Source organism: Pongo pygmaeus, chromosome 18, assembly GCF_028885625.2.
Source record: "Pongo pygmaeus isolate AG05252 chromosome 18, NHGRI_mPonPyg2-v2.0_pri, whole genome shotgun sequence".
NCBI lineage: Eukaryota > Metazoa > Chordata > Mammalia > Primates > Hominidae > Pongo > Pongo pygmaeus.
Window position 1 is genome coordinate 63,642,817 of NC_072391.2, and position 253,856 is coordinate 63,896,672.

General features: G+C 48.1%; 7 protein-coding genes, 1 long non-coding RNA gene and 1 pseudogene across 18 annotated transcripts; 5 read left to right on the forward strand and 4 right to left on the reverse strand.

Annotated features, from left to right (window-relative positions):
• Positions 1-14,964: 14,964 nt before the first annotated feature.
• CDH5 (cadherin 5) lies at positions 14,965-53,593 on the forward strand. Its single transcript, XM_054454284.2, has 12 exons — positions 14,965-15,102; positions 27,610-27,838; positions 35,612-35,900; positions 37,188-37,304; positions 38,222-38,386; positions 39,268-39,455; positions 41,000-41,247; positions 44,914-45,056; positions 46,842-46,966; positions 47,306-47,411; positions 49,614-49,859; positions 51,457-53,593. Exons 2-12 carry the CDS (start codon positions 27,629-27,631, stop codon positions 51,972-51,974), a joined length of 2,355 nt encoding a protein of 784 aa, XP_054310259.1. The 5' UTR covers positions 14,965-15,102; positions 27,610-27,628; the 3' UTR covers positions 51,975-53,593.
• A 22,438-nt stretch (positions 53,594-76,031) lies between these two features.
• On the forward strand, positions 76,032-148,296 carry BEAN1 (brain expressed associated with NEDD4 1). 4 transcript variants are annotated; one of them, XM_054454627.2, is made up of 5 exons: positions 76,032-76,462; positions 122,585-122,848; positions 130,638-130,788; positions 135,962-135,999; positions 145,969-148,296. In XM_054454627.2, exons 3-5 carry the CDS (start codon positions 130,676-130,678, stop codon positions 146,070-146,072), a joined length of 255 nt encoding a protein of 84 aa, XP_054310602.2. In that variant the 5' UTR covers positions 76,032-76,462; positions 122,585-122,848; positions 130,638-130,675; the 3' UTR covers positions 146,073-148,296. The 4 variants fall into 4 exon arrangements, with proteins under 4 accessions (XP_054310602.2, XP_054310598.1, XP_063511319.1 ...); XM_063655249.1 differs by lacking the exons at positions 76,032-76,462; positions 135,962-135,999; positions 145,969-148,296 and adding exons at positions 86,574-86,671; positions 90,957-91,141; positions 133,677-135,915; XM_054454623.2 differs by lacking the exons at positions 76,032-76,462; positions 135,962-135,999; positions 145,969-148,296 and adding exons at positions 86,572-86,671; positions 133,677-135,915.
• Positions 99,951-101,061, reverse strand: LOC129016023 (nuclear envelope phosphatase-regulatory subunit 1-like; annotated as a pseudogene).
• Positions 122,779-129,469, reverse strand: LOC129015920 (uncharacterized). The gene is made up of 3 exons (XR_008494687.1): positions 129,331-129,469; positions 128,673-128,745; positions 122,779-123,045 (listed from the first exon to the last, which is right to left on the reverse strand). It is a non-coding gene; the product is annotated as an uncharacterized LOC129015920 (long non-coding RNA).
• Positions 137,558-138,226, reverse strand: LOC129015919 (uncharacterized). The gene is given in 3 exon segments (XM_054454629.2): positions 137,558-137,715; positions 137,718-138,007; positions 138,010-138,226. Coding segments are annotated over 3 exon segments (603 nt in total). The 3' UTR covers positions 137,558-137,619.
• Positions 148,297-162,677: 14,381 nt separating the features above from the next.
• Positions 162,678-201,512, reverse strand: TK2 (thymidine kinase 2). Of its 4 annotated transcripts, XR_008494623.2 has the most exons (11): positions 201,263-201,512; positions 200,292-200,323; positions 193,180-193,254; positions 188,305-188,358; positions 182,720-182,809; positions 180,339-180,412; positions 169,114-169,202; positions 168,461-168,540; positions 168,239-168,349; positions 166,134-166,214; positions 164,436-164,473 (listed from the first exon to the last, which is right to left on the reverse strand). XR_008494623.2 is itself a non-coding variant. In XM_054453783.2 (10 exons), exons 1-10 carry the CDS (start codon positions 201,510-201,512, stop codon positions 164,375-164,377), a joined length of 924 nt encoding a protein of 307 aa, XP_054309758.2. In that variant the 3' UTR covers positions 162,678-164,374. The 4 variants fall into 4 exon arrangements, 3 of the variants coding, with proteins under 3 accessions (XP_054309758.2, XP_054309759.1, XP_063511317.1); XM_054453783.2 differs by lacking the exon at positions 168,239-168,349 and having other exon boundaries at positions 162,678-164,473; XM_054453784.2 differs by lacking the exon at positions 168,239-168,349 and having other exon boundaries at positions 162,678-164,473; positions 200,423-201,404.
• A 2,250-nt stretch (positions 201,513-203,762) lies between these two features.
• CKLF (chemokine like factor) lies at positions 203,763-217,363 on the forward strand. Of its 2 annotated transcripts, XM_054453793.2 has the most exons (4): positions 203,763-204,104; positions 209,509-209,667; positions 214,415-214,510; positions 217,179-217,363. In XM_054453793.2, exons 1-4 carry the CDS (start codon positions 204,027-204,029, stop codon positions 217,302-217,304), a joined length of 459 nt encoding a protein of 152 aa, XP_054309768.1. In that variant the 5' UTR covers positions 203,763-204,026; the 3' UTR covers positions 217,305-217,363. The 2 variants fall into 2 exon arrangements, with proteins under 2 accessions (XP_054309768.1, XP_054309769.1); XM_054453794.2 differs by lacking the exon at positions 209,509-209,667 and having other exon boundaries at positions 203,857-204,104.
• A 74-nt stretch (positions 217,364-217,437) lies between these two features.
• On the forward strand, positions 217,438-230,521 carry CMTM1 (CKLF like MARVEL transmembrane domain containing 1). Of its 3 annotated transcripts, none has more exons than XM_054453787.2 (4): positions 217,438-218,270; positions 221,244-221,402; positions 228,433-228,531; positions 230,220-230,521. In XM_054453787.2, the coding sequence occupies exons 1-4, from the start codon at positions 217,824-217,826 to the stop codon at positions 230,388-230,390; spliced, it is 876 nt and encodes a 291-aa protein (XP_054309762.2). In that variant the 5' UTR covers positions 217,438-217,823; the 3' UTR covers positions 230,391-230,521. The 3 variants fall into 3 exon arrangements, with proteins under 3 accessions (XP_054309762.2, XP_054309764.2, XP_054309765.2); XM_054453789.2 differs by having other exon boundaries at positions 217,438-218,255; XM_054453790.2 differs by lacking the exon at positions 221,244-221,402 and having other exon boundaries at positions 217,438-218,255.
• CMTM2 (CKLF like MARVEL transmembrane domain containing 2) lies at positions 230,286-239,636 on the forward strand. Of its 2 annotated transcripts, XM_054453791.2 has the most exons (4): positions 230,286-231,280; positions 231,414-231,572; positions 238,357-238,458; positions 239,280-239,636. In XM_054453791.2, the coding sequence occupies exons 1-4, from the start codon at positions 230,996-230,998 to the stop codon at positions 239,478-239,480; spliced, it is 747 nt and encodes a 248-aa protein (XP_054309766.1). In that variant the 5' UTR covers positions 230,286-230,995; the 3' UTR covers positions 239,481-239,636. The 2 variants fall into 2 exon arrangements, with proteins under 2 accessions (XP_054309766.1, XP_054309767.1); XM_054453792.2 differs by lacking the exon at positions 231,414-231,572 and having other exon boundaries at positions 230,569-231,280.
• Positions 239,637-253,856: the final 14,220 nt, after the last annotated feature.

Genomic DNA, 253,856 nt, shown 5'->3' on the forward strand with positions numbered 1-253,856 from the left:
TGGCTAACATGGTGAAACCCCGTCTCTACTAAAAAGACAAAACTTAGCTTGGCATGATGGCATGCACCTATAATCCCATCTACTGGGGAGGCTGAGGCAGGAGACTCACCTGAACCTGGGAGGCAGAGGTTGCAGCAAGCTGAGACCACACCACTGCACTCCAGACTGGGAGACAAAGAGAGACTCCATCTCAAAAATATTAAATTAAATTAAAAAATAAAGATTATACTTTATGCTTTTTGGTATAAACACATATACAACTAAGCCTGGCTTATATTTATTTTTTTCTTCTGATTTTAAAATAAATTAGAATATTTTTGTATGTCCCTGTATTCACTTCCTTTTTTTTTTTTCAGTTTTTATTTATATTTTTGTTTTTTAGAGACAGAGTCTCGCAATGTTGCCCAGGCTGGAGTGCAGTGACACAATCATAGCTCACTGTAACCTCGAACTCCTGGGTTCAAGTGATCCTCCTGCCTCAGCCTATCTAGTAGCTGGGACTACAGGCACATGCCATCCTGTTGGGCTAATTGTTTAAAGCTTTTTTAGAGATGGGGTCTCACTATGTTGCCCATGCTGGACCTGGCCTCAAGTGATCCTACTGCCTCAGGCTCCCAAGGTCCTGCTGTTTGCCACTGCACCCAGCCTGTATTAGTTTCTTCTTGCTGCTATGACAAGCTACCATAAATGTAGTGGCTTAAAACAATGCAGATGTATGACTTCATAATTCTGGAGGTAAGAAGTCCGCAATGGGTGTCCCTAGGCTAAAACCAAGGTGTTGGCAGGGCTGCACGCCTTTCAGGATGCTCTATGGGAGAATCCACTCCCTTGCCTTTTCCTGCCACATTCCTTGGCCTGTGGACCCTTCCTCCCTCTTCCTACACGTTACTTACATTACACACATTCTTACCTCCCTCTTTACATTACACACATTCTTACCTCCCTCTTTACATTACACACATTCTTACCTCCCTCTTCTTACACATTACTTACATTACATTACATTCTTACATTACTTTGATAGTCTCCGTCTCCCTCTTCCACATTCTAGGACCCTTGTAATCACATTGGGCATCCCAGGAAAATCTCTCTATTTAAGCTCATCTAATCAGCAACCTTAATTCCACATACAGCCTTCATTCCCATTTGCCATGTGGCATAACATTGTCAGTTTCCAGAGATTGAGATGCGGACCTCTTCAGGGCCATTCTTCTGCCAACCGCATCCCTTAAAAGTATCTTGGGTCCTAGGCACTGTGTCTCCTGTGCCTAAAATGGATACACTGGTCCTGGGCATTACTATTCCCCTTTATAGCTGAGAAAACTCTGGCTCAGAGAGTGGAAGCAATTCACCCAACGTCACACAGCCAGGAACCACGGAGCTAAAATGCCAGCTTCACCTTGCCTTGTTCTGAAGCCAGGGGTGGGGTGGGTGGCTGTGGTCAGGGTTCTGGGGAAGGTCACACTGGGGGACCAAAGTCATCTGCACCAACAGGCACAGCACCTGGGAGGGCCTGGGTTTGGTGGAGAGGCAAAGTGCTGGATGGCAGAGGTTGCCCCATTCCCTTCTGCCAAGGCTCCCAGTACTCAAGCAGGGAGGCAGCGCCTGCAGGCACCGCGCAGCAAGCAGGGGAGAGCCAGGGAGTGTTCCAAGGCTCCGTGATTCACAGCCCAGCAGATGCTTCCCTGAACCAATATGCTGATTCTTCACAAAACAGATTCATTTACCTGACATTTATGACCGGAGACAGAAATCATGTTGGGGGAAATGTATCACTTTTCAAATTCACATTTGTTTCTTCCTCATCACCTACCAGCAAGCAGATGGGGCAGAGAGTTATTTATTTGAGGTTCCTATTAACCGGTAACTAAGTCACTAACACACTATGAAAATCAAATGCAATTAAGCAAGAAGAAGAGAAGCTAGAGACCCCAGTGTGCCCACAGAGCCCAGAGAGGCCAACAGTGGCGGGGGGCGCCAGAGAGGGAGTACGTCCAGTAGAAGTCAACCAAACTCTGAGCCTGGGAATTGGGAAAGTGATAATAGATGCCCCCAGGGCCACAGCAGGACACAAGCATGGTGAGGAAGGGGAAGGACCCAAGACTTGAGGGCAGGGCCCCCAAAAGCTGATTAGTCCACCTCCCAGAATAGTTACACTGGCTGCTTACAGTGTGCCTACTAGGTGCTGGACATCTGGCAGACAGCTTCTTCGTTAACCTCCATGGTGGGATAGCCATAGCTGACATGTATTAGCATGCTGACTATGGATGACATTGTCCCTGCATCTCACTCAGTGCCTACTGAAAGTGTTCCCAGTTTTCTAGGTGAGAAAACCAAGGCGCAGAGAGGTGAATTCACATACCCATGATCACACAGCTCAGAGGCTGGTATTCACAGGTGGGCACCAAAGGCCAGAGAGAGGCAGGTCTCCTTGCTCTGCTAGCCAGGTCTGAGCAACCAAGAGTACCACTGAGGGAGACCGCCAGACCCTCTCCACTTCCCCAAATCCACCACCTGCCAAGGCAGCGCTGCTGGAATCTCTGCTGCTGCTGCTGTTGCTGCTGCTGCTGTTGCTGCTGCTGCTCACCCCACAATTGATGAGGGTCTCAGGATGAAAGCAGAGAAGGAGGCGGGGGGGCAGGGAGGAATTCACCACCACCACCCCATTCCCCAGCTGCCCACCCCAATTCCCTAACAGATAATTCTCCCTAATGTTTATTGCCTTTCCGCTTATTTATTAGCCAGGCTATGTCAAAATGTATGCTAAATCAATGTCGTAGCACAGCTCAGCTGTGAGGATTGATTTCTTTGATTTAAAGTGAAACAAGTTTAGGTTGGGGCCCAGAGCAAAATTCCAACATGCTGAAAAGATGCTGCTTGGCAAGATTCCTGAGAAGGATTCCTAGGAAGCCTCCCAAAAGCTGGAGCCCCTCTGGGAAAGCAGCCTTCAAGGCACATGGTTCCCAAGGTACCACCAGCAAATCCAAGGAGGACAAGAGAGAGGGAAGATTCAGGGCTGAGTCCCTCCCATGTGCCAAGTAAGAGCAAAACAGAAACCACCACCTCAGCAATGCTGGGGAGGGTATGTGTGTCCTCCCTCCCACTCCCTAGCTCAGATTACTAAATACAGAAACTGAGGCACAAAAGTGTTGAGAAACTCACCCAAGCCACATAGCTAACACAAGGTTGTCTGCCTCTAAATCTGTGAGACTTCCCCAAATTCCATAGCTGTAGAGTTTTTTCTCCCAGAGTAAATTCGCTGAGTTTCTGAATCCACATCATAAAATGAATTACCATAAAGCAAGACACATTTTCCCACAGAAACAATGTTAAAATATTCAGCCGGGCTTCCTGACCAATGACTAGGCGTCCAGTACATCATAAATATGACCAACCCAGTGTCATAAATATAAATGTGCAAAAACTATAAATGTCTTAATAATCAGCTGAAAATGTAAACCCTAAATGGTCATGTAAAATTTGTCACAAGTCCTAGAACTCGGAAATATAGTGAGCATATTTGTCATAGAAGAAACCCCAAAGTATTATAAATAATGCATACATTCCATGTGTAAAAAATATAGTCCTCCCTTATCATAAACTTGACTTTAAAGAAATAAGTTGCTAGAGCAGAATTATAGAATTGCAGAGGAAAGAGGGACCTTAAATATTATTTTTTTCTAGACCCTATCTGTTGCTGAGATCCTTACCACAACAGCACTGCCAGTGTTTTCCAGCCTACACTTGAAAATCCCCTAAGGAAGGGGAGATCACTACCTCCAGGGCTTCCTATTCTACTTTTTTTCTTTTCTTTTTTTTTTTTTTTTTTTTTTTTTTTTGAGACAGAGTCTCGCTCAGTCACCCAGGCTGGAGTGCAGTGGTGCGATCTCGGCTCACTGCAACCTCCATCTCCCAGGTTCAAGCGAATCTCCTGCCTCAGCCTCCCGAGTGGCTGGGATTACAGGTGCCTGCCACCACACCTGGTTCATTTTTGTATTTTTAGTAGAGATGGGGTTTCACCATGTTGGCCAGGCTGGTCTCAGACTCCTGACCTCAGGTGATCCGCCCACCTCGGGCTTCCAAAGTGCTGGGATGATAGGCGTAAGCCACCGCGCCAAACCCTGTTCTATTTTAGGTTAAACTTTCCCATAGTTGTTTCCTGTACATTCTCTGCTTGCCCTGAAAGGAATGAACATGGTACCAGCAGGCCCTGAGGGAGGTTCTGAGTTGTTTAACCTCTAGGAGCCTCAATTTTCCCATCTGTCAAATAGGGATCAATAATAATACCTATTTCATGCATTGTTGTGAAGGTCAAATAAGGTCGTCCATGTCAGCTATCATTATTTTATTAATACTATTATTATCCCAACCATTGACCAAGTGGTCCTCAGTTTCTCTCATATTTGTCTCCCATCTTTGGGCAGCTGCTTTTGACTTTTTTTTCAATCTCAAATACAGGACCCTCAACTCATCCTTGTAATGTTTCCTATTGATATTTTGAACCATTTCCTCACCTTGACAAGACCTCTGGATCCTGACCCTGTTGTCCAGCCCATCCTCCATCCCATCAGGGTTTAAAGAGCCCATTGATTGGATCAGTAGACAATCGTCTTCCTCTAAGTTGATGATAAAGAATGCTGGTCCAGACCAGGCACAATGGCTTACACCTGTAATCCCAACACTAGGAAGCTGGGGTGGGAGAATCACCTGAGGTCAGGAGTTTGAGACTAGCTTGGGCAACATAGAGGGAACCTGTCTCTACAAAAAATTTAAGAGTTAGCTGAGCATGGTGGTGCACACCTCTCGTACCAGCTACTCAGGAGGCTGAAGTGGGACAACAGCTTGATCCTGAGAGGTCAAGGCTGTCATAAGCCCAGGAGGTTGAGGCTGCAGTGAGCCATGATCACACCACTGCACTCCAGCCTGGGTGACATTGCAAGACTGTCTCAATAATTAATTCATTCATTCATTTTTTAAAGAATGCTGGTCTAGATAGGCCTGGAATAGAATCTTGTGGCATACCACTGGAGACCTCCCTCGGGGCCAATGTGTCCCAAACTGTATTCCTTGGAAATTTTTGCCTCCCATGAGATGTGAATATGTGTTTGGGAATAAAAGAGGCTGCAATTAGATGAGATTGATACACAACAGATGCTAAAACAGCGTTTACATGAAGAAGCAAAGACACGACATCTAATGGTAAGCTTCCAGGCTAGAGGCTTTACCTTCCAATAGTACAAGCCCTTAAATCTCTTTTGTCCACTGAGATTTATTTTTACAAAAGAATTCCACCGTGTGAGTGCCCTGAGCGTAGTCAGTCACTCCCTCCTTTCTCAGACAGCTTTACTTCTCTCCATGCCCTGCCATGCTGAGAACCCCAAGCACATCAGTCCTGAGACATCCTCTGGCACCTCTTGTCTGGCCCCACAAGAGCCAGCGGGGTGGGGAGCAGCCACTGGATTTGAGTCATACCTGGGGGCTCCTATTCAGACCCTGGGCACACGCTCCAAGAAGCTGTTCCCCTCCCCCACAGCCACCTCAGGTCCCCCAGTTGGAAGCATGACCCTCTCCTCGCCCCATCAGCCTCCACAGGAGCTTCTGCCCATGGCCAAGAATAGACCATCTTGGATCATGAAGGACTGAGCACCTGGAATATTCTGTGCTTCTCCCCTGATGTCTGGAGGCGAGTGCAGCCTCGGGCCTGGCCCACAGTGGCTGATGGTGGAATGAATCAGTGCCCAAGCAAAGGTCAGCCAGCCCCTGCAGGAAGGTCAAGCTCTCCCGCCCAGGTGAATCCCCGTCATCCCAGATCCCTCTGTGCCTCCCCCTGCCTGGGGACCACACCTCATGCCTCTCCTGGGGTTCATGAGTGAACTCCCAGTAGCTCTTAAATACGAAACCCGTCTTCATTCTACTGTCCTTCTGAAAGGACACCTTTTGGGAAAATGAACCCAAGTGTCCCGAAAGCATCTGCCTGAGCCGTTCCTCTTCCCACGTGTGTCCGCCTTGCCAAGTCCAGAAGAGGCTCATCTGTTCTCATTGCTAGCCACTAGATGGCGACATCAGGAATTGTTTAATTTTCCAAAGAAAGTTGCTTGGGAAACCACACAGTTCTAAATAAAGCAAAAAGCAATGAATGGGAGGAAGGAGGGGAAGTGGAAAGGCAGGGATTTAGAATTCCCCATCCCTTTACATGGCTATATAACTTGGGCACGCCCTTTAATCTCCCAGAACCTATGCACCTGCAAAATGAAGCTAAGAGAGGTAGCTACCTCCTAAGGTAATGCTGAAAGACCTGGGAGCGTATTAACCTCCTGGGGAGCTTTAAAAAATAGTGAAGTCAGCCTGGCACGGTGGCTCACACCTGTAATCCCAGCGCTTTGGGAGGCCAAGGTGGGTGGGATCACTTGAGGTCAGGAGTTCGAGACCAGCCTGGCCAACATAGTGAGACCCCCGTCTCTACTAAAGATACAAAAAATTAGCAAGGCGTGGTGGTGCACACCTGTAAGCCCAGCTACTCGGGAGGCTGAGGCAGCAGAATCGCTTGAACGTGGGAGGCAGAGGTTGCAGTGAGCCGAGATCGTGCCACTGCACTCCAGCCTGGGCGACAGAGCAAGACTCTGTCTCAAAAAAAAATAAAATAGTGAAGTCCAGCCCCCACAAGGCCAATTAAATCAGAATCTCTACATGTGCCTTCCCCAGATACCACTTGGATGTGGGGAGGGGAGCTGGCCAGGCAGTTCCAGGGCACAGCCTGAAGTGAGGATCTCTGCTCCAGGGCAGCGGTTCTCAAGCTTGGGCATGCATCAGAATCACTGGAATCTCTTAGTAACACAGATTGCTGGGTCCCACCCCCAGATCTTCTGATTCAGCAGGTCTGGGGTGGCACCCCAGGATTTGCTGATGCTGCTGGTTGAGGCCACACTTTGAGAACCACTGTCTTGCAAAGAAAGAGAGAGAGTGGGTAAGGTGGTGCATATATAACACTAGGTTGCTTCAGTCCAGGAGTTCAAGACCAGCCTGGGCAACACAGTGAGGCCCCGTCTCTACAAAAAAAAAATTTTAATTATCCGGGCTTGGTGGTACGTGCCTGTAGTCCCAGCTACTCAGGAGGCTGAGGCAGGAGGATCACTTGAGCCCCAGGAGGTTGAGGCTGCAGTGAGCCATGATTGCGCCACTGCACTCCAGCCTGGGCAACAGAGCAAGACCCTATCACCCTCAACGACTGCCCAGCCCAGAAAAAAAAAAACCACTAGGCTCCATGCCTGACCCAAAGGAAGCTGTGTGGGTTTTTCCCTAACAACAACCAATTGTCCAATTCTCCAACACCACTTGGGTTTCCAACAATTCAAGCCATTTCTGACCCTAACTACCCAGAGTTAGTGCAGACTTCACAGGTTAATAAAGGCTTAGACACTAGCCACAAGCAGGGTCCCCAAGTGAGCCATGCTTCTGCCTGCCCAACTACAAGTTCGGGGTTGCCCACAGCCCTCCTTCGGATTCGATAATTCATTAGAATCACTCACAGAACCCAGAAAAGGGCTTTACTTTTGGTTACTCATGTATTACAAAGGATACAACTTAGGAATAGCCGAATGGAAGCGCTGCATGGGGCAAGACACAGGGGTGGAGCCCAGAGCTTCTGTGCCCTCTCTAGGAATGGAAGGGGCATCCAAGTTTACAAAGCATTTGGAGAATTGTTACTCATGTGACCCACTCCAGCTGCCTGTGAGTTCAGCAGAACATGGCAAGGTACAACCTTTTTACAAAGGAGAAAACGGAGACAAAAAGCACTGGTGAGCAGTCAGCGGCCGAGCATGGGATCAGAAAACTGGGGCTTCCGGTTCCAAGCCCACTGCTCTTACCACTGTGCCCCTCTGCCCTGGAGAACCTGACTTGTTAGGACTGTACGTAAACCAAGAGTTAACAGGCGTGTCTCTGAGCTTTAGCACAGAGGCTGGAAGGATTCCTTCTTTTGGCTGGTCGGAACCTCTCTTTTTTCGCTCTTGGTTCTCAGTGGCATGGCAGGTGGGTGAAGCTAGAGGTTCCTCGAGGTCTCCACCAGCCTGTGCAGTCAGTCCCATCCAATTGGACTTGAGTTTTTCCTAACAGCTTCCTTCCCCGGGACCAGCTCAGATGCCTCCTCCCCTAGCTGGATTTTGCCCAGGGGACTCGTCTCAGGCCACAGAGTGCAGTGTGCACTGAGGGGTGTGGAGATGGCCTGGAGAAGAGACCCAGACAGCAGATGGCCTGGGCTTGCCTGGTTCTGGGCCTGCTGCCACACTGCCCAGCTGAGGGCTGGTGCCAGAGCCGTGTCTGCTTGCCCCATCAAGAGGTGGGAGGGATTGATCCACCTTCCTGCCCCACAGATGGTGCAGCCTCCAACCTATTGTTTTCCAGGACGCTTCGATGGAGGGCACAAGGAATGTAGGGTCTAGAAACAGGAAGCCCTGGCTTCCGCTGGACAAGGTTTCCTCCAGACTCAGGCCTGCCCTCCAGACAACGAGGCAGGGCCCTTGGTCCCACCCTGCCCTGCCTGGCTTACTGGGCCACCCCAAGGAAAGCCTTGCCCTCTCTGGGCCTCTGCAGGTGACGGATACACAGAAGGCTTGGGCAGTGGGGTGACAAATGACTCCAGACAACGGAGGAGGAGGATGCTGCCCAAGGCCTCGACCTGACTGCACCTCTCAGCGCACTCATGCACCACGAACACAGCACATGTGGTCACATCCATGTGGACGCCTTACACACCCCGTGCATGTTCTTACATATTCATGTGTAGCCACATGGTTGCCAAACGCCGTGCACATGCCATGCCCATGCTAACACACTCACATGTATACACAGTCATCCTCACACACTCACAGGTGCCCCCACCATTAACCTGTCTGTGGCATCACTGTCATAACAAACATGCATTGAGCACCTACTGTATACCAGAGACTATTCTATGCACTTTACATGCATCTTCTCAATTAGTCCTTTCAGCAACCCTGGAAGGAAGGCACGCCATCATTCCCATTTTACAGAAGGGAAAACTGAGGCACCAAAGGCCATGTAGCTGATCCAGGATCAGCCAGATCATAAGTAGCAGATGTGCCCCAGCATGTAACCACAGGGCACCACTTTCTCTCCACCCCTGGGAGCACCACTTCCGTAACAGCCTTTTCAGGATGTTATGAGAGAAAAGTGAGAAACATCTGGGGAAGTGCTCTGGGCAGCCTCCTCCCTCCCAGCGGCTGCGGCAAGGTATTGTTCTCACTGTCGGGAATTCAAACCCTGTTCAATCGGCCTTTCCTGGCCAAAGAGAGGCTGCACTTAGCCCTTTCCTCACCCGGCTCCAGCGGCTGCATCCTGAGCCACCATCACTTGTGGTTCCCCAGCCGATGGCCTCTCCCTGGCCTGACCACAGCCCACAGGAGGTGGCCCCGCCAGCAGGCAGCTGCATGGGGACACGGTGCACTGGACGGGGGGCACCTCTCCTAAAATCCAGGGATCCTTGGGTTCCTGGCCTGCATGAGGCCCCTAGCGGTCCCCTGCCTGAGCTCCTCAGTGTGGTGTGACAGGCCCTCTACCACCTGGCCTCCTCCCCAGCCAGTCCCTCTTCGCCTCTCAGCACCTCAGTGCTCCCCTACCCCTTGGAATGTCTTCTCCTTCCCTAAGAGGCCTCCTTGCCTTTGACCCTGCCATTCTGCTGTCTGCAGAGCCCTTCTCGTGCTCCACCTTTAGTGACCTCCTACTCATTCTTTCAGATCAGCTTGGGGACCCAGTCCTCCAGCAGCTCCCAGGCCACCTCCTCCGGGCACCCTCATCTCAGGGTGCACACCTCTGTCACCAACCCAGCCCCACCCAGTGTGGTTTATGCATGTCTTGGTGTCTGTCTCTCCCACCAGACTGGGGCACATCAAAGACAAGGACCCAGCCCAAGTCACCTCCATGTCTCCATGCCTAGCATGGGGCTAAGCAAAGCCTGAGCACCAAATGTATTTTTTAAATAACAAATGAACATAAAACAGTGGTGAACAATGGCAAGTTATCAGAAGAAGGGTTGTGCTATAGAGCGAGCATTAAACTGGGATATAAACAGGAATATAAGGTTTGAAATCCTGGCTCTGCTACTCAGACACTGTGTGACCTTGAGCAAGTTACTCAGCCTCTCTGAGCCTCAGCTCTTTCATCAGGGAAATGGGAATACAAACAGCACTTACATCTTTCAGGGCTATTGCAAAGCATCATTACATGAGAAAATGGAGATGGAATGCATAGACAGAGTGTGGCAAAAGCTTCACGGGGATAAGATGCTTTTCAGAATAGGAGTCTGGAAGCTGCATGGGGGCCGGCGCGTTTGATCTGAGCACTGATGGGCTGGGAGATTTGGGTTGCAGAAGGAGGAAGGAAAGCATGGGGGAGGACAGCATGGGCAAGGCTCAAAGGAGGGAAGCCTCAGATTGGATCTCGAGTATTCAGCAAGGTTCAGCAGACACACACAAGCCTGATGTGAACCAGGCAGTGCTACACTGGGCTCGTTACTGAATTCTGTAAAATGGGCAGATCCTCAACCCTCTCCCAAGGACCCCGTGAAGTATTAGAAATAAGAGACTGAGCCTGAGACAGGGATGACACATAGGAGGGGCTCAGGTAGTGCTGGTGACTTTAACTCCAGCCCAGCCTCAGAGCTTGTCGCGGGATTGTCTCTTTTAATTCCCTGGATCCCCATTCCCAGCCTGGTGCAGAACTGGGCACCAACCAGGACTGAGAGACTGGTTGATTGATTGATTGATTGACGGATTTGGTGACTCCTTGAAGCCTTAGGGAAAAGGACCCACTGTCCATCAGAACATACCACAGAACACAGGCACACACCCAGCCCCGCACCTCGTGTCTGCCTCAACATACCAGTGTTTCATCTGCTCATTCATTCACTATTCACGCATTCATTCATTCATTCATTCATTCATTCAAAAAGTGGGCTCTTCATCCCTGCCTGATGGCCACCTTGAGCTCAGATCCAGGCACCCCAAAGTGAGCCTAGCCCAGTTCCTGCTCGGAGGAGTTCTCAGCTTGGCCTGCAACTCTCATCACAAGCTTTCTGTTCCTTGTAGAATCACAGCTGAGGATAAGACCCCTCCCTGCTCCTCCTTCCTGCTCTTCCTCCTTCTGAGCCCCTTCTGAGACTACCTCAGGTGAGCCCTATTTTATGCTCCCTGGAGGTGTGTCTGCCCCTCAGCACAGCACAGCCAGCTGGGCAAAAGGATTTTTCCTTTGCCCGTAACTGAGCAGATGGGCTCATCAAGCCCTCTGCCATCAGACCATCACCTGCCTTGGAACACAAAACAATCGACTCTCCCTGCAGTCTCTCCGACCCAGGGAGCAGTGGGCTGACTGCCGGTTCTAACGAGTGCACAGCTTCAAGTTCACATTTGGGGAGCACTCACCTATTACCAGGTGCTGGGGATAAGCACCCAAATAGGACACAATCCCGGTGGGAAAGGAGAGGAGGGTTGTGAATGAGGTCTGTATAAAGTGCCCTCAGAGCTCAGAAGAGGGAGAGGAGCATAGAGACAATGAGATCTGGGTGGCTCTGCCGGGGCTCTACGCGCAGGCGAGGAAGGAGAGAGAAGGAAACACACAAGGTGGAACAGCATGGGCAAAGTCCTGAGGTGTGAGGCTGCAGGGCTTCACCACGACTGCCCCTGCTAAGCTGATGGCATCGTTTTCCTGCCCCATCCTTGGGTGTCTCACGCTGTGGGGAGGAAGGAAAGGAAGTCTGATTTGGGGAACCCCTGCTGTGTCCCGACTCAACTACAGCAGGGCAGGAAAGCTCCCTGGGTAAGGAGCTGGGCTCTGGAAACAGAAGCGTGGCTCGGAATTTCCGCCCCACCACTGACAAACTCTGATCTCAGAAAGGCTTTCACTCCCAGCCTCTGTTTTCCCATCTGTATAATGGGCCTAACAGTAGTACCACCCCCACAGGGTTGTCCTGAGGTTTGAATGAGGAGTCCCAAGGAGAGCTTAGTGCATTAGCAGCACACACAAAGACTGTGGTCCTCAAATGTAACAACACAAACATGTTTCCTGGGGAGCTACAAACACGTAAGTCCTGGGATTCTATCACCAGCCATTCTGACCCCATCAGCCTGGAGTGGGGCCCAAGAAATCTGCATATTCACTCCCCCTCTCCCAGGATGGATGGCTTGAGGACCACACTTTGAGAAACAGCCACTCGATAAGGCTTGCTGGTCCTGTCATTTATTTTCATTGTCTCATTTCATCTTCCAAACAGCCTGCAAAGTCTGAACAGATAACTCATTTCACAGGTGAGGAAAGAAGCTCAGAGAGGCAAGTCGGCTGCCCAGGTCATGCAGGCAGCAACGGGTCATGCTAGGATCCAAACCTGGGTCTGCAACCCCCACACCTGTACCTCCCCGAGCAGCGCTCCCTGTCGGGTCAGGCTTCATCCTGGCAGAGGTCAGGTAGGCGTCCCCAGGCCTTGCCGTCCCACCCGCCATCCCACCCCCACTGCCTCTACTGTTGCTTCCTCCTCTGCTACTAATCTGATCTCACAGACCATCCCATTTCCTGCTAGCCCACCGGCCGCCTTCCTTGCTCCCAATGGCACTTCCTGGTCTTGTGCCCTCCTGTTACCTCCTTTGCCTCCAGAGAGGTTGGAGCAGAGGCTGGGCAGTGCCAGAAATCAGGCATGAAATCCTCAGGGGGACCAAGGAGGCACCAGCCTCCCCCCTACAGTCTCAGCTACCTCTGCTATGGTGACCCCCCAGCCCCACCCCTGGGGCCCACAGCTCATGCCTGGCTCACAATTCCTTTGTTTATGGACCACAGGAACAGTAGTTTTCGGGGCAGAGTCAACTTCCTCATGGACTGGGAGTACAAAGGGAATTGGCAGATGGTGCCAGGACAGGCCCTGTCCCCATCTGCCACCAGCCCCGAGTCTGAGACCCAGCAGGAAGCAATGCGCGGGTCAGTGTGTCCCCATGGGCACGTAGACCACGAGGACAGGCGGTCAGCACAGGCGGGGGTGAGGGGGATGTGGACTGGAACACAGGGGACAGAGCACTGTCCTGGCTCCTCTGCGGCCAACCCACCCTCTGGGCAGGAGAAAGCAGAGTTAATCCCGTTGGAGAAGGAAGCGCTGAGCTGTTGTTTGTTCATTCCACAATCGGCTGTTGAATGTGCTGGATCCCACTCAGAATCCCGCCCCAAGGACTGTTCTCCTTCCAGCAGGTCGCTCCTCAGTCTCCAGCATCATCTGTCTTCCCGTCTGCTGGATGCTCCCTGGGGACATGAGCGTGCTGCCATAGTTAAAAAAAAAACAAAAACCCCTCCCACTTCTCTGCTCCCAGTCACTGTAAGACTTGGGGAAGGAGCTACAGTCACACATGACTCCACATCCCCGTCCCCCTTTCTCTATCCCCTCCAATCTGTCTTGTCTACCTTTTCCTGCTTAACCTGTTCTGGTCACAGTCATTGATGACCTCATCTTCCAAATCCAAAGTCAAGTCTCAGCCCTCATGCTCCTCAGGCTGATCCACTGACCACTCCCCTGCTCTCCTCCTCTGCCCTCTCCTGGCATTCCTCCTTCATTGTAGGACCCTCTTCTAATGGATCCCCAAATGTCAGAGGGTCCGAGGCCTCCCTCCCTCCAAGCTCATCCATGCCCACGGCCTCAGATGCCAGCCATAAGCTCATGGGTTCCAAACCTCGACTCCAGGCTGGACTCATCCCTGACTCCCCCACCAGCCTGACACCTCCACCTGGGTATCTAATGAGCATCTCAAACTCAACCTGCCTGAGACAGAGGAATCACTATCCCCTCCTCCTCCAAAAATATCCTTCCATCTCACTCCCCATCTCGTGCTCTGATTTACTAAACGGCCCTGGGCCCTCTCTTTCTCAGGGTCTCTGCTTGCCCAGCTATATAATAAAACAAGTTTGGGACTTCCCAACCATTCACCCATGGAAAAACAGAAGCAACTCTTCAAAGGACAGATTCCCAGGGTTTGCCCTGGGAGATTCCAAATCAGTTGATGTGGGGTGAGCCCAGTCCTCTGTAGTTTTTAGAAGCTCCTCCTATGTCTCTCCTGGTCAGCAGAATCTTGGCCCCTCCCTTCCCCCCAGCCTCTTGGTTCTGCTGGGCTCTGATCCAGCCTCAGTGTCACTGTCTTCCACGCCCCTCTTTGATTCTCGTTTATGTCAAAAGCCTTGTGAGGATGAGGCTGTGATTATCCCCATTTTACAGATGAGGAAACTGTGGCTCCAGGATGACACAACTGGCCCGAGGTCACATCAGAAGCAGAGCTGGATCACTTGACTCCACCCAATATCCCTAAATGCAAACATCCCCTACAGACCGAGGCTGGCGCCTTAGAGCTGGAGTCCATGCCCGCTCCAACCGGGAGAAGCCAACCTGGTCCTCTAAAGCCAAGAGCTGCTGTCCCTTTTCCATCTCCTGGAGCCTCCCTATCACCTTTAAAGTCCATTCCCACAAAGACATCATGGGATCACCACGGAAAATCAAGCTCTGGGGCTAGGCTGACCCCACCTAGATTTTTGGCTCTGTTATACCCCAGCTGGGTGGACAAGCACCTTAAACCCACTGAGCCTCAGCTTCCCGGGCTATAAGATGGGGGTGATGACACCTGCCTGTAGCATTCCAAGGAGGGTTAAACGTGATGCCTCAGCCAAGGGTCCCCACAGCCAGGCTCTTTGCAGGTGCTGGGTTCAGAGTCCCAGAGCTGAGGCCGGGAGTTGGGGTTCAAGTAGGGTGCCCCAGGCGGGGTCCAGGGCCAGCCCTCTGTGGAGATAGCCATCCGGGGCCGAGGCGGCCGCCCACCGTGGGGCCTGCCTATCTGCAGCCAGCCCAGCCCTCACAAAGGAACAATAACAGGAAACCATCCCAGGGGGAAGTGGGCCAGGGCCAGCTGGAAAACCTGAAGGGGAGGCAGCCAGGCCTCCCTCGCCAGCGGGGTGTGGCTCCCCTCCAGAGACGGTCGGCTGACAGGCTCCACAGAGCTCCACTCACGCTCAGCCCTGGACGGACAGGCAGTCCAACGGAACAGAAACATCCCTCAGCCCACAGGCACGGTGAGTGGGGGCTCCCACACTCCCCTCCACCCCAAACCCGCCACCCTGCGCCCATGATGGGAGGGTCCTCAGCTTCCCCATCTGTAGAATGGGCATCGTCCCGCTCCCAGGACAGAGACGGTCCTCGAGGGCACACTGGGCCTCCTCGTGGCTCAGAGCAGGGTCGGGGAAAGTGCACCCAGAGGTGGTGCCAAAGGCACAAGTGGGCATCTCGGGGCTGAGGGGGGCAGGGCAAGGGCTTGGCTCTCCCACAAGTGTACTCTCCAACTCAAAAAGGTCCACTGGCCTCCATCAGTGCCAGGCTCAGAGAGGGCAGGATTCTGCCCCAGTTGCCCAGCATGCCGGGGCAGAGGACTGGCACCCAGGCCTTGGCTTCCCCTCCGTGCCCTTACCCTTACTGGAGAGGATTTACCAAGACCTGATACCAGCCTCCTCAGCCCCCTACCCATACGCCACTAAAGCTCTATGCTGGGATCTGGGGAGGGGTCCTGAAAGGGGAGCTCCGAGCCTCGGCCCCTCTCCATCAGCCAGTACCCCCATTTCAGGATAGGCAAGCTGAGGCTCGGCTCTGGGCCCTTGAGGTCATGCCTTTCCCTCTGGGCCTTTCCCTGCCCAAACACCATCGGGGCCCGCTATGTGTCAAGGGAGCTATAGTCTGGACAGTGGTCCACCATTCCTCCAGCCAGCACCCTTTCAAAGGCTAGGGCGCAAGATCCCCAAGGCCCCCACAGCCCAGGAAGTCCCCTGGAAGCAGGAGGTCTGGGCCAAGAGCCTGGCCTGGAGACAGCTGCCCTGTGTACAGATCCCAGCTCTCCCATTTGCTCTGGGGTGACCTTGGGAAAGTTACCCAGAGTTTCCAAACCACAGTGGGGAACAAGGGATGATGTGGGGCTAATTATTTTACCATTAACAACTCCACAAGGTAGATATATTCTTTCTTTAAATCTCAGTGAAAGCAACTGAGCTTTGGAAACATATGAGCTGGTGTGGGGATTTGAACCAGGATCTCGTACTCCAAAGCCCCAGCTCTTTCCCCAGGTCTCAAGTGTCTCATCTGTGAAATGGGGAAACAGTGTTTACTCAGTCAACTGAGTGAGGTGAGCTACATCCCTTGGTGCTGGGAATGGCACGTAACATGAGATCTTTAAGGAATAGTGGCTGGATTTACCAGCTAGCCCAGAGCCGATCCTGGCTGTGAATGTCATAAAGGTTTTGACCCCTGAGGTATGGTCAAACCCCATCATGGAGGGGTCCTCAGGTGCCCAGCAGGTACGAGGAAGGGGGTGCAAGTGAGAGGACATTGCGAGCACATCTGGGCACCTACTCCATGCCAGGCTCCCTCCCCAGCGTGGACGTTTCTCATGTGTGATGGGCAGATAGGATGGGCATTCCCAGGGAGGCAGCTTTGAGGAGTCGAGGGTGTACCTGGAAGGCTCTTTTACCACAGGCCACTGGAGCCAGGGCCAGAAGCCCTGGTCCATCCTCAGGTGGTGGGAAGCCTGGGACTCTCCTCTGCCTGCCCTAGAGAGCAGCAGGTATCCACCAAGGGGCCCAAGAGCTGCTGAGCCCCTGAGCAGCCCTATCAATTTCAGCTTATGGTGGTGAGGGGTAGGGGAGGTGTATACTGGCCTGGAAGGGGTTAAGCTGTTCGCCTGTAGCCTCGGCCTCAGCTATTGTGTTGCTAAACAAGGGCCGGACATGAGGGCAGGAAGCCAGAGGGGGCCACACATTTTCTGCAAAGTTGGATGATTCACTGCTGACTCGGGGACACCAGGGGACAGAGGGGACACCGTCCCAGGAAGAATCTTGGGCCCATTTTGCCCACATGGACCCATGACTGTTCCCTGCATCCTCTCTCTGCACCCCCTCAGTCACACTGAAGCAACTATGAGAATTCCCATTTGACAGATGGGACCATCAAGGCTGAGGGAAGCTGTGCAGCCAGTCCAAGGTCACACAACCAACACAAGGTAGAAGCAGGGTGTGAGTGCGGTCCCTTCTGACCCACAGTCCATGCCACACTCCACAGTGAAGCTCAGAGAGGGGGAAAGCAGAGCAGTCCAGGCCACACAGGTAGGCACAGGGACAAGCCAGGAGCCCAGTGATACCAGGGGAAGGAATGTTCTAGGAGGCAGGGCCTCAGGAGCTTCACCTCTGGCTGAGGAGATACTAAAAAGTCTATCCTGATCCAGGTTCAAGCTGGTGTTAAGTGGGTAAATCATGGAGGGCTTGCTGGAGAAGGAGTGGGAATCCCAGATGCTAGGAGGCCTTGGGCAGCCCCTCTGCAGCCTGCACCTCAGTCTTCCCATCTCTTCAGAGTAGGGGATGGTCCCTAAACTAATTCAGGGACTTCCAGGTTGTCTGGCTTGGACCATAGCAAAACAGTCAGATCCTGGCAGGTCCAGATACTGGAAGGAGGAGGAAGTGGGACCCAGGGGCAGGCCGGGCTGGTGGTAAATGAGATTTCCTTCTGCAGAGGAACAGAAAGAGTAGGAGGTGGGCCCAGAGTAGAGCCAGGAAATGAGGTCAAGCGTAAGTTGGCCAGTCAAAGCCACACCCACCAGGCTGGAGAGGGCGGGTAGATAGGAGTCAAGACACCTGCACCCTTACTGAGCACCTACTGTGTGCCAGGCTTTGCACCCATGATCTCATTTAATCCTCCTGCCCAGGGAGGCAGCTATTGTTGCCTCCATTACAGATAAGGAAGCTGAGGCTCAGCAAGCAAGAGATGAACCCAAGGTCACACAGCTCCCGAGCAGCTGGGCAGGTTCAAATAGGCAGGTGCAAGGGCCTCATTCTGTTCCCCGCACTGCCCTCACAGTCCCAGACAAAGTCAGGAAGGCCAAAGGAGGCTGGAAGCCTCCTTAGCATGGGTGTTCTCTCCTTGAAGTTTGGAGCTGTCCCTTTAGAAGGCAAGGGGATAGACTAGATGACCCGGAGCCCAGAGATTCCAGCACAAATTTGTTTCACATCACAAAATAGGTCTGGCCAGTTGGTACCCTCTACCTTCATTCAGTGGGAATGAACTTGAACTCAGCCCCTGAATCCTCAATACACTCTTTGAGTGATTGATTCATGATGTCTGCCATAGGTGTGGAAAGGGGCATATGGCAAGCTAAGTTCTATTTTGCCAGCCCTGTCTTAAGAGGTGCCCTGCTCAGGGGTGTTTGCATATTCATTGGAGACTCTTTTTTTTTGAGACAGAGTTTTGCTCTTGTTGTCCAGGCTGGAGTGCAATGGCGCGATCTCGGCTCACTGCAACCTCCACCTCCCAGATTCAAGCGATTCTCCTGCCTCAGTCTCCAAAGTAGCTAGGATTACAGGCATGTGCTACCATGCCTAGCTAATTTTGTATTTTTAGTAGAGACAGGGTTTCACCATGTTGGCCAGGCTGGTTTCGAACTCCTGACCTCAGGTGATCCACTGGCCTCAGCTTCCCAAAGTGCTGGGATTTACAGGTGTGAGCCACCATGCCTGGCCAGGGACTCTTAAGAAGGATAATTTTGTTGTCAGTAAAGGATCAAAATCCTATCGGTGGTCTTTTGGGCAGTCCCATGGCAGTCCATCCCATGAGCCATCAGAGGAGCTATTTGGGAACAAGGAGGAGCTTCTTTAAGTTATACCAACAACTGTACCTACTCTGACCACTCTACGTGTTGTCTGAAAATATACAGATTTGTTTCTAAATCCTGTGAGTGGGGAAGGAGTGGGTGGCAAGACCAGAACTGGAGCTGGCACTAGGCTGACAGGCAGCACGTCCAGGTCTAGGGCCTTGAGTTCATGCACCCAGGTATGGCATGAAGTGGACTCTTAGGCCCAGAACCTGCCTGGGCAGAGATAGGCCAGGAGGCAGAGGCTGTGCTGGTGGCAGGTGGCAATCAGAAGACCTCATGGAGTAGGCAATCTGGGGCTTGAGAAGAAGTAAAGCGTTAACCCAGGAAACACAGCAAAGAAGGGCATTCCAGGCAGAAGGAACAGCCTGGGCAAAAAGCCTGCTGCTGAGAGGAAGGGCATCGTGCATTTCAGAAACTTCTAGCTCTCCTTGAGGCTGGAAGGAGCAGGGAAGTGGGGGAGAGGAGAGCTGGCAAGGTGGGCAGGGGACAACCATGCTTGGCCTTAAGGACTGGCTGAGGAGCTAGACTTCCTCCTGCGGGGAGTGGGGAGGCTGTTGGCAGAACCTGAAGGGAGGGGAACAAGTCTGGGACCTACAGGAGCCTATCCCAGGGCCAAACTGAGCCACAAACCAGGAGGAAGCAGAAGGGGCCAGGTCATAGCTGCCTGGCCAAACCCCATTCCCGAGCCTCCCAGGGCCTCACCCTTCATCCTCCCAAAGTCTGTGGCTGCCAAGACGCAGCTTTAAATGCCTGAGCTCAAGTAGACCATTTGAGAGTCCCCAGAGAGTTTGGGGGTCACTGGGTCCCAGCCCTGTCCTGGACTGAGATTTGAGCTGTGGAATGGGAAGGCGGTGGGGAGAGCTGCCCAGGGCCACACACGGAGCTGGGTCTTCAGCCCCTACTCCAGCAGGCATACCTCCTGCAGGTTCTAGGCTGGCTCCTCCCAGCGCCCTGCCCCTCATCCCTGACCCCAGGCCTCTGGGCTGGAGTCCAGAGCCTGCAGGAGGCTGGGCTGGGATCCTAGCTGAAAGCGGGTGTGCTGGGGGTCAGGGAGGAGAGCAGCCAGGCCTGCAAAGAGGAGCCCTGCAGGAGTTGGCCTGGGCAGGTGCCTGTGGTCAGGGGTGTGCACTTGTGAAGGCATGTTTGAGGGTGTCACAGGTCCATGAGGCCTGCAGATGTCATGTGTGTGTCCTGGACCTGGAGCCTTCCTCTGCCCCACCCCTGAGGCCCTCCAGCCTATTGAAAACCCCCCACGCTGCAAAGCTCAGACTTGACCCCTGGAATCTAAGGCTTGAGTGGGGCTCTGGTGAGGTCGAGGGGCAGGGGGTCTTCCTGGTGCTCAGGGGCAGGACCAGCCCAGGGGCTGAGGGGTGGACCAGCCCACTGAGGGGCTCCCAGCTGGGTCCAGACTTCCTATGTCCTATTTAGCTACAAAGCCAGGGGTCCCAGGGAGTCCCAAGAAGAGCAGCTTTAGCCCCTCCCCTCCCCTCCCTTCCCTTCCTCTTCTCTTATATCCCTAGACTCTCTTTTTGACACTGTAACTCAGCACAGAGCTGAGCCGATCTCACAGCCCCTTAGAGGCAGAACCCCAGAGAGATGGACGCCCACAAAGGGAAAGGGACCAAAGGGAGCTTTGTGTGATGTCCCACGGTGGCTCAGTGAGAGGCAGGACTCACTCCTGGGACTGTGGTCCTCAGACCCACCAGGGCCCTCCCAGTCTGTATGCTCCCACAGCCTCCTCGATTTGTCCATCAAAGCGCATGTCACAATTTCAAACTGCATTTTTCACCACATGACCGGCATCCCTCTCTCCCATGGAAGTGGAGCCTGTGTTTATTCCTGCATGGAATTAAGTGCCTGGCACATAGTAGATGCTCAATAAGTGTTTGCTGCATGACTGTATAACCCCAGGACTCTAGAGAGAGCTTCAGAGAAGTGGTGACATGTGTCCTAAATCCAGGCAGAGGAGAGAGGACAGAAAGTGCACGGGCAGGAAGGATGCGACCAAGCCTGCTGGCGTGGGGAGCTTCCCAGAGAGTTAACGTCCTGTGGGCCAGAGCTATGCCTGGAGGCTCACCAGGCACCTGCAGACCCAGACAGGCAGCTAGAGAGGAGCAGAAAGAGCCGCAGGAGCCCCATCCTTTTCTCAGGCTGCCCAGGTGACTCAGCCTTCGGAGGACCCCTCGGTCACCAGGCTTGGCCTAGGTGTCTGGATTCTGATCCCAGTGGCCCCACCCACGGTAGATACAGACCTGGACCCCAGAGGCCTCTGCAGTCCCAAACTCCCATGGGAGCATGGTGGAGCCCAGTCGTCCCCGCTATTTTCCAAGGCTCGCCTGCTGTTTATCCTGGGCTCCGTGCCCACTCACCAGGGGATTCAGGCCACTGACTCGGTCCTCTCATTTTGGGTCCTCCAGACCTCCCCAGACTGAGGGAGGGTACAGAGGGCCCATCCTCCTCCATTTGGAACTGCCCCCAAACCCTCTCACATGCCTCTGGGGACAGCAGCATCAACAAGCATCCTGGATGCCTGGGACACGGCAGGTACCTGGCCTCGGCGTGCTCAGCACCCACACCTGAGTTGCCAAGCGTGGCCCCTCCCTGCTCACCACTGTGATCAGGCAGTTGCTGGGCTGCTCAGCTGGGAATTTCTGAACATGGAAATCACTTCCCAAATCCTCAGACCCTCTGAATGTTTGGGGTGCCCCAAATCTACCTGGCAACAGCTTGAGCCTCTCTGGAAACTGCTGAGAACGACCGAGAGACGTGACTTTTACCTGCCGAAAGGAAACAGGCTAAAATGAATAAAGGGCTATGACCACATCTCCAGAAGCTGCAGCCAAGAGAAATTCAGTTTTCAGCTGTGGCTGCAATAGGTCTGACCGGCCCGGTTTCCTCTGCATCATGATGGGGAGGAACAACTGTCCAACAAGACCCTTCCCTGCAGCCCCCATTTTGGTTAGCCAATTTTTTTTTTTTTTTTTTCTTTTTTTCTTTTTTTCTTTTTTTTTTGAGACGAAGTCTTGCTCTATCACCTGTTGCCCAGGCTGGAGTGCAGTGGCAGGATCTCAACTCACTGCAACCCCCACCTCCCAGGTTCAAGCGATTCTCATGCCTCAGCCTCCTGAGTAGCTGGGACTATGGGCATGCGGCACCATGCCAGGCTAATTTTTGTATTTTTTAGTAGAGACAGGGTTTCACCATGTTGCCTAGGCTGGTCTCGAACTCCTGACCTCAAGTGATCCACCTGCCACAGCTTCCCAAAGTTAGTTGGCCAAATTTCTAACCCAAAGGGCAAAAGACACAAATGGATGTGGCTTTTCAGATGGGAAAGTCCCACAGGTGTCTCTGAGATTGAGTGTAGAAGGAGCCTAGGATTTAGAAAAACATCGATCTGGTGAGGCTTCCAGATCCACTGTTCATGAGTTGTTTGTCTCTGAGCCTCAGTTTCCTCATCTGTGGAATGGGAATGATAAGTCTTACATCCTGGGGATAGTGTGAAAAATGCGCTGGCATGGATGAAGACCAAGCACTGAGAATAGTTCACTATTATTACATGTGAATGTCACCACAGAGATAGAGAGAGGGTGGCATGATGCAAAAAGCACTATTTTGGGGGAAAGACAGCCTAAGTTCAAATCCTGGCTCCACTTCCTCCGGCTATGTGACCTTACTCTACCTCTCTGAGCCCCCATTTCTTTACCTGCAAAATGGGAATACAGACAACTACCTAGAAGGGTTGTTGCAAGGTTTAAATAAAATAACATGTGCCTCGGGGGAGTGCTCAGGGATGTCAGCCCTCCTCCACTGTCCCAGGCGAGAAAGGGCTGTCTTGGGAGGGTGCTCAAGGCTCTGGCATGGGGGTGCAAATGGGATTATGCGATCCCCAGCTCCTAAATGCCCCCAACTCAAGGTCCTGCCCCTCACCAACAGCTGACTGATGAGAGCTGAGCACCCAGACCTCCCTCTGCCCTGGCAAATGACACACAGGTGCTGTGGGGCGACTCTGCGAGAGCCAGTCCCAGCCCTGTCGGAGGGCAGCAACTTGAGGGTGGCCCATGTGCTCCAAGGGACTTCTCTCCAGAGCTAGCAGCAGGGCCCCTGCTGGACACAGAACAGAATCCAAGGGGCTTTTCTGCACCTTCAGAGAACACTTTGTTATGTGGGGCCAGGCAAAGCCCACTGAGGAGTTAATGTCCCCCCAGGAGCCACATGGTCCGAGCCTGTGATTGGTGGACTCTGCTTTGCTGAAGTCTGGTGTAGGTATAGCCGTGCATCTTTTTTTTTTTTCAAATCAAGGAAGGAAACTCATTTTATTCTGAATGTGTTAGTTTTGACCCTCTTCACCCTGAAATTTTCTCTTTTTTTAGTTTTATTTATTTTTTATTATTATACTTTAAGTTCTAGGGTACATGTGCACAACGTGCAGGTTTGTTACATATGTACACATGTGCCATGTTGGTGTGCTGCACCCGTGAACTCGTCATTTACATTAGGTGTATCTCCTAATGCTATCCCTGCCCCCTCCCCCGACCCCACGACAGGCTCCGGTGTGTGATGTGCATCTTAATGACTGGGATACATCCTGAAAAACGAGTTCAGGTGATTTCGCTGTTGCGCAAACATCAGAGAGTGTGCTTACACAAACAAATCTGGATCGTATAGCCTGCTGCACACCTAGGCTGTATGGTACAGTCTATTGCTCTTAGGCTCCATACCTGTGCAGCATGGTACTGTACTAAATGCTATAGCCAATTTTAACACGACAGCAAGTATTCATGTATCTAAACATATCTAAATACAGACAAGGTACAGTAAAATTCCCATGTAAAAGATAAAAAAGCAGCCTGTAATCCCAGCACTTTGGGAGGCCAACACAGGAGGATCACTGGAGGCAGGAGTCCAAGACCAGCTTGGGCGACATAGTCAAACCCCTCCACCCCAACTATCTCTTCAAAAAAATTTAAAAATTAGCCAGATGTGCTGGCACATACCTCCTTGTGGGGCTGAGGTGGGAGGATTGCTTGAGCCCAGGAGTTTGAGGCTGCAGTGAGCCGCATTCACACCACACTCCAGCCTGGGCGACAGAGGGAGACTCAATCTCAAAAAAATAAAAAAATAAAAATAAAAAAATAAAAAATGGTACACCTCTCTCTGGTACTTACCATGAGTGGAGCTTCCAGGACTAGAAATTGGTCTGGGTGAGTCAAGGAGTGAGTGGTGGGTGGCCTAGGACGTCACTGTACCCTACTGTAGGCTTAATAAACACTATACACTTAGCTTCACTAAATTTACTTAACAATATTTTTCTTTCATCAATAAGAAATTAACTTTAGTTTACTATTAGGGTAGTGCAAAAGTAATTGCTGTTTTTGCCATCTAAAAAAAAAAAAGCCACCGGCTACGGTGGCTCATGCCTGTAATCCCAGCACTTTGTGAGGCTGATGCGGGCGGATCGCCTGAGGTCAGGAGTTTGAGACCAACCTGGCCAACATGGTGAAACCCCGTCCCTACCAAAAATACAAAAAAAAATTGGCCGGGCGTGGTGTCATGCGCCTGTAATCCCAGCTACTTGGGAGGTTGAGCCAGGAGAATGACTTGAACCTGGGAGGTGGAGGTTGCAGTGAGCTGAGATCGCACCACCGCGCTCCAGAAGGAAACTCTGTCTCAAAGGAAAAAATAATAAATAAATAAATAAATAAATAAATAAATAAAGCACACAATTGCTTTTGCACCAACCTAATATAACGTTTTTTATAAAGTTGGTCTACGCTGGCATCACCCCAAACACACGAGTAATGACTTGTGCTGTGACATCACAATGGCTGCAGTGTCACTAGCGGAGAGGAAGTTTTAGCTCCATTAAAACCTTAGGGGACCACAGTCGTATGTGCACTCCATTGTTGACCAAACAGTCATTTTGCAGCACATGACTGTATTTATCCATTTGACCGCTGGCTGCGGTCAGCCCTAGGGATCACTAACCTATCCCAATAGGCCCCAGGAAAGAGAAAACCACATTCCCGTTCACTGTATTAGAGATGGGGTTCCCAGCAGGAAACAGAGCAAACCCTGGGAGGCCAATTGAAGAGATTTTATGAAGGGACTGCTACAGAGAGGTGGGCTCCTTTAAGGAAACCAACCACTGCCTGCACAGAGGTGGGCTCGGATGTTGAGGTACCCAGAGACCAGCAACAGCGCTTCTGCCTGGAATTCCCTTCCCTCTCCTGGCAGTCCTGTGGCTGGCACTCAGATGTGGGCTGAAACGTCAGCTCTCCCAGAGGCCTTCCTGGCCTCACAGGCTCAGCCAGCTGCCCCCTCACTCTCTGCGGCACCTCCCATTGTAATTCCCTGAACATCTCTGATCGTCAGCTGATACGTTTCCTCATTGACTTATTTATTTTCCTGTTGTTCCCATTACTGCACACTCCCCAAGGGAGTGTGTCTTACTTACTGCGGCACCCCCATTGCCTAGCATGGAGCCCATCATGCAGTAGGCACCCAGCACCTATCAGCTCAGAGCCTGGGCGCTCACCCTGTCCTGCCCAGAGCCCTGAGAACTCTCCCTCTCCCTATTTCTCGTTTTCACTTCTGTCCATTTTACTTTGTCATCTTTGAGTCACTTCTCACTTGAGGGAGGAAGAAAGAATCAAGACTTGCACTTCCTTTCTGCACAAAGAAGGAAAGGAGGGAGTCACAGGGTCTGGGCCCAGTGAGGCTGGGGCAGGGGTCATGCCTGCCACCTCCCCTGAGTCAGGAACCAGCTTCCTGGCCAGGACTCCCAACCTGCCACCTTTCTTCTCCAAGCCTTTGCTCACCGCCTTCCTCCTGCCTAGAGCATCCCTTCAAGGGCCTCAAGTCTCTTCCAGGTTGACCCCCTCATTTATGGCTGAGGAAACTGAGGCCCAGAGGGGTCAGGGCCTCCCCCAGGCATATGGCACTTGCATTCTGGGGCCTATCCCCACCCTGGGAGTCCACTTCCTCCAGGGCCAGAGGCAGGAACCAGAAGGCAGGGGCCGTCAATGCTAAAATCAGTGGGCCCAGAGGTCAGCTGGCCCAGCACAGACACCCTCAGCCCTCCCTGAGGTCAGCCTGGCGCCAGCAAATCAAGGGAAATGTTACTAGAGTTTACAAACCTCTTGTGATGTACAGAGTCCAGCCTCTCCCTCTGGCCAGGCAGGGGACAATCAAGGGAGGAGGCCATCCCATCCAGCACCTTGTAGATCCTTGTCTGTCTCCATATGTGAGCCCTGGTTCCCTCTCCCACCCACCTGTTCTTCCTTTACATCATCCCAGGAGTTGCAGGTCAGTAACACAGGGACCCCAGAGGGTGGAGAGATAGAGTCAGGGCTGAGAGAACATGCTAATGGCCAAGGTCACAGCCTGCACTCCTCTTGGGGCTGTAGAGAAAACCCCTGTTCTGGAATTCAGAATGAAGCCAGGCCTTGATCTCTGGGTGATCCACATCCCTACCCCACAGACCTGCCTTCGAGGGTGTGCAACCTGGGCAACTGTACAGGGCTTGCACTTCAAAGGGCATCATGCTTGGTTTAATGTTCTGTCGCCTTCTTAAAATTCTTTTGCACTGGGCCACACAAATTATGAAGCCATTCCTATGAACCCAGACCCTCAACTCACCACCCCACCCACCCCCTGCTCTTCTGACAGCAAAGCTGACCACTCACTGTAAGATCTGGAGTGAAGGGCTGGCCCTCAGGGTTAAGACAGTTGGATTTTCCTAAGAGCCTTCAGAAGACAGAATCAGTGCAAAGTTGTCAAAGGGGCTTTCAGGCAGGGGGAAGTTTGCCGAGAGAAGGCTTTAAATCCTACCCCATAGCAGCTGCTGGGACAAGGGAAGGCAGGAGGAAAGGACTTGAACTTCCGGGCCAGACAACCTTGGTTCAAATCCTGGCTGTGCTCCTTACAGTTTAGGTGATTTCGGAAATGTCCTGAAACCTCTCTGTTCCTCTTCTGCAAAATGAGGGTTACAATTACAGCAACCTGGAGGATGATGGGGAAGATTAAATAGATAAGATATATAAAGTGCTTGAAACAGTGCCAGGCAAAAAAATAAGTACTTGATAAAGATTAGTTATCAGACACCTGGGTTGCCGTCTGAGTCCCACCACTTACTCCAATGTGAACTTAACATCTGTGTGCCTCAGTTTCCTCATTTGAACAATGAGGATAACCTGAGCACCCAATGCGTGGGGACTTAGGAGCTGCCATTGGCATCAGCCTCACACCCTCTTCCTGGAGACCTTCCCCACAGGCCCTCCTCTGGGCTCCCATATCCCCTGCACTTGCTTCCATCGTAGCACATGTGACTCGCAAGTAGAAATGGTTTCCACATCTGTTTTCACCCTCCCCGATTCGGAGTTCATCAAGGCATGAAGGGGGTCTGGTTCTGCTGGTGTCAGCAGACAGTGAAGGATGAAGGAGTGAACAGATAAAGGGAGTTTGGTTCCCTATGGAAGCTGCTCACACCCTTGGGCAGTGGCTACCATATATGGGAGACTGGTCAGAGCGGTGGAAGAAATTTTAGGGAAAGGATGCAAACCTTCTTGAAAGGTCAGAAGGTTTTGCATAGCTTTGGGGAAGAATAAGCAGAAGGCAGCTGTTCTACCCTGAGGCAGAGGGTGAGGAGCAGGTACAAGGAAGTGTAGGGAAATTTATCTTAGATGGGCTTGTTTACTCATGTTCTAAAACCAACCTTTCATCCGAGTGCATGACTGCTCCCTGAAAGGGGGAACAATAATGTTAATTACCCACAGATTGTGTTTGCCCCAGGCTTTTGGCATTATATCTAACTGCTCTTATGCAAAATACCTGTGTCTAAGTACGCCTTTCATCGTCACTGGCCAGAGTCTGAAGGTGTCTCCTCTTTCCCCAGATCTGTTCCTCCTGGGAAGATGCAGAGGCTCATGATACTCCTCGCCACATCGGGCGCCTGCCTGGGCCTGCTGGCAGCGGCAGCAGTGGCAGCAGCAGGTGCTAACCCTGCCCAACGGGACATCCACAGCCTGCTGCCCACCCACCGGCGCCAAAAGAGAGACTGGATTTGGAACCAGATGCACATTGATGAAGAGAAAAACACCTCACTGCCCCATCATGTAGGCAAGGTAAGGCTCAAGCCCCAGGACAGGAGAAGCCATCAGCAGCTGGCCCATAGTGACAGTGGTGGTGGTGATGGCGATGGTGGCAAAGGTGGTAATAGATATTGTGGTGATCGTAGGAGTGGAGATGATAAGGGTGAAGGTGGTAGCAATAGTGGAAGAAGTCGTAATCGTGGAAGTAGTGGTTGTTAATGGTAGCAATGGTGGTGGTAGTGATAGTGATGGTGGTGAGGATGGGAAAGGACAAGGTGGTGGTGGGAGTGATGGGAACGGTGGTGGTGGTGATGATAAAGGGGTAGGTGGTGGTCTGACAATGGTGATGATGATGGTGCTGATAAAGGGTAGGTGGTGGTTGTGATGATGGTGACGATGGTGATGATAAAGGGATGGGTAGTGGTTGTGATGGTGTTGATCACGGTGATGGTGGTGATGATAAAGGGGTAGGTGGTGGTGGTGATCATGGTGGTGGTGATGAGATAAAGGGGTAGGTGGTGGCTGTGATGGTGGTGATGACGGTGATGGTGGTGATAATAAAGGGATGGGTAGTGGTTGTGATGGTGGTGATCACGGTGATGGTGGTGATGATAAAGGAGTAGGTGGTGGCTGTGATGGTGGTGATGATGGTGATGGTGGTGATGATAAAGGGGTAGGTGGTGGTGGTGATCGTGGTGGTGATCACGGTGATGGTGGTGATGATAAAGGAGTAGGTGGTGGCTGTGATGGTGGTGATGACGGTGATGGTGGTGATAATAAAGGGATGGGTAGTGGTTGTGATGGTGGTGATCACGGTGATGGTGGTGATGATAAAGGGGTAGGTGGTGGTGGTGATCATGGTGATGGTGGTGATGATAAAGGAGTAGGTGGTGGCTGTGATGGTGGTGATGATGGTGATGGTGGTGATGATAAAGGGGTAGGTGGCGGTGGTGATCATGGTGATGGTGATGATAAAGGGGTAGGTGGTGGTGGTGATTGTGGTGGTGATCATGGTGATGGTGGTGATGATAAAGGAGTAGGTGGTGGCTGTGATGGTGGTGATGATGGTGATGGTGGTGATGATAAAGGGGTAGGTGGTGGTGGTGATCATGGTGGTGATCACGGTGATGGTGGTGATGATAAAGGAGTAGGTGGTGGCTGTGATGGTGGTGATGACAGTGATGGTGGTGATAATAAAGGGATGGGTAGTGGTTGTGATGGTGGTGATCACGGTGATGGTGGTGATGATAAAGGGGTAGGTGGTGGTGGTGATCGTGGTGGTGATCGTGGTGGTGATCATGGTGATGGTGGTGATGATAAAGGAGTAGGTGGTGGCTGTGATGGTGGTGATGATGGTGATGGTGGTGATGATAAAGGGGTAGGTGGCGGTGGTGATCATGGTGATGGTGGTGATGATAAAGGGGTAGGTGGCGGTGGTGATCATGGTGATGGTGATGATAAAGGGGTAGGTGGTGGCTGTGATGGTGGTGATCATGGTGATGGTAGTGATGATAAATGGGTAGGTGGTGGTTGTAATGGTGATGATGATGGTGGTGATGAAAAATAAATGTTGATGGTGGTGATGATGGAAGTGATGATGATAGTGATGGTGACGGTGGTGAGGATGGGGAAGGACAAGGTGGTGGTGGTGGTAGTGATGGTAAAGGGGAAGGTGGTGGTTGTGATGGTGGTGATGATGGTGGTGGTAATGGTGGTGGTAGTGGTGAAGGATAAGTGTTGATGGAGATGGTGGTGATGATGATGGTAGTGATGAAAGATAAGCGTTGATAGTGGTAATAATGGAGGTGATGATGATGGTGGTGGAGGTGGTGGTGAACTCTATGGTTCAATTTCTCCCAGACCTTGGTCTGTAAACTAGATATCACTAACAGAAGGGCCATCCAGTGCCCAAGCTGAGGAGGCTCGCCTGGCCTGGGGGTTCAAGGTTTAGGACAGGACCAGCCAACCCTGCCGTGAAATTTTCCCATTTGAAAGATCAGAAAAGAACTGTGCAGCCTTCCACAAAATTGTGCTGAAGATGAAGTTAATCATTCAGGCCATATTTTTGCCAACTCCAGTCTAGGCCTTTGGACCTCCTCAAAAACTCCTTCTCTCAGGCTATCCCTGGTTCCCTGTGACCCCACACAGCTCCCCATATTCCACAACACCCATAATGAGGTACCTGACCCAAGCCTGCCCTCCAGGGCAGGACCTCAGACTCTGACCCTCACTTTGTCCTCCTTTAAAACATGTCTATCCTAAGCCCATCCTGCTAGAGCTCAGAGCATATCTGAGTGACTGCTGAATTGCCTTACCATGTCAAATTGTCATTGATGTCAAAGCCATCCAGTCTAATTGAAAGGGATGGTCCTAGTAGTGGAATTTCACACACAATGACAGGTAGATGGACTGTGTGCTTTCAGAGTTTTCAATGAGGAAGAAAGTTTATTTTGAGTGTGTTAAAATCTCACTTTGTCAGCTTCTTGGAATCTAAATGATAGGTGCAAAAAAGAACATGTCAATGTACTAGAGAAAGGAAGGACCATTCCAAGCACTGGACTGGGTGCCGGAAAGATAACAACAGTGGGCTAAGACAGACATGGTCCCCACCCTCATGGAGAGGGTGGTCTAGAGCAGGGATCAGCAAACTACCCCCTGCGGGCCCAATCCAGCCCACTGCCTGGACTTGCAAATAAAGTTTTATTGGAACACAGCCACACTCATTCATTTACAGATTGCCCACAGCTGCTTTCATGCTACAATGGCAAAGTTGAGTGGTGGTGACAAAGACCAAATGACCCATAAGGCGGCAAATATTTGCTCCCTGCCCTTTACAGAAACAGTTTACCCATCCTAGTCTAGAGGGGAAGCATATGTCAGACAAAGAATGGTGTGGGGGTGCCCTCTGGCTATAGAGAAACAGGCTGGAGAGGAACTTTTGATGGGAAGGCCCAGTCTGGCCATGGCACCAGAAATGCCCCAGCAGACCTTGGTCTGTGGACTGGCTATAGGGCCATCCCATGCTCAGACTGAGAAGGTCAGCGTGGCCTCAGGGTTCAGGGTTTAGGGCAGGGCCAACCATGGCTGCCATGAAATTTTCCCATTTGAGAAATTAGGAAAGATCTGTGCAGCATTTGACAAAATTGGATGGGAATGGGGCCAGCTGGGGAATCTCCACTCGGAGCCCCACCCACAGCCAGCTGGCTGTGCCCATGGCTCCCAACAATAACTGGGATCTTGAAGTCCTCCAGCATGGCCACTCATAGGGGAAGACACTTGCCCAGGGTCACACTAGGAGACCAGGACAAAGCCCCAGGAGAATGCAGCCCTAGGAAAACCAGCATTCCTGACTCTCAACACAAATGCGAGCTCTGTGTCATACAGGAAAATGTCGTCAATCCACCTGCATCCTTCCCGGTGGGATAATTGTGCCTTGAATCAGCCTCTAAAAAGAATGTCTGACCTCAAGGAAAATCTATGGAGTGAGTCAGGGAAAGTCCGTAGAAAGTGGGGGCAACCTTTCAAGGGCTCGCCCAAGGGTCTCTAGCAGCAGGAAGAACGCCAGGCCTGCTGTCATTTGCCAACAGCGTTCATTTGGCCCCTGGCATGGGGCTGGGTCTCCGAGGAACCACAAGGGGTCGTCATGCTGGGAAGAAACAAGGGTGCCTGGAAAAGGCAAGGACGGGGCTCCAAGGATCACCTCCGGCTCCTGAGGATGTAATCCGAGGGAAGGAAGTCCCTGTTTATCAAGGTCAGAGCCTGGAGCCGTTGTTTACAGACCTGGCTGGACAATGGGAGCGAGTCCTGAGCCGCCTTCTGAATCCACAAATATGGGTTTTTGGCATTAAGATGTTATGTTTAAATACAGTGATCTTAGAAAACCGGGGTAGGGGGAATGGAGGCTCCCAGAAACCCATAACCCTCATCTAATCATGAGAAAAACATCAGACAAATTCCAACAGAGGGGCATCCTGCAAAATACCTGACTCGTACTCCTCAAAACTGTCAAGGTCATCAGAAACCAATGAAAGTCTAAGGAACTATCACAGCCATGAGGCGCTTAAAGAAACATGACAACTCAGTGGAATATGGTATCCAGCGTGGGATCCTGGAATAGAAAAAAGACATTAGGTAAAAAAAACTAAGGAACTCTGCATAAACTATGCCCTCTGGTAAATAATAATGCATCCGTATTGGTCCATTAATTATAACAAATGCACCACACTGATGTAAGACGTTCATACTCCGAGAAAAAGAGGAGCAGGCATCTGGAAACTCTCTGCCCTAGTTTCTCGATTTTTCTGTAAATCTGGAACTGTTCTAAAAAATAAAGTCTAGGGAAGAAAAATTGAAGGGGAGGAAAACAGAAACTGGATATTCACATGAAATTGTATGCAAAACTCCAATCACACAGATCCAAGCTGATTTCCTCCCTCCATCCTCCCTGCCCTGGTGGGTCCTAACACACTCACCCAGAGCCCAGTTGGAAGGTCACCATCTTATCCTCACCTTGAGCAACTCACACAGGGCCCCAAACTGTCCCCTTCTCTTTGAGTCTCCACTGTCCTCGCAGGTCACAGGTTACAGAGCTGAGGCACGGCTTCTTGCCTCTAGTCCAGCTGTTCATCGTGCATCCTGGCCACTGGGCCTTAGTACCTCCTCATGAACCCACCTGCCGCCTGCACGCCACAGCCTTGCTCCAAGATGCTTGTTGCTGCCCACCTGTCTCCCACACTGCCCAACCAAGGGGGCGATCCTCACTCCCTGTCTCCACTTCCTCCCCTTCTAGACTCTTCCCTTGGCTGCATCATCTAACTTCCCACGCTATCAACCCCTGTCACTGCCCTCACTGAGGGCTCCAATGACTACACTGCTGCTAAACCCTGGGGACACTTTCCAGACCTCATGGGATGTGGCCATACCCTTCTGGAATCTCCCTCTTCTTTCTTGAGACCCCAGCCTCTCTGAGTTCTCTGGAGGAGTCCAGCCTTTTTTTTTTTTTTTTGAGTCAGAGTCTCACTCTGTCACCCAGGCTGAAGTGCAGTGGTGTGATCTTGGCTCACTGCAACCTCTGCCTCCCCGGCTCAAACGATCCTCCTCCCTCAGCCTCCCAAGTAGCTGAGACTACAGGCGTGTGCCACCACACCCAGCTAATTTTTTGTTGTTGTTGTATTTTTAATAGAGATGGGGTTTCACCATGTTGGCCAGGCTGGTCTCAAACTCCTGACCTCAAGTGATCCACCCAACTTCGACTCCCAAAGTGCTGGGATTACAGGCATGAGCCACCATGCCCGCCCGAGTCCAGCCTTTCTAAAGAGTCCTCACCAGATGCCTTCACACAAAAGCCCTTGCTCTATTTGACTTTAAATGATGTGAGGCAGACTCAGTAGCTCATGCCTGTGATCCCAGCATTCTGAGAGGCCAAGGCAGGAGAATTGCTTGAGCCCAGGAGTTTGAGAACAGCCTGGACAACATAGTGAGACCCCATCTCTATAAAAAAATACAAAAATTAGCCGAGCTTGGTGGTGCACACTTGTAGTCCCAGCTACTCCGGAGGCTGAGGCAGAAGGATTGATTGAGCTCAGGACGGGGAGGTTGTAGTGAGCCAACACCGAGCCACTGTACTCCAACCTGGGCTACAGAGCAAGACCCTGTCTCAAAAAAAAAAAAAAAAAAAAGAGGCTGGGCACGGTGGCTCACACCTGTATTCACAGCACTTTGGGAGGCCAAGGCGGGCAGATCACTTGAGGTCAGGAGTTTGAGACCAGCCTGGCCAACATGGTGAAACCCCGTTTCTACTAAAAATAGAAAAATTAGCTAGGCGTGGTGGCACACGCCTGTAATCCCAGCTACTCAGGAGGCTGAGGCAGAATAATCGCTTGAACCCAGGAGGCAGAGGTTGCAGTGAGCCAAGATCATGCCACTGCACTCCAGCCTGGGCAACAGAGCTAAACTCTGTCTCAAAAAACAAACAAACAAACAAACAAAAAAGCAATGTTGCACTTCCTCAGCGTGCCAGCCTCTGAGGCTGCAAACCTAGATCCTGAGAACCACGATGGGATCTGTGCGCTCTGTACTCCTAGTGGGGGCCTGGCACCTCCCAGGCACCAAGTTATATTTTGTAATTGAATAGAATTCTATTTTGGGGACATACTAACCTTCTATGAGAGTATCATTGTATATGCATAGAATACTATTCTATAGGAACTAAACCGTTCCTAATATTTTCTGTTTCTATGATTCTTTAAATGGAGATCCTCTAACCTGTGGTTCTATTATTAATAATTATTAACTAGCATTTATAGAGCCCTGTTTGGTGTAAGATGCTTTACATATATTATTTTCCAAATCTTACTCCTTGGGACATGAACAGTACATGTTACACAGAAAAATGGTTCTGTGGTCTAAGAAGTATGGAAAATCCTGAGTTACACAAAGCTTGCTGGAGTTCTTTTCTGCAGAGCTGTACATTGTAAATCTCCAAGAAGAGAATATTTTATGTACCATTTTCTGTACTAGGCCCAGGGGTGTGCTGATAAATGTTTGACAACTGGCTGTCCAGAGGAAAAGTTTCTGATTTGTAGCACTTGCCAGTGTCTGTGGTGTAAATACGCTCACCATGTCTCATTTCAAGCTATCATTGTGATGTCATCGAAGGCCAAGACAAGATGGGAGAAGATACTCATGAGCACATCATTATGTAGCATTTCCATCATACAGACACCATAAACACAGATAACCTCAAAACATAGTCAAAGGTAGCAGAATAATTAGGAAGCGATGAATTCTGAGAATTTGTTGTTTTTCATATGATTTATTTATTGTAAGTTTACATAATTTAATTTGTAATAATGGCTGTATTTAACAATCAGCTCACAAATATTCCTGAAAATTTAAGCTGGTTCTCGAAAGCCAAGCTGATACAATCCAGCACAAGCACACCACTGGCTAGGACCCCATCTTTGTGTGGAACAGCAGAAGAGTTCAGTGTTTCCCAGAACTCATCTTCAAAAGTGCTGTTCTACTCCTCAGAGCAAAGCAACATCAGAAGCAATATTTCCATTTTACAAATGAGGTAACTAAAACTCGGAGAGGTTAAGTGACTTCTACGAGGCAAAAATATCCTTTGCCTTCCAATGGCACCAAGTATATTTTTCCACTCAAAAAATGTTTTCTAAGCACCTACTCTGTTCAGGCACCATTCTAGGCATACTGGGGCTCTGCCAGGCAACTCACACCATGAAAACAACTCATTGGTGACTAGTCAGAGGTTCTTTTTTTTTTGGCTTTTTAAAAATTTTATTTTCAGGGGTACATGTCCATGTTTGTTACATGTATATCGCATATTGGTGGGGATTGGGCTTCTAGCATACCCATTACCCAAATAATGAACATTATGGCCAATAGGTTATTTGTCTACCCTCACCCTCATCCCAACCTCCCCTCTTTTGGAGTCTCCAGTGTCTATTATTTCCATTTTTATGGCCATATGTACCAATTGTTTAGCTCCTACTTATAAGTGAGAATATGTGGTATTGGATTTATTGCTTCTGAGTTAGTTCACTTAGGTTCATTTAGGATTATGGCCTGCAGCTCTATCCATGTTGCTGCAAAGGACATGATTTTATTCTTTTTGATGGCTGCCAGAGGTTCTTGATAAAAAATCTCAGTGTCCTATTTAGGGACCCTGGCCAGCACCACACACACCACATACACACATGCACACTTGTGTACACACACTCTCACTCACACACACACACAGCCGCCGCCGCCCATTCCCAGCTCACGTCACCTCTTCTTTTCTAGATCAAGTCAAGTGTGAGTCGCAAGAATGCCAAGTACCTGCTCAAAGGAGAATATGTGGGCAAGGTCTTCCGGGTCGATGCAGAGACAGGAGACGTGTTCGCCATTGAGAGGCTGGACCGGGAGAATATCTCAGAGTACCACCTCACTGCTGTCATTGTGGACAAGGACACCGGCGAAAACCTGGAGACTCCTTCCAGCTTCACCATCAAAGTTCATGACGTGAACGACAACTGGCCTGTGTTCACGCATCGGTTGTTCAATGCGTCCGTGCCTGAGTCGTCGGCTGTGGGTACGTTGCATGCCCACTTTGTCCTCCTCCCTCTCCCTCCTGCCTCCCTCATCCCCAGCCTGGGGGCACCTCTCACAACAGCCACTTCACTGCCTGGGGTAGGAATCCAGTGAGTTCAGGGCAGTGATTGTAATGCCTGTGTTGCCACTTTACATGATTTGAAAGAAACTCTAGTTCCTAACAAGCTCTGATCTGGCCACAGGCTGAGCTCTGACCCTAGTCACAGACCAACCCCTGATCCTAATCATGGACTGAGCCCTGACTACAGTCATAAACTTGGCCCTGATCCTGATCCTGTACTGAGCCCTGATCCTGATCATGGGTTGAACCCTGATACTAGTCACAGACCAAGCCCTGATCCTGATCGTGGACTGAGCCCTGACCCTAGTCATAAACTTAGCTCTGATCCTGATCATGGACTGAGCCCTGCCCCTAGTCATAGACCAAGCCCTGATCCTGATCATTGCATGAGCCCTGACCCTAGTCTAAGACCGAGCCCTGATTCTGATCATGGACTGAGTCCTGCCCCTAGTCATAGACTGTACCCTGATTTTGATCATGAACTCAGCCCTGGCCATCAGAGGCATATCTCACTACTCTTTGGAACAAACTCCACCCACTGCCTCTGACTGTCAGGATTAGCACACCAAGAGTGTAGCCTTTACACGTGAAGACTGTCATGGCCTGCCACTAAGGCAAAAGGATTCATCTCTAGGGGCCATGCAGGTGTGGTATGGGTGACAGAGCACTAGCCACAAGGTATGTCACCAGCCTGGGCTCTGGGCTCAGGAGGTTACTACTCCACCTGTTCAGTACCCCTCAGACTCCAGAGGGTGCCAGAAAAGAGCTTCCCTCCTCAGTCCAGAGCCTCCAGCCAGGGCCCTGGGACCAGACCTTCGGGTTGAGTGTGAGATCCTGGAGTTCAAGGGGATGCGAAAAGTGACACCACCCCTTTGGGGGCACCTTTCCAGGAGAGAGAGAAGCAGCTCATTGCTGTCCTCGGTTTCTCTCCCTGACCCCAACCCTCCGCCCCCTCCCTCATTTCCCCGGGAAGCACACAAACCACCTGATCTCTTTGACTCCTTCAAGGTTGACCTGGCTGGGCCCCCAATGCCACCAGCACTTTGCCCCCATGCAGGCTCCTCAGAAAACAAAACAGCCTTTTATTCCCAGGACCTGGGGGAGGTGGGGACAGAGCACAGCCTGAGCCCCATCTGCTCTGTTCCAGGAATGGGGTAAGGGGCCTTGCAGTCACAAGTCAGCAACCCCAGGATTCTCTCTCTGCAGGGACCTCGGTCATCTCTGTGACAGCAGTGGATGCAGACGACCCCACTGTGGGAGACCACGCCTCTGTCATGTACCAAATCCTGAAGGGGAAAGAGTATTTTGCCATCGATAATTCTGGTCTGTGTGACTAACACTCCTGGACAGTCACTGACTTGGAGGGACAAGGGGAGGTGGATACTCCAGGTGCACGTGCTAAGGGAAGTCCAGTCTGACAGGTGTCACTAGCTACTGAACCACACTGTACCATGGAAGTAGTCTGTATCATATGTAAAGACAAGGCGGCTGGTCAAGGGAGAAGGAAGCAGACAGGTGCCCAAGACGTGGACTCAAGTCCAGGGAACAAAATCAGGATCTCATTACCCAAGAAGTGGCCAACGGGCAGCAGAGGATGCTGGCTAGCTGCTCTGGGTGCAGGTTCAGACAGATCTGGTTTCCAAAGCCAGCTCTGCCACTCACCCCCTCTAGAGACCTTGGACAAATCAACTAACTTCTGCAAGCCTTAGTTCCCTCATCTAGGAAGTAGGAACACTTATATTTATATTGTGTGGTAGCTGTAAAGTTTGAGTTAGATCATGTATAAAGGCAGCAAGGCCCATAGTAATTGCTTATGTGGTGACTTAACAAAAAATATAAGGACTGACTCTTGGGAGCAAGAAAGAAGTCCAGTGGAACTGTCTTTCAGAGAGATGGTAAATACATAGCACAGATGCCACTACTATGCTACAGTGCACCAAGGCAGACATCACTAATCTATCACAGCACTGTTTCCCTCTGAGCCTAGATATAGCCTCATGGTCTTTGTCAATACAATATTTCAGGTGGCGAGGACAAATACTGAACCAAACTATTGGGCCAGCTTTGGCCTCACAGTATAGGCTATGGAGGTAGTGGGTTGTAGAATCACAGTTCTCAGCCCCAGTTGCACAGTGGAATCACCTGGGAAGCTCTTAAGTCAGGTTCTCTCTGGGCAGGCCCTAGGCATTGGTATTTTCTAGAAGCTGGTAACACGGTTCCTGCTGGGACTCTTTTTGCAGGACGTATTGTCACAATAACCAAAAGCTTGGACCGAGAGAAGCAGGCCAGGTATGAGATCGTGGTGGAAGCGCGAGATGCCCAGGGCCTCCGGGGGGACTCGGGCACGGCCACCGTGCTGGTCACTCTGCAAGACATCAATGACAACTTCCCCTTCTTCACCCAGAGTGAGCCCCTCCTCTAGGGCCCTGGGAAGGGGGGCTGGGATACCCTAGACTCAGTGACTTGGGGCTCTGGGAGAAGAGTTACAAATCCTTTTACCTCTCCCTCTATCCCAGGGTAGGCCTGATGCCCAAAGGAGTCCTTTGGGTGAAGGGAGGGGCCCTGCTTCCATCCCAATACCACATTCCCAAGGCCATCCTGCTGCCCCCTGCCACAATCCCCTCATAGGCCAGAGGGAAATCCCACTCCCTGCTGGGTGCCACCACTGTACCGTGTCCCACCATGAGACACAAGCAGTTTCACCCAGATCCCATGGGCTTGGGAAAATCAAAGCCCTGAGACTCAGGTCCCAGCTAGAAATTCCCACAAGCCGGTGAACATGGGGACAGCAAAGTCCTATATCCAGAGCCAGGGCTGGGCCCTGACCCCACCTACACACTGATCCACCCCACAAAGAATGTCTAATGAGAGCTTTTCCCATGCCCTGGGGCAGATGGCTCTCCACTTGCAACTCCCAGTGCTGATGCTGTCATTCAGTTGTTCAGCCGCCCTAGAGACAGGCCAGTTGTCCTGAAGTGGCTTCCTCGTATATGGCATAAGCTCCCTGAAGGCAGGACTTGTCTCTCTTGTCCATTGATAGGCCCCCTGGCAAAGTGCTTGGCATACAATAGGTGCTCAATAGCTATTTATTGGATGGAGGGATGGATGGATGGACATACAGATAGGGAAGACCCTCTTTACCGTGAGAATCCCAGGGGTATTATTATTTATGATTATTTTATTATGCCCATTTCTTGTATCAAAATATGTTAGAATAGCTGAAAGAGACAATCGCCTTGTCTATCTCATTAACCCAAGGCCCTTTGGGGTGTTCTGTTTGCATCAGCCAAGTACACATTTGTCGTGCCTGAAGACACCCGTGTGGGTACCTCTGTGGGCTCTCTGTTTGTTGAGGACCCAGATGAGCCCCAGAACCGGATGACCAAGTACAGCATCTTGCGGGGCGACTACCAAGACGCTTTCACAATTGAGACAAACCCCACCCACAATGAGGGCATCATCAAGCCCACGAAGGTTTGTAGGCCAATGGCAACAATGTCAAATGTGAGGCTTGGGCCTCTTGGCGCCCACAGGTCCTGCTTGGGGATTGCTCCTGGGCCAGAGACCATCAAAGGACCATCAAAGCTCCAAGCTGGTCATGTGTTCATGGAGACTGTGATCCAGTGTCTTAGGCCAAGTTACTTGGGAAGCAAATCTTAAGGCCAAGGCTGGGTGTAAATTGTTTATCTGGGAGGTGATCCCAGGAAGCCCCAGGAGCAATGACCCATTGCGGGGTCAGTGTGGAACACATCTCAGAGTTGGAGCAGCTGAGGGTGGGGGAGCTGGGGTATTTATACACTCACTCTCTGTGGTGTTGACTGGGGGCTGCCCCTGGAGTTATTACCTCTCTGGCACTTTCTGGCCTGCCATGTGTCCTGGCCAGTAGAAATCCATCAGCATGAAGAAAACAGTGAGTAATTGTGGTGACAGGGATGGCCACTGACACTGGATGCTGCTGACAGCCAGAGAAGCCAGATCAACTGAATCTGGAAGAGGAGGGAGAGGTCCTGTGAGGGGCATAAAAAATGCCTCTGGAATGGCCATGCAGAGGACTGCAAGTCCTGGGCCTGAGTCCTTCTCTGACCCAGCCCCATGCTGGGGCTTGGAAACACCAAGGAGAGGCAGACACAGCCTCCAGTGTCAGCAAAGGTCTCAGCGAATGGGGAAGACATATGCATGAACAAAAATGTACAGCCAGGTGTAAGTGATACACAGCAGCTCTGAACAGGGAGCAATTACTTCTGCTGGGAGGGGTTTTTGAGAGAGCATCTGATTACCTTCTGTTTGGCTTCCTGAGGGATGAGTAGGAGTTTTCTAGGCAGGCAAGGGCAGGAGAAGGATCTTGAGCAAAGGCATAAAGGAAAAGCATGTCCAGCCGGGCCTGGTGGTTCACGCCTGTAATCCCAGCACTTTGGGAGGCCGAGGCAGGTGGATCACCTGAGGTCAGGAGTTTGAGACCAGCCTGGCCAATATGGTGAAACCCCGTCTCTACTAAAAATAGCAAAATTAGCCGGGTGTGGTGGCAGGTGCCTGTAATCCCAGCTACTTGGAAGGCTGAGGCAGGAGAATCGCTTGAACCTGGGAGGTGGAAGTTGCAGTGAGCCGAGATCGCGCCACTGCACTCCAATCTGGGCACCAAGAGCAATACTCTGTCTCAAAAACAAAGAAAAAGCCTGTCCTTAAGGACCTGTGGGTAGAACCACTAGTGACACCCTTAAGAGCAGGACCATAGTTGATCCATTGCATGTCCCAAACGCTGGAAATAGGGCCAGGCGCAGAGCCAGGGTTGTGGGTGTGGCCATGAGGCTGCTGAGATGAAATGGGAAGCAGCTGAAGACAGACACCAGGTGCAGCCGCTGTCTTGATGACCTCAGAAATATCACTTGTCAAGGCCATGGGCCCCTCATCTATAAAATGGGTGTCATCCTGGTACTACCTTGCACAGTTGCTGTGCAGATCATGTGCCACACACATGCTTGGCCCAGAGCAGGCACTCACCATCCTTTTTTCTTACACAGCCTCTGGATTATGAATACATCCAGCAATACAGCTTCATCGTCGAGGCCACAGACCCCACCATCGACCTCCGATACATGAGCCCTCCCGCGGGAAACAGAGCCCAGGTCATTATCAACATCACAGATGTGGACGAGCCCCCCATTTTCCAGCAGCCTTTCTACCACTTCCAGCTGAAGGAAAACCAGAAGAAGCCTCTGATTGGCACAGTGCTGGCCATGGACCCCGACGCAGCTAGGCATAGCATTGGGTAAGGGGGCGCGTGTCGATGAGGATGATAAGGACAATCTAGCCTGGATGTTCCTATGCCTGCTGGTCTGAGGCCAGGACTCAGAGAGGGGAACTGGCTTCTCCTGGCACTTACAGGGAAAGTGACAGAGGCAAGACCAGAAGCAAAAGCTCTTGCACTTGGCAGCCTGGCATCTTGACCTGCCCGGGCTCCCCCACCTAGCATGGTCCTGGGCATCCAGAGCTACTTGTCCTCTGTCCGGCCTTGAAGGCTTATTCTCTGCACCACAGCTCTCACCAGATCTGACAGTCAAGAAAGCAGCCAATCAGACGACACACCAGAGGCCCCTTCACTAAAACTGTATTCTTGAATCTATCTCCCCCAAACCACAAAAGTAAGAAGTGTTCATTTTGTACGTGAAACAACACAAAGATCTACCAAGAAAACACTGATAACTCCCACTCTCAGATAACTCATGTTCGTGGCCTGACCTGGTCCTATTGCTCCTTTCTTTTCGTGACCACACAAACATGTGGATGCATTTATGGTGGGTTTGTTGTTGTCTGTTTGCTTTTGATGTTTGATTGCTTTAAAATTTTTTTGGATCATGCCATGCTTATTTCATCGATATTTGCTCTTCTATCTTAACTAAATTTCTCTTTTACAGTCTTTAGAAAAAAATGATACAGTTCCAACAGATAGTTTTTAGAGCCATATAATATGCAATAGTAAGTATAAATTCAATTCAATCTTATTTTATTGCAGATGCAGAGCTGATTTTGCCAGCACCATTTACTAAATATTATAATAATAAGTCATCGTTTTCCCACCTTTGTTATATGCTAAGTTTTCTGTATATACCTGTATCCACTTCTAATTCTCTGTCCTATCTATTGTTCTATAGCAAAGCCATTCTGTTTTATTCTACTAGCTTGTATAAGTCCATTCTCCTATAAAGAAATAGTTAAGACTGGGTAGTTTATAAAGAAAAGAGGTTGTTTAACAGGAAGTATAGTGGCTTCTCCTTCTGGGGAGGCCTCAGGAAACTTACAGTCCTGGGGAAGCAGGCACGTCTTACACGGCCAGAACAGGAGTGGGAAGAGAGTTGTTACACACTTTTCAACAACCTGATCTCATGATAACTCACTGTCTTGAGAACAGAACCTAGGGGATGGTGCTAATCCATTCATGAGAACTCTGTCCCATGTTCTATCCACCTCCCACCAGGACCCACCTCCAACACTGGGGATTACATTTCGACATGAGATTCGGTGGGGACACAGATCCAAACCATATAGCTTTACACTAGATCTTAGATATACATAAAAGTCCTTCCCATGTTGCTTTTTTATTTGATATAATTTTTTGTCAACTCTCATTTTTTCTTTTGTGAAATTTAAAATTTTGTATCCAGGTTTTTTTAAACATTAGAATTCTAGTGTTTGTATATTATAAACATTAGTATTTATATATTAATTTTGGTGTAGCTAATGTTTCAAGGGTATTAAGTCTTCTTATTAAGGACAAAATATGTTCTTCCATTTTGGCCTCATATCCTAAGTTTTGGGACTACTCTTTTCATTGCCATTCTATTCTAAATAGCCTATAATTATAATTTTTGTTTCTCCTTTGATCCAAGGGTTTATTTAAGAGATTGACTTGATTTCTTTATTTTCATTTATAAGTCATAGGGTGTTTTTTTTGTTTTGCTTTAGCTTGTTCTGTGATGTGATACAATTGTATTTGTGTCCACTTCTTCCTAGAATATCTAAGTTTTGACTTTATGTATTTAAATTTTTCTATTCAGTTAACAAAGGTTTGCAACTATTTTACCTTCATTATGGTTTGTAACTTTCATCCAAATGTAATTAGCCAATTTGTTCTGCTTAAATATTTTGGCTTTAATTCCGTTTCCTGATGTTACATTTGTTAGTCCTGTTTTCATGTTATTCATATTCGCCTAATGCAAATTTTCCAACCTTTACTTTTAACTTTTCCAGGTCATTTGGCATTAAGTTGTCTCTTGAAAACAAGAATGCATTTGGCTTTGCTTTTTAATCTAAACTGAAATGCTTTGTGTTTAACCTATTTACATTTTTCATCATAATTGATATGTTTGATGTTACTTCTTTTATCTTGTTTTACATTTCTCATTTATCAAACTTAATGGCTTTTTTCTTTTTCCTCGTCTTTGCTATACAGTCTATGTTTCTTTATTTTTTTTTCTCCTAGATATTTGGATGAGGTGCATCCATTTTTATTTCTACCAGTGAGATTTACTTCTCTCCGCAAAATTTAAAATGTTTTCTTGGACCTATATTTTCTAGTTAAAACTATTATACACATACACACACCTGTTGCTTTTCTATGTATGATAAACAAATCAATAGTTTTGTTTTAATTCTTGCCATACCAGGTTTTTACTTTATATTGAGATGTTTAGTTAGATACAGTAAGTTTTCAAAAAAAAATTCAGGACACAAATATCTTAGTTCTTTGCCTTTTTTTGGGGTGGGGGGGACAGGTTCTTCCTCTTGTCACCCAGGCTAGAGTGCAGTGGCACAACCATAGCTCGCTACAGCCTTGAACATCTAGGCTGAAGCAACCCTCCCACCTCAGCCTCTGAGTATCTGGGACTACAGGCACACACCACCACACCAGGCTAATATTTTTTTTTTTTTTTTTTTTTGGTGAGACAGGGTCTCACTCTCTCACCTGGGCTGGTCTTGAACTCCTGGCCTCAAGCAAATTTCCAGCTTCAGCCCCTCCCAAAGCACTCAAATTACTGGTGTGAGCCACCATGCCCAACCTTGCCTTCTAATAACACCTGGATGTATTCATATAATCCTCAGATTATAAACACTTCCCTTCAAAAATACTATCAATGTATTCTAGTATTTAATTTTGTGGGGGCATCTGAGGCAAATCTGATTTTTCTTTCTTCATAAGGAAATTATTTCTTTCTGTCTGGACTCTATTCAGTTTCTTCACACAGCCTTGAAATTCATAAATGTCATCAGGATATGCCTAAATATTGGGGTTTTTCAATGATGTCTGATGTCAATGACATCTTATAATCTGTAGACTCAAGCCTTTCTTCAGATCAGGAAAGTTTTCTTTTCTTTTCTTTTCTTTTCTTTTCTTTTCTTTTTTGTTATTTCTTCCGTTCTGTTTGTTCTGGGATTTTCCTCATTAATAGCAACTATTATTCCTATACACACAAAACATATATATTTATCTTTCCATAGATTTTTCCTGATTTCTGAAAGAACTTTTTAAATTTTTTATTTCACAAAGTTAATTTCTTTGTAATTACTTCATATCTCTTCCAGCTCTTTTTGTGTGGCTTCCTGGCTATTGCCCAATGATCTTTTCATTAATCACTAAAACAAGTCCTAGCTATGGTGTGATGTCACCTGTTCAGCTCTGAAACTGCATCTGATGGTCTCAGGTACCACCTCCAGTCCAGTGATGGCAATGTAACTAAGATCAAAGGCATTATCTTGCTATCCTGAATCCCTCTGTGTAGGTCCGCTCTTGTCTGAGTGGCAGAGTGCAATGAGCAGTGAGAGAGGGGCATGGAGTGGGATGCAGGGGACAGATGCAGAAGGGCCTTGTCCCTCATGCTGAGGAGTGTAGACTCAGCAAAGAACAATGGAAAGCCATGAAACTCTCTCCCCTGGGCAGATACTCCATCCGCAGGACCAGTGACAAGGGCCAATTCTTCCGAGTCACAAAAAAGGGCGACATTTACAATGAGAAAGAACTGGACAGAGAAGTCTACCCCTGGTATAACCTGACTGTGGAGGCCAAAGAACTGGATTCCACTGGTGAGTGGCCACATCTGCCAGGGCACCTGGATTCTTTTCCTTTTCCCTCATTCTTCCAAAACTGGCATAATCAATAATTTGGGGTCTCTAGACGTATTAGAAGTGCCTGCTGAAGCACCCGCTGGTTGGGATGCTATAGAGCTTCCATGCCCAAGTGTGGTCCTTGAACCAGCAGTATCAACATCCCCTGAGACCTTGTTGGAAGTGCATCTCGGGCCTCACCCCCACACTGAATCAGAATCTCATGCATGTCACAGTTTGAAAAGCACTGTCATGAAACAGGCTATGCAGATGTCTCTGTGACGAGAATCACCCAAGGCACCTATTAAGCACAAAGCTCTACTCCACCCTGCAGGTTCTGGTCCCGTTAGCCAGAGATGTGCATTTAACAAGGGTCCCATGATTCTTAGTATCATGGCTGTTTGGGAAACGTTTCTTCGGAGGGTGTTTATGCACCAGTTAATAGGTAGAATTCACAATGTGAAGCAGCTTCCAACTTTGAGATTGTGAGGTTCTCCAGAAATTGTGTAATTTTTGCCAGAGGGAGGGGCAAGAGTTGGAGTTTTGCATCCTCTATCTATATTAGAAAATCACAGTCACCCTCCAGGAGAACTATTAATACTCCCACTTTACCCAGGAGCCCACTAGGCCAAGGATCCCTGGCGCCTGCCAGGCCCACCCAGACTCACTTCTGCCAACACAGCTGCTGCCCCAAACTGTAATGGACTCCTGCATGTTTGGCCAGATCAGTCTTTGCTTCTTTCTCCTCCACATCATCCCATTCATAGACTCTTTACATTTAAATGGTTTAAAATATGGAAAATACAGAAAAGGAGAAGAAAATACTCCTCTCACTAATGCCACCATGCAGAGACAGTTACTATTAGCACATTCATGTATTTTTATTTTTTATACATATTTTTATACTTACATGAGATTGTAATGTTTGTGTAAGATATTATATTCCACATTTTTACTTAACCTTTACTTAACCTTATTCCAGAACCACTTTCTCATGGTACTAATTTTTTTTTAGAGAGAGACAGGGTCTCACTCTGTTGCCCAGGATGAAGTGCAGTGGCACGATCACAGCTCACTGCAGCCTCTAATTCCTGAGTTCAAATGTTCCTCCCACCTCAGCCTCCTGAGTAACTGGGACTACAGGCGTGCACCACCTCGCCCAGGAAATGTCTTAATTTTTTTGTAGAGATGGGGTCTCACCATGTTTCCCAGGCTTGTCTCCAACTCTGGGCCTCAAGCAATCCTCCCTTCTGGCCTCTCAAAGTATGAAATTACAGGGGTGAGCCACGGCACCCGGCCTTAAAATTTTTTTTAATTATATTTTTAAGATGCAATTTACGTAGGCATTGTCAGTAGCCATCCATTTCAGTCTTTTCCAGTGGCCTAGTTTACTGACCCAATCTCACTTAGGTTGTTTACCTCTTCAATTCTTTTATGATTAACTTATTATGTTTTATGTATTTAATCAAATAATTAAATTTTTAATTTTAGGAATTTAATTACAATATTTTTTTAATGCACTTAGGTGGTTTACCTTTTTGATTCTCATGATCAAAGTAATATCTCAGTAAACTTTATGGATGAAGATTTAACACCTCCCCCCAACCAAACTCCTTTCATCCAAAACACCATCCTGGGCCTCTGTTCCACAGCCTCCTCCTGCAAAAAGTGGCCTCCACAGGGCAGCCCTCCTTCCACACATCTTCCATCCCCCAAGGCCAGCATCAGCTGAGCACATAATGGTGACAGTCTTCTCCCCTGCAGGAACCCCCACAGGAAAAGAATCTATTGTGCAAGTCCACATTGAAGTTTTGGATGAGAATGACAATGCCCCAGAGTTTGCCCAGCCCTACCAGCCCAAAGTGTGTGAGAACGCTGCCCATGGCCAGGTGAGTCTGGTTCAGGTGGGAAGGAAGGCAGCACCACCCTGGGGCAGGCTGGGGGGCAGAACTGCTCAACAGAGTCAGCAGAAGTTCCCCTGTACAATAGCCTTGAGGAAAATAACATTATGCCCATTTTACAGATGGAGAAACTGAGGCTCAGAGAGAATATATGGGGAGTAGATTGGCAGGGCAGGGAAGTAGAAAGAGTGGCTTTATGAAGAACTAAATAGGTGAGTGTTGCAGGTGGGAAACAGCCACGGTCAGGTCTAAACCCAAAGGCTCCATCGCTAAACCTCAGACCACCCCACCACCATCACTGACTATCTCCTGTCTTCCACACTCCAGCTGGTCCTGCAGATCTCCGCAATAGACAAGGACATAACACCTCGAAACGTGAAGTTCAAATTCACCTTGAATACTGAGAACAACTTTACCCTCACAGATAATCACGGTAAGCAACAGAGTAATCAGTTCAGCTGGGCGTGTTGGCCCACACCTGTAGTCTCAGCTACTCAGGAGGCTGAGGCAGGAAGATCACTTGAGCCCAGGAGTTTGAGGCTGCAGTGAGCTATGATCACATCACTGCACTCCAGCCCGGGTGACGGAGTGAGACCCTGTCTCCGAAAAAATGTAGTCAGTTGGCTCTAACAGGGTCGGGGTGAGGTTATTTGAGTCTTGAGGCACCAAGGTCAAAGACCAGGCCAACAAATTGAGGGTAGGCTCCCACTGGGATTTTCAACTCATTAGATATTTTGTACAATTTCTGCCACATACATTGTACAATTGGTCTGTGCAATGGTCAGAGACATTCCATCCAAACTCCCAAGTCCACATCGCCTGCAAGGAGCCAGTGAGGAGGACAGAACAGATGTGTGGATGCAGGCAGTCAGCTCAGTTCAAGAACTAGCCAAGGAGTCCCCTCCCACACTGGAGGCTCTATGCGTCAGCAAAACTGCAAATTAAACATGGAACTTTGAGGTCACTCCCAAAGAGTCAAAACTGGATATGTGAAATCCTAAATCCCAAGGATACAGTGAGCTTTGTTTTAATTCAGCTACAATGATTACTCACGATTAGCAGGGTGGCCCACGTGATGTCATTAGCAGCCAATCAGAGCTTCTGAGGAGTAGGTGCTGACTTGAGTGATGATGCTGAGTTGACATCATTCCAGCCACAAGTAGGCAAGCTTCCATGGCCTCTGAAATTTCCTCAGAAAAATAGAGAAAATTCTCCTTGGGGTTAAATACAGTGATCTTTCACCCAGCACAGGATGGAATTCCTGCCTGTCCCTGAAGGGCAAAACTATGGTGGATGAGGATGGCTGTATTGCAGCAGCCCATTGCTACATTTGAGGAAGACTGGGTAGTGGGGTCCCTGAGAGTTGGAGGCAGACTTGAGGGATCAGCCACAGACCAGTCCTTAAGGACACTCCTGTGGGGTGGAGAAGGTGGCCCTGATGTGTTGACAGTCAATGACAGACCATTCAACACCCAGTTGTCATTAGAAGTAAATAATGTGGCAAAAATGTCACCCCCTCCCCAATGTCCACCTCAGTCCCATCTCAGAGTGGGGATCTGCAATACAGTAGAAAGATTCAGTGCCACCCCAAAGACACCCATATACAATAGGAGGCAAGCCTGTTGGTGTCAAATTCACTCATATCATGAACATCCTGCAAGTCAAAATCTCTAGTTTCTCCCATAAGTGTCAATGACATATAGTTTATTTTGAAATATAATGGACTTAATGCTGAAATGTAATTATGAATAATGAAATATAATTGGCTTTTATTCAAAATTGAAAAGATGGATGCCTGGGTTTTTCAATCCAGTGTGTGGAGACTGTGTAGCTAAGTAAATCCTGGAGTAGGGAGTCCCTGGATCCTTCTCTGATCGTTGACATTACAACCTCCTGGGACCCTGCAAAAGGCAGATTATCTGGCCTCTGCCCAGAACCGCTGAATAAGAAGTGTGTGTGAGCATAGGGGTCTGAAAATCAGCATGTTTTAAAAGCTCCCTGGGGGATTCTTGGGTACAGGAAACCACTGATTGGATCTGGGAAGGTGGGCGGGGCCAATATTTGGACAAAAGCATTTACCAGTTCCAAACTGCCTGGGAAACCCACAATTCTATATGTAATCATTTTCTCTGTGCACCAAGGGACATGCCCATTGTTTTTACTGTTTTCAACAATGTAACAATCGATTTTCAGAGACAGCAGAAGCTGCCTTAGAAGTTAGCCTAATGCCAAAAGACTTTTTAAAACTTTATTTTTCCCCACTGCTTGTCAAAGCTTGAAACAGTGCATTAATTAATTGAGCTGAAAGAGAAAATCTCCTGTTACTGGAGTGGAGTTAGGGAAGAGGAAGGGGACAGGCATCAGTTGCCCACAAATACAGAAAGCAAAGGATTTTACCTTCTTTCACCAAGGCATTCTTGGAGATTGGGTCAAAGCAGCTGCCCCAAAATATCCCTTCTGTGGAGGAACAGGCCTGCACTCAGATGGCTGAAACAAGAGGCGCTGGGTGCAAAGGGCAGAAAAGCAGCCCAGGCAGCACGAGGGCTGGTGCAGTCAGGGAGGGCTTCCTGGAGGAGCCAGGTTTCCCCATCTGTGCAGATGGCAAAGCCTGACTCCGAGGCCTTGGTGTTTCCAGATAACACGGCCAACATCACAGTCAAGTATGGGCAGTTTGACCGGGAGAATACCAAGGTCCACTTCCTACCCGTGGTCATCTCAGACAATGGGATGCCAAGCCGCACGGGCACCAGCACGCTGACCGTGGCCGTGTGCAAGTGCAACGAGCAGGGCGAGTTCACCTTCTGCGAGGATATGGCCGCCCAGGTGGGCGTGAGCATCCAGGCAGTGGTAGCCATCTTACTCTGCCTCCTCACCATCACAGGTCAGTGCTGGGCAGGGTGGGGAGGAGACACAGTGGGTGGAAGGGGATGGAAGGTGTTGGGAGGCGGGGAAGCTTCACAGGAGAAGTAGAGGCCAGAGATTCAGGCCCAACCCTGCCTCCAATCTGCGATGCAGCCCTTGGCCAGTTCACGTGCAGGATACAGGATGTGAGCTCCATCCACCTGGGTGCCCACGGTGGGGGATGGGCCAGGGAGGAGGAGGGGGCGGGACTCAGGACTCCTCCCCACGCATCAGGCCAGTATCACTTTAAAATAACTTATACATAATAGTCACTCCTTCCACTTAGATATTTTCAGCACTTACTGTGTGCCAGGCATTGTTCTGGGCATGTATTTACATAAAACCTATTTTTGAAAAAGGAAAAAAGATCCAGTTCTAAAATGGAAAGTTTAAAAACTTCTAGTTTAGACTGTCTCCACGTGCTTTCTTTCTTTTTATAGAATTCCTCCGGCCTTGATACATATTTTTTTCTTGTTTGGGCCTCGGAAATTTTAGGAGCATTGTAGGCCTTAGTTTGGATTTCCCAGGGAGCAGCCCTGGGATGAGGATTGGGGTGGAAGTGGTTTATTTGGGAGGTGGTTTATTTCCCTGGATACCTCCTAAGGCAGAGGTGGAGTGAAGCTGGGAAGGGAGGAGGCCAGCGAAGGTGGAATGTTCCCATCGTGAGGAACTGGAGCCTCCTCCCACAGGGTTACCGGGAGGCAGCGTGGGGCCACCCCCCAGCATGGTCCCACCGGGGGAGCAGAGTGATGTACTGTATCCTGCATTTCACTTGCCATGAGACGCAGCAGGGGCTGATCCTCCAGAGGAAGCCCTCAGGTGATTAGAGATCACCCTGGCACTCATGGCAAGGCCTGGATACAGCCACGGGGCACCTGCAATACAGACTCCAGGCCTCTCCTGCCTGTAGCCCCCCTGAGAGTGCCCTCGGTATGCCCCCCTTCTGGGACTTCTCCAGCAGAGATTTCTCCTTTATTAATAATGAATGATGATGATGGCATCCCCACCACAAATAGAATTGCATTTAACCTCACAACCATCTTCCCAAATATAAACAGAGCAGGGAGGTCATCATTTCCATTTTACAGACAAGGAAACTGAGGCTAGGGGGCAGGGCTGCCTTCCAGGGCATCCGAGCTTTGCTTATGTATATAGTAGTTTGTTCAGTAACTCAAAGCTAGAAGGCCTGAGCCTAATTTTAGAAGCTCTCTGCAGTTCAAGGTCCACCCCTCCTCAGGGATCCAAGACCCTCACATAGCCACACCCCTCAGAGATTCCCACAGGCTGAACATCCGCACCTGCCCATGGGTGTGGGGGAATGGCAGGGATGGGCGTGTCGGGCGAGGTGGGGATGAGTGTGCGGGGGGAGCGGCAGGGACGGGGTGTGTGGGGATGGCGGGGATGGGGGTATGGGGGAACGGCGGGAATGGGGTTGCAGGGGAAGGGGGGGCCAAAGGGATGGGAATGCTGGGGGGGGCGTGGGGGTGGGGTTGCAGGGGGCAGTGGGGATGGGGGCATGGGGGGCCGCCCAGGCCCCCAGCCTTGTCTGACTCTGCTGCTCGGCTCCCTGGCTGCAGTGATCACCCTGCTCATCTTCCTGCGGCGGCGGCTCCGGAAGCAGGCCCGCGCGCACGGCAAGAGCGTGCCGGAGATCCACGAGCAGCTGGTCACCTACGACGAGGAGGGCGGCGGCGAGATGGATACCACCAGCTACGATGTGTCGGTGCTCAACTCGGTGCGCCGCGGCGGGGCCAAGCCCCCGCGGCCCGCGCTGGACGCCCGGCCATCCCTCTATGCGCAGGTGCAGAAGCCACCGCGGCACACGCCTGGGGCACACGGGGGGCCCGGGGAGATGGCAGCCATGATCGAGGTGAAGAAGGACGAGGCAGACCACGACGGCGACGGCCCCCCCTACGACACGCTGCACATCTACGGCTATGAGGGCTCCGAGTCCATAGCCGAGTCCCTCAGCTCCTTGGGCACCGACTCATCTGACTCTGACGTGGATTACGACTTCCTTAACGACTGGGGACCCAGGTTTAAGATGCTGGCTGAGTTGTACGGCTCGGACCCCCGGGAGGAGCTGCTGTATTAGGTGGCCGAGGTCACTCTGGGCCTCGGGGCCCAAACCCCCTGCAGCCCAGGCCAGTCAGACGCCAAGCACCACAGCCTCCAAAAATGGCACTGACTCCCCAGCCCAGCACCCCTTCCTCATGGGTCCCAGAGACCTCATCAGCCTTGGGATAGCAAACTCCAGGTTCCTGAAATATCCAGGAATATATGTCAGTGATGACTATTCTCAAATGCTGGCAAATCCAGGCTGGTGTTCTGTCTGGGCTCAGACATCCACATAACCCTGTCACCCACAGACTGCCGTCTAACTCAAAGACTTCCTCTGGCTCCCCAAGGCTGCAAAGCAAAGCAACCTGTGTTTAACTGCTGCAGGGTCTTTTTCTAGGGTCCCTGAATGCCCTGGTGAGGCTGGTGAGGTCCTGGTGCCTATCTGCCTGGAGGCAAAGGCCTGGACAGCTTGACTTGTGGGGCAGGATTCTCTGCAGCCCATTCCCAAGGGAGACTGTGAGCATCATGCCCTCTCTCGGGAGCCCTAGCCCTGCTCCAACTCCTTCATACTCCACTCCAAGTGCCCCACCACTCCCCAACCCCTCTCCAGGCCTGTCAAGAGGGAGGAAGGGGCCCCATGGCAGCTCCTGACCTTGGGTCCTGAAGTGACCTCACTGGCCTGCCATGCCAGTAACTGTGCTGTACTGAGCATTGAACCACATTCAGGGAAATGGCTTGTTAAACTTTGAAGCAACTGTGAATTCATTCTGGAGGGGCGGTGGAGATCAGGAGTGACAGATCACAGGGTGAGGGCCACCTCCACACCCAGCCCCTCTGGAGAAGGCCTGGAAGAGCTGAGAACTTGCTTTGAGTCTCCTCAGCACCCCTCCAGTTTTGCCTGAGAAGGGGCAGATGTTCCCGGAGCAGAAGACCTCTCCCCTTCTCTGCCTCACCTGGTCGCCAATCCATGCTCTCTTTCTTTTCTCTGTGTACTCCTTATCCCTTGGTTTAGAGGAACCCAAGAGGTGGCCTTTAGCAAGACTGGCCAATGTCCAAACCCACTCATGACTGCATGACAGAGCCAAGCCATGTGCCTTTACACCTCGCTGTTGTCACATCTCAGGGAACTGACCCTCAGGCACACCTTGCAGAAGGCAGGGCCCTGCCCTGCCCAACCTCTGTAGTCACCCGTGCATCTTCCACTGGAACGTTTCACTGCAAACACACCTTGGAGAAGTGGCATCAGTCAACAGAGAGGGGCAGGGAAGGAGACACCCAGCTCACCCTTCATCATGGACCAAGGTTCCCACTCTGGGCAAAGCCCCTCACACTGCAAGGGATTGTAGATAACACTGACTTGTTTGTTTTAACCAATAACTAGTTTCTTATAATGATTTTTTTACTAATGATACTTACAAGTTTCTAGCTCTCACAGACATATAGAATAAGGGTTTTTGCATAATAAGCAGGTTATTTAGGTTAACAATATTAATTCAGGTTTTTTAGTTGGAAAAACAATTCCTGTAACCTTCTATTTTCTATAATTGTAGTAATTGCTCTACAGATAATGTCTATATATTGGCCACACTGGTGCATGACAAGTACTGTATTTTTTTATACCTAAATAAAGAAAAATCTTTAGCCTGGGCAACATAGGGAGACCCTATCTCTACCAAAAAAAAAAATTAATTAGCCAGGCATGGTGGCAGGCACCTGTGGTCCCAGCTACTTGGGAGGCTGAGATAGGAGGATCACTTCAGCCTGGGAGATCAAGGCTTCAGTGAGCTCTGAATGCACCACTACACTCCAGCCTGGATGACAGAGTGAGATCCTGTCTCAAAAAAAGAGAAAGAAAACCTTTGAGATTCTTCCATTTCTAGAGCTGAGAGAGCACTTGTGAAACACACACACATGCACAAACATATAAACATGCATACAAACATGCACATGCACACAAACATGCACATGCACACACAAATACACATACACACACACATGCACACACACACCACCACCACCATCATCAGACAAACCTACAGAAGAGGGGACATTTATAGATTCCTAGGAATATACCAAAGCTTTTCAAAGCCTTCTATGGACAGCTCATTCCTTAACTTTTCCTTTTAAATTTTTTGTTAGCTTCTTATTTGCCCCAGCCACTATCACTGTCTCAGGCAGCTGCAACGTTAAATAATTGCCACTGATTACTTTCAACAAATAACCTCAGAGAAAAGGCTGTGTGTATTGAATGGGTACCAAGCCAGGTCAAAAGAACACAGCCTTGCAAGTGGAGTTTCTTTCAGGGAACTACCAGACAAGTTGAATAATGACAGTTATCTGGGAACTGGACTTTGCAGAAGCTCCAAACCTGTTCTGATCTTTCTGTTTGTCTCTAGGCTGCTGGTTTTCACCATGATTATGAATCCACTGGGTTTCAAGGCTACCACAGGTCTCGGGAGAAGGGGATGGGACTAGGGCAAGTTAAAATGCCATCAAGCTCTGCCAGATGTGGTGGCTCATGTCTGTAATCCCAACACTTTAGGAGGCTGAGGAGGGAGGATTGCTTGAGTATAGGAGTTTGAGACCAGCCTGGGCAACATAGTGAGACCCAGTCTCTATTAAAAAAAAAAAAAAAAAAGGACAATGCCATCAAGCTCACTGTTCTTACCAATATTTAGCTGTTTAAAAAAAAAATAGGTACACCTTGGATTGTTGCAAGTTTTTAATTAGTTTTCAGAGTTCTGAAAAAGTTGGTTTTGACAATTTTGGCCAGTATTCTCATTGCTTTTCTCGGGGAGAAGTGCTCCTTACTCAGCCATTCCTGCCAACGCCACCCCTTCCAGCTGGTTTTTAAGCTGTTTTCTCACCTGTCTGAAGTACCTACTCCCTGAACTCACGGTTGTCCAATCCCTGGACTTCATGAAATCTGTTCACTATTTCCTTCTCCAAGAAGCCTCCCCATCCCCAAGACACCTCCAGATGAGACAATCTCTGTCGCTCCAACCTTCAAGGGGGCCTGGCTCTGAGCTCTTGGCCACCCTGGTTACCTCCCCTGCTTGGAACCTGTTTACCCTAAGGTAGGAAGAGTGATCTTCGTAGTGGAGGCGGGCCTGCCTCTGAATTTGTACATTTTATCGTACCCCAAATCCAGTGGCCCTAGAATCTTCTGACCACACTGCACATGCCTGCTGCAGCCAACCCTGAGTCCCAAGCCTACCGAAAGTGGGCAAGGGGAGCAGAGACTCAGAGCCCTTCCCCTCCCCCAGGCCAAACCTGTGAAGCCAGCATGACCTTCCTCATTTCACAGATGGCCAAGGTGAGACCCAGAAGGGGATGAGATGTAGCGAGCCACACAGGCAAGTTAGGGACAGAGTTGGGCCTAGACACTCTCCCATTCCCCTAGCCCACCCTCAACCATTGCCTCCTGGGTCCCAGGAGAATGCGAATCTACAGACTTCCCAGACCTGGGGGGCTAGAGGCTGAACCAAGGAGCATCGTCCGCGGCTGTTGGATTGGTCATGGGAAATGACCACTAGAGGGCGCGCTGTGTCAATAAATACTCAGCCAGGGCCGGTGTCTGCGAGCTCCGCGGCCGGGCATCCTGGCAATCAATGGACCGCAGGTTCTGGGGGTTCTGGACCTTGACAGAGAACCTGGTCTGGCCCCACAACCTGCCTGGGCTCTCGCTACGCTCCCCCGTCGCACCAGGCTCTGATGGGGTAGAGAGAGCCAGGGACCTAGTCCCCCACCTTTCCGAAGGAACGGGGTACCCGCTGTCTCCAGCAGCCCAGCCAGCACCAAGAATCTCGGCTCTCCGAGAGCGGCTGACCTTGGCCGCCGGATCTTTGGATTTGTGAGGGTCACAGTGCACCACACCATCCCTACCTGCACCGGGTGGCCCTGCCGCAGTGTCCACGCTTCGTGCTCCTGCTCGGCCCCGCCCTGCGTTCGCCAAGCCAATCCTGGAAGGTTGACTCTGGGCCAGGAACGGAGCTGCAGTCCCTGAGCGCCCTAGTTTCAGGCGCCTCCCAGGTCAAGAATCCTTGGAATAAATCCTACTGTCTTCAAGGTGACTAGCAGAGTCTCTGATGTTCACAATCAAAACCTCAGACCACCCAGCAATCCCCCTTCTAGGGATTGCTAAGGACCTCCTAGGGACCTAAGATGCACTGGGTGTATCTGCCTCAGTAAGTTCAGTGTTATTTACAAGCAAAAGATTTGAAACAATGTAAATGTCCAACAATAAGAGATTGGTTAGGTAAATTATGGCAAATCCACAAAACACTACCGGGCAACCATTAAAAGTCATGTTGGGACGTGGTGATCTTGAGCTAAATTCAAGGTCAAGGCTAAAAAGCAAAATCCAATGAATTATTTACAGTTAGATCTCAATTTTTTCTAGTAGATATCCATCTTCAGGTTATGAAATTTTGAAAAATTTTTATTTTCTTCTCTATTCTGTGTTTTCCAAATTTCCTATAAGCAGTATATATTATTTTTATAATCAGAAAAAAAATTATCATAATGTTGATTTCTAAGCACTTTTTTGTCACTGGAAAACAGTGAATTGATAAGCAAAATTTATCCCCAAATATCATTTTTTAACACTAAAAGTTTCTGTTTTTTAAAAAAAGTTGAGTTCACTATTAATGCAACAGAGACTTTTAAGAATTACCAGCCTGACCAACATAGCGAAACCCTGTCTGTACTAAAAATACAAAAATTAGCAGGGCATGGTGGCAGCTTCCTATAATCCCAGCTACTCAGGAGGCTGAGGCAGGAGAATCGCTTGAACCTCAGAGGCAGAGGATGCAGTGAGCCAAGATCGCACCACTGCACTCCAGCCTGGGCGACAGAGTGAGACGCTGTCAAAAAAAAAAAAAAAAAAAAGAATTAACTGAATTGCTTTTGAAGTCATCACCCTTGAATCCAGAAAATCTGTTGTTAAAGGGTTGATTAATTTTGTTTGTTTGTTTGCTTACTTCTGAAAGCATTTCTTTGAAATTGGTCGGTGGGAGTCTAATCCTGTTAACCTTTGGAGTTCTTTAACAGCAAATTTCCAGCCACTTTCTGGATCAGAGCAATTACAGTCTATGAGGTGAGGGAAACCCAGTTTTCCAGCCAAGTGACTTCCATAGGATTCTGCAGTGCATAGAAATAGCCAACATTCCTCTTCCTCAAAGATAAGAGAAACAGCTGGGGCCTATTTCTCTCAGCCCATCCAGAGGTTATTTGGGGTGTTTAGGAAATCTGTGTATGCCCCAACACTTAGGGAGACTTCACAAAACTTTGCAATGTGCTCTTGTAGCCTAGGGCATAGAAAGCACAGTTATCATAATATTCCTGTATAATGGTTGCTGAGGGGATGTTTAATGTCGTTACGCAGGAAGCTGTGCTGAACAAGGGTCTTTTGTTTTCAGATTGGACTCTGGTCAGGAAATGAATCTTCACAGGGAAGGAAGCAACAAAACTCTGCCTTTGGCTTTTGCTGGCTGAGCAGGGAAAGGCCTATAGACACAGAGCATTGGGCAAGAGCTAGAACAGCCCTCCCTAGAGCACCACATAAAGCAGCCAATATTTTGCAAAGCACAGGGAAGAGTGAAAGTCATCCGGGGCATTTGCAGACACAACACTAAGAACTTGGTGACAACAGCCCTGAAGCAAAACACCAGTATGTACTGGGTAGGGCTTGGGAGATAAGACAGGACATCTGAAGCTAAACATGGTGAGTCCATTTCCTGGGCTTTCTGGAGCTATGCAGGGTGATAGGCTCATCCTGGCTTGCCCAGGACTCTCGTCGTTTTAGTACTAAAATTCCTGTGTCCTGGAAACTCCTCAGTCCCAGGCCAGGTGGTTCAGAGTCAGCAGTCTTGGATGAGTCAGTGCTCTCCTACAAGCAGAGTTATGTTTCTTAACCTCCCTGAGTCACAATTTTCTCATTTGTAAATAAAATAGGGTAATATACTGCCTACTCTAAGTTTTTGTGAAAGTCAAAAGAAATAAATCTTGAAAAGGTAATAGAACCAAATTTGGCACATAGTAATTATTCAATGTTAACAGGAAGGAAGGAAGGGAAGGAGGAAGAAAATGTTAAAAGATCGTTTTTTAAGGTAAAAATCATAACTCTTTACTCATATAAAATGAATATGTATCAAAGATTTTATTTAACTTGTTAGTTTATGATAGAACCTGTCCAATGTTACAACCCACTGAAAGGAGTATTCAGAGAATCCAACAATAAAGCCAATAAGGAATGCTGAAATCAACTTACATACAGAAATAAAACTGGTCTATCCACAGGGTAAAGATAGACTGCATTCCATTGGACATAATCATTTGTACTCCCATGGGCAAGAATAATTTGCATTAATCTAAGTTTTCTTCAACTTACAGAGTTGTAAAATAGCTCAAAGACGATGAAAGGCAATAACCTAGAAAAGCGTACCAGACAAAAAACCCAGTAATATTTTTTTTTTGCCTATTTGAAAGTCTTTCATAATCTTTCCTAATAGAAGAAAAGAAAGAAGGAATGGAGGGAGGGTGGGAGAAAGGGAAGGAGGGAGGGAAAGAAGTGTGGGTCTGATAGGGTTTGGATATGGTTTGGCTCTGTGTCCCCACCCAAATCTCATGTTGAATTGTAATTCCCAATGTTGGGGGAGGGACCTGGTAGGAGGCGATTGGATCATGGAGGTGGATTTCTCCCTTGCTATTCTCATGATAGTGAGTGAGTTCTCAGGAGATCTGGTTGTTTAAATGTGTGTAGCACTTCCCCCTTCACTCTTGCTCTCCCACTCGGCCATGTGAAGAAGGTGCTTGCTTCCACTTTGCCCTTCCGCCATGATTGTAAGCTTCCTGAGGCCTCCCCAGCCATGCTTCCTGCACAGCCTGCAGAACTGTGAGGCAATTAAACCTCTTTTCTTCAGAAATTACCCAGTATCAAGTAGTTATTTATAGCAGTGTGAGAAAGGACTAATAACAGCGTCTTTAGTGAGAAGTTTATACCGGAACTAAATGAATCGTATGTACCGTGGGTTTATGTAAGAATGGCTAAATGGCTAAATGCAGCAGGATGTATTCCTTATCCACTGCTATGTAACAAATTTCACAGCTTAGAAAAACATACATTTATCACCTCATAGTTTCTGTGGGCTGGGCATCCAGGAATAATGTTGCTGGGTTCTCTGCTTCAGGATCCCCTCTGAAAGCTACAATCAAAGTGTCATCCACAAAATCTTATCTCAAGCCTTGACTAGAGAAGGACCCACTTCCAGGATCACATAGTTGAATGAATTCAGTCTTTGCAGCCCGTTGAACTGAGGGCCTCCCCAACATGCTCACCTGCTTCATCAAAGTCTGCGAGAGAGAGAGTCCACTAGCAAGAGGACATTGCAGTCTTATCTAATGCAATCACTGAAGTGACATCCAGTCACCTTGGTCACCTTTTCTATTCTATTCATTATAAATGAGTCCCAAGTCCTGCCACACTCAAGTAGAGGGGATTACCCAGGGCTGGAGTACCAGCGGTGGGGATAATTCGGGGTCATCTTAGAGTTCTTCCATCACACAGGAATTCTCAGCTCACCAAATCTGGGATTCTGCATCTGGCTATTCCTGAAGCTGAAGGCCTGGCATATTTTTGAGTGTCCATTTGGATCAGCTAATAAACCCAGGGTTTGTCTACTGGCTGGAGGAGTAAGAACTATAAGGCTAATTGAAATGAATCTACTTAAAATAGTGACCTGATTTTTCTAATAATTACTGGAAGGTAAGGGTTGATTGAGACTTTAAAATAAAACCAAAAATTATTCTAAATTTTTCATATTTTATGTAAGAAAGTTTTGATTTTTACTGCAACCATTTTCTAACTCTTAAAATAAAGGATAATTCAAGCGTTGATATTTTCCCAACATAAATATACAGGAACATAATGTAGCTTACTTGTATTTTATCTTTGATTTACACAAAGAGAATTTTTATACAAATATTCTGGGCTCATTAGTTTTCCCAAAGGCTTCTCATAATCCTTTGATATTTAAATCATTCCCTTTCAAGTCATTTTTTATCTGCCTTGTCGGTACTCTTTTTGATAATTTGCCCAACTCATCTGGATCTTCCTTTGTCACTGGCTCTGTAAATTTGGGTATTTCTCCAATAATGCTCCTGTCAACTTTATGAAATCCTTTGTCTTTTGCAAGATTTAAAAATTCCCTTTATAATAAGCATTCTACAGTAAGTGAAGACTCACTAGCAAATATATGAGTGATGGATCAAGAGAGACAAAGTGTTAAAAATTGAGAGATGCAACTTTTAAAAATGAAATTCTTGGTTACAATCTAACAAAGTAAGTACAGGACCTGTATGCTGAAAACTACAAAACACTAATGAAGGAATCAAAGAAGGTGTAAATAAATGGAGAGATATACCATGTTCATGAATTGGAAGTCTCAGAATTATTAAAACATAAATTCTATCCAAATTGATCTATAGATTCAACCCAATCACAATCAGAATCCTAACTGGCTATATAAATTGACAAGCTGATTCCAACATTCATATAAAAATCCAAAGAATATAGAAGAGCCAAACAGCTTTGAGAAAAGGAGAAAAAAGTTAAAGGATTCACATTATCTGATTCCAAGACTTCTTATAAAGCTACAGTCATCGAGTCAGTATGGTACTGACAAAAGGAGAGACACATTTTATGTATCTATCTGTCTATATATCTATGTGGAATGTAATAGAGTTCAGAAATAGATCCACAAATAAGATCAATTGAATTTTGACAAAGATGAAAAAATAATTCAATGGAGAAAGGACAGAATTTTCAATAAACGATGCTGAAACAATTAGACATCCATATGCAGGAAAAAAATGTTTGACCTATATGTTCATTTTATACAAAAAATTAATTCAAAAAGAATCATAGACCTAAATGTAAAATATAAAAACTTTTAAACTTTTAAAATAAAATATAGGTAAAATCTTCATGACCTACAGTTAGGCAGAGTTCTTGGAGATGACATCAAGAATTTAACTCATAAAAAGAAAAAATTTATAAGTTGGATTTCATTAAAACTAGAAACTTTTGCTCTAAAAAGAGCAAAATTAAAATTATAAGAATAAAAAGAAAAGCCATGGACTCTCATATACCTGAGAAAGGATATACAGACTATAGGAAGTACTCTCAAACTCAACAGTAAGAAAATAAGCAACCCAAGTTAAAAATGGGCAAAATATTTGAACAGACACTTCACTAAAGAAGATATATGGATGTCAAATAAGCATAAATAAAGAAGATATATGGATGGCAAATAAGCATAAGATTCTCAGCATCATTACTCATTAGGGAAATAAACATTGAAACCACAACGACATGCCACTACATACCTACTATAATGGGGATAAAACTGACAATACCAAGTGCAGAGCCACTGGAGCACTCATACATTGCTAATGGGAATACAAAATGGTAGAAACCACTTTACAAAAACAGTTTGGCAGTTTCTTCTAAAGTTATAACACCAAAACCAGAAACAACAAAATGTCACTCAACTGGTGAGGGGTGCTATGGTCTGAATGTTTCTGTCCTTCCAAAATTTATATGTTGAAACCTAATCCCCAGTGCATGGGTATTTGGAAGTGGGGAGTTTGGGGTGGGATTAAATTATGAAGGCAGACCGCTATGAATGGGATCAGTACCTGATATGGTTTAAATATGTGACCCTTCCAAATCTCATGTTGAAATATAGTCTCCAGTGTTGGAAGTGGAGCCTGGTGTGAGGTGTTTGGATCATGGAGGTGGATCCCTCATTAATGGCTTGGCACATCCCCTTGGTGATAAGTGAGCTCTCACTCTGAGTTCATGTGAGATCTGGTTGTTTAAAAGTATGTGGCATTCCCCCACACACACTTTTGCCATGCGATGTGCCTTCTCCTGTTTTATCTTCCACCATGAGTAAAAGCTTCCTGAGGCCTCCCCAGAAGTCAAGCAGATACCAGCACCATGCTTCCTGTAAAGTCTGCAGAATTATGAGCCAATAAAACCTCTTCTCTTTATAAATCACTCAATCTCAAGTATTTCTTTATAGCAATGCAACAATAGACAAAGGCCGAGTGCGGTGGCTCACGCCTGTAATCCCAGCAGTTTGGGAGGTGGGTGGATCACTTGAGGCCAGGAGTTCGAGACCAGCCTAGCCAACATGGTGAGACCCTATCTCTACTAAAAATATAAAAATTAGCCAGGCATGGTGCTGCACGCCTGTAATCCCAGCTACTCAGTAGGCTGAGGTAGGAGAATTGCTTGAACCTGGGAAGCAGAGGTTGCAGTGAGCCGAGATCACACCACTGCACTCTAGCCTGGGTGACAGAGTGAGACTCTGTCTCAAAAAAAAAAAAAAAAAGAATGGACTAACACAGTGTCCTGACAAAAGAGGCCCCAGAAGATCCCCATCCACCATGTCAGATATAGCTAGAAGGTGCTGTCTTTGAACCAATAAGTGGACCCTCACCAGACACTCAATCTACCAAATCTGCTGATGCCTTTATCTTAGATTTGCCAGCCCCTGGAACTGAGATAAATATATTTCTGTTGCTTATAAACCACACAGTTTATGGTATTTTGTTATATAGCCCAAATGGACTGAGACAAGTGGATAAACCAGCTCTGGCACAGCCATACAATGAAACATTATTGAGCAGTAAAAAGGAAAGAAACATTGATACATGCAACAACTTGGGTGAATCTCAAGAGCATTATGCCATTTGAAAGAAGTTAGACTCAAAAGACTACATACTGTGTGATCCCGTTTATACAATATTCTGCAAAGGCAAAACTGTAGCAACAGGGAACATATCAGGGTTTCCAAGAGTTGGAGAGAAGGGAGGATTGGACTAACAAAGAGAAGTTGCATTAGAGAGACTTTTAGGGTGATTGAACTGTTGAATACCTTAATTGTGGTAGTGGTTACACAAGTCCATGCTTTTGTCAAAATCATAAATCTGTACTCCAAAAAAAAAGTTACCATATGTAAATTAAAAGTAAACTTTTGAAAGTCATCAACAAAATTTGAAAATAATGAAAAAAATTTGATCAGGGTGTGTCTCATTTTATAAGGGATCAATTTATTGGTCACTTTATTGATGTACAAGGTTCAGGGGCACTCTGTTACTTATTCATTTATTCTTTTTTTTTTTTTTTTTTTGAGACAGAGCCTCACTCCATCACCCAGGCTGGAGTGCAGTAGCATGATCTTGGCTCATTGCAGCCTCCACCTCCCAGGTTCAAGGGATTCTTGTGCCTCAGCCTCCTGAGTAGCTGGAATTACAGGCATGCACCACCATGACTGGCTAATTTTTATATTTTTAGTAGAGACGGGGTTTCACCATGTTTGGCCAGGCTAGTCTCGAACTCCTGGCCTCAAGTGATCCACCTGCCTTGGTCTCCCAAAGTGCTGGGATTACAGGCATGAGCCACCACACCTGGTCTCATTCATTCTTTGTTTCTAAAATACCTGTTGAACAATGTACTAATGAAATTCCCTTGATTCTGTTCCTAACAGCTCTAGAAGCCCTCTCCTTCTCTACTATTCCAACCTTAGCTTGAGCATTCGCTCTACTATGGTATTCCCACAACTTTTCAATTGGTTTTCTTATTTCTAGCCTCAATCCCCCACCCCCAGGCCTTTTCCTGAAGCTACTGAAATGATTTTTCTAAAGCATAAATAAGATCTTACTCTCCCTTGCTTAAAACTCAACAGAACTTTTCATATCTTCAGTGGCTCTCCACTGACAATCAATGGAACCCAAACTCCCCAAGGCCCTACATGATATAGCTTCTCCTTGACTTCTTAATCTCTTTATTGTTGTAGCCATCCTTATGCCATACATTCTAGTCAGACTGAGTTATTAGCCTTTACTCAGACATATGGTACAGTGTGTTATTGGTCAGAATATTCACTGCCCTTCTCTGTGGGAGGGTTTGTATCCCTGATGCACTGACGTCAAGCTTGGCCATGTGACTCATCCTGTCAAATAAAATGTAAGTGGAAGAGACTCATTCCACCCCAGAGCAGAAACTTTAAGAACCAATGTATGGTTCTACTCTCTTCTCTCTGCCACCAGCAATGAACATATAACATGAGCTAAAAATAAACCTTCATTGTCATAAGCTACCAATATTTGGGGTTTGTTTGTCACCACAACATAACTTAGCCTAAGCTGACTGAAACACTCTTAGGTTGAAAGCGCCCCAATTATTCACTTTGTAGTCTCTTTGCATAGTATAGACTCTTAACTGCATAACTGGCATTCACTACATACTTGTTGAATAAATGAATACAATGAGTGAGTGAATAAACAAGTGACCAATGAATTAACAAGTGATCTGGGCCTTTGCACATGCTTTTCTCCCTGTAAAGAGTGGCCATCCCTGCTTCTTCACTTGCCTGACTCTTCCTCAAGTCAAACCTCGAAGATCTCCTTTAAGAAGACTTCCCTGCCTGTCTTAGGCCTTTTGTGCTGCTATAACAAAACATAGACTGGGTAACTTATAAACAACAGAAATGTATTCCTCACAGTTCTGGAGGCTTAGAAGTCCAAGATCAAGGCACAGCATTCAGTGTCTGGTGAGGGCCTCCTTGCTGCATCCTCACTCACATGGCAGAAAACAAAAATGCAAAAAGGACCTAAGCTGGTTCCTTCCAGTCCTTTAATAAAGCACTAACTCATTCATGAGGGCGGAGCTCTTTTGAGTTAATCACTTTCCAAAAAGCCTACCTCTTAATGCCACAACAATGGGGATTAAGTTCCAACAAATGAATTTGGGGAGACATTTAGACCATAGTACCATCCTCCCTCCTCTGCAAGGCATCCATGTATATTTCTGCTCTCGTAATAATTGTCTGTCTCCCTGCTCTGACTTTGAGACCCTAAGGCAGAGCTAGGTTGGCCTCACCTTAGTGGCTCCTGTGCCCAGCACAGTGCCTGGCCCAAAGCAAGTCAATGGATGAATGAATGAAGGAGTGAGACAGTGGGGAGTTTGCAGCTCTTCCAAGTAGCCACAGGCCCTCTCCTCTCCAGGCCTTTGCAAATGCTCTTCCCTCTTCCTGGAGCACCAGTCCCCTCCCTACTTGCCTGCCTAACCCTTCTAAATCCTTTAGCACCACCTGCCCCATCCACCGCCCACCCCTGTCACAACTAAGTCACTCCCTCTTCCTGTTACCACAAACTTAACATATCCCTCCAACAGAGCCCTTGTCACGTGGTTGAGATCCTCTGTGGTCTGTCTCTCTCTGAGCACCCTGAGGGCACAGATTGCATCTGATTCATCCTGTGTCCGCATACCTAACAACAACAAAATCATGATAGCAAAAACAAAAACAATAATAATAAATAACAACCAACCAGGGCTTGTTGCAGTCAAATTAATTAATATTTGAATGAATTAATGAATTAATTTGGATTGGTTCTCACCTCTTCTTCCATTGTCCCTCAGAAAGGCCCAGGCTCATTGGAGGATGACTTTCTGAATGTTATGGGACTCAGTTGATGGGCCTTTTTTTTTTTTTTTTTTACCACCACTGACTTCTCTCCCAGTCCCTTGCACTTGTCCCTAACCTCATGGGCCACATGACCCCATAAGTGCGTGCAACAGAGCTGTAAGACTCAGCACACAGACCCCCTTCCCAAATCCACTTCCCATGTCCCCCAGCAGGCCTGCCAGAGATGTCTCAGAGCACATGACTCCAAGGAATTGTGCACACCAGGCCTAACTGGCTTGGAGCCTCCTCTAACCTGCAACCAAAGGAGATGACTAGGAGAGGGAGGAATGGAGAAAGGCAGGCAGTGAAGGAGGAGCAAGAAGGAGTCTGCATCTATCCTTAGGTCAACATGCATGGCTAATTGCATAATCAACTGCAGATGGGAGCCAGAACTCTGACAGTGAGACGAACACCCAAGGTCAAGACACACTAATCACCTCCTCACCACACATTCCTCTCTAACTGACTCTTCCTCTGGAAAATCCCAAGGGAAGAAAGGAGAACGAGAGGAGGAAAGAAAAAGAAGCACTCATTCCAAACCCATCCTACAGGAAGGCCTCCAGGAACTTCAATCACCCAGAAGCCAACCAGGAACTAGAAGCAGAAAGCTTCTGCAGAACTGATCACGACTCATCAGAGGCCATGAGAGCAAGGAAAGAATCAGGAACTGCCACGAATTGGAAGAGTCTAAGGAAACACAACAGCTATGAGCAATGTGGGATCCTGAATCAGATCCTGAAACAGAAAAAGAACACTAGAGAGAAACTGGTGAAATTTGCATAAGGTACAATAATAGCATTGTACCGGTGTTAATTTCCTGGTTTTGACCATTGTGCCGTGGTTCCGTAAGTTGTGAACATTAGGGGAAGCTGGGTGAAGGGTATGCATGAACTTTCTAAATTATTTTTGTAATTTTTCTGTAAGTCTAAAATTATCTTTAAAAGGGTGTTTTATTTTGTCTTTTAAAGGACTTCCAGGCAGCCAGCAACATCCTAGTAAGAATGAAGTCATTCCCACCAAACCTGGTTTTGCTGAATTGGCCATGAATGTGGCTTATTTATTTAGTAATCATGGATATTGTTCTCTCTAGAAAACTTCAGTTCTTCCGTGAAGCTTGGATATCTCAAACAGAAGGAGGAAGAGAGCTGGAAGTGACAGGAGGAGAGAAAGGATTAATGCAGGCAGGTTGGAGCCATTTAGCACAAGGGCAGACAGGCCTACACACCTGAAGGACCTCTGGAGGCAGCCTCCTGTTGCAGCACAATCACTGGTATCTTTATGATCCAGCTCCATTTTTGCAGCAAATGTTTCTGGAGCTCTGAACCACACATTAAACTAGGGACACAATATTGAAGTCCACAGTCCTTTGGAGGGCATGACTCAGTTTCTGCCCTCCAAAGGCTCACAAACAGGGAGGCAAGTATGCACAAATACAAAAGAAAATCATATGTGATTTCCATCATTTTGAAATGTGAGGTGTGCTGTGGTACCTCAGATGAGGAAGCTACTCATTCAACCTGCAGGGAGTCAAGGTCAGAAAAGCCTCCAGAGAAGGGGGTATGGGCATTAGAGGTGCTAGAGCCCAGGAGTTGAGGTGGAGAGTGGCTAGAATAGGACCTAGAGACTGGGCAGGAACTAGATCAGAAAGGACCTTGACTATCTTGCTACAAGGCCATGTGGACTTGATTCTGCAGCAATGGAAAGTCCCTAAAGGGTTCTAGCAAGGGTGTGGCTTGATTTAAGGAAGCTCGGAGGCTGCAGTGTGGAGAGGTGTCTTTTTTTCAAGAGTCTGAGTTGTGGAGAGGTTATAGTGAGGCCAGTCTGTGCCCTGCTTTCAGGGGCAGAATGTACATTGTGTGACAGTGAAAATGAACACAGCAATAATCCAAGCACAGAGGCTGAGAAAACAACTTCTTCCCCACAGGACCTAATTCATGAGCCTCCACTGCCCATCAGGCCACCCTGCCTTTCCCCGTGTGCAAAAGCTCAGCTGCTCCAGGCCAGGAGGGTTGCTTGCTCACGTGCTAGACCGCCTTAAGGTGACATGATTAATGTTCTCCTTGGAATGACTTCCCCATAGCATTTCAGGTCCATCATGGCCAGCTCAAAATGAATAGCAAAGAGACTCAGACAGCCTCCTGGTGCCTGCCTAAGAGAAGCAGACGCAAGGGGAAGTGGAGCCCCCTCCCCGCAGCCGTCACATTGGGTTCAGGGATTCCCTGTTCCTCTGAGTGTTGCGGATGTGTGCAGGTGACATGGAGACATTCTTGAGTTCCCAAGAATCACCAGGAACCCTGGGAGAGAGCACCAGGACAGAAAGGAAAGGCACGAGCTGGGCAGGTGGCTCACACCTGTAATCCCAGCACTTTGGGAGGCTGAGGTGTTTGAGAGCACCCTGGCCAGGAGCTTGAGAGCACCCTGGCCAACATAGTGAAATACTAAAAATACAAAAATTAGCCAGGTGTAGTTCTGTGCTCCTATAATCCCAGCTACCCAGGAGGCTGAGGCAGGAGAATGGCTTGAATGCGGGAGGTGGAGTTGCAGTGAGCCCAGATGGGGCCACTGCACTCCAGGATTCCAGCATGGCTGACAGAGCAAGACTCTGTCTCGAAAAGACTGGTGAGGGAAGTGGAAAGAGGAGGGGAGGGGAGGGAAGGGGGAGCAGGAGGGGAGGGGAGGGAAGGTGAGGGGGGTGTGGAGGGGAGGGGAGGGAAGGTGAGGGGGGTGTGGATGGGAGGGGAGGGAAGGTGAAGGGAAGGGAGGGAGGGAGGGAGGAAGGAAGGGAAGAGGGAGGAAGGAAGAAAGGGAGGGGAGGGAAGGTGAGGGAGGGAGGGAGGGAGAGAGGAAGGAAGGGAAGAGGGAGGGAGGAAGAAAGGGAGGGGAGGGAAGGTGACGGAGCGAGGGAGGGAGGCAGGCATGGTTGAAAGTCCCCAGTTACACTGCACTGACCACTTCAGCAGCAGGGACCGCAGGCTGGAGATGCTGTCAAGAAGACCCAGGTCCCAGGAAATGCACGAGGGTGACCTCGTCTGCTGGAATGACATTCTGGAAGGACAAATGATTTGTTCCAGAACACACAGCAAGTAAATGGCAGAAGGGGGATTTGAACTCAGGTCTTCAAATCCTCTAGACCCAGAGCCCAAGCCAGTCCAGAACATCTCCGTGCTTTCTGGAACTTAAAGGAGGCAGAGGCCTCACATGGCCCCCTGCGTTCCCTCCCTATCCGCCTGCTGGCCAACGCTTCACAAGAGTATTGGGTATCTACTAGGGTCCAGGCCAGTCACTATCCCTCCTGAACCATGGCCTTTTCCCCTTTGTCCTCTGAAATGAACTGTGGAAATGTCTCTCACACACACAGGTTTTCTACAAATGCTTTTTGCACCATTTTTGTTTATTTATACACCATCTTCTTCCAAAAATTCATACATAGTATAATGTTTTCTTTAACAAGTGAGTAAACAGAGGCAAAGGAAACATACATTCGTCTTCATTTTTTTTTTTTAATCAGGGAGTGATTCAAGCAATAGTTTAAAATAAACAAAAAGAATAAAAACTGTTTTTGGAAGAAATGAAACTATTTTTGTTACTAAGCCTGGAAAGAAAGTTCTCCCATAGACTGAATAAATATTAGTTCCTTTCCCTTTGCACCTTCTGCCTGGAACCCCAAATTCTTCCTCCATCTTCAAGCTGGAAGCCTAACTCTCTTGCCTCGGTTGGGCAAATGCATAAAGATAAGACACTCTTTTTAGAAAATTAAAGTATAACATACCTACATTAAAATGCACAGAAGTGTACTGTTCTGTCAATTTTCACAAATAAAATACACCTGTGTACCCAGCACCCAGCTCAAGAAACAGCATTACCAGCAAGTCCCCCACTTCTAGTCACTACCTTGCCCCAAAGGTAAATACTACTTGGGCTCCAAAACCATGGATCTGCTTTTCCTGCTTTGGAACTTTATAGAAATGGAATCATACAGTATTTGGCTTCTTTAGCTCAACCCTGTGTTTGTAAGTTATTCATATGTTTGCTTGTAGTTGTAATGTGTTCACTTTCATTGCTGTGGAATGTTCTCATCCTGTGACTATACCACAATTTACTCTCCAGTAGGTTCATTCATTCTTGGTCAGGAAAATAAAGATGATCACAGGTTGCACGTGGGTATTTTTATCTGCATTAACTCTTGTTAATAATTCATGTAAGTGCTTGAGTTCAGGAGATGCCAACATTATTTTTCTAAACTTTTAAGTTAGACTCAAATGCAACATCCAAAAACTGTAAGTCTGGCAGCTGACATTATTCTGAACACTGAAATCTATTTTTGTAACCAAAGATGTCTTAGTCCTGTGGCCAGGGGAGCAACAAACAAATAGAAAAGGCATAAGAAATGTTTTTTCTTTGCTCTTGTACAAATAGACATTCAACATGTGTAGGCAACATTTATTGAGACGTTACTGTGTGTCAGGAACTGTACTAAACACTTTGCATGTATTATTACATTCGATCCTGACAACAACCCTCTGAAACAGCTTTACTTGAATTACTCTCATTTTTCAAGCTCTGTCTGTGTCATCCCGTCTTTCTCATCCTCAGGACTTACTGTAGGATCCAGTATAACCAGGCACTCAATAAATGCTTATTAAATAGGGCAATGAATGAATAAAAGCAGCTACCATTTATTGAGCCCTTAGTATATACAAGGCACTGTGCCAAATATTTACATCAGTTATCCTGTTTAATCTTACCAACAAATCTGTGAGGACATAGGGAACACCTTCAGGGTTTTTGCCAGGCTCATGAGTCCCACCTTCTCTGAGAACGATGAATGCACATGAAAACAAGCTGCCATATTTGTGCTACATGTTCCCACCCTTTGGTCACAGTTGATTGGACCAGGGGTGCAGTTCCACCAATTAGATTCTTTCTTGGGAATTTGGACTTGTGGTTGAAAGATGGCCAGTTAGTCCTGCCATTGAGGAGCTGTAAAGTCATTCTCAAGCTGCAGTGAGGGCTTTTTTTACAAAATAATGGAAAAAGAAAGTCTGCAGGGAGAAAAAAATTAAGTGATTAAGGAGAGAGGCACAGAGACAAGAGGCAGAGTCTTACCTAAGTTCCTGTCTGTTTCTCTGGTTCTCACTCCAAGGCCTCAGAAAGCCCAGATGTGAGTTCTAGTAAATTCTCCAGGTTTTGTTAAAATGGCCCAAGTTGGTTCCTACTAGTTACTACCAAAAAATGAAAATCTAAGCCAGGGACAGTGGCTCACACCTATAATCCCAGCAACTTGGGAGGCTGAGGCAGGAGGATTGCTTGAGACAAGGAGTTCAAGACCAGACAAGGAGTTCAAGACATCACAAGACCCTGTCTCTAAAAAATAAATAAATCTAAACGAAGATAGGTCAATATTATTTTTCCCATTCCGCAGATGAAAAAATGGAGGCTCTGAAGAAGTAAAGTGACTTGCCCAAGGTCACACATTCAGTGTGGCAGAGCAAAGACTTGAGCCCAAGCTCACCCAACTCTCTGCAGCCTGAGCAGCCTCCCCTTCCACACACCATTGTTCCTTGGGACATCTGTCCAAGCCAACGGGACATCTGTCTTTCCCTGCCACCTGCCCCCGCAAACCCCGCCGCTAGCTTTTTGAGGGCTGGGGTCATGTCTGACTCACTGTAGCAGCTCCCCCTAGGCTATACACCATCAGGTGTCACTTGCAAACCACCAGGGTGGAGATTTCACAGGGTTAGAAGAAACATCATGGCATGACTGATGGAAAATTAATGGGTTTTGGTGGCTGCAAATTGTAGAGGCAGAAAAGTGGAGCATGGAACTGAGATACTCCGTGGTGACATTGACAGAGAAGCCAGTGAGAAATCGATTAAAGTCTGTGGCAATGGACTTTAGATCCTAGATCAGAAGAGGGACAACCATAGACTAAAGCCTTTGGTGGGAGTACTGCATGTCACTGAAAATGGAGAGCCCCGGAACCTTCCTCATGCCCACAGTCTCAGCCCAGCTGTCCTGACTTCAGCCTTGGCAAAGGAAGTGGTTTTGGGTCCAGGCCAAATGTGGGGGCCTGGGCTGACCCAAGAGGCTGGACCCAGAGAATCCTAAGTCCTCACTCTGCAGAGGCTGGACCATTTGATCCCCCCTGCACCCATATACCCCAACTCATCTTCCATGCAGCAGAGAGATCTTTCTAAGACAACCTGACTGTGCCACCCCTCTTAAAGCCCTTATATGGCTCCCAAGGCCTTCACCCTATCATTCAAGGCCTTTATGGCCCGCCTTTCCTGTCTTTCCTCATAACACACCATTCATTCACACTCAACTTTGCTCCCAATGTTCCAAGTTACCTGTGTCCCTGGAATCACCTTGGTCTCTCGACACCTATTCCATCATTGTACACATAAGCTATTCCCTCTCCTGGAACAACTCACTCACTGCATCCCATCCCTCTGATGAAATCTTAATTGAACTTTAAGCTCAACTCAAGAAGCACACCCTCAAAGAGGCCTTTTCTGACCTCCACAGATTGAGTTAAATGTTCTTTCTTTGAGCACACATCTGGCACAGAAAATATATTGTTCTGGGATCATTTGTTTATACATCTGCTTCTTTTAACACATCGCCAGCTCCTAGAGGGCAGGGACCTTGTTTTCCATATCCTTTTTTTTTTCATCAGTTCATAGCAGAGTTCTTGGCCTGTAGTGAGCATCAGTAAGTATGCATGGGACATATGGGTGGATAGATGCAGATGGGGTAAGTGGATGGGTGATGGGAGTTTGAATGGATAGATGAGGAGTGGGTGAATGGGAGGAAGAATAAATGCATGTGTAGGAGGATGGGGAGGTGGATAGATGAGAGGAAGGAAGGACGGCAGGAAGGAAGGAAGGATTGAAAGATGGGAGGAGGCCTAGGTGGATAAGTGGGAGGACAGATGGGTGAATGGGTGGATAAATGGATAGATCATAGGAGGATGGAGAAAGGATAAGTGGACCCATAGGAGGATAGATGAGTGGATGGATCAATCAGTTCTGCCTAGGCTTAGGGTTCAGTCCTTAGATTGTCTTGTGACCTGGACTCCTCTCAGAGTTCTGCTGCCTGCCGATGACTCCTGAAATTGAACATGTGTATAATCAAATTCATATTCTCCTTTCTCACATTTGATTCCCTTCCAGTGTTCTGTTCCTTGGTGACTGGCAACACCACCCACCTGCCTGCACCAGGTTGGCCTAACTTGTTTGGGGCAGGTTTAGGTAGAAATCTGGGTTCTGCTCCTAATTAGCTATGTGTCCTTGAGCAAGTTACTTGAGTGCCATAAACCTCACTGCTGCATGTGAAATATAAAGAAAATATTACCCACCTCCTCAGGATGTTGGGAGGATGGAATTAAATGCTGCATGTAGCATAACTAACACATTGTCAGGCCTCTCTAAGGAGATGTCAGGACTGGGCTGGGGGCAGGAGCAGAAAGTTCTATACCCAGTCCCTGCTTAGCGCTCAGCCGCTTACCCTGAAATAAGCTCTACCCTGAATACAGATCTTCAAGACGCCCCAGAAATAAGTTTCCCCAGAAAGGCCCCTGGAGATAGGAGAGGAGAGCCTGTCTTTTATACTTCAGCTCCTGGAGACCTAGTCCAGGGTCCTAGAAGAGAGGCTTCCCTCCTAAAGGAAGACAGAAGGGGCAGCCTGGCTGTGTTAAGCCGTTCTTACATTGCTATAAAGGAATATATGAGACTGGGTAATTTGTAAGGGGGTAAAGCAAAGACATTTCAAAGAAGGAAGGATGGTAGGGAAGTACAAGCTGATCAGGCCCAAGAGACCCTTCCAACATCTCCATGCCATGGGCTCTGTTTGGGATGAATGACATCATGGATCCTGTTCTTTGCAAACAGAAAAGACGTTTTTTGGGATTCCCTGTGAGCGGCTGGGGTAACATGAAGCACACTCTGGGGCAAGCCCCAAAGCCCAGCACTTGGGGACTCTCTGGGCATCTCACTGTCCTGAGATCTCACTTCCTGATTTCCCTCAGACTCATCCCTCCAGCATCCCTACCTATCCCTGGGCCAAGCAAACACTAAACACCATTGTGCCTCCTGGTACCCAGTAGATGCCCCTTCTGCAAATCTGACCCTACACGGAAGAAAGCCTCAAAACTATGACATACCTAGAGACATAAAGGATAGTCATGGGCATGCACAAGCCTCCCCATGAAGATGTCCCTTGCAGTGTTGTTTAGAAGTATGAAAAATGGAAACAAACTAAATGCTCAGAAATAGGGGATTGGTTAAAAAGATATGTGCAATACAACCATCTGATCCCATGCTAGGTAGCCACTAAAAGTGTGACATAGGACAGAAGATATCAGTCAGCAAGCTCACTCCATTTAAGGACACTTGTAGAGTTACACAAGTAAAAAGAAAGGAAAACAGGAAACCTCAATATTCACAATGACTGGTTTTTCTTTTCTTCTTTCTCCTTTTGGTGTTTTCCAAGTGCCCTACACTAATATATATTTGTGGATGGATACATAGACATACAGAGATTGGTAGGCACACTGTCATAAGCCAGCTCCCTGAAGCTACACCCAACACCACTGGAAAACAGTCCTGGTTCCAGTCTGAGGAGCAAGCCAGATTTGCCAGGCCAGTGATGCACAAATAGGGGAGTGGACGGGAATTAACTCTTTAGGGCTAGGACCTTCCGCAAGGACTCACTCAAAGTGTGCCACACACACTTACCCCTGGCCCCCCCCCACCCCCACCATGAGAGAGAGAGAGAGAGAGAGAGAGAGAGAGAGAGAGAGAGGGAGGGAGGGAGGGAGGGAGGGAGGGAGGGAGGGAGAGAGAGAGAGAGAGTTGCTAAAGGGGTAAGCTTACTGGCAAAACCACTCAACAACTAGAATATCCATCCTGGAAGGGTCAGCAGGTGTCCTCAGAGAGACCAAGGTTACCATGGGCACAGCCCTAGCTTGGGAGTTGTAGAGCCTCCAATCCTACCTCTTTGACCCTAGCCTATCCCCTCCTTTCTCTGATCCTTCATTTGTTCATTCATAAAATAAATGCATGAGGTTGGACAAAGGGTCTCTCAGGTCCCCTTCCTCGGTTCTCTGAGAATTTTTTCCCTTTATTCTAGCCTCATCCCTTACTCAGAGCTGATGTCCCCATGACAGCCCCAGTCTGCAGGAGGGCGGGGAGTGGGGGTGGGGGTAAGCAGTGCAGGGAGCAGAGCCCAGAATGAACAGTTACCAGAGGAGGCTGGGAGATGTCTTCCGGCACCCAAGCCCTAGACCATGCAGCTTCCCCTGCCTGGCCCCAAGGAAGCCCAAGACGTGATGACTGGCAGGACTGGGGTCCAGTGAGGTTTGTTTTCTCCACTGGAGCCTGCTCTGCCCCATCCTCTCTGCAAGGCCAGTCCCTGGCCAACTTTCCCTTCCACACCATCCCCATGGCTTCACTGCTTCCCCAAGGTTTAGCATCAACATGTTCAGCCCTTTGTCACCATGCTTTATTTTTGAGAACCACTTTCCGGCCAGTGACAAGCCTTTGGGTTTTGAAACAAACCCAGCTTTTGACTCCCCTTGCCTCCTAAGCCCCAGTTTCCTCATCAACAGTAGTGGTTCAGAGAGTGTTAGCAACAACACATTTCATCAATTCCTGCAGCAAATTCACTGAGTGTCCACTCTGTGCAGACCCCTGCAGCCCTACCCAGACGCTGCCCTCCAGACGCTGCCCTCCAGACGCTGCCCTCCTGGCACTCCCAGGCAAGTGGCGGAGGTTAAATAAATAACTCCTCCATGCTGGCGAGCACCCCAACACAGTAGGGGTGCAATCATTGGGAGCAATATCCTAATGAGGACAGGGAGGCCTGAGAGATGGGCTGAGATTCGTCCAAGGCCCCAAAGCAGGATGGGGACAGAGCAGGTCCTGGAAGCCTGGAACCCCGGCCTGAGCCAGGCATCCCCTCGGGGCCGGCTTCCACCTGCCAGGGCTGAGCTCTATGCCCTGAGGTTTGGGCAGCGGGGAACGGGGGCACAGGGAGGGTGACGGGGTGAAGGAAACAGGCCTGCTGGTGTCTCCGAAGGAAGGTTTGGGCCAGGCCTAGCTGGAATCCCAAAACTCACCTGCCAGCAACCGCAAGCGGGAAGCCCTGCCAGGCTCACCTGCCCCTTCCAGCGGCCCAGCCACGCTGGGTCCCCCTCTCCATCCCGCCCTTTGCTCTTTGCCCGCAACAGGGGTCCCCTGCTCAAATGCCCAGCCTAGCCTCAGTCCAACCTGTCTGGCTGTCCTTCCCTGACACCTCGTTTGTCTACCCTTCTCTGCATGTGTCAGTGGCTCCCCGCTTGCGTCCGTGTGTCATTCCCTACACACGCCTGTGTGTCCTCTTCACACGTCTGACTGGAGCGTCGGCCTCCCGCATTTCCCGGCCTCCTCGCCGCCCTGCCCCGCCTGCTGCTGTGTGGGTGTCGGGCTGGCTGTGCGCAAAGGGGCGCGGCTCGGCCCTCCCCCGCACCCGCGCCCCCCCATCTCGGAGTGACCCGGGCCGCGGCGCCGCGGTGCTGAGGCCCGGGAGCCGCGCCACCGCCGAGGGGGGCCGGGGCCGGTGACGGTGGCGTGGGCGGCGGCGCGGGGACGACGGGCGGCCGGGCGGGGCTGCGGCAGAGCCAGAGCCAGGGCCGGGGCCGGGGCCTGGGAAGCCGCCGCCGCCGCTGCCTCGGCCCGGGATCGCGGGCGGCGGGTCGGTCCGGCTCGCCCGGCTCGCCAGGCCCCGCCTGGCCCGCCCCGCCCCGCCCCTGCGCGCCCAGCAGGCCGAAGCGTAGCGGCGCGCCCCCCGCGACGCCCGAACCCGAGCCCGAGCCCGAGCGCAGTGGCCTCCGAGCGGGAACCAGACTGGGAGCCGGAGCCGGAGCGGGAGCGGGAACCGGAGCTGGAGCCGAAGCTGGAGCCAGCACTGCGGCGCACGGAGCGGAACGCTGCAGCCAAGCCGAGTAAGGGGCGTGGGGCTGGGCGGCGCGGGGGAGGGGCGGGCGGGGGGTCCCGGCCCCCTTCCCCCGCGCTCTGCGGCGGTACCGGCGAACGACACACCCGGGGGCGCGCCGCGCGGAGCCTCGGTGCGCGGGGCAGGCGGATGCGCGGTCCAGAACGGAACCGCAGCGCGCTGGGAACGGAGCGGGATCCCGGGTCTCCCGCGGACCCTCGACCCTGGGCTGGCCACTGGGATCTGCGCGAGCCGAAGCTGACCCTGATCGCGCCCTCAGGCTTGGGGAAGGGGAGGTATCCAGGGTTTCTGCCTGACTCGAGTCCCCGACGAGCATCCACCCCATTTGGGGAACCCAAGACAGCCTCCCCACCAGCTTGCCCTCGGTTTTGGGGACCCCTGAACAACCCAACCAAGAAGGGAAAACTAGGGCGCTCTCTCGGCCGGGGTGGGAGAGGAAAGGGGCTGGGGCTTCGCAGAGTTTGGAGTTTGAACCCACCCGCACGCCTTTGAGCTAGGAAGTTTGACCCTTCGACGAGCAGGTCGCCTGGGGTATGCCCCTGTCTCCGTGCCTCTGTCTCAGCACCGAGCGTGGGAGAGAGAGCGCGCCCTCCGCACCTTCTCCCACTTTGGGGCAGACTTTCCCTTGCGCTGTCAGAGGGACCCGAGGCTGAGTACGAGGCAAGGCGGCGGCTCAGGCTGGCTGCGCAGCGCTGAGTGGCACCGCCGCCGCTCCCCAGGGCAGGGCCCACCCCACCCCCGGCTGACTCTCGCTGCCCTTCCTCTCTCCCTATCGGGCTCCGCGGTCTGGAGGCTGGAGAGCGGTGAGGACCAGGGACTGCCCTGCCCATCTCGGGCGGGTGCCAGCGTGGGTGGCTGGGCGCAGGCTGGGAAAGGGAGGGCGCAAGTAACTGGTGTGAGAGGCAGGGGTTCAGGGATCCTTGCTCTTGAGCCACGATTTCCGATGGGCCCCTGCCGAGAGCATGCCGCTCTGGACTCACTCCTCAAACATCATAACTGCTCTGCTGGAACGAGAGACTTCACCACCCTGTGCCTCAGTTTCCTCATCTGAAAGTAAGCAGGAGTCTGCTGTGAGCGGGATGTTTAAGGGCTTTGGAACCAGAAGGTGGGCTTGGCTGACTTCCTGGCTGTACAACCTTAAGCAAGACACGAACCTCTCTGAGCCTTAGTTTCCCCATCTGGAACATGGGGAAGGTGAATTGGGAGGATTAAATGAGATGATGCTGGTGGGGGTATGTAGCCTGGTGCCTGACACGCAGCCAGTGGTCAATTGTGGTGGGCTACAGGTGTCATGAGGTGTCCAGCACCAGTAGATGCTGAGATTGAGTGCCTCTGAATCTGAAGTGGTGCTCCCAGCCCCCTCCAAGGAGGCCTTTGAATTCCCCAAGCTGTTGACATTTAATTGCAAAGCAAAACTTTCTCCTTAGGGCCCACCCTTTCTCAGACACTCCCTCCTCCAAGGCTCTCTACCGCCCAGCCCAGTTCTCCCCTGCTACCTCCCATCTCTCTCCAGGGTGAAAAGGCTGCATCTGACTGTAAGGTGCACCCTTTTCCTCCTTGCCCTTAGCTGATGTCCGCTGCCCCAGAGAGGGGCACCCGCCCATTGCTCGAGCTCTGTACAAGGGAATTTAACACCTCCCTCCACTCCCGGGTGGAGGATTGCTTTCCCTGAGGAGCCATCAGGCTGTCAGGTGGCTTGGACACACCGATGGTGACGGTTCAGACAGGCAACAAGAAGCACCAGGGAGACAGCCTAGAGGTCTGAGGGGTCCCAGCCTTGATTCTTCGCAGACTGTGATGTATTCGTCCAGGCGACTGGGCCACGAGGCACCAGAAATGAAGGATGTCGGGGAGGAAATGGAGCCAGTGATTGACTGAGAGGTTCAAACTTCAGAGCAGGGTGTCCCCAGGAAGGGATTTGCTCCAGTCTGTGTGGCTGGGACCTTAGACCCAGAGCAGAGCAGGGCATAGGCCCAGGCGATAGGGGAGGATGCTGGGATCCTGGAGGTGGCAAGGAGCGGGTGGGCGGGCAGGAGTGATGGGAAGAAAGCGGTGGTCCAGTTCACACCCATGTTGGTCCCTGGCCACCTGTGGCCTAGCTGCCCAGAACAGGGATGGGGGAGGAATCTCAGATGAGGAAACATGTCCACATGGTGCCAGGGTACACCTGGTGAGACAGGCAGGATGAGCTGCCACCTGGGGACTCCTACAGGGAATCTCCCTCTCTCCTCTTCTTCCTCTGCAGCTTCCCCCTCCCCTTCCCCATTCACCCACTAGGGGTCACATCGCTGTGTCTTCCAAAATCCTCACTCCTCATCTTCCCAAAGGAGTTAATCAGGAACTAATTAGGCTTGAGTCTCCTGCTTCGCTCAGGATTTGGGACACAGCCAGTGGGGAACGTGACGGGGATGCAGGCATTACTGTCAGGCTTTAGGAATAATCAGCCAGACACCCTCAGAGGACCATTGTCTGAAACTGTTGCCCTGGAAGTACTCAGAGGATAGGGTGAGGGGCATCTGCTGTCAGCCTCCTAAAGGGAGAAACTGAGGCCAGGAGGGCTTCTGCAGTCCATTAGCAAGCAGGCACAAACAAGAGTCACAGCTGAGAGCAGTTTTTTGGAGCTGGACCGCCTGGGTTTATAGCATGTGGTTCTGGGCAGGTGACTTATTTTTCAAAGCCTCAGTTCCCTCTTGAAAATGGGAATAAATGTTACACACCTCCCAGAATAGTGTGAGGATGAAGAAATCATATACAGATAGCACATAGCCATGTCCAGTGTACCTCTGCCAGTGGCCTGCAGTGTCAACATTGTGAACATGCATCGCGCACACGCTGTTTCCTAAACGTATGCATTTTCTCTTTGAATTCTGATAACCAGCTCTCTGATTTAGGAACTATACTTGTCCCCATTTTATTGATGAGAACACTGAGGCTTAAAAAGTTGAAGGACTATCTAATTCTGCCAGGTATAGAATAATTAAAACATCACTATGACTCATCCTAATTGTATGAGTTTGTAAAACTGATAATTACCACATTGTAATTTAGATGACATGTAATCGGTTATTAGAATGATTCTTTCATGTACATCTTCAATCATTTTATGTCTGAGAACTGAAAAAGAATATGTTAATTGTCCACAGGCTATAGAATTTTTAGACACTTTCATATTTTGTTTTCCTGTTTGAACAGTAGTAATCAAACTGATTTAAAAGAGCAGTTCCCTGTTCATTACTTATCCTTCTTCTCTCCATTTTTCTCTAGAGCACTTATTACCCCCAACATCTATATATCTTATTCATTTGTCTATTGTATGCCCACACCAATATAATGTGAGCCCTGCAAGAACAAGGACTTTTGACTGTTTTGTTCACTATATCCTCAGAGCCTAGACTAGTACCCAGCACTTATTGTGCCTTCCAAAATTATAAAATGTTTTACAAACATGTGGTCTATTATTGTTATTATTTTTGCCAAGTGTATAGATTGATTGAAAATAAAACGTTAAGTTAATAGCAGAAACCATTCCCTTAAATATTTGGCAAATAGGACTTGCTCAAGTGCCAAGGATAATTTGATAAAGGTTAAAAACAATGGATATTATTTTTCTAATATTATAATAAAGCTTATCAGTGAGTTCAATGACAAGTAAATTAAACAAATTTTTTTCAATAACAAATGACATGTTCAAAGGCAATTAGATTAGCCTTAAAATTTTTCGTCGAGAACACCCTGGCATGGTGGCACATGCCTGTAGTCTCAGATGTTCCAGAGGCTGAGGCAGGATCTCTTGAGCCCAGGAGTTCAAGACCAACCTAGGCAACCCTGGCTCTTGACAACAAACAAACAAAAACCCCACAACTTCTAATGAATTAACGATCACTGACTTAGTCACTTAATTGCTTTCCATTTTGTTAGCACAAAATGTTTTTTTGAGTCATCATTTTAATGATTTTTCAGATTGTTATTAAAGTCATACATGTTCATTGTAAGAAATAAATTGTAAAATCATTAAAAATGTAAAACGCATAAAAATCCTCCTTAATTCCACCATTGCCCAGAGAGCACAATGACTGTGAACACATTAGTGTTCTTTCTATCTGTGTTCTGTCCTTTCTAATCTTTTGCTATGTATTAATATATTCCCTAGTTTTTTTTTCTTTTACAAAATAAGGATCATGATATATGCACAATTCTACAACCTGTTGTGTGTGTGTGTTTTAAAAAATAACAGGATTTTCCCCCTCTTAACATTATACTGAAAGTCTTTTTTACTTTTTTTTTCTTTTTTTTCCCCAGAAAGTCATCTTTAGACTGGACTGAAAGTCTCTATGTTATTAATTTTTTTTGTTGTTTGTTTGTTTATTTGAGACAGAGCTTCACTCTGTCCCAGGCTGGAGTGCAGTGACACGATCTCAGCTCACTGGAACCTCCGCCTCCTGGGTTTAAGCGATTCTCCTGCCTCAGTCTCCCGAGTAGCTGGGATTACAGGCTCACACCACTATGCCCAGCTAATTTTTGTATGTTTTGTAGAGATGAGGTTTCATTGTTATCGCACCACTGCACTCCAGCCTGGGCGACAGACTGAGACTTTTTCTGAAAAAACAAACAAACAAAGAAGGCCTCCTCAGTTTGAAGGCTGTCAAACACCTGGATCCCTTTTCTAGTATCAAGACCAAGTTACCTGTTTGCAAACCTCAGTGCCTCCTGCCCACCTCTTTGCCACTGGCTTCTCATTACTTTTCTCCCCCACTCCTAAATTCATAGATTTCTTTATTCAATCATATGACAGACATGAGGGTATCCACACTGGCCAAGGTATGTTCTCTATTAGGGAAGTTACTAGCTGGGTTTCACCTCACATGAAGACCTTCCTGGGACAGGAGAAAGGTGTTGCCTGCTGCCTGTGGACCCCCAACTGCAGCTTCACAAGTGAGCCCCTGCCTTGGTGAGGCAGATGCAGTCCTTTCAAGATCAGTGCAACTGACCGAAGTCCCTGGGATTTCTGACTTCCTTCTGGCTCTAGACAATCACATGCACACCCACAGATCCATGAAACCCCTGTGAGATGGCATCATGCATTCACTCAGCAGTCACGGGGCACTTCCTATGTGCCAGGCACCATGTTGAGTGCCAGGGACACAGTGATTGTCTGAGCTGTCAAGACCTGGAGTCACCATCTCTCCCATCTCCACCATCTGCCGGTCACCCAGGCAGACAGGGAATCACGTTACACTCCTCCTTCTTCCTCACCCTCTCTATCAGATCCATCTGTCCCTAAAACTCACCAAGGGTGTTCCTGCCCAGGGTCTTTTGCCCTCTCTGCTACCTCTACCCAGAATCCCCTCTCCCCAGGTATCTGCCCACCTAGCTTGCTTCCTCCAGTCTTTGCTTACCTGCACCCTCTCACCAAGGCTTTCTGCCGCCGCTGTATCTAACCATCTAACAGTGCAATTCCCACCTACACACACTACCTCTGTTTTTCCTATACCGTTAGCTTGCAGACTCCACCATTACCATTGCATCTCCAGTCCTAGTCAGAAAGGGACTGTCAAGTGTGGCTCACCAGTCTGTCCCCAGCACCTAAAACCTGCTGCACTAGGGACTTTCTTTCTTTATTTTATTTATTTGTTTGTTTTTATTTATTTATTTATTTATTTTAGATGGAGTCTCCTTCTGTTGCCCAGGTTGGAGTGCAGTAGTGCAATCTCGGCTCACTGCAACCTCCACCTCCCAGGTTCAAGTGATTCTCCTGCCTCAGCTTCCTGAGTAGCTGGGACTACAGGCGCACACCACCACGCTCAGCTAATTTTTTTGTATTTTTTGTAGAGATAGGATTTCACCATGTTGGCCAGGCTGGTCTCAAACTCCTAACTCCAAGTAATCCGCCCTCTTTGGCCTCTCAAAGTGCTGGGATTACAGGCGTGAGCCACTGCACTCAGCCGAGACTTTCAATAAACATTTGAACCAGTGATGGCAGCCTCTGCCCCTCCTCTGCAGTCACCGTTGCCTTTGTTTAGGCCCCATCACCTCTGGCCACAGCCTCCCATGCTCCCCGCCTCCTGTTTCCCTCATCTGGCGCCCCCTCCACCTAAAGAGAGAATAGCTGAGCAAGCCAATATCCTGCTTCAAATCCTCCTAGGAACCCTCTTGGGGCAGGGGCTCACCACCTCATCAGGCCCCTTATTCTTCTGAGTCTCAGTGTTGTCATCTGTGAATTGGGGATTTGTTTTGAGGATCCAGTAAGCTGACAGCATGTGGCAGCAACTGAGCAGAGGCTGTGTAAACAGGTGGCCATCCTGCGGCCTCTTTCACAAGGCCAGCCCACCCCCACAGCCCATCTCTGTCTGCCGCCCGTGGTGCGAGGCTGGCTGCTCCTGGGGCCTTCCAGCTCTGTAAGCCTCTGCCACGAGGATCCCCTGACACTGGCATGTCAGCAGACCCAGGCTCTCTCCCCTTAGCCACACGCTCCCCTGCCCAACTCTGAGTGTCACAGCAGAGCCTAGAGTGGAGATATTCCAGGAGCGGGGACGTGAAGGGGAGTGGGAATGACATGGACTTGCCACACACCATTCAGCCACTTCAAAGCCTGGAGTGCCACCCGCCCGCCCTCGAGTTCCCAGCCAGACAATCCAGTCGGAGATGAGTCACCGGCAGGAGCGAGCCTCGCATGCTGGGCTCAAAGAGAGGTGGGCAGGGGGAGAGGTGACCATGCTTTGTCTAGCAGCTGGGATGGGCCTGCCCCCGACCCCGACCCTGACCCCTGGCAAAGGAACCACAGTCCCAGCCCATCTGTGCCCCTCATGGCTGTCTCCTCACAGCAACTTCAGTCACATGTGCGGGACACCAGGATGGGCACTTGCTTACCTGGAGCCCCTACTCCCAGCTCCTTTGTCTTGACAAAGCTCTACCCTAGCAGAGGGTCTGATGCCACCAGGGAGTGGTTTTCTTCTGGGTCCTCTGGCAGAAATCCTGGAGTGGGGGAAGGGAGAAGGAAACAGGCAGCCAGGTTGAAAGTCCAGCTCCTATTTTAGGACCCCCCAAAGTCCCTCCATGTGTTTTCCAAGGGTTTTGTGGGACACTGCGTAGGTGCTTGGGAAATGAATCAATGGATGCAAGCCTGGGGTGCTAGGAAGTTGCAGCAGGAGCCTGTGTTTAAAGTGCTGATGGCATCGCAGGAGGCAGGGAGTGGCAGCCCGGGTTACTGTCGACATCGTGGTCACCAACAGTGACAAGATGCCTGGGAAGCATCTCAGCTTTTTGCACAGAGATCCTCCTCTTCAGCAAGCCAAGCATCTTTGAAAGGCAGCCTCCACCCCTCAGTCGTGCACTTGCATCAGGCTGAGGTTGGCTTGCTCTAGTGTTTCCATGCACTTTTGAACTTCCCCTCAGTTCCCAGCCCTGAGCTAGTTTGCAGAGGCCACACTGACCCTCCATGCCCTGGAGGAGCTACTGGTCTAGAATAATTTAGATCCAGAGTTGTCCTGGAAGGGCATCCAGGTGTGACAGAAACACAGCCAGAGTGATCATTCTGTCTCCAGCAGTCAAGGAGGACCTCACTGAAGAGGTGTCTTGATCTGGGTATTGACAGCTACATAGGAGTTTGCCAAGTGGAAGGAATGGCATGCTAGGGAGAGGGAACAGCCCAGAAGGATGATCAGCCCAGTGTGTCTAGGAAGCAGGCCAGCCAGAGCATCAGGGCAGCCGGTCTCTGGGGGTGTCCCTGGCAGTAACTGAGAGGCACTGGGGGTGACAGAGTCCCTCTGCACACAGCTCTTCCTCCATCTCTTCTCTGTGACCTTGGATGGGTTATTTCCCTGAGCCTGTTCTCTCATCTGCACAATGGAAATGATGTCCCCCACCTCAAAGGTCTGTTGCAATACCATTGGTGACATTAGGCACATGCAGGTATTTGGTGAATGTGAGCCACAGCTGGAGGCCCCAGTGCCCAGAAGGCTTCCTTGTAGGGAAATGCAGCCAAAGCGCACTGAGAAATAACTGGTTTGTTTTTGTTTTTTGAGATAAAGTCTCACTCTGTCACCCAGGCTGGAGTGCAGTGGCCCCATCTCAGCTCACTGCAACTCCACCTCCCAGGTTCAAGCGATTCTCCTGCCTCAGCCTCCTGAGTAGCTGGGATCACAGGCACATGCCACCACACCTGGCTAATTTTTTGTATTTTTAGTAGAGACGGGGTTTCACTGTGTTAGCCAGGATGGTCTCGATCTCCTGACCTCATGATCCTCCCGCCTCGGCCTCCCAAAGTGCTGGGATTACAAGCGTGAGCCACCATGCCTGGCCAAAATAACTGGTTTTTCTATTTAACATGAATCAGAGAACTGTCTTTGGAGAGTCTGTGCTCAAAAGTCTAATCCTTCAGTGCTAATACCAGCTCTGCCACTTCTTGGAAGTGTTTTGCCTCTCTGAGCCTTGGTGTCCTCACATTCTTCTTAGCCCCTCCCAAACAGGGATGACAAGCCTCAATTTGCTTTAGGGATGAGGGATATATACCCCCTCATGACCCCTGCAGGGGCAAACTCTTTTCCCATTGGCTTTAGGGCTGCCAGCTTTGCCCTGCAAAAGCCCACAGGGCTTGGCACTCATGATCTCTGCTCACCAATGCCCACAGGTGCAGTTTCGCTTCTGCAAGGCAAGTGACCACACTCCCTAGAAATAAGAACCTTATCTCTCTCCTGTTCCTACAGCCTCATGTCCCTTGGGAGACATGAACCAATTCAGATCTTCAGCAACATGGGAGAATGGGCTCCTTTTTTTTTGAGACAGAGTCTCGCTCTGTCACCCAGGCTGGAGTGCAGTGACACGATCTCGGCTCACTGCAAGCTCCGCCTCCCAGGTTGACGCCATTCTCCTGCCTCAGCCTCCTGAGTAGCTGGGACTACAGGCGCCCACCACCATGCCCAGCTGATTTTTGTAATTTTTTTTTGTTTTTTTTTTTTTTAGTAGAGACGGGGTTTCACCGTGTTAGCCAGGATGGTCTCGATCTCCTGACCTCATGATCTGCCCGCCTTGGCCTCCCAAAGTGCTGGGATTATAGGCGTGAGCCACTGTACCCAGCCCCTTTTTTTTTTAAAGAGAGGGTCTCACTCTGTCACCCAAGCTGGAGTGCAGTGGTGTGAACATGGCCCACTGCAGCCTTGACCTCCTGGACTCAAGCAATCCTCCCACCACAGCCTCCCAAAATACTGGGATTACAGGTGTGAGCCATCGCACCCAGCCATGAGTTACCTTTTTAAAATGTTTTCTCCATTGCAAATTGGAGTCAAAGTGGCCTGGCTCTCCCTCACTGCTCTGGACATCCACTTGTTCATCAGGTTCATACTGGGGGGCGGGGAGAGAGGGAAAGAAGCATTTTCATTCTGTAGGCCTTTGTTTCTGAATCGGTAATTTAATATACAGATGCCTTCTAAAGAATTGTTCTGGCTGACAGTGTGGGCTCTGGAGTCAAACTGATCCAGACTCAAGTCTCAGCCAGTAGTTAGAAGCTGTGTGGCTTTGGGCAACCTGCATAACCACTCTGAGCCTCAACTTCCTTGTTTATAAAATGAGGATGAAAAGAGCATCCTCCTCTTATTTATGTTGGGGTAATAATAATAATAATAATATGGTTTGGGCTAGGTGTCAATGAACACCCTTCAAAAGCCAGCTGTGAGAGCTTGAACTAGCCCCTCACCTCTCCAGGTCTCAGTGTTCCCAGCCCTGATAGTTCCAAGTGGCTCATGATGCCATGGTCTGTTGAAGTTGTCCGAGGCAGTGGGATCTCACATTTTCATCATGAGACAGAAGAACTCTGAGATCCTAATTCCCACTCAAAGATCCACCCAAGAGAGATATCTCCTCCCCACCACCCCCCACCACTGGGACCCCAACACACACTTGCCCTACCCCTGTGTCCCTCTCCCCATTCTACAGCCCAGAGGTCCCCCAGCCCCTTGCCCAGACTGGGCATGTCCTCTCAAAGAAGTCACCATCCTCTCCCGCAGAGGTTGACAGCTCAGGAGATGTGAGCGCCCAGCCTGCAGGGGCTGTTGGTGCGGCATGGGTGCCCCAATACCTGCCTGTTTGTGTCTCCGCAGGTGAGTGGAGGGGCCTTCCCTGCGAGAAGTCAGAGTTGTGCCCGTGGGCAGGCTGGCTCCGCTGTTCTGCTCCAAGGATTACATGTCCTTCAAACGTCCCTGCCCCTGTAAGTTTCCTCCCCGCATCCTTCCACCACTTGGAGCCAGGCAAGGGCAGAGCTTGGAGTCGAGCTGCAGAGAACGGCTTGAGGTGTTTGGCCAAAGAACTGCGGGGGTCCAACCAGAGGCTAATGTGGCATGCTGGGTGGGGAGAGGGCAACACGGAAGACCCCTGACGTCTGCAAGATGCTCCCTGAGAACTGAAAAATCGCACTTTGGCCCATTCTTCTGTATCAGCCCTTCCCAAAGTGTGGATCGGAGTTCCTCTGAGGGATGTTAATGGGATGACACACACCCACACACAAATAAAAGACTCCATGGCCAAGTAAGTGGGGAAAATGCTGCAGGAGTCACGTTAAGAAAGTTTTGCTCCTGCAGGACTTTCCTGAGCTTTTAATATGGTGATGTGTGGCCAGCGTGGTGGCTCATGCCTGTAATCCCAGCCCTTTGGGAAGCCGAGGCAGATGTATCACCTGAGGTCAGGAGTTCGAGACCAGCCTGGCCAACATGGTGAAACCCCATCTCTACTAAAAATATAAACATTAGCTGGGCATGGTGGTGGGCACCTGTAATCCCAGCTACTCAGGAAGCTGAGGCAGGAGAATTGCTTGAACCCAGGAGGAGGAGGTTGCAGTGAGCCAAGATCGCACCATTGCACTCCAGCCTGGGGGACAGAGTGAAACTCTGTCTTAGAAAACAAATAATAATATGGTGATGTGTGTTGTGAGGCTCCCATAGGTAAGAGAAAACCCACTGCTCCTCTCAAACATTAACCACAAGGAATGTTTCATGGGATTGGTGTTCCCCAGAACACACTTCTTGGGGTTTACTCTCCTAAGGAAACCCATCCCGAGCATCCCCACCATGAAGTTCCTCATTCGTGGAAGCCAGTAGATGATCTTGCCTCTCGGCAGTCTTCTCATGGCTCCCTGAGGCCCCTGAGGCCAAGTGATGAAATCAGCCAGGGGTACCCCTGATGTCCAAGACTGCAGCCCCCTCGACTTCTCCCCTAGTCTCCACCCACTCGACTCATGCCACCACCCTTGCCCCAGGGCCCCTTTCACTTCTCCCACAGCAGCCACCTGCTTTCTTCCATGATGTTCCCTGAACCCCCCCAAACCACCACCACTTGCTATAATTTGGGGAGACATGCAGGACTGCCCCGTCCCTTCTCCTTGATAAGTCAGGACTGTGAGTCTGTGAAATCAGGGACCCCAACCTCAGAGGGGGACCCTTTCCCCTCTCCCCTGCTCACTCTGGGTAATGCCTCCCCCACTCGCCATTGTCTGTTCCAATCTGTGCCATTGTTTACATGGATCATGGAGTGGGGGCCTCTCTTCCAAAAAGTCAAAGCCCTGATTGTTAAATCATTTGGATATCAAGGGACAGCTGCAGTGGGAGGTAGGGGACACTGGCATGTCCCACCTGGGTGAGATCATCACCAGACACGCCAGGGGGATGAGCTGGCTGTGGGGTTCATTGTTCAAAGAGTGGTGTCCAGAGGGTGGCAGAGCTCGGCCTGGCTGCTCTGGGTACCAGAGGAGGGGTAGTGATGGATAGTACAGGCTCAACAAATTTTTGTTGCTGTTGTCACTGTTGCTGTGGCATGATCGGGAAAGGAAAGCCCGAGTCCCAGGCCAGGAGAGGAGGCTGCTATTCAGGGCACCCCAGAGCCCAGGGACACCTGCCCTGCAGAGCGCTGGGATGGTCACGTTCTTGGCCCTATCTTCTGGCCAGGCAGGAGCAGCCCAGCATGGAGAAGCCTGGGAAAAGTCAAGGCTGGGGATGCTGAGTGCGGAGGGCTTTCCAGAACCTTTTGGGGTGAACCCCAGGCCATTGGAAGCTGGGTCCATCTCACTAACAGAAGCCATCCCTGCAGGGCAGCCCTCTGCATATCCACCTCCTGAGGACTCCAGGGTGTGGTCACCGACATTCGAGGCCATTTAGAAGCAGCTCCTGCACATCTCTGAAATTCCCCCTTCCCCAAAGACCCAATACCTAGCATGCAGTAAGCACTCAGTATTTGTTGAGTGAATAAACACATAATTAAACACCCTGGAGGAGGAGCTAGAGGCCATTGGTCAGGGAGAAGCTGAAGCGCCTGACTCTGCCACCAGATCCCTCCATGACTTTGACCCAGACACATCTCTGAGGAAAAGGGGTCCACCAAGCCCAGTGGATTCCAAGAGCTCAGGACTGCTGCGAGGCTCCATGGAAACTCTGTCGTCGTCTCTGCCAAATTCTTCTCACATTGTCCAGTCTGAACTTCTCCAAGAAGCACCTGCTGTCCCCTTCCAGCACTCACAGTCAGCTTCAGTCTGGCTCCAGTCTGGCTTGTGCACCCGCACCCCAACATCCCATCGACTTCTGTGTAGTTAAAACCATTCCATGGTTTCCATTTCTCAGCTGCGTCTCACCCTGTTGGGTACTTCTTTTTTTTTTTTTTTTTAGATGGAGTTTCACGCTGCCACGCAGGCTGGAGTGCAGTGGCATGATCTTGGCTCACTGCAGGCTCCACCTCCCAGGTTCAAGCAATTCTCCTGACTCAGCCTCCCGAGTAGCTGGGACCACAGGTGCCCACCACCACACCTGGCTAAGTTTTTTGTGGTTTTAATAGAGATAGGGTTTCATCATTTGACCAGGTTCGTCTCGAACTCCTGACTTCAGGTGATCTGCCTGCGTTGGCCTCCCAAAGAGCTGGGATTACAGGCGTGAGTCACAGTGCCTGGCCCCTGCTGGGTGCTTCTGTTTGTGATGACTTCTCCTGCTTTGGGTTCCTTGACTCAGAGTCCTCCCTGTGTCCTCCAGCCAGCCTCTCAGACCATCTGACCTTCCATTCATGGTCTCCTTTGGTGGTGGTGGAGGAGCAGGGATTCTCCCTGCACCTGCCCTGGGATGCTGAGCCCCCAGGGCTCCAGTGCAGCCCCCGCCCTTCTTGCTGTGCATGCCCCAGACCTTCTCAGCCTCACTGCTTTCAGCTGCAGCCTCTAGACCGGTAGCTTCCAACAGTCTCTCCCACCCTAGTTTCTTCCTGGGCTTTCTATTCCTTCTTCCTCCTGCTGTCTGTCTGCCTTGGGCAGCCCCCACCCCTAACCTGAGATTCAGCCTGACCCAAACTGAACTCTTTGTCTTCCCCTCTAGGCCAGCTTTGCTTGATTTTGCTTTATTGGTTTGGGGCGCTCAAGTCAGAAATCTGGAAATGAACCTCAGTTCCCCTCCTCTCATACATCCATCACTGCCAGCTGCCCAAGGAGACCCTTGGGGTTCTGAATTGGCTCAACAGATCATGATTCTGACCTGGCCCCCGTCTCGGCCCCCTCTTCAGATCCAATCTAGAAATTGCTCATTCATTAAGTCTCTTCTGCTTGTTCACTTGTTCGTGCCGCCGGTGGATGGTGAATGTCCAGGAAGCAGGGGCCATGCCTGCTGGGTTCCCGGTTCACCGGCAGCACCGTGCTCAGTGCCTGGCACATAGGAGGTGCTCAGTGTTTACTGAGCAACTGAACAAGCGAATGAGTCGAGATGAAGCAGATGCTTTGTGGACAGCCTCCATGGCTCACAGACCAGAGGCCCTCACACAAGTTCTGGGAGGGATGCTGGACCCCAAGCGCTCCAGACCCCCCAAAACAGACATAGGAACACTCAGGAAGGAAACCCGGAAATCCCAGGAGGGCACTCACATGGACACACACCCCTGTTTTTAATTCCTCATTCCAGATCTGGAGCTGTTGTGCATTTAGAAACATACAGAATTGCTTTAACTTCCTTAGCCCCCAAAATGAGCTTGCCAGGTACATGTGAAGACACTGAGGCGCCCACAAAATGGGAAAGTTAGAGTAGGAGCCCTAGCCTGTTTCCATTTGGGCTTCTCCACCCCTACTCCCTGCCAGCTTAGAAGAGTAGCCAGAAAAGTCTGCAGAAGGTAAAACAAGCCCAAACGTGTCCCAAGCAAGACCCTACCCCTAGGAGTCAGTGCACGTGAGGTCTGGAGAGAGTGAACAGCTATGCCCACCAAGTGCAGGGTGGCAAGGTGAGCGGCACCAGCCCACCTGTAACCCAGGTCTGCCAGCTTCCATGGCTGCAGGCCCTGGGGGAGCGGGCTTGTCCATCAGCCCCTCAGGAGTCCAGCAGGCATTAATCGGCCAGGCTGGGCTGACCCCTCCTAGACACTGCTCACACCCCAACTTCCACACCCCTCAATGCCATCTTGCTTTCAGACATTTCAGCTCATCCCTGCCCCTCACGGAGATAGTGCCAGCAGCTCTTATTAACTCCCTCCTTTCAATTCGGCAGATGAGAAGACCAAGGCAGAGGGAGGAGGCAAATACAAGAAAGCGGGAGGCAGTCAAACCCTGACCCAGGGCAGCCCAGAGGGGTTTTGGCCAAGTGGCTGCAAAAGGGAGACCAGTTTCTCTGCCTGCAAATACCAGGCCTGTGAGCCATTTCCCAGCCTTCAGAGGATCTGCCTCAAGCATTGAGTGAGTAGGAGAACCAGCCTGGCTCTTCAGGAAGGCTGGAGGTGGAGGAGCCTTCTCCATCAGGCCCCAGCTGGGAAAGGTGGCCCAGGACTCCCCCAGGATGCAAGCTCCAAGAACAGATGCTTCACAACCTCTTTCTGCCACCAGCTGATGGCAGCTCCGTGGAGCTCCCTGAAAGATGGGGCAGCCCGCCTCCCTCTGGCCTTTGGGAACAGATCTAAGGAAGGAGGGGTTTGGGGGCCCCAGAAGAGACTGAGTCTGTAGCAAAGCAGGAAGAAGAAGGGTGGGAGGTAGCATCTGATCATCCACAGAGAAGTCAAGTGGGGCTTGTCTCTGCTGGACTCATGGTGGCTGCCTGTAGGCTGGCAGGAATCGCAGCCAGGCAGGGCCTCTGGGTGGGCTTGGGTCTCCCTCAGAGATAGTATGATATACAGTGTGTGGGTTCCAGTGCAACCTGGCCCTGCTTCTTATCAGCTGGAGCAAGCAGCCTAATTTCTAAAAACCTCAATTTGCTCATCTATAAAATGGGAATAACAATAGCACTCTTTTGGTTTGGTGCTCGAAATTGACATGCTACATGGAGAGTCTCGCTTGGTGCCTGGCACTGAGAAGATGCTCAAGAAATTTGAAAGTCTTGTCCTTTTGGCTACCTTCTCCCTACGCAGGTCTGTATTGAGGGAGAGGGGGAAAGAGAGAGAGATAGGGACTCCTGGAGATGAATTTGGGGTTCAGACCAGATGTTGCTGTTTTTTGCTCTGCTCATTGTGACAGTTATCTCTGCAGAGACCTAGCTACCAATAGAAGAAAGGACTTGAGGGCAAGGAGGGCAAACGATGGCACACACTGCAGAATTCACCACTTCTGTGCTCAGAGCAGACATCACTAATCAATTGCAGCACTCTTTCCCACTGAGCCGGAACACATGCAGACACTGCCCAATGATCTCTAGCCTGTGAAATGAAACCATTATCCATTCTTTGCTGAAGTGTGACTTTGGAGTGGGCAAGGGGATGGAGGGAGGGACTTCAGCCAGTGCTCTGTCTCTGAGGGTTGCTATGAGGATCAAATAAGGTATCATAGGTGAAGGATTTACGAGGCCTTATGATCATTTCTTTATGTGGCCTCCTTGCTTCCTTGAAGAATTCCTGCAAGGGAGGGGTCAGTGTGCCCATTCCACACATGAGGAAGCTGAGGCTCAAGGAGATGAAGAAATTAGTCTAGATGGCACAGCTAGAAAATGGTGGGGTCAGGGCTACGCCCCAAGTGAGTTTGTCCAGGGCTCAATCTTAGCCAAACCACAGCTGGAAAAAGGACAAGGGTGGAGTCGAATCTACTCCTTCATTGCCACAGCAGGGGTGAGGAATCCACTCTGCCACAGGACTTCATGGCCCCTGAACATCCTAGCTGCCCTTCCTCACGGTTCTCTGGTCTAGCACAGAGTCTGACGCTAGTGAGTACTCGGCATTTGATAGCTCATCTTAATTTTATTACTAGCTCATCTTAATTTTTTTTTTAATACAAACTCTTGCTCTGTCACCCAGGCTGGAGTGCAGTGGCACAATCTCAGCTCACTGCAACCTCCACCTCCCCAGTTCAAGTGATTCTTCTGCCTCAGCCTCCCGAGCAGCTGGGATTACAGGTGCCCATCACCACCCCCAGCTAATTTTTTGTATTTTTAGTAGAGACGGGGTTTCACCATGTTGACCAGGCTGGTCTTGAACTCCTGGCCTCAAGTGATCCACCTGCCTCGGCCTCCCAAAGTGCTGGGATTACAGGCATGAGCCACCGCACCCAGCCCGCTCATCTTAATTTTCATTGCACAGTCATATCATATTCAGGTCTCTGGCAAGAGGGCATTCAACCTGGCTGGAGGACTAAATGCAGTCTTAATAGCTCCAACTGTTGCAGAGCACTCTATGCTGGCAAAGTGCTTGCATTTCACTGTCCCCTGGTGGTGAGCTCACTGTCCCTGGTGGCAGCCCTGCCTGATAGCAGCTGGGTGGCTCTTCCCCTGTGTCCACCATGCCCCGAGGAAGGGCTTCCTGAGCTCTTCCCCAGAGCTTCCTTTGTTCTCTGAACTTAGATTTTCCCCAATCTGATCCTTCCCTTTCCTCATAGAGAGGCCTCAAGCCCCTCCTTCCTGACCTCACTCCAGGACAAAGGGCAAGTGAGGGCTGCAGGCCAGAGGAACATCAGCCTCCATGGCTTGTAGAGGGGCTTTGAGGCTGCAGGTGGAGCCAGCCAATCACAGGTGGCTGGAGGCAGGTCCCTCGGTGGTCCCTGCTGGTCACAGTGCAGGGGGAGGGTGGAGGGGAGGAAGACAGAGAGAGTGGGTGGCAAAGACCTAACCCATCTGTGAAATTTGCAATTGTTGGCAGGTCTTTCTGGGAACTGGGGCTTGAGGACACTGACTTGATCTGTGTCTTTCTCGCCAACAGCCCAGAAGAGGGTAACTGGAGCTGTGTTTTGGAGCACACAGACCTGAGTTTGAATCTTGCTCATGTCATTTGTGTACTACCTGACCTCCCTGAGCCTCAGTTCCCCCAGGTGTAAAATGGGGGTATCCTGGTGCTGTGAGAGTTACCATGAGGATTACCTGCCATGAGCGGGAGGTGGGAGCTTGAGCTAATATGTGCCAAATGCCCGGCACTGTGGCAGGAGCATTGCCGCCCTCCAGTTCAAGCTGGCCATGTTTTCTACAAGCCAGATGGAAGCCTGAGGCTTGGTTATCTGCAGCACCGCTCCATCATGGTTCCTGTTGTAAACTGTGGACAGTCATCCCTGATATCAGGCATCCTCTTCCATTCATTTATTCATTCGTTCAACAACATTTATTGAACATTTGCTACATGCTGAAACCTTTCTGGGTGCCAGGGTTACAGCCTTGAACAAAGCAGAGTCCCAGCTCTTATGATGCCAACATAGCCAGAAGAGACAGATACAAACAGACAAATAAATATCTAATATGTCAAACTGGGGGAGGAGCTACAAAGACAAAAAAAGCAGAATGAGGTGGCCGGGTGCGGTGGCTCATGCCTGTAATCCCAGCACTTTTGGAGGCTGAGGCGGGCAGATCACAAGGTCAGGAGATCAAGACCATCCTGGCTAACACGATGAAACCCTGTCTCTACTAAAAATACAAAAAAATTAGCCGGGCGCAGTGGCGGGCGCCTGTAGTCCCAGCTACTCAGGAGGCTGAGGCAAGAGAATGGTGTGAACCCAGGAGGCAGAGCTTGCAATGAGCCAAGATCACGCCACTGCACTCCAGCCTGGGCAACAGAGTGAGACTCCGTCTCAAAAAAAAAAAAAAAGCAGAGTGAGGTGATGGGTCAGGGCACAGGCTCGCCAAGAAGGTAACACTGGAACAGAAGTTGCTAGAAGGAAGAGAGGGAGCCATACAGGTGTCCAGAGGAAGAGGGTCTAGGCAGAGGATTCTGAATCAGGAGCAGGTTTGGCTTGATCCATTAACAGCACGAAGGCCAGAGTGCCTGAAGGGAGGAGAGGAAAGGTACCAGAGGCAATAGGGACCAGATGATGTAGGGCCTTGGAAGCCATGGGAGGACTTTGGCATCTAATCAAGTAGTCATTGGAGGGGTTTGAGCTGAGAAGGGACCTGATCGTCCTGGTTGTAGTAGAAGAGGCTAGAGGAGGACCCAGTTGGAAGCAAGTAGACCAGTTAGGAGGTTAAGACAGTGGTCCAGGCCGGGTGGCTCATGCCTGTAATCCCAGCACTTTGGGAGGCCGAGGAGGATGGATCACCTGAGGTCAGGAGTTCAAGACCAGCCTGGCCAACATAGTGAAACCCTGTCTCTACTAAAAATACAAAAATTAGCCGGGTGCAGTGGGGCACACCTGTAATCCCAGCTACTCAGGAGGCTAAGGCATGAGAATCGCTTGAACCCGGGAGGCAGAGGCTGCAGTGAGCCAAGATCATGCCACTAATCTCCAGCCTGGGTGACAGAGCGAGACTCTTAGTGTGAGACTCTAAAAAAAAAAAAAAAAAAAAAAAAAAAAAAAAAAAAAAAAGGGACAGTGGTCTAGGTAATGACAGTGGTACCTTGGACCAGGAGGTTCATAGTGGAAGTGTCAATATGGGATCAGATTTGAAGGTGAAACTGTTAGGATTTGCAAATTCATTGGATTTGGGGCAGATGAGAAGGAAGGGGTCAAAAAGGACAGTGTTTGGGGCTTGAAATGTGAAGGACTGAGCTGCCATTTGCTGAGATGGGGAATATTATGGGCAGGTTTGGTGGGGGACTGTGAGTCAAGATGCAGAGTTTTGACATGTTTTGTCTGAGACATTTTGCAGGCGTTGGAGTGGAGATACAGGGTAGACAGTTGGGTACATGAATGTGGAGTTCAGAGAAGAGTCTGGAGCTTGGGATGTAAATTTGAGGACTGTCAGTGTGTGAATGCCGCTCAGTGCTGTGAAGTGGGATGAGATCACCCAGGGAGCAAGTGTGGGAATGTGGGGAAGGGAAGGGTCAAAAGACTGAGTCTTGGGCTGGTGAAGGGAAAAATGATTTCTGTATCTAGAAGTCTTGCCAGGGAAAGCATGATCCCCTGGGGTCGTCACCCATGGCACCCCAAAGCCAAGTGCATTGGGGAGGGATTTTCCTACTAACAGGAATGAGTAAGGACATTTCTGTTTCTCTGCCAAGGGCTACCCTAAATTAGCTACCCTGATGCTCAGCTCTGCATCTGGACCTGTGCCCAGGTGATTGGGAAAGCCTGGTTGTCCTCTGCAGGTGTCACTGCAGAAGCATGCAGCCTGCATGCTTCGAAGACAAGAGAGGGGAACCCAGCCAGGTGCGGTGGCTCACACCTGTAGTCTCAGCACTTTGGGAGGCCAAGGCAGGAGGATCACTTGAGCTCAAGAGTTTGAGATCAGCCTGGGCAGCATACCAAGACTCTGTCTCTACAAAAAATTTAAAGATTAGCTGAGCATGGTGGCACATGCCTGTAGACCCAGCTACCCGGGAGGCTGAGGTAGGAGGATGACTTGAGCCCAGGAGTTTGAGGGTGCCTTCATACCTGGGTGGCACTTGTGTCCCCTAGGAATGGGCCTAAGGAAGAGGATTGGAGGTGAATGTGGCCTCGTGCAGTAACAACAGCAAGAGCTAAGAGACCCAGGTTTGAAAACCGCTGGAGCAAACGTATTTCAATCTTTTGAGCCTTTGTTTTTTCACCTGTAAAATGGGATCATTAGACCTAGTTTCCGATGTGACTATGAGGGTTTGGTGAACACAGGGGTGCTCAGTGAGCATGTGTTCTTTTCTTTCTTTTTCAGAGTGTTTATCCTACAGTGACTGTTGCAGAACTAACTCAGTCTTCCCTGCAGGATTCTCCCCAGACTGCCCAGGGAGAGAACACATCTTCTCTCTCCCTTCCCTACCAGCCCCAGGTTGGTGTTGAGAGGCAGCTTGGCAAGGTGGCCCACCTGCATTTGCCAAGTTCCAGCAGGGGCCAGCCAGGTGCCAGCCTTGTGCCTGACCCCATCACAAGTACCTGATGGGGTAACTCAGGCAAATAGATTCTCCCTACCTCATAGGTTGGTTGCAAGAGGTCATCTGCCAAGCCTGTGAGTCTTGCCCTGGGGCTCTACCCTAACTGTCTCACACTACAGATGTGGAAACTTAGTCCAGAAAGGAATGGGACCAGGTCACAGTGTATGTTAGTAGCTGAAACTTCAACCTCCCATCCTGAGTCCACGTAAGGTGCTCTTTCTACATAAATGTGGAAAATGCCCCAGGAGGGAGCCTGCTGCTCTGTTCTCAGTGAAGATGCAGAGGAGAAGCCCTCTTTGGAAAGTAAAACTGTGACCCAAGGCACATCTTTAAAAAGACAAATGTCACAACCCGGTCCCCACCTGCCACTTAGGAGGCAGTGGACAGTCAGACCAGCAAAACTTTCCCCTCCTGCCTGTTGCAATCCCTCCCCTGTAGGCCCCAAGACACTAGGAGAATCTCTGAACATCTACAGCAAGAACTGAGAATTCCTTTCCTAGAGAGATGCTCTAGGGTTTTGTTTTGTTTTGTTTTTGTTATTGTTGTTGTTGTTGTTGTTGTTTTTAGTAGAAATACCAGCTCACAAGAGCCAATAGCTAAATAAGCAGGAGTTTCGTGAGCCAGTTGCTAAACCACTGGTAACTTGAAATTCACCACAGTGAGAGTGTTTACACTGTGGAAAATGACAAATGGTACAAATCAGGGATTTTTTTTCTTTCTTCCTTTCTTTTTCTTTTTTTCCTGAAAGCTGGTTTGCCAGCATACCACTAAATATAGCATACATACAGAAAGGTGCACCAACCATCAGTGCAAGCTCAAGGAATGTTCACAAACTGAACACACTCATATCAAAAAACACGGCTGGGTGCGGTGGCTCACGCCTGTAATCCCAGCACTTTGGGAGGCTAAGGCAGGCAGATCACCTGAGGTCAGGAGTTCGAGACCAGCCTGGCCAACATGGCAAAACCCCGTCTCTACTGAAAAATACAAAAATTAGCTGGGTGTGGTGGTGGGTGCCTGTAGTCCCAGCTACTTGGGAGGCTGAGGCAGGAGAATCTCTTGAACCCAGGAGGTGGAGGTTGCGGTAAGCCGATATCACACCACTGCACTCGGGCAACAGAATAAGACTCTGTCTCAAAAAAAAAAAAGAAAGAAAGAAAAGAAACACATCCTTGGCCAGGCACAGTGGCTCACAGTGGCTCACAGGATTACTGCCTGTAATCCCAACACTTTGGGAGGCTTAGGCAGGAGGATTGCCAGTGTCCAGGAGTTCAAGGCTTCAGTGAGCTACAATCTTGCCACTGTACTCCAGCTTGGGTAACAGAGTGAGACCCTGTCTCAAAAAAGAAGATAAACACATCCTTACTTGCATCTTAGAACTCCCCTGATGTGTCCTCCCAGTCACTATCCCATGTCAAGGGTAACCATTAACTTGACTTTTGTCACCGTAAATTAGTTTTGCTTATTTTTGAATTTTATATATATGGAGTTGTATGTTTTCTTTCAGGTCTGGCTACTTTTGTTCAATATTATGTTGTGAGATTCACCCATGTGAGTGCACCACTGCACTCCAGCCTGGGCAACAGAGCAAGACCTTGTCTCAAAAAAAAATTCAGATTTTAAGTTAACTAAAATTTAAAAGATCACTCATGGGCCGGGTGCAGTGGCTCACATCTGTAATCTCAGCACTTTGGGAGACCAATGCGGGCAGATCACCTGAGATCGGGAGTTCGAGATCAGCCTGGCTAACATGGAGGAAACCCCGTCTCTACTAAATATACAAAATTAGGTGGGCATGGTGGTGCATGCCTGTAATCCCAGCTACTCAGGAGGCTGAGGCAGGAGAATTGCTTGAACCCAGGAGGCAGATGTTGCAGTGAGCCAGTATCGCACCACTGCACTCCAGTCTGTGTGACAGAGTGAGACTCCGTCTCAAAAAAAAAAAAAAAAAAAAAAATCACTAATGAAACAATTTGAAGTTTTTCAAAAAGATTATATTTTTTCAAGATAAAAAGCTACCTCCAATGCTTTAAAATATCAGCAGTGATCCCAATAGTTCAAGGACTATTGTGAGTATATGTGGCTATTATGCGTACACAGTATGTCACCAACACATTCTAAACAGTGAGAATAGAGCACTGTGGCATTGCTCCCATATTATTCTTGTGAGGGAGTAGGATGATCAATTACACCTGCAATACTAGCGTGCTGGCGTGTCTACCAAGTGTAAGATCCAATTATCTAAAATCATATGATGATCAAATTCCCAGACATTATGTAATTTATAGCTGAATTTGTATATTCAGAAACCTGGGGAGTGCTCTTTAAATTCCTTCAAACTAGAAATTATCCTAAGCATTAAATAAAAACGCTGAACTAAATAGTGTAACCACAAGAGTGGCTGAAGTTCAGTATCCGACTTAACAAATGTTTACCTATCATTTCAATATCAATTTTAGCTCAATCTTAGCACATCCAGGGTTTCTCCTGCAGTGGGGCTTATTTTTCACTGTGCAAGAATGAAAGCCTCAGCTCTACACGATTGTCTTATTACGAGAGCCGTGGGGATGGCGAGCTGATGAAACACGTGCAGGAGAACATAGGTGCTCACAGCACTTTCCCTTTGTCTGACATTGGCTTTGATTGGCTTTGATTTAGAATAGAATGAAAAAAAAACATATAAAAGCTGAATGAGGGTCTGTTTCTAAGTGTACTGCAATAACCAAGACCTATACTTCAGCTGCAAAAATCTTTGCAGGATGGGGTGGCTCATACCTGTAATCCCAGCACTTTGGGACGCCGAAACGGGAAGATCGCTTGAGGCCAGGAGTTTGAGACCAGCCTGGGCAACATAGCAAGACCCTGTGTATACAAACAAAATTTTAAGGTTAGCCAGGTGTGGTGGTACACACCTATAGTCCCAGCTACTTGGAAGGCAAAGGCAGGGAGATCGCTTGAGCATAGGAGTTCGAGGCATCAGTGAGCTATGATTGTGCCACTGCACTCCAGCCTCCAGCCTGGGTGACAGAGCAAGAAGACCCTGTCTCAAAAAAAGAAAAAGAAAGAAAAGAAAAAGAAAAAATCTTTGCAGGATGAGAAGTATTCAAGGGACACCTACACTGAAGCATAGGTGAGCAGAGGTATCAAAAGCACTGATAATATGAGTCATCATTAAAAGACAGTCTAGGTAAATATCACTCATTTCCATTCAGCAGCTGCTGCAGCTTGGGCTTGCATATTTTGAACTGAAAAGGAATCCTGTGGGGGCTTTTCACTTATCACTTATTTGAAGAAAGGCTGTTTTAGGCCCCCTCATTGAACACAAGGCCGAGGTTTCAAAATTAGTTTTCCAATATCGTCACCAGACATATTATACTCTGTTAATATTGTTTGACACTGAACTGCTGTAATTGATGGTGCAACTGCTCTCTTGTGCATCCAGCAAAGAACAAACCTATTAGAGTGAAAAGCTAATCATGAAAAAATGGATGATTCCATAAAGACGTGAAGAAGGAACTCTTTGTGTCTCGGGATCTATTAACCACTTCCAGGCACCGGTACAGACAGATCCCTCCATGAGAAACATTCTCCAGTGTCCTGGGGCAGGTTGCAAATGATGAATATATTTAGAGAATCTTCTTTCAAAATCTTTCACTTGTTCCAGCCATGACCTTGACCTTGACCCTGGACGCCTCAGTCCCTGTGCAGGCCCTCAGCCCTCCACCACTTTGCAACTCAAACTCCAACCAAAGTTTTTTATTTTAATATAGTCCAATGTATCCATTTTTAAGTGGTTAGTATCTTCTGTGTCCTGTTTAAGAAATGCAAGGTCATGAAGATGTTCTCTGACGTTTTCCACCTCAAGCTTTACTCTTTTGTCTTTCACATTTAGTTCTGTGTCTAGGGAATGTCTTTAAATTTTGAATATTTGATTGTCATGTATTGGGCACCTATTATGAGCCAGGCATCCTGCTAGGCAGTTTGCTTTGATTAGCTCATAGCTGAAATTGCTGCTCCCATTTTACAGATGAGGCAATAGAGGCTTAGAGATCTGACTTGCTCAGTGGGCACTGCCAGCAAGAGGCAGTGCCAGGACTTGAACCCAGGATTGTCTGTGTCTTATTTAACCAGAGTGCTGTCCTAGTCCAAGAAGCAGGTCAGCTCCAGCAAAGGAACTCGGGGCTTTGGCTGCCCAAAGAAGGTGGCTGAGGGGTGATCCTTTTCCAGAGACCCTACAGCTGCTCACCTTCTCACGATACTGAACGTTGGTGAACACAACGCCTGGGACTGGGACTGGTTTGATTTTCAAAATAGCTCAGGCCTGCAAAGCAATCTGATGGGGAGTGGGGGATAAAGAACTTCTCCCCAAATGCCCCATAATGTTTTTTGGAATCCACATTCCACGAACCTCATGCTGGGAAACTACTCCAAAGCTCCATGGTTTAGTGTGATGTTGGCAGTCCGTTGAGATCATCAGGATCTATCATGGCAAAGAGGTAACTGTCTTTTCCTATTCTACTAGTTTCTCTCGTCCTGCCTACTGAAGTAACATACTATGCTAATAGATTTCCTGATCCTAAATCATCCTTGCATTTCTGGAATAAGTCCTAGCATACTAATTTTAATACACTGCCACCCTGATGCTGGTCTTCCAGATGCCCTTGTAAATTCTGGGAAATGAAGGAACCTCTGAGGATCAGAGGACAAAATCCTATCACCTTTAATGTGCTCCAGAATGGAAAACCACAGGGCCATGCCTTTTGTAGACCTCTGGCTTTGGGCCTGGGTAGCATGGTGAACAGTGAAGGAGCCGTAATTGCTGTCCCATCAGAAAGGCCTAAAGGAGTTGGCAAAAGCGTGCCCATCCAATGTGACATTTACAGAGGTCAGGTGGCACCAGAATCCCTCATGGGTATTTAGCGAAGGGATCTGTGGGGAGACCAGGAATCTGAGTGGGTTGTCAGGTGAGTGTTTATTGGGGAAATTTCTAGACGCTTTTTGCAGGACAGACATTCCAGAGTGTAGAGAAAAGGAGGATGGGGTTTAGAGATGGTTGGCTTCATAGCTTGGTTTCCCAATCCTCATGGCACCTCACATGGCAGACTCACTTACCCCAGTGCTCAACTGTACAGTCCCAGAGTAAGGAAGGGACACACAGCTCCCCAGGATGGAGAGAGGATATCATATTATTCCCTGGGCTATGGAGTCAGTTAGCACCAGGTTCAAATCCTGTCTCCCTCCCCGAAACTAAAAATTGTCTTTGTGATGTTGGGCAAGTCACTTCACCTTCCTGAGCCTCAGTACCCTCATCTATTAAATCAGATTACTAGCACCTACCTCATAAGGCTGCTAAGATTTGTAAATTTTATCTTTTCAAAAAAACAACTTTCGGTTTCATTGATATTCTCTGTTGCTTTTCTGTTTTCTAGTTCGTTGATTTCTGCTCTCATCTTTATTATTTCCTTCCTCTACTTGCTTTGGGTTTTGTTTACTCTTTTTCTAGTTTCTTAACATGAAAGCTTAGGTTTTCAAGTTGAGGCCTTTCTTCTTTTCCTTTCTTCTTTTCTAATATAAGTATTTAAAGCTATGAATTTCCCATTAAGCATTGCTTTCGCTGAATTCCATAAATTTTGATACTATGTTGTGTTTTTTTCATTCTGTTCTATATATATATATATATATATATATACACACACACACACATTGTTTTGTTTTGTTTTTTGAAGACAAAGGCTTCAAAAGGCTGGAGTGCAGTGGTGCAATCATAGCTCACTGTAACCTTGAACTCCTGGGCTCCAGTAGTCCTCCCACTTCAGCCTCCCAAGTAGCTGGGACTATAGGCATGTGCCACCATACCCAGCTAATTTTTATTATTTTTGTAGATACAGCGTCTCATTATGTTGCCCAGGCTGATCTCAAACTCCCGGGCTCAAGCGATCCTCCCACTTTAACCCTCCCAAGTAGCTGGAACTATAGGCACACACAACCATGGCCGGCTTTTTATTATTTTTTGTATATACAGGATCTCACTATGTTGCCCAAGCTCGTGTCAAACTCCTGGGCTAAGGCAATCCTCCCACCTTGGCCTCCCAAAGTGTTGGGATTACAGGCATGAGCCACCGTGCCTGGCCTAAAATATATTTTTATTTTTATTGTGATTTCTTCTTTGACCTATAGATTATTTAGAAGCATGTAGTTTAATTTCTTTGTGTGTGTGTGGGGAGGGGGGGGGGCGGGTAAAAAGCCTTGCTCTGTTGCCCAGGCTGGAGTGCAGTGGCACGATCTCAGCTCACTGCAACCTCTGTCTCCCAGGTTCAAATGATTCTCCTGCCTCAGCCTCCCAAGTAGCTGGGATTACAGGCACGTGCCAACACACCTGGCTAATTTTTGTATTTTTAGTAGAGACAGGGTTTTGCCATGTTGGCCAGGGTGGTCTCGAACTCCTGACCTCAAGTGATCCTCCTGCCTCAGCCTCCCAAAGTGCTGGGATTCCAGGCATGAGCCCACCACGCCCGGCCTAATTTCTAAATAGTTGGGGTTTTCCCGGATATTTTTCTATTTTGGATCTCTAATTCCATTGTGGTCAGAGAACATATTTTGTATGATTTAAATCTTTTTAAATCTATTGAGACTTGTTTTATGGCCCATACATGGTCTATCCTGGAGAATGTCTCACGTGCACTTGAAAAGAATGAGTAATCTTCAGTTGGTGAAGGCTTCTATGAATATCACACTGGTTGATAGCGTCATTCAAGTCTTCTGTATCCTAGCTGAGTTTCTAATTGCTTTGTCAGTTATTGAGATTGGGACATTAAAATCTCCACTATTATTGTTGAATTATCTATATCTTCTTTCAATTCTCACAGTTTTTACTTCATGTTTTGGGGGGCTTGTTAAGTGCATATATAATACATATATAGTTTCTATATCTTCCTAATATGTTGACTTTTTTGTTATTATGAAATGTCTTTGTCTCTAGAAATATATATCTTGCCTTAAAGTCTATTTTGTCTGATATCAGCATAACCACTCAAGCTGTTTGTATGCTATATCTCCTTCCATCCTTTTATTTTCAAACTATTTGTGTCTTTGAATCAGGTGTGTTTCTTGCAGTCAGCATACAAGTAGGTCTTGTCTTTTTATTTACTCTGACAATCTCTGCCCTTTAAGTGGAGTTATTAATCCATTCATATATCTTCCTTTTCTTTTTTTTTGGTGAGGCGAGATCTCACTCTGTCACCCACGCTGGAGTTCAATGGCTCTATATAGACCTCCCAGGCTTAAGCAATCCTCATAGGCACACACCACCAAGCCCAGCTAACTTTTTCTACTTTTTATAGAGATAGGGGTCTTGCTGTGTTGCCTAGGCTGCATTCATATCTTTGTGTTTTGGGGGGTTTTTTTGGTTTTTTTATTTTGAGATGGAGTCTCACTCTATCACCCAGCCTGGAGCGCAAGTGGCACAATCTTGGCTCACTACAACCTCCGCCTCCCGGATTTAAGCGATTCTCCTGCCTCAGCCTCCCGAGTAACTGGGATTACAGACGTTCACCACCACGCCTGGCTAATTTTTGCATTTTTTGTACAGATAGGGTTTCACCATGTTGGCCAGGCTTGTCTTGAACTTCTGACCTCAAGTGATCCGCCCACCTCAGCCTCCCAAAGTGCTGGGATTACAGGCATGAGCAGCTGTGCCCGGCCACCATTCATATCTTTTTTAAAACACAAGTTAATTTAATAAAATATAAATGTTGATACGGTTAGATGTATCAGCCATTTTGCTATTTGTTTTCTTTTTGTTTCACGTCTTTTTTGTTTATCTGCTCTTCCTTTACTTCCTTCTTTTGTGTTAAACATGTGTAATGTACTATTTTGATTCTTTTGGGGTTTTTTTCCTGTTTAATTATTATTATTATTATTTTTTTTTTTTTGAGACAGAGTCTCGCTCTGTTGCCCAGGCTGGAGTGCAGTGGCGCGAATTCGGCTCACTGCAAGCACCACCTCCTGAGTTCACGCCATTCTCCCGCCTCAGCCTCCCAAGTAGCTGGGACTACAGCCGCACGCCATCACACCCGGCTAATTTTTTTTTTTGTATTTTTTAGTAGAGACGGGGTTACAGGTGTGAGCCACCGTGCCTGGCCTTTCCTGTTTAATTATTTAATTAATGGTTATATAGGGATTACATATGCATCTTACTTTATCACAATCTACTTCGGTGTAATATTAACTCAAATCCAATAAGATATAGAAACCTTGCCAATATATTTCATTTTCCTCTCCCCAATTTTGTGCTTTCATTGTAATATATATTACACCTATATATATAAGTCCAACAAAATGGTATTATAATTATTGTTTATATAATCGTATGTCTTTTAAAGAAGTTATGAGAATAAATGAGAAAGAGATGTAGTGAGAACTTTTGATATTTACCTATATATTTACCATATCCAGAACTTTTCATTTCTTCCTTCAGATTTAAGTAGCATCTAGCATCAATCATTTTCTTTCAGCCTGAAAGACTACCTTTAGTAATTATCATAAGGCATATCCGCTAGCAACAAAATCTTTTTTTTTTTTTTTCTGGAAATGTCTTTGTTTTACCTTCAATTTTGAAGGATAGTTTAGCTAATATAGAACTCTTCTTTGAGCCGAGCATAGTGTTTCACACCTGTAATCCCAGCACTTTGGGAGGCTGAGGTGGGCAAATCACTTGAGCTCAGGAGTTCAACACCAGCCTAAACAACATGACGAAACCCATGTCTACCAAAAATACATAAAATTAGCCAGGCATGGTGGGGTGCACCTGTGGTCCCAGGAGGGGACCTAATCAGGAGGCTGAGGCAGGAGGATCACTTGAGCCCAGGAGGCAGAGGTTGCAGTGAGTCGAGATTGCACCACTGGGCAACACAGTAAGACCCCGTTTCAAAAAAAGAGAGAGAGAAAAGAAAGAAAAGAAAAAAGAAAGAACTCTTCTTGGTTTAGTTTTGGTTTTTGTTCTTGTTTCTTTTTTCTTTTTTTTTTTTTTTTCCCTAGCACTTTGGGATTATTTTGTTTTATGGAGTGGTGTGATCTCAGCTCACTGTAAAACCTCCACCTCCCGGGTTCAAGCATTTCTTGTGCCTTAGCCTCCTGAATAGCTGAGATTATAGGTGTGTGCCACTATGCCCAGCTAATCTTTTGTATTTTTTAGTAAAGATGGGGTTTCACCATGTTGGCCAGGCTGCTTTTGAACTCCTGGCCTCAAGTGACCCACCCGCCTCAGCCTCCCAAAGTGCTGGGATTACAGGCATGAGCCACTATGCCCAGCCTTTCCTAGCACTTTGAACATGTCATTCCACTGCCTTCTGCCTTCCACTGTTTCTGATTAGACATTAACCATTAATCATATTGTTGTTCCCCGTTTGTGATGAGCTGTTTTTCTCTTGGTGCTTTCATGATTTCTCTTTGTCTTTTGTCTTTAGCTTTCAGTAGTTTGACTGTGATGTGTGTAGGTGTGGATCTCTTTGTGTTTATTCTACATGGGATTTGTTGAATTTCATGGATATGTAGGTTTTTTTGTCAAACTTGGGGAATTGTCACCATTATTTCTTCAAATATTTTTTCATCCCCTTTCTCTCCTTTCCTTCCAGGACTCCCATTACACATACTTTGCTATGCTTGATGTTGTTCCAGAAGTTTTTAAGTCTCTGTTGATTTTTTTCTTCAATCCATTTTTCTCCCTCTTCTTCACGTTGGATTACTTCTTAATCGATTCATTTTCAAGTTCATCTGTTCTTTCTTCTGCCATCTCAAATCTGCCAATGAATCCCTCCAGTGATTTTTTATTTGAGTTATATTTTTCAAATCAGAATTTACATTTGGTTATTTATTGTAATTTCTGTCTATTAAGATTCTCTATTCATTGAGACATTGTCATTCTACTCTTCTTTAATTATTTAGACATGACTTTGCTTAGTCTTTTTCATACTAGGTGCTTCTCAGTTCATTGTATGCCTTTGATCAATTTCCAGAGAACTGCAATGGTACTTTGACAGTTTTGTCCAGCTTTATAGTTGCATGTATGGACTGCTAAATTATCTCCCTTAATCCTCACAGAAACACTGTGAGTGGTCATTACTCTTTTAAAGATGAGGAAGCTAAGGTACATACGTGTTAAATACCCTGGTCGGTGTCACTAAGCCAGGCTCTTAAACACTGCATTTACCACTTCCAGGTACATCCTCTCCCAATAGCTTTTAGAGCAATGCAAGAAACACCCCCAAATCATGATGATTATTCACAGCTACAACAGCAAGTAATGTAATGGTGACCTGCACATACCATAAGTTGGCTCATTCTCCCAAATCTGAATCACAGAGGGAATTTGTAAATTGGCTGTGTTGAATGATGCTAACTAGCACCAGAGAGCCAAAGAAGGACTGGTTTCCTTTCCTTTTGAAGTTGAGCTACAGAGTGTCTCTGAGCTTCCTGGAGGCCAAAGCAAAACAGCAAAGAGGATCAGTTACATGATTCTCATGGTCTATGAGGAGAAAGTAGCTCTTTTGGAGAAAGAAAAGCTTTCCCTGGCCCTCATATCTTGGAGAAATTTCTTACATGGAGTCTTACCTAGGGATACTGAGAGGTATAGTGGACAATACTTACAACAACACACTTATAATAAAGCTACCTTTTTTTTTTTTTTTTTGAAACAGAGTCTCATTCTATTGCCCAAGCTGAAGTGCAGTAGTGCAGTCACAGCTCACCACAGCCGCGACCTCCCAAGTTCAAGTGATCCTCCCACCTCAGCCTCCCAAGCAGCTGGGACTACAGGCACACACCACCATGCCCAACTAATTTTGGTATTTTTTTTAAGAGTCAGGATTTCACCATATTGCCCAGCGTGGTCTTGAGCTCCTGCGCTCAAGCAATCCGCCCACCTCAGGCTCCCGATGTGCTGGGATTACAGGTGTGAGCCACTGCTCCTGGCTATGATAAAGCTACTTCTTAAGCTAGTCCCCTCAATACAGGCTCTGGGCATAAGGCAAAGCCCAACTCCAGGAAGCTCATTCTTGGGAAGGAGGCTCAGTCACTGTGGCCTAGGAACACAGGTCTAGGCTGGTTGAACTTGTTCCAAGGACTAAAACCTTTACTGTGCAGAGCAGCGTGTGGATGACATGGCCTTCACACAATCCTTTGTAAATATTCTCTCTCCCCTGGGTGGGATAGCTGATGAAAATTCGCAGCATTCATGAATTTAACATTTTACATGTCAATTATTCACTAGCTTCCTGGAAAGTCCATATTATAGTCAAAGGTCATTTTTCTGAGCCACGATTTTGAGTAGCAAAATGCAAGCTGGGGTGTGGGAGCAAATCCCCTAGCTGGTAGGTGGGCCCAGCCAGCCCCTGAGAATCTGCTTCTCAACCCAATTCCACTGTCTCCTACTTATCAGGCATGCACAGTAACTCCACTGGCATTTTATATATATATAAAAGCCTCTGAGCTCTTTGTGGAAAATGGCCCAAGAGCCAACTCTAGGTGGTGATGGAAGGGAAGAGAATATGAACAGGTTGAGTCCAGTCATTATTCTAGCAAGAAAATGAGAGCTTGGTGTGGGTTCAAGTGGAATGTTTAATTCTACTATGGCTTGGTTCTGTGATGTCAACCAGTTTGCCATTTCCTCTGCAGAAATAGAGAAAAGTAATCTGTGAAATTGTTTCAGTGAGTTTTTCAGCCAATAAGTAAGTTCTTCTTTAAGATGGAGTTAAAACCTTAGTGAATGATGACAAGGTGGTAAACTTAAGGAAGTTAGATACGCAGAGGAATATGTGCGTTAATCTTAGTGAGTTTATTTAAATAAACTTAAGTGGCAGAATGTATCTTAATAGTGGAATGAATTGCTTTCATCTTACATTTACAGAACCATTAAGGGTTTGTGGGTGGTCACTTGTATTTTTCCAGTTATGTTTTAACACAATGGTTGAAAAGCTTCTATTTGGCAGTGAAGTGCTCTCCTGTTCACTCTGACACACTAAACAGATGGAAGCAGAGGTGGGAGCAGGGAACAGTGCCAGGGCAGCTGTGTGGGACCTCTTGCTTTCCCCAGTTTGAGAGGTCCATTTTAGTCTGACTCATATTTGTGTTCCCAGTGTCTAGCATATATCCAGGCATGGATTAAGCATTTGGTGAGTATTGGTGAGGGGATGGGTGGATGGATGGATGAATGACGGATGGATGGATGATTAATGGTTGGATGGATAAGTGGATGATTGAGTGGATGTTGAGTAGATGCATAGATAGGTAAATGCCTGAGAGGATGGATGATTTGCTGGCTGGGTGAATTGATGGAGGATTGTTGAATAGGGACTGATGAATAGGTATATGACTTCACCTTCCATGTCTCCTGTTCACTGTAATCTGCCCCGCTCCCAATGCCACAAATGTCAGGTGGCAAGGACCATGACAAGACATTAGTTGACTTCTTGTAGAGATGCATCCCCATTGTAAGAAGTAGTCTGAACACAAGTATCCTTTTCCTCACCCCATGATCCAAATGTTCAGCTGCCGTCAAGGTGACATCCTACAGGCTCACCCCTCTGTGTTCCTGCCCATGCTCTTCTCTCCCTTTACTGATCCTGATATGCTTAGTTCATCTTTCGAGACCCAGCCCTTCTGTGTCCTCCTCTCTGAGATGTCCCTGGCCTGTCCCCAAACATCCAACATCCCTCTATCAGTCTCCTGGTGACCAGAGGACAGATATCAGCAAGTGAGCTAAAAAGTTGCCCCAAAAAAAAACAGCAGCAGAAGAGACTCAGAAGTATCCAAACCAATGAGCTCTGCCCTGCCATGTCCCCTCCCCCAGCCCTTCTTGAAGTCCCTGCTTGGAGGATGGGACCAGCCAATGGTGAACAGAGGGAAAATGGTGCCTGAGTCATGTTCCCTACACTCCCTCCAATGACTCCACGCCTGACCCTGTCCATTTCAGCAGTGGAGGAAGAGTGTACTGATGAGGCCAGACTTGCCAGGGAAGTGGACCTGTGACAAATGTCTTTGGAATTTTTGTGACAGGAGCCATCCATTAGTTCTGAGTCCTTGGCCCCCCTTCTCCCTCTAACCAGCATCTCTGAGAGAGTGGGCAGGATTGGCAGTCTGAAGGTGCTGAGTCAGCACTTTTGCATCTCTGTTCCTTCCCTTTGTCACTGCAGCTCAGGTAGCTTCAGGCTGCAAAGAGCACTTCCCTGAACCCAGACAGAATGACTGTGGAGCTGCCTCCATGCTACACTCAGCAAGGACTTGGGAGTGATGGTCTGCCTCAGTTTCCCTGCCCTTAATGTTCCCCAGGTTCCCCACACTGGAGCCAGCCCTGACCTAAGCCACCTGATACAGGCCTGGATCTCATTCCCTCCCCTCATAGTTTTTGGCCCCCTTCCCTCCTACCCTGGAGGGAGTTGAATAATCAGTGCCTCTTCAAACAGCCAGCAGGTTCAGAGAGGGCAAGGGGCATGCCGAAGGTCACACAGTGAATGAGTGACAGAACGAGGAACAGAGCCCAGTTCTCCGGCCCCCACCCCCAAACCCCTCAGCCCTACAAAATCCTGCTCTCTTCTTCTGCTCTATGCTACTGTTTGATAAATTATCAGATAAACCTGAGTTCAAACCCCAGATCTGCCACAAAACTAGGTGGGCAATCTTGAACACATAACTTTAGCTCACCAAGACAAAATGTCCTCATCTGTAAATGAGAGTGACAATGGCATCCACACAGAGAGGAAGCAAGCCCCAGACTCACTCCCACATCCAGGTCTGCAAAAGGACCTTTTTGCATTTAGGACCTTCTGATTCCATGGAGTTCCCAGTCCCAGCCCTGGACTAGAAGCTGGAGGAGCCAAAGCTGGCTTCTGCCTTGCATAGCAGAGGCCCATGGACCCAGGTACCACTGCTGCCTCGTCAGAGGACTTGGGGTCCCATCTGTGGAATGGGAATAATACCAGGGCTGTCTCTGAAGCCTGCTCAGAGGACAACTAATTGGAGAGGCTAAGGAACTCCCTGCAGTGTCATTCTGTGGCATCAAGTGTGCTCATCCAAGCCGTACTCAGCTCTGTGCTCACCTCTGTGCAGAGCAGGGGCCGTGGGCTCAGCTTCCTCTAGCCCGAGTTCCAGGCTCATGAGGACCCTCGCTGCAGCCTCCTCCCTGGTCTCCTGCCCCGAACCCTGCCTCTGCCCATTCTGTCCTCCATCTGCAACCAGAGGCTCTCCTAAAACATTCTGACCACGACCCTCTTTGCCCTTGGGGAAAAGGACAATCTCTCTCTCTTTTTTTCCTTTTTCTCTTTTGAGGTGGCGTTTCACTCTGTCACCCAGGCTGGAGTGCAGTGGCACAATCTCAGCTCACCGCAACCTCTGCCTCCTGGGTTCAAGCGATTCTCCTGCCTCAGCTTCCCGAGTGGCTGGGATTACAGGCACCTGCCACCACGCAAGGCTAATTTTTTGTATTTTTAGTAGAGACAGGTTTTCATCATGTTGACGAGGCTGACCTCAAACTCCTGACCTCAGGTGGTCCACCTACCTCGGCCTCCCAAAATGCTGAGATTACAGGCGTGAGCCACTGCACCTGTCCCAAAGGACAGTCTCTTGATGTGACCTTCAAGATCCCTCACGGTATGGCCCCTGCAAGCCCCTCCAAACTTAGCCCCCAGCAGGCTTCTCTCCAGCCTCCTCCTCTCTTATGATTCCTCAAATGCATCAAGTCCTCAGCAGGGCCCCAAGGTTCTCCTATAATGGAATTTGCCAGACCGATTTATCATTGATGGGTAGCCCATTCCAGACCAGGACTCTTTAAGTCCTGACTTGCTCTTCTGGCTGAAAGCACTTCCTCTGTTCCGACAATCTGCCACTGCTTGTAAATGTCTGTGGATCCCACGATTGGGCTGTGGGGGTTGGGTGGGTGATGGATGGAAGGATGGGCCAATGGGTGACTGGGAGCAGTTCCCCTGAGATGCACTCAGGCACACCGTGCACACCAAGCAACCAGTCACAGACTGCCCCTGGTCCAATTCAAATGGCTCCTGAGCTTCCTCTCTGCACTAGCCCTGCCCAGTATCCTAGGCAAATGGGGTGACGAGAGAGAGACACAGGCCTCACCCTCCTGGCGTTCGCAGTCCCTGTGGAACCAGAGCGCTGGAGAGTGCCAGTTCAAGAATTACAAAGAGCATTCCAGGCTCACCACTTTAACCAGCTCTGTACTCAGCTTCCCTATCTGTAAGATGGAGGAAAGACACTCTCCACCTCTCAGGGCTGCTGTGAAGATTAAATGAGAGAAGCATGCATGAAAAGAGTTTAGAGCCTGATGGACGTACAGTAAGTGCTGTCAGTGAGAGCTATCTTATCGTTATCCTTGTTCTTCCTCAGTAAAATCACCCATGGGTCCCTACCTGCAATCTAGAACATCTCTAGGACATACCCAGAGATAGAACAGATACAGAACAGGAGGTCCTCGCACGTCCCTGGATGATTTGCTTCTCCCCAAGCACCTGCCTGCTGTGGCCCGTCTCTTCCTGAGACACACAGGCTCCCATCTCTGGAATCCTGGTATCTTATTGCAATGTTCAGCTGTTGATACGCCTTCATCCTGAATAGCCCCAGGTCATGGCTGGCTCTGGCTATATATCAAGTGGCTCAGAAGAAGCAAAACATCATTTTGGGGAGAAGAGCATTTTCCCTTCACAAGATTTAAGAAATCAGAACTCCCAGTGCACGGTGCCTGGTAGCCACAGAATAGCATATTGGCTAAGAGCACAGGGCTTCAGTTTTTCACTGACCCAGGTCTCTATCTGTGGGGCTGAGTGACCTTGGGAAAGTTACTTAACCTCTCTGAGGCTGTTTCCTTACCTGTTAACTGGGGAATCCCATTATAGACCATCATGAGGATTAAATGAGATAATATGGTACGTGACAAGTACCATGTATGGTGTAAGGCATACAATACAGTAGGTGCTCAGGAGATGGTAATTACTCATGCTGGCATGGGGGGGAGGTGGTATCTCAGAGAGGAGCCTATTTTTTTGAGGTTTCCACTGGATCATGAGCACCTTTGTAGAAACTGCTTGGGAAGAAAGTCCAGGAAGGAGGCAAAGCTTGTTTCATCTTCTATCCTTGCCGCAGCTGGTACAGGGGGACAGGGAGGCTGGGGGTGGGAAGGGGGATTGTCATCATGTTATTTCTCTGCAGTCATATTTATCTTTTTGATAAAATAGGCCCTTGGTATGGAAATTGGAAGAATTTCCCTCATAATTTAAAGCAGCGCCTACCTCTGCCGTTGTGGTGACTGGGAGATTAATTTCCTAGCCATCCAAGCAGGCAGATGCCTGCACCAACTGGCTCCATCTTGCAGGCAGGGATGATGCCATCTCCCGCCCAGCTGGTAATGAGCCTGGTGCTGCTATACAAGGGCAAGGCTCTCATCTGCTGCTGAGGCAGGTGAAGGGAGGGGCATCTTCAAGGTGACCCCATGGGGCTGGTCCCAGAGGCAGGTTCTGCGTGCTGTGCAAGGCAGGCAGGCGCGCACACACACACACACAAACGCACGCACATCCAACTCTAGGTTTGCAGTCTAAGCACCTGCAACCCTGCCATGGCCAGGGGTCCTGGGGGATCATGGGGTGACCAGTGTGTCCCAGCCCACATCTGGGGTCAGAAGACATTCCAGAGCCCCATCAGGGACAAGATTCTTGGAGCCAGCCCACTATTTTACAGCAGTGTGAGCCCCTCACACTACCCTCCCTAAGGAGGGCTGATATCCCTAACATTCCCAAGTCCTGCCCTGGGCTCTGAAGGTGAGAGGATGCATGGCAGAGAGCAATCAGAGTGGCCATTGGCTCAGGAGTGGTAGCAGGGAGGACCGGGATCATGCTAGTTGAGTGGTAGCCAAAAGCTCCATTTCATAACCAGCTCTAGCCAGTTGTAGTCACAGCATGGAGTGCTGTGTTGAGAAGGATGCCGAGTCTGCCTTCTGAACCAAACTGGAAAGAGAACCATGTTCGATTGGTAATGTCTGCCACTGGCATAGACTTAGAAAGTGGTGGCAGGTATGCTATGGATTCACCAGACAAGGACTAGATTTCTCCTAAGTTGAGGTCAAACAAGCCAAATTAAACTGACTCCATTGCCTGCAAGAAAAAGATGGAGGAGAGCCTCACCTTGCCACCTTTTCTCTGGGAGTCTTGAAGAAAAATTATAATCTTTAGTTTACAGTAGCCAAGGGAATAAAAGTTAGAGGTTGGCACTTCATCCAAAACTCAAGGTGTCACAATCAGTCAAAAAATAGAGAAGAAACTGAATTCTAGACTAATGAAGAGACAGACACAGAGCCAACTAAGTTCTCTGCAGTTCACTCAGTCACCCAATAAATATTTAATGAGCACCTATTATGTGCCCAGCACCTGGCTGGGCGCTGCAGATTCGTGCAATAAAAGAGTCAGGACAAGGCCAGGGGCAGTGGCTCATACCTGTAATCCCAGCACTTTGGGAGGCCGAGGCGGGTGGATCACCTGAGGTCAGGAGTTCGAGACCAGCCTGGCCAGCATGGTGAAGCCCTGTCTCTGCTAAAAATACAAAATTAGCCAGGTATGGTGGCACATGCCTATAATCCCAGCTACTTGGGAGGCTGAGGCAGGAGAACTGCTTGAACCCGGGAGGCAGAGGTTGCGGTGAGCTGAGATCGCGCCATTGCACTCCAGCCTAGGCAACAAGAGCAAAACTGTCTCAAAAAAAAAAAGAAAAAAGTCAGGACAGATGAGATATCTGCCTTCAAAGATCTAACAATCAAATGAGGTGGACAGGGAATCCAAAGACATCGCAATTTAATAAACAAGTAAACAAATAAATAAGCAGGATGTTTAGTGATTGTGATGACTGCTGTTCAAAGAAAACACATGGCGTGATATATAGTGGGGTGGAGGTCAATCAGGAGCAACCTGTCTGAGGAACTGACTTTTAAGGAAAGATCTAAAGGATGAGAAAGAGGCAGCTGTGCACCATGTACTTTGCAGGACTACCATGAATATTCGTGTACAAATTGCAGGACTACCATGAATATTCATGTACAAATTTTTGTGTGGACTTATGTTTTCATTTTTCTTGGGTATATGCCTAGGAGTGCAAGTGCTGGATCATGTGATAATTATGTTTAACCATTTGAGAACTGCCAGTCTGTGTTCACAAAGCAGCTGTACCATTCTACATTCCCACCAGAAGTTTATAAGGGTTTCCATTTCTCCACATCCTCACCAACACTTGGCATTATCTGTCTTTTTTATTATAGCCATCCTACTGGGTGTGAAATGGTATCTCATTGTGGCTTTGATTTGCATTTCTCTGATGGCTAATGATGTTTGGCAACTTTTCATGTGCTTACTGGCCAATTGTATCTTCTTTGGAGAAATGTCTATTCAGATCTTTTGACAATTTTTAATTGGGTTGTCTTTTTATTATTGAGTTGTAATAGCTCTTTACATATTCTAGGTAAAAGCCCCTTATGAGATAAGTGATACACAAATATCTTCTCCCATTCTACCGACTGTCTCTTCACTTTCTTGAAGGTGTCCTTTGATGCACTAGTTTTTAATTTTGATGTTTATCTATTTTTCTTTTGCTTCCTGTGCTTCTGGTGTCATATCTAAGAATCATTTGCCAAATCCAAAATCATGACAACTTATCCCTATGTTTTTATCTAAGAGTTTTATAGTTTTAGGTCATACATTTAAGTCTTTAATCCATTTTCAGTTAATTTTTGTATATTATGTAGGGAATCCAACTTCATTCTTTTGAATGTAAGCATTCAGTTGTCCTAACACCATTTGTTGAAAAGACTATTCTTTCTTCCATTTAACTGTCTTGGCACCCTTGCTGAAAATCCACTGACCATAAATATGAGGGTCTGTTTCTCAACTCTCAATTCTAGTCCATTTATTTATATGTCTATCTCCATGCTAGTACCACACTATCTTGATCACAGTAGCTCCGTAGTAAGTTTAGAAATCAGGAAATGTGTCCCCTCCAACTTTGTTCTTCTTTTGAGGTTATTTTAGCTGTTTGGTCCCTTGAATTTTCACGTGAATTTTAAGATCAGCTTAAGATCATTTCGGTTTCTGCAAGGCAGGCTGGGGCTTTGATCAGCATTGTGTTGAATCTTCAGATGAATTTGGGGGGTATTATCATCTTAACAATATTTAGTCTTCTGAAACATGAACATGGGATGTCTTTCTATTTATTTGGGTCTTTAATTTCTTTTGAAAATGTTTTGGAGTTTTCAGAATATAAGTTTTGTACTTTTTTTTTTTTTTCTTGAGACAGAGTCTCGCTCTATCACCCACGCTGGAGTGCAGTGGCGCGATCTCGGCTCACTGCAAACTCCGTCTCCCGGGCTCAAATGATTCTCCTGCCGCAGCTTCCTGAGTAGCTGGAATTACAGGTGCCTGGCACCACACCTGGCTAATTTTATTTGTATTTTTAGTAGAGACGGATTTCACCATGTTGGCTAGGCGGGTTTCAAACTCCTGACCTCAGGTGATCCACCCGCCTCAGCCTCCCAAAGTGCTAGGATTACAGGTGTGCGCCACTGTGCCCAGCCTAAGTTTTGTATTTCTTTAGTTAAATTTACTTCTATTTCATTCTTAATTTCATTTTAGGTTTGGTCATTGCTACCATATAAATATACTATTGATTTTTATCTATCAGTCTTATATCTTGCAACCTTGCTGAATTTATTAGTTCTAATAGTTTTTTAATGAATTCCTTAGGATTTTTTATATACAAGATTATGTCATCTGCAAATGTAGTTTTACTTCTTCCTTTACAATGTGGATGCTTTTTATTTCACTTTCTTGCCTAAATTGCCCTGGCTAGAATCTCCAATATAATGTTGAATAGAAGTGGCAAAAGTGGACATTCTTGTCTAGATCCTGATCATAGGGAGAAGGTTTTAGTATTTCACCATTAAGCACCATGTTATCTGTCTTTCATAAATGCCCTTTATCAGGTTGAGGAAGTTCCCTTCTATTTTTAGTTTGTTGAGTGATTTTATCAAGAAGGAGAATTCAATTTTGTCATATTTTTCTGTATCTGTTTTGATCATGTGGTTTTTGTCCTAAAGTCTATTGATATGGTATATTACATTAATTGATTTTTTGGATGTTAAACCAATCTTGCATTCCCCGGATAAATCGTATCTAGTCCTGGTGTATAATCCCTTTTATGTATTACTGGATCCAATTTGTTAGTATTTTGTTGGGGATTTTTGCATCTATATTCCTAGGAGATATTGTTCTGTAATTTTCTTTTCTTGTAATGTCCTTGTCTAGTTTTGGTATCAGGGTAATGCTGGCCTTATAGAATGAGTTGATAAGTGTTCCCTCCTCTTCTATGTTTTAGAAAAGTTTATGGAAATTGATATTATTTCCTTTTTAGCTTTTTCTGTTGTGATAAAATATATATAACATAAAATTTATCACTTTAACCATTTTTAAGTATACAGTTGGCTGGTATTAAGTACATTCACATTGCTATGCAGCCATCAACACTATCCATCTCCAGAACTCTTCTTATCATCCCAAACTGAAATCCTATATGCATTAAAGTTATTATTTCTTCTGTAAATTTTTGGTAGAATTCTCCAATGAAGCTATCTGGTCCTGGGATTTTCTTTCTGGAAAAAGAAGCTGAAAACTTTCTCGTGTTAATAATTCAATCTCTTTGCTTGTGATAGGCCTCACCAGAGTTTCTGTTTCTTTTTAAGTCTTTTTCCTTACTTTTGTGTATTTCTTGGAATTTGCACATTTTATCCAAGTTACCCAGTTTGTTGGCATACAGTTGTTCATAGTATTCCCTGAAAATTCTTATTTCTGTAAGCTCTGTAGTAACACCTGTAACTGGGACCACAGGTGTGTGCCACCACACCTGGTTTTGTATTTTTAGTAGAGATGGAGTTTCACTATGTTGGCCAGGCTGGACTTGAACTCCTGGTCTCAAGTGATCCACCCACCTCGGCCTCCCAAAGTGCTGGGATTATAGGCGTGAGCCACCGCAGCCGGCCAAATTTGTTAATCTTTTTAAAGAACCAACTTCTGGGCTGGGCGTGGTGGCTCACACCTATGGTCCCAATTACTCAGGAGGCTGAGGCAGGAGAATCACTTGAACCTGGGAAGCAGAGGTTGCAGCTGCACTCCAGCCTGGGAGAAAATACGAGACTCTGTCTCAAAAAAAAAAAAAAACTTCCGGTTTTATTGGCTTTCTCTATTGTTTTTCTATATTTCACTAATTTCCACTCTAAAACTCTAATCTGTATTATTTCCTTCTCTCTGCCCACTTCAGATTTTAGTTTGCTCTTCTCTTTCCAGTATCTTAAGGTAGGTTAGGTTGTTGATTTGAGATCTTTTTTCATTTTTAATGTAGACATTTACATACATAAATTTCCCTCTAAACACTGCACTAGCTGCATCCTGCAAGTTTTTTGTTTTGTTTTTGTTTTTGTTTTGAGATGGAGTTTTGCTCTTGTTGCCCAGGCTGGAGTGCAGTGGCACGATCTTTGCTCACTGCAACCTCCGTCTCCCAGGTTCAAGTGATTCTGCTGCCTCAGGCTCCCAAGTAGCTGGGATTACAAGCACCCACCACCACGCCCGGGTAAACTTTTTGTATTTTTAGTAGAGACGGAGTTTCACCATCTTGGTCAGGCGGGTCTCAAACTCCTGACCTCAAGTGATCCACCCACTTTACCCTCCCAAAATGCTGGGATTACAGGCATGAGCCACTGCGCCAAGCCTGCGTCTCACAAGTTTTAGTGTGATGTCATTTTAACTTATCTCAAAGTATTTTCTAATTTCCTTTATGCTTTTGTCTTTGACTATTTATTAGTGTGCTGTTTAATTTCCATGTATTTGTGCATTTCACAAATTTCTTTTTATTAATTTCAGATTTTATTTTATTATAACCAGAAACATACTTTGTACAATTTCAATCATTTTAAAATCTATTGAGGCTTGTATTATGGCCTATCATATGGCCTATCCTTAAAAATGTTCCACATGTGCTTGAGAAGAATGCATATTCTGCTGTTGTTGGGTGAAGCATTCTATAGATGTCTGTTAGGTCTAGTTTGTGTATAATGCTGTTCTAATCTTATATTTCCTGATTGGTCTCTGCCTAGTTTCTCTATACCTTATTAAAAATGGAATATTGGAGTCCCCAACTATTATTGTTTTATTGTATTTTCCCTCAATTTATTAAACTTTGCTTCATGAATTTGGGGACTCTATTGTTAGGTGCATATATGTTTATAATTGTTATAACTTCCTGATGGATTAACTCTTTATCACTATAAAATGACCCTTTTATCTCTAGTAACTTTTTTTGTCTTAAAGTCTATTTTTTCTGATATTATGGCCACTGCAGCTTTCTTATTATTGCAATTTGCTTGGCATTTCTCTTTCCATCCTTTTACTTTCAACCTATTTGTGTCTTTGGTTCACAAATGAGACTCTTATAGACAGTATGTAGTTGGATTCTGTTTTTTACCCATTCTGACAACCTCTTCCTTTTGATGGGATTATTTAATCAATCATATTTAATGCTTTTCATACAGTTGGATTTACATCTGCCATTTTGTTTTTTGTCTTGTATATGTCTCATGTCTTTTTTGTTTCTCTTTTTCTCCTTTTTGCTTCAAGTGAATATTTTCTACTGTAATATTTTAATTTCTTTAATGATTTTTTCAGTATATTTGAGTTATGTCCTTAGTGGTTGCTCTAGGGCTTGCCATATACATCTGAACTCATCAGAATCTACTTAATATTTATACTAACTTCATTCCAATGAGAATTAAGTTACTCCAGTTACTCCTATATAACTCTATTCCCTCATCCCCCTTTTTGTGCTATTTTTCTTATATATCAGAGAACTTCTTATCCAGCTCCTTATGATTTACTGGGGAGACCAAGGCCCAGAGAGAGTCTGGCTTGGCTATGTACTGGCTGTCTAACCACAGATGAGTCACTTAAAATTCTTTGAGCTTCAGTGTCCTCACCTGTAAAATGGGGAGAATTGGATGAAATAGCTCCAAGAATGAAATGAGCTCTTATCACTTATCCTACACATAGCAGGAGCTCTGAAAACAGTGGCCTGTGTTTGACCTCAAAGAATTCCAGGAATTTTTATAACCCACTGTTCTTTAAAAGGCCATATATGCAAATCAACCCCCAAATGCAGAAGTAGCCAAGAAGCCACAAAGTGAGGCAGACAAATCTAATTTGTCAGTACAGAGTGATTTATTTGGGGAACTTAAGGATGGAAGTGTAGTCTTGGAGAGCAGCAAAACAGGTAGATCTCCACACTGTTGCTCCCCAGACCCAGGGCTTATATATCATAGGGAAAGGGTATACATGCTCTGTGCAAGACAATTAAAGGCAGCCCTCCAGAACAGGCAAGAATGCTACATGCGTCATAACCTATAATTTGTGCAATAACATCAAGGCTGACATGTTCTTACGCTAAAGACAGTAAATAAAGTGAGAATCAGGAGGTTTTCAGAGGACCAAGGCTAATCAGAAGTCAACATGGCGGATTAGCATCTGTATTAGTCCATTCTCACATTGCTATGAAGAAATACCTGAGGCTGGATAACTTATAAAGAAAAGAGGTTTAATTGACTCACGGTTCCACATGGCTGGGGAGGCCTCAAGAAACACACAATCGTGGCAGAAGGCACCTCTTCACAGGGCAGTAGGAGAGAGAATGAGTGCAAGCAGGGGAAATGCCAGACACTTATAAAACCATCAGATCTCATGAGACTCACTCATTATCACGAGAACAGCATGGGAGAAACTGCCCCCAAGGTTCAATTACCTCCACCTGGTCCTGCCCTTAACACATGGGGATTATAGGGATTACAATTAAAGGTGAGATTTGGATGGGGACACACAGCCAAACTATATCAGCATCCAAGATGGAGTCACTCTTGTCTCCACACCCCGCATTCTCACATCGGAGAGTCAGGAAGCATGCATGTCCAACCAAAGCCTTAGGGCGCTCCCTCACTCCAGTGCATGCCTCTCCTGGGGAGCGTCTTACAGTGAACTTCAGCAAAGGCTTGGCTCTCAAGAGTGAGATGACATACTGGCCCAGACACTAGGGCCTCCATCTCACTCCCTCCTGATGAAGGCTAGTAGGCTGCAAGAGCCACCAGCATGGGCCACACCTGCCCCAAGGGCATGTTTCTAGCCCCAGCTAAGGTCCCGAGTTTGTGCTTTACCACCTGTTCCTGACCTAGGTTGAGTGTGGTTGAGGCTTTTGGAGTCAGTGCTAGAAACATATGGGAAGGAGAAACGATCACAGCTGAGTGTCAAGCCTCTGATTGGTAGATGGCCAGGCCTTCACCTGGGAAAAAGCCCTCCTACAGCTACTCAGGCAGGTGGCCACCCACGCTCTCCTTGATTACCACCCAAGACAGAGGCCTTACTCTCCTGAGGCATCGCAAGGCCTCCCTGCCATTTCCCCATCTGGTCTCAAGACTGGAGCTACTCACTCAATACACGCATTAGGAAACTTTGGAGTGCCCAGCCCCATTGTTGAGTTTGAGGACACAGAGAGTGATCAAACACAAGCCCTGGAAACCAGACATGATCATATGTAACAAATGCAAAGCTGGGGTTTGAACATGGGCTCTGGGAGAACGTGCAAGGGGACCCCTCTCAGAACAGAGCCTAGTAAAGATCTGACCTTCCTGGTGCTTGCCGGTGACCCTGTGGTTCATTGAATGTCTGAAGCTGGCTCCCTACTGCTGTTCAGAGATCTGGCTGACAGCCTCAGGAAGGGTTTGCACTGAGAGCAGGAGAGGCACTGAGGGCAAGAGAGCAAGCACTGGACTTTGAAGCCAGATCTGGGTTCTAGCTTAGCTCTGCCGTGGAGTAACTGAGCGACCATGGGCCAGTCACTTCCCAGCGCTGAGTCTCAGTCCACCCATCTGTGAAAGGAGAAAGTTGCATCCTGAGTTGCAGGGCTGAGTTGGAGGGAATTCAGTGGCACTCCAAGACACTCACTAATGAGGAGCTGACTGTCCAAGTGAGGCAGTGGGTGCCCATGGCTGCCCCTAGCTGACTCTGACCCCTCCCCAGGACCCAGATCCCAAGGCCCCAGCATCTTTTCCGGTGGGAGGACTAAGTCACCCATCCCCAGGAGCTTCTTTCCGTAGGACTCTCAAGGATCCAGCTGTTAGTCCTGGAGGAGGTTACTGCCCTTGCTCCCACCACACCACATCCTCCCTGGAAGTCCCCTCCACCCTTCTGTGCCTTTGTCCCTCCTCGAATACCTCTCCCTGCCTTCCCTGAGCTAACTCATCCTCACCCTCCAAGATCACCTTGGCCTTACCTCTTCTGGGAAACTCTCTCATCTGATCCAACCCCCTGACGCATCTGGGTCAATTTCAGCCCACAGCCCCAGGCCTGCCTGAAGCCGGCAGAATCGTTCCTCATACTCTGTCCCCCTGTGCATCCCCCACCGCTTCCTAAGACATTGGTAAAATCATGTTGACCTTTCAACTTGTCCAGCTCTAAGCGTCTTGGATTCAAGCCTCAGCTCTACCACTAATTTGCTGGGTGACTTTGGGCAAGTCCACTGCCATCTCTGAGCTTCCCATTTCCTATCTGTGAGGTAGTTCAGCTTGTGGGCAGAGGCTTCAGAGGAGAGGAGGGACAGTCAGCCCTCACTACCAGAGGCTCCTGCAGGCAGCGGAGTGAGGTGCTGCTCTCCTTCTCCCTCCCAGAAGCAGCCAGGATAGAGTCCGTGGGCCTGAGCCCAGACCCTCCTCCATTTATTTAGGGAGCAACAGCTCACAGGGCAGCAGGGGCAGAGGAGGAAGGGGTGTGGCAGGCCTGGGCTCCAGCTCAGTGTCCTCTCTCTCTGTCCACAGTAGCACGATACAACCGCACCAGCTACTTCTACCCCACATTCTCAGAGAGCTCGGAGCACAGCCATCTGCTCGTGTCCCCCGTGCTGGTGGCGAGTGCTGTCATAGGTGTGGTCATCATCCTCTCCTGCATCACCATCATTGTGGGCAGCATCCGCAGGGACAGGCAGGCCCGGCTTCAGCGGCACCACCACCGCCACCGCCGCCACCACCACCACCACCATCACCACCGCCGGCGTCGACACCGAGAGTACGAGCACGGCTACGGTGAGCTGCTGCCCACCCTGGGGCCCTGGGACCTCATCTGATTGCAATTGCAACACAGGAGGCATCAAGGAGTTGGCAACTCTGCCCTGGGTGGAGCAGGGTGGTCAGGAAAGCATCCTAGAAGTCTTGGGCAGTCAGGAAGAGCTCACAGGTGCCCACCATAATGTTCTCAGTGACATGAGAGACCCAGGTGACTGCTAAGAGAGAAACTCAGAGTGAGGCTGAAGGTCAGAGGGAGAGTGTGTCACTGCTCCCCTGCCACTGTTGGTCCAGGCTGCACCAAGGGCTAGTCCAGCTGGCGTCTGGATGGATGGATGGATGGATGGATGGATGGATGAATGGATGGATGGAGAGATGAGTGGATGAATGAAGAGAGGAATGGATGGGTGAGAAGGGAGAAGGACTCGTAGGAAAATGGATGGGTGAGGGGTGAGGCGATGGATAGATGGAGGTTGAGTGGAAGAGTCAGTGGATAGGTGGAGAGATGGATGGGTGGAGGGTATGAATGGATAAATGGGTAGATGAAAGGATGGATGAATGAGAAAATGGAGGGATGGATAGATGGGTGGATTGAGTGTTATGCCTGAGTGGAGGGATGGAAGGGAGGGTTGAGTGGACAAATGGAAAGATAAATAGGTGGGCAGTTGCATGGGTTGATGGGGGTGAATATATGAATAAGTGAATGGGTGAATTTACAGAATGAATGATGAGTGAATAAAACTATCCCTGGTGAGAGTCAGCAGAGTGCAAATAGGACTGATCTGAGGGTCTCCCAGTTGTTGGGATCACCCTTAAACAGAGTTGGTGGCTAATTCTTGGGTGACAAGTCCCAAATTTGTGCATGTGGCCAGAATGCCTGAACTTTTTACAGAACGCAGCCACCTGACTGTGTCACTCCTGGAAGGGGCCAGCTGTCTAAGGCAGCAGGAAAAAATTCAATTGCATTCCATTCTCAGACGATTTTCAATGTCAGGAAAAAGCCAGACTCTTCCTTCCCAAATCACCATCCACAGGCCTTCAGGGGCCTCTGCCTAGGTCCAAGGCCACCCACCAGATAGGGAAAAGAAAAGCAGGACCTTGGAGGTGCTTAACAGCAGTAGGCACCCTTCACACTGCAGGGTGAAGTGATGCCAATCTCCTAGGAGCCAGAGCCACGGCCAGACCTGAGGCGTCTCCCCCTCCAAGGCAGGAAAAGCTTGGGGAAAAGAAAGATAGGAAACATTTTTAAAATAGATTGAATTTGATCTGATCAGCCCTGGCCTTTGGGGCCCCTCCTCCCCCTCCCAGACACACCCTGATTAGCCAGTTTTGGGGTATTTCCTGTCCTTTTTCAGAGTTAACTGGTTAAGGAGGGGACTGATGGGTAGCTGGAGTTGGTGAACAGGAGCCTGGTAGTAATGGCCAGTGAGTAAGGAGTGCTTGCTGGATGCCTGGTGCTGTCTGTGCACATAATCTCACTGCAAAATCCTCACCATAGTCCTAGTGAGATGATAAAAGTCCTACCTTTTATCATCATTCCAACTGACAGATCGAAAAGTTGAGGCTGTAGTGATTAAGTAACCAGGTGGGATCACTCAGCCAGCAAGTGGTGGATCCCAGACTTGAGCCTAGACAGCCTGACCTGGCACCCACAGGCTGCCCGCTGCACAGCACTGCCCGGGAAGGGAGCTGGAGGTGTCGGGGAGACGCCCCTGGGAGGCGCCCCATGGGCTCAAGGCAGTGTCCGGCAGACACGTACATGGCCACAGTGGGTGTCACTCAGACCTGGATGTCGCTCCCCTGGGAAAGCTGTTAGGAGAACCAGAAGAGCAGGAGGCTGAACCTTATGTAAGACACAGAGGGACATCCCGGGATAAGTCGGGACAAGTGGCCACAGTTGAGGAAAGACACAGCAGGCTAGTGGACTGTTCTCACTGTCCAGCAATGAGGATCAAAGAGAAAGTTCAGCATGGATAAAACAGATGTGGAAAGCTCAGCCCACCCAGTCTCCGCAAGTTTCCCAAGAAGCCAGGGACTCCCCAAGGAGACAAGCCAGGAGCACTCCCAGGCCAGGATGGGCCTGTCCCACCCCTGCATCACCAACCTGAGCCTGGAGAGTCCAGGGCTCCTGCCCAGAGCATGCCCGTCCCCTGCAAGAGAAACCCAGGACCCCAAGCCCTGGAGGGTGACGGGCAGACCCAGGATGGTCAGTCTGCCGCCTGCCCCTCCCACAGCCTGGCCCTTGCCCAGCTCCTCTCACTCCTCTCCAATCCCCTGTCCATGCTCCTTCCAGCCTCTGCCCTTTGCCTGGGCTCTTCCCTCTGCCCTGACTGCCATTCCCTGGGCTTCTCCAACCGAAAAAAGCCTTCCAGGCCCCACTCAAAAGCTGCCTCCTTATGGGAGCTTGTCTGGCCTCTCCTCGCGCCTACCAGGCAGAGCTGGATGGGTGTCCCCCTCCTCTGTACCTCCTCGGCATTGCACCCATGCCTCCCTCAGTGTCTCAGTCATGGGGTGATTGTGCTGCATCCATGAGAGCAGGGCCTGCAGGTGACTCGCCCCTACACAGGCTCGGGCCTGGAGGAAGCGCTCCATGGGCAAGGTAGGAGCCACCGTATTTTATCCTTAAGGCAAAAGATGTAGTTGCCCCCTTTAAAGACTAGGAAACTAGTCAGGTGCGGTGGCTCATGCCTGTAATCCTAGCACTTTGGGAGGCTGAGGCGGACAGATCATCTGAGGTCAGGAGTTCAAGACCAGCCTGGCCAACATGGCAAAACCTTGTCTCTACTAAAAATACAAAAATTAGCCGGGCATGGTGGCACATGCTTCTCATCCCAGCTACTCAGGAGGCTGAGGTACAAGAATTGCTTGAACCTGGGAGGCATAGGTTACAGTGAGCTGAGATTATGCCACTGCACTCCAGCCTGGGTGGCAGAACAAGACTCTGTCTCAAAAAATAAAAAATAAATAAAGAATAGGAAACTGGGCTGGGTGCCATGGCTCACACCTGTAATTTCAACACTTTGGGAGGCCGAGGTGGGAGGATCGCTTCAGACCAGGAGTTTGAGACCAGCCTGGGCAACACAGCAAGACCCCATCTCCACAAAAAAAATGTAAAAATTATCCAGGTGTGGTGGCACATGCCTGTAGTCCCATCTACTCAGGAGGCTGAGTCAGGAGGGTCCCTTGAGCCCAGGTCAAGGCTTCAGTGAGCTATGATCTCACCACTGCATGCCAGCCTGGGTGACAGCAGAGAGAGACCCTGTCTCTAAAAAATTAAGAAAAAAATTAAGACTGGGAAACTGAGGCACAAAGAAGCAACTTGTTCAATGACTTATCTTGGAGCGCACGCTAGGGGCCCACAGTAGTTCCCAAGCTGAGAGGGCTGAGGGATTGGCCTTGGCGCAGAGGAAAGAGATGGGCCTAGGGGCAGGCCAGCCCCTCTGTAGCCTGTGGTGGCCTTGGAACTGGTGCCAATGAATGAGGCCTCGGCTCTGTCCCTGGGGTGGGTGGGATGACTGAGGTCACAGCTCTGCCAAGCGGGGTCAGGCCTTGGCTTCCCCACTGCAGCCTGTGGTGATGGTGACCCCTGTGGGGTTCCGGCCTCCCTGCCCCACTTCTGCTCTCGGCTCCAGCTTTGACACCTCCTGGGGCCTTGGCAGGGAGCCCAGAGGTGCTGTTGCCCCATACCTTCCCCCGGCCTTCTAGAGGATGCACAGGGGCTGCTGGGAGCCTTGGGAGGGTGTCAGGGAAGAGGGAAACGCACTGTGAGCAGCTGTGGGAGAACATGAAAGCAGCACCGCCAGGCGCAGTGCCTCACACCTGTAATCCCAGCACTTTGGGAGGCCAAGATGGGAGGATAGCTTGAGCTCAGGGGTTTCAGGCTGCAGTGAGCTGCGGTCACACCACTGAACTCCAGCCTGAGCAATAGAGCAAGACCTGTCTCTAAAAAAATAAAAAAATAATAATAAATAATAAATAAAAAAAGAGGGAGGGGCAGTGCACCAGCGAACCCCAACCTTTGGCACTGGGCCCCTTCCACCTGTCATACACGCTCACAGCCCCCCAGCTCTGGGGACTGAAGCCCTCCTGGCTCTCTCCCACACCTCTGGCTTTGGATTCCTCTCCTCTGTCCCTTTATAGGTCAAGGTCCCTCAGACCCCACGCCTTGGTCCTGGTCCTCTCTCTACACCCACTCCCTGCTCTATCTCATACACCATCCATCATCCTCCCTTACCTAGCTCCAGCCCTCAGGTCAGCTCCAGAACTGCGTGCCCAGAAGTCCCCTGGACATCACCCTGTGAAGCCCCACAGGCACCTCAGGCTCCAGGTGTCCACAGAGGCCTGATTTCCTACTTCCTATGTGCATCCTCAGGAAAGCTGCCAAAACTCTCTTTGCCTCAGGCGAGTCGTCTATAAAACTGGTACAAGAGGATCCACCTCAAACAGTTATTGTGAGGACTAAATTAGCACAGCACCTGGCTAACGGGTAAATACATGCTCAATAAATGTGAGCTATTTTCATCATCTCTTTCTCCAAGAAAACCTGCTCCCAGGCCACTGCACTAATGTCAGCTGTCCCTGTCTGCCAGCCACCAGCCTGGCGCCTCCAAGGCATTCTCCACAAGGCAACCAAAGTGACAGGACTGTGACCACTTCCCAATGGCTCCCCATCACCCTCAGGACAGAGTTGGCCTTCTGCCTGCCCACAGAGCCTTTCTGTAGTCTAGCCGGACACAGAGAGGAGCCACAAATGTTTGAGAATGAGATGGGGGTGGGGGAGGAAGAAGAAAGAGGGAGGGAGGGAGAGAGGGAGGGAGGGAGGGAGGGAGGGAGGGAGGGAGGGAGGGAGGGAGGAAGGAAGGGAGGGAGGGAGGGAGGGGAAATAGAGAAGAAAGAGAGAAGGAAAGAAGAAAGAGAAGAGAAGGAAGAAGAGAGAGAAAAAAGGAAAGAAAGGAAAAAGAAAAAGAAAGAAAAAATAAAGGAAAGAAAGAGAAAGAGAGAAGAAAGAAAGGAGAGAGAAGGAAAGAAAGAAAAAGAAAATTCTGTAATTCTGTTCCATCTCGAGCTTTAAGAGAGATCTGGTGGCTGACTGTCTCCTGTCACTTCTGCAGGTTTAGAGCAAGTGACTTCACTCTTGGTCTCTTCATCTGGTGGAAGGGGTAACCACTGCTCTCCTCCCCCAGTGGGGTGTGAGGTAGATGAGATCATAGAGATTGAGCACAGTAGGTGCTCATGAGTGCCAGTTCCTCTTCCTCCCTCTCCCAGAGCCTGTCAAGGGGCAGTGAACTTGGAGTGATGTTAAATAATGAACCAAGGTATTGGGGTAAAGAGGAAGTTTCACCTTATGTGAAGTGGGAAGCAGGGGTTCCGGAGTCCTGGACTCTTTGGGTCTGTGCTGACAGGGAAGTCAGGAGATAAGGGAAAAGAAGGGATTTGGGAAGTTCAAATGGGAGTGGAGGGTGCGGGTTTCTTTCCAGCTGTCTCTCAGGAGCTCTGCCCAGCTCCTGGATGTCTCAGGTTTGGGGTCTGAGCACCTTAGGGCAGCCTCAGTTTTCCCAAGATGTTCCCCTCTGGGAAGTCCAAGAAAAAGCAGCCCAAGAAGAAAGGGTAGATAGCAGTTTGCTTCAGCCCTAACAGCTCTCAGTGCTGCCCACCCAGTCATTCCTCTCAGGTCCAGGAAGCAGCCCTGACTTTCCCCAGGGATCCCTGTGTGACAGGCACACCTACTGCCCTGCAGGTGGAACCCTCCCTGAACCCAAAAACCCTTCCCTGGCAATGCTGGCTGGTAGGGGGAAGGGTACCTGGCACCCGAGCCCAGCAGCCCTGGTTCAACTTCCAGCCTCACCTTGTTGCTGTGTGCTGTTGTCTTTTCTTAGTTTCTTCCCTAAGTTCTTCCAAAAATTCTCTCAGCTGGTGTCCTGAACAGGAGAAACAAATCGCATTTCAGCTCCTTTTTTTTACACCATATGTTATTGACTTCATTTCTCCTAGTAGAAAAGTAATGTGTGTTCATTATAGAAAACCTTAAAAATATAGACAATATAAGAAAAGAAATATAAAAAAAGAAATAGGCCAGGCGCGGTGGCTCACGCCTGTAATCCCAGCACTTTGGGAGGCCGAGGCGAATGGATCACGAGGTCAGGATCGAGGCCATCCTGGCTAACACGGTGAAACCCCATTTCTACTAAAAATACAAAAAATGAGCCGTACGTGGTGGCGGGTGCCTGTAGTCCCAGCTGCTCGGGAGGCTGAGGCAGGAGAATGGCGTGGACCCGGGAGGCGGAGCTTGCAGTGAGCCGAGATCGTGCCACTGCACTCCAGCCTGGGCGACAGTAAGAGATTCCGTCTCAAAAAAAAAAAAAAGAAAAGAAAAGAAAAAAAGAAAAAGAAATAAGAGTCATGATCCTCTGTCATCTGGACAGGGCCACCATCAACATTTTTGGAATATTTTCTTCTGAGAGCTTTCTTGGTGTCTGTATATAACCCTGGAATTGGAATTGTACCTGCAGATAGAGTTGCATATCCAGATTCTTCCACTCACTATTATATGAAGAGTGGGAAAAAGAGTTTAGGGGAGTGGGAAGAGCAGTCTTTGGGGTTATACAGAGTGCATAAATTCCAACTCCATGCTTCACCACGTATGTGACCCTGAGTATCAGCTTCCTTGTCTGTAGAATGGGGATGGCAACAGCGCCACTCACAGCAGAGAAAGGTTATAGCTCCGCCCCTGATGCCAAGCCCCGCCCCCAGAGGGGAGGAGGCACCTGGGAGCCCTGGACTGAGGAGACCTCGTGTCTCAGCCACCTTTGCAGCTCCCACTGTTCCCATCCAGGACCAGACCTGTCAGAAACTGGGCTGTAGAGAGCTTAGCAAGGAGGAGCCAAGACACCCAGCTGGCCTCTGGCCCAACCACTCACTGTGTGTTGTCCTCCAGCAAGTCACCGGGCCTCCCAGAACCTCAGCTGTGGAATGAGAGGATTGTGCTCCAGCAGCATTTCCTAAGCAGTGTTACTAGGTCTAAGAAAGGAAGATTCTGAGGTCGAATGCTGGACAGGCACAGTTAAATGTGTTTCTTAGCTGCAGGACTTTTCAGAGCCTTTGATGTACTGGTGCATGGTAAAAAACATGGAGGAGAATGCAGTGTGGGGAGCTGCCAGACTCATCATACATGCCCCTTTTTTTCCCCAAGATACCTAAAGGGAATTGAGTGTGATTGGGGTGGGGGAGCGCTGATCCCAGAGTTCTCTGCAGTCCTCGTTCCTTGCTACTCTCCACCCCATTTTCCATGTCCAGCCCAACTCCACAGCTCAAAGCTCCCTGTTCACACCACACTCTTCTTTCTTATCTCCCTCCTTGGAAGGCTAGTCAGTTCCCTCCTCCCGGCCTTCCCCTCTTCCCCTGGTTAAATCCTAGACAAGACTCAGCTGTAGCAGCCCCTCCTCCAGGAAGCCCTCCCTGACTTCCAGACTGGTCAGGCCTGCCTTTACTCCCACAGTCCCAGTAGGACCTCTACCAAAGCTCATGACACAGTGCCTAGTGCCGGGTTATCCCCAAGGCAGGCTGCCACCACCTTGGGAGCTGGCCAGGACAGGGCCAGCTCTGCTTCTTGTCTGTATCCCCATGCCCAACACGACAATGGCACCCACATTCTGGAGCTGTCATTGATGGATGAAGGCAGCTGCACTTGGTGAGGAGAGAAGTGGTCAGGTGGGGCATCAGAGCCTCCATGGCCCCAGGTAGAACTACAGACCCATGAGGACCGTCCCTGGATCCTGGTCTGAGGTCCAGGCCGGTGGTCTGTTCCCTGCAGTGTCAGATGGGCACGCATACAGCCGCTCAAGCCACAGGATGCGCTATGCCTGCAGCTCCTCAGAGGACTGGCCCCCACCCTTGGACATCAGCTCTGACGGGGACGTGGATGCCACAGTGCTCAGGGAGCTGTACCCAGATTCTCCACCAGGGTAAGGAGGCCTCGTGGGGAAGGGGGCATCAGAGGATGGGGCCTTGGACACAAAGACCCCCCAACTCCATCATGGGAAAGAGTGGCACCTCTCCACGTCGTATAAATGCAGAAAGCATCTGCTCAGTGGGCATGGCCACCTCCTCCCCACTCCTGACCAAGTAGGTCCCACTGAGGCAGTGTGACTTAGCAGATGTCACCTGGAAGTGCTAGGAAAGGAAGAGACAAGCCCAGTTCCTCAGGCTGCTGAGCAGGTGTGCCAGGAATGCCCTTGCAGTTTCAGGGGAGGTTCCATGGCAGCTGTTCTGAATTCCCTGGGGAGCTGCTCCTCCAGGTGTCTCCCTCAGGGTGCGGGGGAAGGCCAGTGGAGTATTTGGCTATTTCAGTGGCCGAGGGATCAACTTCCCCATAGGGAAAAAGAAATGCATTGTGTTTCTATAAATAACACCAGGGACTGGGGGGTAAAGCGGGGACAAGCCCATATGCTGACATCTGATGGCCCCAGGTGCACTCGCTCTGGAAATTCTTTCTTGTATGATCATGAGCAAGTTACTTAATCCCACTGTGCCTGCTTCTCCGTTGTTGAAATGTCCATGTAATAATACCTGCCCCAGCCGGGCGCGGGGGCTCACGCCTGTAATCCCAGCACTTTGGGAGGCTGAGGTGGGGGGATCACGAGGTCAGGAGATCGAGACCATCCTGGCTAACACGGTGAAACCCCATCTCTACTAAAAATACAGAAAATTCGCCGGGCGTGGTGGCGGGCGCCTGTAGTCCCAGCTACTTGGGAGGCTGAGGCAGGAGGATCGCTTGAACCTGGGAGGCGGAGGTTGTAGTGAGCTGAGATCGCACCACTGCACTCCAGCCTTGGCGACAGAGCGAGACTTTGTCTCAAAAAAAATAAAATAAAATAAATAATAATAATAATATCTGCCCCACAGGATACTCATGAAAATGACACAGAAGTGCCAGTAAAATGCTCAGCAAGGCACTGGCTCTTCCCACCAGTGGTGTCGTTACTATTTCGGGGCCACAGGTGGTAACTATCATGCTGAGGAGGACAAGGGGAGGGGATCGGGGAGGATGGGCTGACACGGGAAATCAGCCTTTGTCAAGGGTGTGTGGTGCTTGGGTTGGGAGGCACTAGGACCTTCAGAGATACAGAGGAGGGTGTGACCAGCAGAGGGCACAGATGAGCAAAGGCCCAGAGGCAGGCGAGCACGCATGTGCCACGCTACAGAGGGCACAGTGGGGTTTGACCTCCTCTCCCCTTCCCCTGCCCTGGCTTTCCAGTCATACCCACCTGGGTTTGAGACCATCCTGGACGCCGCCCAGGTTGATGCTCTCAGGCATGTCACTGTGGCTTTCAGGGGCTCCATTTCTTTGTTTATGAAATAAGGACAAATAACCCTGATTCCTGGGTTTTCCTGGGAAGGAAGATACTGTGGGTATCTGGGGATGTGGCTCAGGGTTAGACCCGAGCCCTTGGTTCCTGAGGCCATAGCCTGAGGACACAGGCACCTCTCCCATCCCCAGCTGCCTCTGCTCGGTGCAGTTCATCTAAAGGACAGGAACAGGTGGGGCTGCTTCTGATGGAGGTGGAGGTGCACAGATGCCCTGGGGGTGCCTGGGAGCTGACTTCTTCCTGAGTCAGAGCAGAGGGTTGGGTTGGCCTCAGGCACGAGGGGGCGCCCCAGCTGCAGGCCTCCATTGTGGTCAGGCACCCCCAAGGCAGGTTGGGTCCAGTGCCTGGACAGGGCTGGGCAGGCATGAGGCAGGGGTGGGGAGCGGTGGGGAAGGTGGGGGCACGACTATGAAGACAGGGCTGATTCCCCCTCCAAACACACACACACATACATGCACACACGAACACACACACGCACACACCTGCCGAGACCTCCCAGGCAACAAGGGTCTGGCTGAGCCTGGGGTCTCTGTGGCCTCACCTGCAGCCACTGAGGCAGAGACTGGCCTTAGGGATCAAGATGGGTTCCTCTCAGAGAAGTGGGGGGTCATGGAGCCGGAAGGAGGGAGTTATGCCCGCAGCTCGTGGGGACCCCAGAGACAGTGGCAGTGGGAAGAGAAAGGGACAGGTGGAGCTTGTGGCCAGGAGGACCTGTGCCTGTGATCATGCCCACAGGAGTGGCTGTGTCCAAACTGCCCTCAGGGCCCTCAGGCAGCCCCCTCCCCGTGGGGAGCTCTTCTCTGGAGGGCCTTTGTTCCTCTCCTGCCAGCCCCCCTCAGGCAGGTCACCCATCAGTACTCGAAGAGGGAAAGGGGTCAGGGCCTCCACCGTTCCCTGCTAGGAGACCCCTCCAGCCCTGGATGAATGGCCCGTGTCCTCCTCCTTGCCCTTCCACCTTCACCCCTGCCCCAGGGGCTCAAGCAGGGGTGGTGCTGCCAGTCCTTTCCGGGGCAATGGGTGCTCTTTTGCTCTGCATCTGTGGGTTCAGAGGGGCCCAGGGGACTCTTTCCTAAACTGAGAAGGGGAACTTTGGAGTGGCTGGAGACCAAGGTGTCTGGTAGCCTGAGGTTGGTCCTACCCAGCCTCTGCACGCCCAGTGCACTGCGGGGAGATGCTCCCTAGACAGTGGCCACTGCTGTTGCGAGGCTTGCGAGCCACTGCAGACCCAGGCAGCTCAGTGCTCATGCGTTGAGCTCACACCGCACATGAGGGCTGAGTCACGTCCCGAATCCAGGTCCCAGGGTTCTGAAGTCCCCCTCTGGAGGTGAAGGGAAGTAGCAGGGTTTCATTGGAGCCAGAGTGGGCAAGGCCCACCCTGGTCCACAGCCAGGACAGCTTGTCACTGCAGATAGACCCCCAGGCCTTTGGGAGAGACCCAGCCCTAAGGCCTAGGTGGGGCACTGAGGGAGCCTCTTCTCTCGTAGCTACGAGGAGTGTGTGGGGCCAGGGGCCACTCAGCTGTATGTCCCCACGGACGCACCGCCACCCTACTCGCTGACTGATTCCTGCCCCACGCTGGACGGCACCTCCGACTCAGGCAGCGGCCACAGCCCTGGCCGACACCAGCAGGAGCAGAGGACTCCGGCCCAAGGTGGCCTCCACACGGTCTCCATGGACACCCTTCCCCCCTATGAGGCTGTGTGTGGGGCCGGCCCCCCATCAGGCCTGCTGCCACTGCCGGGCCCAGGCCCAGGGCCAAGGGGCTCCCAGGGCTCACCCACCCCAATCCGGGCCCCAGCCTCTGGCCCAGAGAGGATTGTGTGAGGGACCCAGCCAGCCGGGTCCTGCTGGTCCCTACGGGCTGAACCACATTCTTTAGGCACACAAAGGCGTGCACACACACAAACACACACACACAGAGATGCACACGTGACTCATACACACACATAGACCAAACTTGTATACACGCAGACATACCCCATGTACACACACAGATCTAGACGTGCTCCACATGTGTGTGAACATGCGCACATACAGGCCTACCACAAACACAAAACCCATCTGCAAACGTTTCACGGAACGTGGAGCTGTCCTGGCCTCCCGTCCCTCCTCCCGGCCTGTTAATTGTGCCTCTGTAGAGAGCGCTGCGGGGAGAGAGGCGAAGTAGGAAGTGGGACTTTCTCTTCCCTCTCCCGGGCCCGTTTGCCCCTACCCTCGCTCAGCAAGCTGCACCCAAATTCTATTCTGCCTCTGGAAACTGCTGGACCATCCAAGGTCAGCTGCCTGCCCTGACCCCTACCCCAGGGTCAGCTTGTCCTCCTGGGAGGCGGGACAGGCCCCAGTGAGGTTCCATTGTGCGCTGTGCCTATCTCTCGATTCCAGGGCCGATGAGCCACAACATCACCACCCTGCCACTTACAAGGTGGGGGACCCGGGTCTGGGGTCTCAGGCGCAACCTGGAGGCCCTCACAGCCCACTAGGCCCCCTCCCGACCCCAGTACCCTCAGTCAGGTGGTGCTAGTAGAGCTGTCTCTGATGCTGCAGGCCCCAGGTAGATGGGCAGGGCCCTCCGTGGGTGTGCAGCGGCGGTTCCCTCATCAGTCCAGCCACTGCCCAGGACTAAGGGTCTTCAAGGAAGATGAGGCCATTGCCCTTCTCCAGGTGGCTTTACCGCAGTGCTGCCTGGGCACCTCTCTGAGGCAGAGAAGGGGCCCCTCCCTCAGTCCCTGCCTGGCCGACCACTGTGGCCTGCACACGAATGGGTCAGAGCCAGACCCTGGAGCTGGTGCTGTCCTTCTAGGTGGCCGCTCATAGCTGGGGATGGTGAGTGGCTGTGTTCTGGCCTTGCCCACATGGGTGTTTGCACAGACAAAATGAAGGGGATATCCTCCCCATAAATACCACCTTGCCACCACAAGAAGACCAGAAGGCTACTCGGCCTTGCTGTCACAGAAGGGGATTTGTAGGGTCAGCCTGGCTGCAGAAAGGCTGGCTCAGATCTTGACCGAGAAACCCCAGCAATTTCCATCAAAGACCACGCAGGTAACGGGGGTGATTCCTGAGGACCCAGCCCACCGAGGGTGGCAGCCAAGCGTCTTTGAGGAGTGTCCCTGCTAGCATCGCCAGCTGCCATCACTCTGCCTCCCTCCCACCTCTTGTCCCCCATGGTTAAAAAACAGCACCCTATCCTGCCTCCCCACATTTCCATTCCTCCAATGAAGGGCTAAGACGATTTAGTAATCTCTTTCTTAAGCAGAGGAGTGGCAAGGATGGCGATCTTGAATTTTATTTTCTGTAGAGATAGCATTTCTTCTGGTGCGGAGCTGAAAGGAATCCACCCAGAAGTTCTGTAGCATCCTCCGTGCAGCCTCCTGGAGCCCCAGACTCCATCTGGGGGAGGGACTTGTTTACAAGGAGTTCTGACCACCTTAGTGGTGTACTGTTTTCTAGGCAAAAAATATCTGTCTGTTGTACTGTATAGCCTTTAAAATGCACTCCAGGAATGAGACTTTTTTAAGAAACACATCCTGCTTCTGCAACTCCAGAGAGTGCTGGGGAGAAAAAAGGGATAAAAATTCCTACCTGCTCATCAGGGTTTGAAAGATGGAGCTGAATAGCTTTTCTTGTTCCTGGACTAGGCAATGAATAAGCAACAATGTATCTTTTCTGTGTTCAAAATAAATACATCATATCAATAAAATGTAGCAAGAAGTAACACTTTGAGAGAGTGCATAAGGGTTCTTTTCTTTTCTTTTCTTTTTTTCTTCAGACAGGGTCTCACTCAGTCGCCTAGGCTGCAGTGCAATGGTATGAACATAGCTCACTGTAGCCTTGAACTCCTGGGCTCAAGTGATCCTCCCACCTCAGCCTCCTAAGCAGCTGGGACTACAGGCATGCACCACCATACCCAGCTAATTTTTGATTTTTAACTTTTGTAAAGACAGGGTCTCACTATGTTGCCCAGGCTAGTTCAACCTCCTGGTCTCAAGCGATCCTCTCGCCTCAGCCTCCCGAGTAGGGTTTATACCTTCTGAAACTTGTAAGGAAAGGAAACACTAAATAGCAACAGAATGAAAATACACCTCCCGCTAGCAATCCCTACCCATTCATTACCTCTCAAGATTAAGCACCACTGAAGCCTTGTCATTTTCCTGTTGATGTGGATATTTGGGTAGTCAGTGCCTTACAGGAGTTGCTTTTTTGTTTTAAACCTCACTGAAACTTGGCATCATTTCTCTGAGACATGGCTAGTGTAACGTCATGAGGATGGGCCATCAACTTCAGGACCTGACTCTAGGAACTTCAGAGACTACACGTTTTACTCTAACAGGAGTTGGCTTGTAGCACCCTGATGGTTTGTACTACTAGGAAAGAAAGGAAAATGGCAATGAAACGGAAATGAGCTGTTGTCTCGCCCTCTGCAGGAATTCCCCTCTTCCTTTCCATGCCCTCCACAACACCATGGCTTGGGCTATTGATCTCTTAGTGGACAGAGCCTGGGCCCCTTCCTCTGTCACATTTCCCTCCCACCAGAACGCCAATAGAGCCCACTGACATAGTCCTAGATGCCCCCAAGTGCCTTGAAAGTTGGGTGCAATCCAAAATTCAAATAGTCCATTAATATAGTCCTAGACCCCCAAGTGCCTTGCAAGTGGGGTGCAATCCTGAAGGAGGGTGCAGCGGGGGGAAAGACCGTGAGACAGGCTCATCCTTCTGGTTCTCCAGCCCATGTCCCTGCTGGACAAGCCAAGGCTGGCTCTGCCGCGCCCATCACCCCCACCCTGAGCCCACACTGCCACCTGCCGGCTCACTGCTGCCACTGCTCAAAGTGAACAAGTCAGGCCCTGAAGAATGAGGAAGCCCCTCCTCTCACCTTGAAACACACTACCCACCGACACTCATAATTGCAGACAAAACCCGTCATTTTAATCCTGGGCTTTTCTTCCACTCTTGAGATGTTCTATGAGGTTTAACCCATTCAAGTATTCCATTTTTGGGGCTCACTCCCGCCCCGCCAGCATCTCTCTCTGGACAGAGCCTGACACTTATGTCCCCCTCTCTGTATGCAAAATAATCACCCCTTTGTTCTGAACACCACTAGGCATGGCTCTGGTGCCAGCTCAGTGCTCTGGGGCTCCACCTCCTGGGAATGAATGCAGAAACTTCCACGGTGATGGTGTCCAGCTATGTGCTGCCCCCAACCTAAACCACCCCACACCGACACCCAGCTCCCACCACAAAGACTTAGGATCCCACAGGCCTTTGGGACTGTCACACTCTTGGCTTTTCCTGCTCCTCCATCCACGACATGCCCTATGCTGTGGTGTGTCACATATGGCACCACATTCAAGGTCCTTTGCACATTCCTAAGGAGATGCCGCTTGTCTGTGCCGGGGCCAAGGAGAACACCCCAGGTACCTGGGCTCATTAGAGGCCCAAGGAGATGGGAGGTGAAGCTGCATCACAGGACGGTGGAGACAGGGGCCCCAGGGCCAGACCCTGGGATGAGGATGTGGGTGCAAGGGCTTGGTTAGGGAGGTGATCCCAGGAGTACCAGATGGAGTGAGGCAGGAAACAAGGAAGGCAAGGAAGCCAGTGAGGGGGTCGCCAAGCAGGTCACCACTGCAGGCAACTGAGCGCAGTCCCACTGGTGACTCTGAGAGACAGAGTAGAACGCACCTCAAAGTGATGCCCGCCCTCAGGTGGGGGAGATGGGTTGTTTGTACCCTGATGCTCAGCAGACATTTTTGGAGGCTGCCCTTTGGAGAATGTTCATTCCTGCCCCTTGTGGAGGCCAAACGGGCTCCTCTGGCCAGAAAAAGTCTTCAGGGGAGTCACCATGCTGGCGATGACGCCATCGTGATAGTCCACAAGAGCCATCATTGGGTCCCCGTGTATGGGCGTGGCGAGGTCCCAGGTCTCTGCAAAGGGCTCCAGCAGCTGCTGCCACACACAAGCAACAGACATCGCCCAGAAGAGGGCAGAAGGAGGGTTGATACAGAGTAAGGCTGTTCACAGCCACCACGAGGAACATCCATTGTCACACTGGCCAAGTCCACATGCACATACACACACTGGGGCCCCTCCCACCAAGTTCCTAGAGACACCCCTGGCACACACTCACATGTAGCATCCCTCAGCTCCACCTCCTGTGGTTTCATGGACATTTGCTCAGACAGCTTTGGTGCACTCACACTAGTGCCCTTCTCACTTAGAGCTTGTGCATGTACACACTTGGTGTTGCATACTCCAGTGCCACTGACACTCCGACTCAGCTGTTCCTATCCATGCCCATCTGCATGTCCAAACAGGCGTTCGGCATGAGCGGTGGACAGACAGTAAGCTTCATCATCTGAGGAAGTGAATCTTCCCTCCTGGTCTCTGCTTTGCTTCACCCCACATTGCACGTCCTCAGGGCCAGAGGAACTCTCTGGAGCCCAGGACTGGTTGCCTAGATCAGGCCGGATATCTCTGGGCTTGGCAGCTGGGCAGATATTTACCCCCCGGGGTGGCAGCCCAGTTGTGCCAGCCCAACATATCTCCAAGAAATCCAAGGTTGCAGGTCCTCAGGCCCTGCCATCCCCACCTCAGCCATGCCACCACTGACCATCTCACCAGCATGACTCCTGGGGGCCTGGGACTGCCTGTCTCTCTTCCACTGCCAGTGGCTGCCTGGTCCACAGCCCACAAGGCTGGCACCACCTGAACTGTGTGGTGGAGCAGAAGGGAATCCCTTGAAAAGGACCCTCCACTCCCTGCCACTCTGAGCCTCATTATCCAACTGCAAGTGTCAGAAACCCAACTTGAATCTTCATAAGCAAGGAAGAATACTTACTGAATTGTCCAAGTCGGGCATGGCTGGATCCAGAAAGTCCGGGAACATGGGCAGGTATGTCATCTCTCTCTGGACTCTGCTGTCCACCACAGTGCCTTCATTCTCCCATCAGAACAAAAGTATGGAAGCCCCAAGTCTACTTTGGTTGGTTCACAATCCAAAACAAAGAGATCCTCTCTCTCCCAGAGAGCAAATACCAAGTCTCAGAGAAAACTGGCCCAGACATGTCCTCATCCCTGACTCTCTGAATGGCTGTGGCTGGGATTAGGGTCTCTGTTGTTTGTTTGTTTGTTGTTTGTTTGTTTTTGAGTCAAAGTCTCACCCTGTCGCCCACACTGGAGTGCAGTGGTACGATCTCGGCTCACTGCAACCTCCATCTCCCAGGTTCAAGCGATTATCCTGCCTCAGCCTCCTGAGTAGCTGGGATTACGGGCACATGTCACTGTGCCCAGCTAAATTTTTGTATTTTTTAGTAGAGACGGGGGGTCTCACCATGTTGGCCAGGCTGGTCTTGAACTCCTGACCTCAGGTGATCTGCCTGCTTTGGCCACCCAAAGTGCTGGGATTACAGGCGTGAGCCACCGCGCCCAGCCGGGATTAGGGCCTCTGGCTGACTGAGCCTGGGTCATGCCAAAGCAGCCCCTGCACATCTCCCATGCCTCCATCTTCCCTCCTGGCCTGCCACTCTGTGGAGGGTGAGGAGAAGGAGCCACATTCATCTCTCCTGGAATGGGTTTTGCAAAGAAAAGAGGGGAGGAGGCTGGGAGGACTGGAGACACATAGATGAGCAGCCTCTGCCATGTTCCATGGACAGGGACAGGCACTACCCCTCAGATCTCAGTCTGAGCGATGACCCCAAGCCACAGATAGACAATGAGCTGGGCAGTGAGTCAGGGCAGGTGCTGGGGCAGGGTCAGGCAGAGAGTGGTTGCTAAGCAGGGCCCATGGCAAAGAAAGGAGGAAAGAGCAACAGCCTCCAGCCAGGCCTGAGGGCTCCAGGCTCACTGGACACCATCTTGAATCTGTGCCAGCTCTTTCCCATGGTTGCCATAGCAGGGAGGGGGCTTGGACCAGAGAGGCCCAGCTCCACTGCCCACTGGGAGGGGCCCCAGCCAGCTGCAGGGAGCCAGCTGAGCTCCACACTGAGGGCAGTCTGTGACTTGTGAACTTACAAGACTCTCCCAAGGAATACACTCACCCACAGTGTATGGTTACACAGTTTTGTTCCTGAAGAGGAACATAAATTCGGGCAAAAGGCCAAGGTATGAATCTACGCAACTGGGCCTGAGACTCCACTCCAGGCACTGACTTCTCCCTAGGACAATTTCACCATGGGCTCCTGCATCTTCTCCTCCTCCTTACAGCCCTTCCCTTCCTGGGCTGTCCCCAAGGGCCTGAGTCATGCCTCCCAGACTAGGGGCCTGGAATTGTGGCCCAAGCTGACTCCTGTCCAGGTGGTGGGCCCAGCACAGAGCCCAGGAGGGTTTATGGGGTAGATAATCAGCAGGAAATCCCAGCTCAATTATGAGAGAAATGGTGCTTCCTGCCAGTCACACACAGACTTGACGACAGTAAGTGCTGAGTTCCAGACCTGGGACCCTCTGCCCAGCCAGCATCCCCATCCAGCTCCTCCTCCTCACCCTCTGCAGAGTGGGCACATGACTCAGGCTCAGCCAGCCAGAGACCTTGTGGCCTCTGAGCTCCTAAGCTCTGCAAGGAACCTGGGAGCTGCTGTGAGTGAAGGCTGAGTATGGGGACCCAGAGGTCTGGCTTCTCCGCTTCTGTCATCAGCTCACCATGTGAACTTGAACCAGTCCTCAGGACCCCCATGCCCCATCAGCCCACCTAGGCCAAAGCAGACCCTGCAGATCTCCCATGCCTCCACCTCCCCTCCCTGCCTGCACTGTTCCCAAAGCCAGTCACACTGACGGGCAGAGAGAGCAGGTTCTCACGAAGTCAGTCACTCCCCCAAGGACCCAGAAAATGTGAACAATGCAATTAACACCAAATCCAACTGTTGAAGGAGACTGCAGCGAGCCAATGGGGAGAAACAGGGCTGACTCCAGCATGAGAGGGCAGGGAAGGGGTGATTTTAGGCACCATGCCCAGCGTTCTCACCCTCACTGTCTCAGCCACCCTGGGAAAGATGAGGGTGGCTGGCAGTTCACAGGCGTGACAGGTTCCCCATGAGGGGAACGGCGGACGAAAATGTCCAGAATGAATGTAGTTAGTAAACAACCAAAAGCAATAGAAGAATCACAGTGGTGGGGCGGGGGAATGGGGGGAGGCGGGCCTTGGAATGTACCAATTTGTGGAATTTTAGCTATTAACAAGAAAAAAACAAAGGCCATTCTAGGCCTCTCCCTAGGGAACAAAACTGCCTGGGGTCAAATAATGAGAGAAAAAGAGAGAACCTTGGCCTGGTGACTATACTCTTCAACACAACTCAGGGAGGCCAGGTGTGGTGGCTCAGACCTATAACCCCAGCACTTTGGGAGGCAGAGGTGGGAGGATAGCTTGAGCCCAGGAGTTGGAAACCAGCCTGGGCAACATAGTGAGATCTTATCACTACAAAAAAAAAAAAAATTGTTTTAATTAGCCAGATGCTATGGGGTGTGCCTGTAGTCCCAGCTACAGGGGAGGCTGGGGCAGGAGGATTGTTTGAGCCCAGGAGGTCAAGGCTGCAGTGAGCTATGATTGTGCCACTGCACTCCAGCCTGGGCAACAGAGTGAGATCGTATCTCAAAAAGCAAAAAAAACAAAAACAAACCAACAGAAAACTACACTGCTGGCTTTTAAGATGGAGGAAGGGGCCCTGAGCCAAGGAATGTAGGCGGCCTCTAGGAACTGGAAAAAGCAAGGAAATGAATTCTCCCCAAAGGAACAAGCCCAGTGAGACTGATTTTGGACCTCGGTCTGATCTTTAAAAGTATAAAATAGGCCAGGCAAGGTGGCTCACACCTGTAATCCCAGCACTTTGGGAGGCCGAGGCAGGCAGATTGCCTGAGGTCAGGAGTTCGAGAACAGCCTGGGCAACATGGTGAAACCCTGTCTCTACTAAAAATACAAAAATTAGCTGGGTGTGGTGGCGGGCACCTGTAATCCCAGCTACTTGGGAGGCTGAGACAGGATAATCACTTGAACCCAGGAGGTGGAGGTAGCAGTGAGCCGAGACCACACTGTTGTACTTCAGCCTGGGCAAGAAGAGTGAAACTCCATCTCAAAAAAAACAAAAAAAAGTATAATAAATGCTTCTTCTTTTAAACCACTAAACCCATAGAAATTCACTGCAGCATCAATAGGAAACGAATACACTTGGGTTCCAATCCCAGCTCTTGCTCTTCCTGCCTCAATCTCTTGGTTCATAAGATGAGAGGAAGGCAGATTTGGACAAGTGATGGGCAAAGGCCTCTCCAACCCTCTTTGACCCCAGGCCATGATCATGCCAACTCTTAGCATTCTCTCACATGAACCTGCCCTGGGCCTTACCTGTGTCTTCATTTCAGAGGGAGGTAGACAGGGAAGCCAAGTGGTGGCCAGGACCTAACATTTCTGATGTTCAGGATCAGATGAGCCCGTGTGTGTGAATGAGTAGCACCCGCAGTGTTGTGGGTAGTGACTATCTGGAGCCAGTGGTGTGGGTGGTAAAGGAATTTACCAAGACAGTTGTGGATACAGAAAGGCAGATTTATTAGAGAAGGTAGGAAAGAAAGAAAATACGTTGCAAGGTTGCAACGGGCAGCATAGCAGAGACAGGACTGCCTGCACAGAGGCAGAGGTTGGAGGGAAGTTTTATAGGATCATGCTGGAGGGGGCTACATACAGAAAGGGGTTGTGCTGCTGAACTATCACGGTGCTACTCCAGGGGGATCTATTTTCGAGTAGAACTCCAACTGGGATGCAGTTTCTCAATCAAAGGGATATGAATTGCCCTGGCCACTGACTTCAGAGAACATTGTAGGGGGCAGGGGAGTTGGGAGCGGGGAGCAGAGATCCCAGCTGTGGTGAGCCCACATCTGAGGCAGCTCCAAGACCAAGCACCCAGGTGGCTGTCCTTCCTGGTGACTGGAGAGGCAGGAGCCCAGCAGTCTCATAGAAAGCAAATGACGATCAAGAACCAGGTCCTCAGCCAGATGCGCTGGCTCATACCTGTAATCCCAGCACTTTGGGAGGCCAAGGTGGGCAGATCATCTCAGGTAAGGAGTTTGAGATCAGCCTGGCCAACATGGTGAAATCCCATCTCTACTAAAAAAAAAAAAAAAAAAAAAAAAAAAAAAATTAGCCAGGCATAGTGGCACATGCATGTAGTCCCAACTACTTGGGAGGCTGAGGCAGGAGAATCGCTTGAACCCAGAAGGTGGAGGTTGCAGTGGGCCAAGATCACGTCACTGCACTCCAGCCTGGGCAACAAAACGAGACTGTTTCAATAAAATAAAATAAACCTCTAAATTGATTGAGATCTGCCTCCGACACTTTTCAGTTTAAAAAAAATACCTAAGAATTGGCCACCCAGGGGCAGGAAGCTGGGGTTTCTATCCAGTAACTCTCACCCTGCTGGCCCTTGGTTGGTTGAGGGTCGCCACTTTCCTGGCGCTTCCAGCCTGTCCCGCACACTAGCAGAGTATGCCTCTGCAGCCAGGAGCACTCAGACATGAGGCATTACTGGGGATATCTGGATGGGATGGTAGTGTGGAAAGATGCAGATGCTGATGTGACTGGTCTTTATTTTTTGTGGGGCAGGGGGACAAAGAAAGGACAAATCCTGACCTAGGTCCTGCTCCACTGGGAGGGGCCCGGTCACCCTCCGATCTCAGCCTTTCAGAGTGACAAGCAGTGGCAGGGCCTGGCTGCACATAGCTTTATCTCTTGCTAGCACAACTTCCTCCTTTGCTTCCGGATTGGGCTTTGGAGCAGGAGAGGCAGGACCCATCCATTCCTCCAAGTGCCCAGCCTGAGCCTGACCTGGGACAGGACTCTCTCCTCCATATCCAGCCCCACCGGAGCCACCATGAGCAGGTCCCAATCCCCAGGCCCAGGCAAAGCTGCTCTGGGTGAGACCCTCCTGGGCAACATCATCAGCTACTACCAGGAGAGGGCAGGGGAGGGCCAGCTCGATGTCTGCAGGCAAGCAGCCCTTACCCTGCCTGCCCTTACCCACAGGGCCAGATGGCTCCTGGGCAGGAGGGCCCTTCCATGGCTCTGTCTGCCAAAGGAAGTGGCCCTTGCTCTGGGTGGCTGCTGTTGTGGGGATCCCAGCCCTGTCCCAAAAGTCAGCCCTGAGCTGGTGCATGCACTAGAGTTCCTGGAGCTGATCTCTGTCAACCTGCTTCTCTTTCCCTGGAGGAAGGAAATCAGGTCCCTAAAGGTAGGCACTGCCACATGTCTGAGCAAGGGGGTTTCAGCCAGGGGTTGGGGCTCTGCCTCTGGGAGAAACAGCATGCCCATCATACCTATTGACTTCAGTCCCATTTCAGTTTAAGAAATTGAGGGCTAAAGAGACAGATGCAACTTATCTATGGTCAACAGCTAGCAAATGGTACAACTGCTCCTAACCACGAGACCAGCGGTCCCCAACCTTTTTGGCACCAGGGGCTAGCTTCGTAGAAGACAATTTTTCCACAGACAGGGTGGAGGGATGGGGGTGGGGGCTGGTTTTGGGATGAAACTCTTCCACCTCAGACCATCAGGCATTAGATTTTCATAAGGAGCATGCAACCTAGATCCCTCTCATGCACAGTTCACAATAGGGTTCCACTCCTATGAGAATCTAATGCCACTGCTGATTGTGACAGGAGGCGGAGATCAAGTCGTAATGCTTGCTTGCTCGCCACTCACCTCCTGCTGTGCGGCCAGGTTCCTAACAGACCATAGACCAGTACTGGTCCAAGGCCTGGGGGCTGGGGACTCCTGCACTGGACTGTACTGCCTCTCCCAGGAAAGATGAACCAAGGAGCTCATAATAAACAAGGGGAGGAGTTGGGCTCTGGAGATCTACCAGAGAGGTTTTGTTTTTTTGTTGGTTTTCATTTTGTTTTGTTTTTGAGACAGAGTCTTGCTCTGTCACCCAGGCTGGAGTACAGTGGCGCGATCTTGGCTCACTGCAACTTCTGCCTCTCAGGATTAAGCGATTCTCCTGCCTCTGCCCCCCGAGTAGCTGGGATTACAGGTGTCCACCAACACACCTGGCTAATTTTTGTATTTTTAGTAGAGGGGTTTCACCATGTTGGCCAGGCTGGTCTCAAACTCCTGACCTGAAGTGATCTGCCTGCCTCGTCCTCCCAAAGTGCTGGGTTTACAGATGTGAACAATCACACTCGGCCCCTACTAGAGAGTTTTAATTTCTTCCTGCTCCAGGACCTGACTGCTAGGCTGGGAGCTGGGATACCTAGAGCCTTACCCCAGCTCAGTCACTCTCTTTTTGTGTTTTTTTGTTTTTTGAGATGGAGTCTTGCTCTGTGGCCCAGGCTGGAGAGCAGTGGTGCAATCTGTGCTTACTGCAACCTCCACCTCCTGGGTTCAAGCAATTCTCCTGCCTCAGCCTCCCAAGTAGCTGGGATTACAGGCACCTACCACCATGCCCGGCTAATTTTTTGGTATCTTTAGTAGAGAGGGGTTTCACCATGTTGGCTAGGCTGGTCTCGAACTCCTGACCTCAGGTGATCCACCCTCCTTGGCCTCCCAAAGTGCTGGGATTACAGGCGTGAGCCACCACACCCAGCCACTTTCTGTGTGTCTTTGGACAGATCCTGCTTTGTCTTTGAGCCTCAGTGTACCCCTGATCATGGGCCAGGCTTTCCTTTGGCCAAATGCCCTCATCCACATGCTTCTCAGGAGCCCCTCGTGTCCCTCAGTACCAGCCCTTGGTCCTGCCTGGCCTGGCCCCTCTCAGCCACTCTGCTGAGGCCTGTCCCACTCCTAACAAGCTCCCTTGTCTGTTCTAGATGTACACTGGGAGCTTTACCTACTGGGTGCGATCTGTGCTTTCCAGACACAAACTAGACACCATCCTGGGCAGGCTGGGCTACACGGCCACCTTGGAATCTGAGTTCTCACTGGTTCAGGCCATCAGCAAAGAGGATGTCAAGTAGATGGTATTCGAGATCTTCCTGGCAAGGGTCTCATGTGAAGCCGTTCTCAGAACCGCGGGCATACGGATGCTTGAGCCAGGCACAGAGAAACTCGCTAGGACCCACAGCAGGCACAGCTCAGAGAAAAGGCTGGTGAAGCCCTGCAGCTGCCTCGAGGGGGTCCAGCCAGGCCCAGGTTCCGGGGGACCACAGCAAGGTCCCTCAGAAGGGGTGGGGTCCGAGAGGGCCCTGGCAGAGGGCACTGCTGGCCAGAGATCTCTGCCTATGGCTCTGAGCCCATCTGAGATCTCAACAGCCCCCAACAGCCTCCCCAGTGGCTCTCCAGTCCTCTAGGGCCCCCAGTGCCATGGCAGCACATGCCTGGACAGTGAGGAGGTCCTGCCTTGCTTCAGTGACCCTGTCTTACACTGGATGCCCTGGTTTCCCAAGGACATTTTCCTGAGAAGCCTGAAGGGAAACCAACTCCCAGGCCCAGCCCTGGCCCCTGGCCCTTCATCGGGTGAGGTGGTCACCGCCTCAGGGTGCAGCAGGGGGCAGCCCCTGGTCTCGGATGCAGTTCCTGAGAGCAAAGAAGTCACCATTCTCAGCCAGCTCTGCCTGACACCAGATCCCCAATCTCCAGGGCAGCGCTTAGACCGGAAGCCAGAAGCATAGCTGGAGCTGGCCAGCCCCAGAATAGACGCCGCACCTCCCAGCACCTCTTCCGAGAGGAATGAGCTCTGTGAGTGCTCCCTCACCTTCCTGGTCCCTCAACTCCTGCAGGCCATCCTAGAGGCATCCCGCGCCCTGAGGTGGAGGAAGATGGACAACTAGGGCCTCTTGTGGGGCCAGAGCCAACTGGTGATGATGGCAGCCCAGAAAGTGGAGTCACTCCATTCTGGAGGTCTACTCAGGCTCCCCTGCATGGATGAGAGCCCCCCAGCACCCACTATACCCCCCAGTGGGGGCTGGTGGCACCAGTCCCCACCCAAAGACACCATCCCAGCAATAGCTGAGGGAGTGATCTCTCACTGGTACAGGGCAGGCACCCTGAATAAGCAAATAGCTCTCACTGTGATGTACACCAGGAGGTGACTGCTAGAGAGGTACTAGACCTGGGATCACAGCACAGGAGGAGAAGCAGGGCATGGGGGAAGAGTGGGCAAACCTATGGCTTGCTTGTGAGGCATAGGAGCCAATCTGCTAACCCCAAAAGGTCTCAAATTCCAGCCCTGCCATCGATGGCTTGTGTGACCTTGGGCAACTCACTCTACCTCTCTGAGCCTCGTTTTCCTCATGTGTAAAGTGACTATGGTCAGACCTCCTTCCCAGGAGGCTGGGAAGAGTTAGTGAGGTGAGGTGTGCTCAGTGCCCATCAGAGACCGACCCAGAGAAGGGCCCCTCCCTTTAGGCTTTCTGTCCCCTTCATGTCCCAGCTCAGTTGTGTGACCCTGGGTAAGTCATCCTGCAGCTCTGAGTAGCCGCTTCCCTCAGCAGCCTTCAGACCCATTTCACCTGTCACAGTGCAAATAAAGAGGGCAGAGATGTGTAGACAACTGGATGTGTAGTACACCATTAATCCATCTAGGATCCACTACTGGCCTCCCTTTTCTTTCGGCTAATTTGTTGGGAGCTCAGGGTCAACTCTCATGCCTGCTCTCCATCCAGGAGTGGGGGCACCCCCTCTACCTGCCATCTCCTGCCCCTTTATGTACACATATACATGCACATGTGCACACAAGTAGGTACACTCAGGCATGGCACATGCACATACACACGCCCTTGGTCATTCCTCATTGGGATCCCAACAGAGGGCATCCTCCTCTAACCAGGGGCTTCTCTATGTGGTGGCAGGTGTCACTAACCCAGGGACGGCCTCTAGGCTTCGCATCTGTGAAATGGGAAAAATTAAATAGATGAAGGTCCCTTCGGGGTGCAAAGCAGGTGCTTAATAATTGTTGGTACCTGCCTTTGCTCTCCCTGAAACTGAGCATATAACCACACCACTTTCAGTCCTTAAGATCAAGGGGGGCCTCAGGCTGGAAGGATTTTAAAAGCTTTGGCTCCACCTGCATCCAAGTCAGACAGCAGTCCACTAAGACAGCCCCTACACAGGCTTTCTGAGACACAAATCAGGAAGCAGTATGCACTGGGCAGCACAGGGCATGCTGGTTATCACCCACTCATCCATCCAACCATCCATCCCTCCCTGCCTCCCACCTCCCTCCTGCCCTTGATCCTTCCTTCCTTCCTTCCCTCCATCCAACCATCCATCCATCCATCCATCCATCCATCCACCCATCCTAATCACTTAGCACAGCATCTGGCAGCCCACAGCCAAGCTGGAGAGCTGTCAGGGTGTAGAGCATTATTGGGAAAGTGAGGGAGCCACACTCCAGCCACAAGCTTTCATCAGGAACATCAAAAACAAGTGGGGCCAGGTGCGGTGGCTCATACCTATAATCCCAGCACTTTGGGAGGCCAAGATGGGAGGATCACTTGAGCCCAGGAGTTTGAGACCAGCCTGGGCAACATAGCAAGACCTTGTCTCTATAAAAAAAAAAATTAGGAGGTGGAGCCAAGATGACCGAATAGGAACAGCTCCAGTCTACAGCTCCCAGTGTGAGTGACGCAGAAGACGGGTGATTTCTGCATTTCCAACTCAGGTACCAGGTTCATCTCACTGGGGACTGTCGGAAAGTGGGTACAGGACAGTGGGTGCAGTGCACCGAGCGTGAGCCGAAGCAGGGCAAGGCATCGCCTCACGCAGGAAGCGCAAGGGGTCAGGGAATTCCCTTTCCTAGCCAAAGAAAGGGGTGACAGACAGCACCTAGAAAATTGGGTCACTCCCACCCTAATACTGCGCTTTGCCAATGGTCTTAGCAAATGGCGCACCAGGAGATTATATCCCGCGCCTGGCTCAGAGGGTCCTACGCCCACAGAGCCTAGCTCATTGCTAGCACAGCAGTCTGAGATCCAACTGCAAGGTGGCAGCGAGGCTGGGGGAGGGGCGCCCGCCATTGCCAAGGCTTGAGTAGGTAAACAAAGCACCCGGGAAGCTCGAACTGGGTGAAGCCCACCACAGCTCAAGGAAGCCTGCCTGCCTCTGTAGATTCCACCTCTGGGGGCAGGGCACAGCCAAACAAAAGGCAGCAGAATCCTCTGCAGACTTAAATGTCCCTGTCTGACAGCTTTGAAGAGAGTAGTGGTTCTCCCAGCATGCAGCTGGAGATCTGAGAATGGACAGACTGCTGCCTCAAGTGGGTCCCTGACCCCCGAGTAGCCTAACTGGGAGGCACCCCCCAGTAGGGGCAGACTGACACCTCACACAGCCGGGTACTCCTCTGAGACAAAACTTCCAGAGGAACGATCAGGCAGCAACATTTGCTGTTCACGAAAATCCACTGTCCTGCAGCCTCCGCTGCTGATACCCAGGCAAACAGGGTCTGGAGTGGACCTCCGGCAAACTCCAACAGACCTGCAGCTGAGGGTCCTGACTGTTAGAAGGAAAACTAACAAACAGAAAGGACATCCACACCAAAACTCCATCTGTACGTCACCATCATCAAAGACCAAAGGTAGATAAAACCACAAAGATGGGGAAAAAACAGAGCAGAAAAACTGGATACTAAAAATCAGAGCGCCTCTCCTCCTCCAAAGGAACACAGCTCCTCACCATCAACAGAAGAAAGCTGGATGGAGAATGGCTTTGACAAGTTATGAGGAGAAGGCTTCAGATGATCAAACTACTCCAAGCTAAAGGAGGAAGTCCAAACCCATGGCAAAGAAGTTAAAAACCTTGAAAAAAAATTAGACGAATGGCTAACTAGAATAACCAATGCAGGGAAGTCCTTTAAGGACCTGATGGAGCTGAAAACCAAGGCACGAGAACTACGTGACGAATGCACAAGCCTCAGTAGCCGATTCGATTAACTGGAAGAAAGGGTATCAATGATGGAAGATCAAGTGAATGAAATGAAGCGAGAAGTTTAGAGAAAAAAGAATAAAAAGAAACGAACACAGCCTCCAAGAAATATGGGACAATGTGAAAAGACCAAATCTATGTCTGATTGGTGTACCTGACAGTGACGGGGAGAATGGAACCAAGTTGGAAAACACTCCGCAGGATATTATCCAGGAGAACTTCCCCAACCTAGCAAGGCAGGCCAACATTCAAATTCAGGAAATACAGAGAATGCCACAAAGATACTCCTCGAGAAGAGCAACTCCAAGACACATAATTGTCAGATTCACCAAAGTTGAAATGAAGGAAAAAATGTTAAGGGCAGCCAGAGAGAAAGGTCGGGTTACCCGCAAAGGGAAGCCCATCAGACTAACAGCTGCTCTCTCGGCAGAAACTCTACAAGCCAGAAGAGAGTGGGGGCCAATATTCAACATTCTTAGAGAAAAGAATTTTCAACCCAGAATTTCATATCCAGCCAAACTAGGCTTCATAAGTGAAGGAGAAATAAAATATTTTACAGACAAGCAAATGCTGAGAGATTTTGTCACCACCAGGCCTGCCCTAAAAGAGCTCCTGAAGGAAGCACTAAACATGGAAAGGAACAACCAGTACCAGCCACTGCAAAAACATGCCAAATTGTAAAGACCATCGAGGCTAGGAAGAGACTGCATCAACTAATGAGCAAAATAACCAGCTAACATCATAATGACAGGATCAAATTCACACACAACAATATTAACCTTAAATGTAAATGGGCTAAATGCTCCAATTAAAAGACACAGACTGGCAAATTGGATAAAGAGTCAAGACCCATCAGTGTGCTATATCCAGGAGACCCATCTCACATGCAGAGACACACACAGGCTCAAAATAAAGGGATGGAGGAAGATCTATGAAGCAAATGGAAAACGAAAAAAGGCAGGGGTTGCAATGCTAGTCTCTGATAAAACAGACTTTAAACCAACAAAGATCAAAAGAGACAAAGAAGGCCATTACATAATGGTAAAGGGATCAATTCAACAAGAAGAGCTAACTATCCTAAATATATATGCACCCAATACAGGAGCCCCCGAGATTCATAAAGCGAGCCCTTAGAGACCTACAACCCCCCACACCATACTAATGGGAGACTTTAACAACCCACTGTCAACATTAGACAGATCAACGAGACAGAAAGTTAACAAAGATATCCAGGAATTGAACTCAGCTCTGCACCAAGCAGACCTAATAGACATCTACAGAACTCTCCACCCCAAACCAAGAGAATATATATTCTTTTCAGCACCACACCTATTCCAAAATTGACCACATAGTTGGAAGTAAAGCACTCCTCAGCAAATGTAAAAGAGCAGAAATGATAACAAACTATCTCTCAGACCACAGTGCAATCAAACTAGAACTCAGCATTAAGAGACTCACTCAAAACCGCTCAACTACATGGAAACTGAACAACCTGCTCCTGAATGACTACTGGGTACATAACGAAATGAAGGCAGAAATAAAGATGTTCTTTGAAACCAACGAGAACAAAGACACAACATACCAGAATCTCTGGGACACATTCAAAGCAGTGTGTAGGGGGAAATTTATAGCACTAAATGCCCACAAGAGATAGCAGGAAAGATCTAAAATTGACACCCTAACATCACAATTAAAAGAACTAGAGAAGCAAGAGCAAACACATTCAAAAGCTAGCAGAAGGCAAGAAATAACTAAGATCAGAGCAGAACTGAAGGAGATAGAAACACAAAAAACCCTTCAAAAAATCAATGAATCCAGGAGCTGGTTTTTTGAAAAGATCAACAAAATTGATAGACTGCTAGCAAGACTAATAAAGAAGAAAAGAGAGAAGAATCAAATAGACACAATAAAAAATGATAAGGGGGATATCACCACCAATCCCACAGAAATGCAAACTACCAACAGAGAATACTATAAACACCTCTACGCAAATAAACTAGAAAATCTAGAAGAAATGGATAAATTCCTCGACACATACACCCTCCCAAGACTAAACCAGGAAGAAGTTGAATCCCTGAAGAGACCAATAACAGGCTCTGAAATTGAAGCAATAATTAATAGCTTACCAACCAAAAAAAGTCCAGGACCAGATGGATTCACAGCCAAATTCTACCAGAGGTACAAGGAGGAGCTGGTACCATTCCTTCTGAAACTATTCCAATCTATAGAAAAAGAGGGAATCCTCCCTAACTCATTTTATGAGGCCAGCATCATCCTGATACCAAAACCTGGCAGAGACCCAACAAAAAAAGAGAATTTTAGGCCAATATCCCTGATGAACATCGATGCAAAAATCCTCAATAAAATACTGGCAAACCGAATCGAGCAGCACATCAAAAAGCTTATCCACCACGATCAAGTGGGCTTCATCCCTGGGATGCAAGGCTGGTTCAACATATGCAAATCAATAAACGTAATCCAGCATATAAACAGAACCAACGACAAAAACCATACGATTATCTCAATAGATGCAGAAAAGGCCTTTGACAAAATTCAACAACCCTTCATGCTAAAAACTCTCAATAAATTAGGTATTGATGGGATGTATCTCAAAATAATAAGAGCTATCTATGACAAACCCACAGCCAATATCATACTGAATGGGCAAAAACTGGAAGCATTCCGTTTGAAAACTGGCACAACACAGGGATGCCCTCTCTCACCACTCCTATTCAACATAGTGGTGGAAGTTCTGGCCAGGGCAATCAGGCAGGAGAAGGAAATAAAGGGTATTCAATTAGGAAAACAGGAAGTCAAATTGTCCCTGTTTGCAGATGACATGACTGTATATGTAGAAAACCCCATCGTCTCAGGCCAAAATCTCCTTAAGCTGATAGGCAACTTCAGCAAAGTCTCAGGATGCAAAGTCTCAGGATACAAAATCAAAGTGCAAAAATCACAAGCATTCTTATACACCAATAACAGACAAAAAGAGAGCCAAATCATGAGTTAACTCCCATTCACAATTGCTTCAAAGAGAATAAAATACCTAGGAATCCAACTTACAAGGGACATGAAGGACTTCTTCAAGGAGAACTACAGACCACTGCTCAATGAAATAAAAGAGGATAAAATAAATGGAAGAACATTCCATGCTCATGGGTAGGAAGAACCAATATCATGAAAATGGCCATACTGCCCAAGGTAATTTATAGATTCAATGCCATCCCCATGAAGCTACCAATGACTTTCTTCACAGAATTGGAAAAAACTACTTTAAAGTTCCTATGGAACCAAAAAAGAGCCCACATTGCCAAGTCAATCCTAAGCCAAAAGAACAAAGCTGAAGGTATCACGTTACCTGACTTCAAACTATACTACAAGGCTACAGTAACCAAAACAGCATGGTACTGGTACCAAAACAGAGATATAGACCAACGGAACAGAACAGAGCCCTCAGAAATATTGCCGCATATCTACAACCATCTGATCTTTGACAAACCTGACAAAAACAGGAAATGGGGAAAGGATTCCCTATTTAATAAATGGTGCTGGGAAAACTGGCTAGCCATATGTAGAAAGCTGAAACTGGATCCCTTCCTTACACCTTATATAAAAATTAATTCAAGATGGATTAAAGACTTAAATGTTAGACCTAAAACCATAAAAACACTAGAAGAAAACCTAGGCAATACCATTCAGGACACAGGCATGGGCAAGGACTTCATGTCTAAAACACCAAAAGCAATGGCAACAAAAGCCAAAATTGACAAATGGGATCTAATTAAACTAAAGAGCTTCTGCACAGCAAAAGAAACTACCATCAGAGTGAAAAGGCAACCCACAGAATGGGAGAAAATTTTTGCAATCTACTCATCTGACAAAGGGCTAATATCCAGAATCTATAATGAACTCAAACAAATTTACAAGAAAAAAAACAAACAACCCCATCAAAAAGTGGGCAAAGGATATGAACAGACACTTCTCAAAAGAAGACATTTACGCAGCCAAAAGACACATGAAAAAATGTTCATCATCACTAGCCATCAGAGAAATGCAAATCAAAACCACAATGAGATACCATCTCACACCAGTTAGAATGGCGATCATTAAAAAGTCAGGAAATAACAGGTGCTGGAGAGGATGTGGAGAAATAGGAACACTCTTACACTGTTGGTGGGACTGTAAACTAGTTCAACCATTGTGGAAGTCAGTGTGGCGATTCCTCAGGGATCTAGAACTAGAAATACCATTTGACCCAGCAATCCCATTACTGGATATATACCCAAAGGATTATAAATCATGCTGCTATAAAGACACATGCACACGTATGTTTACTGCAGCATTATTCACAATAGCAAAGACTTGGAACCAAGCCAAATGTCCAACAATGATAGACTGGATTAAGAAAATGTGGCACATATACACCATGGAATACTATGCTGCCATAAAAAATGAAGAGTTCATGTCCTTTGTAGGGACATGGATGAAGCTGGAAACGATCATTCTCAGCAAACTATCGCAAGGACAAAAAACCAAACACCGCATATTCTCACTCATAGGTGGGAATTGAACAATGAGAACACATGGACATAGGAAGGGGAACATCACACACCGGGGCCTGTTGTGGGGTGGGGGGAGGGGGGAGGGGTAGCATTAGGAGATATACCTAATGTTAAATGATGAGTTAATGGGTGCAGGACACCAAGATGGCACATGTATACATATGTAACTAACCTGCACGTTGTGCACATGTACTCTAAAACTTAAAGTATAATTTAAAAAAAAATTAAAATTAGCCGGCCATGTAGTCCCAGCTACTCAGGAGGCTGAGATGAGAGGACGGATTGAGCCCAGGAGCTCAAGGCTGCAGTAAGCCATGATTACACCACTGCACTCCAGCCTGGGTGACAGAGTGAGACCCTGTCTCTTAAAATAAATAAATGGAAAAAAAAAAAGAACATGCTGATCTGGAGGCAGAACAGGTCAGCAGTCTCAGGGAGAAGGATGAGGCAAGAGGCTGCATCAGCCTGGAACCATGACAGCCACTCCAAGGCATATCCCCCAGGGCACCTGACCTGCAGCAAAGGAACCTGGGAGAGCAACTTAGGCCAAGGATTCCAGGGGCAGGAAAGGTGAGCTAATTATTTTTTTTTATTCATTCTTTTCTGACCATTAACATAATAAGCATGCTTATTCCAACCCAAAACAGAACTTTTGCTCTCTCCACTAAGCCTGCCCCTCCCGCGTTCCCTATCTGGGTAAATGAGTCCACCATCCACTCACTCACACCAATCCAATGCAGACATCACCCTTGAACGACATATATATCTCTCTCCTCTCTCTCTCCTCCTCTCCCCGCTCTCTCTATCACATCCTTCATCCAATTCCTAGCTCCTCTCTTTCACAACAGAGTCTGAATCCAACCCCTTCCCACCTCCTTCCACAGTAACCAAATTCACCATCGTCTCTCACTCACGTCCCTGGAGGCTGCCAGCCTTCTGCAGCCTGTGCTGCACCTGAATGCCAGAGGATTCTGTTAAACCTACATTAGGGCTGTGCATGGTGGCTCATGCCTGTAATTCCAGCACTTTGGAAAGCTGAGGTGGGAGGACTGCTTGAGTCCAAGAGTTTGAGACCAGCCTGGGCAACATAGAAAGACCCCGTCTCTATATATTTAAAAAATAAAATAAAATAAAAAATGTTAAAAAAAAAAAAAACACCTACATTTGATCATGATTCTCATGTGTTCAGTTCCCTCCAGGGGTGCCTGAGGCCATATCAAGTCCCAGGCTCAGCCCCTCACTTTCCCTCTGAACTCATCTCAGGTCCCTTCCCCATTGTCCACTGTAGCCAAAGCCACCCTGGCTTCTGCAAGGTTCTGGAACATGCTGAGCCTGGCCCTATTCCCAGCCTCTGCAGACTGTTCCCTCTGCTCTGTCTCCCTACCCCACCCTGCCATGTTCTCTTCCTTGTTATTCACATCTCCCCTTAAATGTCACCTTCTCAGAGAGGCCCCCTCTAACCAACCATCTATCACATCAGCTTAATTTTCTGCACAAAGATTTTAATTCATGTATTCATTTTCCATTTCCCCCCATTAGAAGATAAGCTCCATGAGAGATAAACTTCATCTTGTCTCATTCACCGTTGTTTCCAAGGATCCATCATATTAAACCATCAAATGAGTAGAAAACTTAGAAAGTACAGATGAATATGAAAACGAAAGCAAACCTTACCATCATTTCCACCATTCAGAGATACCCAATGTCACCACATTCCTGCAATTCCTCCCAGTCTTTTTTCTATATACGCATATATTAAACATTTGGGATTGTAATATTTACAGTGTTGTGCTCTGCCTTTATTTCCCATGAAGGGCATTATTCTAACTAATTTTAGACGGAAAGAAAAGTTGCAAAATAGTACAAAGAACTCCTTTCCACTCCTGGCCCTGCTTCTCCTGAAGTTGACATCTTATGTAACCACAGTATAATGATCAAGAACAGGAAATTAATATTGATACAATGTTATTAACTATACTACAAACCTTATTTAAGTTTCCCCAGTGGTCCATTAATATCCTTTCTCTATTCCAGGAGCATATACAGGATCCCACATTGCACTGAAGTTGACATCTTATGTAACCATAATATAATGATCAAGAACAGGAAATTAATATTGATACAATGTTATTAACTATACTACAAACATTATTTAAGTTTCCTAGTGTTCTATTAATATCCTTTCTCTATTCCAGGAGCCTATCCAGGATCCCACATTGCATTTGTATATTTTCCTTTGTCTCCTCCAGTCTGTAATAGTTCTTCAGTTTTTTCCTTGTCTAACATGACCTTGATGCTTTTAAAGAGTTTTTTACAATCAGTTATTTTGTTGAATGTCCCTCCATGTGGGTTTGTCTGGTGCTTTATTACTGGAGTCAAGTATGCATTTCTGGCAAGGATACCACACCAAAAAAAAATGATGCTGCCAGGCATGATGGCTCACACTGTAATCCCAGCACTTTCAGAGGCCAAGGCAGGCAGATCGCTTGAGCTCAGGAGTTCGAGTCCAGCCTGGGCAACAGGACAAAAGCCCTACTCTACAAAAAATACAAAAAATTAGCCAGCCTGGTGGCACGCACCTGTAGTCCCAGCTCCCCGGGAAGCTGAGGAGGATCACCTGAGCCCAGGAGGTCGAGGCTGCAGTGAGCTGTGATTGCGCCACTGCATTCCAGCCTGGGTGACAGAGGGAGACCCTGTCTCAAAAAAAAAAAAAAAAAAAAAAAAAAACTGATGCTGTCCTCAGTGCATCTTTGTAAAGGCTTCATGATGTCACTACATCTCATTACCTTGATCACTTATTAAGCTGGTGTCTATGGGGTTTCCAACTCCACTGTCAAATTAGTTACTTTCTTTCCTTTTTTACTTGATAAGTATATTGGGGGAAATAGAAACTATGCAAATCTTGTTTCTCCTCAAACTTCTGTCTACTAATGTTAATATCAACAGGTAAATCTTGTCTGTGATTATATATATACATACACACACACACACACACACACACACACACACACACATATATATATATATTTTTTTTTTCCTAGACGGAGTCTCGCAGTCTCACTCTGTCGCCCAGGCTGGAGTGCAGTGGCATGATCTCGGCTGACTGCAAGCTCTGCCTCCTGGGTTCACGCCATTCTCCTGCCTCAGCCTCCAGAGTAGCTGGGACTACAGGCGCCCGCCACCATGCCCAGCTAATTGTTTGTATTTTTAGTAGAGACGGGGTTTCACCATGTTAGCCAGGATGGTTTCGATCTCCTGACCTTGTGATCCGCCTGCCTCGGCCTCCCAAAATGCTGGGATTACAGGCGTGAGCCACTGCGCCCGGCCTGTCTGTGATTTTTTAACTGTGGTGTTTGTGTAATCGTAAGTCTCTGTTTTCCTCTTGCCTTTTATGTGTATTAACTGGAAATCTATCATAAGGAAGCACTCCCTTTCTTCCCTATTTACTTATTTCTTCAACTGTTTATATCAGCATGGATTCGTGGATATTTATTTTAGTCTATGTGTTAGAATCCAATACTATCATAATTTATTTTGTTCCTCAAACTGTTCCAGCTTTGGCCATTAGGAACTTCAGGCAAGCTCCTCAATTCCCTTGACATAGCTCCATCATCCCCCCACACCCCTGCACCCTTTCTAGCACCACAAGATATTCCAGACTCATCTTGTCCTTCCCCTGTGGCATCCCTGGAATCAACCACATCTCCTAGGAGCCCTAGTTCCTTTTACAGGACAATGATGTTTAGAGACCAAGAACTGGGTACCGGGTGTGCTCACTGTTACTGGGTGCCATTGCTTCTAGACCCACTCAGGACAGAGCTACGAAACACAGGTATGTATACTAAGCACATATAAACACATATACACACACACATATCTATATTTCTGTATCCATCTATATATAATTTTATTTATTATTTATTTAGAGATAGGGTTTTCCTTTGTTACCCAGGCTGGAGTGCAGTGGTACAACCACAGCTCTCTTCAGCCTTGAACTCCTGGACTCAATCTATTCTCACACCTCAGCCTCCCAAGTAGCTGGGACTACAAGTGCACACCATCACACCTGGCTAATTTTTGTATTTTCTGTAGAGATGGGGTTTTGCCACATTGCCCAGGCTGATCTCTAACTCCTGGGCTCAAGCTATTCACCTGCCTTGGCCTCCCGAAGTGCTGGGATTACAAGAGTGAGCCACCAGAGCCTAAAATTTTAAAATCTTGAGTTTAGACTGACACCTCCTACTCTAACCCAGCACCACAGGGTTTATTCTAGACCCCTATTATTTGTAACCTCTTTCACTAACAGTAAGAAATCCAGCCCTCATAGTCTACAATCTATTTACTTGTTTGTTCAACTTTAGTATACATAGTTTCAGAATCACTAACCTATACTCCTGTGAGAAACACTTTTTTTTGCCCATTGCAACCTCTGCCTCCTGGGTTCAAGCAATTCTCAGCCTTCCGACATAGCTGGGATTCCAGGCGTGCACCACCACGCCCAGCTAATTTTTGTATTTTTAGTAGAGACAGGGTTTCACCATGTTGGCCAGGCTGGTCTCTAACTCCTGACCTCAGGTGATCTGCCCACCCTGGCCTCCCAGTGCTGGGATTACAGGTGTGAGCCACCACGCATGGTCAAGAAACATTTTTAATAACTATACAACTTTTATGTACAGAAATTTTTGCCTTTACTCTTACCATATCCAGTAAAGATACTGTTTTCCACAGTTACTTGTTAGTTCTGTTCTTTCCTGCCCCCTTCAGTATGGTTATGTTACTCACCTGTGGTATGGTGGAGTTCATCTGTAATTTTGTTTTCTGTTTTCCCTACATCCTGGTTGCTCTTATTTATTTTGGCAGTATGTGAAGGGTATGTGAAACATTGCTACGTCACAGTATGTAACAGTCACAGTTATAGAAAAAGACATTTCAGGCTGGGCGCAGTGGTTCACTAATCCCAGTACTTTGGGAGACCAAGGTGGGCATATCACTTGAGCGCAGCCAGGCCAACCTGGGGAAACCCCGTCTCTACTAAAAGTACAAAAATTAGCCAGGCGTAGTGGCACACACCTGTAATCCCAGCTACTCAGGAGGCTGAGGCACAAGAATCACTTGAGCCCGGAAGGTGGAGGTTGCAGTGAGCCAAGATCACACCACTGCACTCCAGCCTGGGCAACAGGGTGAGACCCTGTCTCAAAAAAAATAAATAAATAAAATAAAAAGATATTTCAGAGAAGTGTCATTCCCTTCTCATCCCTGTAGCCCAGTCTCATCCTTTCCTTCTTTCTAGCCTTTTCCCACCAACCTATTATGTCTCTGGGCGTCCTTCCTTATTTCCTTTGCATCTGTGTATTTTCTTCTATCACTTTTCTTTTTATTTTTCAAGATGGAGTTTCATTCTTGCTGCCCAGACTGGAGTGCAATGGTGCAGTCTTGGCTCACTGCAGCCTCCAGCTCCTGGGTTCAAGTGATTCTCTTGCCTCAGCCTCTCAAGTAATTGGGATTACAGGTGCCCACCACCACGCCTAGCTGACTTTTTTGTATTTTTGGTAGAGGTGGGGTTCCACCATGTTGCAGGCTGGTCTCGAACTCCTGACCTCAGGTGATCCACCCACCTCCCAAAGTGCTGGGATTACAGGCGTGAGCTACCGCACCTGGCCTCTCTTCTTTCTAATATAAAGGGTAGCACACTATAGACACTCGTTTGGGCATTGCTTTTTTCACATAACTTTATGTCCTAGACATTACTTCATATCTATTCAGAGAGATCTTCCTCATTCTTCTATACAGCTGCATAGTACTCCACCATGTGAATGGAAAATGGTTTATTTGACCACTCTCTTATGTATGCATCTTTAGATTGTTTCCAATATTTTGTAATGATTAACCATCTCCCAGGACACCTGTGTTCCACAGAACCTAGTCTGGTAAACAACAGTCTTAAAGAAAAAAAAGAAGAGACACAGAAAGAAATTCAAGACAGCTTCTGTGGACAGCAGTAAATGGCAATACCCATTCTGGATTCCACGACACAGGCTTTCTCTTAGCTTCTGTTTAATGATAGCTCTTGCCAAGTTCACCATCTTATGTAAACTAGAGGAACACGAAATTCACTCTAGCCTTAGGAAAGCTGAGGGGATGGGATTATTAGGAAAAGAAAGTGTGTGCCAGTAACCCTGAGGCCTTCAGTGAGTAATCCTGGCCAAGCCCAGAGCAACCAGGGATGTATTATTGCTATTCCATTCTGAACAATGGATGACTGACATTTGCAAGAGCTTGTCAATTATTTTAATAACTAACTCTTCAAGGTGGAGAGGGCCAAGGAGATGGGTGTTCCTCATTCCACACACATGTGAACACTTGAGGGAGCTCCCCACCCCAGGGCTCTAGGAAAAAACAAGTGATTCAGATTCCATAGCACCCTGTGGGTAGACAGGTTTCAGGACCACCTTTTACCTGCTCTGAGGTTTAAATGGCACCACCGTCCCTCGGGTCTAATGGTGCAAGTCTGCAGGAAGATTGTTCTGACTGATATATTCCCCAGGCAGGGGGACACTTCTCATCTAGGTGAAGGGCTCCTATGGAAATGAAAGGGGCAGAAAGAGAAAGTGAAAAGTAAAAACAAGCTGGGTAATGTTTCCAGAGGTCCACATTCACTCGTTTGTAAATTCGGTCACTCATGTCATTGGAACAAGGATGAGGTGGTTTCATTCCTCACAGTTAGGCCTCGCAAGGGACATTACGGTACGGGATGGGAATGGTGAGGGTGAAGATGAGGGTAGGATGACGTGGGGGCAGAGGGGAGAGGGAGGTGAGGACCAAAGGACCCCACAGCGCTGATGCCAGGTCATGTGACCCGGTCTGTGGGTGGGCACTGCCCTCTTGCCTTTCCCCCACCTCCCAGGGCCTCTAGCAAAGCCTTGTAGGAACCTTCCAGCTTATCTTAGTTATGCCTTGGAAAGGGACATTATCAGCATCTGGATTAAAGAGTGGATGGGGAGCAGTGGGCTCTGATGCCAACCGTGGCCAGAGCAGGAGCTCCAGCTGCCATCCTGGACAGTCAGGCCCCGGGGGAAGGAAGCCAGGAGCCAAGAGGTGGACCCAAAAGAGAAAGGTGGGAAAAGCCTGGGACCCCGATGGCCACTAAGCCACCACAAAGCCCTGGACCACCCCGCTACACACTTCTTTTATGTAAAAGGTAAATATATTTCTATCTAGTTTCCAAAAAAAAACAGGTACATAAGATTTTTTTAAATGGTTATAATCATATATTTTACATGTACAGTCAAAAAGCTTAAATAAAAGCTGAAATAAATGCTAATTGAAAGAAAATGTATATGATGTGCAACAAAAAAGTCAGCGAGAGGTAGAGCAGCTGAGCAGCTCTGGGGTGTACTGACTTTATGTCCCCATGGAACTCCAGTCTCACAGCAACGATGAGGTGAGCCCAACACATCTGGAATGTCACTGCCCTGGGTGGCCCCTCTGGCTCTACAGGGATGCCAGCCCCTGCCATGCCCCTCCCAGCCATGACCCCCTAGTGCTCTAAGGACAAGGCCCTGTTGTGCCCATGTGCCATCTGCCCTTCTCCTGCCCTGGTCCACAATGTCTATGACTGCTCTGTGACCCCTGCCCCCACCAGCTCTGCCTGCCGCAGGGGAACAGCAGTCCTTGTGCAAGCTGGCTTCAGCCGTTTCAGGTGCGGTCTCTAGGCTAGGAGGTTTCTGCGACCCGCCCTGGCCACTGCTGATGCGCCCAGCCTCCTCCCCAAGGTGGAAGGCAGGGAGGACAGCAGGCTCTTCTTAGACCCATACACTCCACGTTAGGAAACACGGAGTCTGAAAAATAAAAACACGTCACTCTACTGGCAAAAGGAGCTGGCAGAAGCTAAAATCATTGGCCTAGGAAGCACTTCAAAATCAACAACAGGGCTTAGGTGAAGGAGTAATTGGGTATCACAGAGCAAGAGAAAAATCATGGGTACATGTTCTCGGGACCTCTTGAGATTGTGCCTTAGGCAAAAAAAAAAAAAAAAAAAGAGAGAGAGAAATCACATTTCCCCCAAAATGCATGCGCAAAATGAGCCGAGAGGAAATATTGGACTGTTCATTTACAAATTCTCAAAGACAGACCCCACATGTCAAGATTCCTGGTAACAAAGGTTCTGCCTTCCCCAGTTTTCCAGCTCATTAGCAGCACGTGGGCTACAGGTGCTGCTAGACACAGCTCCCGCCTGGCTGCTGCCTCTCATCCTGCCAATGGCACAAGAACTGGTCCAAACAGGAAGAACCAGGAGTTGGAGTCCTTGACTTCCTAACTCTCTGGGACTGGCCCAGCAGGGGCACTTGGCACCTCTGCAGAGTCGGAGCATCGCATGCACAGGTACCCACACTCACAGGGGCCTGGGAGTGGCCTTGCTACCTCTATTTACAGCCAATGGCTGCTCTGAGAGGCTGTGGCCTGTTTCTCCAGAGTTGAGCCTTAATCCTTTCCAGGGTTTGCATCTAGTCTTCTTGAAGCTCTCTCTGCCCACCTCCAAAGCTTCAGGACCAGCAATGCTTCCAGAGCCTTTATTTGCAAATCCCAACTTTCCAGACTATCCCCAAAGGGAATGTTCTTTCTTTCTCTTGTTTTCTGCTTGATCCAAGGGACAGCCTCGCCTTCAATGCAGTTCCAGCTGAGTGAAGCTAAGGTATTTTCTGAACCAACAAAGATGATTTCAGGCTCTATGGCTCGAGGCATTTCCCTGGATGAAATAACATTTCAAAAAGACTTAAGGCCACTTGTGTCTCTCTCTTGGGCCACAGACTTTCAGTAATTCCAAGAGCAAAGCTCCTTATACAAGGACACAGACAGTACGGGAGCCTTGGAAGCCAGGGCTGGCTGCCCCTTGCCCCAGCTTGGCTCTGGGCAAACCAGCCAGGCACCAAAAGCGACTTCCCTGACATGGAGTTGGCAGCAGTTCAAGCAGGACCTTCATCACCAAGGAGACGGAGCACCCTTCAGGAGCCAGCGTGTGAATCTCAAGGTCCACATGAAGACGTGGTAGATGGGGCTGCAGCGGCCTCCGGCAGGGAAACCACTGAACACCGGGCTCCAGCCAAATGCAGCATAATTTTGTGGAAGTCTAGAAATGCTGACTGTCCTTGGGAACTGCTCAATATTGGGAAAATGTTATCCCACACAGAGAGCTCCGCACACTGCCAGCTCTCCCCAAAGAGACATGAGAGCCTCCAACCAGAAGAGGCAGGGCAGTGGGGAACAGCTCTCAGGAGGAGGCAGCCCAGGGCAAGGGAAAGTTGCGGAGTCGGCTGAAAGTCTGAATGGTGCCAGCTCCACTGCACACGGGCTGTGTGACCTCTGGGGAGCCCCTCAACCTTTCTGAGCTTCAAATTCCTCACCTGGGATATAAGACTCCTACCTCGGCCTCCTAATGAAGGCTGAGACGATTGGTACACAGCTCCAGCGTGGTGTCAGGCACACAACAGGTGCTCTCCCTAAGGGCTTCATGAGAACAACTCAGCAGCACAAAGCCACTGGGAGAGGCAGCGGGGGAATGTGAGGCTGCGAACAGCAAAGGGCTTGGCAAACCCATTGGTCCCATTTGTCATTTACCCACGAGGGCCAGAGACGCATGACAAAGACACTAGCAAAGGAGATGAGACCATTAGGAAAATCAAGCTGGCCAGACACAAAGCCCTCCTGGGAGCAAGTTTTTCCAGATTGCTCCCAATAGCTAACTTGGCAGCAGCAGGCATTTTTCAGACATGAGCCATAGACCTTTTGTCTCCTATGGGCAACGCTTCCGATTCTCTGGAGTTAATATTCGATCCCGATTTTGTTCAAAGAGTTCTAACATCCTCTCCATGTGGTGGTCAGCCTCAATCACCTGGAAATTAGACACATGGGTCACAGGGCTGCACTGACCTCAGCAGCATCCTCCTTTCACAGCTGGAGACAGACAGATGGAAGCAGGCAGCAGGGGGCAGGGAGGGGCACAGAAGGTTGCAGGCAGATAAAAAGGAAGGTTAGAGCCAAATCACTCTCAGCTCTAGGGCAATCTACATTTCCAATGAGGTTTTCACTTAAGAATGTACCTAGGTATGGTGGCTCATGTCTATTATCCAAGCACTTTGGGAGGCTGAGACCTGAAGATTACACGAGCCCAGGAGTTTGAGACCAGCCTGGGCAACACAGTGAGACTCTGTAAGCTCATGAATGATTTGTTTTTTTCTCTAATCACTTTCTACCCTCCTTTTTTTTTTTTTTCATAATGAGGGAGAAAAATAAGCTGTACTTATTTAAAAATCTACTACAGTAGGCCCGGTGCAGTGGCTCATGCCTGTAATCCCAGAATTTTGGGAGGCTAAGGCAGGCAGATCACTTGAGGCCAGGAGTTTGAGACCAGCCTGGCCAACATGGCAAAATCCCATCTCTACGAAAAATATAAAAAATTAGCCAGGCATGGTGGCATGCGCCTGTAGTCCCAGCTACTCAGAAGGCTGAGGCAAGAGAATCATTTGAACCCAGGAGGCAGAGGTTGCAGCGAGCCGAGATTGCGTCACTGCATTCCAGCCTGGGCAACAGAGCGAGGCTCTGTCTCAAAAACAAACAAACAAAAAACTACTACAGTAATATCTCACTTTCCGGCAACCTCACTGCCTGCAATAGCCATAAGCAGAAGTGTTTGAGCCCAAACAGATGTTCCTATGGCCACGCACAAAAGCTCATGCACAGTCCTGCCTCACATCCCATCAAACAATGTTCCTGTAGCCATTCACAAAAGCTTGCGCACAGCCCTGCCTCACAGCCAACCCCATGTTGTGTATGTAACCATCTTAGGTTCCCTCCAATCAAGACTCAGAGGGACCCCAGACTCCGCATTTCTTGGGAGCATCTGGGCCACTGCACGTTTGTCTGAGTAAAGAAATCTGGAAAGAGCAAACTGGAAAACAAGGAGTTGGGGAAGTGAGGAAATGCTGACGGGGGCAGACACATCAATATCAGTCAAAAATGACACATGGCAGCAAGAGAAAGGAGGGTTACTGTAAAAAGTAAACACGGGAACGCAGAGACATTAGTGGGCAGGGCAGACAGTTCCACACACCTCAGCACTTCCTAAGGGCATCACTGTGTGACAGCCCAGACCAGACACTGACATTCCTTCTGATGACCTGAGTCACCAAACAAAGGTGAAATGAGGCTCTGTGTCATCCACGGAAGAAGGAAGGTCACATCAGAGGAACTACCATCCCAAATGGTGAAAACTGAAACCTGGGTCTAGAGTCTTCGCTGAAGATGCTGGATCAGTGACAACTGCCAGGTGTGATGGCACTGGCACAGACTGCCTTCCCTCGGGTCTGGCCAACTCACTCTGAGACTCAGCCCAGAAACAGGGACTGGGAGAGAGAGGACCAGCCTTCCCACCTTCCTCCTTCCAAGTTGTCAAATTCTAGAGGACTGTGCCCTCCCCTGTCTGCAAGGTGGCTGACATTCCCCGGGTCACTCCTCTTTCTAGAACAGTCTCGTACCCCGTAAGGGAGTCTTACCAGAACAGGGGCTGCCACGGGGAAAAGGCTGCCTTTAATGAGCCACTCCTCATGGAGATGGTGAATTGCTTCCAGGTATTCCTGCCAGGGAAACACAAGCAGTCTGTCGGGAGTGGGCAGAGCAGACCCCACCCACCAAGGGTCTCAAGCAGAGGGGGGCAAAGTAGTCAATGACCAAGGGCAGTGACTCAGACAAAGGAACCCTGCAAGAGCAAACCTGGCTCAGGTGGACAGCGGCAGACGCAGCCACACACTCGGTGGCCAGGCTGAGCAAAACAGCAGAAGTGTCACCAGCCACCCTGCTCTGCTCCACTGGGGGTTCGTGGGCACAAACACTGGCCCTTCCCCTGGCGCCTGAATCAAAGCCAAGGCAAAAGGCAGGACCCACACCTGGCTTCTCCCATTTACTGCCACTTCTGCAGCAGCAGGGCCTCAGTTCCTTCAGGCAGGGGCCCAGCCCTGGGCAGCCTCTAAACCCTCCCCTCTGTCTTGCCACCAAGAGGACTGTGACCCTCACACATTGCCCTTCTACCCCCTCAACAACTCGTAACCTATAGACCCTCCAGACTATAAAGACCACCAACTGCAGAAAGCCTGATGCGGCAGAGCCCAAGGGAAAAGCGGCACAGGCCCTCCCGAGCCATGGGCCCTGCATGCCAGGCAGAGCAGATACTCGTGCTCTCCCAGGCACAGAGTGGGACGGCTCCTCACACGGATTCCACTCGCCATCCCAGAGGCTCGCGTGTCAACTCTGCAGCTGCCTTTTCATCTCCTGCCCAGCTCTCCCTTGGCAACAGGAGCCAGATGTGTCCCATGGACCTGGTCAAACCCTTAAGACAATGGCTTGGATCACGGCTTGGAGGGACCCCAGGCTTGGGGAGCATCTGGGTCACTGCACACAGCTGCTGCGCCCATCACAGCATGGTCCAGCCTGGCCCCATTCCACCACATTCCATCTTCCTAGCATTCTTGTCTCCAAGATTTCAAAGGAGCTGCCCAGAGTAAGGCCTGGGCCTTCATGGCAGGAATGCATCGTGCTGGCACCAGGGAAAAACAAGGCTGAGCGGGGCTTCAGGAGTTGGATAGGCTTCCCAAGGCCTCCAGTCCAGTCTATCCTGAGCTCAGAGCCCCTGACACCCCACTGAATGCTTGTCCAGCCTCTGTCTCCCTCCAGTGGCAGCTTCTCACATGGGACATTCAGTTCAATACTAACTGAGCAACTACTAGGCACCAGGCCCCAAGGCACATGCACAGGACACAGAGGGAATAAGACCCAATCTTAAAAAGCTCACATTAGTGAGGGATAGGGAACAAAGGTATAAACAAATAGTGTCAGTATGCTGTCCTAAGGCCCATGATCACAGAAAGCCAGGGGTTGGTGTGGGGGGGTTACAATGGAAGGAAGGTCAGGGGTGGCTTCCTGGAGGAGGTGACATCTGCGTAACACTTTAAAGACAAAGGAAACGACTGTGCAAAGGCACATTTGCATAACTGCACTGTGTGTGTGGATGTTTGTGTGTGGCTACAACTAGTTCCTTATAGCCAGAGCATAGGAAGTAGGGAACGGAGGACGATAATGCCAGAGAGGCAGTTGGGGCCGGGTCATAAGCCGTATTACAAAGTGGGGACTGCATTCTAGCCAGCAGCAAGGCACTGAAGGGTTCTGGGCTGGGAAATTGCACGAGTGGTGATGAGTATTGGAAATATCAGCCGTGCAGCAGCCTGGAGGCCAGATTTTGAAGGGAGATGTGAGGAGGGAAGGGCCAGGGCGAGATGCACAGCCCGGGCCTATACTGGCGGAGTCCCCATGAGAGTCAGTGTGGCCTGAGCAGAACTCAGAAGGGCATGGCATCTCTCCAGTGGGCAAACACCACTAAGCATAAGCACCGCCTCCGTGCCGGGCACTGTGCTAAGCACTAGAGATGCAGCAGTGCACAAGAGGGCTGGGTCCTGCCCTCCTGGAACTCGCATTCTAGGGAGGACCCAGAGAGCACAAGGCCAGGCAATCTTCAGGAGGCAGAACAGACAAGCCCTGGTGCTGCCAAGATGGGGAGGGGCAGGTGGGGAGGGGAGGGGAACGCCTCCAAGCAGGAGGGTTGCCAAACCGTGAGTCAGCGACCACAGGAAGCCAAGCAGATCTGGACATCCACGTGGGTCTCTGGCCAAACAGGAAGTCAGAGTTCACCCTCTGATATACTTGGTTCCTGTTTCTCTCTCTGCAGACAAGAGCACAATTATCTCATGGGGGTGGGGCCGGGAGAGGAAGCCGGGCTTGGACAGAGGTGGTTTCCCAGTTTGTCTTTAACCAAGTCAAAGAGGCCTCTTACCAGCGGAATGACCTTCTCCTCTTCCCTGCATCTCCTCTTTAACCTCTGGTAACAAGTCTCAGGATTGGTCCGAAGGTAAACTGAGGTTAAAAGAATACGTGGCTCTCAGGACTCTGCTCATGGCTTGGAAGCAAAGCAGGCACACAGGCAAAGGCGGGAGGAAGGTCTGCACAGCTCGAGCAGGAGGCAGGGAGGGCCAGTTCTCGGCTTGACCACTGACCCTCAGCCTCGACTTTCATTCTCTTTCCGTGTCAGCGGCCCCGTGGGGTCGTTTTGAGGCTGAATGGGATTCTGTTCATAGACAGAGCTCAAAACAGGCCTCACACCCAGCAGGTCTCAGTGAATGTTCAGGCTCTGTCCTTCCTGTTTCTTTGCAAACTAGAAAAACCCATCAGATCACAGAGGATTTGGGTCTGAAAGTAGCTAAGCCAGGGAGGGAAGTTTAAAGAACAAAGGCCAGGGTTCTTCTCCATGAGAGACCACAAGTCCTGAATTCTGTCTGCCCTCAGGGAGAAAGCTGAACTCCCACGGGGAAGGAATTGCCGAGGGCAAGTGCCTCACCCACTGCCCCCAAGGGTTGGGGCCCAGCCAAGCACATCCTCAAGGGACCCAGGAGAGAGACCAGAGAGGGAGAAGGGAAGGGTGCATCTCACCTATCAAATCAACGGACACGTCCATGTTCCTCAAGATCCAGTCAAACCATTCTGACAGAACTACATAGTCCACTTCTGGCATCTTCCCACTGCAATGAGAGTTGTAAGGGCTTGTTCACCTAAGAGAAAACTTCTGGGCTATGCAATTCCCCCAAAAGGATCTGGAGACGGCTCTCACTGAAAGGGAGTCACCAAGGGTACCAGGGCACGGTGTGATCCGTGCAATACTGGACATGCAGTGACAAGGACCCTAAGCATCCCCAACCTCCTGCTGCCTGGGAGCGGCTTATGGCACAATGCTGCAAGGGCCATGGCACAGAGTGATGGGAGAATTCACTTGGGATTGGAACTCTAAGCAGAGAAAGGGACTTTAAAGCTTGTACCCTGAGAACAAAGACAGTGCTCAGGTTGGGCAATGAATCAGCAAACCAATTTCATTTCTAGAAATTTATTTTGTGGACCCGGGTGGTGGCTCATGCCTGTAATCCCAGCACTTTGGGAGGGTGAGGTGGGAGGATCGCTTGAGGCCAGAAGTTCAAGACCTGCCTGGGCAACATGGAAAGACCCCATCTCTACAAAAACTACAAAAAAATTAGCTAGGGGAGGTGGCGCATGTCTATGGTCCCAGCTACTCGGGAAACTGAGGCAGGAGGCTCACTTGAGCCCAGGGGTTTAAGGCAGTAGTGGGTCATGATCATGCCACTGCACTCCAGCCTGGGCAACAGAGTGAGACCCCTGACTCAAACAAAACAAAAAATTTATTTTGTGAAAATAATCATGATGCTCACTGCAGCATTGTTTAAACCAATAAACAACTAAATCTTGGTAAATATAACAGAAAATTCACGCAGTAACTGAAGGATTATATTGTAAAATAATATTTAATGGCATGGAGAAATTTCAAATCTAATGTTCGGTGAAAGCAACAGGATCTAAAACTGTGTATACCCCAACCACATTTCCAAAAGTATTCACCAATGCATCTTGGAAAGGCAGGAAAGAAAAATATCAAAATGTAAAAAGTGCTTTTCTCAAGCTGCAGGACTACATGAGATGTTTCTTTTTTTCTTTATAACTTTTTGTATTTTCCAAATTTTAACAACACATTACTTCTCAAATCAGCAGTGGGGGTTGGGGAGCATTATTACATATTTTATTTTTTATTTATTTTATTTATTTTTTTATTTTTTATTTTTTGAGACGGAGTCTCGCTCTGTCGCCCAGGCTGGAGTGCAGTAGTGTGATCTTGGCTCACTGCAAGCTCTGCCACCCAGGTTCATGCCATTCTCCTGCCTCAGCCTCCCGAGTAGCTGGGACTACAGGCACCCGCCACCACGCCTGGCTAATTTTTTGTATTTTTAGTAGAGACGGGGTTTCACCATGTTAGCCAGGATGGTCTATTTTTTATTTTTTTAAGACAGAGTCTCACTCTGTCGCCCAGGCTGGAGTGCAGCGGCGTGATCTCAGCTCACTGCAACCTCCGCCTCCTAGGTTCAAGCGATTCTCCTGCCTCAGCCTCCTGAGTAGCTGGGACTACAGGCGTGCGCCACCATGCCTGGCTAATTTTTGTATTTTTAGTAGACACGGGGTTTCACTATGTTGGCCAGGCTGGTCTCAAACTCCTGACCTCAAATGATCCACCCGCCTCTGCCTCCCAAAGTGCTGGGATTACAGGCATGAGCCACTGCGCCCAGCCTACTACACATTTTAAATGTTAACTTTAAAAGAAAGAAAAGAAGGCAAGAAAGTGGGAAGGAAGAACGAGCCAGGGTGAAGGAGAAATCTGGCATCTGTTCCTGGTATTCCTGTGGGTTTCCTGTGCCCTGGGAGGAAATCAACAGGAAAGAGAGAGCAGGAATGGCCACAGCTGGAGGGCACAAGCCCATCAGCAGGCAGACGACCCTCACAGGCCTAGCAGAGGAATTCTCCCTTTAACATCCTCCATTCCACTAATGGCTCCACGTGGGTCCTGCTCAGAGCTGGGTTCGGCAAGACTGGCCATGGGGGAGTGAGTGGCCGTACCCGAGCCATGTGCAATGGGAGGCTCCCAGTGGGGAGGGGGCAGGGAGGGGCTGACTCCAGTCCTATGAGGGGATGCGGATGGAAGGAAGAGGCTGGAAAAGTGAGGCAGGCACTCTGGGAGGCCAAGGGCACAAGTAGCCCTGTCTTGGGGCCCTAACAGCAAGGCATGGCACCAACTGGAGAGGGACATTCTCCCCTAGTCTCTGAGACCACCCCCATGTCCTCAGCAGAGAAGAGTATTTGACAGAGGAGCGGGAGAGTGGACGGAGAACAGCAGCGGGGCCTGAGCAGACTTCAGCACAGAGGCCAGGGCAGACCAACCTGTGGGACTGCCAGCACTCCCAGAAAACCTGGGGAAGCTGTGTAGGGGAGGGGAGGCGGGAGGAGTGGGAAGGAAATCCTACAGCATTGCAGAGGGGACTCCCAGCCAACAAAACTCAGGCACTACAAGTTCAGGCGACAACTTTGTGCCCACAGGCTGCCTCCCTGCCTCCTCTCCACTTACCTCCTTAAAAGTAGCCCATTCTTTATTCAGGGTCCATCCACAGATCCAAGGGCTTCAGGGAAACCTCACCCCACCCCAAGCTTCCATGCTTTAGGGTAGGCACAATTGGTCTAAGGGAAGTTGTCTCCCCTAGTTCCAGCGATGGGTTCAGGAAGCCAAGCTAAGTCAATCAGTGCAGGGCCTCCCCCAGCCAGGGGCCCGATTTGGATTAGGCAGGCGTGAGGGAGGTTTGCAGGGACTTACAGAAAAGATATTTCCGCACGCTTAGGGAAGAGCCACTAGCAAGACACCTGCTCTTACTCCAACCAGCGAGTGAGAAGCCCAATGCTGCCATGACTACATTGTCACCCTGAGAGAATTGCACTGAGGACACAAACAGGATGCAGAGTAGCAAAATGTAGAGAAACCAGGCCAGAGGCACCAAATTAAGCCATCTGTTGGGAGTTGATGACAACTCATTGTTCAGGCTACCCTGAGTTGGGTTTCAGTTAGTTCAGCTCCGAAAATTTGATGTTCAAGAAACCAAACCACTCTCTCTTATTTTCCTTTTCTGGAAAAAGAAGACTGAGAACAAAATTGACTCTAAGAAAATGAGGATGTGCAATGAGGAAGCTGCTGATTAGCTTCTCCCCTACTCCAGCAAACTCACAGCTTGAGGGCACAGAAAAGGTGGCACCGAAGGGGTGGGGCCGGTTAGCAGCAACTGGAGAGAAGCTGAGCTGCCCATGGAACAGTCTCCCAAGTGTCCAAGGCTGGACTAGCCACCGGAGTACCTCATGTGTCTGCACAGCTCGAGGGAGACTCTGTCCAATCCCAGAGCTGGGAGGGTGCCCACAGATATGACCATGGAACTGAACCACAGCTCAGAACACATGAAGCAGTGTTAACTAAAACCAAACCGACCACCACTGCAAAACAGTCACAGTGCACGGAGGTCCGCACGTGGAGACATGGGAAGGGGGTCACATCTGTGGGGGACTCTGGGACTGAGAGACTCCAGTGGCTCTGCCCCTGCCACAGCTCCCCTGGGAATCAGCTCCAGGTAGTCACAGGGGCCTCCCACTCCCACCCCCACCACAGCCAAACAAAAGGCTTCCCCCACAGGGTTGGTGCAGACTGAGGGGCAGCCTCTCCATTCCCTATGCTCTTGGAAGGGGTCCTTGGTCGGGTGGCCTCCCGTGGGCAGGGTCAGTAGGCCAGACCTATTGAAAACCCTTCCATGACTAGAACTGTGTGCCGGAAGAGGCTGGGGGATCCAGGAGGACTGAATGACCAGTGGCTGAGCTGAGCGAGGAAACAGAAGCCTGATCTCCATGACTCCAAGGGACATGGGGCACAGTGGGCGCTGTTCTAACCGTATTTCCTCCTAGGAACTCTGCCCAGCTCCTCCTGTGTCTGTCTCAAGCATGGGGCCCCCCACACCACCGACAAGACAAGCCACTGCCTTTATTTCTACAGAATGCACAGAGAGCAATACCAAGCAAATCCAAGCTTGGCAAATCCAAGCACATGACTCAACAGTGGGAACGGGGGTCTCAGCCCTCCCCTGACCCCAAGGGGGCAAAACCAAGGTCTTGGTCCACATGTATCCTGCTGTTACATCAGTACAATTTCTTACATCCTTCCCTGAGGCCGAGAGAGCCCCCAAGTCTGTGCGGAATGGATTAGAAGAACTCCCTTGTATACGTTATTTCCTTTTGTTTACACAAGACCTTGTGAGGCTGGCTTCAGTCCCAGTTTATAGAAGAAACCTGAGGATCAGAGAAGTGAAGGCCAACTCTGTCTGAGCAGGGGTCCAAGCCTGGCTCTCCCTACCCCCAAACCCAAATACTCTCCATTGCACCACCCGCCCACCCCAGTCTGTCAGCTGACCCGGATCAAGTCCAGTGTCTCTCTAGCCTGAGCTCCAGGAAGGCCACAGCTCTTAGGCGCATGACCCAGACCAGGAGGTTTCAGTCTAGACAGGAGCTGGGAAGAACCTAAGCCCCTGGGCCAATCAGCAGGGGAGGAGGCCCAGCCTGTGGTTCCAAACACCAGGTCTTACTCAGTGTCCCCAACCACCAGCCACAGGTGAGTCAGCATGCCACTTCCCCAGCTGGGTCCCACTCCACGCCCTCACTTCTGTTCATAGAAAAGGACAACCAGGCAATCTTGTAAAACCTTTGCTTCCCATTACTCAGCCCACACAGTCACCTGTGTGGCCTCTTTAGCTACATGAATCTTGCTCACCACCTTCAGCTTTTCATGCCAGCCAGCTGCCTGCCCCTTACAAGTTCCTGTCTTTGGCCAGACGCAATGGCTCACGCCTGTAATCCCAGCACTTTGGCAGGCTGAGGCAGGCAGATCACCTGAGGTCAGGAGTTTGAGACTAGCCTGACCAACATGGACAAACCCCATCTATACTAAAAATACAAAATTAGCCGGGCGTTGTGGCACATGACTAATACCAGCTACTCGGGAGGCTGAGGCAGGAGAATCGTTTGAACCCAGGAGGTGGAGGCTGCAGTGAGCCGAGATTGCACCATTGCACTCCAGCCTGGGCAATAAGAGCAAAACTCCGTCTCAAAAAAAAAAAAAAAGAAGTTCTCGTCTTTAAGGACACTGTGTAACTGGAATCTTCCTCTCCAGCAATTAACACAGCCCTCTCAAATCCCTGGTGGCATAACTGCACTTATATTCTGCACACCCCAACCTCGCCGGGGTAGACAGTGCCAGAAGAGGCGGGTCTCTCCCCTGGCGACAGCCCAAAGAGCAAGAACACCCTTCAAGAAATTTTACTTTGAGGAGATGCAGGATTCCAATATGTGGGCTTTTCTGGGGACCTGAGCCTGCCGTATACCCTTCTGTCCAGGCCCCCACAGATCCCGAACCAAGGCTGCAAGAGCTTCTGAGAGGGAGAAAAAGATCAACCCGAGCACTGAAGGGGCAATGGTAATGTGCCCTCCCACCTTGTGAAGGGCTCCCCATCATGGCATTTTGGGAAGCCTTTTCCTAGAGCATCCCAGGAAATGAGGAGACACAAGCTCCCAGGCAGGAGCTGATGCCCCACATGCCACCGTATGGTTCCCAGTACCTGGCTGAACTCCCTGCAAGTGGGAACCAAGACACCTTATTCTAGGTATGGGCAAAGGACCCAGCCAAACTCAGTTCTATGCTACATTTTGCATAGGTAGTGACAATGACAGTAATCTGCATTTTGGAGGAGCAGAAACCTCTAAAAACATCTACTTTGGCCAGGCACAGTGGTTCACGCCTGTAATCTCAACACTTCGGGAGGCTGAGGCAAGCAGATCACTTGAGGTCAGGAGTTCAAGATCAGCCTGGCCAACATGGTAAAACCCCGTCTCTACTAAAAATACAAAAATGAGCCGGGCATGGTGGTGGACGCCTGTAATCCCAGCTACTCAGGAGGCTGAGGCAGGAGAATTGCTGGAATTTGGGAAGCAGAGGTTGCAGTGAGCTGAGATCCCACCTCTGCACTCCAGCCTGAGCAACAGAGCAAGATTCTGCCTCAAAATCAAAAAGACAAAAAACAAAAAACAAAAAAACCCCACATCTACTTTCTCAGTAATACTTCGTTGTGGATGACCGCTGCATCGAGGGCAGCTGGAGTTGTCCGGAGAGTGGCCAAGCTCTAGTCTTCCTTCCCTTCATCCCTTCTGTGGCTCTGGCTAAAAATACTTTTTACTTTGCCCGATGGCTGCCTGATTCTCGGCCTAGGAATAAGGCCAGAAACCTTAAAAACAAAGATAATACAACACAGCCCCCAGCAACCCAAATATGAAGCAACAAACGTGAAATTAAGAAACCACAGGCCAGGTACAGGAAACAGGAAATCCTGCACTGCGCAGAACTTTTCACCATGGCCCCGAAGACAACCCTCAGGCCGAGGCTCTTGCTTTTATGACCCCCAAAGGTCCAGTGAAGCCCCAAGGAAGCCCACCTCACCGTCAGAACTCCAGGGGAAAAGGGTCACGGCATTGGGATGGAGGGTGCCCTGTGGACCACCTGGCTACCAGCTTTTTTTATTTTTATTTTTTGAGACAAAGTCCCACTGTGTCACTTGGGCTGGAGTGCAGTGGCCTGCTCATGGCTCACTGCAGCCCTGACCTCCTGGGCTCAAGCAATCCTCCTGCCTCAGTCTCCTAAGTAGCTGGGACTACAGATGTGCACCACCAGGCCCAGCTAATTTTTTAATTTTTTTGTAGAGAGGGGGGGTCTTACTTTGTTGCCCAGGCTGGTCTCGAACTCCTGGCTTCAAGTGATCCTTCCCCTTCTGCCTCCCAAAATGCTGGGATTACAAGCATAAGCCACTACACCCGGCCCTGCCACCTTCTTCTGAGGCCCGTATTCCTCAAAGTGTGATCCCTGACCAGTAGGAGTATGGTCCCACCTGGGCACCTGCTAGAAATGTGGCCTCTCAGGCCCCACCTCAGTGCTACTGAAGTGGAATTGGCCCGTAAACAAGATGCACAGGTGGTTGTGGTAGAAGCTTAGAGTAAGGCCTGTCTGGAAAGAGGCAGAGTCTCCCCCTGGGGCTAGTACCTCAGGATTCTCAGCTTTGGGGGCCCCAGTGGGCCCTGAAGCCTTTGGCCTTGATGAGAGAAATCTAGATGCCTCCTGCTACTTCCTCATTTGCCGCTTGCTCCCACACAGCAGGGTTCAGAACACCTTCCTCTCCTGTGGTTAGTTCCTGCCTGATCAGGAAGGAGCACTGGCTTTGTAATCCTTTCTCAGTTCCTTATCTGCCCAATAGGGTCAACAACCAGATAATAAACGCAGCTCCTGTCCATGGGTCCCTGCCCTGTTCCTTAACCATGAGAGCAGATGCCCCCGTTTCCAGGGAACACATAAGCAGGTGCAGTTCACAAGTGAATCACTTGCCCTGGGAAGGTGTTTTGAATGCCCCTACCTCTCGGTTCTCTGCCTCCTGGACTTAGGGACTCTGGGGTATGTGGCTGAGGGAGTGGGAACTCCAAGCCACATGCAAAGCATGGTGTTTAATACAGGAGCATCCATTGTCCTCAATGATAAGTATGTAAATTATTATTTTTAGATACAAACTTGAGAACATATTATGGAGGAAAATGCAAAATCTCAATGAATTCTAGGTTAAAACAGGAGACTCCAGGAAACTTCTGGTTTGTTGGCAGGTGGCTGCTTTGGACCACAGGGGCTGGGAGGATGAGGAAGCAGTGCTGTGGGGAGCTTTCCTCTGCCTTCAGAGGATTCGGATGAAAGGGTCTGAGGAACACCGCCTTTTCTCATCTCCCTGGAGACCATGTTAGATAGCCTGGCCCTCCAGGCTGGGAGCCACAGTGCTCCCAGTAGCCTCTGGAGTGCCCGAGGCCACATGACCACTGACAGTCTTTGGCTTCAAGAGAACCCAGTGATGGGTCTCAAGGCCCCAACAAGGTCTTCAGGGGAATCTGAGCCCCCCGAAAGCCATATGAACTTAAAACAATTAGATCCCAAGAACAGAAAGAAGGATGCTGTAAGTTTCTTCTGTGGTTCATTGTCCCCCAGAAATCCTAACCACAGAGGCCATGCATTCTGGGAGGGCTGGGGAGAGACATAAATATAAAGTCATCAGGACAGGAAAAGAGCTAAAAAAAATTAAAAGCTACATTCTCTTCCTGAACTACCCATAAAACAGCTCCAGGCGAGGCCCATGTCATCTGGACCAATGCCATAACCATAGAGATTGGGAGATACAGAACTGACACATCAGAAATGTGGTGACGCAGGACCATGGGCGTGAGTTACCAAAGCCCATGGCCATCAGCAGGAACTGTGACCTGGGCCAAACAAAGACAAATGGCTCCTGGGGAAATCTACCTGGCACTGGGTGGCCTACAGGTTTGGGGGTAGGATTGGGGAACTCACAAATTTAATGAAGACCAAGGTGGGCAAGGACCCACAAAAGGGTCCTAAGATACGAAGGAGGTGGCAGGTCCAAAGGCTCTTCAGAGATGGACAAGAGGAATCAGAGATGAGAGATGGGCTCAGAGAAATTTAGAAACTTGGTCTTGCTCACAAACAGAGCAAACTTCAGAGCCAGGATAGAACCCAGGCCCACCAAATGCCACACTCTATCCTCCTCTCCCCTTAACCTCTGGTCATTCCATTCCAGATTACTTGCTTCAAAAAGAGCCATGAGGCCGAGCACAGCTGTAACCAGGCTCATGCCTGTAATCCCAGTATTTTGGGAAGCTCAGACAGGAGGATCGTTTGAGCCCAGGAGTTTGAGACCAGCCTGGGCAACACAGGGAGACCCTGTCTCTACAAAAAATAAGAAATAAATTAGCCAGAAGTGGTGACATGTGCTGTAGGCCCAGCTATTCAGGAGGCTGAGGTGGGAGGATCTCTTGAGCCCAGGACATCAAGACCGCAGTGAGCCATGATCATGGCACTGCACTACCGTCTGGGTGACAGAGCACAAGCACATCTCAAAAATAAAAAAAGCAACAAGAGCCACTGACCCCACACAGAACAGGCCAAGCTAAATGTGATTAAAAGACAGACACAGCCCTACTCTGCGAGGTTCATAGGTAATCCCACCCCATTGCCAAGATCTGTTGCTCAGGCTACAGTTCTTTTTTTGAGACGGCGTCTCGCTCTGTTGCCCAGGCTGGAGTGCAGTGGCGCAATCTCGGCTCATTGCAACCTCCGCCTCGGGCTACAGTTCTAATCAGAGCAGTACACAAACATAACAGGGGCTCCCTTCTGCTCTCGCTCTCCTCTGTCCTGCCTGTCCTCCCTCTGGCTGAGGTGCTAAGGAGCAGGAGCTGAGGAGGGCAGAGGGCTGGATAAACCTAGCAGTGGACACCTGGAAACCCAGGTTGTCAGGTGAAAATGGGGCTCTAAGGTCAGGAATGCCACCTGCTGAGAGGGCAAGCTGCAGCCCACAAGAAAAGTCTGAGGCCAGGGGGCAAAGCCACGGCCAGGACTCACCTTGGCTGCCAGCCCCTGAGCCCACAGCATTGCTCTGATGCTCTGGGTGGATTTGGGGCAGAGGCTCTCATTTTGGGGGGTGACACAGGCTCAAAGGCATGATCCATGGCAGCTCAGGGCTCCTAGGAGAAGCCTTTTTAGTGGCCCGTCAAATGAAAGGTGCAAAACAGTGGGGGACCAGAGCCTGGGGCACAAGTTGGGCTGGAGACCAAAGCACAGCCACAGGTCCCCTCATCCAACAATAGCTAACAAGTATCAACGAGGATCCTGCTCTGTGCTGGGTCCACCCTAGGCAAGGACACCAAACTTGGTGCCTGCCCTTAGGAGCTTATGGTCCGGGGGGGCGGGGGGCAATAAACAATTAGACACATACTAAGTTGAACCACACAAAACTGCCATTTTTGTAGGTCGTAACTGGTTAAATGATTTCATATGATTGCCTTAAATACTACAAAGAAAACTAACAGAAGGTAGTCCTTAAGAATAACAAGGGGACCAGGCACAGTGGCTCACACCTGTAATCCCAGCACTTTGGGAGGCCAAGGCAGGAGGATCACCTGAGCCCAGGAGTTCAAGACCAACCTGGGCAACATGACGAAATCCTGTCTCTACTAAAAATACAAAATAAATAGCCAGGTGTGGTGGTGTGTGCCTGTAGTCCCAGCTACTCGGGAGGCTGAAGCGGGAGGATGGCTTGAGCCTGGGGGACGGAGGTTACAGTGAGCTAAGATTGTGCCACCGTACTCCAGCTTGGGTGATAGAGCCAGACCCTGCCTCAAAAAACAAAAACCAAAACCAAAAACGAAACAAAGACTAACAAGGTGCTTGCCCTATCTAGACAAGGTGGTCGGGGAGGGCTGGGAGACAGGGCATTTAGGAAGACAGCTGCAGATTAGAGTGGGAGGAAGGGCCTCCAGCGCTGACATTCGAACAGCTCTGCGAGGGAAGGACAGCAGTACCCCAAGTTCACGGCAGGGACAGGTGGGGTCTGCAACCCATTTCCCCAAGACCCCTAGAAATCAGCAGTCTCTGAGCACAGGGATGGAGGGCCCCATGCCTGAGCCCTTGGCACTGACGGGCCACCAGAAGCCCCTAACTAGGTATATATCACAGAGTCTGCTCTCATGAGGGAAGCTTTTAGCGAAAAACACAACAAATGCGACGCACACCGTGCGTCTGACTCGCCCAACTCTCCACCCTTCCCTTTAGCCTTGCAACATGCTGTGTAACTCACTGGACCCTCCCACCTTTCCACCCTGGGCTCATGTGACCATGTGACTTGCTTTGGCCAATGGAATGTTAGTAAACTTGTAGCAGAGGCCTGAAAATATGTCCTTGCATCTCTGCTGTTGCTTCTACCCTCTGTCACCGTGAGAAGTGGACACCTGGGCTGGTTTGCTGGTCCCAGAAGGAGGGTGACAGGCAAGAGGAAAAGAGATGAGCCACCTCCAGTCACCCTTGCTTAGGCTATCCTACATCGGCTGATCCCCAGACATCTCATTGAGCCCAGCCAAGGTAAGCAGAGCTGCCTGGTGACCACCCTGGCTGACTGGGCAATGAATGCAGATAGAATGCAGATAGCTGTCTGCCATGAGGATTAGTGGCTGTTTGTTACACCGCATTGCTATGGCAATGGATAACTGATACAACAGCAGGTACTCCATATCTGTCAAATAAACAAGTTTCTATTTCATTTTGAAAAATTAGTGGTTTAATAAATTATCAATTACGCCAACTACAGTACCTTCTATACAGGTTTTCTACAAAAATGTATCTTGCACTGTGAATCGACCTCTCCATCAACCGTACAGATGACACCTAAAGGAAAACAAAAAGAGAATCACTAACTCAGGGGAAGAGGAGACAGCCAGGAGGCCTTGAGAAATGTCTGTTACTCCCCCTGCCTGGGGACTTTGCTGAATACGAGAATCAAGGCGGCAGAAAGAGTGAAGCAGGAGGACCTCCTCACTCCCCTGCCAGGAAGAGAAGCCACATCTGCCACCAGGCTCAGGCTGTGTCCTCCTTACACTCTGACCTACCCCACACCCCAAAGGTGCATGCATGGCCCAGCAATGCCGAGGCTGAGGGTTCATCTGCAGCCGCCTCTTTGATGAGAGGTGAGTCTCAACTGGAACACGGCCAAGCCCTGGAGAAACCATCCAAAGCTGTCCACTTGAGGCAACATGCGGTGACTATCATGGACCTAAATAGGGTGACTTTGCTTAAGCAGAGGGACCGCATGCATGAGGTACAGCCCCATGAGGGTCGGGTTGGGGGTGATGTTCTGGGGGCTCTGCCCATGGATACTCGGAAGAACGATGCCCAAGAGAGAGGAAGACAGCCTGACAGTGCCCCTCTCTACCAGGATGCTCAAACCCTCTGCAGACGATCTTGCCCTTTGTCCAGCATTCCTCTGGGAAGCAAGAGGCGCCCTCACCCTTGATACCAGGCAGACAAACACTACTCTCACTTGGCCATGGCCCACAGCACCCATGGGACCTGGGCCAACAAATCCAAGGCAGATTCAAAGCCATAACCCAGGCACTTCCTCCCTCTCCCTGCTGTCCCTCTGTCCATCCATCCTCTGTCCAACCATCTTCCTTTCCATTCTTCCGTCCTCTCTTTCCTTACTTCCTAGCTCCCCATTCATCCCTCTGGTCTCCTTCTGCTCATCCTTCCTGGTCTGTCCATCTCTCTGCCTCCTGAGGTAGATTTCCTTAAATAGAGGAGCACATTTACATCCCTTCCTATTCAAATATCATTAGATACAACTTAGGTTTGCAATTGAGTGCCTGCTCAGGAAAAGCAGATTAGCAAAGGCAAAATGCGCTAACCTCAGATCTTTTGATTTGTGGATTTGTGTCATTTAGACAGATATCTGGGGAGATGGAAATTCTTATTCACCAAAAAGGTCCCGCTCACATCTTTCAATTTTAAAAGACAGACTTACAGAAGAATGGTAGCTATTGTTGCAGGTACCCAGACTGGGATTGAACTGTCCAGCCCAGCAGCTGTGCCAGTGTTAACTGGCTGTAGGGATAGTCTGTCTCCTTCATGCAGAGCCTTAAAGCTGGCATCGTAAGTTGTGCTTACAGCTTTGAAACATAGGTGCTGATCAGGACCTCCACAGCCCCCTTTCTTCTAAGAGACTCTGTCTCTAGATGCATCCTCACTGATGGAATAGGCCTAAGCAGCCATGTTTGTGCCTTGGTGTCCTGTCCCCAACACCTGATTGAACCAGGGCTGGATACCTGACCAAAGCTGAACCAATCAGATTCTTTGTCTCAAGAATTTGAACTAAGAGCCAGACCCCATGAAGGTTAAATTAGTGGTTCTCAAATGTGAAAACAAACAAAGCATGCATTCAAGTCACCTGGAGGGCTTGATAAAACACAGATTGCTGGGCCTCATCCCTAGAATTTCTAATTCAGCAGGTCTGGGATGTGACTAGAAAATTTGCATTTCTTTCTTTTTTTTTTTTTTTTGAGATGGAGTCTCACTCTGTCATCCAGGCTGGAGTGCAGTGGTATGATCTCAGCTCACTGCAACCTCCGCCTCCTGGGTTCAAGCCATTCTCCTGCCTCAGCCTCCCAAGTGGCTGGGATTATAGGCACACACCACCACACCAGACTAATTTTTGTATTTTTTAGTAGAGATGGGGTTTCACCATGTTGGCCAGGCTGGTCTTGAACTCCTGACCTCAGGTGATCCGCATGCCTCGGCCTCCCAAAGTGCTGGGATTACAGGTGGGATTCACCGCACCCAGCTGAAAATGTGCATTTCTAACAAGTTTCCAGGTGATGCTTCTGCTGCTGGTCCAGGGACCACACTTTGAGAAGAACTGAGTTAAACAGTGTTGAGCCCAGCAGTGGTCAGGTCATAAAGATGTGAGCTCAGAATGGTGGCGGGGGCACCACCTGGCTGGCTGAGGTTTGTGGGTGGGGGCACTAGAGGCTGGTCAGAAGAGAACCAAAGGAGCCAGAGACCTTGGCCCCACACAGAGAGGCCTGCACAGCACTGAAGGCCTAGCCTGGCTTCCTTGTGAAGTTTCCCTTCCTGGCAATCACATATCCCAAGTCTGAAGAAAACATTTAAGAAGGTTGAAACTGAGCATCTGAAACGTACCTGAGGACGAGTATGCCTGTCCAGCATGGTGAGCTGCACATAAGTCTGTAGCGTAAGGCCCCAGCGAGAGGCATCGTGGTACATCAGGCCCTGCAGAAGGGAAAACACAGCACTTTCCATCAAAGTGGCATCTGCAGGAGGACCCTGGTCTCACAGGGCACTGAAGGACAGCTCAAGAAACCAACACAGGCAGGGCTGGGGCTGGAGATGAACCCAGCATGATCATAGGGCTGTTACAGCAGGGTGGACAAAGGCAGACACTGAAACAATTATAGGACAGTATGGTAACAGCTATAATAGGAGCTTATGGAAAGTTTCCAAGGGACCAGAGCAAGTAGGCCAGACAAAGAAATGAAGGGCATCCAAATTGGAAAGGAAGAAGTCATCTTAACCTTGTTCACAGACAACACAATCTTACACTTAGAAAAGCTTAAAGACTCAGGCCATTATCCTAAGCTAATTAATGCAGGAACAGAAAACCAAATACTGCATGTTCTCGCTTTAAGTGGGTATTTATAAGTGGGTACAATGGGTACTCATGGACATAAAGATAGCAACAATAGACACTGGGGACTCCTAGAGTGGGGAGGAAGGGAGGGGGCAAAGGCTGAAAAAGTGCCTATTGGGTACTATGCTCAGTACCTAGGTGATGGGATTCACTATACCCTAAACCTCAGCATCATGAAATATACCCAGGTAACAAACCTGCACATGTACTCCCCTAAAAGTAAAATAAAAGTTGAACTGACCAAAAAAACAAACAAACAAACAAACAAACAAACAAACACCTTAAAGACTCCACCAAACAACTGTTAGAACTGATGAACCAACTCAGTAATACTGCAGGATACAAATCAACACATAAAAATCAGTAGCAAGTATATACACCAACAGTGAACAATCTGAGAAAGAAATCAAGAAACGAATCCCATTTGCGATAGCTACAAAGAATATAAAATACCGGCCAGGCACAGTGGCTCATGCTTGTAATCCCAGCACTTTGGGAGGTTGAGGCAAGTGGATCACTCGAGGCCAGGAGTTCAAGACCAGCCTGGCCAGCATGACGAAATCCTGTCTCTATTAAAAATACAAAAAATTAGCTGGGTGTGGTGGCGCGCACCTGTGATCCCAGCTACTCTAGAGGCTGAGACATGAGAATTGCTTGAACCCAGGAGGCAGAGGCTGCAGTGGGCCAAGATCGCACCACTGTACTCCAGCCTGGATGACAGAGTGAGACCCTATCTCGAAAAAAATAAATAAATAAATAAAATACCTAGGAATCTATTTAACCAAAGAAATGAAAGATCTATACAAGGAAAATTATAAAACACCGATGAAAGAAATTGAAGAGAACACACACAAAAAAAGAGATATTCAACACTCATGGATCAGAAGAACTAATACTGTTAAAATGACAATACTGCCCAAAGCAATTTACAGATTCAATGTAATCTCTATCAAAATACCCATGACAGTCTTTGCAAAAATAGGAAAAAAAAAATCCTAAAATTGACATGAAACCACAAAAGACCCCAAATAGCCAAAGCAATCCTGAGCAAAAAAAAAACAAAGTTGGAGGCATCACACTGCCTGACTTCATACTGTTCTCTATAGTAGCTGTACTAATTCACATTCCCACCAACTATGTATGAGGGTTCCCCTTTCTCCACAACTATCGCCTGTCTTTTTGATAAAAGTCATTTTTTTTTTTAAACAGTCTTGCTCTGTCACCCAGACTGAAGTGCAGTGGCATGATCTCAGCTCACCGCAACCTCCACCTCCTGGATTCAAGCGATTCTCCTGCCTCAGCCTCCCAAGTAGCTAGGATTACAGGCATGCACCACCAAACCCAGCTAAATTTTTTTGTATTTTTAGTAGAGACGGGGTTTCACCATGCTGGCCAGGCAGATCATGCCACTGTACTCCAGCCTGGGCGACAGAGCGAGACTCCATCTCCAAAAAAAAAAAAAGTTATAAGAGAATAATTTGAATGTTTCTAGCATAAAGAAAAGAGCGCTAGGTGCAGTGGCTCATGCCTATAATCCCAGCACTTTGGGAGCCCAAGGCAGGAGGATCACTTGAGCCCAGGAGTTAAAGGTTACAGTGAGCTATAATTGTGCCACTGCACCCCAGCCTGGGTGATATAGCAAGACCCTATCTCCAAAATAAATAAATAAATAAATAAATAAATAAATAAGTTTTAAATTTTAAAAAAAGTTAAGTTCTTTAAGATCATCTTTAACAAATAATACTTTGGTTTGAATGAATCCCCCAAATTTCATGTGTTGGAAACTTAATCCCCCATGTGGCAGTATGTAGCAGGTGGTGCCTTTAAGAAATGATTGAATCGGCCGGGCGCGGTGGCTCACGCCTGTAATCCCAGCACTTTGGGAGGCTGAGGTGGGCGGATCACGAGGTCAGGAGATCGAGACCATCCTGGCTAACGCAGTGAAATCCTGTCTCTACTAAAAAATACAAAAAATTAGCCAGGCGTGGCGGTGGGCGCCTGTAGTCCCAGTTACTTGGGACGCTGAGGCAGGAGAATGGCGTGAACTCAGGAGGCAGAGCTTGCAGTGAGCCGAGATCGCACCACTGCACTCCAGCCTGGGCCACAGAGTAAGACTCTGTCTCAAAAAAAAAAAAAAAGAAATGATTGGATCATGAGTACAGAGCCCTCTTGAATGGATTAATCTATTCACGGATTAATAGATTAATGGGTTATCTTACACTGGTGGCTTTATGAGAAAAGGGAGAGGGACCTGACCTAGCACGCTCAACTCCCTCACCATGTGACACCCTGCACCACCTGGGGACTCTGAAGAGTCCCCACTAGCAAGAAAGCCCTCACCAGATGCACCCCTTCAACCTTGGACTTCTCAGGTGCCCTAACTGTAAAAAATAAATTACTTTTCTTTGGAAATTCAAAAAATAAAATCACCAAGGAACATGCGTTCAAGTCATTAAGTGAATGGTCTTTGAGCCCTCTGTAGTCTGTTCTCTATCCAGCCACAAGAGTGAGTCTGTGAAACCTAAATCAGTTCTTGCCACTCCCCTGCTCAGAACCTTCCAGTGGCTTCCCATTGCATGCGGAATGAAATCCAAACCCTTATCACGGCCCACAAGGCCTTCTCTCATCTCCTACCACTCTCCCTCTGGCCTGGTTGGCTTCCAACCACATGAGCTTACTTAGCATTCTTCAAACACACCAAGCATGGTCCCATCTCAGAGCCTTTGCCTCTGCAGCACCTTCTGCCTAAACACTCTTCATCCAGATATCTGCAGTGCTCACACCCTCATGTTTAAGCATCTTATCATAGACACATTCCCTGGTTATCTCATGTAAAACAGAAGCCAACCCGCCTACTCAATCACTCTCCATCCCTTCTAGATGCAAAACACTTCATGCTCCAGCGTACTTGCTAAGAAACCTGTTCTGCTCTTTTCCTCATTTTTAAATTAATTTTATTTACTTTTATTTCTTTTAGAGATGGGGGTCTCATTATGTTGACCAGGGTGGTCTCAAACTCCTGGCTTCAAGCGATCCTCTGATCTTGGCCTCCCAAAGTGCTGGGATTATAGGCATGAGCCACCACACCCAGCCTTTTCCTCATTTTCGCTTTTCATTTTTCTCTTGGTGCAAACTAATGAAACTCCAGTGCTCTTCATTGAGAACTGCAGACTCCTCTGACTGCAGTTGAGAGAAAATCTCATAAAGGCTAGGAGAAACACTCCCTCTTGCCTGATGGCCGCAGAAACAGTCACCTTTCTGCATCAGAAAACCAATTCAGATAAAGTGATGAATTGAGATTTTTCACAAAAGTATCGATCTTTCTTTTGGTCTAGAGTGGAAACTTATATAAAAATAGCTACTTCTATTGTATTTTTTATTAGGAAACTCTCATTGAAAAGGCTATCTGTACCAAGGACACTAAGACTTCTGAGGCTGTGATTCTGTCCTGTGAAATGTCACTTATGATCCCTAACACCTGCAACTCTAGCTGTCTTACTTAATAACTGAGCCTGGGTTCCTCCTTGGCTTCTAGAGAATATGAATGTTACAGAGGTTTCTTTGTTATATCCAAAGAAGATGACTGGTATTCCATCTTCTCCCGAATGCACAGAGAAGAAATTCTTCTTGTCTCTGTAGGATTCTTTATTGAAAGACTGAAAGGTTTTGCCTTATTTAAGAAACATCCTTTCACCTACTTTAGTTTTCTTCCTAGGCCCTACCACCACCCACCAGATTATATGTTTGTCTTCTGCCTCCCCACACTGGAATATTAGGGGCAGGAGAGCAAGGGCTTTGAATTTATCACTGCCATATCATCTAGAACAGTGTCTGCCACATGGCTGACATGCACTGCATATTGGTTGAATGAATGGATGAATGCACAAGCCCCTACTAAGTGCTAGGCAGTGTGCCTTGGTTTTAGCAAATAACAGTGAACAAAGTAGCCACAGTCCGTGCTCCTAGTAGAACTCAGAGTCTAACGAACCACACAGGAGATGCCAATTGTGTTGCTAAAAATCAGGGGGCATGGCCGGGCACAGTGGCTCATGCCCGTAATCCCAGCACTTTGGGAGGCTGAGGTGGGTGGCTCATGAGGGTCAGGAGATGGAGACCATCCTGGCGAACATGGTGAAACCCTGTCTCTACTAAAAACACAAAAATTAGCTGGGCATGGTCGCGCGCACCTGTAGTCCCAGCTAGTCAGGAGAGTGAGGCAGGAGAATCGCTTGAACCTGGGAGACAGAGGTTGCAGTGAGCCGAGATCGCGCCACTGCACTCCAGCCTAGAGACAGACTGAGACTCCATCTCAAAAAAAAAAAAAAAAAAAAAAATCAGGGGGCAGCACAGGCTTCCAAGTCCATTTACTAACTGTGTGACCTCAGGCAACTTATTTAAGTGCAATTTCCTAAGCTGAAAAATGAGACTCATCATCCCTACCTCACGGGATGGGAGCTCAGAACCAACATCCCCTTCTAAAGCTCTCTCTTGCAGGACCCAGATTCTATCCATCTCTTTCAAGCAACCAGAGCAGAACCTCGAATTGGGGAAGGTGAAGGAAGGGACACAGCACACTACAGCCCCTGTTGCTAGGTTTGCCCTTGGGAAAGCAGGTTGGCGGCTTCCAGGTAAGCCAGAGGTGGCCCCTGCTACCAGACAGGGCCAAGTTGCAAACCCAAGTCAGGGGTCCACCAAGGATCCTGGTTACTTAGAGATAGGTCCTGGGGGGGTTAGGCCTGAGAAGTCCCGGGTTCTGATAGGTTTCTTCTAGGGGAGGGGAAGGCTGGAATGAGCAATAAGAAATGGACACCCCTAGTGGCTAAGGTCGGCCACTGGGAACAGTATGGAATAGCTGACGGGAAGTCCCTAGGCTCTGTGTACAGCCACTCAGGCCTCAGAGATCCTTGACCTCAGAACACCAACATGCCACCATTTTCTGCTTGTCCCTCCCTGGTCTTCTCCAACTCAGTTAAGAGCGCAGAGAATGCCTGGGCAGGCTCAGGCTCAGGCAGAGGCACCACCATTCTCAGGTGCTTAAGGGAAAGCCAGGGGTTCATGCAACCAACAACCCACTCACCAGAGGATTGTGGCCACGGACATTTCTCCACTTGGACACAGGCTCCGTTAACACCTGGAAGGAAAGAAAACATCACAGCTACTGTTTTTCTGTGCTGAACCCTGTAAAAGTGTGTGTTGAGGGGAAAGCGAGGAGAGAAGGGAGAAAGAGAGAAAAAGACTATCCAAATTTGGGTGCCCAAGGTAGGCCAAAATAGCTGACAACCCCCGTGAGGTCACAACTCTATCTAGACACAGCTTCCTCACATTACTTCCAGAAATGTCCTGAGAATAACTCTATCCATCCCTGTACCCAATGTGCCAAGCATAGGTACATCCTACCTCTCTATTGCCCTGGTAGCCTCCCCAAGGTCAGAGCTGGCTCTGTCCATCTCTCTTCTGTGTATTCTATCCCAGCCCTGCCTGCCTCCCACATCAAGCTGGCAGGTGGGTGGGAGAAGCCAGGAGGGACACTGGACAGGGCTAGGCCTTGGCAGGCCACCTGCCTCCATTTCCTGCCTCTGATCACTGCACTGGGTGCGCTGGCTGCTGAGAGTCCCTGTTTCTTTAGTACGCTTCCTGTCTCACTGGTTTGGAGGCATTCTTTCCCTCTGGTCCTGTTTGTACCTTTTAGGATGACTGCCAATTTCTCCAACATCCTATGTGTTTTCAGACACATATCAGGATCTCTGCTGGGCATTTCTAGAGCCTCCATCTGTGGTCTAGACACACAAATCTGGGACAACCCCAGACTCTGCTAGAGCCTTTTTGGGTATGCAGGTGTGTGCTAGAAAAGATTTAAATGGTGTTCTTGGGGCCAAGATCTTCAGAGTGCCAGGATCCATCTGGGAACTTTCAGAGTACATGTGAGAAGGGGCCATAAGTGACAAAAGACCAATGGCAGGCAATGCATGGAACTCTTGAAAAGTAGCCACCCTGGCTGGGCGCAGTGGCTCACACCTGTTAATCCCAGCACTTTGGGAGGCCGAGGCAGGCAGATCACTTGAGGTCAGGAGTTCAAGTCCAGCCTGGCCAACATGGTGAAACCCCATCTCTACTAAAAATACAAAAATTAGCCGGATGTAGTGGCACATGCCTGTAATCCCAGATACTCGGGAGGCTGAGGCAGGAGAATCACTTGAACCCAGGAGGCAAAGGTTGCAGTGAGCCAAGATCACACTACTGCACTCCAGCCTGGGTGACAGAGCAAGACTCCGTCTCTAAAAAGAAAAGTAATCACCCCCCACCCTTCACTCCTGACCTCAAGTGATCCACCCTCAAGCAAGACACTGTGTCTTTGCTTACATTGTTTCTTCTGACCAGCATTCCCACCCCATTCCACTTCACATCAACTTTCATCACATGGAAAACTCCTATACACCCTTCAAAATCCAGTTCAAATATGCCCTTCCCCTGCCCCTCTCAAACCCCCTCTCCTTCTTCTAGGTCTTCTTCCTAGCCCCTAAGTAGCATACACAGCACCACACAGGCCCACCAGAGTCTGGGTCACAGGCAGCCTTGCTCCCCGACCCAGCTCAGGGGTGCTCCATCCATAGCACTGTCACCCAACAAACATTTATTGAGTGCCCACTGTGTGCCAGATATCCATGCTAGGCACTGAGGATACAACAGTAGCAAAACCAGCCCAGCCTCTGCCTTCACAGAACCTTAAGCCTACCAGGGGAAGCAGACATTACTCAGGTAATCACAGAAGCCAACACGTTTTCAAATCCAAAGAAGTGGTATAAAAGAGAGGTACAGAGAGGCCAGGGGATCCTCCATCAGGAAGCATAAACTCGCTGGGAAGGTCAGGAGACACAGAGCTCAGATCTGAAGGGAGAGTGGTCTTCCTAAAGCCAACAAAGCTCTTCGTACCACAGAACCAAACAAGGGTGTGGCCCCTGGAACCAGACAGCCTGGGCTGGGATCTGGCTGTATCCAGGCTGGGATCTGGCTGTATCACACACTGGCCTAGGGACCCTGGACAAGCCACTTAACCTTACTGGGCCATGGTTTCCTCATCTAAAACTGTGGTAAAACTGGTACCTACTTCAGAGGGACTACTCTTGTGAGGATGAGATCATTTAGTATTTACGATGAACCCTCAACACAGTGTTGGGCAAATAGCAGTATACTCATTGGATGTTAACTATCATTGTTGTTAATCGGCTCCAAGGTCTTCAGTGAGACTATAAGCACTTCTAAAGTGCCATTAAGAGTCATATCACTCAGGACAGGGGTCAAGAGTCCCCAAGACCCCCCTCCTCCCCAGGTTTGATGATTCATGAGAACTCACAGGACACAGCACGCAGTCATACTCACAGCTAAGATGGATTACACCGAAAGGACACAAAACAAGATCAGCAAAGGGGAATGGGCACGGTGGCTCACGCCTGTAATCCCAGCACTTTGGGAGGCTGAGGCGGGTGGATCACTTGAGGTCAGGAGTTCGAAACCAGCCTGGCCAACATGGTGAAACCCCATCTCTACTAAAAATACAAAAAAATTAGCCAGGCATGGTGGTGGGCGCCTGTAATCCCAGCTACTTGGGAGGCTGAGGCAGGAGAATTGCTTGAACCCGGGAGGCGGAAGTTGCGGTGAGCCGAGATCATGCCACTGCACTCCAGCCTGGGTGACAGCGCGAGACTCCATCTCAGAAAAAAAAAAAAGAAAGAAAGAAAAAGAAAAAAGGATCAGCAAAGGGAAAAAGGGCAGGCACAAAGTCTGGAGGAAACCAGGCACAAGTTTCCAAGGTCCTCTCATAGAGGAGCTGCACAGTACACACGGAATTCCCCAGGCAACAAGATGTGACAATACGTGTGAAATGTTGTCTAGCAGGCAAGCTGGCCTGAACCTGGGAGTTCAGGGTTTTCATCAGCGCTCAGCCATGCAGGCAACCACTTCCTGACATGTACCAAAATTCCGGACTCCCAGGAAGAAAGCAGGTGTCAGCATAAACCATATTGTTTGCAGAAACAATTTAGGCAGGGAGCCACTGTTATCAGTTAGGAATGGTGAGGGCCCTCCCAAGATCTAAGTTTCCAGATACCAGCCAAAGACCACCCTTGCAAGCAGGCATTTCTAAAGGGCAGCAGTCTTAGGTCTGCTATGTTAACTCCTGCACAGCAGCACATGAACGCAGCAGGACAAGGGCTATATAATGTTTATTATTATTTTTATCCAACTATATATATTTCTTTTCTTTTTTTTTTTTTTTTTTGAGACAGGGCCTCACTCTGTCACCCAGGTTGGAGTCCTGGCTCACCACAGCCTCAACCTCCTGGGCTTAAATAATCCTCCCACCTCAGCCTCCTGAGCAACTGGGACTACAGGCATGTGCCACCACATCCAGCTAAGTTTTGTATTTTTTGTAGACATGTGGTTTCGTCATGTTGGCCAGGCTACTTCTCAAACTACTGGGCTCAGGTGATCCTCTCCCTTCAGCCTCCTAAAGTGCTGGGATTACAGGCATGAGCCACCACACCTGGCCATACATATATTTCTAGCAGAAGTAAAAACAGGAAAGGAAGGGAAGAAGGAAAGAAAATGACTATAAAAGTATAGAAATTGTAGCTTCTGCAGTAACAAAAGAGAGCCATCAATACAGAAGATTATACCGCTAAAATCTAGAACAAGGAAGACAGGTCAATGTCTTAGTGTAGAGATGATTCTTAAACATCTCTGAGGTTAGTTTTAGTCACTAGGCTTTAAATGAACTAGACATTAAATTAATTGCCTATGCATAGTAATACCCACTGCTCAGACATTGCTATCTCAGATGTCACACTTCTAGCCCTGCTCAATAGCCTGTCCTTTCTTCTTACCCACGTAGACTCTTTTCCTAACCAGACTTTGGGGCAGTCAACACTTGCACTGTCCAATAGAGTGGCCATAAGCCACAGGCAACTATTTATTAAGACCTTGAAATATGACTAGTCCAAATTAAGATATGCTATAAGTTACACTTATTTTACAAATACAAATAGTTTGAGCATCCCTAATTGAAAAATCCAAAATCCTAAATGCTCCAAACTCCAAAACTTTCTGAAAACCGATGACACTTCAAATGAAAAATTGCACACATCAATACTTAACACAAACTTGTTTCATTCACAAAATTATTTAAAATATTGTATAAAATTACCTTCAGGCTATGTATATATGAAACATAAATGAATTTCGTGTTTTGGCTTGGGTCCCATCCTCAAGATATCTCATTACGTTTATGCAAATATTCCAAAATCTGAAAAATTCTGAAATCTAAAACACTTCTGGTCTCAAGCATTTCAGATAAGGGATGCTCAACCAGTATCATATTCCAAAGACTTAGTATAACAAGATAGAATGCAAAATAGCTCATTGATGATTTTTGTATTGATTAAATGTTGACATGATCACATTTGGCATATGTTATGTGAAATAAAATGTCCTTTGTATTTTTTGTGGGTTTTTTCTTTTTTTGAGACAGGGTTTCACTCCTGCTGCTCAGGATGCAGTGCAATGGCGTGATCTCAGCTCACTGCAACCTCCGCCTCCTGGGCTTAAGCAATCCTCCCACCTCAGCCTCCCAAGTAGCTGGGGCTACAGGCACGTACCACCATGCCTGGCATATTTTTGTAGAGATGGGGTCTCGCCATGTGGCCCAGGCTGGTCTGGAACTCCCGGGCTCAAGCAATCCACCTGCTTCTGCCTCCCAAAGTGCTAGGATTACTGGCTTGAGCCACTGCACCAGCCTCTTTTGTTTTTTTAATGAGGATATTAGAAATGCTAAATTACACCTGTGGCTTGCACTTGTGACTCAAATTATAGTCCTATTGGACAAGGTTAGTCCACACCCTCTATAAATTATCCCATCAAGCTTTCTCGGCTTCCTTCAAAACTAGCATGGAGGTCGTACCTCAACATCTGTTGCATTGGAGAAGAATTCCAGGCATGTCGTCTTCCCACTTGCAATATTGCCCTCGACACAGATCTGGCAAAAGACGAATGCACATTAGAGCCAGAACTCAAGCACCCAGGGGAACATCAGGGAATGATGGCTAGGGAAAGGGCTCACGTGAGCAGCATAATTGGTTCAGTCCAAGACTTTCACATGTAAACCAAAATCCCTCCTCAGGAAACTGGCAAGGTCTCATGGTTAATAATAACAGATAAGTCGATCCTCCCCGAGTGGCAGGCTCACGTGGTCCCCCAAGACCAGACCCTCCTTTACATCAACTCCTAAACCATACACAGCTTGTCTGCCCAGCCCAGCTCTGCCCTTCCTTAGTTCAACCCCAGAGACTATTGGATTTTAGGCCTAAGTGTCCTGCCTCCTTAACGAGAGCTTAATCAATGGCTTTGAGGCTAGGAAACACATATATGTTATCTAGAACAGAATTCACTGCTTTACAGAAAAAAAAAAGCACTTGGTCACTGACTGGAAACCATTAAGAAAGGGGAGAAGAAAAAATGAGCAAGGACTTTGTTAAGCACCTTGTCACAGGCCAAGCCCTGAGACAGGTAACACACCATTATCACATGTAACCTCACTGAAACCTGAGAAGGGTTAAGTCCTAAAATTTTTCACAGAAAAGAAAAATGAGGCTTGTAGAAGACAATAAAGCAAGGACAGCTTGAACCTAGACTCTGCTCACACTGACTGCACCTGGGAGGGAAAGGGGGTCATGGCACTAGTGGGAGGGGCCAGAAACAGCCTTCTGGGGTCTACCTATACCAAAGACCAAACAGCATCCTAGAAGTAACTCATCTTAGGGAGAGAAGGTATTCCAGGCAGCAGTTCTCAGCTCTGGCTATATGCTAGGACCACCTGGGACCTTTTAAAAATCTCTACAGGGATGCCACAGCCCAGACCAATTACACCACAATCTCTGAGAGTGAGACTCAAGCCTCAGTAACTTTTTTTTCTTTGAGACAGAGTTTCACTCTTGTTGCCCAGGCTGGAGCACAGTGGCGTGATCTCAGCTCACTGTAACCTCCGCCTCCTGGGTTCAAGCCATTCTCCTGCCTCAGCCTCCTGAGTAGCTGGGATTACAGGTGCCCACCACCACACCTGGCTAATTTTTTGTATTTTTAGTAGAGACATGGTTTCACCATGTTGGCCAGGCTGGTCTCAAACTCCCGACCTCAGGTGATCCACCCGCCTCAGCCTCCCAAAATGCTGGGATTACAGGCGTGAGCCACTGCACCCGGCCAAGCCTCAGTAACTTTTAAAGCTCTCCAGGCGATTTCAATGTGCAGGCAAGATTGGGCACCATGAGGCTGGAGCAGAGCTTCTCCATGTCTAGTCCACAGATACCTGCTTCAGATGCACCAGAGGAGCTGGTTAAACATGAGGCGGCACCAGGTAGCATCCAGACCCTAAATCAGACTCTAGGCTGGAGCCCTTGAACCTGTGGCCCAGTGATTCTGACCAAGCTCTGCTCAGCCAGGCACTGCTGATGACATAGACTGGCCCAGTGGCTCTGGCTCCAGCAGATGGCCACAGGGAACGGGCAGCTCCAATACATAGAAGACAAACCGTTCCCTGAGAACACGTTAGACATCCTCCAGGGGCACGAGGGGCCCAACCTGCTGCACAGAGGCCTGTTCCTTTGCACTTAGGCTGGAAGCACCCAGAGAAACCTGGGCAACACAGATAACTTACCCAAGCGCCAGACCTGGCTAGGGAAGAATCAGAATTAGAATTCACATCCAGGCCCCTTCTCACGACTCCTGATGGAGCCTCAGTCACACCTCACATAAACACCAGGTCACAGTGGGCCGTCTCACCCCCCACTAAAGTCTCCCCAGCAACTAGAACTCTGTCAGCGGGCGGAAAAGGCTCCTCCTGCCTTGATCCTAACGGGTATCCAGGAGACACAAGGCCACTCTCCCATCCTGGGTCCCTCCCAGCCCACTCCTTTAGAGCCCCAAACTACAAAATGAAACCAAGGGAATGAACAAAAGGGCATGAAAAGACCCCATTAGGGCACTAATGGATTTAATTTTTTTATTGTTCTTTAAAGAAAACTTTTCCTCTTCCTAGATATATAAAAAGAGCTCAACCTAGACATCACTCTACAGAGCCTTTTTTCTTTCCTGTTCATTGCAAGCATTTTAACAGATAAGTCCTTCTCCTAGAAACTTGTTCCTATTCCCAGCATGAAATCCTGAAGAGTTGGTGAATGTCAGGCCCTGAATGAGCTCAGCCAATCTGCCCTCCGGTTTAGAGCAGGCAACGCAGGAAGAATCTCACAAAGTTCCCCTGAAATGGAAGGGAGAACAGGAAGCAAGCAAAGGGAGTCTTTACATTTCTTTTTAAAGTGATGTCTAAAAATATTATAAGAGAAGTGCATGCCCATTGAAGAAAATACAGAAAATCAAAAAGGAGAAACTATCACCCATAATCCCAATACTAAGAGATAAACCCCATGACATGTGAGCATATTTCATGCCAAACATTATTTTCTATACAGTCCTCATCTTTGAGCATGTTTCAACTGCTTATTGAAGGCCTATGCTGTGCCAGGCACTGTGTACTCAGGGCCTCGTTGCAACGGCCAAAGAGCTCATGGGTGTGTGGAGGAAAGCAACAGCAAACTGTGAAAAGGAGATGGTCCCCATGCTGTGGGAGCACATGGCCGGCCTGGCCCAAGGCTCTGTGACTCCGCTACAATTTATCTCCATTTTCCTCTGCTATGAGCCCTTGAGTCCAATTTTCCATCATTATAACTGAAACTGTGACGAGCCATCTATCCCTATTATAAGTAACAATATTTAATCTTTCCTAAAAATGGAAATTAAGCATTCTTGTGCTAAGAAATACATTCTCAGTGGCCAGGCGCAGTGGCTCACGCCTGTAATCCCAGCACTTTAGGAGGCCGAGGCAGGGGATCATTTGAGGTCAGGAGATCAAGACCAGCCTGGCCAACATGGTGAAACCCCATCTCTACTAAAAATACAAAAATTAGCCAGGCGTGGTGGCAGATGCCTGTAATCCCAGCTACCGGGGAGGCTGAGGCAGAAGAATCGCTTGAGCCTGGGAGCTGGGAGGCGGAGGTTGTGGTGAGCCGAGATCACACCACTGCACTCCAGTCTGGGTGACAGAGTGAGACCCTGTCTCCAAAAAAAAAAAGAAATACATTCTCACACACAAGAATGTATGTATGCACGAATATATGCATATGTTTATGAATATGCATATATGTATTTATCAGTTGGATTTCTCTGATCAAACCTTCATTATTACACAATCTCTAAAAGAAGAAAATCAAAATCACTCGTAAATCCCAGCAATCATTGTCATTTGGATGTTTAATTAGAACCCAGGGTTCCAGAGGCAAACTGGCTTGGGTGCCAAAGCCTCCACAGGGAGAATTCAAATATCTTGTCTTATCAAAGACCCTGAGAAATCTGCAGTCAAAAGAAACTTGCCCAAACGTCTAACAACTGGCAAGTGGATAAACAAAGTGCACTACAGCCACGCCATGAATACTATTCAGCTATAGGAAAAAATGACATACTAATACGTGCTACAAGGCAGATGCACATCAAAATATTATGCTAAGCAACCAGGAGCGGTTGCTCACCTGTAATCCCAGCACTTTGGGAAGCCTAGACAAGCGGATCACCTGAGGTTAGGAGTTCGAGACCAGCCTGCCCAATGTGGTAAAACCCCATCTCTATTAAAAATACAAAAATTAGCTGCACGTGGTGGCACATGACTATAATCCCAGCCACTTGGGAGGCTGAGGCAGGAAAATGGCTTGAACCCTTGTGGCGGAGGTTGCAGTGAGCCAAGATCATGCCATTGCACTCCAGCCTGGGCAACAGAGCGAGACTCCATCTCAAAAAAGAAAAAAAAATGTGCTAAGCGAAAGAAGCCAGATACAAAAGATCCCATGCTATATGTTCCGTTTTATATGAAACGTCCAGAAAACGCAAATCCCTAGAGAGACAGGAAGTAGATTAGTGGTCACCTGGGGCCAGAAGAGATTGCAAATGGGCACGAGGTTTCTTTTTGGAGTAATGGAAATGTTATAAAATTAGATTGCACAGCCTGGGCAACATGTAGAAACCCCATCTCTACAACAAATACAAAAATTAGCCAGGAATGGTGGTATGTGCCTGTAGTCCCAGCTACTTGGGAGGCTGATGTGGGAGGATCACCTGAGCCCAGGAAGTCGAGGCTGCAGTAAGTTGTGATTGTGCCACTGCCCTCCAGCCAGACCTTGTCTCAAAAAATAAAAAATAAAAATAAAATACAATTAGATTGTAGTGGTGTTTACTCTGTAGTGCTGTTTACTCTGTAAATTTACTAAAAATCATTGAATTGCACATTTAAAATGGATGAATTCTGTGGTATGCAAATTATAATAAAGCTGTTTTAAAAAGGAACCCAGCTGAATTTCATTTAACATTCAAATAACTAAGGGAAGACACTTTTACCCCATCACACCACAAACTCTCTTACATGCTCCTTGTTAACCCCACATCTATCCCTTAACTAGACTGAGAATTTCGGCATTAATGTTTATAATATTTCTTTCCTGTTTGTTTCCTAAGGACACTTGTTTTTTTTTTCATTTGGGATCATACTTCATATACTTTTGTTGGTTTTGTTATTTTTTTTACATCTTTTACATAGTGAGTGCCTTCCCAGGTCACTAAATGTTTTTCAAAAACACGGTTTTTAATGGCTTTACATATTCCATTATATAAGACCTGTCACAATTTATTGAACTCCCTACCATTTGATTTTTTTTTTTTTTTTTTTTTGAGACAGGGTCTCGTTCTGTTGCCCAGGATGGAGTGCAGCAATGCAATAACAGCTCACTGCAGCCTTGACCTCCCAGGCTCAAGCAACCCTCCCACCTCAGCCTCCCGAGTAGCTAGGACTACTGGTGCATGTCACCATGCCCAGTTAATTTTTTGTATTTTTTGTAGAAACAGCATTTTGCCATGTTGCCCAGGCTGGTCTCAGACTCCTGAGCTCAAGCAATCCTCCCACCTTGGCCTCCCGAAGTGCTGGGATTATAGGCATGAGCCATTAGGCATGGCCCTGTTGGATGTTAAGTTCTGTCCAGTTACTTTATTAAAAAATTTTGTTGTGATACTCAATTATTTCATATTGTAAACTGTGTCATGTGATGGCTGCACATCCACCCAGACACCTTTAACGCTCCGGACATCTCTCCTCACCCACCAACACCAGTCAACCAACCAGCAACGCCCCTGGGCCCTGCCTTCCCACTCAGCTGCGGGCTCTGTGCCATCTCTAGTTTAGTTAAGGTCTCTCCCCTTCCAGTCTGGCCCAGCTAGGCCCTCCACTCGTGGTCGCCCACATCGCTCCCTGAGAGGCAACCTGGATCGTGCTGGGTGGGGGTGAAGCCCTTCAGTGACTCTGGGTTTTAGGACCTATTTGCAGTCCCTCTGCACCTATCCCCCAGCCCTCCCCAGCCACCTCTCTAGGGACTGGCCACAAGCCCAGGCCTGCAGGTTCTCATTCTTCTGTGATTTGTACCTGTTCCAACACTCCTGCCTCAAACTCTGCTCCATCTCCCAGCAGGCAATAAGGCTTCCCAAAGCTCCTCTCAGTCATCAGCCCCCCTACTCACAGCCCCCACATTCACTGCTGTTCTAGTTTCACCATTCTCCTAGTTACTGCTGTCTCCCTCATCAGACAGACCTCCCCCATCAGACAGACCTCCCCCATCAGACAGACCTCCCCCATCAGACAAACCTCCCCCATCAGACAGACCTCAGACTCCCAAATGTCAGGGCTGTTTGATTGCCAGGTGCCCACATCCTAGCCCAGTGCGTCCCATGCAGGAGCTCACAGGACTTGAATGGTTACAAACAGTCCTGAGCCTGAATGCAGGCTCCATACTACTTTCTATGAACTAAGTACTGTGTGTCTGGGGGCACATCAAACCACACACAAAAAGCACAAAGAACAGGCCCAGCTCACATCAATGCTAGCTCAATAATTAATAAATAGCCAGGCACAGTGGCTCACACTTGTCATCACAGCTACTCAGGAGGCTGATGCCAGAGGATCACTTGAGCCCAGGAGTTGGAGGCCAGCCTGAGCAACACAGCAAGACCCTGTCTCTTAACTATATAAACAAACAATAATACATTAATTACCATCCAGCTCAACTTTGCATTTCCCTCCCCTTCTATGGCACTTGCTGGCATATCCTTCTCCTAATTTCAACAAACTTCCACAAATCTCAAGCATTTCAATCCTATGTGATTTCACTACTTCCCAAGAGCTCTCCACCACCCTGAGTACCCTGGGGGCCTGCCCACACTTGTCTACCCTCTGCAGATCCCAGCCATGGTACTCCTGCCACCACTTGCCAAGCCACCCCCTTCCCAGCCACAGGAGCTAGGGACTTTCAGTTCTTTTAAGGAATTGAGCCTTGGTTGGTGACCAAAATATCACTCCCTACCCCAGCCAGCTAAAGCACCCAACATCCCCATGGACACCAATCTGACCCTTCTTTGACCTTCGACCTCACACTAGTCACAGCCCCAGCCCAGAGCCAGCATCTCAAAGCCACCCTGATGACTGAACCCACATCTGTGGATCCTCATTGTTTCTCTCTGATCCCCTGCCCACTCACCAGTCTCAGCACTGGGGGGAGAGGGTGGTGGTCGACAGAGCTTCCCTCACATCTGAGCTGCCCAACCCAAGATGAAACTGACCTTCCCCACAACACAATGAGCGTTTTTCAAATCCTTTCACAATCATCCCTTAAGCTTTAACAGCCCAAATCTACCTGAAGGATACAAATACTTGTGTGCTCCTACCTGTGCAGACTCTGGGGAAAGATACAAGAAATTGGTAACAGAGGTGGCCTTCTGGGAGGGTGACAGACTTCCTTCTCCCTGGAGATCCTCTTGTATTTTTGCTTTTTACTCTGGAATGTATTTTTGCTTTTTACTCTGCTTTTTTCTCTCTCCTCTTCAAAAAAATAAATAAAAATTATCCTAGAGAGTACACATAAAAGAGGGACTTACCACTGATTTTTTCTCTTTTTCCTGTTCTTTATCTACAAAGAAAGGAAATCAGTTTTTAAACTCACTTTTAAATAACTCTCCTCTGCCCTAATTTGCTACATGACCACAAAAACACTAATGTTTATGCTCACTCCGTGGCCTAAAAATATTTTCCATTTTGGGTGCCCTCCGAGGTTGGAGGCGCACACCACCGTCTCGCCGATGTGCCACCCTGGGCTGCAGCTGCAGCTGCGTGGGCCCCCAGTGTGCTCGAGTTCTTTCACTTAGTACATTATACTTTGCATTTTCCACGTTATTTACTTAGATCTTCACAGACCGGATGTTAAGCAAGTGGAAAGGCAGAACAGCCTCCACTCGCCGTGCACGGGGAAGAGTGGGCGGCGGGCGTGGGTTTGGGCCTGGGACCCAGGTGTTCCTCTAGGCCCAGGGAGGGCATCGCTGCCCACCTGCCTCACAGGTGGTTCTGAGGCGTCTCTCAACAGCCATATGGCGGACACCAGAACTCGGGTATAACAGTGACCCGTTTCTGTGTGGGTCCCCACTCCCAGGGAGGGCAGGAAAGCGCCGGGGGCGTAACCCCCCTCCCCCACGCTGGCACCAGAATGTGAGGAGAATCGGCTTAAGGCAGCTCCCAGTCCCCATGGCCCCCAAGGTCGAAAGAATCGGGACAGGAAACGGGTCGAGGGACCGAGTTTGGGCCGCAATGTTCAGAGCGTGTCCATCCTGCTCTTTAAATCCCCTCTCCATCCCAGAACAAAAGCCGGGCGCAGAACCCCATCGCCCCCCGCGCTCGCTGCGGTCTCGCGCCCGGGTAACGGCCGATGGCCGCCCCTGCCCCAGCCGCAGCCGGGGAGGAAATCCCGCGCCTCGGAGGAGGCGCTTCGGGCTCGGGCGGGTTCCGGGAGCCGAGGGGGCCGGGAGTAGGTGGGCGCATAGGGGCTCCTGGGAGGCGGGACCAAGACGCGCGTTACCGGGAGACCAGGCCCCGCGCTGCACCCTCCGCGGCCCGGGGCCTGAGGCCGGGCTCCCCCGGCTTCCCGGCCCAAAGCAACGCAGCGCCCGGGCGGCCCAGCCCCGCAGCGGCCGCAGCAGCATAGCTGGGCGAGCGGATCCAGAGGCCTGGGCTTCCTTCCTGTGCGAGCCGGCGCGGCCGACTGCTCGTCCAGCCCTTGCGCGCCGCCTGGATCCCGGCGCCTGGCCCTTAAAGAGACCCGGTCGCATTTCATCTTCTCAGCAAGAGGAGAAATACTCGAAGGAAGAGGTTCGCCGCTGGCAGCCAGAAGCCTTACCACTGGTAGGACGCTGGCAAAACGCACCCATAACTTGGCAACACTCGGAGGATGGATGGCAAATAATACCAGAGACTGATGGGTTAATTAATGATTGCAGATTAATTGAACACCTTCTGTAATCAGACACCTGGCACACACTCATGATGTCACTTATTCCTCCCAACAACCCTGCAAATAGATATTGTCTCTCCCCTTCTCCGAGCTTGTCCTCAGAGAATTAGGTAACTTGTTCAAAATGGTCAGAAGCAACAGATATAACTCCTTGCTCTACTCTTTCCCCCCTTCTCACTACTGCACTTGACTAGTCTTTTTAAAACATAAAATTTTTTGGCCAGGCACGGTGGCTCACGCCTGTAATCCCAGCACTTTGGGAGGCCAAGGAAGGCGGATCACCTGAGGCCAGAAGTTCAAGACCAGCCTTGGCCAACATGGCGAAACCCCATCTCTACTAAAAATGCAAAAATTAGCTGGGTGTCGTGGGGGGCACCTGTATTCCCAGCTACTCAGGAGGCTGAGGCAGGAAAATCGCTTGAACCTGGGAGGCAGAGATTGCAGTGAGCCGAGATCGCTGCACTGCACTCCAGCCTGAGCAACAGAGGGACACTTCGTTCCCCCCACCGCCAAAAAAAATTTTTTTTTAATGATCAGAAGCGGCTGGGCGCGGTGGCTCGGGCCTGTAATCCCAGCACTTTCGGAGGCCGAGGAGGGCGGTTCACTTGAGGTCATGAGTTCAAGACCAGCCTGACCAACATGGCCAAACACTGTCTCTACTAAAAATACAAAAATTAGCCGGGCGTGGTAGCGCACGCCTGTAATCCCAGCTACTCAGGAGGCTCAGGCACGAGAATCGCTTGAGTCTGGGAGGCGGAGGTTGCAGTGAGCTGAGATCGTGGCCACTGCAATCCAGTCTGGGCGACAGAGTGAGACTACATCCCCCCCCAAAAAAAAAAAAAATTTCAGAAGCATTCATTAAGGGGTGAAGCTAGAATTCCAGCCCATTTCTCTTGCTTTGCAGCTGGAGCTCTTTCCTCTGAACTTTGACAGTTCCAGCGTCTAGACTCTAAACGTACTAGATCCCTCCAGAGGATGCAACCAAATATTCCAACTGTACAGACAAGTAGGGGCTAGGGAGGAAGCATGTAAATTCCATCATACTCAGCAAAAATTCAGCCCAGATGTGGAATCACAGAGTATTAGAATTCAACAGGCCCAGGTCCAGTAACCGGAGCTGTTGCCACTCTTGACTCTGAAGGTTCCAGTGCTTGCGTGGAGGGGTTTCTCACCTCTCCCGGGAGGGCATGATGCTGGCAGTCACCACTAGGCAGGAAGAAGGAAGTCATTTGCCTCTAGATCTGTTGCCTCATCTTGTGCTTCCTGCATACCTAGCAAGTGTGCTCTCCGTAAATAAACTTCAGGATTAAGGCCATTTTTGTGAGTGATTTGTGATGAAGCTGTTGGAGGTAACTGCTGATCAGATTTAAAGGAATGAAATGGACTGAAGCTGAGATAGGCAGGATCCAAACAGATCTGAATGAACTAGGGTGATGGCCAAATTATCCAAGATAGAATTTAAATCACATAAAAGGAGCGACATATACTTCCCATCCCTAAAAAGGAATGCCCCAAGATGGTGGAGCTCTGGCTTCATGGCAGCACTTGAGAAAACATTAAGTATCTGAAGGGACTCAGGCTGTTCCACGGAAGAACTAGTACCAGTGGGAGGCAAAAGTAAAAATATGCAGAACAAGTCCAGACTGTGATGCCCTGGGGGCTTGGATAGGACCTGAGGCTGCACACATTCTGCACCAATTATGTGCCAGAACCTGGGCCCTGCAGGGAGAGAAGACCAGTCCCTGCTTTTGTGGAATTTGTATTTTTATAATATATATCAACCAGCAATAAACGCTGAGAAGCGATGGTGGCTGCTCTAGACGGGATGACCAAAGGAGATCCCCTTTAAGGAGGTGATATTCACAATGCCCAAGGTGTTGGATGATGGGGCCGCCATTTCTAGACCCCCCTCTCTCTCCTCTGCTCCCAACCCTGGGAGGACTTCCCGACAGGAAGACTCCTCAGGAGAGCTGGAGTGCTGCCGTCATTTACGCCAGGCCAGAACACGGCGGGCTAACAGGGCGCTGGCCGGCGTGCCCACCTCTAGGTCCGCTAATATGTGTCCAGCTCTAGGTCCACTAACGTGCTACGCGATAACTGAAATAGAGGACAAGCCAGAGTGGACGACCGCGGGATCCCGTTGGGGCGCATGCGCGAGAGCGACTGCGGCGCCGTGCACATGCGCGCAAGAGAGCGCGAAGCCGAGCTGGGCGAGAAGTCGGGGAGGGCGGTGCTCCGCCGCGGTGGCGGTTGCTGTTGCTTCGCAGAACCTACTCGGGCAGCCTGCTGAGAAGAGTTGAGGGGAAGTGTAGCTGCTGGGTCTGCAGACGCGATGGATAACGTGCAGCCGAAAATAAAACATCGCCCCTTCTGCTTCAGTGTGAAAGGCCACGTGAAGATGCTGCGGCTGGTGAGGCCGGGCCGCGGAGGGCGGGAGGCTGATGAAGCTGCTAGGGGGCGGGAGATGTGGGTATGAAGTGCAAAGCTGAACGCCTGTTTGCTTTTCAACCTCGCTTTGATCAAGATTGAAAGGCAAGGCATGGCCTCGTTGGGGAAGAAGGAGAGAGATACGGCACTGTCCTCCCCTTAGGAGGGTTTAGGGACACACTCATTCATGAAAACCAGAGAGGGCGGGGCGCCGTGGCGCACACCTGTGGTCCGAGCACTTTAGGAGGCCGGGACGGGAGGATCGCTTGAGCCCAGGAGTTCGAGGCTGCTGTGAACGTTGATCGCACCACTGCACACAAGCCTAGGCGACAGAGGTCCTGCCTCTTTATAAAAAAAAAAAAAAAAAAAAAAAAAAACTTTTTTTAAATTAAAAATCAGATCTACCCAAATGGTCTACATTTGGACCCACAAACCGGGTACCCAGCTTACCAGGCGAGACAACTGCAGTTATACGTCTCAGAAGCCCACAAGATTTGAAAGGAAAAAAAAGCCTCAGGGGTTTCGGTGAATGTTGTGTGGACTTCTGTGAGACAGACATTTGATGTGACTGAGTTCAAGGCTGATACAGCCCAGAACCAGGACAAGGAGAGAACTGCTCCTTTCTAGGAGCAGACTTCCTACTGGGAGTACTGCAGTCGCTTCTGAACAGGTTTGGACAAAGTTGATCATTTGGAGAGAAGTGACCTAGCTAGTTAAAGAAGTGGAAACTATCCTAGTTGAAGGAATCTATTCTAGAAACTCATCATTGAAGGAATTCACAGAGAAACCTTACAGGGAAGGAAAAAATAAATCGTTTTAAGTTTTAAAGAGTTGACATGGGAGAGGCAAAATGGAGATAGTTCAAAGTTACAAGGAAAATATTTCCAATTAATGTGAGGAGGAATCTTATATTGGGAGAGCTCCCAAAACTAAATGGCCACTTGGGAAGGCAGTACATTCCCAGACAAAAGTACCAGGCATAGGTGAGCACTTGGTGAGGATGTTATAAAGGAGACTCAAACTTAAGGTGAGTGGGTTGAACAAAGTGCATATAAGATCCTTCTCACACCAAAAGTCTGTGATTGTGAGAAGTAGCTTTCATATCATGTAAGTTGAGATACATAAGAGGTTTAGAAAACCACTCTGGAGTTGAGGGAAGGAGAAATAACTTTTGATTGGGAGTAAATACTCAGGGCAAAAGTGACCAGAAGGTCTGGGATCTTGAACACTGAAAAAGGAAAGATCTTGAACACTGAAGGGGGAACCATGTCCTGTGAGAATGGTTAGTTTTTGACATATTAATTCCCTCAACAAACCATTTGAATACTTAATATGGTCCAAACTCTGGGCTAGGAGCTGGAACAGCAAAGACGAACCAGGACAAAAATCTCTGACTCATGGAGTTCTTCAGTTTAATGATGAGACAGACACATGAGCAGATAGTTAAGATACGTGATAAGGTGGAGATAGAACACAGAAGTGAGGCATCTAACCAAGGAGAGGTGTCAGAAAAAAGCTCTTCCTAGAGCAATCTAGGGTTGGATCTAAGAGCCGCCTGAGTAAAAGCATGTAGGCAAAAAATAGCACAATTGATGCAGAGAAATATAAGAAGTTGAGTGTTACCTCATTTATTCAACAGATAATCTGTGTAATGCCTGTCATGTGCCAGGCACTATTCCAGGCTCTTGAAAAATACTAGTGAAAAAAAACAAAGATCCCTGCCCTCGTGGAGTACACATTATTGGGATGGGAGGGCAGGGGAAGCAAACACAATAAATTTTAGTATTCTAGAAGGTGGTATGTGCAGTGGAACAAGAGAAAAGTAAAAGCCAGGTAAGGGAGTGTAAGGTGGGGAAGGAGTTGCAGAGAAAAGTTGCAGTAATGAATAGAATTCTAGGCTTTGTTGAGATGACATCTGATCAAAGATTTGAGTGAGATGAGGGAGTTAGCTATGAGAATACCTGGAAGAAGAGTGTTTGAAGCAGAGAAAATCCAGTGCAGTGGCCTTATGGCAGGAATGTGTGGGAAGGCATCAAGAAAGAGCAAGGAAACCAGCCTAACTGGACTGGGGTGAGTAAGTGAAGATGAGGAAGGTTTTAAGTAAAGTATATGATCTAACTTACATTTTAAAAGTACACTAGGCCAGGCCCGGTGGCTCACCCTGTAATCCCAAAACTTTAGGAGGCCAAGGCAGGCAGATCATTTGAAGTCAAGAGTTCCAGCAGCCTGACCAACATGGTGAAACCCCATCTCTACTAAAAATACAAAAAAAAATTAGCCAGGCGTGGTGGCGCATGCCTGTAATCTCAGCTACTCGGGAGGCTGAGGCAGGAGAATCACTGGAACCGGGGAGACAGAGGTCGAGGTAAGCTGAAATCACCCCACTGCACTCCAGCCTGGGTGACAAAGTGAGACTCCATCTCAAAAACAAACAAACAAACAAAAATATACTAGCTGCTATGTTAACAGTAGATTGGTAGGAAAGGACAGAAGGGAATTGCTGCAGGGGCAAAGGTAAAACCAAGGAGACCAATTGCAGTAATCTGGGCAAGAGATGATGATGGTGGCTGGTGGTAGCATAGCAGGTAATAAGAAGTGGCCACATTTGGGATATAATATTTTGAAAGTAGCACCAACAAGATTTGCTGATGAGCCAGATGTGGGGAAAAAGAGGAGTCCAAGACAGCTTCTAAAGTTTTTGGTCTAAGCAACTGGAAGGATGGAGTTGCCATCCACTGAGATGAGACAGCCTGTTGGTAAAGCAAATGTGAAAAAAGGATCAGGAGTTTGATTCATGTGGCTAAATTGTGAAGCAAGTCTTTTCTCAGGAAGTAGACAGGAGCCAAATTGTGGAAGATCTTGAAAACATGGTGAGAAGCAGGCTCTAAAGACCATGGAGAGCCATTGAAGAATTTTAAATAGATGAAGAAATGCGTAAACAAATTTGCATGTTAGAAATTTTGTCATGATAGTTCATGGAAAAGATGCTGAAAGGCAGTAGTTGTAAGGATGAAGAGGAGGGAGTGCCCAAAATGTTTAGGCATTAAGTCAGCAGGACCCGATTATTGATCAGTTGGGAAATGGGTAGGAACAGTGATCTTAGGTTCCTGGCATGGGTGATAAGGTAGATTGTGGTACCACCAGTTGAGGTTGTGAATCCAGGAGGAAGGGACAGGATTTCAGTTTTAGACATGGTGAATTGAGATTCCTGTAGGTTATCCAGATAGGGATTCTAAATGGCTACTTGGTGTGAAATGTGGAGAATGGACCTGGGTTAGAGACCCAGACTCATTGAGTGGAATGAGAATGACAGCATTTTACAGGGGAGAATAAAAGGAGAAGAACCCACCAAGAGAGAACAGTCGCAGAGGTTTAAAATCTCGGAGAAGTGACACGGGAGCCAAAAGAAAACACTAGTAAGGGAAGGACAGCCAATGGCAATAACGTCATAGGGGTCCACTAGGATAAGGAATGAAAAATGTTCATTATAAAACAGCAGCTCAAAGTACTGGAAAAAAAGAAAAAAGCATTCATTAAATTTAGTATTTCTGAAATCACTGATGTTAGCAAAAGCAATATCCATAGAGTCGTAATGTCTGAGATATTATTAGTGAGATATGTAAAAGATAACTGGAAACAAAGGCCAGGAGCTTAGGAAAGATGTAAGAGCTGTAAATATAAATCACAGGAGAACACAGTTTGACAGAAACCATAGAAAGTTTTAAGGAAATGGAGTAATCACCAGTGCAAATTACCATGATGCAAAAAGGTTACAGAGGATAGGGACTGAAAAAGTGGCCCTTCATTTCATAATCTGTGGGCTGAAGACCTTGGTCCAATAGAGTAATTGGAGTAGTTTGAGATGATGTGTTGCTAATAGTAATTATATTAATTATAAAGAATGAAGTTACTTAGTAACTAGTTATTTGTAATCAAACTGACCAATTTAGAAGTTTAAAAGAAGGCATATTTATGCTAATAACGTAATTGGAAGAATTATGAATAACCTGTATGGACTTAAAATGAGTATGTATATATTACCAGCTGACAGGATATTTTAAAAGTCTAGCCAGGGAAGACTCTTGACCAAACCATTTACCAAAAACACAGAGCTTTGGAGAGAGCTTTATTTCCTAAGAACACTGACAGAACTCCCCTGGGACCCACCAGCTATTTTTTTCACTTAACAGTGCCATGTTCTGTATCTTCATTTGGAAATGAAGAAATTTCAGAGTTTTTTGTTTTTTGTTTTTTTCACTTAAAATAGCATAGATTCTGATTGCATTGTTTAGGTGTAATTGTGTAAAAAATGGTACTTTGGTAATAAAGCTATTAAACATCAGAATTGTTTTTCTCTGACAATTTTTTTTGTTTTTGTTTTTGAGACAGGGTCTGGCTCTATCACCCAGGCTGGAGTGCAGTGGCGCGATCTCAGCTCACTGCAACCCCCGCGTCCTGGGTTCAAGCGATTCTCCTGCCTCAGCCACCTGAGTAGCTGGGATTACAGGCACCTGCTACCACACCTGGATAATTTTTATATTTTTAGTAGAGACAAGGTTTCACCATGTTGGCCAGGCTGGTCTCAAACTCCTGACCTCAGGCGATCTGCCTGCCTTGGCCTCCCAAAGTGCTGGGATTACAGGCATGAGCCACCGTGCCCGCCTGGACAATTTGTTTTGAACTTTGCTCCTCAGTATTTTTCATGGCAACATTCTAAGTTTAAATCTGACAGTAGACTCCAGATTGTTAAGAATTAAGGAGTGATAAATGGATGGTAAGAAATTATAGACAGCCAGTATATAGACTTTTTGAAGAAGCATAACAACAGTAGAAAACAGAACAAGGGTTTCTGTGGGGAGCAGGATAAAAGGAAGGAGTATGTGTGTGTGTATTTTAAAAGAAGACACCTGAGATGTTTCTAGGATGCTGGGAAAAGGAGCTAGCAGAGGACGGATTGAAAGTACAAGAGGGAACAGAGGTACTTGGTGGAAAAAGATCAAGAGAACTGATGTGGGAAGTGATGGTGTCAGAAGCACAAGAGGAATAATTAATTAGACTTAAAACAGAGAGGAATACCCAGTCCTCTAAAAAACAAAGAGAAGTCAATATCCATACACTTTAGCCATGGCTGTTTTATATGTGTGTGTATATGACAGAAACCCCAGTATCTGGTTATTTTTGTTTATTTGGAGATGAGGTCTCCTTATGTTACCCAGGCTGGTCTTGAACTCCTAGCCTCAAGCGATCCTCCTACCTCAGCCTCCCAAAATGCTGGGATTACAGGCATGACCCACTGTGCCCAGCCTATTATTTTAGAAATTGTCATTTTTACAGTTTAAGTTTGTATTCAATTGTCACTGAATAAATCGTGGGTTTTTTTCTTCTAGGCACTAACTGTGACATCTATGACCTTTTTTATCATCGCACAAGCCCCTGAACCATATATTGTTATCACTGGATTTGAAGTCACCGTTATCTTATTTTTCATACTTTTATATATACTCAGACTTGATCGATTAATGAAGTGGTTATTTTGGCCTTTGCTTGTAAGTGTTCAGTTTCATCTTAAATTTTACTTTTTCCTACCATAGTGAGATATTCTAATGAACTCTGTTTTTTGCTTCTCTTAAACCTTTAAGGTAATCTCTGTTAGGCTTAGGAAGGAGGAGCTCTACCCATTGCTAATGTGCCCTGTATTGCCTTGGGAGAGGGTCTCAAGGATGCAGGACAGCCACAGAGCATAAGTTCTCTGTGCACCATCTATCAGTAGATGTGGCTGACGCTTCTGTTAGAATTCACTTGGATAGATCTTCTAATGAAATTTAAATTTAGGACCATGTTAATAAAATTATAGTGCATTCTTAATCTTTATTACCTATTTGAATGCATGTTAATATGGCCTCAAAATTGGGATAGAGATGGAGACAGATACACAAGTGTCTATCCTTGCACATCCTTGGTCACTAAATGGAAAATCAAACTAATTGGGGAGGCTAAAGTACAATGTTATCTCACTTGAAAATATCTGTAGTTATTACTAAATAATGTTAGCACCTCTTATATTTCATAGTATATAGACTGTAACCTGCCATACTCATATCATTGGGAATAACTGCCCAGTGGAATGCCCAGATGGTTCTGAAAACTGTCAAATTGGGCAGATTGAAGTTATTCGTTAAGATGTATGCAGCCCCTCAGCCTGGACTAGAAGCTGATTCTAAGAAAAACTTAGTGACTTCTCCTCTGTCCTCTTGCAAGTCTCATTCCCAGCATCCTGTCTCCATAGGTCTCCCTCCTAAATCCCCCTGCTGCCCTTCTCCTCTTTGGCTGGACTGATTGCTGCCATGTCTTCCTCGGCTGCACTGGTCTCATCCTCTTGGATGCCCCAGTGCTAATATCCAAGCTGATAATTCCTATTAACAAGAAAAGACTTTAGAGGTATTCTTAAACCATAAGCATGCCTTTAAATGGTACCTTCTGGAACCACCTTCAAGGCCAGTGGCAAGCATTTCAGGCAAATCATAAGCTTTTTAAAAGTCCTAAAAGGGAAAAGCTGGGAAATAGGATCTTCATAGAACCTCTCCTCTCAAAACTACTTGATGTACACTTCAGAGCTGGACCTCTCCTAGAGAGGTCTAGGAGAAGAGATTAGAAAGTCTTCCTCAGTTGGCCCTCATTTAGTGGCAGAAAGGGTTAAACTAAATTTTTCTAAGGATTTCTTCAAGAGGATAATGAACACTGGTCCACATCCTCTTGGTCTTGTATAGTTGCTCTTCACACTCTGCTTCTCTAGAGTTTAATAAAACTAACACATTTTAGCCTTTCTTTTTTTCCAAACATAATTCCTTGGAGTTTCTTACATGTCCCACTAATAAACTGGGAGCCGGGAGTGTAACAGAATACACTGAGAGAGAGTAGCTTATATGTAGCACACTGAAAGGAATAGTCCCCAAACCTCTAAGGATCAAACTTTACTGATATTGTATCTCTTAGAAATGGGGTGTTATATGGGTAACTAAGTTTTTGCTCCATTACGAAACCCAGAATCCTTTCTGATCTTGATCTAATGAAATTATTTATTCAGCAAATGTTAAGTATTTGCTAATCCTAGATTCTGTAATTGGTTCTTTGGTAAGACAAAACAAAAACCTTGTACCTCAGAAACTTTAAATGCACCCAGGAAGCAACACAGAGAATAGGTGCTGTGATAGATATACACCTAGGATGGCGTGGATGCAACCCAGCAAGGGAAAGGGACCAAATCACAGTAGGCTGTGAAGAAAAAGTGCCCAAACTGAGGGCTGAAGGATGAAACGTAGTTAGCAGATGACTGGTACAGGGAAGGAAAAGTGCTTTTCTGTTAGAAAAGCAGCCGCATATGTGAAGGTCTAGGTGGAGAAAGAGCATGACCCTCCAGGACCTGCAGGTGTATCTGAATGGTTGGGTATTGAGTTGTGAACAAGAGCTGGGGCAAGAGTGAGTTTTGTGACAACAGGGTCAGGGCATACAAGGGTTTGTGTGCTCTGGCCTTTAACCCAAAGGCTAATGGGAGTTTTTGGAGGTTTTTAAGTAGGAGAGTGGCATGATCAGATGATCAGCCTCCATGTCTTGAGAGGATACTGAGAGAGGAAGAATATGTTTAAGGAAGGGTGCAGGAGAGCAGTATGTAATGAGTTTAGCTTGATAAATACTAGATTTTAGTTACTTATGGGATATTTATATGGAAATGTTCAGAAATGGTGTGAAACTTAAGAGGAGCTAGAGCTGCAGCTTTAGGAATCATCACCTTGTGATGTTAACTGAGCTCAGACTGGCCAAAATAGCTCAGAGAGAGTGTAGAGAGAGCTGAAGGTAAAACTGGGAAACGCCAACATATGAGATGAGGAGTGGCCAGAAAAGGCAGGAGAGCACCCAAGTGTGACTGGTGTCACCGAAGCCAAGACGGGAATACATTTCAAGAAGAATGGACACATTTAAACAGAAAGATAAGTATACACACACACACACACACACACACTCTTTCTCTCTCTCTCTCTGTGCCCCCTGGTGACCTTTTCCAGAGGAGTTTGCCTCCAGTGGGCAAGTGACAGGAAAGTTGTGGGACTGAGCAGGCAAGGAAAGAGACAAATAGAGGGGTCATCTCTGAATTGAGGAAATATGGCCAGGGACAAATAAAAGTAATGAACAGAGTGAGGTCCCTGCAGAGTGGAATTGGAGCCAGAGCACAGGTGGAGAAGTTGCCTGGGGATGTTACCTAAAGTGTAGGACACAGAGATGGCTGACTGTTCCAATTAATCTGTAGGTGGGGAAAAGGTAACTTATAAGTACTTCCATCTGCTAGCCACTGCCTTTGCTAACTAGGAGAGGGCTTGGTCATCTCCATTCAAATTGTCCCAAAGTTGTTGTCCCTGATAACAGTCTATAGAGCAGGCCTTCTCTGATTATTCCCCCCAAGAGCCCCAAATGACAGAAAACACAAAAAACCAGTCAACCTATGGCTTTGAGGAGGTATCTAAGCATAGGCTCAGAATTCCTTTGAAATCCCTATTTTTGTAATTAAGTTTACATTCTACTCTGTGGCATATCAATGTTTCATTTTTAATATAAAAGAAATGGTCTAAATTACTCTTGAGGATCATTGGTGTTCCAGGGCAGGCATATCTTTTTTTTTTTCCCCTGTGGTTCTCTGCACTCCCTAGAACACCGCTTTGATCCAAAGCCATCTATAAACACTTGCCCAGATTGCTCACAGGAGGCAGGCTGCCTGTCTGAAGTAGGAGTGTGGTCTGTTGCCTTTTGAAGCAGAGCAAATATCCAACACAGAAGAGAGTTAACCTAGAATAGTTGTCTCAGTATCTCCTACAAATGAGAACTTTTTTCTTCCTAAGTATATCTGATCTTGCCCTACCCCCATTGAACCTGTTCCTACTTTCTTTCTAATAACTGCGTTTCTAAATTACCAGGGTTTTGCAGTTTGCTATTTGTGTTATTCCTTCCTGCCTGTGGTTATCTGCAAACATACATGAACCTTTCTCAACTAGACAGTTTACCTTTCCCATGCTACACATCCATTTTAAACATGTAAAATTGCACTTCTTGACGTCACAGTTAAGAATGAAACTAATTTTTACTTTGTAAAAGTATTAAGCGAATGAGCTATATCATCAGCAATAATAACATAATTGGTCATCCATTGCATAGAGATGTCTGTGGGGGTTTCCTGAAAATTACCACTTTCTCTTAAGTGTGTGCTATTTTAAGTTTTATTAATTGCCTTTTTTTTTTTTTTTTTTTTTTGAGACGGTGTAAAAAAAATTCCACCAGGCTGGAATGCAGTGGTGCAATCTTGGCTCACTGCAATCTCCGTCTCCTGGCTTCAAGCAATTCTCCTGCCTCAGCCTCCCAAGTAGCTGGGACTACAGGCGCTCACCACCATGCCTGGCTAATTTTTGTATTTTTTAATAAAGACAGAGTTTCACCATGTTGGCAAGGCTGGGCTTGAACTCCCAAAGTGTTGGGATTACAGACATGAACCACAGCGCCCAGCATTAATTGCATTTAGTAACTTAAAGTTTGATATACAATGTAGACTACTCTGCATTTTCTTACGTTATTGAAAATGAGCATTTTTACTTCCCATGGCACCCCTTCTACCTTAAACTTTCTACATAATACATCATCTACTTTATTTCCTAATCAGATGAGTTTTCCCTTCAACTACATTTATGTTAAGTAAAAAAGAAATAAAAAGCTTTTTAAGTAAATGATTGGCATATCACAGGTAAAAGAAAACCACTAGGTGTCATTATAGACCAGATACTATCTAGGTATCATTTAACTGTGACATATTGGTTTCCTGAAAGATAGATGCTAAATAAATTTGTTTAATAAAATGAAACTTTCAAAATATTTAGGAAGCTGACTCCTTTTGTTGAAACAGAGTCTCACTCTGTTGCCCAGGCTGTAGTGCAGTGGCGTGATCTCAGTTCACTGTAACCTCTGCCTCCCGGGTTCAAGCAATTTTTGTGCCTCAGCCTCCCAAGTAGCTGGGATTACAGGCATGCACCACCATGCCTGGCTAATTTTTGTTTTTTTTAGTAAAGATGGGGTTTCACCATGTCGGCCAGGCTGGTCTCAAACTCCAGGCTTCAAGTGATTTGTCCGCCTTCCAAAGTGCTGGGATTACAGGCGGGAGCCAGTGCATTCTGCCTGCTGACTTTTTTTTTTTTTTTTTTTTTTTTAGCATTGCTTGGTAGTCTTCATGTAAGGCTCAGCTTTATTGTGTGTTTTTAGGATATTATCAACTCACTGGTAACAACAGTATTCATGCTCATCGTATCTGTGTTGGCACTGATACCAGAAACCACAACATTGACAGTTGGTGGAGGGGTAAGTGGAAGTCTTCCTGCTTTCTTTCTTCAGGTTTTATCAGAATGCAAATTTATTTGGAAAACAGATGTTAAGAATAGAAAGCTATACTATATTCATCCTTGAGGTTCCTAGGCCAATATACAGTGCTTAGCGTCTTAATATTTTTGTCTGTGAATGCTTGCCCTGATTAACGTGAAGGAGTATGATTTTATACTAGAAGCCAAATTAACCCAATAAAGGGGTTCCTACAGATTTCTTATAGGTACGTAGGGCTAGACTAGACTGACAAAAGCTACTGGAATCAGTTACAGCACTTAGCTCTGAGAAACCTGATGTCAAGCAAAACAAAACAAAAAGATGGATGAGTTTCATAGCTCTCCCGTTTATAGAAAAGGATACATACCATCTGTTAAGATGAGACAGACTGTTTTGAGCTCAGTTATTTCTTGTTCAGATCCTTCAGATAGAATATAATAGATGATGTCCTTACGGTAAGAGAACATTGGCAGGGCACCTTGCAACTAAAGGATCATTTTGAACCCTGCTTGAAGAGAAGCAGATCAATTCCATCAGACTTCATCCTAGAAAGAAAGCCAGAATATGACTCAAGTAATTTAGTTATAGTTCTATCTGATATTCTTCTAAGATTTCTCATACAAGGTTCAAAATCATTTAGCTTTTCTAGGTTCTGACCTAGAGAATTGAATTAGAAAGTTCTTAAATCTTCCTACTTCCATGTTCTTTCATAGTATGGGTCACTTAGGAGAACTCTCAGCCATATATGTCAGAACCCATGATTTTCATCTCCCTTAGGCCCTGAGCAACTTCATGAGGAGTCAGAATTATTCTAGAAATGAGATAGCTCTGTATCAATTTCCCCCAGTTGTTTTTGAAGATAATACTCATCTTCCTACTATGAAGAAGGAAGGACCAGGCATAGGATTTACTTTCATTCACTTTTTTACTCATTCATTCATTTACTCATTACTTAAGTGTACTTTGGCAGGGGCTGACAAAATACAGAGCTGTGCTATTCAGTATAGTAACCATAGTTGCTAGCCACATGGGGCTACTGAGCACTGGAAATGTGGCTAGTCTGAATCAAGATCAGGTGTAAGTATAAAAATACACATTTAATTTCAAAGATTTATTACCCTCAACAAGGAATGTAGAATATTTTGTTAATAACTTTGTTGATTACATGTTAAATGATAATATTTTAGATATACTGAGCTAAATATATTAAAATCTGTGACTTATTTTTTCTTTTTTTTTTTTTTTCTGAGATGGAGTCTCTGTCTGTCGCCCAGGCTGGTGGAGTGCAGTGGTGCTATCTCAGCTCACTGCAAGCTCCGCCTCCCAGGTTCACACCATTTTCCTGCCTCAGCCTCCCAAGTAGCTGGGACTACAGGCATCCCGCCACCACGCCTGGCTAATTTTTTGTATTTTTAGTAGAGACGGAGTTTCACCGTGTTAACCAGGATGGTCTCGATCTTCCGACGTCGTGATCCGCCTGCCTCGGTCTCCCAAAGTGCTGGGATTACAGGCGTGAGCCACCGCGCCCAGCCGACTTTTTTCTTTACATTTATAATGTGGCTGTTAAAAAAATCTTTAATTATGTGGCTATGTTACATTGGTGACTCACATTATGCTGCTTTCAGACAGCACTGACTAGAGTGTGAGCCCTGTCCTCAAGTTGCTTAGAGCCTAACACAGGAGACACAAGTGGAAACCGCTGTATATAAGCTGTTGACAGGGAGCTGCAGGGTGCAGAAAAGAGGAAACTACCCCTCTGGCAGTGGAATTGCTGTTTGCTGAGAATAAAGGAGAAAAAAGGGAAAAGGTTCCAGGTAGAGGAGCCAATAGTATACAGAGTGCCAGTCATGAAAATATTGGTAGGAGGTATTCAGTGTGGTCAGAACCTAGGAGGCAGTGGCTTGAGACTCTGGGTGGAAAAGTAGACTGTGAGAGCCATGTCTGGAGCCAGGAAGCCAAACTTCCTGACCACTGGAAGAAGCTGACCAAACAGCATGCAAGGAATGACATCCGCCTCTCCCACCCCCGACACCAGCTCTCAGATAGCCATCAGAGTGTCTGAAGGCCCCTACGTGTTCTTATTTATTGTTTTTATCTAATTTTACTTTCTTAAGGCCTATTTAGAATCTCACCCCTTAAGCAGATGTAGCCTAGCCTTTGAGAGTTCACTTTGGATCATCTTATTAACTCCAGTTTTCTGGAGCTACAGTCCCCATGATTTAATATTGAGCTGGTGTTAACTTTGACCTTTTCTTCTGTAGAGTTTGTCAGTAGAGAAGTCAGAGTTGAACACTGGGGTTAGAAATATTAATAACTAAATATCCTCAGTAGGGCTTAAAAGAATACATGCAAGAGCAGGTCAAGAGATAAAAGCAAACAAGTATGGATTTCAGAGCCCACACTGCTTTTAGTATTTTTCAGCTCACTTAAATTATCTTTTCTCTTTCTATAGGCAAGTATTTAGAAAACTTAGCAATGAGGAGAATAAGATGATCTCTGAAGTCTCTCCATGTTAGTATTAGATGAAGCACAGGGAGCAATGCGAGTACCCTAGCAAGAGAGTAATCTGGTGGGCAGACCACTTAAAACTTGTGTGAATGACACGAGTGGGGACCATGGTTAGGGCAGTGACGCGTGTCTTTCTTTCCAGGTGTTTGCACTTGTGACAGCAGTATGCTGTCTTGCCGACGGGGCCCTTATTTACCGGAAGCTTCTGTTCAATCCCAGCGGTCCTTACCAGAAAAAGCCTGTGCATGAAAAAAAAGAAGTTTTGTAATTTTATATTACTTTTTGGTTTGATACTAAGTATTAAACATATTTCTGTATTCTTCCACATATTTTCTGCAGTTATTTTAACTCAGTGTAGGAGCTGGAGGAAGAGATTTCCGAACTCTGCGCCCCGCGCAGAGCACTACTGTAACTTCCAAGGGAGCGCTGGGAGCAGCGGGATCGGGTTTTCCGGCACCCGGGCCTGGGTGGCAGGGAACAATGTGCCAGGATCCGCCTCAGGGATCTTTGAATCTCTTTACTGCCTGGCTGGCCGGCAGCTCCGAGGTGTGGGGTTGCAGAGATTTTGAATTCTCAGGCTAGGCGGTGGCATTGCACCCCCTGTGGCAATGCACCCCCTGTGGCAATGAGGGTGGCTGAAGGGCTCGGCTTGTCGGTGGGGCAGCGAGCGCCGGATGCACGCGCCGGGGAGGTAGCCAACAGCCGTTGGGACGCAACGCTCGTTCCCAGGGGAGAGCCAGCCGCTGCCGCGGCACTGGTTCAGACGGCCAGGCCCTAGGGACCCACCATGGATCCTGAACACGCCAAACCTGAGTCATCCGAGGCACCTTCAGGGAACTTGAAACAACCAGAGACTGCCGCAGCCCTGGCAAGTAGCGGCAGCGTAGTGAGTTCTGTACCGAAGGCACAGCGCAACATCTCAGCGAAGACCGCACCCCGGAAGCACCCCGCAGTCTCAATTCGCAGTGCGCAGTCCGCAGCCGCCGCACGTCCCCAAGGCAGTGAGGGCACCGCACCCTCAAGGAAAGCTACCACACGCCCACCCCCAAAGCCCACACTCCTACCCCCAAGGCCCTCTGCACACACTGAATCCAAACTCTTAAATGAGACGGCAATCAAAGAGCGCGCGGAGGGCCGAGCCAAAGTCCCGTACAAATTCAGGGACAGCCTCAAGCGTTTCTCCTTCTCGCCCACTGGAATGTTGAAGATCCTGAGACTGGTGAGCGGAGAGCTGGTGAGACCTAGCTGGGCGGATGTGGCCGGCAGTGGCCTCGGGGAAATGCCCACGGGTGCCAGCTCCAGAAACCTTCCATAATTCACTTTGCCACTCACCTTTGTTTTGCCTCACCTTTCCTCCTCACCGCTCCCTGCTCCCCAAACGCTAAACCTTTCCTACTAAACTTGCCTCTTTTTTTACCTATTTTTTTCTTTTTTTTTTTTTTAATTATACTTTAAGTTATGGGGTACATGTGCAGAACGTGCAGTTTTGTTACGTAGGTATACACGTGCCATGGTGGTTTGCTGCACCCATCAACTCGTCACCTACATTAGGTATTTCTCCTAATGCTATCCCTCCCCTAGTCCCCCACTCCCTACAGGCCCCGGTGTGTGATGTTCCCCTCCCTGTGTCCATGTGTTCTCATTGTTCAGCTCTCACTTATGAGTGAGAACATGCAGTGTTTGGTTTTCTGTTCTTGCGTTAGTTTGCTGAGAATAATGGTTTCCATCTTCATCCATGTCCCTGCAAAGGACATGAACTCATCCTTTTTTATGGCTGCATAGTATTCCATGGTGTATATGTGCCACATTTTCTTTATCCAGTCTATCATTGATGGACATTTGGGTTGGTTCAGTTTCCTCTCACAAAGGAAATTAGGGAAGCAATGAAGATAACAGGAATTTATAAGTTAGGAAACAAAAATAATAGAATCAATCAATACAAGAGCTGTCATTTGAAAGTCCTATTAAATTGATAAACCTTTGGTCAACCAAGAAAAAAAGGGGGAAGAAAGGACATATATTTAAAATTAGAAACCAGAAGGGGAAAATAATCACAAACATCAGCAAAACTGAAAGGATCTACAGGAGTACCTTGCAAAACAGATGTGAATAATTGGATGAAATGGTTGATTTTCTAGAATAATGTAAATTACCAGAACTGATCCCAGAATAGGGAAAAATCTAAACAGGGCAATATAAACATAGAAGAAAATGAGAATTTTAGCAAATGAGTATCTTTCAAAAATGTATCAGGCCCAGACCTTTTTACAAGTTAACTCTTTCAAGCCTTCATGGGATATAATTCTGACACTACTCTAACTTTGTCAAAGAATAGAGAAAGAAGAAATACTTCTGAACTATCTTTATAGTATAAATATATAATCAGTATAATACTGGTAGGAAAACTTGACCGAGTTCAGAAAAAGAAAACGAAGTAGAGATCTCACTTGCATCAGAACAAAATATCAATATATTAGCAGATAATATTCATCAGTATTTTTTGAAAATACAATACCACAAGAAACAGGATGATTCAATATTAAGATTCTATTAAAATAATTCACTGTATTATAAGTAAAAGTGAAAATGAGATATCTATCACATTATAAAAAATTAGGAGATTATGTCACAGAACATGTGACAAAATTCAACATTTGTCCCTGATTGCCAAGAAGGGAGACCAGTAAGATAGGAGTATATAAATATTCCATTGACATTGTAAAAATAAACATTTCAAACTAAGAGTCAGTGTATTTAATTAAATATCAGAAGTATTATTTATTAAATGAGGGGAAAAATGATGCTTACTACACCATGAGTCAATTTTTTCTGAAACCACTAGTCATCATAATTAGGAAGGGGAAATAATATTTGAAAAGAGGTGGCCAGGTGCAGTGGCTCACATCTATAATCCCAGCACTTTGGGAGGCCAAGGTAGGCAGATAACCTCAGTCAGGAGTTCAAGACCAGCCTGGCCAATATGGTGAAACCCCGTCTCTACTAAAAATACAAAAATTAGCCAGGCTTGGTGACACGCGCCTGTAGTCCCAGCTACTCGGGAGGCTGCAGCAGGAGAATCGTTCGAACCCAGGAAGCAGAGGTTGCAGTGAGCTGAGATCATGCCACTGCACTCCAGCCTGAGAGACAGAGCAAGACTGTCTCAAAAAAAAAAAAAAAAGAGGTAAAATATATCCTTTCTTTCAGCTAATGTGATTGCATATCTAGAAAAAACCAAATCAACTGGAAACAATTTAGAGCAAGATAATTTAGTCAGGTGACTCATTATTGTGTTAATAAATAAAAGCTTTCCTAGACAAATAACCACTTATAAGAAAATATTTCTCTTTACAACAGTAATGAAAATGATCAAATATCTAAAAATAAGTGAAATGTGATACACATATGGGAAGAAAACTTTAAAACTCTCCTGAGAGATATTCTTTAAAAACCACTAAAATAACTGGAAAGATATATTTTGTTCTTGAGAAAAACTAAATTCTGTAATTTTTCCAAATTATAAGTAAGTATTTCATTTAGAAATCCCAACTAAAATGCCAACAGGCTTAGTCTGGGGAATTTGACCAACACAAACATGGGAGACATAAACAGTCTGAGAATGAGTAAGAAGAGGAAGACTAGGCCAAACAATAACTCAATATAGAGTGAATTGTCTATAACTTAGAGTACTAGAGAAGGAAGCAGCAATTCAATGGAAGAGAACAGTCTTAAGAGACCAAACTACATCTGAGAATTTAGTATGCAATAAAGGTTGGATTTCAGGTCAATAGGGATAATACTGGCATTTCCCAATAAATGATGTTGAGATAATCAGCAGCTGTTTGGAAAGAAAGAAAACTGAGGCTCTTCCTCACTGTTTCTACCAAAATCAATGTATATGTACTTTACCAGTATATATACAGACTTCTTTCTAGTATAAAATATAAACTGTTAATAGTGGTTACTTTTAAGGAGAGAGACTAAGGTTGGGTTGGGGGAAGAGAAAGAAATTGGTATTATTTTATCCTTCTATACTGTGTGCTTTTTTAATTATTTGCATGTATTTCATTTCTTCAAAATGTAAGAAATGTTAAAAATGTATGTGCAAAACAGTACAGGCCACTGTACTGCGATATAATCAGATTTACATTCTGACAATAGATTTTTTTTAAATCATGCATTAAAACAAATCTTGTTTCTTTTATTGCAGAGTCTTATCATAGGAGCATTAGCTTGTTTCATCATCGCCCAAGCCAATGAGTCATTTATAACAATCACAAGTCTGGAAATCTGCATTGTCATTTTTTTTATTCTAATATATGTGCTAACCCTTCACCACTTGCTGACCTATTTACATTGGCCCTTACTTGTAAGTGTTCATTTTTACAATTCTTCAAATCCAAGCTTTGCCCTCAGCCCCAGAGTAAGGGCTCTCCTTAAGTGAAAACAACAGAGCTCTCTAGACAAGGACATAGCTGAGCTGTGACAGTTAGGGTGTTGCCCTGGTCCAGAAGGATTCCTTGGACCCTTGTGCCTGCAGGACAGCTAACACACCCCTGCTCCAGCCCTCAGTGTAAAACCCCTCATTACGGCACTAGACACATGGTACTTTTCAGCTTGTCCTAAAAAAAAAAATTTACTTAGTACATAAAGTAGGTAAGCACATTTCTCAGCCATTGCTTGTAAAATAGTGCATGCTTCTACTTTGCAGAGAGCACTCTGATTATAAACATTTTCCCCAAAAGCAAAAGTTGATATGATGGCATTGTAGAAAATTGCCGTGCATACACTTAAAGATTGTAGAGTCAACCTGTGTGTGTGTGTTAGGGTCCATATCACAAAGAGGTGCCAGACTATCCAGAAAAAGACATTACAGAGCCTTCTTTAATAGCTTTTCCCAGACTTTCACATTCTTTGCCAACTGAACAATTGCTAAAGCTAACCCCTCAGGTCTCAGACTAGAGAGGCAGTACGGTTTTGTCCAGAGGCAGCCATAGGCCCAGATTCTGGCCCTGCCACCTTACAGCTATGTAAACTTTAGCCTCAGTTTCCCCATTTAAGAAATACAGAGAAGGAAAAGTGTGATAATAACTACCTCATAGGGTTCCTGAAACATTTAAATGTGTGCAAAGCCAATAACATAGTATGTGATACAAAGTAAACATTCTAATGTCCAGAAAGAACAGCCACCCATCAGACCCATCAGATAGCTGGATGGCGTTTGCCATTCTGTCTTGCGCTGTGAACAATCCTAATTCAGAGCTTCAGGCCTCTTCCACATCCCACTTCCTTATAGAACATTTTTCTAACCTTAAAGTCAGAATGTTCCTTTTGAGCTAAAACTCAAACATTGTCTTCAAATCTGTGAGAGATTTTCTGCAAAGGCTGCTGAGCTCCCTCTGTCCCACAGAATGCCGAGTACAGGAAGCAGACAAAGCAAATATGAGCAACTTTAATTGAACATGTGGAAGACCCTTTTAGTTATGGAGAGGTTTCTCAGGGGAAACTCAAATCTCTGTCCGTGGAAATTTTCAAGAAGGGAAGGTAAAGTAACCATTTTTGAGCATATACCATGTGCCAGATACTTTTTCATGTTACCTTATTTAATCCTCACAACAACCCAGTGAGGTTATGGTCATCCCTCACCCCCCATTTAACAGATGAGAAAATTGGATTAAAGACATTCAAATGCCAATTGAATTCAATTCAATGGCCATATGTAGGTGCCAGAAACTCAGATATGCACCCAGGTCTATCTGACTCTAAAGCCCAGACTCTTTCCAGACTTTACAACCTATTATCTTGTGATGGCTTTCTATCTCCATTCTCCATTAAGGTAAGAAACTCAGTGAAACTACGTCTTTATGTCCTCCTCAGCTTCTCTAAATTTTATCTCTGTATCTTGTTTCCTCGTGATTTTCTTAAAATACAGCACCAAAGATGAATTCATTATCCTGGTAGGTGTACACAGGCCCTTGGGGTTGCGTGACTGATGGCTCCACAGCACCATCAGCTGTGGTCAGGAGGATCAGCGCCCTCTGAGAAATGGATTCATGCAGGCTGGGTCCACACATAAAGCTGGAGAGGGCCAGGAGACATCATACTTTGCTGTAGGGTCCAGTGGTAATGCCCAAGAAGTATCCCAGACAAAGGTAAGAACTAGGATCTCCTGAGCATGAACCGTGAGTGTCCTATGAGAGAACCTGTTCTCACAGTGGTTACAGGAAGTTCAGCCCAACTCTTGTAGGGTTACAGGCCTTTGGTCAACTCCAATAAAGCCAGGCCCCCTTGCTATGTCTGTCTTAAGTGACAGTATCCTCTTTTTTGGGGATGACTATGGGAGCCCAGAGGTGATTCGGAGGCCCTGTCTTTTCCTGCTACTGTCTTCGAGAGCATGGGCCAGACCTAGCACAGCACAGGATATGCCTTGTGAGCTCCCAGGAGCTTCATGGTGGGGAAACGCTCTGTTACCAAGACGGTTGCCCAGTTATTCTGATGTTCAGCTCACACTAGCAGGACACATACTGAGCAACCACACAGTTGGTCAGATGGTAAGTGATTTAATTAACTTGGAAGTTTTTGAAAAAGACTCATCAAAACAGGACCCAAATTGCGTTCTCTTCTCCTATCCAGTCCCTTCCTTTCAAATCCGCTCTTTCAGATTCTGTGAGATGAAGGATGTGTACCTACACAATTTTTCAGAGAGGCAAGTAGCTACACTGGGAGGCCTTGGCACAGCAGGAAATGTGCTAGTTTCGTAAGGGTATTGGTGCTAGGAGGTGATGACTTGGCACTTCAGAAGGTAGGCAGGCTTAGAATCAAGCTTCAGGAATCACTTGGGACCTTATGATAAGGTCAGTGCAGGAAGCCACAGAACACATGGTCAATTTCATACTAGAACTGTTTGAGTCAGGCTCTGCACAGCTTCAGAGGCTTGCCCACAGCTGAGAGTGCCCAGCATGCAGCTACCACCTCCTTTCAGCCCTTCCCTCCAGGCAAGAAGGCTTGGCTCCCAGGAGGTATGGGATTAGGATAAGGAGTACTGACTTTAAGTGGCGATTTCTAACTTCAAGGCCCATAAAAGGATAGAGTTCCTTATTTCCCTATTCCGATTATTGTTTGACAAAGGGGTGAGGGTAAAAGTCTCCACCAGGGCGACAGACTGTGATACATCAGGGCTTGGACTCAGCAGGGAAGCCCCAAAGAGAACTAACTGAAGATACAGGTGACCTGCTGAGATCTGTGGGCTCTGGGACCATATTTTGTCAAGGCCTCCTCGTCTGGACAGAGGATGAACCCATACTCAGTCTCTGAGTTGCAGCTGTGAAGGGTGTGCCAGGGACCCTGACACCATAGGGAAGACACAGGTCCCGCTTTCAACCCCTAACCTATGTTAGGGCCTATGAGGTCTCCTCTGATGAGCTCTTGGCGTTCTTGATTCATGTGAACTCACAGAATAAATGTGCCAGCTTCCACAGCACTGGTTTTACCTGCAGACTTGAGAGTGGAATTAAATCAGTAAATAAAGTTAATTTAAAATTTAAACCCATTTTTACCAGCATGAGTCTGCATCAAAGCTAAGAAAAGTACAATTTTCCTCACCCCACACACTCTTCATTTTTAGGTTTACCAACTCGCCCCACTCTAGCCTAGTGTCAGGTACCAAGATCCTAAGAAATTATGAATTTGAATTATTGTCTTCTAAATAGCTCATATTTTAAACACTTCTACATCATAAAGATATAATCCAGCATGGTCAGAGAAACTGAGTTCTGGTGAAGCAGATGTTTTTGCCAACAGAAAGCAATTTTTTAAAAGGAATAAAATAAACATTTTAAACTAAAACAAAACAAAAAATGAAACCAGCGAAAGTTGCAGTTAATTGAATACCAGATAATATTCATTGTTTGTAAATTCCTATTACAAATACTACATTTTGTGAAACAAATCATGTTTAACGTTTTTCTTTTTTTTTTTTTTTTTGTGAGATGGAGTCTCACTGTGTTGCCCAGGCTGGAATGCAGTGGCACGATCTCGGCTCACTGCAAGCTCCACCTCCCAGGTTCAAGCGATTCTCCTGCCTCAGCCTCCTGAGTAGCTGGGATTATAGGCATGTACCACCATGCCTGGCTAATTTTTGTATTTTTGGTATAGACAGGGTTTCACCATGTTGGCCAGGCTGGTCTCGAACTCCTGACCTCAGGTGATCCACCCACCTCAGCCTCCCAAAGTGCTGGGATTACAAGCATGAGCCACCGTGCCTGGCCTGTTTAACTTTTTTCCTAACATTCAGTTTTTTTTGTTTTTTGTTTTTTTAATAATAAGCACTCACCATTAAGGCATCTTTCTCTTTCCCACTTAAAATTCTACATGATTTTAATATCTCAGGGAATAGTTTGGAAGCTTTATGGAAAAATTGTCAAGAAAAAACACATTTCTCATTTTAGTCAGAGAAGGCTACTTGAGTCAATAAGGTATTTAGCGGGGAAAGAAAAATATGACAAGTAAGGATGGTATTTATGAGGAAAGTGGAAGTCTTCCCGCACATGGCCAAGCTCAGCTGCAATTTTAACACAGCCATCAAGGATATCTGTCTCTCTGCCCAGATGAGGCAAATAAGAGGGTCTGTGTCTAAGGCAAAAGGGAGGAGGTTAGCAGGAAGAAGGCTCATGGGCACTCAAATCAGACTGCCCAAGGTCATAGCCACTTACTGGCTGAACAACCCTGGGCAAGTTGCTTACCCATCTGTAAACTGGGGATAATGAGAGTTTGTTGTGAGAATCAAATGAGATCACATATTAACACATTGGCACAGTAAGTGCTCAATAAATGTGAGCTAGCTACAATAGAAATGTTAGATGCAAGGCGAACCTTAGCTCCAATGGACAGTTCAGGAGAGCGCTTCTTTGTAAGTAAGGACCACAGTAAACTATAATGTCCATAGACCAACAAGGAGATAAAATTATGACAGGAAGTCAAAGACTGGCTGGGCCTGGTCTGTGGTTGGTTTATTATTATCATTATTGATGTGCGTTTGTTCAAATTCTTGTAATCTAAGACCATAGCTGGTTAGTGGTCAGAGAAACTGAGCTCTGGTTATATAGATATTTTGGCCAACAGAGAGTAATTTTTAAAAAAGAATATTTGACTTTTGAAGTTTATACTCTGCTTCTCAGTTGTAAGAATCCTTGTTCACATCTTTGACTACCTTGGTTTATACAATCCTCAGGTGTAAGCTTCCTGCAAAGCTGCAAACCACTGTACCTGCCTCAGTCAGGCCTGCCCACTATGGGCAGACCTCTCGCTCAGCCTGCAGAACCCAGCTGGGACTTACTTCCAACCCTCACCAGCCCTGCTACATACCCCTGTTCCAGCATTAACTACCAGGCACCAAAACAGTAGGCATTAGTGCCTTTCCAAGAGGCAAGTCACATTCCACAAGAGGGCTGCTCGGTCGCCAGCCCCAGTAGGAAGAACATCTGGAGTTTGCAGAGAGTTTACTATCTGTTAACATTTTGAGGGCAGATATGAACCTACATTTTGATGCACTCCCACCAGCTACTAGATGCCAGGCATGTTATCAGATGCTTTCAGATTCATTATGCCATTTAATCCTCAGACCCAGTGAACCTCAGTCATTATCCCCATATTACAAATTAGCAAGTTGGCAGATGGGTGATAAAATATGCCTAATCTAGGAATTGGCAGGCCAAAAGAGTTCATCAACAAAAATACTCAACTGACTGGTACTGTATCATTTTGACCCTCCAGACCCTTTCCACAGAAAATGCCAAAAATGGATTGGATGCTGCACTTCCAGACTAGGAGAATAGCTCATTTCCTCCTTATTTGGGTGTCCCTGATGGGAGGCAATAGTGAGTTGAGTTCTGATTCCACCCATTATTCAATCCTAGGCAACTGAAAAACTCCAAGCCTCCACCATGTCCTCTGTAAACTGGGGATGATGGCAATTCTGACTTTGGAGGCTGCTTTGCGAGGGTTAAATGAGGTTAAATGATGGACTGGGAAATGCTTGACACATCAAAGAGCTCCATTGGAGCCATTGTGATTCCATGATACCATACACTGGATGGCAGTGTTTCTTGCTGTGTTTGGATGAGTGTGGCAGAAAGGCTGCCATTACCAAGGCAGACCATCAACACTCAAAGACTTAAGCTATTCAGATTAGCTGTCTGGCCCATATTGTAGTTATGTCCTCCAGGCTTTTGCCCCTAGCCATACACTGCTGCCACTGACACACTGCATACTCGTTCTTCCATTATTGTTTTGCTAAGGAAACCCAGCTACTGCTCACCCAGGAGGGCACTGCCACCCACTCATCCTCACTCTTCATTTCAGCACACAAAGAAGCAGATTGGGCTAGCAGTTAAAGAACGCAGGACTGGCCGGGCGCGGTGGCTCATGCCTATAATCCCAGCACTTTGGGAGGCCGAGGCGAGTGGATCACTTGAGGTCAGGAGCTCATGACCATCCTGGCCAACATGGAGAAACCCCGTCTCTACTAAAAAATACAAAAATTAGCTGGGCGTGGTGGCAGGCACCTGTAATCCCACCTACTCAGGAGGCTGAGGCAGGAGAATTGCTTGAACCTGGGAGGTGGAGGTTGCAAGGAGCCAAGATCGCACCATTGCACTCTAGCCTGGGCGATAAGAGTGAAACTCTGCCTCAAAAAAAAAAAAAAAAAAAGAACTCAGGACTGAAATCCAATTGAAACCCAGAAGAAGGAGCACAGTGAGCCTGCAGATGTCGGGGCACACCCAATTCTGGCCATGTTTCAGGAAAGAGCAAAAAACATTCACTCCAGAATATCAGGCCTGCTCCTCAGATGAGTTCATATGCTCTTGGGACACATGAACTCACAGAATAAATGTGGCCCAGTTTCCAGAGCGTTGGCTTTACCTGCAAATTTGGGAGAAGAAGTGAACCAATAATTAAAGTGCTCATCTAAAATTTTATTTTTATATTAAAACAAATGAGTTATGGAATAGAATGCAGAATTTACATTAAAAAATACAAGACTTCCCCAAAAAATCACATTTATGGAGGGCCAATTTGGGTTAGGCCCCTTGACCACCAGGTTTTTTCATGCTCACTTTCCTATTCCCTTTATGGAAAAAGTTGTTAGCTTTTTTTCTAATGGTATTCTTTAATGAAAATAAACCCGTTTCTACAGACAAAGTCATATCTAGGATCTTAAAATTACATAAACTCATGTCTCTGGATGATGTAAGAATTATGCCTCTGAGAGTTCCTCCTCATCTTAATCAAATGGAAGGTTTTTTAAAGGCATCTATTCTTAGATGTGTAATTGACCAGTTTAAATATTTGTGAAATTATATTTCTGTGTAAACTTGATAATTTTCAATTCTTTATTACAGGATCTTACCAACAGTATCATTACAGCTGTGTTCCTTTCAGTAGTTGCCATCTTGGCCATGCAAGAAAAGAAAAGAAGGCATTTACTCTATGTCGGGGGGGTAAGTAGAGGCCTTCATGACTCCATTTAAGATCAGTATTCCAAGGCTTTGAAAAGGGAAATTGGCAGACCCCATTATATCATTAACCAAGCAAAATCCCCACTGCCACCCACTCTCCTTCTCGCACTGACTTCTTCAGGTGATATGAAGTTGCACAAACTCTGAGCTCATGAAAATCTTATTTCTAACATGCATTCTCCAAATAGGTACAAAAACAAGAGTCTGCTAAACCCCTTTTGAGAATCGTGGACACTATTTTTGAAATGTTAAGCAAGATCTTTTTGTCTATAAATAGGACTTTGATCTTCTGGACTACAGAATTGTATTTTAAAGACAGATGATAAAAGAGATTGTAAGGGGGGAAAAGTGCACTGTCTAAAGTGAGTAATCCAGCTTATTACTCACTTTAGGAGTAATAAAGTGATAAAGTAATAAAGTAATAAAGCTTATTACTCACTTTAGGAAGGAAGGAAAGAAGGAAGAAAGGAAGGAAGGAAGGAACCTGCCACATGTTGAAGTGCCCAGTATATGCCCTGCACCAAGCGGGGCACACTCTGACTTAATCTTTACAACTCTCATTTGTACAGATATAGGAACTGAGGTTAAATACCTTGCTCTGGGTCACAAGACTGGGACAAACTGGGACTCAAAAGAAATGACAGATCAAATGCTTGGAAGATTCAGGGGGTTGGGAGGGGAGTTAGGGCTTTGGTTCAAGAAGTTAAACAATGAGAACAGAAATTAATGCAGAAAAAGAGTTTATTTGAATTCATTCTATAATCAATAAATATCTGTCAATCCCATTGATTGTGCCAGACATGAGCTCAGTGCTGGGGATAGAGCCCCTTCCTCTCTGGGGAAGCTCACAGATTCGCTGGGGCAAGACATACCTAGGAAAAGCTCATTAAGCAGCCAGGAATTAAGTGACCATAAAGAGAAACATCCAAGGTTGTCAAGAGTCCCGGAGTGCACAGGGGAATATCCATGCCATCAGCCCCTGGTCCCCACCGGCTGACTCCGCAATCACTCCTTCTACTGTCAGGGGTTCCCACCCCCAGGTATCCATTTCTTACCTGGATGGCAGCATCCCACCCCACCACTCACTGGTCTTCCTGCCTCCAGCCTGGTTCACTTTCCATTCACCTCATGGCCACTGCAAGTAGGTTTTCTGAGTCTTACACCTGACCTCTTGATAGAGTCCCAGATCCTGCACCTCTCCAGCCTCAACTCTGCCCCCTTCTCAGCGGCTCTGGAGGTCCTGGCCACACCAGATTCCTTAGAGACCCTAGTCCAGTGCCTGGGTTCTCCTCCTCCCCTTAGGGACTCCTTCCTGCCCTTTGCAAACATAGCCCAAAAGTCTTTCCACGGAGAGGCCTTCTTAGGACCTAACCCCTACCTGCAGCCACCTAGGGCCACTGCCCTTCACTAGTCCTTTCCGGGTGCCTCAGACATCAAGCGAGGCCACTACTGGCAACAAAATCCCCCATTTCCAAAATCCCTTTTTCTGGGAAAGGCAGAATCCGCCTGCAGCAGCCAATTGGGCAGGCGCCAAGAAAGTAGTGAAGGGTCAGAGGGGACAGGAGGCCACCCGCAGCGCCCACCCTGAATACGGATAGGTTCGAGAGGTTGCTACTGAGCTGCAAAATAACCCCGTCTTTCCGTCCCGCATATGGTCTTGTATCTGCCAGTCCCTGTGTCTCACAGCGGTAATCGTGTGTTGCATCGAAGCGTTTGTGGTCACCAAGGAGATGAGGACTAACTTGAAAAGATTCCTGGGAGTCGAAGTTGAAAGCAAGCTTTCCCCCGCCAAGGACGCCTACCCCGAAACCGGCCCCGACGCCCCGCAGAGGCCCGCCTGAAGCCAGCCCCGCGCCCTAGCAGATGCACGTGTCTGTCGAATCGCTGCCTCCGAGCCCACCCCCGAGCTCGCGTGCTGTCACCCATTCCAGCCTAAATGTGACCATAAAATAGGGCTGCTGCTTTTATCGAGAACACCTGCTTCCTCTAGTTGCCTTGTGTGAAAGTCGCGTTGTATTTTCCTGCGCTTGGCACTGCGCCCGCGGAGCTCAGGGCCGTGACCCGGTGCTTGCAGCCCCCCGACCCCGCAGCGGAGCGGCGGCTTACAGACCTGGGGCCACCTGGAGACGCTGGGATGGGACCGCGAGGGCAGCTCCGGGCGGAGGTGGGACCGGCGGGTTGGGAACGGAGTTGGGGCCCGTCAGGGCCCGGCGCGTGAAGGGTGGGCGGATCCGGCCGCTGCCGGGCAGATGGGAGCTGCGCGAGGAGACGGGCGCGCGTGGAGAGGGCGCGGGAGTTGGCATTCGGTGGTCCTGGCAGTTAGCTGAGCGCGCCCTCTGAGCCGCTCGGTGGACACCAGGCACTCTAGTAGGCCTGGCCTACCCAGAAACAGCAGGAGAGAGAAGAAACAGGCCAGTTGTGAGAAGCCAAGGACACCGAGTCAGTCATGGCACCTAAGGCGGCAAAGGGGGCCAAGCCACAGCCAGCGTCAGCTCCACCTCCACCCGGGGCCAAACCCGAGGAAGTAAAGAAGGACGATAAGGAGCCATCGGACAAACCTCAAAAGGCGGTGAAGGACGATAAGGAGCCATCGGACAAACCTCAAAAGGCAGTGCAGCCCAAGCACGAAGTGGGCACGAGGAAGGGGTGTCGCCGCTACCGGTGGGAATTAAGAGACAGCAATAGAGAGTTCTGGCTCTTGGGGCACGCTGAGATGAAGATTCTGAGTTTGGTGAGCTAAACTGGTATCCCTGGGTGGGGGGCCTTGGCCGAGGGTGGGGGGAAGGAGGAGTAGGCTCCAGGGGTCCTCAGAGAGATGGTTCGAGGCCCTTGCTGCTGGCTCAGGTGTCTGTGTCTCACTGCAGGGCTGCCTAATAGCGGCAATGATACTGTTGTCCTCACTCACCGTGCACCCCATTTTGAAGCTTATCATCACCATGGAGATATCCATCTTCAGCTTCTTCATCTTACTGTACAGCTTTGCCATTCATAGATACATACCCTTCATCCTGTGGCCCATTTCTGTAAGTAAGGGGTGATGGGGAGTGCCTGAGTCCAGAATGCTGATCAGGTGTGTCTTGGCACCTGGAAAGTCACCGAACAGAGAGACACACCTCACCTCCCATATCTGTGCCTGGGTCAGGGACTCAGAACATCAGTGGGGCCCAGGCAGAGGCAGCTGGGTGCAAGAGGGGTAGCTAGGCAGAAAATGCTCCAAAAGAGCCTATCTGTGTGTTGGAGTGAGAGTGGGGAACTCTTACCTACCTGGTGGTCAAAGAGGGCCTAAGCCTGTGTTCTCTTTAGGGGAAGGGGAGGTGTAGCCACGAGTTGTTCCTCTGAACTCCTGTGCCAGCTCACACTTGACAGGAGATCACCCCAGAAGGACCCCATTCCCAAAATTCAAAGAAGAAAATTACTCTCCCATAAGTCAATAAAATAAAACAAAATGGGAATTTAAAAAAAAAAAATCACTTCTAAAGCAGCATTAGGTCTCCAATGAATATCCCTATAAAGGATGTTTGGATCAGAAGGATGTTCAGCCCAAAGCAGTCGTCTAGTGGAAAGAGACAGAACTGGGCAAGTTACTAAACCATTCCCAGCCTGTTTCCTCATCTGTAACATGAGACAGTCATATTCCTGAGGATTAAATGTAAATTGCTTGACACCATGTCTGAGGACTCATGGAATTGAATCCCTGCCCATCAGCTGTGTAACCACAGGGCACACCCACCTGACCCCTTGCCAGTCAATGAAGACCCCAATTCCCAAGTCCCTTTGTTCATTGCACATTCACAGCCTGCCTCCAGAGCCCTCTTGTTCACTGTTTCACTCATGTTACACATGAGGAAATTGGCTTAGAATGGCCAAGTAACTTGCCCCCAGGTCACTCAGCTGGTAAGTAGCAGAAAAAAGCTTCAAACTTAGCTTTATGAGTACATTTCATCCTGCCTTCTTGTTAAAAGCTATTAGGGTCCAGGGATCCAGAGGTCTTGGTGAGGCAGATGAGGACCTCAATACAGGGAGAAAGGACAGGAAGGCCAAATAAGGACTCAGAAAAGGGACAAGCAGAGGACAAGGTAAAAGGACAGGCAGAGGACAAGTTCCTAAACAAGGAGCCTGAGAAGACATTTTTAGTTCCAGCAAGATGAAAAACCAATGAACCCTGAACATCTTCCTGCTGTGCTTACCTAAAAATACCAGGGGAAATGTAACCAGTATTGCTTTAACTGAATGAATGAGCTGGCAAAAAAGAAATGAAAACACACAGGCACCAGAAATGGGAAACAGGGCAGTGATCACATAAGCTGCAAAGTATGAGTGGGAATGGTCCAAGGGGTATTGTCTCAGGAACCTAGAGCATGGATTTTCATGCACTCTCAAGTCAGGAAATAAGGCCTTGATCCTAAGCAAAGTGGGAATTTAGAACTGAAAACTCTGTATAAAGCCAGCACCCTGGAAAGACTACCTCCTTAGGGAAAAGATGGACAAAGACACATACCCTTCTTATTCCCAACACAGAGGAATAAGAAAACATGTTCATCTCTGCCTGAGCTCTGAGTGGGCAGAGAGGAAGTCTTCCTTGAGAAACAGAAACCTTAAGCCTGCCCTTTGTACAGATTGGAGTTTGAATTTTTGTTACCTGCAGCCTAGAAACCTTCATGCAGCCCAGAAACCTTCATCCCTGGGAATTACCATAAAAATTGATCCCAGTCTCATGACATTCTGCTGATATCCTTGGACTCCTGATAGAAACAAATGCAATATCACAATCAAGGCATGAAGAGATTCTCACAGTGGGGGTGGGGGGAAAACCTTGTCAAAAATGAACTAATAATTCAAAACTACTAAACACCTGATTTTAAAAAATCCCCATTACTAAGAATCAACAAACACAACAACTGGATTAGAATCCTGAGAATATGAGATAATAGAAGAGCTGTCTGAAAATAATAATATATTTTAAGGGATTATAGACATAAGAGTCCCGAGAAAAGAGTAAGACACTATGAGGACAAAATAGACAGATTTTTTAAAAGTACAGTGTCTAGAATAGAAAATATAGTTATTGAAATAAAAATGCCAATAGATGAATTCAAAAACAGATCAGACATAGCTGAAGAGGGAACTGGTAACTGAAAGGTATAGGGAAATTACCCAGAACACAGCACACAGAGAGAGAGAAAATAAGAAAGAGATTGAGACAGAACATGGAGTGAGAACATCCATCAAGGGTTGTCGGGCTGGGTGTGGTGGCTCACACCTGTAATCCCAGCACTTTGGGAGGCTGAGGTGGATGGGTCCCTTTGGTCCAGGAGTTTGAGACCAGACTGGGTAACATAGGGAGACGCTGTCTCTACAAAAAAATTTAAAAATTAGCCAAGCATGGTGGCACATGCCTGTTGTTCCAGCTACTCAGGAGGCTGAGGTGGGAGGATGGCTTGAACCCAGGAGGTCAAGGCTACTGATGGTGCCACTGCACTCCAATCTGAGTGACAGAGTGAGACCCTGTCTAAAAAATAATAAAAGAGGTGTCAAGAAGCCAGGCACAGTGATGTGTGCCTGTAGTCCCAGCTGCTCAGGAGGCTGAGGCAGGAGAATGGCGTGAATCCGGGAGGCAGAGCTTGCAGTGAGCCGAGATCGCGCCACTGCACTCCAGCCTGGGCGACAGAGTGAGACTCCATCTCAAAAAATAAATAAATAAAATAAAATAAAAATAGACATCTATCCAAACCTACACAAATTGTATTTTAGGTGACACTTCAGGAGCATTTCCTTAGAGATGCTTACTAGCTTCACTTCTATTCAACATTGTGATGGAGACCTTAATTCAATATGACAAGAAAAACAAAAGGTATAGAGGATGAGAAGAGGAAAAATCTAATAGAATTATCTACACAGAAAATCTAAGAGAATCTACAGTCAAATCACTAGAACTGATTGAGTTCCACAAGGTTACCAGACACAAAAGCAGTAGTGTTCCTGAATACCAACAATGAACAATGAGAAACATAGGATTTTTTGGCTGGGCACAGGGGCTCACGCCTGTACTCCCAGCACTTTGGGAGGCCGAGGTGGGCGGACCACTTGAGGCCAGGAGTTCCAGACCAGCCTGGCCAACATGGTAAAACACCGTCTCGACTAAAAATACAAAAATTAACCAGGCGTGGTGGTACATGCCTGTAATCTCAGCTACTCGAGAGGCTGAGGCATGAAAATCGCTAGAACCCAGGAGGCAGAGGTTGCCCTGAGCCGAGATGGAGCCACTGCACTCCAGCCTGGGTGACAGAGCAAGACTGTCTCAAAAAAAAAAAAAAAAAAGCTCTTTAAAAGAAACCACTTAAAACAGCAATACAAACTACAAGGTGTCTAAGAATAAACCTACTGAAAGATATGTGAGATGCTACGTAGAGATTACAAGACTTTATTAATGGACATCAAAGGAAAATGTAAATAGAGAAACATTCCACATTCACAAATATGAAAACTTATTATCATAGATATGTCAATTCAATTCTGAATTAATCTATAAATTAAATAAAATTTCAACCTAGCATGGGTTTTTCATGGAACTTTACAAGGTGATTCTAAAATTCTTATGGAAGAAGAAAAAATACTAACAAGGATGGACTCACCCAACAAGATATCAGATTTACCATAAAGCTTTGGTACTAGCTCAGGGATTAACAAGAAGACTAATAAAATTGTTACAGATTGAATGTTTGTGTCTCCCACTCTACAAAATCATATGCTGAGGCCCTAACCCCCACTGTACTGTACTTGAAGATGGGCCTCTAAGGAGGTAATTAAGGTTAAATGAGGTCAGAACATTGGGGCCCTGATCAAATAAGTGTCTTTTGTTTGTTTGTTTTGAGACAGAGTTTTGCTCTTGTTACCCAGGCTAGAGTGCAGTGGCACAATCTCAGCTCACTGCAACTTCCACCTCCCAGTTCAAGCATTCTCCTGCCTCAGCCTCCTGAGTAGCTAGGATTACAGACATGCGCCACTACGCCTGGCTAATTTTGTATTTTTACTAGAGACAGCGTTTTGCCATGTTGGCCTAGCTGGTCTTGAACTCCTGACCTCAGGTGATCTGCCTGCCTTGGCCTCCCAAAGTGCTGTGATTACAGGTGTGAGCCACCACACCTAGCCAGTATCTTTATGAGAAGAGAGCAGAGAATACTCTCTCCCTCTTGCTCTCTCTCTACACACACACATGCACACACGCATACACACGCACGCATCAAAGAAAGGCCATGTGAAAATGTAGTGAGAAGACAGCCGTCTGCAAGCCAGGAAGAGAGCCCTCACCAGAAACTGAATTTCCTGGCACCTTGCTCATGGACTTCAGCCTCCAAAACTGCGAGAAAGTTAATGTCTGTTGTTTAAGCCACCCAGTCTGGAATATTATGGCATCCTGAGTAGACTAATACAGGAATAGAAAAGAGAACTCAGAAATAGATCTACGAACATATGGCAACTTGGTATATGACGGAGGTAGCATTATAAAACAGTTGAATAGAATATTCAATAAATGTCCCTGGGATTTGTGGACAGAGAGGAAGGGAGGTAGAGAGACAGACTATGTATCCCATTAAAATTAAAACTTCAACAGAAGACATCATAGGCTGGGTACAGTGGCTCACACCTATAATCCCGACACTTTGGGAGGCCAAGGCAGGAGGATCACTTGAGTCCAGGAGTCCAGGACTTGGAGACCAGCCTGGGCAACATAGGGAAGCCCTTCCTTTACAAAAACAATTTTTTTTTTTTTTTTTGAGATGGAGTTTTGCTCTTGTTGCCCAGGCTGGAGTGCAATGGTACAATCTCAGCTCACCGCAACCTCTGCCTCCCGGGTTCAAGTGATTCTCCTGCCTCAGCCTCCTGAGTAGCTGGGATTACAGGCATGCACCACCATGCCCAGCTAATTTTGTATTTTTAGTAGAGACTGGGTTTCTCCATGTTGGTCAAGCTGGTCTCGAACTCCCAACCTCAGGTGATCCGCCCGCCTCAGCCTCCCAAAGTGCTGGGATTACAGGCGTGAGCCACTGCACCCAGCTTACAGAAACAATTTTTTTAAATGCACGGTGGCAGGCGCCTATAGTCCCAGCTGAGGCTGAGGTGGGGAGGATCGCTTGAGCCCAGGAGTTCAAGACTGCAGTGAGTGGTAGAAACACTGTGTCTCATTTCGTTCATTCATATAGTAGGCTACATCAGTTAAAATTAATAAATCTATATTTCTCAATGTGGATAAATCTCAAAAGTCAAAAAGCAAGCATTGAAAGGTAGGATACTTTTTATTTAAATATAAAAAGTGTATTTTGAAATACACAAAATAGTACACATTGTTTATAAATATATAATATGTAGAAAAGCACAAATTCAGACAGGAAAGCTGCACATCAGCTTCCAAAAATTGGAGGAGGGAGACATGAGGGACAGGAAAAGGGAAGGAAGCGAGGGGGCTGCAGCTCCATCCGTGAAGTTGGACTTCTTGTTTTCAAAGAGGCCTAAAGGGGACATTGGCAAGACGTTAACATCTGTTAAATGTCAGTGGCTCCTGGCCTGGTGGAGGTGGGAGTCGGAGATAGGATGTTCTATTATTTTCTGGGCATTTGAAATGTATCAAAATTCAAAACATTAAAAAGGAAAAGGCCTGAAACAAAGTGGCCAGGAAAGGACAACAGCAGGAAATGGCACTATAGAAACCAAGGGGAATGGCAGGTGTCTTCCAGCACTGAAGGATCAGCTGCTTCTCACCCCATCCTCTAGCCCCAGGAGAGATGCGGGAGGAAGCCAGCCTGCTATGGCCATGGTTTGGCCAGCTCTGAGAAGTTTGGCAATGCCTTGTCAGTAGCGGGAGGGAAATGAGTATATGGTATGGGGAGGGCGAGACTGAAGTCACAGGGGATGGGCAGGAGGGTTGAGGAAGGAAGAGGTGGTGCGGCCTTGCAAAGAGGGGAAGGGGTCTAGGAAGTCAGGCTGAGGGCAGGGGGTTGCAGAGGAAGCTGCCAGGCTCCCAATGAGATGCTAGAGTCCATCAGAGCCAATGCAGCCCACCCAGACTCCAGAGAGGGGAGCTGGTCCTCGGAGCTGAAAGGCAGTGGTGGGGTCCTTAAGAGGGACATCATGACGTTTTATAGTTGTGTATTTATTTAAATGTGTATTGGCTGGGCGCTGTGGCGCACACCTGTAATCCCAGCACTTTGGGAGACCGAGGAAGGCAGATCGCTTGAGTCCAGGAGTTTGAGACCAGCCTGGATAACATGGTGAAACCCTGTCTCTACTAAAAATACAAAAAAAAAAAAAAATTAGCCAGGCTTGGTGGCACACACCTGTAGTCGCAGCTGCTCAGGAGGCAGAGGTGAGAGAATGACCTAAGCCTGAGGAGGTCGAGGCTGCAGTGAGCAGAAATTGTGCCACCGCACTCCAGCCTGCATAATCGGAGTAAGACCCTGTCTCAAAAAGTAGAAAATAAAAATAATAAATGAGTATTGGTGGGAGGAGACATAGGCAGAAACCAAATGTGTGATTTTACAGAGAGATGGTAGAAGAGGGGGCTGGTGACTTCACAGGCTTCAGCATGAGGGCATTTTAGCATCCTGGACTTTTTAGGTTTCAATTTAAAAAGCCCAGCTGGAGGGCCACAGATATGTCCACCTAGCCCGGTGTGTGTTTATCTTTATGCACACATTTTAAAATCAGGTGGAAGTTTGCAAATCATTCCTTTGGAGGAAGCTAGCCAGGGTGCAGTGTTTGTTGATGGGGACCCTGGCTTTGGCTGAGGCTGACTCACCTCTCCACCTTCAGGACCTCTTCAACGACCTGATTGCCTGTGTGTTCCTTGTGGGAGCCGTGGTCTTTGCTGTGAGAAGTCGGCGATCCATGAATCTCCACTACTTACTTGCTGTGGTGAGTCTTTCCATGCTGGGCCATGCATTTGCTCTGAATTCACCTCTTTTGGCGGATGGGTGTTGTCCTCTGTTTAAGGAAAGGGCTTCTTTATTTTTCACAAAAATCTTGGGATCAAAGCAAAGTTTAAAAGTTAAGTAGGCCGGGCACAGTGGTTCATGCCTATAATCCCAGCACTTTGGGAGGCCGAGGCGGGCGGATCACCTGAGGTCAGGAGTTTCAGACCAGCCTGGCCCACATGGTGAAATACAAAAATACGAAATTTACAAAATTTAGTAGAAAATGTATTTTCTACTAAAAATACAAAAATTAGCCAGGCATGATGGCACATGCCTGTAATCCCAGCAACTTGGGAGGCTGAGGCAGGAGAATCGCTTAAATCCAGGAGGCAGAGGTTGCAGCGAGCAGAGATTGCAGCACTGCACTCCACCCCGGACGACGGAGCGAGACATCATCTCAAAGGAAAAAAAAAAAAAAGTAAAGTAGACAGATGTTTCCAATGGAACCACCATTTAAATAAAGATGATGTCCGGGGAGCCAGCCCAAGTTCCTTCCTGTAGCTGCCGACCCCAGGGCAAACAGTCCCACTCTGGCTGGATTTCAAGAGAGAAAAGAAACAGAGATGAGATGGCAGGACAGGGGAGTGGAGAAGGCAGAGGCTGAGGGAGTAGGCACGTTCCTAGCCTCTCGGAAATGGTTGACATTTGAGGGGACATGGGGGACGTGTGAAACAGCACCCCCTGATGAAAGAGAAACCAGGAGGGAAACTCACCACCTTTGGAATGAAAAGCAAAAGTCATGAGGACCATTTTGTTTTCCAGATCCTTATTGGTGTGGCTGGACTTTTTGCTTTTATCGATGTGTGTCTTCAAAGAAACCACTACAGAGGCAAGAGGACGAAAAAGCATATGCTGGTTCCTCCTCCAGGAAAGGATAAAGGACCCCAGGAGGGCAAGGGACCAGAACCCGCCAAGCCACCAGAACCTGCCAAGCCACCACAGCCAGCAAAGGGAAAGAAATGACTTGGAGGAGGCTCCTGGTGTCTGAAACGGCAGTGTATTTTACAGCAATATGTTTCCACTCTCTTCCTTGTCTTCTTTCTGGAATGGTTTTCTTTTCCATTTTCATTACTATCTTTGCTTGGAAAAGAATGGATTAATGGATTCTAAAAGCCTAAAGTTGATGTAAGCATTATTTTGTTCATTCGGCAAAAGTTACTGACTGTCAGGTTGCAGAGGGCAAGGCCAGGGCAGGGCCTAGGAGCCAAGGCTCCTGAAGTGCTCCCAGGCTACTGGGCACCAAGGGCCTGGGGGACCAGAAGTGTAGGTGTTGCCGGCTAGTGACCCCAACCAACTGGCAGGGGGCAGGGGGCCAGGGCACGGGGGGAAGAGGAAGACAAGAAGCCAGAAAACAAAAGGATCATTTTGTTCACACTGATTATTTTAATTTTACTTTTTTAAAAAAGCATCCAAGCAATTGTTATGAGAAAAATAAGTTTGTTGGCCTTCCTTGCAGTTTAGTTTTTAGGTTGGTTTTGTTTTTTTTTTGTTTGTTTTCTTTTGTTTTTGTTTTTTGGTGAGACAGAGTTTCACTCTTGTTACCCAGGCTGGAGTGCAACGGCGCGATCTCGGCTCACTGCAACCTCCACCTCCCAGGTTCAAGCAATTCTCCTGCCTCAGCCTCCTTGAGTAGCTGGTATTACAGGCATCTGCCACCACAACTGGCTAATTTTCTGTATCTCTAGTAGAGATGGGGTTTTACCATGTTGGCCAGGCTGGTCTCGAACTCCTGACCTCAGGTGATCCACCCGCCTCAGCCTCCCAGGGTGCCGGGATTACAGGCATGAGCCACCATGCCCGGCCTGCAATTTAGTATTGATCCTCACTGAGGTTCACTCCGGTCAAAGTGAGGAGGGCAGGGGGTGTCAACTTCTCAGGGCTCAGGGCCTCCAAGGGCCTGAGTCAGGCTGGCATACGGGCTGAGCAGGGTTGGCACAGGAGGAGCCTAGGGGCTGTTTCCCTCTGGGACCTGGAGTGTCTCCCTCCACTGATGACCTGAGCATAAGGCCTGGAGTCCCCACATGTAGGCCTTGCAGATCTTTCCACCAGAGAAGGCCCTGCTCTCACTGGACAGTCCAGCCATCCTGGCAGGGGAAGGGTTGTCTCCATGAGAGGAAAGCCAGGCCCCAAACTGACCCATGAGGAGCTGGAAGGGGGTCTGTAGGAGGAAGCGTGGAGCCCGGAGCCCAGCCTGGGAGACAAGCTGGGAGGGTTCACTGAGCCTTGGGGACATGATCATGACTTGGGCCAAGGGGATCACTGAAGGCTGTGAGAAGGCCACGTGCTTAGCTGCTGCCACAAAGGTGTGCCAGAGGAAGGAGGCCCCTGCAGGTCCTTCAGGTGGGGAGATGGGCAGCCGGCGGCCTCTAGGGGTGAAGACTTGGAACTTGGGGTGGCCCCAGGCTCCTCTACCCTTCAAGTCCACTGTCCCCTCTGTAGCCTCACAGCACCCCCTGCAAGCCAGGCAGTGTGAGGCACACCTACCTCTAGCTTTGTAGAGAAAAACTCAAAAATGCACACTATCCTGCCACATGACCCAGAATTCTTCTCCTGTGTATTTAGCCAAGATTAATGGTATACTAGAATGTTCGTAACAGCCAAAAACTAGAAAGAGCCACATGTTCAAAAGGAGGTAAATGTGCTACATTCAGAAAACGGAATGCGCTACTCAGCAGGAAAAAACAAACAAACAAACAAAAAACTATGAATACAACAAGGAAGGATTTCACATTATAGAAACATACCATATGATTCCATTTCTAAGCAGTTCAAGAATAGGCAGAAATACAGTGAAAGAAAACAGTGGTTGCTTGGGGATTGATTAACCCAAAAAGTATCAGACACAGGCCACAGTTGATTTAGAAGTTTATTTTGGCCAGGTCCAGTGGCTCATGCCTGTAATCTCAGCACTTTGGGAGGCCTAGGTGGGCAGATCGCTTGGGCCCAGGAGTTTGAGACCAGCCTGTACAACATGGCGAAACCCCGTCTCTACTAAAAATACAAAAATTCACCGGGCATGGTGGCACACACCTGTAGTCTCAGCTACTCTGGGGGCTGAGGCAGAAGAATCGCTTGAACCCGGGAGGTGAAGGTTGCAGTGAGCTGAGATCGCGCCACTGCACTCCAGCCTGAGCGACAGAGCAAGACTCTGTCTCAAAAAAAAAAAAAAAAAAAAAAATGTGCCACAGTTAAGGACAATGCCTCAGAAACAGGTCTGTGCCTTTCTCCAAATCATCCAAATGTGATTTTGAGGGTTCAACATTTAAAGGGGAAAAGCAGGCTGAAAGGGAAAGAGAAAGGGTGTAGTCAAGTTACTGAATCCACAAGTTGCAATAGAAAAGGAGCAGGTAGGGGAAGAGTGAATGATGTCTTCTTCTGGCGCTCAGTAAACTGGCATTTGACATAAGATGAACATAGAGCAGCTACCTGTGGGGATATTTCACTTTTCATCTGTAGCTCTCCGCTTAGGAACAAAAGGAAAGGCGGCTTCTTGCATGACTCAGCTCTCAGCTTAATTTTTTTCGTTTGGCACAGTGAATCGGGGTCCTGAGTATTTTATTTTCCTTTCACATTTCCAAAGAGACATAAGGGAGCTTTTGTGGGTACCAGAAATTTCATCTCTTCATTGGAGGAGCTGATCACACAAGTGTACACATTTGTCAAAACATTAAATAGTATATTTCAGATCTGTGCATTTTCGTTGTATATAAATTTTACCTAACAAAGGAAGCTAAATATGACTTATGCTCAGAATTCTGTGGAAAAGTGTGAACTTTCCTAAACGAATTTGGTCACTCCTCTCAACTCCCGAGGTGATACTTGTGAACAGGCAGGGTTTCTGCGAATCCCAGGGTACAATGAGCATGAAGTGGGGGCTGGGTTGGGGTTGAGCGAGACTTCAGGTGTCATGCTAAGAAGAGGACCCCAGGACAGGGACATGGGCTGTAGGAAGATGCCCCTTCAGAAGAAAACTACATCAGGTAAGTACCTGTCTGGAGCAGAGAATGGCCTGGGTGTGGGGCATGTCACTTACACATCTGGTTGAAATGCAGATTCAGCAAAAAACCTAATTAATACACACAGAATAAAAATGGATACTGTGTCCTTCAACCAAAAGAGACTCAAAAACGGCAACCAGCAAACAAGAGTTCTTGGGGTAGGAGTGTGGGAAACTACAACAAAGATTTTGAATTTTTGTTGTTGCTGTTGTTGTTGTTGAGACAGAGTCTCATCCTGTCACCCAGGCTGGAGTGCAGTGGCGCGATCTCGGCTCACTGCAACCTCCACCTCTCCAGTTCAAGTGATTGTCCTGCCTCAGCCTCCCAAGTACCTGGGATTACAGGCGCCTGCCACCATGCCTGTCTAATTTTTTTTGTATTTTTAGTAGAAACGGGGTTTCACCACGTTGTCCAGGCTGCTTTCGAACTCCTGACCTCAAGCAATCCACTCACCTCAACTTCCCAGGATGCTGGGATTACAGGCATGAGCCACTGCATCCAGCCAAGATTTTAAAATTTAACAGAGGGGTTGAATAATAGAATAGACATAATTTAAGATGCCAATTCATGATTTGAAAAATAAAGGAAATCTAGAAAATCAAACAAAAAGGCAGACTTTCTTTTTTGGAAAAAAGACATAGAGGACAAATCTAGGAGGATTTATCCAACAACCATCTAAAAGGAGTCACAGAAGGCGAGAAAATCTTAAACAGAAAAAAATTTTCAGTTAAATTAAAACTAAAATCTTATAGAAAGGACCCACCAAGGCCAGGTGTGGTAGCTCAAGCCTGTAATCCCAGCACTTTGGGAAGCCAAGGCAGGTGGATCTCTTGAGCTCAGGAGTTAGAGATCAGCCTAGCCAACATGGCAAAACCCTGTCTCTACAAAAAACAAAAAAATTAGCCGGGCATACTGGTGTGTGCCTGTAGTCCCAGCTATTCCAGAGGTTGAAGTGGGAAAATCAATCATTTGAGGCTGAGAGGTTGAGGATGCAGTGAACCAAGATTGCACCACTGCACCCTAGCCTGGGTGACAAAGCAAGACCCTGTTTCAAAAAAAAAAGAAGAAGAAAGAGAGAGAGAGAAAGAAAAAAAAGAAAGAGAGAAGGAAGGAAGGAAGGAAGGGGAAGGGAAGGGAAGGAGGGAGGGAGGAAGGAAGGGAGAAAAAAGGGAAGGGAAAGGAAAGGGAGGGGAGGGGAGGGAGAGGGCCCACCCAGTGTTGAGCAGGTTTACTGGGAAAGCATCCTCACCTGCCTACACATTTCTTGGTGAAGTATCAGAATTCTAAAGATTAAGAAAAAATCCTAAAAGCTGAGAGACAGAGAGAACACAAAGATGACACTGACAAGAGAAAAACCAAACATCAGAGTCCACTCCGGACATTAGAAAACAATGGAGCTGGGCTGGGCACGGTGGCTCATGCCTGTAATCCCAGCACTTTGGGAGGCCAAGGCGGGTGGATCACGAGGTCAGGAGTTCGAGACCAGCCTGGTCAATATGGTAAAACCCTGTCTCTACTACAAAATACAAAAATTAGCCTAGCGTGATGGCGCATGTCTGTAATCCCAGCTACTCGGGAGGCTGAGTATCCCAGCTACTCGGGAGGCTGAGGCAGGAGAATTGCTTGAATCTAGGAGGCGGAGGTTGCAGTGAGCCAAGATTGTGCCATTGCACTCAGGCCTGGGCAACAAGAGCGAAAATCCATCAAAAAAAAAAAAAAAAATTTAAAGTGAAAATTTAAGTGGTTTTTAGTACATTCACAATGTTGTGCTACCACCATTTCTATCTAGTTTTAAGACATTTCTATAACTTCATTCATTTTTTATGGTTGAATAATATTCCATTTTACGGCTGTATCACTTTTTCTTTTTTTTTTTAAGAGACAGGGTTTCACTTTGTTGCCAGGGGGTTTCCTGACCTCAAGTGATCCACCCACCTCAGCCTCCCCAAGTGCTGGGATTACAGGTGTGAGCCACTGTGCCCAGCCCATAATGTTGATATTTGAAAACTTATTGAACTTGTTTTTTGTCCTAACATATGGTCTGTCCTAGAGAATGTTCCATGTGCACTTAAGAAGAATGTGTATTCTGTTGTCAGGTGGAGTGTCAGGTGGCCTAGTTTCTGTCTTTTAATAGAAAAATTGATTTAGGCCAGGTGTGGTGGCTCACACCTGTAATCCCAGCACTTTGGGAGGCTGAGGCAGGCAGATCACGAGATCAGGAGATCGAGACCATCCTGGCCAACATGGTGAAACCCCATCTCTACTAAAAATACAAAAATTAGCCAGGCGTGGTGGCACATGCCTGTAATCCCAGCTACTCGGGAGGCTGAGGCAGGAGAATCGCTGGAACCCAGGAGGCGGAAGTTGCAGTGAGCTGAGATCACGCCACTGCACTTCGGCCTGGGCAACAGAGCGAGACTCCATCTCAAACAAACAAACAACAGCAACAAAAAAGACAGAAACTATCAGATTATTGAGGTTTTCTAAATCTAACTTCATAATTTGTATAAGAGATACACCTATAACAAAATGACTCAAAAAAGTTATAAATGCAACTATTTTTAAAAGCCAGCTCTGAGGAAGATGGAGGAGGCATATCACATTCTATCTTTCCTGCTGAAAGCAATGAATGCAACAAAAAGCCTTGGACAGAGTGCATGGAGCAGCTCTCTGGTGCTTCTGAAAAGCAAATAGTAGCAAGTAGATTGGGAGAACAGACCAGAATATAAAGTACCACTGAACCAGCAGTAAATTTCCTGGGTTTTTTTCCCTTTGGTGCCTCCTGCCCTGGACTCATAGGTAATCCAAATCCAAAACTACACATTGGGTACAGACAGAAAGAGTTCCAAGAGAAACCTTCTATTCCTAGTTTTTATGGACTGAATGTGTCCCCCTCCCAAAAAATCATATGCTGAAGCCCTCATTTTAGTATGGAGATGGAGTCTCTAAGGAAGTAGTTAAGGTTAAGTGAGGGAATACGGATGGGGCCCTGTTCTGATAGAATTAGTGTCCTCATAAGGAAAGACACCAGGGTGTGTTCTCCCCAGCCCTAATATGGCACAGAGGAAAGACCATGTGAAGAGACAGTGGTACAGGCCATCAACAAGCTGAGAAGAGGATCCTCACCAGAAACTGAATTTGCTGGCATCTTGATCATGGATATCCAGCCTCCAGAACTGTGAAACAATTACTTTCTATCATTTAAGTGATACAGTTTGTGGTATTTTGATACGGAAGCCTGAGCTAACAAATACACTAGTCCAAGGAGCAAGAAACAGAGCCCTTATGGATCAGGGAGTGGGGAGGGGGGGTGGAAATAGTCTGTTTTTATCATTCTCTCTGGCCCCAGCCCCCAGACAATATCACAATATCAACGGCAATGATGGCAGCAGTTTAACAAGCAGGAAGTTGGTGGGTCGCGGTGGCTCACACCTGTATCTCAGCACTTTGGGAGGCTGAGGCAGGCAGATTGCCTGAGGTCAGGAGTTCGAGACCAGTCTGGCCAACATGGTGAAACCCCATCTCTATTAAAAATACAAAAAAATTAGCCAGGTGTGATGACATGTGCCTGTAGTCCCAGCTACTCGGGAGGCTGAGGCAAGAGAATTGCTTGAAGCAGGGAGGTGGAGATTGCAGTGAGCCAAGATAGTACCACTACACTCCAGCCTGGGCAACAGAACAAGACTTCGTCTCAAAAAAAAAAAAAAAAAAAAAAAAAGTAGGAACTTGAAAGTCCAAGGCAGGGGAAGCTTTCTCTCTGAGCAGAATTGTGATCCCAAGAGTGTGGGGGGAAATCCCCTTGGTGTTTTTCTCTATCCTCTTACTGCTCTCCACTGAAAACATAAGCAATGTCAGGAAGTGTGAAACAGAGTGGAGAAATTAAAGCCCACGCTTTCTAAACAGGGGACCCCTAGGAACTTGAAAGTGTCGGGGAGGCCATGGACAGCAGAGAGCTGAAAGAAGAAATCCCGTCAAGTTGTCCATGAACCCCGGGATCACCCTCAAACTGTGTATGCATGGATTTGACCCTAGACAGCATAGCAAAGTCCTATAGAACTAAACTACAGGGTATACTAGGACTCAGATCCTAGACTGGCCGCTCAGGCACACAAACAACAAATCCAAATAGTACTGCAGAGAAGGGATAGGCTATCTAGCAGAAGAAGAATACAGAGGACCTGAACAACACTAGAAGCCATCTAGACCCAACAGGTGTGCATTGAATACTCCACCCAACAGCAGAATACACATTCTTCTTTTTTATCTTACTTATATGTTTGTTTGTTTGTTTGTTTGTTTGTTTATTGAGACGGAGTCTTGCCCTGTCGCCCAGGCTGGAGTGCAGTGGCGTGATCTTGGCTCACTGCAACCTCCACCTCCCAAAGTTCAAGCGATTCTCCTGCCTCAAACTCCCGAATAGCTGGGACTACAGGCATGTGCCACCACGCCCAGCTAATTTTTTGTGTTTTTAGTAGAGACGGGGTTTCACCGTGTTAGCGAGGATGGTCTCGACCTCCTGACCTCGTGATCCACCCACCTCAGCCTCTCAAAGTGCTGGGATTACAGGCATGAGCCACCGTGCCCAGTCCCAAATTCTTCTTAAGTGCACATGGAACATTCTCTAGGACAGACCATATGTTAGGACACAAAACAAGTTCAGTAAGTTTTAAAATATCAACATTATGGGCTAGGCGCAATGGCTCACACCTGTAATCCCAGCACTTTGGGAGGCCAAGGCTAGTGGATCACCTGAGGTCAGGAGTTCGAGACCAGCCTGGCCACCATGGCAAAACCCCGTCTCTACTAAAATACAAAAATTAGCCAGGCATGGTGGCATGCGCCTGTAATCCCAGCTACTCGGGAGGCTGAGGCATGAGAATCTCTTGAACCCGGGAGGCAGAGGTTGCAGTAAGCCAAGATCATGCCATTGCACTCCCGCCTGGGCGACAAGAGTGAAACTCCATCTCAAAAAAAAAAAAAAAAAAAAAAATCAACATTATACAAAGTATCTTCTCTAGTTACAACAGAATAAAGCTAGACATCAATAATGGAAGGAAAATAGCTGCAAAAATATACAACAGCAACCTATTAGAAATGCAAGGACAGCCTGGGCACAGTGGCTCATCCCATAATCCCAGCACTTTGGGAGGTCGAGGCAGGTGGACTGCTTGAGCCCAGGACTTTGAAGCCAGTCTGGAAAACCTAGTGAGACCCCATTGTTCCAAAAACTACAAAAAATTAGGCTGGGCACAGTGGCTCACACCTGTAATCCCAGCACTTTGGGAGGCTGAGGCGGGTGGATCGCCTGAGGTCAGGAGTTTCAGACCAGCCTGAACAACATGGTGAAACCCCGTCTCTACTAAAAATACAATTAACCAGGCACAGTAGTGGGCACCTGTAATCCCAGCTACTCAGGAGGCTGAGGCAGGAGAATCACTTGAACTTAGGCAGCAGAGGTTGCAGTGAGCCGAGATCGTGCCACTGCACTCCAGCCTGGGCAAAAAAAGTGAAACTCCATCTCAAAAAAAAAAAAAATTAGCCAGACATGATGGTGTGTGCCTGTGGTCCAGCAACTCTGGAGGCTGAGGTGGGAGGATCACCTGAGCCTGGGAGGTCAAGGCTGCAATGAACCATGATTGCACCACTGCACTCCAGCTTGGGCAACAGAGTGCAACCCTGTTTCCACCCCCAAAAAAGAAAGAAATGTAAGGACAGAGTGATAAATCTAAAATTTTAGTTAGCAGCTTTAACATACCTGTTTTAATAAGTTAATACATCAAGTAAAAACAAAAAGTATGCAGAGGGTTTAAATTACACAATTAGCAAAGTATGTCATAGATATACAGATAAACTTTGTACCCACTAAGAGAGAATATTCAGTCTCCTGTTTTTGCTTTTTTTTTTTTTTTAGTGAGACAGGGACTCACTCTCAGCCCAGGCTGGAGTGCAGTGGTGCAATCACAGCTCACAGCCTAGAACTCCTGAACTCAAGCAATCCTCCCACTTCAGCCTCCTGAGTAACTGGGACCACAGGGGTGCGCCACCATGCCCAGCTAATTGTTAAAAATGTTTTGTAGAGGCAGGGTCTCCATATGTTGCCCAGGCTGGTCGTGAACTTCCAGGCTCCAGCAATCCTCCTGTCGCAGCATCTCAAAGTGCAGAGATTACAGGCATGAGCCACTGCACCCAGCCTTATGTGTTTTAATGTATCAATTTTTAAAGAACAACAATTCAAAAGAATAGCCAAAAAGGATGTGAACAGTCACTTCTCAGAAAAGGAGATGCAAATGGCTCTTACGCATTTGAAAAATGCTTAATCTACTCATAACCAGAGAAATGCAAATTCTCTAATGCAAACTGCCCAGAGAGACCTTGGCTTCTAAATATCACTCTCCAATGAAAAGAACCAGAACTTTTTGGAGGAATGAGTGATTCTAGAGCTGGGATGCAGAGAATACAAAATGAACCTGGAGCATCTTACGGCGTCATAAAATAAGGAAGCGGGGCGGGGCGAGACGGGAGGCGTGTTAAGTACACAGGAGCTCACTTACATACTGAATGAAGTCCCTAACGAAGGGGGCCTAGGGGCCAAATGGAAACAACTTAGCTAACAAAATTAAGTATGATGGGTTTGTTTGTTTGTTTGTTTGTTTGTTTGTTTTTGAGACAGAGTCTCGCTCTGTCGCCCAGGCTGGAGTGCAATGGCACAATCTTGGCTCACTGCAACCTCCGCCTCCCGGGTTCAAGCGATTCTCCTGCCTCAGCCTCCCGAGTAGCTGAGATTATAGGCGCATGCCACCACACCCAGCTAATTTTTTTGTATTTTTTAGTAGAGACAGGATTTCACCATGTTGGCCAGGCTGGTCTCAAACTCCTGACTTTGTGATCCACCTGCCTCGGCCTCTCAAAGTGCTAGGATTACAGGCGTGAGACACTGTGCCCGGCCAGTACGATGGTTTTTAATTATAACAAACGAATTAAATAAACAAATGAAGAAGAAAAAATTCTTCCTTACCGGAGGCATGTAGAGGAAATAGAGCCACCCTGCCTTCATTCCATAGCAGACATTTCCTGATGTCATCCTATGTGACAGGCTCTGGGCTGGGGCTGGGCTATGACAGGCCCCCTCAGGAGCTCACAGTCTGCTGGCAGGATGGATGGTGACATCATGAGTGTGCAGTTATCTTATATACAGGCACCTACCCACTTCTCCTCTTTCAGCTTCTCTAGTTCAGTGCCATATTTTGCTTTTTCTCGGTACCCTTTTTGTAAATTGAGATATAAATTACACGAAATAAAATGCACCCATTGTAAGTAACAGTTTGATGTGTTTTGACAAATGTAGGTCCCTGTGTAACCGCCACCCCAATCAAAATAAAGAACATTTCTTAGCACTCCAGGAAGCTTTCTTCTGCCCCCACCTCAGGCAACCACCGATCTGATTTCTGTTACTGTAGCTTACTTTTGCTTGTTCTAGAATTTCATAAAAATGAAATCATGGAGTATGTACCTTTTGAGTCTGGCCTCCTTCCCTCAACATGCTATCTGCAGAATGCATCCACATTGCTTTGTTTATCAATGGTTTGTTCCTTTTTCTTGCTGAATAGTATTCCATCGTATGGATGGAAGTTTCTTTATCCCTTCACCTGTTGATGGCCATTTGGTTTCCAGCTCAGGCTATAAAAATTATGAGGGGGTCAGGCAGGGTGACTCACACCTATAATCCCAGCACTTTGGGAGGCTGAAGGATCCTTTAAGCCCAACAGTTCAAGACCAGCCAGGACAACATATTGAGACCCCATCTCTAAATTAAAAATTAAGAAAAGAAATAAGAGGCTGGACACAGTGGCTCACGTCTGTAATCCCAGCACTTTGGGAGGCTAAGGCAGGTAGATCATTTGAGCCCAGGAGTTCAAGACCAGCCTGGGAAACATGACGAAACCCTGCCTCTACTAAAATTACAAAAATAAAAATAAAAAAAAAATTAGCCAGCTCTGGTGATGCACACACTGTAATCTCAACTACTTGGGAGGCTGAGGCATGAGAATCGCTTGAACCCAGGAAGCAGAGGTTGCATTGAGCTGAGATCTTGCCACTGCACTCCAGCCTCAGCAACAGAATGAGATTCTGTCCAAAAAACAAAACAAAACAAAAAACAGAAAGAAAAAATATAAGCGGACCTCCAAAAGTTCATGGAAATTGAATTAAAATATAAAAATTTTTAAAAATGAATTTTATTTCTCAACATAAGCTCCACCAAGGTCAAGACATTTTATCTTTCTTTTTTTTTTTTTTTCATGGAGACATGATCTCACTGTGGTTTTGTTTGTTTGTTTGTTTGTTGAGACAAGGTCTCACTCGCTCACTTTATTGCCCAGGCTGGAGTGCAGTAAGGCAATCACAGATCACTGTAACCTGGAACTCCTGGGCTCAAGTGATCCTCCCATTTCTACCTCCCAAAGTGCTGTGCTATTAGGCATGAACCACCACACGTGGCCCTCAAGATCCTTTTTAAAATGATGATACTAGCCATTTAGTTCATCCCTAAAGAAATGAGGGAATTTAACCATGTCTATCAGTGTGGTCTTTTTTCCAGTATTAACTAGAGAAAACTAAGTGTCTTTTACAGATTTTTTTAAGATTAGGAAACAAAAAGAAGCCAGAAAGAGCCGAACCAGGACTCCACAGGCACAAATGCCCCAGCTCCCCACATCCTCACCAGCAGCTGGTAGTGCCCCCTTTTGAAGCCATTTCAGTAGACGTGCAGTAGTATCTCATTGTGGTTTTAATTTGCATTCCTAGATGTCTCATGATGTTGAGCATCTTTTTACATGCTTATTGGATGTTCATACATGTCTTTTAGTGAATTGTCTGTTCAAATCTTTGACCCATTAAAAAAAATTGGGTGGTTTTCTTCTTATGAATGAGTTGCAGTTCAGAGCCATCCTTTTGTGTGTGTGTGTGTGTGTGCGCGTGTGTGTGTGTGTGTGTGTGGTGTTTTTTTTTTTTTTTTTTGAGACGGAGTCTCTCTCTGTCACCCAGGCTGGAGTGCAGTGGCGCAATCCCAGCTCACTGCAACCTCAGCCTCCCAGGTTCAAGCAATTCTCCTGTCTTAGCCTCCTAAGTAGCTAGAACTACAGGGGGCACACCACCACACTCGGCTAATTTTTTGTGTTTTTAGTAGAGACGGGGTTTCACCATGTTGGCCAGGCTGGTCTTCCACTCCTGACCTCAGGTGATCAGCCCACCTCGGCCTCCCAAAGTGCTGGGATTACAGGCATGAGCCACTGCGCCCGGCCCAGGGCCATGTTTTTAATAACACCAATGGGAACCAGATTTCTCTCTGTTATAACCCTCACCTGGCCTCCTCCTAGGGAATTGTCAGTAAAATCCAAACACCAGGTTCTGGTCCTCCCAGTGTAGCCCTGCCCCTTCTCTGACCAGCTCCCCCCATCTTCCCCCACCCTTCCCCCCAAACACCTTGGCTCAGTCCTTTCTTTGACACTCCCTTCCTGGCTGTCCTCCCAACCAGCCAGACATCTGTTATCTATCACCAGGAACACCTTATTCAGGATTCTCTGGATATGTTTAGTGTTTATTCCACCACCATCACCAGCAGAAAAAGCTGGGGCCTTGCTGTACCCTAGGCACTGCTGTTGGATGAAAAAATGAATGTCAAGAAAGGCTTCTCTGAGGAAGCAATACTGCACTACAGTCACTGAAGAATACGGAGGAGTTAGTTAGAGAAGAAGGTGGAGAAGCATTCTGGGTGGGGGTCAGCATGGACAATGGCTCTGTGGCAGGAGGGACCATAGTTTGTTCCAGGAACTGTAAGAGGTCCATGGGAGAGGCAGGGGAGGGAAGCACAGCAAGGAGTTATATTTTCCTTCTATACCAAGACCCTGTGCAGGATGGGAAGCTCCCAAGGTTGTGTGTGTGTGTGTGTGTGTGTGTGTGTGTGTGTTTATTTTTGTGGGGAGGAGACGGAAGTGTTACAGGATCTTTGGGGTGTTAATTTTCTGGCTGGAAACCTCTGTGGCCAGTGGCACCTTTGCCGGCATTCTTGTCTTGCATCCAGGAAGAATGAGGTACACAGACAAGTGGAGGGAGAACAAGTCAACAAGGAGGTTTACTGAGTGTTAGAAAGCTCAGAGAAGACCCACAGTGGGTAGCTCTTCTCTGTAGGGAGGTCATCCCATTGAGTGTTCAGCTCTCAGCAGAGAGGAGGCCCTGGAGAGTGTGGCTCCTCTCTGTAGCTGGTCCTCCCAACCTCTGCTCAGCTCTGGCTGAGACTGGGGCTTTTACGGGCTGCAGAGTGGAGGAAGTGTGAGCCCAGTTGATCTATGGGCAGCCATGGGTGGGCCAGAAAAGGCAGTACAAGTTCCCACTCTGGTCGGTCGGACTGGCAGCCTGGCCCCCAGCCTTCAGGCCCTCCCTGGCCCGAAGGGGGGGCCCCAATGGGACCCGCCCCCTTCCACCCAGGAATATATCTGCCTCCTGCTGTCATTCATGAAGCCCAGGCTTGCCCCAACTTTGCTCCCAGATCAGAGCAGGTGTCCACAGCAGGAAGAAGCCAGGCAGCAGGAGAAGGCACTTCCAAGCCTGGGAGGGCAGGTGGGGGCCTTCCTGGGCCCCTAAGAGTACAGGGATGCCTGAGCCTGTAGCTGTGGTTTGGGCGGCTGTAGCTGTGGGAAGGGGGGTCCCAGGGCTCCTGTCTGCCCCATGGAGGAGGCCCCAGTCTGCAACTGCAGTTTGGGTAGCTGCAGCTGCACCTGGGAGAGCAGGACTCCTGCCTGCTCCATGGAGTGTGTGGCCCAGACCATGCCTCCCTGCTGCGGCTGGGTGATGTCAGCAGCAGGTTGTCTGGAGCCACGGCTGCCATCAGAAGTGATCAACGACTGGTGATTGTCATGAGTGGTACAAGGTCAAGAGATAACCAGGTCCGGCCAGGTGCGGTGGCTCACGCCTGTAATCCCAAACCTTTGGGAGGCCGAGGCGGGAAGATTGTTGGAGGCCAGGAGTTTAAGACCAGCCTGGCCAACATGGCGAAACCCTGTCTCTACTAAAAATACAAAAATTAGCTGGGTGTGGTGGCACAGGCCTGTAATCCCAGCTACTTGGGAGACTGAGGCATGAGAATCCCTTGAATCTGGGAAGTGGAGGTTGCAGTGAGCCAAAATCATGCCACTGCACTCCAGCCTGGGTGACAGAGCGAGACTGTCTCAAAAAAGAAAAAAGAGATAACTAGGTCCACACGTGTTTGTGTCTTTCCACAATGTCAGATTTTTATTCACCCTATACCCAAGGGTAAAAAAAAACAAAAGCCACGAGCTATCCCAAG

Coding starts and splice junctions, on each gene's coding strand:
- CDH5 (XM_054454284.2), top strand. CDS start 27,629: ATGCAGAGGCTCATGATACTCCTCGCCACATCGGGCGCCTGCCTGGGC. Junction 27,839..35,611: donor TGCCCCATCATGTAGGCAAG/GTAAGGCTCAAG, acceptor CTTCTTTTCTAG/ATCAAGTCAAGTGTGAGTCG. Junction 35,901..37,187: donor GCCTGAGTCGTCGGCTGTGG/GTACGTTGCATG, acceptor CTCTCTCTGCAG/GGACCTCGGTCATCTCTGTG.
- BEAN1 (XM_054454623.2), top strand. CDS start 86,647: ATGTCCTTCAAACGTCCCTGCCCCT. Junction 122,849..130,637: donor AGAGTACGAGCACGGCTACG/GTGAGCTGCTGC, acceptor TGTTCCCTGCAG/TGTCAGATGGGCACGCATAC. Junction 130,789..133,676: donor TACCCAGATTCTCCACCAGG/GTAAGGAGGCCT, acceptor CTTCTCTCGTAG/CTACGAGGAGTGTGTGGGGC.
- TK2 (XM_054453783.2), bottom strand. CDS start 201,512: ATGCGACCGGGTCTCTTTAAGGGCCAGGCGCCGGGATCCAGGCGGCGC. Junction 169,203..180,338: donor GTAGAAAACCTGTATAGAAG/GTACTGTAGTTG, acceptor CTCTCATTGCAG/TGGGAAGATGCCAGAAGTGG. Junction 166,215..168,460: donor AGGAGAAGGTCATTCCGCTG/GTAAGAGGCCTC, acceptor TTTCCCTGGCAG/GAATACCTGGAAGCAATTCA.
- CKLF (XM_054453793.2), top strand. CDS start 204,027: ATGGATAACGTGCAGCCGAAAATAAAACATCGCCCCTTCTGCTTCAGT. Junction 209,668..214,414: donor GGTTATTTTGGCCTTTGCTT/GTAAGTGTTCAG, acceptor GTGTGTTTTTAG/GATATTATCAACTCACTGGT. Junction 214,511..217,178: donor CATTGACAGTTGGTGGAGGG/GTAAGTGGAAGT, acceptor CTTTCTTTCCAG/GTGTTTGCACTTGTGACAGC.
- CMTM1 (XM_054453787.2), top strand. CDS start 217,824: ATGGATCCTGAACACGCCAAACCTGAGTCATCCGAGGCACCTTCAGGG. Junction 221,403..228,432: donor ATTTACATTGGCCCTTACTT/GTAAGTGTTCAT, acceptor TCTTTATTACAG/GATCTTACCAACAGTATCAT. Junction 228,532..230,219: donor ATTTACTCTATGTCGGGGGG/GTAAGTAGAGGC, acceptor TGTATCTGCCAG/TCCCTGTGTCTCACAGCGGT.
- CMTM2 (XM_054453791.2), top strand. CDS start 230,996: ATGGCACCTAAGGCGGCAAAGGGGGCCAAGCCACAGCCAGCGTCAGCT. Junction 231,281..231,413: donor AGATGAAGATTCTGAGTTTG/GTGAGCTAAACT, acceptor GTCTCACTGCAG/GGCTGCCTAATAGCGGCAAT. Junction 238,459..239,279: donor TCCACTACTTACTTGCTGTG/GTGAGTCTTTCC, acceptor TTTGTTTTCCAG/ATCCTTATTGGTGTGGCTGG.